The 241228-nt window shown below is 44.6% G+C and overlaps 1 protein-coding gene across 15 annotated transcripts; it reads left to right on the forward strand.

Annotated features, from left to right (window-relative positions):
• The first annotated feature begins 7792 nt into the window (after positions 1–7792).
• DGKG (diacylglycerol kinase gamma) lies at positions 7793–220822 on the forward strand. Of its 15 annotated transcripts, none has more exons than XR_006718456.1 (29): positions 7826–8123; positions 49653–49963; positions 62315–62391; positions 70511–70673; positions 71270–71332; positions 79454–79624; positions 84338–84387; positions 88306–88380; positions 89041–89163; positions 93788–93905; positions 95439–95527; positions 98561–98677; positions 99660–99752; positions 101479–101538; positions 103934–104013; positions 105162–105236; positions 108000–108085; positions 112455–112544; positions 114607–114767; positions 123432–123496; positions 152370–152460; positions 172744–172921; positions 194222–194342; positions 196856–196916; positions 207344–209972; positions 211868–211930; positions 215180–215412; positions 219554–219696; positions 219799–220822. XR_006718456.1 is itself a non-coding variant. In XM_045502671.1 (25 exons), the coding sequence occupies exons 2-25, from the start codon at positions 49897–49899 to the stop codon at positions 207440–207442; spliced, it is 2373 nt and encodes a 790-aa protein (XP_045358627.1). In that variant the 5' UTR covers positions 7826–8123; positions 49653–49896; the 3' UTR covers positions 207443–210306. The 15 variants fall into 15 exon arrangements, 1 of the variants encoding a protein (XP_045358627.1); XR_006718455.1 differs by lacking the exon at positions 211868–211930 and adding an exon at positions 217551–217746; XR_006718453.1 differs by lacking the exon at positions 211868–211930.
• Positions 220823–241228: the final 20406 nt, after the last annotated feature.

The raw sequence follows: 241228 nt of genomic DNA on the forward strand, positions 1-241228 counted from the left end.
AAATAATAGGAAACAATAAAGCCATACCGGGAAGGCAGCTTTTCTTTTAAACATCATAAAATACACATATGGAATATATGGAATGTACCAAACTACACAGTAGCTTTTGGACAGGAGGTAACACTGGGAAGCAATCAAGTGAAATTATAAATGGTTTCTTTTTACTCATTATGGATGCTGATACTTGAGAAAAAGTCAATTTTGTGAGGAACGGTTCTGGAGGTTACAAGGGATCCTTCAGGGGAGCCGCACGGGCTGTGGTGCTCAGCCTTTAGGGTCCCGGTGAGTCACCTGCAGGGCTTTTTGGAAATGCAAGCTTCTGGCCTCTGCCCCCAGGGAGGCAGATTCAGTGAGTCCTAGGTAGGGATAACCCAGGGGTGTGGGTTTTTTTTAAATTTGTTTTTAATGTTTATTTATTTTTGAGTAGGGGGCGGGGAAGAACAGAGAAGGGGGCGGGAACAGAGGATCCGAAGCGGGCTCCATGCTGAGAGCAGAGAGCCCTATGTGGAGCTTGAACTCATGAACCGTGAGACCACCACCTGAGCCAGTCAGGAGCTCAAGCTCAACTGACTGAGCCCCTCAGGTGCCCCCCAGGGATGTCTTTTTAAACAAGCACTCAGTAGAGTCTGACCCAGGGGATATAAAAGGACCACAGCTTTGCCTTCCTGGAGGGGACATCATCACCTCCACGGGGCTGAGGTGTCACCAGCTGAGCCTTTCTCTGCTTGGTGCAGCACCATGGCCCTCCTTCCTTCACCCATTTTCTTTCAGTGGTGGGAGAAGGCAGCAGTGACTATCTGTCACTCCACAGGATATGTCTGCATGGGGGATTTAAGGTTAAAAGTGTAGGTTGGAGACATGAAAGAAGCCCCATCACTCATTCATCAGACATTCAGGGCTGAGATTCAGCTGGTATGCTGGTGATTAAAATAGCAACAAACAAACAAACAAACAAACAACATAAAACCACTTTATACCTCCTGGAAAATAGCCTCTACCCTGAGTATTCCATACCCCTAGCCCTCCCCTGCCAGCAGCTGCCTCGATTAAACTCTCTGTAGAATGAGATTAATAACATCTTCTTTGCAGAAATAATGAGTGTGTGTGTGTGTGTGTGTGTGTGTGTGTGTGTAAAGTGCTAAACACATATGCGCTTAATAAATGGTTATTTATTTATGATTATATTGCTGTACAACCACTTGGAGAATCAAAACAAAAATATCCAAAAATACAGCCAGGCAGTATTTAGGGTTATATAAACCAGTTTTATATAATACAGTCCAATTTGTTCACAATGCGATAGAATGAGAATTAAGGCAGGTTCAGAGTGGGAGAAGCTCTCTTAGAGAAAGTGGAGACAGCACGCTGAGGCTTCTGGTTTCTAATACGGGCTCCCCCGCTTACTGGCCGGGAGACCTTAAGCGATCGTCCGTGTAAAGTGAGGCTGATCTGGTGGCTGGCACATGGGAGGTTCTCAGTGAGTGGTAGCTCTTTAGAAGATTTCGAAGCCAGAACAAACCTTCCCTCGGTGGTAGAATCTCAGGGCCAACAGGGACATTTAATTGCCTTCTTTAAATCCAATCCAATATTATTGATCCCTTATTATGTACAATACCCTGTGGGTGATAGGAAGATGATGAAGATGTAGTCTAAGGATGATCTGAGCCCAGAAATAGGGAGGGATAGCCTGTTGTAAGGGCCAGAACAAATTATAAACAAATTTCAATGGATAGGAAACAGGACAATCAACTTCTGTGGGGTGGGTGTAAGACGTGGCACTATAGAAAGAACCAGAAAGAAAAAAGGCAGTTCTCTTGGCCATGGGAGCAACCTGAGTAGAATGCACAGAGGGGTGAGTGCAAGGTAGGTTTGGATGATGAAGCCAGTCAGTCGGTATACTGGGTCCTTGTAGGGCTTGTCGGATGTGTGAGTAGGTGGAAAAGCTGGGACCACATCACGGAAGGCCTTGAATGCCATTGTAGGTAATATCAATTTTATTCTAAAGCAATAATAACAGTAATTCCATTTATTGAGAGCTTACTAGGTGACTGACACTCTACTCAGTTTCTTATACATGTTTCTTCTAAACCCCACAAAAACATATGCATGACAAGTATCATTAGTACATTTTAGGGATGAAGAATCTGAAGCCTTAAAGGCTTTTCAGTGAAGGGAGGGCTGTGGGGTTTATATTCTCAGAAAGTAATTCTGGCAGCAGCAAATGGGAAGAATGGATGAGATAGATGCCAGCACTTAGGGGCCTCCCTTCATTTCTAACATCTTGTGACATTTTGTCCCCCCAAACTGGTTAACAGAGATAAAGAAGTGGCCAATACTTCTATAAATGGACTGATGCTCTCAAAAGTTTTGTGAGTTGGGCATGCTTTGCAGCATATGGTCATTTATGGAATGAGAACCTTCTCCTCCCTGAGGTTTTTCCCAGGGGCCCCCAGAAAGCTTCCCCTCCAGGGAACACAGTGAAGAATTCTACAGCAGTGTCTCCTGACTGGGAATAGAGGAAAACAGACCCAGAGTAATGTGTGTGAACCAAAATTAGCCTCTTTACAAGCTCATTAAGGCATAAAGTTTAGCATCCAGTGCCCAAAATATAACAGGAAGGAGAAAGGCTCTTCTCTTTCTTTTTCTCTCTGCTTATTCACACTTCCTTTCCCTTCTTCCCACCATCTCTCTCCTGACAGGCAATAATGAAAGTGGGATTTTGGATGGGTGAGTATCTTTTTTATATTCAGGTAAATCCAGTCAAAAGTCCTGAGAAATCCACCTGAGCGGCTCAAGTGACAGTGTGGAATTCTTAGGTAGGGGGCAGACTCACCACCGCCTTGTTTTTGTTTTTTTTTTTTTTTAAATCTTTTTTTTTTTTTCAACGTTTATTCATTTTTGGGACAGGGAGAGACAGAGCATGAACGGGGGAGGGTCAGAGAGAGGGAGACACAGAATCGGAAACAGGCCCCAGGCTCTGAGCCATCAGCCCAGAGCCCGACGCGGGGCTCGAACTCACGGACCGCGAGATCGTGACCTGGCTGAAGTCGGACGCTTAACCGACTGCGCCACCCAGGCGCCCCTCACCACCGCCTTGTTAACTCAGCCCTGAAGTCCTCCAGCAGCTTTTTTTTTTTTTAAGTTTATTTATTTTGAGAGAGAGAAAGACACCATGAGTGGGATAGGGCAGAGTGAGAGGGAGAGAGAATTCCAGGCAGGCTCCGCTCTGTTAACACAGAGCCTGACACAGAACTTGAACTCACAGACTGTGAGATCGCGACCTGAACCAGATCAGAAGTCCGATGCTAAACTGACTGAGCCACCTAGGCGCCCCTCCCAGCAGCTTTCTTACGTTTTAATGTTAAAATAATACTATCCTTAGGAGCATAGAGACAGCTGCTGACCCAAATTGTTGCTTCCTAGGAGTCAGACAAGTGCGTAAGTGATAGAACTAGGTTTTTTTTTTTTTTTTTTTAAACGACTGTCTTAGGGGAACAGACTATATTAACTATACATTTTCTGCAGAGCACTTCTAAATATATAATGCATTTTCACACGTGCGTCTTCATTTCATCAATACCCCACTCAGTGGTGCAAGTCTTACTAACCCCACTTTATAGAAGAGGGGCCTGAGGCTTAGAGACACAGACCCAGGTTTTCCAGCTCCATCTAAATGGTCTATTTATTACTCTTCACCTGGTGGGTTATTGCCTCTGCTTTTCCCCAAGCTTGTCAGTTCGCATCATGGGAATTTTCCCAGCTTGCCTTGTGAAGGGGTTCCCAGCCTGGGGATGGGGCAGGATTTAAAGGTTGTTCAGTTGACAGTACTTAGGATATCAGAGTCAGAGGGGGTTGTAGAGACCGTTTCCAACCTCCTTATTTTACCAGTAAGGAAGCTGCGGCCCACACAGGGGTCTGACCTGCCTACATCCCCAGGGCTGGATCCACAAATCCCATACATGATAAACTGTGACCAGGAACAGAGCCTCCTGGTTCCTCCATCCCCATTCTTCCCACAGTCTCTCTCGAGCACAGCCCTTACAGTCAAAGAGGAAAGCTAAGGTCAGGACTTGGCTAATACCTGTTCCCACCCATGTCTCCGAGGCCCCAGTTATGGACCCCACCTCCACAGCCTCAGCTGTGTGTAGTGTCATGTGCTGTTCACTTAGCTTGTCAGAGACAGTCCAGCTTAAACATTTCCAGACACAGGTACCCGACTCGGCCCTGGCTTTGCCTTGGCAATGGAGATCAGGCGTCAGCTGACGGCTTGAATGATGTGTTCCCTGAGCAACACGGCAAGTGTGAACTGCCAACATTGAAGTCTCAGGGAACGTTAAGTGTTGAGCCAGTTAAACATCCAAAAATGCCCTGTCTTTCAGAAATGAGGGTGACTCATCTGAGTGCTTGGGCTATGACTGGGAATGGCATTACAGTGGCCACAGGAGCTAAAAACCCACGCTCATAAGCCTCCGGCTTTCCTGCCCCTGGCCCCTCGCTCACAGCTCTCTCCTCCAACCTAGAGCCAAAACACCTCCACCAGGAAGCCTAGACCTCCTCCTCCCTGAAGACTTGACTGTTCCAGCCTAGAGAAGATCTCCTTTCTCAAGCCCTGAGAATCTGCTCTGTGTAACTTAGCACTTGATTTTATACTGTCTTTTGTTCCTTCTTAATCATTTTCAGTGTTTGTTTTATAGCTGCACGGATTGCAGATGCTCTAAGGGGAAGAAGCAACCTTCCTCCTCTATCCTGTGGCACATCTTGGAGTGTCACTGCAGAGCAGAGACATGATCTGGCTTGTGGCTCCTCCTGCCTTCAAGACTCTTTCACTTTACCTTGCATTTGCACACACAGCAAATACTCAAAAAATCCTCCCTTGTTTCCCTGTGGCTTCAGCCTTTGCAAAGACAGTTCAGCAACCAGGGCCTCTGTCAGCCCACGCCAAGCCTCTGTGCAAATGAGGGAGAAGGCATCCCTTTCTCCAGGCAGACACAGCCCTGCCAGGGTGTAAAGCTGGGCCAATGGAGCATGGCTGGACTTTAGCCCCTCATCTGGATGTCCTGTGCTGTGAGCCCCGGGTACCACCCGGGCTCTGGTTCCTCATGAGGGCAACAATGGGATCTCCCTTGCCCAGGCCCTCCCCTACTCTCTATTTTGACAGCGAAGGCCCTTCTTGGGAAAGCTGGCATCAGAGGCTTTCCAGCTTATTTCCCAGCCCCTTCCCTATCAAAACCAAACAAGGACAACAAAAAATGTCGCCCTTTGAGAGCTCCTCATTACTCATGGCCTGAAGTCTACCTCACGGGCAGGGCCCTCTACAATAGGGTCCCAACTTTCCTTTCCTGTACTGAAGGCCCAGAACTCCCCATGGACTGTCCTTCTCCTATGCTTTTGCTTGCCCTCAGCCTAGGATGCCCTTGTCCTGCTGATCTTTGTGTCAGATTCCCACTACCCCTTCAAACACAAATCTTACCTTCTTCCTGATATCTCAATGAAGATAACCATTCTTCTTGGTGCTTCTTCCTACCCCCAGCCCTCCCTGCCTTCCACATTGCTTTGACCTGTGTTACAACCCTTCGCCCACATTTTATTAGTGTGCAGCCTAGTGGCCAGCTGCCTTCAAGCCCTCTGTCCAACACAGGCTTCTCTGTGCTCGCCCTGCATCAACCCAGATGCTGAACTCAGCTCCACCCTGAGTTCCCCAAAGGGGCCCACTCACAAACAAATTGTGGAACAATATTGCCTTTACAAATGATTTGTGTTATGAGAAGGGTGCACAGCAGAGACTTCATAGCGCCCCCCCCACCCGACTATCCCCCTCTCTCAGCAAACTATTTACCAATCTCTGTAAGCATCAGCACTCCTGTTCTCCAAATCTTTGTTCAGGGAGTTCTTCTCCTGAGTCTTCCTCAGTGAGCTCCCAGATCAAGTCAGGCCTCCATACTATCTCTTCATGTCTTCTCCATTCTTCCCATCCAGTGTATTCCCTTCCTGCTCTAACAGGCAAACCCTCTACCTGAAAGAATGCATCCCCAAATTCATCATGATGCTCGGCCAAATATAAGCTCTCCCTCAGTTGTGCCTTCTTTAGAAGGAGTCAGGAATAGACAGAGCAAGAATATTTTTATTTGTGACATGCATGTGTTTTCCTCCACAAATCATGCAGTTCAGAAGGCAAGGATCATGTCTTTCACATCCCTCCAACCTAGCACTGTGAAAATATACACAGTAAGCCTGTGACCAGCCTTCTCCTCTACCAGGGACAGGGACAGTTCTAAGCCCTTTCTGTCTTTAGGTTCTTCTTTCTTCCAAAGGAAAGCCCAGGATTAGAGTCAAGGGAAAGTGTCTGAAGTCACAGTAGGAGCTACATAGTTGTGAAATGAATGAGTCAGTGAGTGAAAGGGAAACAAGAAAAGATAAAAGAAAAACTCCAAGAGCACCCTCACTAGGATTAGATCAGTCTAGCTAAAAGGGAGCATTGAGAGAACCAAACAGGGTGATAGAATGAAGTGTGACTGGTGAATGATAGGATGAAGTGTGAACATGGGGTTCTGGTATTGGCTCTGCCTTCACTGCCCCGTGGAACCTTGTGGGGAAATCTCTGAACCTCACTTCCTCATCTGTCCCATCAGCCTGCCTGCAGATGGTCTAATATGGACACTGATCATCAGGGTCCTCAGAGCTGTTTGACGTTCATGTCTGAGGCTTCTACCCCAAATGCCCAGACACCCAAGGCCCCTTGGCGCCTCTGCATCTGCAGAAAGCTTTTCTTGGCTGCAGTCCTGACCCCAGGACCTTCACTGCCTGCTGGCGGAAAAGAATTCTCAGCTGTGGAAAATGGTAAACTCTACATATTTTACAAATGAGAGTCCAACCTCCCGATGACTCTAAATGTGGTGTGAAATGGACAGAAGTCATCCTGCTGGCGTGACATGACTAAGATAGTGTCACTACCACCACCACCACCCCATGCGGACATGCACGTCATGGAAAAAGAAGCAAGAACTCGGGGTGCCGTGGCCAGTGCTGGCCGTTATCCCTTACCCCTCACCCCCTGCCCCTTTTCTGTACTTTCCTACATTTGTAAAAGGAGAAGTAGTCTGTTTGGTGTGCGGGAAAACAGTCCGCAGTCGACCAAAAGCAAAGGAGAAAGGGAATTAACAACTCTGAGTCCTGAGACCTGATCTAGCCATCAGAGATCAGCGCTGGCGGGCTGCGGTGGTCCCCACAATAGTCGCAGAGGGGGAAATCTTTTCAGATTGAACAGGCACCGATCAATCTCCTGCCACCAAGGGCCAGAGCTGTCGGAAAACGTGCTCCGGGCCGGGCCGGGGCAGGGATTTGCAGGTTAGAGACACCGAGTTTCCAGGAAACGGAGAGAACTTGTTGACTTTTAATTTGCATTTCCCCCTCTCTGATTTGGTCGGATATTAAGGCAGCCTAGACTTTGGTTGGGATGTGGAAATGCCCAGTGGGTATTCGATTTGTCGAACGGTTGTCCTCGGTGCCCGGAGTCAGCTGGCCCTTGGCGCCCCGCGCAGCCCACCTCTGCTGCATCCTCCCGGAACCCCTAAGCTTCTAACTGGTCTTCCCCGACCTAAGCCCTCTCGGAAAGAAGTGCCCCAACGGCGCGCGCGCCCAAGTCGCGCCAAAGGGATCCGGGGTCGCAGCGAGCCGATCCGCATTCACGTGTGTGCGTGGCGCGCGCGTGCGCGCGTGTTTGTGTGTGGCGCGTGTGTGTGCGCGCGCGCGCGGGGGTGCGGGGCGGGCTCTGCGCCCGGGGGCAGGGCTCCGCGGGAGAGTGGCAGCCGGACTCGCGGAGCGGCTAGGGGCGGGGCGCCGCAGTGCCGTAGTAGCGGGCAACTGGGACGCACTGCTTTGGAGCCGCGGATACGCGAGCAGGCGCAGGACCCGGCGCTGCTTAGCCCCCGTCCCGCCGCCCCAGCCCCGCGGCGCCCGCTCTGGCCGTCCCCCTCCCCGAGAGGGCTGCACTGGCGGGAAGGCGCCCAGACCACAGCCCCGGCCCCCCTTCCTGCCTCTCGGTTCCTCTTTCCTCCCAAGTAAGGGAATAAGCCCCGAGGAAGGAGCGCCCCGGGGAACCGCGCAACCAAGTGTTGCATGGTGAGGTAAGACGGCGGCCGGCGCGGCAGAGGGGGCTCGGGCTCGCGGGCGCGGGCGGACACAACTTGGAAAAGGAGCGCGGAGCGGGCGCCGGTCGCGCGGCCCGGGAAGGGAGCGGCGGGGGAGGCCACTGCGCCCACCCTGGCGGTGCCACCTGCAGCAAAGCCCCTGCAGGAGGAGATGCACCCCTGGGAGGCTGAGGGCGCGGGAGCGGTACGAGGGCATCGGCTCTCGCTTCGACTGGGAAGAGCTTGCACGCCCCAAAGGTGTGCGGGCGGGAGGCAGCGTTGCTCCGGGCACTTGGCCCCAGCAGCTGGCCAGATTCCCCCCTTCTAGGTATACTTTGCTTCGTTGGTAGCCACTTCGCGCGCCAGGGTGCCCAAGGGCGGCGAGGAGCGGGGATACTTTTACTGACGTCTGGTCGCCAAAGCCTCTGGCCGTCCCGCGGGATTCCAGGACTTTGGGACAGTCCGCAGAGCCTCTGGGCTAGGGGAGCTTGAAGGGAGGCTGGAGAGCGCGCGGACACCTTGACAAATACAAGCTAGGGAGGGAGAGGAGGGATGGGAGAGAATATAAAGCCGACCTGTTTAGTCTCTGAGTCACCACATGTGTGTCCGTGTGTGTGTTTGCGTCCTGAAGGGCGCGCATCTCGTAGCACCTGTGGGGCTTTGCAGAACTCCACTGGTCCATCTCACCTTGCATATTCTGACATTTTCTTTCTCTGGACGGGTGAACTAGAATTTGCGGAGGGGGCGGCGGAGTTCCGAAAAGCCCTACAGGTGACTCTGAGGCGCCGCCCCCACCCCCGCCATCACTGCAGTGGAAAGCCTGCGAAGGGAGCGAGGAGGCGTCCCCAGATGTGAGTGATCCAGCTGCGGCACTCACAGTGGCGGCCACGACGCCCCCTCCCCGCGGCCGAGGGTCTGCGGCAGCGGCAGCGCGCGGTGATTTGTGGCTGCGCCGCAGTGGCGCGCGGGAGAGCTGAGAACCCGCCGACGCGACGCGCTCCCGGGCAGGCGCGGCCCGCTCCTCTGGCTTCATTAGCATACGATGACCTCGCTGTCCCGGGAGGGCCGGGGAGCGCTGTTGGTCATTCTTTCATTTCGGGGTCTGGGGGCCGCGCGCCTTGGGTCTGGAGATGTGGACCGGGGGTAGTCACTGATAAGGGACAGCGGTCAGGACCTAGGGCTGGGAACTGCCCCTCAGGTTACAAAGGGGAGAACGAATTCGCGATTTCGGTGCCTGAGATGCTTTGTGTAGAATACGGCCCATTTGCTGGAGCACAGGGCACCCTCGTTGTCAGTGAAGGACGTTAGATCGAAGCGGCAGATGTCATCGCAGTTTGGTCACGTACACACACACACACACACACACACACACACATACACACACACATACCCTCTCACACCCCTACTTTGTGCTTCATAACCTACCCCCTCGTTCCAGGGATATGTCCGAACGTGGGAGGGATTTTGCCGTTTGTCTTGTTGAAAGGGCTGTATTTGGCAGAGATTCCGTTCTGAATATAAATTATACTCATTAAATAAAGCAGCAGGAACTAAGCTAACTTCTCTGTTGTATCTCTGATCTAAGTCTTTCCTTTGCCACCCTTAGTTTATGTGTAGCACGGTAGGCATTATTTCAGGTATTTTTCTAGGAGGGGTCTGGGGATGGGATGCAAGTAGATGAGTCTTTCCCACCTTACACTTTCAGTTCAGTGTTTGGTTCAGATCAGTCAAGACATGGGACGAAAATGATAAATATCAGAGCATCTTGGAATCTAGACTCTCAGAAATAGGAGGAACTACTAAGGACACCAGTTCCAACTCTCCCCCCTTCCCCCCCAACTACATGGAGCACTTTCAACAGGTGCCACTCAGAGGTCCCAGCTGTGCACCCCTGAGGCTCTGCGGGAGGAAGAACCCACACACCAGCAGGCCTTCCCTCTCCTGCTAATCCCTGGGAGAGGAGGCTGCCCCCAGCTCCTGCCTTGGAAGGGGTGGGTAGGAAGAGAGAAGTACAATTTTGTTGTGATAAATTCTTTTGAAGAAATCTTATTGTATTACATCTTTTATGATATATCCTTTCAGTGTAAAAGTAATTCATGTTGGATGCAGAAAGTTTGGGAAGTTGGAAAGTGTGCAAACGGTCAAACCACTCATGATTCCACCACCCATTTCCACACTGTTACTATATTGGCATATTTCTTTACCAGCCATTTTTATGCCTTGAAATCATATAATCTATAGTGAGGCAACATTGAGTATCTAGTAACTGTATATTTTAGGTGCTGAGTGTTTTATATTCGTTGTGTCATTTAATCCTCAGAAGACTTTCTGAGGCAAGTATTATAATCAACCCCATAGAGTTCAGGAGACTTGCCCACACCACATCACTAGTAAGAGGCCGACCCAAGATTTAAATCCAGGCTGTCTGAGTCCTGGGTGGTTGCTTCACCTCTGTAACTATTGCTTGTCTACACACACACCCCCATTAGTGTTATAGCAAAAGTCCTTCATGAACATCATTTTCATGGCTGTATATTATTACACTGTTAGTCATTTAGCAACTACAAATAACTCTGCACAACATCCCTGCTGCACACATTTCCAAATACTTTCTTTGGATAGATTCCCAGAAGCAGAATCACTGGGCCAAAGGGCATGAATGTTTCGAGACTCCTGATATACAGGACAAGCTGCTTTTTGAAAAGGCTACACTAATTTACACTTTCATCCATCAGAGGCAACTCGGCCACAGTCAAAGCAGGTGACCTCTAGAGATTCAAACAGACCAAGGGCCTCACATGACCAAACCACCCCACACGAGCATCCCCCTGGCCTCCTGGGAGAAGGAATCACAGGTATCATCCAGCCTTATACACACACATGTGATTATGGAAACCATACAGTATAAAGCTCTACCTGCTTTTATGTGAGCAGCTGTCAGTTGCAGAATTCTCTGGCTAGAGGTCATATATTAGACTTGGGCAAATCAAACATTGTGTAAAATGTGGAAATGTGCAAAAGATCCTACTCCTCTGTAGAAGTAATTAGAATAACTCTTACTTCTGTTAATGTGTGTCACTGTCACAGCCAGATTCAGCCAGTCCAACCAATCTGTAACAGTTTCTTCACATACTGGCCATGTTCACAGAGCCATTTGTTTGTACCAAGTATCAGAATTCCAGAACAAAACCACAGTAGGAGTTGATGTTATCTTATATGTAACAGAGTGCATCTGTCCCCCTGCCCCCTACCAAATCAGTTATGGTTAGTGACTACAAATAAAGCAATAAAAAAATAAGGTTATATTCATCATCTGAAAAAAATGTCCTCAGGTGAAGAAGATATGGCTGCAGAAGAGAAACAGAATTAGACAATACAAAAAGACACAAAGGGGACATTTTTGAAGACAACAAGTTGGCCCTAGGTATGAGTTTTCCATAAGACAATGTTTGCCTCATAGCCACCACCTCCAGCACTGGGTTTCATAGCCCTGGAATATAGTCTGTGGTTGTAAATTGCATAAATATTAATTGAGTCCCCACTATGAAATCTACATAAGACTGCTCAGATCTTAAACCATCCTTCTGGGAAGCCTCCCCTGACTGCTCATCTGAGGTAGAGACCTGTCCCCCCTTCACCCATAGCACCTGTGCACACACTTGCCTCGCTATGGCAAAATCACTTATCTGCATACCCCCCTCTAAATTGTGAGCTCTTTGAAGGTACAGCTCTCACCGTACCACCAGCACCTGAGATAGAACTTATTCACTATAGACAATTAAATGTAGTAAATGAAGAAATAAGAGAGATTTCCAGGGACTGTACTGGGTGCTTTATGTGCATTTCTTGTTCCATGCATCTTTATTTGCTCTGGCCAGGCAGTCTCAGAAACATACCAGCAAGGTGTCTTGAGCTGTGCTATTTCCACATGGGAGTATTTCCATTTGCAGTTAATTCATTAAAATTAAACAAAACTTAAAATTCCATTTTTCAATCACATGAGTCATATTCATAGTGCGTACATATACCTTCTGGCTACCATACTAGAAAATGCACGTATGGGGCACCTGGGTGGTCAGTCAGTTAAGCGACTGACTAGGTATCAGCTCAGGTCATGATCTTATAGTTCATGGGATCGAGCCCCGCATTAGGCTCTGTGCTGACAGAGCGGAGCCTGCTTGGGATTCTCTCTCTGCCTCTCTGCCCCTCCCTCGCTCGTGTAGCATGCTCTCTCCCAAAATAAAGAAACATTTTTAAAAAAGGAAAGAAAATGCTCATGTGGAACATTTCCTATAGAATGTTCATCTGGAAATTCCTGGCTTCCAAAGGAGAATGGGAGTAGGGAGAAAGAAAGAGGAGGGATGGTGGTAGTAAATGTAGTAATAATATTGGAATACTATTTATTGGGCACCTGCTCTGTGCTCTACATTGTGCTATATTTTGTGCATGTGTTGTCTCACTTAATCTTCATATCATTATGAGCCTGGTATTAACCCTGTTCTACAGACAGGAAAACTAAGTCTCAGGAAGTCTAGGTAAGCACTCACGAAGCTAATAGGAGAGGCTGAGTTTTAACTCAGGGTCCTGTGATTTCAGAGCCTTTTGCCTTACTACCTCAGTAAATGTTGTGTGGGGTAACGTAGATGTGAACTGCCATCAGCTTGACTTCCCTGGAAGCCAAAGGAAGGGTATTTTTTAAAATACTTTTTAATGTTTATTTATTTTAGGGGGGAGGAGGGGCAGAGAGAGACGGAGACACAGAATCTGAAGCAGGCTCCAGGATCTGAGCTGTCAGCACAGAGCCTCACGCAGGGCTCAAACTCATAAACCGTGAGATCATGACCGGAGCCGAAGTCAGATGCTTAACCAACTGAGCCACCCAGGTGCCCCCAAAGAGGGGTATTTTTGAAGGCTTCCCAAGGGAAGAAATTGGTATAATCTACAAATGTTAATAGAATATTAAGTGTAAAATTTTGGGGTTGGGGGCTCAAGGGTCTTGTCCCTGGATGAGTGACAAGGGAGAAAGGAACCCACCGATAGCACAATCTGACCAGAGGGCAAAACCGAGGAGACCAGATGAGCCCACCACCAGCATCCATGCTTCTCCCTAGGGAGTTCTCTCACCAGCTCTGAGGGAAATATTGGCTTGGCTAGGATCTCACAGCCAATTCATGGCACGATCCGGCCCCAGCCTCCCTGTGCCCTTTGCACAGCTCCACCTGCCTCATAGGCCATCGGCTTCAGTGTCTTAACTATAGTTACCATCCTTGCTCTAGTTTTTCTGTCTTTGTTCTTAAGGAATAAAATACAAAATTTCAAGGGAGGCTTAATTAATACCAAATAGAGATGATTACCTCCTTCATTTTACATTTCATATTTCTGTTAAAACTTTGTAAGGTTGAATTAGGGATCTATATCCATAATAACCTGTTGGGCTTAGTACCAACTGAAAAAAAAAACAACTCTCTTTTAAACTTCCTCTTGAAGTGTATCACCAGCCCCACACCCCCATGCTCGTGCAGAGGCTCCCTGGGACCTGAAGCTGGAGCCCTTGCATTTATTACTCATTTTATCTTGTTCAATTTTGTCTTCCGTGCCAACTAGCCCAAATATTTCCGGCTTCGAATCTGTTACCCAGTGTATTTGCTGTTCCTTCCAGCTGGCTTCCTGTCATCCCCAAATCTGATGAGCATGACCTCTTCAACTAAGTCATCGATAAAAATGATGAATATTATAGGATCTGAGGCATTCTACTATATGCCCCCTAAAGATAGATGTTAATTCAATAAGTAACCAGCACTCTTTCAGAAAGTTTATGCAACTTTTTATACTATTACCCAGCCCATATTTCTTCATCTTTTTCAAGAAATTATCAAAGGAATCTTACAAGGTTTTGATAAAGTCCAGATACTCCTTATCACTGGTATTTCCCTGATCTGCCTGCCAATAACTTTGTCAAAGAAGTTATTTTGTTATTCTGACATAACCTAAATTTCAGTTAACCCTTGTTAGTTCTTAGAGATCACAACTTCAGTCCTAAAATATAATTACACATCCTATTCTAGAATATTCCCTGGGGTTTAACGTCAGCCCCTCAACTTAAGAAATACATTGTATTTCGTATTTAAAAAATAGAACTTTCTTTGTTCTGGAGGTAATGGTGGTGGTGGTGATAGTGGCTAACTTTATGATTCTGAATAGGTTAAGGAGAGTGGTCCAGTGGTCTCAATTGCATGTTGTCTTAGAACCCTAGGATATTATTCAATTAGGCCAAAAGACTTGTATTCGTTTGAGGCAGATCTAAGAGTCTCTAGTATCATAGAAGATGAACTCAGGGAAAGAGACTAGAGAGAACCTGATCCCAGGCTTTCATCTTAAAGTGAGGAATCCTGCATCGAGAGAGGAAGTATCCTGCTTGGGGTCACACATCCAAGACAGGAACATGAGCTGAGGTCTCCCACTCTTCCCCAATGCTTTCCCTAGGGCACAGCTTCTCCTCATCTTCATTTCTGAAGAAGCACACAGCCTTTGTTTTTGATAGGAAGTGTCCACTTTGCTCTTGGAATTAACCTTGTAAGTCATTGATACCTCAGTGAAAATCTTTCTTTCCTGGCATTGTGATTTAAAAGGAGAAAGTAAGGGAGAGCTTAAGGGCTCTTGTTTTCCAAGTTGTACAAGGTCTTCAAGGCAGAACAGGGGCACAGAGAGAAAAGTTCATGTAAGAAAAGACTTTTTAAAAGAAATAATAAAAATCATAATAATAGTAACCGTTCTTTGCATGTGTACCACACTTAGGAGAAAACACTGTGCTCTCCTGATTCCAATCCAAATCCATGAGCTCTCCTGATTCCAATCACAAGTGTGAGACAATCAGCACAGACATCACCTGCCATATTTCAGTAGCATGATTTTGTCAAAGCAGAGGCCATGGGATGGATCTCGAAGAGTGTACAATGGCAAGAAAAGGGAGGACAGGTAAAACTCAATGGCACACAGCTGACAAACTCCAGACCCATCTGTGCAGCTGGCCATTTGGGCCCACCTTGCTTTTCTGGGTGGTCTGCATGGACAGTTCTCTCCTCACTTAAGGCATAAACAGTGTCATCTACACAGAAACTGAGTTGTTGCTTCCCTCATGGCTGATCTGGTATGAAAGTTCCAAGTAGCCAGAGGTCAGCAAGGCCACTTTGACCCTTAGATGCTGACATGCTTGAAACGTTTGGCCCAGATGTTTTCATTCCTTGCTGTATTTCTCCACTTCTCTGCTCTTGTATGGTGGCCCACAGCATTTTACTAGCTGCCTCAGTGTCCCTGTATTTCAGTTAAAGTAGAGCTACAGAAAGCTGTTTTAGTCTCTGCAAGGACTAGAAGATTCCTTCCAGAATCCTTGAGGTCTATGCAAAGTGGGATGGGTGTTCGCATCCAGTTTCCAACTTTTGTCAACCCAAAGTTTCATCAACAAATATGTCCATGATCCTCAGAATCTGACCCCAGGACACCCACTGTGGAAGTTGGTCCCCTCCTTTTTCTCATGCCAGGATGTCCAGCAGCCTTTGGCTGATCACAAAGTGATTTTGATCAATCATTAGGAAGCCAGTAGTTACATGTTCCTGTAGCTGGGGAAATTCCCTCTCTACCCCAAAGCTTCCATTGTTCCTAATTCTTAAATCATGCAAATTATTGGCAAATGCATTCCTGAGGAAATTCACCCAATCACTTGACTAACATTAGATCAGCAAATATATACTGAACATCCCCTCTGTGCTAGGCATAGGAGTAGTTTCTGGGGATAAGACCAACCAGTTTTCTGGGAAGTGGATGGAACAGAGCCAGAAATTGTGTACCATTATCTTTAGATGAGATTCTAGAGGAGGGGGTCACCTCCCAAGCCTAGGAAAGTATTAGACCAAGGAGGTCAGGCATTACTCTCTGGAGTAGATGAGCTTCACTTGAAATTCAAAGGATGGGTAGAAGTGAAGAAGTGAATGTGGATAATAGAGGAAACTGTAAGCAATGGCTCAGAGGCAGTTCTTGTCTGCAGCTCCGTGTTGCTGGAGCACACTGTGATTCAAGAAGTGATGGGGGGTGAGACTGGAAATGTGGGCGCTTGGGTCTTGTCTGTCAACCAAGAGAATGCAGATCTTTTCTCATAGAAAGTGGAGGGCCATTGGGAAAATTTAAGTGGGAACTGACGTGCTCAGATTTTAACATTAGAGCAATCCTTCTAGCCTCAGTGTTGGGAGGGGAGAAGACAGGAAGCAGGGCTGCCCATTGGGAGGCTTCCATGGGAATTTAGGTAATATGAGGACTGAACAAGGTGGGACAGATGGAAGGAAGGAATCAGGAAAGAACTTGTAATTAAGTGGATGTGGAGGGAATGAGGGAGGCACATGAGTCAAGCGTAGCTCTCAGGCTTCTACCTTGTGTGCCTGGAAGGGTAGTGGTTCCAGTAACCATGAGAACCAAGGAACAGGGGAAAAGACAGGGTTAATAATGATTCAGTTTGGGGCACGTTCCATTTTAAGAGTCAGTGAGAGATCCAGGTGGAGATGTAGTTGACAGATGAGCTATGTGGCTAGAGACCCAGATTAGGGAATCATCAGTATAAGTGGCAAGTGAAACCACAAGAGCTGATGAGATCATGGGAGTCGGTTTTCATTTATCTTGATATACGTATTGCCAATATCTGAAAGATTCCTGTCAAAGAGATCCATGCCTCTTCAATAAGGGAAGGAAGTTTCTCACAGCACTAAGAGTCTGGGCTTGGTAGGTGAGCTATGCCAGTAGCCATTTGCTGACTCACCTAGACTCTCAGTGTCACTTCTGCCAGGTGAATTATCAAGCATGGATTTTTTTTTTTTTTTTTTTTTTTTTTTTTTTTGTCTTCCTCTTCCACATTGGAGCTTCACAAATTTGTAATCAAGGTCCTTTTCTCTAGATCAGTGGTTCTCAACTTCGGTTGAACATTAAAATCAACTGGAGAGAATTGCAGACCTGTCAGTTCTGGGTTCTACTCCTGGAGATGTTAATTTAATTGGTCTGGGGCTAGGACCTGAGCCTGAGTATTTTTAAGGACCCTCAAGTGACACGACTGTTCAACAGGGTTAAGAATCATTGCTAAAGAAGAAGTTCTCTCAGTGATTCTTCTATAGGGTTTTTAATTCCTTAACTTCTCTGGCAAACCTCCTGTGGTGCATTACACTTTCTCTAAAAACCTACTTTGGCATGTCAGAACCCACGGTGGACACTGCATTCCGGTCATGATCTCGCATGCACATTATCCCTGTCTTTGCATTCAACAGTTTCTCCTTCATGCCTGCAAGGCTCATGGGAAGCTTTGTCAAATCTCCTGTCTTTGAGTTGCATAACTAATATACCTGTCAAAAAGACGTAAGAATCACCTGCTATGACTTCTGAGTGAACTTTGGTTTGTTCCAGGGAATCATTGCTTTCTCTTCCAAGTGCGCACATGGCAGCCGTCAACCTAGCAGTTCTTGAATTTTTATTTTTGCCTGTAGACTATCCATCAGAGATTCTGATTCAGAGATGTGGAGTAGGGGCCCAGAACCAGCAATCTTTGTTTTTTTTTTTTTTTTTTTTTTTTTTTTTTAACCAATGCTCAGAGTGATTCTGGTGCAGGTATACTACCTTTGAGAAATACTGCCTTGAAAATAAGAAATGAAGAATACCCATTTAACTCACACCTACTCCCATAATTGTTTATTGAAATGACCAAATTAATATATAAGTATTTGAGGATATTTATTATAGTACCGACAGCCAAAAAAGGATACCATGTAACCCACATGTCAAAAATTTTGACAACAGAAAATTTTGGCACCTGGGTGGCTCAGTCAGTTGAGAGTCCGACTCTTGATTTCTGCTCAGGTCGTGATCTCACATTTCATGAGACTGAGCCGCACGTCGGGCTCTGTGACAATAGTGCAGAGACTTCTTGGGATTCTCTCTTTCCCTCGCTTTCTGCCCCTCCCTTGTGCTTGCTCTCTCTTTCTCAAAATAAATAAGTATACTTAAAAAAAATGTGACAATAGTCCATTATAAAGAGTATATGTGAGAGTGAATCAAGGGAAAGCTCAACCAACCCATAAGTCACCAGGGTGGAAGGAAAAGTTGGCCTGGAGATGAAAAAGAGGAAACTAGTAGAAGAATTTCAGTAGCAACTCTTGAGGGTAAAGTGACGGGTACTATAAACAATGGGAGAAAATTATTTGCAAATCACATATCTGAAAGTGGGTTGATATTCAGAATATATAGAGAACTCCCCAAACTCAACACAAACTCAAATAATCCAATTAAAAAATGCGCTTCAAAAAGGTTTTGAAAAGCATTTCTCCAAAGGAGACACACAAATGGCCAATAAGTACATGAAAAGATGCTCGACATCACCAATCATTAAGAAAATGCAAATCAAACCGTAATGAGATATTACTTCATATCCATTAGGATAGCTATTGTCAAAAAAAAAAGAAAAGAAAAGAATATAGCAAATGTTGATGAAGATGTGAGAATTGGAACCCTTGTGCACTATTGGTGAGATTGTAAAATGGTGAAACCACTATGGAAAACAGTACGATGATTCTTCAAAAAATTAAAAATAGGAATACCATATAGCTATCATTTCCACTTCTGGATATATACCTAAAAGAATTGAAAGCAAGGACATGAAGAGTTATTTGCACACCTAAATTTATAGCAGCATTGTTCGCACTAGCCAAAAGGTGGAAGCAACCTGATTGCATACCAATCAGTGAACAAATGGATAAGCTATCAGTGAACAAATGGATAAGCAAAGTGTTGTATGTGTCTACAATGGAATGTTGTTCATCCTTAAAGAGGAATGGAATTCTCATGTATGCTACAACATGGATGAACCTTGAAGACATTATGCTAAGTGAAATAAACCAGTCACAAAAGGACAAATACTGTACTTTTCCACTCATAGGAGGTATTTAGTATAGTCAAAAGTACAGAGAATGGTAGTTTCCATGGGCTGCGGAGGGGAGAATGAGGCGTTATCATGTAGCGGTACAGAGTTTCAGTTTTGTAAGATGAAAAAAGTTCTGTGAATGGATGGTGGAGGTAGTTGCACAAAAGTGTGAATGTACTTAATGCCACTGAACTGTATACCTGAAAATAGTTAAATGGTAAATTTTATGTCACGTATATTTTACTACCAGAAATAAACATAAATTGTATGTTATGTATATTTTACCACCATTTAAAAAGGTATATATATGGGGGTGCCTGGGTGGCTCAGTCGGTTAAGCATCTGACTTTTGATTTCGGCTCAGGTCATGATCTCACGGTTTGTGGGTTCAAGCCCCATGTTGGGCTCTGTGCTGACAGCTTGGAGCCTGCTTGGGATTGTCTCTCCATCTCTCTCTCTCTCTGCCTCTCTCTCTCTCAAAATAAATAAATAAACTTAAAAAATAAAAAGATATATAATAATATGTTATATACATAATACATATACAATGTATATAATATATATTAATATATACTATATCTCAATATAGTTAAACATATATATTTAAGTGGCAGGGGACTATACTAATACTAGGCAGGTTGGTGATGGGAAACACCACCTCAGCATCTCAATCATGTCTGTGCCTCCTCAGACACACTTTGGCCAGCACACATGGCTATGGGCTGTGGGACTCACTCGCAGTCAACACATGGTCAAAGCTCATGAAAACAGTATTTAACAGTTCAGAATAAGGAAGACCTCTGAGAATGTAAAACTAATTTCTCCACGTAAAATAGACACTATTGAAAAAATAGGAGAAAACGTTTTTAAAATAGTTCCAAGTTCTATTTAGAGATTGAAAAGAATGTAACAGGAGCTATCAAAAGAGAGCAATCTGAGATTAGGAAACTTTTCCTCCTTTAAAATGAAAAATGTGAGGCACCTGGGTGGCTCAGTTGGGTGGGCAGCCGACTTCGGCTCAGGTCATGGTCTCACGGTCCCGGAGTCTGTGAGTTCCAGCCTCATGTCGGGCTCTGTGCTGACAGCTAGGAGCCTGGAGCCTGCTTCGAGTTCTGTGTCTCCCTCTCTCTCTGCACCTCCCCCGCTCGTACTCTGTCTCTCTCTCTCAAAAATAAAATTAAAAAATAAAAATAAAATGAAAAATGTTTTGCAGAATTAAACTGGAAGCAGACCACTAAAGATGACTGTAAATTCTTCTACTTCTGATAGAAAACACATAAACGAACTAATGAGTGAAAAAAATGGAAGCTATAATTCAACAGATTATTAAACATTAAAATATAGAATTTTTCAGGAGAAGAGAAAATGGAAGATGAGTTATAAAAAGTATAGAAGACTATTTTTATGATTTCAATTCAAAATACTCATTGTGTACTGGGGAAAATTAAACATATATTCTGGTAGAAGTTGCTAATTTATAAGATAAAAAAATCTATTGGTATGCAATCAGAAAAAAAAACCAGTATTTAAAAAAATAAGCGTGTGTCAAACATTTTGTAACACTAAATGTCAGAAGGAAGTTGATGTGTAGGTACAGAGTTTTGAGGTAATAAGATTGTGACCCAGAACTGTGTCAGTATTATGTGAGGGGAAAAAAGATATTGTCAGACAAAAGAAGTTCACAGAAAGTAGACCACTGAAATCCTTCAGGGAAAAAAGCATTTATTCAAAATATTCTGATCAACAGGGAAATTAATGAATATTAATATTTGGGGATGGATTTGATGTGATAAAAAGATAGGAGGTGAATAATGAAACCAGTTGAGCAAATTTAATGTTTAAATGTTATGAATATGGTATGAAACATGCAAAATATAAAATAATTCTTAATTAAAAAATAGATGAAAAATTGAATGGTAATAATCTGGGTCTAAACACTGAGATTACTCCAGGGGGAAAAAGCACTTGAAATACTAAAGTTCTCATTTTGTGCTGTGAGAGGTATCAATTACTAAATACATTTTTAAGTAAGAGAGTAGATGAATATAGGACTACAAATGGGGTGTTTAACTTTAAAATTAGGAGAAAGATTTGGAATGGTATGGCCAAGATAACAACTAATAAAGAAAATAGCAAGGGTATATAAAAAAAGAAAGTACAAAATAAGATGATGGAAGTGAGGTCAAATATGTTATCACATTAAGTGTGAATGGCTTAATCATTTCTATTAAAAGACAAAGAGACATGGATCGGGCAAAAACTGATTCTAAATATATGCTGTTTTTGGGACAGAAAGCATTAAAAAAAAAAAAAAGGAAAGAGTATAAATACACCAGGAAAATGCAAACCAAAGAAAGAAAGAGCAATATTAAGATTAGACAAAATAGAATTTAATGCAGGAAACATTAAATGATGCATTAAATGTCGCTAAGAGATATAATTTGTTAGAAGGCATATCACCCATGAATATTTTTATTCTAAAACATAAATATTAAAATAAATAAAAATTGTCAAAACAACTGCAGTGGCAAATGTATCTCTATCAATCTTCAACAACAAGTGAGTATGTCACTTGTTGAGTGACGACAACAAGTGAGTATGTAAAGAATTTTAAGGATATAAGGAATTGATGCAATGGATATATATTGGATTTCACATTCATGAATAAAAAATATAGATCTATTAAGATGCTTATGAAATGTTGAGAAGTTTTGATCATTTTGTGAAGTATTGTGATAATTCCAAAAAGTAGAAATTGTCTTAGCACTAAGAAGAAAATAAAATTCAAGTAGAGTTACCCTAGGATAATATATTCTGGAAACCTGATGTCACCTGAGACGTGTGCATATCTACCTGCCACTGTTAATTTAGCATTCGGTGAGAATAAGATCCAGGACCTGTTATTTGACAAACATCAAATCTGTAGAATGCTTCCTTCTCTAAGAATGAGTAAAGAGTAAAACAGAAAGGAACTAAGGAAAATGCAAGAGAAGGGTGCAAAGAATAGCATACAGAATGAAAATAAATGAACTCTTCCAGCTGGATCTAAAAGAATATTTTAGGAGACTGGAATGCTCTTAAGAGGGCAAGGAACCGTGGCTTTTACAAATCAGAAGAGAATGAGAACAGGCAGAGATGAAAATGAAATATGGTATGCAAAAATGCAAATGAAATATGGAGGGATTGCAAGGAAACTAAAACCCAATAAGGTTAAAACCTATTAGGTGCAACCAATGAGCACAGTTTGTTTTACTGAAAATCAAATCAAGTATTTGGAGAAAGTAATGTTATAAAAGATAGGCAATTAGCACTGAAGCCAATTTAAAAAGAGATGTCTAAATTATTGTTGTGAATCCAGTTTTAAAATTGTATGCAGGGGCGCCTGTGTGACTCAGTCAGTTAAGCCTCCAACTCTAGATTTTGGTGTAGGTCATGATCTCATGGTCATGAGATCGAGCCCAAGTTGTGGAGCCTGCTTAATATTCTCTTTCTCCTCCCTCTGCTTCTCACCCGCTCAAATGCGTGCATATGCTGTCTCTCAAAAAAGAAAAAATAAAACTTTATGAAAAAGTAAAATATATTCAAAGAGAAGGTATGCATTGTCACAAAAATTTATAAGACAACAAGTTGGGATTTAAAGCCCCAGATGACAACTTTAAAAGCCTGAAAAGACTGGTGTTTGTCTGGAGTCTATGGAAAAGGATGGGACAATGACAATAAAATGTTCTGAAATCCTTGGTTCAACTATGAGAGTCATTCTGTTCTTGACATTTAATTTTAAAAAATAATAGTTATAGAATTTCTTTTTCCACTAATCTGTCTTCCAAACCCAGGGGTCTAAGAAAACATAGTGCATATGAAACGAGACAGAAAATAAAGGAGATGGCAAGGAAGCATTGAAAATTAAAAGGGCCATGAAAATGATGAACTTCAATACCTATTTACAACAGCTTACAAGTGGTCGCTTTAAAATATATTTTTAAAAATTTTTTAGAGAAAGAGAGTGTGAACTGGGGAGAGGGAGATAGAGAATCTTAAGCAGGCTCAGTGTGGAGTCCAATGGGGATGGGGGAGCTTGATCCTATGACCCTGGGATCATGACCTGAGCTGAAATCAAGAGTCAGACGCCCAACTGACTGAGCCACCCAGGTGCCCCTAAAAAACCCATTTTTAATAAAGGTCTTCATCTTGTATCAGAAAATAAAGTTCAACCATATGTTATTTACCATGTTCATCCCCAAAATACAATGATGTGCAAAGATTAAAAATAAAATGCTGAGACAGGGTAGCAGGCAGATGCAACAAACATGAAAGCAGAAGCCATGACATTGATAGAAGACAAAATGCAGCTAAGACAAGGATCATTAAATAAGGCAATGAGGGTTGTTTTATCTAAACAAAGAGTCCAATTCGCACTGCAGATACACTGTCATGGAAATATATGCATGAATAAATGTTGATTGCATTAACTGATGTTGCACCCAAACTATGCTAGTGGTGAAAGATTTTAAAATGCCAAGCTCGGGCTTTCATATACCAACCAACCAAACAAGAAATAATATAAATACAGGAATTGTGTAATATAATGAATACTGAATGAAGATTGAATAATTACAGGGTGCCTGGGTGGCTCAGTGGGTTAAGCGTCTGACTTCGGCTCAGGTCATAATCTTGCAGTTTGTAGGTTCAAGACCCACGTTGGGCTCTGTGCTGACAGCTTAGAGTCTGGAGCCTGCTTCAGATTCTGTGTCTCCCTTTCTCTCTACCCTTCCCCTGCTTGTGTTCTGTCTCTCTCTCAAAAAAAAAAAAATAATAAACATGTAAAAAAAAAAGAGATTGAGGGGTGCCTGGGTGGCTCAGTCGGTTAAGCGTCTGACTTTGGCTTAGGTTATGATCTTGCAGTCCTTCATTTCAAGCCTGGCGTTGGGCTCTGTGCTGACAGCTCAGAGCCTGGAGCCTGCTTCAGATTCTGTGTCTCCCTCTCTCTGACCCTCCCCTGCTTATGCTCTGTTTTTCTCTGTCTCTCAAAAATACACATTAAAAAAATTAAGAAAAAAAAGACGTTGAATATATGCTGCATAATATCCAAAATACAGAGAATGAAAATTTTTTTCAGGGTTCAAAGAACATTTACAAAAATCAGTTGTATATTAGGTTACAGATAAAACCTCAGGAAATTCCTCAAAGCAGAAATAATAACGGTCATAGTATCTAAATATTAGAAATGAGTAATAAAAATAAAATGGGGGACAATTCATAAATTATGGTTCATTTATATAATGAAATATGTATGTGTAGAATGTACTATGCAGCCATGGAAAACGATATTATATGTAAGAGAATGTTTAGTAACACCAAATAATAGTCACCATATTCTGTTAAGTGAAGGAGTAAAAAAGAGATAAAACGGTCAAAACCTAAAAACAAAAGAAGGGCATGCATCTATTCATGGGGAAATTCTAGAAAGAATTTACAGCAAAATGTTAATTTTGGTTGTAGTTGGTAGTGGAATTATTTGTGATTTTTATTTTAAAATCATTTTAAAATATGATTTGGATTCTTGGCTAAGATTAATATTATGGTCACACTATTTTCAGTTTGTAGAATCTGTATTCTTCCACTTTTTTGCTAATGAAAATAAGATTAAATAAGCTTGTTTTTAGACCTTTGGCTTCTTATTATTGCTGTTGTTGTTTTCCAAAATTCTTCAGAGATCAATAAAAGTGGTTCAGTAACCACTGAAAGTTCTCCTGGTCATCCTTGTTCCTAAGCAATAGACCAAACTGTTCTTTGCTCTTATCGTTCAGAAATTAACCAGTCCACTCAGTCTACTTCCCAAACTTCATCCAAATTTTTTTTTTTGCCAATATAGTGGTTTTTGTTGTTGCTGTTTGTATTAGTAATTTCAGATCATTCTGAGCTATTTTTTCATGATGTAATTTGTATAAATTTGTGCCATCTTTCTATATATTGCATGATTTTTAATATATTTTATTGTTTATTATTTTTAATTTAATTTATTGTCAAGTTAACTAACATACAGTGTATACAGTATGCTCTTGGCTTCAGGAGTAGTTTCCCATGATTCATCACTTACATGCAACACCCAGTGCTCATACCAACAAGTGCCTTCCTCAATGCCCATCACCCATTTTCCTCTCTTCCCCACCCTCCCCACCCCCCCATCAACCCTCAATTTGTTCTCTATATTTAAGAGTCTTATGGTTTGTCTTCCACTCTGTTTGAAACTATTTTTTCCCCTTCCCTTCCCCCATGGTCTTCTGTTTGTGGGGGAAATAGGTTCTACTTACATAAATGAGTTGGAAAAAAGCTTAGGGTGGAAAGCTGCCACCACGGGGCAAAAACGCCCGAGGTTAGCTAGCGAGATATTGTAATGGGATCACAAGTACTTTCCATCTGATGCCAGTATACTATTGTACTTTGATCACAAACTCCACTTGTCCCCCCGACCTTTTGCTTTTTATACAAGTTAATGATTACTCTCTGATTGTTGTCTCCACGTTCACGTATGTAAGGTCTTGTTTTCTTCACATTCACCATGTGGGCAATATCTTGTGAGCTCAATAAAGAGATGAAACCCCTGTTCGGGGCTCTTGTCTCCTCCTGGACATTAACTCTCTCATATTCAATTCTGTGCCCACTCTCTTGCTGGACAAGAGAGAACTCCAGACTCATAGTCTGCGACACTGTTAAGTTTCTCAAATTCCACATTTGAGTGAAAACATATGATATCTGTCTTTCTCTGACTTACTTCACTTAGCATAATACCTTCCAGCCCCATCCACCTTGTTGCAAATGGCAAGATTTCATTCTGCCTCATTGCCAAGTAGTATTCCATTGTATATATAAACCACATCTTCTTTATCTATTCGTTAGTTGATGGACATTTGGGCTGTTTCCATAATTTGGCTATCATTGAAAGCACTGCTATAAACATTGGGGTACATGTGCCCCTATAAATCAGTATTCCTGTATCCTTTGGATAAATTTCTAATAGTGCTATTGCTGGGTCATAGGGTAATTCTATTTTTAATTTTTTGAGGAACCTCCACACTGTTCTCCAGAGTGGCTGCACCAGTTTGCATTCCCACCAACGGTGCAAGAGGGTTGCTGTTTCTCCACATCCTCGCCAACATCTCGTTTCCCGAGTTGTCAATTTTAGCCATTCTGAAAGGTGTGAGGTGGTATCTCATTGTGGTTTTGATTTGTATTTCCCTGATGATGAGTGATGTGAGCATCTTCTCACGTGTCTGTTGGCCATCTGGGTATCTTCTTTTGAAAAGTGTCTATGCATGTCTTCTGCCCATTTCTTCACTGGATTATTTGTTTTTTGGGTGTTGAGTTTGGTAAGTTCTTTATAGATTTTAGATACTAACCCTTTATCCAATATGTCATTTGCAAATATCTTCTCCCATTCCATTGGTTGTTTTTATTTTTGTTGATTGTTTCCTTTGCTTTTTATCTTGACAAGGTTCCAATAGTTCATTTTTTGTTTTTATTTCCCTTGCCTTTGGAGACATGTCAAGTAAGAAGTTGCTGTGGCTGAGGTCAAAGAGGTTGTTGCCTGTTTTCTCCTGTTTGCATCCTCTCTCTTTTCTTTTTGAGAGGTCTGGCTAGGAGTTTATCAATTTTGTTTATTTTTTCAAAAAACCAGCTCTTGGTTTCATTGATCTGTTCTACTGTGGGGGTTTTTATAGATTCTATATTGTTTGTTTCTGCTCTTATCTTTATTATTTCTCTTCTTCTGCTGGCCTTGGGGTTTCTTTGCTGTTCTTCATCTAGTTCCTTTAGGTGTGCTGTTAAGTTTTGGGGTTTTTCTTGTTTCTTGAGATAGGCCTAGATTGCAATGTATTTTCCTCTTAGGATTGCCTTTGCTGCATTCCAAAGGGTTTGGATTGTCATGTTTTCATTTTCATTTGCTTCCATATATTTATTAATTTCTTCTTTAATTGCCTGGTGGCCCATTCATTCTTTAGTAGGATGTTCTTTAACCTCCATGCATTTGGAGGCTTTCCAAATTTTTTCCTGTGGTTGATTTAAAGTTCATTGCATTGTGATCTGAAAATATGCACGGCATGATCTCAATTCCTTTATATTTATTGAGGGCTGTTTTGTGACCCAGTATGTGTTCTGTGTTGGACAATGTTCCATGTCACTCAAGAAGGATGTGTATTCTGCTGCTTTTGGATGAAAAGTTCTGAATATATCTGTCAAGTCCATCTGGTCCAGTGTATCATTCAAGGCCATTGTTTCTTTATTGATTTTCTGCCTAGGTGATCTGTACATTGCTATAAAGGGAGTCCCCTGCAGTTACCATATTCTTATTAATAAGATTGCTGATGTTTGTGATTAATTGATTTATACATTTGGATGCTTCCTTCTACATTGGGGTCCTCAACATTTACAATTGTTAGCTCTTCTTGGTGGATAGACCCCTTAATTATGATATAATGCCCTTCTTCATCTCTCGTTACAGTATTTATTTTAAAATCTAGTTTGTCTGATATAAAAATGGCTACTCCAACTTTCTTTTGACTTTCAGTAACATGATAAATGGTTCTCTATCCCCTCGCTTTCAATCTGAAGTTGTCGTCAGGTCTAAAGTGAGTCTCTTGTAGACAGCATATAGATGGATCTTGTTTTTTAATCCATTTTAATACCCTATGTCTTTTGGTTGGGGCATTTAGTCCATTTATATTCAGAGTTATTATTGAAAGATAAGGATTTAGTGTCATTGTGTTATCTGTAGGTTTCATGTTTGTGGTGATGTCTCTGGACCTTTGTAGTCTTTGCAGCATTTCACTCACAGAGTCTCCCTTAGGGTCCCTTGCATGGCTGGTTTAGTGGTCATGAACTGCTTCAGTTTTTGTTTGTCTGGGAAAGCTTTTATCTCTCCTTCTATTCTGAATGACGGGCTTGCTGGCTAAAGGATTCTTGGCTGCATATTTTTCCTATTCAACGCATTGGAGATTTCCTGCCACTCCTTTCTGGCCTGCCAAGTTTCAGTGGACAGTTCTGCTACTACCCTTATGTGTCTGCCCTTGTAGGTTAAGGCCCATTTGTCCCTAGCTGCTTTCAGAATTTTCTCTTTATCTTTGTCTTTTGCCAGTTTCACCATGATATGCCATGGAGAAGACCTATTTTTGTTGAATCTGAAGGGAGTTCTCTGTGCCTCCCAGATTTGGATGTCTGCTTCCTTCCTCAGATTAGGGAAGTTCTCAGCTATAATTTGTTCAAGTAAACCTTCTGCCTCTTTCTCTCTCTTCTTCTTCTTCTGAAACTCCTATGATACAGATATTATTATATTTTATTGAATCACTTAGTTCTATAATTTTCTTCTTGTGGTCTAGTATTTTCTTATCTTTTTCTCAACTTCATCATTTTCCATAATTTTATCTTCTATTTCACTTATTCCCCCCCTGCTTCCTCCATCTTTGCTGTCACTGCATCTAGTTTATTTTACACCTCATTTACAGCATTCTTAATTTGTTGTGACTATTTCTTAGTTCCTTGATCTCTGCAGCAATAGATTCTATGTTGTCTTCTATGCTTTTTTCAATCCCAGTTATTAATCATATGACCATTATTCTAAATTCTTGATCAGATATATTGTTTATATCTGTTTTGGTCAACTCTCTAGCTGTCGTTTCTTCCTGGAATTTCTTTTGAGGAGAATTCTTCCCTTTTGTTATTTTGGCTAGTTTTCTGTCATTTATGTGTTTTAATAGCTTGTTATGTGTCTTGCACCTGTGAGCACTACTATATTAAAAAGGGGTCATACACTGTCCAGGGCCTGGCCCTTCAGGAGGTGTTTTGGAATGTGTTGTGTGCTCTCTGTTGTGACTCTGGTTGCTTTATCTCCCTAGTCTTTATGGTGGTTTGGACCTTCCACCAGATGTGCTTTGATTTGCTCATTGAAGTAACCCTGGAAAAAATATAAGAAGGAGAGGGTGGTGGAAGAAGCCTTATCCCATACAAAGGGGAAAATGACAGGAGTGGAAAAAAAGAAAAGAAGAAAAAAAATTGACCAGGCAGAGAATCAGAGAAACTATACTGCTTAATCCAGAGAGAGGGAGAGAGGAAAATAAAGAAGAAAGAGATACAGAAAAAGGGTAAAAAGAATAGATTAAAAAATGTCTGCTTAAACAAACCAAACAACCAGAATAGAGAAGGGAAGAAACGAGAGGAAAAAAAGGAAGGAATACACACACACACACACACACACACACACACCAAATAAGAATGGACCAAGAACCAAATCAGAAAAATGCAAAACTGCTTTACTGATATTTGATGGTGCCTAGGAACCAGTGGCTGCGCTGGTCTGGAGGAGGGACTGTCTGGTTCGGGCAGTGTCAGTCTCATTCTGGTAGATAGCAGTTACCAGGCATGGATGGGGTATGGTTTGGTGTAGACAGGTTCTGCCTCCACTGTGGACCATTGTCCTGTCCCCTGAAGCCCCACCTTGTTGGTGATGGGAAGAAAACTGGCAACACCCCAGTCTCTCCTACCCGGATCGGGTGTCCCATACCACTGTCTTCAGACTATCCTCACAGTGCTGCGCAGGCGCGAGTGGGCCAGTTTTACCTGGTCCACAGTCTCCCGCACCTCCCAGGCACTCTGATGGATTCCAACCCGGATGTCTTAAAGGATCCCACTCTGAGCACCCCAATTCTGGAGTAGTGTCACTTCACCCAGCCAGCTGACAAAGGGCCTCTGGCTGGCGGGCACCTGCAGGGTCTTTTGTCCTTGGAGCGGCTATATGCCTTCTTCCCACCACACTCAAAGGAGGGGACTGCTCTCTCTGACTGCACCTCTGAGCTCGCTGCTGAGCCCTGGGCTGGCTCTCCTCCTCCCCAGGCACGCAAACAGGGTGGCTGGCCCCAGTCCTGAGAAAGCCTCGTAAGCCTAAAATGAGGTAGAAATTGGTTCTTTCTCCATTTTTTCCATTCCCCAGTCCATGATTTTTCTCTTGTCCAAATATAATCCTGCCCTTCCACAGCCTCTCTTTCTCTTCCTTTTGTCTCTCCACAGAAGGGGATCCCTCCCTGCCATGCCTAGGCTTCCCGTTTTATCTCTCCCAGTTTGCAGTCATGCACCTATGGCCCCCCAAGTTGTCCCCGTGGGCTCCTAGAGATGTTTCTGTCACTCTGTAGCCCAGATTCCTAGAACTCCAAGTCTTCTGGCCTCAATACTGCTGTGTTCAAGGGATGAGGGAACTTTGGGTCCCCCTGTTTCTCCCCCATGTTGACTCCTACCCCCTATATATTCCATGATTGTATGCACTTTCTTTATTTCTAAGTGTCCTTTTCAGATATGAACCCATGCATTAGTCTTACAGGCACTTTTATTTATTTAAGAATCATTCCTTTTTCCTCTTGTGTAAATTTAGCATTCTTGGCTTTTTTTTTTTTTTTTAATTTTTTTACAACCAGATTTCTCTTTGACAATCATGACCTCTGAGTTAGGAGTATTTCTTTCTCTCAAGATATCTCTTATGCCTATTTCACCTAGCAAGTTCGTTTCTGATTTGGTATTGAAATTTTGGGAGGAGAAAGGAGGTCAAAGGTAAATAATACCAATTATCAAGCCCCCTGAATGTGGTGAATGACATTTCTGTTGAAAACGCGAGGAAAATCTGTTGGTCAGAATGAGGTCCAGAGGACATTATTCAATTAAATTTCTTTACTCCATGTCAACAAGGGAAATAAAAAAACACCAGTCTGATTCTCTGCTTTTAGCCAAATGAGCCTTTCTGCAGACATTCAGCTAGTACAGGTTCCCTTTCTGTGCTCCAGCTTCCCTTGTGGCAGAACAGTGGTGGCTAGGAATGCACCCTCCATTTCCTTCTTGTGGCCAAGTGGCCTGTCGAAAATCCTCACAATGATATAACATATGTTCCTCATCCTTTTCTGCTCAGTCATGAGATATCCTAGGTGCTCTGTCTTCAGAGACACGAATCCCCATTATAAACCAATTTTGGATCTAAAGCCATGTGACCATGGATACATGTCAGTGCATAAATACAGCTTCTAGTACTCTTTGTAACCACATATATACAACACAGTATATACACTTGGTGTATTTGTCACCAAGCATGTCCCCTGTCCTGCTTGTTTTTGTTTTACCAGTAGTTCCACACTTTGGACATATTCATGGTATTATCCCGGTTCTTCAATCCCCTTCCCTGTCAGCCTGTAGGGAGATCCATGCCCCCCGCACTGAGGAGGTAGAAGATTGAGCATATGGTGAATCGTAGCCCAGAAAGTGATAGCCAGTATTGACACTGTTTGCTTCCTTTTTGTCCCAGAATCCCGACTGTTAGCAGAAAGAGTGGATGACATCATCATCTCTATTCCCAGGTTTTTCACTGTCTGCCTAAAACTAGTGGGAGATCAGTTCAGATTAGATGAGAAAGGACTTTGAATGCTTGGAAAAAGCAGTTGAACACAAACTGGTAGTCAGTAAGAGGCAAGTATTGGTTCTTGAGAAAGTAAATAATTGAAACTGGTGGGTTTTGTAGGGTAAAGGACTCAAGCGCAGAGAGGGCTGAAATGGAGGGAAGCAATTATAAAGATCAAAGATGGAGACAATTAGTCAGAAATTGGGGGTACCATCACAAGAAAGGAACAGAGCTGAGAAATAATATAAAAGAATTGCTAAGTTGGTTTCTGATTTGGTATTGAAATTTTGGGAGGAGGAAGGAGGTCGAAGGTAAATAATACCCATTATCAAGCCCACTGAATGTGGAGAATGACATTTCCATTGAAAAAGTGAAGAAAGTCTGTGTTATTTCATTTTGGAGGTGGAGGTAGGAGGAAGATAAGTTTGAGAGTAGATCTATTTATATATTTAAAAGTCACACCTAGGAAATGGTTGGAGGACTGAATAAATGCATGTGATTTCATCAGCAACAGGATGTCTTTCTGACCAAACTAAGCTCAGCGTGTTATTTCACGCTCTGTTCAAAACAATGTCAATCAAATCAAATGATTTTTTTCTTTCTTCTTCTTCTTTAGTGGGGGCTGATTTCTGTCGGGTATTTTTGTCTAGTTGAGTGATTCACCCGGGGAGGCCAGCCTCTCCAATTGGGTGATGATTTATTAAATACATTCAGCCAAAAGACTAATTCTGTGCTCTCTCCAACCCCCCCCCCCCAGTGTCCCAATCCAGCTCATGTATCCAGTCACTCCTAATCATTGCAAGCAAAAGTTGCCACAAAATGCCTATGTCGTAGTCTTCTGCTTTATTGACTAATTGCTTTTAGTGGTGAAAGTAAAATTTATGTTTTATCTTTTTGTTAAGTTTATTTATTTTGAGAGAGGGAGAGAGAGAGAGAGAGAGAGAGAGAGCAAGTGAGCATACACAAGTCGGGGAGAGGCAGAGAGAGAGGGAGAGAGAATCCCAAGCAACACTCACTAACTGCATTAACAGTGCAGAGCCTGATGTGGGGCTCAGTCTCACAAACTGTGAGATCATGACCTGAGCCAGAATCAAGAGTTGGACACTTAACCAACTGAGCCACCCAGGCGCCCCATAATGTTTCATCTTTTAAAACAGCTAGCTCTGAAAGCATCATCTTTCTCTTCCATCCCTAAATTCATACCTTCTCTCATCTTAAACCCTTTTCTCCACTATATGAGGGCACTTATTTTAAGATATCAGAGAATGTTGGCACAATTGCCTGCATTTGATAAAGAAGGGAAGGCAGTTGGCATCCATCGAGCATTATGTGCCAGGCAGTGTGCTAGGAAGTCTCTATTCATGATGTCTAATCCTACTCTATAAGGTGATACCACTATTTCCATTTTCCAGCTGGGAAAACTTGGGCTCAGAGAGATTAAGGAGGAGTAACTAATGTGCTCAAGACCACAGATCCAGGAAATGTCATGGGTGAGGTATGGACTTGGGTTTGTTGGACTCCAGGGTGATAGTCTTTTCTGTTTTCTGACGGATGTAGATTTCCAGGTGTAGGATACTGTTGGCACATTGTTTTCCTCATCAGAAACCTGTATTGTGAAAAAACAGGAGGAGAAGCCCCTTACAGCCCACAGGCCTTGCCCCTTGACATCTCACCCACTGCCAACCCGTACACACACACAAATAAAGAGAACTTATGAGTTTGGAAGATATGGGGGAAATGAAATGGTACACTCCTAATTAGTTTGAGCTAAGGCATCCATTAACTGTAATTTTTATTGAAATTGAAAATGTAAGAAATAATCTCATAGCATGAAGAAACTCTTAAATTAGACCTAGTTTAGGAGTCTTGACATTTTGCGGTGCCTGGGTGGCTCAGTTGGCTAAGCATCCAGCTTCAGCACAGGTCATGATCTTGCAGTTTGTGATTATGAGCCCCACATTGGGCTCTGGGCTGTCAGTGAAGAGCCTGCTTCAGATCCTCTGTTCCCCTCTCCCTCTACCTCTCTCTCTCTCTCTCTCTCTCTCAAAAATAAGCAAACGAGCAAACAAAAAGGAGTCTTGACGTTTTGATTTCAGCCATTCCTGTCCCCAATCTAAGCATGACAGGTGTATTTAGTAAATGAGAGTCTTTTCTTCCATTCATTCTTCCTAATCAACCACATGAGCATCATTGTACCCTGAGCTCTTCTGTCTCTGAACTCCACAGCCCTTAGCTCATACAGCCTGGTACTATACCTTTTATTGGCAGCTTTGTGGCATCCCCCTTGGACCGTCAGTTCACTGAAGACTGAGATCACTCCTTATTCATCTCTGAAGCCCCCACAGCTCCTAGCAGAGTATTTTACACATACTAAGAGATGGGTGAATGTACAAGTATAATTGCCTTTTGAACATCATTATTTTAACCAAACTTTATAGGAAAGATAAATACAAGATAGAACAGGACTTCAAGTTGAAAAACAATACACTATGATGTACAGAATAACAGTTCTGGTGTAGGAAAATTTCAGGGGTATTTAACTGTGGTATATACATCTATGCATAGTTCACAAACACTGAAATTCACATATACACATACAGTACTCATAAAGTACAAAAAGACATACAATGCACATTGTTCATACTACAAACCCACACACAATACACGTCCATATGTAGTATGAATGAATACCTTCAAGTACATCTATCTTCAAGTCAATGTTCTTCAATCTCTAACCAATGTAAGAAAACTTTGAGAAGATTGATTTGGGTTATGCCAGAGAAAAGAGAAAGAAGCCGACCAAAATAGTGGGGAAAAGAGGAATCTCCTTTATATTTTAAAAATTATACAAATAATATATCCCCCTTTTTAAAATAATTACAACATTACAGATACTGGAAACTCAACTTCTAATTTTTATATATTCCTTGGAGGTATTAATTATGATATTTTGTGTGCATCCTTTCATATGTCTTTTTTGAGATTGCATACATATATTTGACTATTAAAAATGTTGCAGAAGATTCTGAGTTTTTTAAAATTCTATTTACTTCTATTGTTACTTCTGATAGTCACAATAACTATCAGGGAGATTCCATTATTCTCATTTTACGCATGAGGACTCTAGGGCTCAGATAGATTAAGATTTAAAAATTTTTCCACGGTCACATACATAGTAAGTACCAGATCTAACTTGAACCTTCCTTTCTATGAATAATAGATTTCTCCATTTATTCAGATTTTCCTTTATGTCCTTCAGTAAATTTTTATAGATTTTTTTCATAAAGGTCTTGCACATTTCTTGTTAATTTCTGAGAACATTCCACTTTGCATTAAAATTTTGAAAGAGATCTTTTTCTATTATGCTATATTTTCTAAATGGCTATTGCTTGTGTGAAGGAAAGCAATTCATTTTTTAAATATTGATTTTATATACAATTACTTTGTTGAAATTCCTTAATAGTTTGTTTCATTCTCTTGGTTTTTATACTATCCTATCATTTAAAAATTATGACAGCTTCCTCTTTTCTGTTCTAATATGTACACCTCTTATTTCTTATTTAATTGCATTGCCTAGGACCTCTAGTAGTTTGTTGAATAGTAGACATCATAACGTGCATCCTTATCTTGTCCTTGATTTTAATGGCAGTGCTTCTAATACTTTGCCATTTAAGTATGATGTTTGCTGTGGGGTTTTGGTAGTAGCTATTGTGAAGTAAAGGATGTTCCATTTACCTTCTCATGCACTTAGAGATGTCTTTTTTTCTTTTTTCTTTTCTTTTCCTTTCCTTTCCTTTCCTTTCCTTTCCTTTCCTTTCCTTTCCTTTCCTTTCCTTTCCTTTGTTTTTTTTTAGAGGCAGGGGCAGAGGGAGGGGTTGAGAGAGAGAGAGAGAGAGAATCTCAAACAGGGCTCAGTCTCATGACCCTGAGATCATAACCTGAGCTGAAATTAAGAGTCAGACGCTTAACTGAGTGAGCAACCCAGGTGCCTCCTGTGTGTGTGTGTGTGTGTGTGTGTGTGTGTGTGTGTGTGTGTGTGTTTGCTTTTCCATCATACTTAGGTATTGAATTTTATCAAATATTTTTTCTGAATTTATTAAGATGTTCATATGAATTTCTCTTTCATTGTGTTAATATAGTGAATTATATAGGCTTTATAATTTAGATCTATCTCGTTGCTTTCCTGAAATAAACTCCATGTATTGTCCTTTTAATAGTATACCAAATCTGGGGGGTTTATGGTGGGAGTTGCTTAATTTAGTAAGGAGGTTGGTCTATAATTTATTTTTTATTTGTGCTCTCCTTATTCCATTTTTGTAACTGGGTTATACTGGCCTCATAAAATAAACTGTAACTTAACATCTGGAACAACTTATGTAAGATAATTAATTATCTGTTCCTTGATGATTCTTAGAACTTGCCTGTAATATTGTCTAGACCAGGAGAGTGGGGCAAGTAGACTTTTGAATATTGATTCAGTTTCATCTGTTATTGACTAGTCGGGATTTTGTACCTCTTTTTTAAAAAAATTTTTTAAATGTTTATTTATTTTTGAGAGGGGGGGAAGGGCAGAGAGTGAGGGAGACACAGAATCTGAAGCAGGCTCCAGGCTCTGAGCTGTCAGCACAGAGCCCGACACAGGGCTTGAACTCATGAGCTGTGAGATCATGACCTGAGCCAAAGTCAGAGGCTTAACCGACTAGAGCCACCCAGACGCCCCAGGTTTTTCTACTTTTTGAGTCACTTTTGATAATTTATGTTTTCTCAGAATTTTCTCATCTTGTTTTTCACATGTAGTGCTATAAAGTTGTTGTCTTATTTTTTCATAATTTAATAAAATCTCTTTAACTTACAGTTATGCCCCCTTTTGCATTCCTAATATTGCCAGTGTTTCTCCTTCTTCTCCACCCTTTCTTCCTTCCCCTCTCCTTCCCCATCCTCTACCTCAGTCTTTCTCTCTCTACCTCTCTCTTTCTCTCCCCCTAAAGAATTATTTATTTTATTGGGTTTTTTTCAAAACAATAAAAGAGCTTTTTTTTTTTAATTTTTTTTTAACGTTTATTTATTTTTGAGATAGAGAGAGACAGAGCATGAACAGGGGAGGGTCAGAGAGAGGGAGACACAGAATCTGAAACAGGCTCCAGGCTCTGAGCTGTCAGCACAGAGCCCGATGCGGGGCTTGAACTCACTGACCGCGAGATCATAACCTGAGCCAAAGTCAGGTGCTTAACCGACTGAGCCGCCCAGGGGCCCCAAAAGAACTCTTGATCTTATTTACGAACTGTCCAGTTGTCTTGTTTTGGGTACAAGCCCATTACTTTCAGCCTTTAGTACTGCCCTCCTCAGCTTTATTTAGATTTCTTTTTTCCTTTTCTGGCTTCTTGGGCTGAGGTTTAGTTCACCTTTTTCCATCTTTCTGGTTTTGTAAGAAATCCATTTAAGGCCACACATGTCCTTTAAGCATTGTTATAACCAAATTGCATATTTCCTAAATTGACATGTAATACTTCCATGTTTTCATTTTCTTTTTAAGCAAGAAGTTACTTAATATGTAGGCTTTTTCCCCTTAATTTCCATGTTGTTGTGGATCCAATTTCCTGGGGAACAGATTCTGAGATGCAGCTTGCAGTGCAGGAGGGTTATTAGTTTCAAAGGGAGTGCTCTTGGGATCACCACTTGAGGAGGGGAAGGGACAGAGCAGGATTTGGCAAAAGAAGAAATTGGACTGGGAAGGCCCTGCTGGGTTGTTTTCCTTTGGCTGAGAAGACTGGGCCTTTATACCCCTCCCCTTCATATCATTCAGGAATTGGATGTGGGTTGTCCAGAGAGGGGGCATGACCTCAGGCAAGGCAACTCTTTCCAGCTAAGGCAATTCCTAAAAAGGTTTGACAGCTAAGAGCTGTGTGCCAGCAGCACTCTCAAATAGCTGGGGCAATAAATCCTTCTTCCCGAAAGAAGATCTGGTTGGCACAGCTCAGCACCTATTACAAATAGTTATAGTTTTAATAGTTTAACTAAATTTTGGCTGTTGATATTTAATCTGTATGAGACATTTCTCCATGGATTTGATTTTTTAAAATTCTTTACTGCATTTCAGTGATTTCAGAGTATTTAATTAGATGCATGTACCAAAATGTATTTAGCAGTCCCATACTGTGAGACGTTTAAATTGTTTGGAATTTCTGTTATTATGAACAGTTCAGCCACAAATAAAATCGCAGGGAAATGGATATTTTGAGGCTATTGATACATAGGGCTATATTGGCTAATTTACTTCCATACCAACCCTGCTGGAGAGTTTCCATTTTCTTGCTTTCTCACCAACAAGGATATTACCTGGTTTTGATACTGTGGCAGTAGTATCTTACTATTGTGTCTATCCAATGAAGTATAATTTAAATGAATATAAAAACAAGTGACATCCCCCAGCCTAAAATGATGGCAACAGATGCTGTCATGGCAAAGAGTTGGTGTCTAACATTTCTGGAAGGAAAATGGAGTTACTCTTGGAAGGAACCCTAAGTATTACGACTCCACTATCTGCAATTGCTAGATGAGGAACTTGAGGTCTAGAGAGTGGAAGTCAGTTGACCAAAGTCACCTGGCTACTAAATGTCAGAACCAGCAGTAGACCCAAGGGCTCCAAGCCATACCACTCCACCTTCTCTGATTTTCTTGGGAAATTAATGTGTCTTTCTTCCTAGTTTCCAAAACTCCATCAAACTGTGGTATTTCTGAAACTGGAATTCATGAGTCCCCTATGAAATGTTTTAGATTCTGTGCTTTATTCAAATAAGACTATTTATATTTTAAAATATATTTGTTATAGATGTATTTGTATTTTCTTGATGACTGTCTGACACCAAGTACTGCTGTGTGATTTTAGTGCCCCTGTTATCTTGTGTCACATGGCATACTGGTGAAGAACAACCTCCAGCATCAAATTACCTGGATTTGAGTCGTGCATCCATCAGTTAATAACCACATGACCTAGGATAAGCTACTTAAAACTCTGTGCTTCAGTTTCCTCATCTTTAAAATAGGCAAGATATTTGTATCTTCCTCATAGGGTTGTTATGAGTAGTCAACCAGATAATTCACATAAATTAATTGCAACAGTCTGGCATGTTGTAAAGGTTAGCTATTATATATGAGGTGTTTCTTAAACAGGGGCCTAGACACCTCTGGGATGAAGAGGGCCACGCAGGGACATGTAGTCTGGAGTCAGAATGAGGTGTCAGCACCCCCGGGTGCCGTTGTCCATGGTGCTTAATTATTATTGCATGATTATCCATGCATTTATTGTTATTCTATGAAGTTGGTGGAGGAAGACCCTTCCACAAACAAAATCCTGGCCTCCTCAGATGAGCCAGAAAATTGATCCTCAGACAGTTTACAATCTAGAAATGGTTTTAATTATCTTCCTACATCTGAAAACCAGAAGTATGTGCTTTGCATTCAGGCCGACTTGGGTTTGAATGGTGGCTCAGCTGCCTGCAAGGAGTCTGATCCTACATACGGTGGCAATACTAATTCTTCCTCTGGAAGATTATTTTGATGATTATGTTCATGTAGAACAGGCAGTAGATTCTCAATAAATAGTAGCTGTTGTTCAGCTGTTGTTTAGCTGTTGTTTCTTGCTTCTTGGGGAGCAAGAAGTGGGAGGAAAGAAACAGAAAGGAGAATTAGAGAATGGGAGGTGGTAAGCAGCAGAGGAGGGAGAGGAGAATGAAATAGAGGATGCTCATGGCCCAGCTCACCACAAGTTCCTCCTGGTCTGCTGGGCCTTTCCAAGCTAAATGTGATTTCACACACTGTTCCAAATACAAATGTTGTCTCTTTGGTGTGGTTTTGTCCGTGGTTATTGTTAACACACACCAACACAAGCATGCAGCACACCATAGTGTGTTTTTACAGGCTGTCTTTTTCTAGACCTGCCAAGCTGCATACTCATGTCTTGTGCTGTCCCAGCTCTTGACAGTTTCCTTTCTGACACAGCAGTGAACTGCACCATGAAATAGAGTTGTCATATTCTCACCCTCTCAGGATTTTCTGTTTGTTGGGTTTTGCCCTTCACTTTATGGTAGCGAACGCCTGTTATCTGTTCTGTGCCCTCTCCAGATGATACGTTTGGCACAAAATGGAGGAATATGAAACATAGATCCAGATTGCAAAGAAAGGAAAATTCTGCAGGGAATATAAATCATAACATGAGAATTTTAGTAACTAAGGCAGGATAACAGGCATCTGGCAATCATGGGGCTCTGGCTTCCCTATGATATTTTCCTATCTCAGGAAAGTAGAACCGAGAGATCTGACTGCTTTACTTTAGGGCCCTCTTAAGAAGGAATAGCTCCTGGTATCCCAAGCTTCTCCTCTCAGTCCTGTCCATTACATTAAAGTAAAGCAGTGGTTACAAAACACTGGCATGCGTTGGAATCTCCAGGGCTCTGTAAAACACAGATTACGGGGCCACCCTAAATTTCTGTAGGTCTATGGTATGTGCGAATAATTTTCTTTTCTTACGTGTTCCCAGCAGTGCCAGTAACTGCTTGTGTGAGGATCATGCCTGAAGAACCACTATTAGGAAATTGTACTTGCTATGACTCTCGTAAACATTATACAAATAATTCTCATACCAATCCCCCGTGAAACATGTGTTACTATTATTATTATTATTATTATTTTCTTTATTTTTAATGTTTATTTATTTTTGAGAGGGAGAGAGAGAGGCAGAGTGTGAGTGGGGGAGGGGCAGAGAGAGAGGGAGACAGAATCCAAAGCAGACTCCAGGCTCTGAGCTGTCGGCACAGAGCCCAACGTGGTACTCAAACTCACAAGCCATGAAATTGTGACCTGAGCTGAAGTTGGATGCTTAACCAATTGAGCCACCCAGGCGCCCCTATTATTTTCATTTAGAAACGAAGAACAACTTGTTTAATGTCACATAATTGCAAGTGGTAGAGCCAGGATTTAAATTCTGGTCTAATTTCAATGCCATACTTGTGTTTAATGCTTTGGGAAGAAGGCCCCCTGAGACCGGATAGGAGTCATTTTCCCTAAGTAGTAATTTCCACTCATGATCCTTTCCCTGCGTCACCCCAGCACCCCTCACATCCCTTAGCTCTGGAGCTACATCAGGTCTTGGTGTTGCTATTTGCAAGGCCATTTCTTCAGCATTTCCACTGTAGCTCCCCCAGCAGCAAAGCCAAGACTACATTCTCCTACGTGGAAAGAACAGAGATGACCCAAGTGCCAGAGCAAGTTTTTTTGAAGTCTCATGTTTTACTTCAAGCTTCCTGCATAGTTTACATTCTGTTCTATTCTGTGTTCATGTTTAATATAATGTAGTTATTTTCCTCAAATACTATTTATTGGCTTCCCAGGAGCAGGCCAAGGTTTTTCCTCTGGCTTCCAGTTTACCTTCCAATTTGAGGATGAGGGTTTATGTCCTCCATAGTCGGCTTATTGATGGTATCAGCACCTAACACAGGGCCCGGCACTTACTTGTTTTATTGTCTCATAATGAAAGGAAAGACCATGGGCTTTGGGACCAAACAGACTTGGGTACAAATAATAGTTCTGGCACTTACTGATGGATGAACTTGGGAGAATCACTCTGGGACTGTTGTTAGGGCTGTAAAATGGGCATAAAAAAATAGCTCCCTCACGGGGTTTGGTGGCTATTGTGGATGAAGCATGCAAAGCACCAGATGTGTGGTAGTCTATAAGTGGAGGTTGCTGCTGTGGCATACCATTGGAGTGAAGTGTGGAATGGGTGGACAATTAAATGAACGAGTGTCCCACATACAAGCTATGATACCCCTGGGCTGTAAATGCCTCCCAGCCTGACACTGCCTGCCTGTGCTAAAGGCAGCCCCCCTTGAGTATCAGGTCTCAGCTTCTCCCAGAAGCCTGCACGGCACCCCCCCCCCCACCCCCCACCACCTGGACAGCTTTGTCCAGCTTGACATTTTCATACCACCCCCAGAGCAGGGATTCTTTTTTTTTTTTTTTTTTTTCAACGTTTATTTATTTTTGGGACAGAGAGAGACAGAGCATGAACGGGGGAGGGGCAGAGAGAGAGGGAGACACAGAATCGGAAACAGGCTCCAGGCTCTGAGCCACCAGCCCAGAGCCTGACGCGGGGCTCGAACTCACAGACCGCGAGATCATGACCTGGCTGAAGTCGGACGCTTAACCGACTGCGCCACCCAGGCGCCCCCAGAACAGGGATTCTTATGTGTAGTCTGAGGGTGCAGATGAGATGCAAAGTCCTTAAATGCAAGTCCTCTCTAAGTTGTTACAAGTAGCACACAATCCCAAGACTTCTATTTTTATGTTTGTACAAGGAATATACACTGGTAATTTATTAAATGAGTTATTAGGGATTACTCATATTTGCTGTTCATAAACTCAAATTAGCCCCTTACTATGTTCCCCAGGGAGCTCTAATTCAGTTATCTGTGGAGTCTGGCTGCTTCTAAATACTCAGCGACTTACTGCCTCCTCACTCAGCTTGATGGTTAGAACCCTGTGACCTACGGGAAAGTGACATTGCTTTCCTGCAGTGTCAGACTTGCGTTGAGTTGGTTGTGGTGTTCAGCTACTGCTATTCTTGCTTTTTAATTAGAAATTAGGGTTCATTTAACTTCATCATTATCATATTAGCTTTTGGAGGATATTTGGTTAACCTCACAGCATGTAGTGACATATACTTGCCTCAAAAATATTTTAGGCCTATAATTTCCCAATTGCTAGATTTTAAGACATGAACAGGTTGCAGTTCAAGCTTGAATCATGCGTATTCTCTTGCTAAACAGGTACATATGTACTCTGCACCCGAAAGTGCTTCTGTAGTTGCCCTGGTTATCTGTGACCACATAACTAACTGCCTCCAAATCTGATGGCTCAACAGTCATTTTACTGTTCTGAATGATTCTGTGCATCAGGAATTCAGACAGAGCTCATCAGGGACAGCTTATCTCTGCTCCACATCATGTCTATTAAGGCAGTAAAATCCAAAACAACTTCTTGTCTTCCATGTCCGGCAGCACAGCAAGGACAGCGTAAGTGACTGCATGCTGGCTGGAATGGCTTCAATGGGATCGCCCAGAGGGGGCGTTAGTTTTTACCATCAGCTGAGTGGCTCACTTCTCCTCCAGGTAATGTGAAGCCTTCCACTGTGCTCCCAAGCACAGTGTTCAATGCTCCCAAGCACACAAAAGTGGAAGCTGTTGGGCCTTCTTCAGGCTTGGACCTGACTCTGGCACAATGTCGCTTCTGCATTCCTTCGGTTAAAGCAAATCGTAGGCACAGCCCAGACTCAAGGAGAAGGGACCAAATAAACCAATTCATTAATGAATTCAAACAACTTTAAAAGCTCCTAACATGGGTGACTCAGTCCATCAAGCATCTGACTGCGACTCAGGTCATGATCTCATAGTTCGTGATTTCGAACCCTATGTCGGGCTCTGTGCTGACAGCTCAGAGCCCGGAGCCTGCTTCGGATTCTGTGCCTCCTTCTCTTTCTGCCCCTCCTCTGCTCTCTCTCTCTCTCTCTCTCTCTCTCCACCACCCTCTCTCTCTCTCAAAAATAAATAAATGTTAAAAAAAAAAAAAAAAACTCCTAAATTGGCTAGGCTGAATAAAGTGACTATTGTAAGTTTATAGATTATAGTCACAAATTTACAGGTCATTATTTTAAGATTAAAATTGCATGCATTATTTAGTATTAAAATTAGAATTTTAATATTGAATTTAGAATTTTAATATTGAAATTAGAATTTTAATATTGAATTTAGAGTTTAATATTGAAATTGCAATTCCAATATTAAAATTAGAATTTCAATACTAAAATTATTTTCCCATTGGGAATGCAAACAGGTATGGTAGGATCTTTTGCTCTGTGCAAATGGTCTCAGTCAAAAAAGGTTGAGAATATCTTTTCTACTGGTCAAGAAATGAGCCCCAAGAAATCTTATAGTAGCTAGAGCCACAAAGCTGGCAGGCAGACACTGTTTATGCCCTGATGGAACTCAGAGTCTCACAGGGAAGGGTTGGCAAGTCTACTGCAGTGTGACAAGTGCCATAATGGAGAAAAGCCCGAGGAGCTACTGAAGGGCAGAGAAGACATGCCAAGCCCAGGCCAGGCAGTTAAAGGGAGCTTCTTGGAGCAGGTGACACTACAACTGAACTCCAGAGGCAGCGTAGGAGTCCCAGAATTTAAGAAGGATCCGCAGGCTCACAAGCCCAGACATAGGACAGTTATCAAAATGTGACTCGTCACAAGTCTGGGAAGAGAGAGGAGTTCTTATCCTTCTAGCTTTTAGTCATTCTTCCCTTAGAAAAAAGTACTCATTATGGTTTTGTTATAACTCATCGTGTGCACATAAATAAGCTCCCTCAATCTGATGCCATATTCATGAATTAATGTTTTTATGAGAGCAGGGAGGAGATGAAGAGGTGTTTGTTCTGGGTAATTGGCTATGGCTGATTCATTCTGATGAATAGAGAGACCTGGGGTGCAAGTCAACACCCATTGAATGTGCTGTCTTCCTTCTGACTTGTGATTTCCATGCTGACATCTGTACAGAACAAATAGAATTTGATCCGGGATATGAAATTGCAGAGCTAGAAGGTGTGTTATCCCCACCCCCTCATTTTACAGACAAGGTAACTGAGGCCCGGGGAGCCAAAGCAAGCGCTCAGAGTGGCATAGCCACAGGGACATAAAACACACTCTTCTCCCATCCAAGGCTGACAACACCCAATCCGAGCATTATTTAGAAAACCCTAGTACCTTTTCTTTTCCTGTCAGGAAAGATATTCAGGGTGGTAATAAGAAGACTGTGCATACTGTAAAGAGCCTCTGAGAGGGGCGTGTCGAGTGGGCTGCTGAAAGGGAAATGCTGAGCGATGTCAGCTGGAGCAAACCTCACGTGAGGGAGCTGCCATCTCTGCCAAAGGCGGAAAGCCAGAGGGGCCGTCCTGAGCGAATGTGGTGGTCGGCAGTGACCGTCTGGGGAGTCAGGCCGCGTGCCAGGCCCCTGACTTCTCCTGGTGGAGGTAAATGGTACAGCTTCTTCCACCACGAAGCCAAGCACTGAGCTACGGTGGAACAACAGTGATAATGAGTATTTGTGGAATTGTTGCAAAATACACCTTTGTCTCGTTGTTCCTCCTCAGCTCCTTCAGGAGTCTCTTCCACCCCCACCTGGCATGCCTACTACCAGATGGCCCCCTGGTTCCTTGTACATATCCGTACCACTACGCTTCCCATCATGTGTGTTAATTATCTGTTTAAGTGTCTGTTTCCTGCACGGGCCCACCAGCCACCACAACAGAGAAGTTAGAGGACCTGCGTGTTCTAAGGGAACGCAGCTGGAAGAACATCGGAGTTTGCTCAAAGAGTCAGAAAAAGCTATAGAAGAGAAGGGAACTTTTAATCTAGAACCGGGTATGGGTAGTAGTTTGTTATGGGAAGGAAAGAGGGTCATTCCAGGTAGATTAAAGGCATGGTGTGTTTGTCAGTCCATTAGCTAATGTTCATGAGATGCTGCCACGTGCCGGGTACTTTGCTAGGTGCTAGGAGGACACAGGCTGATTTTGCTGGAAGGAACATGGAGCATGTGGGGCAGGAGAGAATTCGAGTGAAGATGAGGAGGTGAGCTGTACCACAGATAAAGGTTTTTCTGGAGCTGGCTGAAAAGCCTACCCAAAAGGGCCCAAGAGAAGCCACCAAAGGTTTTCAGGCAAGTGAAGTGTTGGGATCAAATTTGGTTCTAAATGAGGAAAATCTCTATGACCAAATATGGGATGATTCATGGGATATATTGTTAAGTGAAAAAAAAGTGTGCAAAAGACCATTGTTAATATGCTACCTTTTGTGTAATAAAGAAGGGGCGGGGCGCCTGGGTGGCGCAGTCGGTTAAGCGTCCGACTTCAGCCAGGTCACGATCTCACGGTCTGTGAGCTCGAGCCCCGCGTCAGGCTCTGGGCTGATGGCTCAGAGCCTGGAGCCTGTTTCCGATTCTGTGTCTCCCTCTCTCTCTGCCCCTCCCCCGTTCATGCTCTGTCTCTCTCTGTCCCAAAAATGAAATAAACGTTGAAAAAAAAAAATTTTTTTTAAATAAAAAAAAAAAAAAAAAAGAAGGGGCAATAAAAAATATCCACGTATCTGCTCACCGGTGCAAAAATAAACAGGAAGGATGAACTAGGAACTGTAAGGGTTGAGTGGGAATAAGATGGAAAGGAGAGGGATGGATACAGTAAAAGAAATGGGGGAAGCAAGGCTTCTCTGAAGATACCTTTTATATAATTCTGACTTTGGAAACAAAGAATCAATTGGGAATGCAGGAAAAAACCTTAGAGTGAAATACAAACAAAAATGAATAGGAGTGTGTAAGAACTAATCTAAGTAACTTTTGAAAATAGTATTTTGAGGACGTGCTTTGTTGGCTGAAAAGAACTGTCAAGAAATCTTGAATTCTTTTTTGTTTTTTACAGTGTTGTAGCTAACATTCTGAAACCACTTTCTGTGTATTTTTAGAGTGAGCAAATAAATATATTGTAGATAATGGAAACAAATTTTGTTGGAGAAGGGAGCTCAAAAATACAGAATGAGAGGGAGGCTACAGTTGATAATGTAAAATTGGACTATAGTTGGAGGTCTGAGGATCAACTTGGGTTTTTTAACATGGATGGCCAGCCAGCCAGCCGGCCTGAGATGAGATATGTATATATACCTGCATATAATTCTTGGCCCTGGCCTTGATAAAGCCTAAAAGCAAAGACACCCCAGTAGCAATGAGCAAACTTAGTGCCCAAAATTTGGCTTCAAATTCCATTCTCCTCTGAAAGGAATCCGTACTTTGGAGAAGTACGTACTTTGGAGACTGATTTCAGGACGAGAACTCAGTTAGTACGGGGTGAGACTGAAACATTTTGTAGTAACAGAAAATAAAGATGTGCTCAAAGAATGATGGGACTATGTCTAAAGAACAGGGAATCAACTTGAATGAGTCTCTACTGGCCAAATCTGGGACAATTTGAATCAAAACAAATAAAGATTGTAATGGATTATAACCCTCTGAATAAAATAAGAATCCATTAATATAAACAAGTTTGTATTATATGTAAATATAACATACATTTAAAGTTATTTATATAAACATTTACATATTTATATTATATATATTTATATTGTTTGTATTATAAATAAATATATATCTATAAGTAAACTGGTATGAAGAAATAGAGAAGAGAAAGCTCTTCTTTATAGTAGAATCCAAACTAATAAATATAGAAGGAATGATAGAATTAGAAGTCTTCTATCATAATAATAATTAATTCAGGCAGGAATCATCAGTGGGTGCTCAAACTAGTGGGTAAAAGTTTGATGAGTTATTACAAGATTACAACAGCTTCAAGCAGGAGAAGATCAGAAGCCAAGCTCAGAAATCTATGGCACAACACAAAGACTTTGTACCCAACTACTATCAGCTGATTGTTTAAATCATATTACTAAGTGTTGTATTTGCAACAGGATAATGCTAACCAAATATTGAGAGTTCACTGTGTGTTAGGCATTGTGTTAGGTGAGGTTTTGGGATGTTCTGTTTGTTTGGTTTTTGCATATATCAACTCAGTCCTAACACTAGCTCAGTGAGATTTTTATTAGTACCCCCATTTTTGAGGTGAAGGAACGAGGTGTCAAGAAACACAAAATTTGTCTAATGTCAAATAGCTGATAGGAGGAGGAGCAAGATTCAAAGCCCTGCCTTCTGACTTGGAGTTCCTATTGGGCAGTGTGTCTCTTGATCCTCTTAGAGCTAACTCTGTGCTTCTAGAAGTGTGCAGAATGGTACGGCCAGAGAGGCATTCTTGAAAGCCTTGGGGGTTCCTTCTTTCTTCTCACCATACTTATTACTGAACACCTGGTCTCATTTTTCCCCCTCTAAAAATAGGGAAGGCAATGCTTAATTTACATGGTTGTTAGGAGGGCTAAATGGGCAAATACATGTAAAGCATATAGTGTGGAGTCAGCGTCCACTAAATGACAGCCGCAGCAGTAGTAACACCAGTTGTAACACTGAACTCCCTGGTGTTATGGAAAATGTTTGTAAAGGTCACCCCTCACGTTTGGACTGAACTGATAATCAGAGGGCAGATCATAAAAAGCTTTGTGTATCATAAAAAGATTATGTTTTATTCTATGGGCAATAGAAAGCCACTGAAGAATTCTGTTACTGGGAGAGATGTGATCTGGTTGACAATTTAGCGCGTACCAAGGGCAGGAGAGTAAAACCCAAACCACAGCGTCCATCAGGAGGCTGTTGGTAGAGACTGGGCAAGAGAAAATGAGGGTCTGAGTTAATGAAGCTGGCCTGACAGAGGGGAGGGGACACACAGTGGACAGTCACACTTGAGCGCGGCACCTGGGTTTGGCAGGAGAGGATGGGGAAGAAGCTTAGGCTGAGCCCCAGGCTTCTGGCCTGTGTTCTGGCTCCTCTCAGGGCATGACCAGAATATAGAGGAAGGGCAAGTTGGGGGCATGGGAAGGTGCTGATTTGGGGTGGTTTGGGACACATGAGGGAGTCACAGTGGACAGTTGGATATTCAGATCTGGATTGAGGGGAGAGTGTAGGGCTAGAGCAGTATGCCTGTGGTCACTGAGGCCACGACAATGGGTACCTCCTGGAAGGGGTACAGAACAAGGAGAGGGCTGAGGTTGGGATTTTGGAAATGCCAGTATTTAACAACGGCAAGAGAAGTGGAAGGAGACTGAGGAGGAAGACTCAGAAAGATAAGATTGTTTCCAGGGGACTGTTTCCTGCCATGGCGAAGGCTGCAAAGAGAAGCGGATGAAGCAAGGAAGGCCTGAAAAATGACTGGTGGATTTAACAATTGTGTTCCTAGGGACCCTAGCAAGAGCAGGTGCCAAGGAGCAGAATCTAGTTGAGCAGTGGATTAATTAAGGAGAGAATTGGATGTTTTAAGGAAAGAAGCTAGAACTTGGATGCTCCTGGGGATGCAGGCATCTTACTTCCTTGCCATGCCTGCCGACCTACTGGCGGAGAGCTCTGATTAGTGGAAGGTCATCCTTCCAGAGCCACAATCTCCTTCCAGTGTCTTCCCTTAGTTCCTGGCTAGCCCTCCAGTCCACACCAACCAAGTCTATAGGTTTCTCCAGAGAGCTGCACAAACCCACCTCCTCACTGGGTCGTCTCATCCAGACCCTCCACCATCCCTCATAGGCTCCAGGCTTCCAGACTTGCCTCAATGTCCAGTCCTTCACCATGGATCCAGTTTTATTAAAACTGAGCTTCTTCTTTGGCAGCATCAATCTGTATTTCTCCTCCTATTAGGTTGGTGGCTTTCCAACATTTTTTTAAACCTCAATATACGTGTACGTATAACTGAAAGGAGACACTCCTGTTTTCAGCTCCATTTCATGCCATTCTGTATCCTATTCTATTTTGTGTTTTTAAATGCTGGCCTTCGCCCATCGCATTAATTTCACAACCTGCTGAACTGACTTAGAGGCTGGTGTTATGACTGCCAGAGCAACCGTGCTAGGAGGGGCCCAAAAGAAAACATGCTAAGTGTCTGTCTGAACCCATCCCTTTTCCCTCCTTCAGGCTCCCCTGCACTGGGGCCAGTGGCAGGTCTTCTCTCTAATCACTTTTGTATGGTTCTGAGAGGAAAGAAAACCACTTTAGTTACTAGGATGTTAGCCAGCCGTGGGGATATTTGAATGTCCACAGTAATGGTGGAGAGACTAGTTACCTTTCAAATCATGCACGTATGTACTGTCCCTACTTGCTCATGAGGCATCTGACAGCCTGAGGCGTTTTCATGCCTTGAGGATGCCCTCAGGGGGTCCTACTATTGCCTCTCTTGGGAGACATTTAAAATTTCCTGAGTTGAGGGTATGGCCACCTGTCCACACAGACCACCCAACTGGAGTTATGCTGGTCTGGTCTGTAAGCCCTCTTCAGACTTCCCTGAGGAGACATCCACCCCCACCCCACCGTGGGAACCACTGCCTCTCATAGGTCTTTGCCCAGAGAACAACTGGGGATTTCTTTTATAAGAAAGGGCAACTTACGTATTCCCTCCCATTCACGATGTCTTTTCTACTTCTGCCCAGGAGGAGCAAGGATTTCTGAAGACCTTGACTACGGATAGAAGCATGCTGTTGGAAGAGTAGCACAGGCCTTCTCTCATCTGCTCAAACGTGCCCACTACTGCCATAGACACGTGCATCCTCCGTGGTTCCTGAAGGGCCTGTCCACCGTGTACCTGCAGTGAACCAGGCCCTGGGCTGGGCCTCAGCTTCACCCTGGTGAACAAAACTCCATCCCTGGCCTCAAGCACTCACACCCAGGTTAAAGATGAGTGAAGAACGGTGGGTCTCCCTTACTCCAGAAGAATTTGACCAACTCCAGAAATACTCAGAATGTGAGTAAATGGATGGACCCACCTGGGGCAGGATTTCCTCTTGGTTGGGGAGACCATTTCTGGAGGGCAGAGTGGTGTAATCATTGCAAAGCCACAGAGAATGAGAGTGGGCCTGACAGATTATATTTCCTTATAAACACAGGATCGGTGTCTTTAAACATAAAAACAATTATCTTTACACTCTATAAATGATACACACTCACCATAGAAATTTGGAATATACAGGGGAAAAAATAAAGAGTAGGTTAAAAATCACAGCCAAACTCTATGAACATTTTGGAACAATCCCCTCCTGTGCATATTGCTTTACATGGTTGAGTTCCTGGGTATACAGTAATTTTTTTTTTACCCTACATTTTCTGCTTAACATAATACTGTATTTTCTCAAGTGATTAAAACCTGGTTGTAGCATAATTTTTGAAAGGCCGCAGGCTGTATGGTTACAGTGTTACTTGATCACTGGCCCTAACGTGCTCTTGTGTTTGGACCAATGCCTTTTTCCAGTAAGATGCAGAATTCCAACGTGTGTCTCTTTCCTGACTTTGTTCTGCATAAGCCTAGCCTTGCAACTAACTGGGGTTCTTGGTTTCTCATTAGTTACACCCAGGAACAATTGGAATGCATCAAGATACATTGGTAGTGAGACTCATGCTCACGTGTGGGCTGTGCCCTCCAAAGGCCACTCCTAATCCTGACATGACAGGGATTTGCCGAGGCTGGAGCATCAACTGACCACTGTGCTCTGTACACACATGGCCGCCGTGGTGATTATGCAGTGGCACCAGCTTCGTACAGGACCCTTTGCTTTGCAGAACTCTCGGCTGTGCTACCTGCCCTGCCCCTTTGTTCCAGTCACCTCTCCCTTCACATTTATTAATTGTATTGGCTGCTTTTGTAAATCACTAGACCAATGGCAGGTTGACCTGCCCTACAGGGTTTTCCCGGGTAGCCCTTGTATGTCCTTTGGCAGCCTGCCCCCCACCCCTCCCACAGGGCAAGCAGCCCTGGCCCACAGCACTGGTCTGGGAGTCTACAAGTTGGGCTCAAGTGCCAGCTCTGTCTCTTTCTCTCTCTGGTGTGACAGCCCTTAACCCCCAGAGCCTGTATCTTCTTCGTTAAAATCAGAGGGTTGGACTAGACGATCTCTTCCTGTTGTTCCTCCTACGCCTAACACCCATGACTCTATGTGTTCCCCACGGCCAACAGGGGCCCCCTAGGACTGCTGGTCAGTCTCCCACCTGGCTCCCTGGAGGCCCTGCTGGCCTCTTGTCTGACCTTGGTGGATTTAGAGAAACTCTGTAATGTATTGACAAGGAGCAAGGAATCACCTTCCAGAGTACATTCCATTTAATTCAGCGTGTTCTGTAGGTCAGCAAAGTACCAGCCCTGTCAGGAATGAAAAAGAAGCGCAAAGAAAAGGCTTGCTTTTGAGGAATCAGAATCTTGTTAGAGAATCAGAAATGTGCTCATAACACAAACAGAGAGCAGGTTTAGGGCAGCAGGCAAATACCTCTGGTGCAGAGCTAGCTGAACTGAGTGTATAAATGAAAAGGGAATTTAAAGCTAGGGGAAATTGGTATGGGGAGCGTATTAGTTTGCTAGGCGACTGTGACAGAGTACCACAATCTGGGTGGCTTAGGACAATAGAAGGTGCCTAATGGTTCTGGAGGCTGCAAGTGCAAAATCAAGATATCAGCAGGGTTGATTCCTCCTGAGGGCTGTGAGGGAAGAATGTATTCTAGGCTTCTTTCCTTGGCTTGCAGAAAGCTGTCTTCTCTCTGTCTTTCCATGATGTTCTCCCTGTGTGTGTGTCTCCATATCCAAATTTCCTTTTTTTATGGACACCGTCATCTTGGATTGGACCTGCCCCATTCCAGTATGACTTCATTTTAACTAACTACATCTGTAGTTATTTTCAGATAAGGTCACATTTTGAGGTGCTGGGGGTCAAGACTTCAACATATGAATCTGGGGGGGAGGGGATACAATTTAACCCACACAGAGGATTTAGCTGGGTGGACTCTGTGGAGGACAGAAGTTTTAAAATGTGAGTAGTAGGGGCGCCTGGGTGGCTCAGTCGGTTGTGCGTCTGACTTCGGCTCGGGTCATGATCTCACCATCCGTGAGTTCAAGCCCCACATCAGGCTCTGTGCTGACAGCTCAGAGCCTGGAGCCTGCCTCGGATTCTGTGTCTCCCTCTCTCTCTGGCCCTCCCCTGTTCATGCTCCGTCTCTCTCTGTCTCAAAAATAAATAAACATTAAAAAAAAAAATGTGAGTAGTAGATGGTGAGGGAGGGTGTAGAAACAATGGAAACAGAAGGGGAGAGGCACAAAGAGAGAAAGTGTGTGTGGGTGGTAAGGAGAACTTCTGGACCACATGGAAAGAAGGAGAGGAAGGTGGGGAGGAGGCCATAGGAAGGATGGGGGTAGCAGGAGGCCTTGGGTCAGAGTGTGGGTTTTGATCCAAGGTGGCAACATTTAGAGCATGAATCTGGTGGCTGTGTGCGGGGTAGCCTGAATATAGAATCTGCCAGATCAGGGAGATAGGGGAGGGTCCTCTGAAGGAAATCTTGTCTGAGCTGAGGAGTGGGGCTCGGATAGTGAATGTGGCAACGAACAAATGCTGATCTGTAGAAAACTGTGGTAGAAGGTATCACCAAAATTTACAGAATGAAAGGAAGCCAGAAAAGATACCCCTGAAGACTGTGAATCTGTGGAAAATACCAGAATTCATATTCAAGGCTAGTGGGGACAGTTGGGGAGTGTGATTTGGGGATGGTGATGACGCATCCACTTTTGTATTCATACATGCTAGGCTGCAGGGAACCAGCAAATGAGTGAGACACAATCCCGGCCCTCAAAGAGCTCCCAGCCTAGGAGGGAAAGATAGGTAGGCCTGAAACAATGATATTCAGTATGACAGGTGCTAAGCAGGGGGGAGCACAGAGGAGTAGACCTAGCCTAGCCTGGTGGGAGGCTTCCCGATGCAGGTGCTGTTTCCCAACACCAGAAACACTAGCAGGAGGGAGGAAGGGGGGGGGGCATTGCAGGCAGGGGAAGTGGCTTGGGAAGGCAGGGAGGAGAGAGAGTCATCATGGGAGCTTCAGAGAACTGCAAGCAAGTTCCCACAGTGGGAACCTAGAGCACATGGTGGTGGTGGTGATGGTGAGAGAGGATTTGGGGCAAGAACTGGAATGGTAAATAAGACCCCATCATGGAGGATACTGCTTTCCAAGTGCAGTGTCCCGTGGGCCTGGGAGGGGAGGTAGTGGGAAGCGAGTGGGAAGGAGGGCTGGGCTACAGCTCTGACTTGGAGTCATCGTGTGGAGGCAGCAACAGGAGTGAAGGCACTTCAGAGAGCAAGAACATGAGGAGAGAGGTGAGAAGGTGGGAAACAGGGCCATGGGTCTGCCTACAACCACGGGTCAGAGAAGGGAAAGGAGTCAGAAGAAGACAGAAGAACTGGAAAGATGACTAGGTGAAAAGAGTAGTGGGTGGAGGGAGTTGAGGGACAGAGGAGTCCACATGTGGCAAAGCAATAGGGGAGGCAGGGGGTAAAAAGACACCAGAGTGTTTAGTAGGAAGGGGTTCCTTTGTGGTTTGGGTCTTTTTTTCCCAACCATCGCTTTGTCCTTCTTTGACCCTTCCTCCTTTTGTTCCTGTGCCAGGACCGGACAAGGTGCTCTGGCACTGTTGTTCTAACAGGAGAGGGGAAAAAAGCCACAGTTCTTGGAAAATGATTAATCCTCAGAGGAAACCCTGAAAAAGGCACTTCTACCAATTTTAGATACATGCTGGTGTTCAGTCAGATCACATCGCCATAGCAACTGCTCTTCCATAACTACATAAACAGGAGCTTTGCAGTGGTGGAATATCTGAAGTGCATAGCCTGAGAATTGAGAACTTTCCCCAGTGGGGTTACCAGGTACAAGAGGCCAAGGATTTCAGGAGGAGAGGCTCCTGGTATATTCTGTTTATACAACGTAAACCCTGTACCTTCCCTGGTGGCCTTCTTCTGTGTGTGAAACCACGTTACAACTGCCCTTGGATATGTATATATTTATTTTATATGTACACAGGCACACACATACATAGTTGAAACATACCTATAGTAAGATTAATGTGAGTCAGTAGTGTAAAGTGCTTGTAAAAAAACAATAATGTGATAAGACTATTTTTGTTATGAAATAAGAACAAGCATAACAATGAAAAACAAAATGATGAAATTGAAAGCTACCCATGATTCTGTCTCCCAATGATAACCACTACTCGTGTGTGTGTGTGTGTGTGTGTGTGTGTGTGTGTGTGTGTGTGTAAAACAGACATGGTAGCCTATTTCATATGCTGTTCTCTTCACCCTAACAATGATCTATCCAGTGCTGTTATCTACTGCTATATCAAAACAACTTCAAAACTTGGTGGGTTGAAGCAGCCAGTTTATTTTTCCCATTTTGTGGCTCAGGAATCTGGACAGGGCACAGCTGGGATAACTGGTCCCTGCTCCCTGATGTTTGGGGCTTTAGGTGGGATGCCTCACATGATCCAGCATGGCTTATTCACTCCCATACTGTGACCTCAGTGTTCCCCCATGCGATTTCTTCCTCCAAGTGCTTTGTCCTCTCCCAGGGCCTCTCCATGTGGCCTCTTTTTCCAGCAGGCTGGCCTGGACTTCTTACATGTGGCCCAGGACTCCCAAGAGCATAAAAGCACTCCAAGGTCTTCTTAACACCTGGACTCTGAGGTCCTAGAACAGAGCTGTCTCCACATTCCATTGGTCAGAGCAGTCCCAGGCCTGTCCCAGATGCAATAGGGCCGGGAAATGGACTGCATGCCTCATGGGAGAGTGGTTCACACGGGAGCAGGGAGATCGTTGGCCACTAGCCAGCACACAGTATGCCATGGGGTGTTCCCGTATTGTTCAGTACTTTTCAGAAGCATGGTTTTCAGGGGTTGCAGAGATTTCTTTTGACACATTATTTTATTTAACCAAACCACTGATTGTGAATTTAAAATGTACTAATAGACTCACAGTTTCTAGTAAGGCAAACTGATACCCACATTCTATCCTACCCTGATCAGACCTCTTTGAGAGCTGAATTTATGCCTGGGCATCACAGTTTACAATGGATATATGGACGAACTGGAACTTATTTGAGAAGTGGTGCCAGCATGGTGAGGGGCCTCCCAGCAGGGTTATGAAGAAATGCCTGAAGGTACTATGCCTATTTGCAGGAGAAGGGAAGAAATAAAATAAATAAAAAGTGCTGTTGTGGGGAGGAGGTGTTTAGTTTTGAATGGCTTCCAAAAGTAGCCCTAGGACTAATGGGAAGAAATTTATCAAAGAAAGACTTAAAGCAAGGAATTTATTGATGGCTAATGGTCAAACCTGCCCAAAATGGAATAGAATTGACTTGAAAGCAATTGGGTTTCCTTTCCCTGGATGTCCACTTGATTAAATGACCATCATTAGCCCTTCTAATACTTAGTCTCTGTTGAAACAGGTTTCTTCTCAACCTCAGAGGGCATGAGCATGTGGGGAGGCCTCCTACGGACCCCTAACAACTGCAGCTAGAGATAATAATGGGCTTATTGTCCTTTTAATCTGATATTTGGGGAGAGGCAATTATTTTTCCATGATTTGTCAAGGACAGAAGCTGTCAGCTTTTTCAGAAAGGGAAAAAAGGAAAAAAATTAAACTATCAATTTTAACTTTTAATTCTTCAAGAAATCATACCAAAAACTTTAGACATCAGCCCGTGGTTGTTAGATGTTGTAGACTTTTTATACCTGGGAGAAATTTTAAGCCATTCTCAAATGCAACTCCTACCCATTTTATGAATGAGTACACTGAGTCCAGAAGAGCTCAGTGACTTGCCCAAGGTATATAATTTTAAAGTACATTTAAAGAAAAAATAAGTACATTTAAAGAGAATGAATCAGTAAATTGTGCTCTCCAGAAATATATTTTATTAGAATCAGATCAACTCAAAGTTTCTGACTTTAAGATGTAGGTAAATTATAGCTCAAAATTCAAATCTGTCAGTGTTAATGTGGGAGTCAGAGAAAATGTTTAGGGCTGGTTTATAGAACAATGTAAGGCTCTAAGTAAGCTTCATTGAAACCTTACTATTTATATGGGCTGCAGGAGTGAAAGTTAATCAAATGTTCATGGAGTCCTGGGCCCGTAGAGGGTCATGTCTCATTGCTTCCATCTTGGAAGGAAAACCACAGCTATTTCTTACCCACATCTCTTGCAGCATAACTGGCCTTCTTTTCCTCATGATGACTGAGATTCTACCCACAAGCAGTCACAGAATTATGGATAGGGAGAGACTTCTGTGGAACAATGGCTCTCAGATTCAAATATGCACCTGAATCTCCTGGGGATCTTCTTAAAATGCCAATTCTGACTCAGCAGGTCTAGGATAGTTCAGACATGCTGGGTTTCTGACAAGTTTTCAAGTGATGCTGATGCTGCTGGTCCAGGGACCACACTTCTAGTACCTTTAGTTAAGAAGGTACAGGCTGCCTGATCCATTCCTCCACCTTCATTTGGGCTATGACTTATGAGGCCAAATTACTTAGAGAAAAAATGGTAAGTTTTGCTAGCAATACCAACTTTACTTATACAATTAAGCCATAAGATCATTTATGATGTCAGAAAATCTCCGTATCCTAAAGCTGGTTTTCTTATATCAGCCCAAATTCCCTCTGCTTCAATGTAAAGTCTGTTTCTCTTATTCTGTATGTAGCACTGTAGCAGAGTTATCACTTCCACTGGTTCCCCTCAGTAGTTGGCTTGGTGGGCCTCAGGGGTCCTCAGCCTGGGTTGCACAATGGAAATACTTGGGAGACTTTGAACTCTTCCAGTGCCCTGTCCACCCATACCCCATCCCAGGATCTGGGCATCAGTAGTGTTTAAAGCTCCCCAGGTGATTCCACCATGCAGCCAGGGCTGACAACCACTGGTCTAGCTTTTCTCCATATTCCCCTAGAAATATGGGATGTATGGGACAAGCACAATAACCCTAATCCCTTTCCTAGTCCTCCTTTATTCAATGAATCTATATTGAACATTGATTTTATGCCAGGCAGTGGGCTATATGCTGGGCAGAAACAGTGCACAGGAGAAGAAGTATAGCTGGGAGATTGTCAATGTTTAGGAAGCTGGGCTTCTTACGCATGCTTCTCACATTCTATTTTGGGGCCTGGTTCCTCTTGGCTAAAAATGTGGGCCTTTTGATACAATGCTCCTGGATCTGACATATCTGTTCTGACATCATCCTCCGTCTTTCCAGAACGCTTGGGAAACTACGCTCTTGCTTTTGTTCATCTCACTGTATTCTTGACTCCTTGAAATACTTAGAAAACTTCCTCATACATCCCTGCCTTCTTCGAAAGAAGGAAAATTTAGGTTGTTGGGTTTTTTTTTTCCTTTTCATTTGCCAACTTTCCCTTTTCCCCTCTCTGTGTCTTTCCTTCCCTGGGTTGAGTCATGTAGGTCTTCTGAATCTATGGAATATATTCCTCTCGGTTCAGCATCATGTTTTTGTCTATGTTGTGACAGGCAAGCCTGACCAGTTAGCCACAAATATACAAGAATGTTGCTTAAGGCCTGCTCTTCAAAAGTGAGGTCCGTGCATCTGCATAATTGGTGTCACTTAGAGTATTATTTGAAATGTATAATTTTGGGCCCTGACTCAGACCTACTGAATCAGATCCCCAGGCAGTTCCTATGCATGTTCAGTCTGAGATGCTCTTAGGGAACTTTGAGGAATGGAAAGTTATTATGCACCTCAGAATTTCACTCTCATCTATGGGTTTTCAGATTCACAGTTGAAAATGTTGGTTCATAGTTATTTCAAAGTTTAATAGCCTGACTAGTTTTCAAATACTCAGTGTTCTTAAAGAGAAGATGGTCCATAAACTTTGGGTTCTGGTTCAGGCAGCACAGCTGACGTCCTGCTGTAAACACTAAAGCTCCTAATTTGTCTGCTTGTTCTGTTGGAGGGCATCCCTCTCCCACACAAATGTGGCAGTGAAGGTGCCTGTGAGTTGGGCCAAATTTTCTCCTTAAAAAGACTTCAAATGTGCTCAAACACTAGGAACAAGTGTTTGGTTATGGTCCCAGAACTTCTGGCACATAAAGCATGAAGAGACAATTTTGGATTGAAACTTTTTAGGGTAGTTGTTACTACTAACGACCTTGATCACAGAAAAGAGCCTTCTTAACCCCTGACTTGGGGTAAAACTGCATGCTGATGGTTCTGCCAGTGTGGGTTAATGCAAAAGGTATCCCTACCTTGCCATGAAGCTGAAGAACTTGACCTGTTGGGTAAAGTTCTTTAGCATTGTCCACTTGAACAATGGAGAATGTCTGCCAAGTGTGGTGATTTCAGATTTAGCAGAGTTACAAACATTTTTCCTTTTGCAATAATTATCCAATGAGTTTAGCTGCTTCTTAAGGTAATCTTCATTTCTAACAATAGAATTACATTCATGGAACAGTCGTTCTTAACCTTGACTGTACATTTGAACCCCCAGGAAGCTTTAAAATGTATTGATTCCTCAGTTTCCAAAGAGATACTGATTTAATTGGTTTGAGGTGAGGCCTGTGTTTCAATGTATATAGGGCTCCTCAGGTGATTCTGACATGTAGCCAGGTTTGATAATCATTGTCATGGAGGGCCTTATCTTCTGATTTACCAGTGTTCATGTAGCCAGTGAATCTAATAGCTGTGTCACATTATCAGATATGCTAAATATCAGAGTCACTCACTCACTAGCTGTGTGCCCTTCAAAGAATCTTTTAAATTTTTTAAGACTCAGTTTTTTCTTCTCTAAAATAAGGACCATTACTACGTTCAAGGATAGTTGTGGAGATTTAAATAAAACACATAAGATGACTACAGCAGTGCCTAACATGCAGTCAGCACTCAACAAAATAGGAGTTCTTGCAAAGAATTGTGGACATGGCCCTATTAAAGACACTAGGAACAGAACTGGATCTCCTCTGAGTCAGGTGGTAGTGTTACCATACAGGCTTTGACAGGGAGCTCTCTCCTGAGGCTGTGCAGTTGGACCCACAGATGGTGCCTAAAGTAAGATCAAGGAATGCTCTGAAGAGGTCTGTCATTGTTCTTAGCTGTCTTAAGATGAAACAGAATGGAGCAGTAGCCTTTTGGTCCTCAGGCAAATAGAAACCCAGCCCAGAAGCCTGTAGAGAATAAGACTAATAAAATATCAAAGGACATCCCAGGAGAAAGTAATGGGTCTCAACTTTGAGAATTAGATTGTGTCCCTTTTTAAAACAGGACAGGTGTTGACACTATGAGCTCATTAAAGCCCATGGAAAAATTGAAGTAAATGTGTGGTAAAGAACACTTGTCATGGAAATCTAAGAACCAGTAATCTCTTGGATTGTTTTTTTCTATTTAATTTTAGGCTATTAATCAGAGATTTAAAATTTTTTTTTTCAACGTTTATTTATTTTTGGGACAGAGAGAGACAGAGCATGAACGGGGGAGGGGCAGAGAGAGAGGGAGACACAGAATCGGAAACAGGCTCCAGGCTCTGAGCCATCAGCCCAGAGCCCGACGCGGGGCTCGAACTCACGGACCGCGAGATCGTGACCTGGCTGAAGTCGGACGCTTAACCGACTGCGCCACCCAGGCGCCCCAATCAGAGATTTTAAAATAAATGCTTTCTCTGTTTTTCTTTTTAAAACCTGTCTATTTGGATGTGAACATATGATGAAAATACATGTATATATACATATGTGTGTGTGTGTATAGCATTCATTTAAATATAAATCAGGGTTTGCTAAATAGATCCATAGCACTTTAGAACCAAAGGATTTCTGTTAGGGTGAACTGTGGAATCTCCAAAATGTGACAATAATACCAAGAGTATACATTCAAGTGAAAGCATCCCCCTGATTCTCAATCAAAATGCTGGCTCTATACTACTCTTGCATAAGCCACACCAGGGATACCCACGCTTCCCAATTTGCACTTTGAAGTGCAACCCAGATTTGGCCACTCTAGCTGACCTGAAAATCTACCATTAAAATAGATTCTAAAATGTAGTATTTTCTAAATAATTGAGCTGCCCATAGGATGTTTGAATATAATTTATGGGTAATGTTAACTGAGCTCTGGCTTAACTCTAAGCTCTCTTCCATTCTGTTGCCAGAGTGGCCTTTAGGAAAACAGAGACTTGGTTATGTATACTCCACTATTCAGAAAATCTTCAACAATTTCAAATCAATGTCTTTAGCTTGGCACTCAAGACTCCCACAAATCTGGCCCCAAACTACTCTCTGGTTCTGACTTTTCCTGCATGTCTTGTGATGCCCATCTCTGCATCTTTGTTCACCCTGTCCCTTCTTAAAATATCCTTTTCATTTCATGTCTGCCTTTCAAAACCTCACTCATTCTTTACACCACAGATTAGATGCTGCCTTCTGTATGGGACGTCCCTGGTCCCCACCCAAACTTACTGTTATCCTAATTTTGCTTTTTTCCTGCTCATTCTACTTCTCTTCTCTCTGCTTCCTAGAGCTTCGTATTACTGCTACAGCATTAATTACACATTTCCTTGTGTTAGCAAGTGTTTGGGGAGTAATAGTAAATAGTGCTTAAGGGAAAGTAATATAGACTTTGGACCAAACTAGACCTGAATTAAAACCCTCTTAGGCAAGTCACTTAATTTTTCTGAATTTCAGTGTCTTTATGTGTAAACTGAAGAAAATTTAACCAAATGTGCATGGATTGGCAGGGGAGAATATGAGAATGTGCAGTAAAGGCTTCTAATAAGAAGTAGCTATCATTACCACAATTATTCAGATCATCTCCCCAGCTAGTTCATCAGCAGTACCTTGCAACATCTCACCCTCCACAGCATTTTCTGAATTGAATGGAAACAGCCCAAATTGATGACATCTGCTGCCTGGATCTCACTGAGCTATTAGTTTTTCAACATCTGCTTTGAATTTCAGGAAGAAATGTCCATTTTTAGGCAGCATCAAAATTTTTCCTGTGGCATTTCAGTATTTCTCAGTCCTGAAATGATTATAACTTGTGCTTGATTGAATCCAAGTCAGCAGAGCCATGGAGAACAGCCCAGCGCATGAGCATATCTACTTTACATAGGCCTATGAGAGTGTAGCCCTCTGTACATAGAGTCTGAACACCGCGGAACATTGTATCAGTTTTTAATGACATTGCCCTTTGCTCATATGTTCAAATTGTGGCAGTAATTGAGCTTGGGAAGCTCTTCATTATCCACAATACTGCAAGACGAGGAGAGCACAGAGACCCTAGTTTCTCTGATGTCTTGACTTCTGGTAACTACACAGGATACACTCAGAATGTGTTTATAATGACAGTTATTGACTCCATTCTCTAGACTCCCAATTTCCTAATAAAGCCCAGAAGAATAAGAAGAAGCCAAAATTTTCTTTGGGAGTTTATTGTTTCCTATGGAAAGCAGAATTTTCTAAATCACCGTGCTTCATGAATCCCGAGTCTCTGTTTCAGCACCAAGGACAGAGCATCACTGGGCTTAATGCCCATCTCACCCTCTATAATCAACAAAATTTTAAATGTTTTAAAATTTCTGCTCAGATTTTATGCAATCATCTAGTATATTGGTTTTCTGAACACTAGTTATGTGTAATACATTGTGTGATGTAGAAAGACTCACTAGCCAAATACAGCTCTCAAGGCAGAACTGAGGCAGGAGATGCATAAGAAAGGCAAGTTAATAAATAATAGAACAGTATATGACAAGTACTATTACAGAATTATGTATAAGTCATGTGGGAGCCTGGAGAGGGAATAATCAATTCTAACTGATAAAGGAAGACTTTACAGAGGATTTGACATTTGAGCTGGGTACCAAGAAGTTTACAGTACAGAGAAAAGACTCCAAGAATGAATGAGTGAGTACATAGTGTATTCAAGGATTTCTGGAAATGTGGTTTTGTGTTTGAAAATTGGGGTGAGTTGAAGGTTAAAATAAGAGATAAAGAATAGACTAAGACAGATCCCTACATACTTGTATACCAAGCTAAGGGAGTTAAGCTTAATCCTGGGAAAATTGAGAGTCACTGAAGTATGTTGAACAGGAACATGATCTGATCACATTTGTGTTTTAGAAAGATAATTCATACAGCAGGAGAGAGACTATACTGAAAAAAAGAAGTAAGAGGGCAGAAAGACAGATAAGGGTGACATTTTTCCGTATAGTCCTGGGAATGAGGGATTACTCCATCATAACCAAGGTTAGACAGAGAGAATTTACTTGGCCCAGCTCCCAATATTTCACATGTGGATTATGTCTCTCCAGATTCTTCCAAGAAGATAAAGGATGTCTTGGCTGAGTTTAATGAGGGTGGGAGCCTCAAACAATATGATCCACATGAGGTAAGAATGTTTGCATTTCAAGCCTTTAGCTCTATTTTCCAGCCTTTCCATAATTTGTTCCCCTCTTAGAAGTTTAGCTCATCTTGAAGAACTTGCTTCTCAACATATTTTATCTTAAATCTTAAGTGAGGTATTGGTGCTCCCTGGAATTATATGTTTGCCAAGTTTAATCACCCTCTCATTGTCCTAGAAGACTACCTCATACTTTCTCCTCTCTCTTCAAATCTTTCCACTTTCCTGTCTTCATTGTCAGTTATCAACCATGCTTTCTCTTTCACTGAGAAAATAGAAACAATCAGAAGAGATCTTCCATGAGACCCTCACCTACCTCTGTATCTTTTTTCCTGAAACTACGGATAAACTCTCCATGCTCTTAGTTAAGTTCAGCTCCTCCATGTGTACACTAATTCCCATCCTTTTCTGGTCTATTGACAGGCATTGATTTCTCTGTTTATATATCTTGTTCACATCAACTTTCCACTATTCGTTAGGTTTTTCTCATCAACATATAAACATACTGTTATTTGTCCAATATAAAAAATATTCTTCTGACTCCAGTTCTCTCTCCAACTGGAGATATTTGTCTATAGTCACTGCCTCCAATTTCTCTTCTTCCCACTTTTTGAGAGCCCTTCAATCAGAGTGTAACCCCCACTTCTCCACTAAAACCACTACTGAAGATAGCGAAGGATCTCCATGTGGCTAAAACTCAATAGTCATTTTACCTAACAGCATTTGGACACAGTTGGTCATATCCTCCTCCACTTTCTTCACTTGGATTTCAGGACACTGGTTCTCCCTTTACTCCTCTGACTTGACATTTCCACTTAACAATCAAATCGGTATCTCAGAATAACATGAGCTAAACTGAGCCTGTTGATCTTACCCTATAAAGCTGATTTTGCCAGCAATCTTCCCCATTTCAGCAAATAACTCCATTCTTCAAGTTCTTCAGTCTAAAACTATGGAGTCATCATTGACTTTTCCTCTCACATCCCACATCCAGTTTATCAGCAAACCCTAACTTCTACCTTCAAAATCTATCCAAAATCTAGTCACATCTCACCACTTACCTGAGACACCACCATATTTTGCCCAGATTATTGTAATAGTCACCTAACTAGGCTCCCTGCTTCTGCTCTTGACCTTTAAAGTCTATTCTTTGCACACATCCTGAGCAATCTGTTAGCACCTAAGTCAGATCATCTCACTGCTCTGCTCTACAATCCCTCATGGTCCCTCTACCTCCTACTCAGAGTTAAAATCAAGGTCATTACCATCTAACCTCATCTCTTGCTATTCTCCTCCTCATTGGTTTCCAGCCATATTAGCCTCTTTGATGGTGTCAAACAAGCCAAGGTTGCTGTAACCTCAGTACTTTTGCATTTGCCTTTGCCTTTTCCTGGAATGTTTCTCCCTCAGTATCCGCGTTATTTCCTCACCTCCTTCAAGTGTTTGCTCAAGTCACCTTCTTAATGAATGTCACCTACTGTATTTAAAATTGAAGCCCTCTTTCCTTTCTTATCTTTCCATTCTATGTTATTGTCTTTCTTAGTATTTCTCGTCATCTGTCATGCTATATAACTTCTTAATTGTCTGTTTCTCCCATTAGAGCACTTTTGTTCATTTCAGTATCCCCAGTGCCCAGAAGAATATCTGGCTCATAGCAGGCACTGAAGAAATATTTGTTGAATGAGCAAATGAATGGAAGACATCCCCAACTTTCAAATTCAACTCATCTAATGTTTCTTGAGCATCCAGGCACTGTGTTGGGCACTATAGAAGATACAAAGATGAGAAAGCATGATTACTGCCCTCCAGAACTTACTTCCTATTGGCAGGCTCAAGTTTAAGAGCCATGACCCTGGAGTTACATGGTGTTAGGTTAGACTTCTACCTTTGCTGCCAACCAGTAATGTGGCCTGAAATAATATTTCACGTTTCTGAACCTTAGTTTCCTTTTCTGTGACCTGAAGATAACAACAACCAAACAAAAATGTTGAAGTTTACAGAAGAGTAGGTTGAATGAGATAATGTTTGCAAAATATCTAATACTTTATGGGACACTTAAAAAAGGGTACTTACTATTATTTCCTTTCTGGCTCCTTTCCCCAGAATGTTTTAAACTCAACTTCCTTTTCCCTGCTCCTGGGTCCTTTTATGAAGGCTAATTGCAGAAAAATGACTGATCAGCAGGACAAACTTGGGATGATGCTGGCCACTTATTTATTTGTATTGTCATCCTTTCAACAAACCTTGAGTCAACCCCTTCTCTGCTGGGCACTGGCAGTGAATCAACAAAGTACATGTCCTCAAAGTACACCAGAGCAGGGGCTTTGGATAAAATGCACCAATCATTAGGAGAATGAAGCAGGAAGAAGGTTGCCAGCACAGGGGCTAGACTGAGAATGAACCCTTTCAAAGAACATTCCTGAGGAGAAGATGGTGGAGCCAGCAAAAAACTCCTTGCCCCTCCCACCCGCCTCCCCAGCCCCCAGCTCCAAAACACAGGAACAAAGAAGGGTGGGGGCTGCTAATCAGCCCGTCAGCCACGTGGCTGAAGAGTGGGAGGGGAACAATTTGGTCAGGGCCACAGAGGGTGTGAAGGCCACAGGGAGCTTTCAGAAGCAGAGAGGGGTTTGGCTGTTAGGAGTCTGCTGCCACCCCCGCCTCCATCATGCTGGCCCCCACTCTTTGTATGCCGGGCACTGCTGTGTCCCAGGGAAGTTCTGTCATTCTGATTTTATTCTCCCTCACAGTACAGCTGGCTTCTAGTAGGTGTAATGTCCCGGCACGGGGTTGGGGAAACAAAAAGAATTTAATTTCTCTTGAGCTTGATGGCCTACTGCTGCCAAAATGTCTCAAGGAGGAATGAGTTAGTTGTGGGAAGGGGCAGGTGGCTAGGAAAGCAAGGCGAGGAATAAAAGTTTGCAGAGTTGGGGGTTGGGGGCACCTGGCTGGCTCAGTCGGTTAAGCATCGTACTCTTGATTTCGGCTCAGGTCATGATCTCACGGTTTGTGGGATTGAGCCCCAAGTCAGCATAGAGGCTGCTTGGGATTCTTTCCCTCCCTCTTTCTCTGCCCCTCCTCTGCTCTCTCTCTCAAATAAACATTTTTTTTAAAAAAAGTTTGCAGAGTGGAGCACTGCGTCTGGCCATGCCCTTGCCCTTCAGCACTGAGTGATTCTCTGGAGAACTGAGTATAGCAGAAGACAGCCAGAAAGTGGACAAGAACAGTGGAACAGAAGGGGCAAGGTGGCTTGGTGGCCCTATGATCTTAGACTCAGACACATCTAAGCACAAACCCCAGCTCTATCACTTGCTTTATGACTTTGAACAAGTTATTTATCTTTTCAGAATTTTTTTCATCCACAAAATGGCAGTAATAGTCCCACCTCATACTGTTATTTTAAGACTTGAGATCATGTACGTAAACTGCCCAATGCAGAGTAAGCTGTCCATCTAGTTCCCCTCCCTTCTTAACCTGTATAGGAATTAACACTTTAAACGGATTACAGAAACAGCAATTGTCCAGCTATCTCCTACATGAAAGTTGCAGTTTCTGGGGAGAAAAAACCCAGGCCTGTGCCATGACAGTGCCTAGCATGTTATTCCAGAGCTCAGAGAATTGGTAACCTGCCTCATAGTGTTTGTTTATCTGGTTTTGACATAGAACACCACTTTCTACCTATCACACATTCACTAGCAACTACTCTGAGCCTGGCTTGTGCTCATAAAGAACTTACTCATAACCCAGATATAACTTTTGAGAGTGGCACACAGTCACATTTCTTTGCCTACTGTGCTTGAGGTTCCCGGAGAGGGTGGCAGGGAGCCGTATGTTAACACTGGGACCCAGAACAGATATGGTAACAGGAGCTCTAGACTGGGAGTCAGAAGATTGGGCTTCTGGTTTTCCTTTACTGCTAGGTGGCTGGGGCAAGTCCCTGAACTTTCAGAGCCTCAGTGACATGAGGACATCTAGGCTGTTCTGGTATGAATGACCTTTGTTTCTGGGCTTATTCTGTGCCATCCTGTTGCCCAGAATATGATCATGAATGGTTGGACACGTGTTCAATCATTGTTTTCTAAGTTCTCATAACAGTTTGTTCTTTTCCTATGGCACTCACCACTATTGATTCTGTACTAGAATTATTTTAATACCTGAGTCTCTTTGAAGGTATGGATCCATGTGTATTTCTTCGGTGTGTTCCCCAAGGTGTTTCTTGTATCTAAAAGGCATATATATATATATATATATATATATATATATATATATATTTTTTTTTTTTTTTTTAACTGAATAGAACCCACAATAATTGGTGACAGCCAAGTGTACCAATGAGAAACCCAACATCCACTAAAATACCTCTCAGGCAACACTCTTGTAGATGGTGTGGCAGATACTTAGATGAAATGAGATATTTTACTACCTTCCTAGAGCTCCAGATCTAGTTGAGGGACTAAGGATATGTATGTCACAAACAACTATATATTAATAGAGGGCAGCAGATATAAGTGTGATAGGATAGGAACCAAAGTGGAAAAGTACAGAAATTCAGGTATAGGAGATCATACTAGGCTTCCTAGAGGAGGTGACATGTGGGCAGGACCTTAAAGCGTAGCTAGAATGTTAACCTCTTAAAGGGTAGAGAAGGAAGCAGTTTATGTGTTATGCATGGATGCTTGATCAGGCAAGAACATGGAGATCAGTGTGGACAGAATGTGGAGGTACACGTAGGGAATTATAGGAGAACATACCAGAATGGTCTCAGTAATTAAAGTAGCTACATATCTAGGTTGGAGTGGAATTATGGGAGGGCTGTGAATCCCAGAGGACTCAAGGAGTATACAGGATGATCCACTGGAATGTGGGAACACTACAAATTATATTTTCTATTTGCGTTGATTTTTATCTCATCTAACTTCTATTTTCTAATTTCTTCTTTTGTGTATGTTTTATAATGTATTAGAGGAACACAATAGTACATGTATATAATTTATAAGTAAAGATAAATGGGAATGCATGTTTAAATGTTATAGAAGGGCACATGATTTTAAAACTGATCTAACCTCTCCTGTGGTGATAAGAAGCCATGGAAAGTTTTTGAATAGAGAAGCAATCTGATCAGAACTGTGCTTTGGTAAGATCAGTTTGGCAAGGATGGATAAGATGAGAGGACTGACAGATGGGGTGGAAGCAAGGAAGCCTTCGAGAAGTATTACAGTGGTCCAGGCAGGATGCAGGAAACAGAAGTCTGAAACCAGGAACATTGGGCCTTCAATGGCCTTGTCAGAGTGGTGGCAGATGGGCAGTGGACACACAGAAAAGACTGAATGTGACTGATGTTACAGAAGAACCATGAACAGAAGTAAGGGACAAGACCTAATCTCAGATGACTGGGGGTTCAAAGCTGAGCCTGGAATATCGGGAGAATGATGGTATTGTTGACATTAACAAACAGCAGGGTTAGGAAGAGGAGCTGGTTCAGAGAGGAATATAATAAAAGTTTAGAACTTGAGACCTTTTAGTTCATCCCTCACAATTTGCTGTCAAAGAAACTGAGGTTCACAAAGCAGAGGAAATGTGGTAGAGCTGAGACCAGTCATGAAGTCTCCTAAATCCCACTCTGATCTTGTTTGATGACCTTTCAGCTTTGGTTTTTTAAGAGCATTATGTTAGACTTTGTTTAGTTAAACTTTCTCTTTTTAAAAATCATTTAGGATAGTCTGTTTTCCAGAAATATTTTATGTTGATAGTTCTCAGTTTGATGCTAACCAAAAAAGATTAACAGGATACTTTGGAGCTCAAAACTACAGTTAACCCTTGAGTAATGTGGGGAGGGTCACTGACCCCCCCCCCCCACACACACACACACAGTTGAAAATCCATGTATAACTTTTGACTCCCTGAAAGCTTAACTATAAATAGCCTCCTGTTGACTGGAAGCCCTACTTTTAACATAAACATTGATTAACACACATTTTCTATGTTATTTGTACTGTGTATAGTGTATTATATTGTACAATAAAGGAAGCTAAAGAATGGAAGATGTCATTAAGGAAATCATAAGGAAGAGAAAATACATTTACAGTATTGTTCTGTATTTATTGAAAAAATTCTGCATGTAAGTGGGCTTGCACAGTTCAAACCTGTGTTGCTCAAGGGTCAACTGGATGTTGGAAACAGTACTTGTCAATTAAAATAGTATGAAGGAAAAGACAGTGCAAAAAGAGCCTTTTAAAATAAGGACAGTAACATCAGCAAATAGTCAAATCAAAGCAGAGAATGAGGAGAACCAAAATAGCACAACACTACAGAAAACAGAAAGTTTTAAGAAGAGGATGGAATGCTACAGAGAAGCTGAAGATGAGCAAGTCTGAAAAGAGACGATTGAACTCACTATGACCTTCAAGAGAGTGGGTTCAGAGGTGATGGGCTAGAGCCCAGAGCAAATGGGACTAAGGAGGTGACGAGGCTAGTGTGGTCTGGCTGGAGAACGTTGAAGGGGAAGGGAAGAAGGACAGGATAGTAACTCGAGTAACCAACCATTTCTTTGGAGCAGTGCCCTTGAACGTGCTTGCAGGTAGAGAAGCAGATGCTGGGAGATGCCTTCAGATGCAGGGAGGCTGGAATCAAGGGTCATAGTGGGTGGGCTCCACTTGGAAAGTAGGAGGAAAAGATTTTGCTGTCACAGACTGGTAAAAAAGAGGAGGATGTGTGAGGAAGAGACATTCTGAGGTGATGCTGTGGAGACAGAGAGGGACCAAAAAAGTATAAAAGAGAGACCCAGAGACTCAGGGGCAGAAAAGACAGAGAGATAGAGACTGATTGGTAGTTGTCACAAGAAATGTGAGTTCACCATTTGGTTTGAGATCCCTTAACTTGCTAAGAGCCTGCGTTTTCCTCTGTCCGGCCAAATCAGGCTTCCTCCACTCTGTAAAGAAGATGTGTAGAACAGCCCCACCTGGGACAAGTAGAAACTGCTGTGTGAGCTCCCTTCCATTGGGACCAGGAGAGCATCCCCTGTTTTTAGGGCCAAAACTTTGTATCCCAAACCTAATTGTGTATATTCAAGCTGGCTCGTAGTTCTGGGAAGGCTCTCAGATTTTCTAGAAGAGACAAGGGGTTAAATGCTATCAACATTTTGAAAGGAGAACCAAATAGGCTACCAGAAAGGGATTTTATTCTCATGGCTGTTGTTATTTACAAAAGCCTGCACAGCAGATCTTAGAGTAGAGCTTCCTCAGTGATTTCCAGGAGCATCTGCTGATTTGATGAAGAATCTGATGCCATCAGGGCACAAGCCAGTGATGATTCACTGCAAACTGTCTTTGTTGAGTGTTTGCTGAGCACAGCAGCCCTTTCTGGCATGGTTGCTTCCAGCCTGGGACCATAAGCCAGGCAGTAGTGGGAGAGATACAGCAGGGAGAGCTTCTAGTTTTTGGCACATTTCTTGATTCTACCTTCTGTCCTTGGCTTCCTGCTCTTCTCCTAGTGCCTAAAACCTTCGCAAGGACATGTTTAGAGAGCAGTTGAGCCAGACACATACCCTCTCCTGTTAATCTTGAGGTTCATCCAGGGAAGGTCAGTTATGAAACTACTGAAGGATGGAGCCTGTCTTTTCCTGTTTTCTGAGACTCAAATACTCAGGATGGGATTCAGCAACACAAACAGAAATGGAAATACCACAGAAGACCCATCTTGCTACCGTGTTTTCAGCTACATCCTTCATCTTAACTAGGATTCCAGGGCACTGACCAAGTCCGGCTTGGGGGCAGAACCCTCCACACCCAGTGCTTGCTCCCCATCACCCCCTTTCTACTTAGTTTTAGACACCTCTTGTTATACAAGCCTTCTGTGAGCACCAACATGCAACCATCAGTGTTTTCTCTTTCTTGTATCCTGTTCCCTGCTCCCTGTGCCTGTCATCCTCCATCACCTACTGACCTTTTCATTCCAGCATTTACCCATCACTGCACTTCTTTCTGCTTTCCTTTCATTTCTTTCACCTGCCAGTGCCCCACCACCACCCGCCGGCCCCAAGTTTATCTTCTCTCCTTCTTCTCTGTCCCTTTGCTTCTCTGCACTGACTTTTTCCCTCTTTGTTCTTCCTCAGCCAATTAGCTATGATGTCTTCAAGCTGTTCATGAGGGCATACCTGGAGGTGGACCTTCCTCAGCCACTGAGCACGCACCTCTTCCTGGCCTTCAGCCAGAAGCCCAGACAGGAGACCCCTGACCACCCAACGGAGGGGGCCAGCAATGAGGCCAGTGGCCCAGGTACGCAGACGAACATTCCCTAAGATGGAAGGGAGATGCTGCAGCTGTAATGCACTTGCCACAGCCACAGGCTGAACTCCTAGGGGGTACCCTGTGCAGAGTAACTTCCTTACGGGGTGGAAATGAGAACCAGGGGACTAGGACTCCTTTCCCCATGGGGTCTCACAGGAAGTGCTGTCTGATGGCTCTCTCAGAGGAATAAAGAGGAGCAGAATTCCTGCAACCAGGCTCAAAAGGGAGGGTGGAGGGGGGGGGTGGGAGAGGAGGCATCAAATAATGTATGGCAGGGGGTAGAGAGTCTTCTGCAAAGGCTGCAAGAAGCCTTTGGATGGAGCACATTCAGCTCATGTACCCAGGCTGGAAGAACCCAGGAGTGTCAGAGACCAGAGGAAGGTAAATTGTGGTCACTGTCTTCTTGGAGTTTGGGCTATAGTAAGGGAGACACAGTCAGCCCCAACAAATCAGCATGAACCCAGCTGATACTCAAAGAGACACACAAGTCTAGTGATCCAGGCCCCATGGGAAGGTCCCCTACCTGCCTCTGTAAGAAGCTGGAGAATGTAGGCTGGTCCTTAAATCTTCTTTTTACTCCCCAGATGCCAGCATACAGAATGTGGATAATGGTGCCAAAGCAGATGAGGCGTGTGCCCCTGATACAGGTAAGTCTCTGTAATACATGATTTGCAGTGTTGAGGGGGAGTGGGGAATACCTCATCCTTGGGAGGAGGGAGAGATATACCCAGCAGCATGTCTCCATGTCATTGTATGTCCTTTGAGCAGATCTTGTCTGCCTCCATCTTGGGGGCCCCCACCACTCAACTGTGCTGGGATTCTGAGTCTTGATGCGGGTTCATGCTTCACTAGCCCTGAAACAGGAAAGCTCATTCAATATTTACTTCTGATGGGTCTGCCTGGCCAGAGGGGGAGAAGGGGAGCCTTCTCAGGAGAAAGTATATGATGAGGGTTTGAGAGTGTGTGTGTGTGTGTGTGTGTGTGTGTGTGTGTGTGTGTGTATGTATGTATATAAAGAGGCAGCTGCAGGGCTGAGGTACAGACGACTCTGCCAGTGGATGGTAAGGGTGTGCCCAGATGCACTATAAGAAATGGCAAAGAACATCTTTTTAGTAGAATTATTCCGGATGGAAACCTGGGTTTACACATGAGAATGAAGAGAAACTGGTAACCACATGGGTAAATGTAAAGAATATGTGTCTTCTTAGTTAAATCTCCTTAAAAGGTAATTAACTATTGAAGCAAAAAAAAACTAAATGACATTGTGTTGTGCAGTTTATAACTTATGTAGAAATCAAATGTATAACTGTAGCACAAAGGCCTGGATGGGAGAATTGGAGGTATTTGTGTGCACCGGCTTAAGGAAGTCAGGAGGAGGAGCAAGGGGAAGCCGGCTAAAATTAGTTTGATTTATTTCCCAGGGACTTGGTACGATGAGAGAATTTCAAATGTAGTTTGAGAGAATTAGATGTAGTTCTAATCTTTTTTCCAGTCATGGCAAGAAGGGAAACTAGAAGGATTAAGGATTTTTCAGTGTGTAACTGAAGGACTGGTGAGATCAAAAATTTACTGTGGATAAAAAGCAGAACGTGGTTGGGAAAGGAGAGTTGCCGTTGGACCGTAAGTTCAGCAAATTACAGTCTTCCCAGAACTGCACAAAGCAAGGATGACAAGCGTCGGTGCCTTCCTGAGGCCTTCAGGGGCAGCATCAGGGCAAGACTCTGCAAAGTATGGCTCACCCACCCTCCCTCCCCAGCATCTCACCCAGCCATGCTAGGTTCATGGCCCCTTGGTAAAATGGGTTTAAGTTATAAATAAGTCTTAAATCTTATGTGGAATAGCAGGGGCATGTTATGACATAGCTTATTCTCATGATGGGAAAAGAAGGGGGAAACCTTGGGATTCTAAACTCTGAGCAGCAAAAACAACCATGAAAAGCGTTTGGACCCAAACTCTTTACCCAGAGGCTTTCTTAGTCTGAGTATCTGGAACTTCAAGATGAACCTGAGAGAAGCTATACTTCATTTTCTGAGGTTCCAAATTGTCTGGACGAGATTTGTTTTAGTGGCTGAGGTTTCTGAGGCCCCAAGGAAGGATGTATTAGAGCTACTGTCATTATATGATATTTGAGAAAAGGTGGTAATAATGGAACTTGGCTGTCTTATTTGACCACCATGTTTATTTGCAACATTCGTATCATTCTGGGTCTGAGAGCAACTTCCAGAGATTCACGCCTGGAGAAGTGATTTATGATGTACCACTTTCCTTGTTTATGTAGAGTATCAGTTTCCTGTGGTCAAATAATGAAAGGGTAATGATCTGACTGCTGGCCCAAGGAGGTATATAGCATCTTTTCATCTTTTTTAGTGACTTGAGATTTAAAGTAGAAAATCCGTTTCCTATGGGGCTACTTTGCGTGGATGTCTTAATTAGATGCCCCTGTTCACGAGAAACAAGAATGTAGGGACAGACAGATACCACAGAGAGAAGCCTCTGCCAGTAAGGAAGAGCCAAGTTCTGGCATCACCTTAGATCAGGCCATCTGTTGAAAATCCCAGCCTTTTCCTGTTGCCCAGGCAGAAGCCAGAGGAAACTAAATTCTGATTTGATATGGCCTATTTAGGCTTATCAGAGCAATATCCAAGCTTGGATCTCGAACAGCCTACTTCAAGTTATTCATTTCCAGAGCCAGGTGGATTAATGGTTGGGTCTGTAAACACAGCAGAGAGGGGCTTTCACTGACTCAGAACCTTGAGCAATCTGTCTGTCATTGTCAGGACGTCAGCTAGGAAGGCCTGAATGCACCTTTCCATGAATGGCCAGGACTAAAGGGGATAAACAACGTGAACTTTAGTCTCCTGGTTTTAAGGCTCCTAAGATGTTTCAGCAACTCAGAATATTGTCCTTCAATTTTTTTCTTAGTTTTTCCCATTTATAAAAGTAACATATTCCTATTGTAAAAAAAAAAAAAAAATTGAAGAATACAAAAAAAAGTAGGAAACAACAAAACCATCCATAACTTACCAGTGCAATTACACACACGCATACACACACATGTATTTTTTTCTATAATTTTTTACAGAATTGGAATCAGACTGTATATATAATTTTGGAACGAGCTTTGTTTTTCACTTACCATTATACTCACAAACATTTTTCATGTCCTTCAAGACTTTTGGTAAACACCCATTTTAATACAAGTCCCTCTTTCAACAGATGAAAATCTGAGGTTGGATGTGGGGAGTAAGCCCAATTGTGCAAGGTCACACACCCATTAACACAAACCCAGAGCGAGAAACCTAGTCCTCTGCCTCTAGGTTGGTGTTCTTTCCACTATGCCCAACTGGAAGGCAAGAAGTAATACAGAGACTAAGACAAAAGGTGGAATAAGTCAGGTCTGCCTAAGAACACTCAAGCAAAAGGGTTTATGACATGGCACCTAGACAGAACCTATGTAATCTGGAAGAGGGTGTTAGTCTTTGACTACTGATGGCCCTTGAGGGATGTACTTAGATGACTGTGGGTTAGGGGTATTTCATATAAGGTAGCTTGCAGAGGAAAACATTAGTAGGACTATGTGCCTCTCGGTCGTTCTGCTCCCCAGCATTTCCGTGACTGGAATGAACAGTACACCTCATAGACTAGAACAGTGGCTCAAGATCCAATCACAGTCCTAGTAACCCAAAGATCTTTGTAAAAGGCTGTAATAATGCTTTAAAACAGCTTTGGTGAGGTATAATTGGCATAAAATTAATTGCACATGTTTCAAGTGTATAATTAGTAAGTTTTTGCATATGTATACATCTATAAAACCAGTACCACGTCAATATAATGAAGACACCCATCATCCCCAGAAGTTTCTTTATAGTCTCTTTCTCCCACCCTCCCTAGCCACCCACCCCTAGATCCATACAATCTGATCTGCTTGCTGTCACCATAGATCAGACTGCATTTTCCATATTTTATATACATAGAATCATAACAGTGTGTACACTTTTTGGTGTGGCTTCTTTCACTCAGCGTAATAATTTTTAAATGTATCCATGTTGTCATGTGCATCAACAATTAACACATTTTTAATGCTGATTAGTATTTTAGTATATAAGTAGATATTCCACAATTTGTTTATCCATTCATCTATTGATGGACATTTGGGTTGATTCCAGTTTGAGACTATTTCATATACAACATGAATATTCTTGTACAAGTCTTTGTGTGGGCAGCTTTCATTCCTTTTAGGTAAAGATCTAGGAGTGGAATGTTTAGGATTGTTATGTTCTCATGATAATTTGACTTCTGCATTATGAAATGATTCTCTTTATTCCTGGTAATACTCTTTGCTTTGAAATCTACTTTATTAGAATTATGTTCATAATTGACGTAGCAACTCTAGTTAACTAGAGTTAAAATGGTATCTTTCTCCATTCTTTTCATGTATTTGTGTCTTTATACTTAAAAAATTTTTAATGTTTCTTTATTCTTGAGAGAGAGACAGAGCATGAGTGGGGAAGGGTCAGAGAGAGAAAGGGAGACACAGAATCCAAAGCAGGCTCCAGGCTCTGAGCTGTCAGCACAGAGCCTGACACCAGGCTTAAACTCACAAGCCATAAGATCATGACCTGAGCTGAAGTTGGATGCTTTACCGACTGAGCCACCCAGGCGCCCCTGACTTTATATTTAAACTGCCTTTCTTATTGGAAGCATGTAGTTGGGTCTTGTTGTTGTTCTTCTTGTTGTTGTTGTTTATCTAATCTGACAATCTCTGCCTTTTAGTTAGAGTTTTAGAATATTTACATTTACTGTGATAATTGATATGGTTAGGTTTAAAGGGACCATCTTGCTATCTGTTTTCTTTTTTTCCTATCTGTCCTTTCTTCCCCTTTTGTTCTTTTTCTGTTTTCTTTTAATGAATTGAATTATTTATGATTTCATTTTGCCTCCTTTTTGATCTTATTAGCTATAACTTTGTTATATTATTTTAGTGACTGTTTTAACTATCATAGTCTACATTCAAGTAATATTATTCCACTTTGCATATACTATAAGAAATGTACTGCAGTATATCTCCATTTCTTATCTAGGCCTTTGTGCTATTGTTGTCATACATTTTACTTCTACATATGTTAAATTATCAACTGTACAACATATTGTTATTATTTTTGCTTTAATAGTTAATTATCTTTTAAGGAGATTTAACTAATAAGAAAAATATTTTTTTTATATTTTCCCATGTGGTTGCCAGTTTCAGTGCTCTTTATTCTTGTGTGTAAATCTAAGTTTCTGTATGATATAATTCTACAAAAAAGATGTTCTTTACCACTTCTTGTAGTGCAGCTCTATACAGTTTTGTACATCTGAAAAAATTTTATTTTGCCTTTTTTTTTCTGAAGATATTTCACTGAGTAAGGAATTTTAGGTTGACAATTTTTTTTTCCTTTAGTATTTTAAAGATGTTGTTCCACTGACTTTCAGCTTACTTTCTTTCCAATGAGAAAATTACTGTCATTCTTATCTTTGTTTCTCTCTACATAATGTGCCTTTTTTCCTCTGGCTTCCTTTATGATTTTTTTTTATCATTGATCTTAATCAGTTTGATTATGATGTTTTTGGTGTAGCTTTGGGGGTTTTTGTTGTTGTTGTTGTTTTTAAAGTAGGCTTTATGCTCAGTGCAGAGCTCAACACAGGGCTTGAACTCACGACCATGAGATCGAGACCTAAGCTAAGTTCAAGAGTTGGACATTTAACCAACTGGGCCACCTAGGCCCCCCACCTTGATGTAGTTTTATTTATATTTATTGTGTTTGGGGTTCATTGAGAATCTTGGATCTGAGGTTCTATTGCTTTTATCAAATATCGACACATTTGGAAAAATTTCAGCTATTATTTCTTCAATTTTTTCCTACTTCTTTCTTTCCTCTTTAGGTATTCCAACTACATGTTTATTTGACTACTTGAAGTTGTCCCACAGCTCACAATATGATGCTCTTTTTCTTTCTTTTTTTAGTTTTTTTGGATGGTTTCTTTTGCTGTGCTTCAAATTGACTAATCTTTTCTTCTGCAATGTCTAATCCACTCTAAGTCCTATTCAGTGCATTTTTTTTTTCATTTCACACATCATATCTAGACACTTGATATAGACAGGCATTTTTAAATATCTTTTATATTCCTACTTAAAGTGTACTATCTTTCCTCTAGCCTCTTGGACATATGGAATACAGTTGTAATAATTATTTTAAAGCTTTTGTCTGTTATATCATCTGTGTCATTTCTGGGTCATTTCAATTGCTTTTTCTCATTATTATTGTTTATATTTCCTTTCTTCTTTGCATACCTGTCAGTTTTTTATTAAATGCCAGCCATTGAAAATGTTACATCATTGGGTATTGGATATTTTGATATTCCTATAAAAATTCTTGAGCTTTGTTTTGGGGCACAGTTAGGCTACTTGGAAATAGTTTGACCTCTTTCAGGTCAAGCTTTTAAAGGTTTGTTAGCCAGGACCAGAAAAGCATTTGCTAATTTTACCCAACAATCAAAACAAAACTCTTCTGGGTACTGTACTCAATGATTCATGAGTTATGGGGGTTTCTACCTTAGTTGGTGAGAATAGACACTATTCCTGGCTCTCTGTGCATTCCAGGGACTGTTCCCTCTAATACTGATTCTTTCCCCAGCCTCCAGTAGTCTCCTCGCACATCTGTATTCATTGTTACTCAGCTGAATAATGGAATGGAACTCTCCACTGATTATTCACAGAGTACCCTTTGTAGACCTCTGGAGTTCTCTCTGTGCAGCTTCCTCCTCTTTGGTGCTCTGCTCTGTGAACTCTAGCCGCCTTGGGCTCCCCAGGCTTCAAGCTCTATCTCTTCAGCTCAGAGAGACTTCCAGAATCTTCCTGGGTTCCACCTACCAGTGCTACAGCCTAGAAACTCTTTCTGAACAGTATGATGTGGCAATTATGGGGATCATCTCATTTGTATTCTGTCTCTTGGGATCACCATTTGGTGCTACCACATTCAGTGTCCATTGTTTCATATCTTTTGTCCAGTTTTTTGTTTCAGTAGAAGGATAAATCTGGTCGTGTTACCCCAATTTAGTCAAAACAGAAGTCATTATAATAGTGTTTTCATGGATGGATAATCTGAGGATGTAACAGTAACTTGAGGTATAATGGGCTACCTAGTGCAAAGGATTTCTCACAGTTGTCTTATAGATTATGTTTTTTCATAACTTTTCCTCCAGTGCTGATTTTAATACTTGTGTTGCATATGTAATTTTATTGCAGTTTCCCCGATCTTACTATCCTTATTTTTATTTCACCCTATTGTATTTTTATCCCAACTTGCTCACCCCTGAGGCTCTCTGCTCCAATTTAACATATCATCTCTCAACCTCCTGAGGGTCTTGTCCAGTAGGAAATTATTTCCGAAGATCTGGTTTTCTGAGGCTTCAGGATGGAGCTTCCTGTCCTTGTTTTATAGCTCTGTTTCATAAGGTAGGCTTTCATGTTGCACAGCTCTACTGGACTGATAGGAACTGTTTGCCTTTGCTTGGCACTTTGGCTTTCTGAATAAAAAGTATACCGGTTGCACTGCCTTCCATCACTGGAAGCAGCCATTACATCAGGGCTGTCTCTCCCTCTGTCTATATCTTCAGACCTCCACCACTTAGTGGCACAACACCTAAGTGGATTTTTCACTACCAGTCTTCCTCTTACTTTTACCTGTGTTTTCTGCAAATTTACCCTCGTTCTGGAAATTATTAAGAGATCATTTCTTATGGGCATGGATCTAGAGAGGCTGGGGGGAAGAGAGATATCCCTTAAAGTGCCTCGAGAAAAGTATAATTCACACAGTAAAATATAGGTGCCCAGTTTTCTCATTAGCAATAACCTCATATTTCTGGATTAGAAGACAAGAAAGACAGAGTTTTCCAACCTAAAAGAAGGAAAACTCCAGAGGGATAACTTACTGTATTCCTGTGGTATGATAAACCACCTTCTGCATTTTCTTAATCCAATAGATTAGGCTTGCGGCTAGTCAGAATTCTTCCGAGTGCCTGGAAATTTGTCGATTGTTGATCTCGTTTTCTCTTTTGAATGTTCATCTTTTTCTTTATCTTTGAATGTATTTGAGAAGAAAATTGTAAAAAGGTGTACTGGTACATGACCAATTGTCTGGATTTTGGAATCCCAGCCAAAAGTAACTCTATAAATTGAGTAAGTGTTCCCAAAAAATTAGGCAAAATGACATTTACCTGTTGGGTATTGATATTACTAAAAATCATTCTCATCTTTTCTGAAAATTCACAGGGTATAGGTGAGTTTCTTACAATGATAGAGATTCTTAAAAGTGTCAGAATGGGGGGCGCCTGGGTGGCGCAGTCGGTTAGGCGTCCGACTTCAGCCAGGTCACGATCTCGCGGTCCGTGAGTTCGAGCCCCGCGTCAGGCTCTGGGCTGATGGCTCAGAGCCTGGAGCCTGTTTCCGATTCTGTGTCTCCCTCTCTCTCTGTCCCTCCCCCGTTCATGCTCTGTCTCTCTGTGTCCCAAAAATAAATAAACGTTGAAAAAAAAAAAAAATTTAAAAAGTGTCAGAATGGGCTCCATTCAGCAAGTATGAATGCTACAAACTGGATTTCTAGGACCACTGATTTGATCATATTTAAGTAACCAACACTCTCTACCAAGAAAATGATGAAGCAACAAACAAGGTTTAATATTTACTAAACGTTAAGTGCCGTTGGATGGTTTCCTTTTGCCTATTGCAGAATCAAAGATCACCGAGAAGCAGGTGCCAGCAAAAGACCAAGTGGCTGCAACCCTCCTGGGAAATCCTGTTGTTCCATCTCCAGGCTCCGAATCCCCTATAGTGTACCTGAAGGATGTCGTGTGTTACCTGTCCCTGCTAGAGACGGGGAGACCTCAGGATAAGCTGGAATGTAAGTGTCCACCCTGTCTAGGGGCTTCAAGTTTTTCCTAGAGGAAGATGTAGTGTCTTGTTCTTCCTTCTAAACATGTCAGACGGAGATTGATCTGGGATCATGGGTACTGGTGATGCCTGCTTGGGGAAGGTGTTTCTGTCCTGTCACCAACAGTGATCTGAACATTTCCTGGAATCCACGTTGGGACCAGAACCAGTTGTATGGAGAGTGGGAAGCACATCTGAGACCTTGGTATTGAGAACCAGGATTTGGAAAGGGGAGAAGTCTCTACAAGGGGTCAAGACTCCCCTTCTTTGCTGAAGGAACTTCCTGAAAGCCTCCAACCAAAAAGCTGCCACCTTCTCTTATTTTTCAAGGGAGGATATTCAGTATTTGTCTTCCTTCTCCTGTTCTGTGCCCAAACAACTCTTTAACTATGAGGGAATCTTTTTTTTTTTTTCTTGAGAATTAATCAGTCTCTATCTCATTAAAACTTATTTTCATTTCTTCACCCACCCCTATGCCACATTTTTTGGCCTCTAGAGAGAAACAGCTAGTTAGGTAAGGGAGTTGATCTTGGTTTCACAATGCTCCTTAAAGTTGGTTTCAGGGAGGGAATAATATCTGGTGGCAGAAAGGAAAGCCCACAGCAGCTGAAACAGCCTGCGGGCTCCTAGTAAGACTCACTGCAGGGTTGGGCTCACTGGCCTCCATCAGCCTACAGGCAGACTTTTAAAAACAGAAGACAATAGGACCTCGTTAAAAAAGATGTATTGTTTTGGCTCTTTTGGGGACTTTAGTAGACATTAAAGGGAAAAACATAACACATCATAGCAAAAGTCAAAATTCCAGTTAATAATAAGATGAGTCAACAAAACTCAAACATTAACAAGGAAGTATCTGGCAAAGGTTAACCCTCGCCCAAACCAAAGTGAAACAGTTCACTAACCACCCACAGTTTTGAGGTGTTAACAATTGCAAGCCTTAAGTGCCAATTTGGTAGCAAATATAGCAGATTTATGTCTCTTTTGGCTACTGTTTAAAGTGAAGTGTCCAATTATTTCTGAGATTCAGCTGGACTTTGAGTTTGAGGCCTTATATTTGTTCATAATTACCAGAGAGGATGTGAAAGATGTTTTCATATTAGTGGCTCTCAGACTGGGTCTTTGTAATGGCAATAGAAAGAAACTGCATTTTATTTTATTTTATTTTATTTTATATTTATTTATTTTTGAGTGCGATAGAGACAGAGCATGAATGTAGGAGGGGCAGAGAGAGAGGGAGACACAGGATCCAAAGCAGGCTCCAGGCTCTGAGCTGTCAGCACAGAGCCCATTGAAAGGCTGGAACTCGGAAACAGCGAGATCATGACCTGAGCCGAAGTCAGACGCTTAACCAACTGAGCCACCCAGGCACCCCAAGAAACTGCATTTTAAAAAACTTTTTATTATAGAAAATTTCCAACGTAGATAAAAGTATAAAGTACAATGAACTTCCATATACCCATCAGCCACCTTCAGTAATTACTGACTTATAATCAATCATGCTTTATTTATACCTCCCATGCATTCCCTCTGCCCCAGGATATGTTGAAGCAAATTTCAGACAGCATGTAATTTCACCTATAAATATTTCAGTATTCAAAAAATATGACTTTTTCTTAAATATAACCACAGCACCATTATCACATTGAAAGACAATGACTCCTTACTATTGTCTGTTCAGAGAGAAAAGAGGCAGAGCCAGTATAAGAGCAAAAGCACTTATTTAGGGCCTCAGAATAGCAGTTCAGGGAACACAGATTTGGGCAGCAAGCCAAATAGTGCCCTTCCGAGGGAACAGAAGTTGAGGGTTTTTAAAGACAAAAGGGAATGCTTGTGTCTGTTGTTTACAGAGAATTTTTTTATTGGTGTTGATGGCAGAAGACAAATCTTGACTGAATATAATTGGTTACTGAGGCTGTCACTAAGCAGACTCTTACTGTAGCAAGTTACAGGTATTAGAATTGAGTCCTTGGAATATTTGAAGTTTGGCCCAAGTCAGAGTTCACAGTTCCACCCAGTTAGGATGTGGGTAAGGCCCATCTACTTGATGACCTCCCAACTCCATTTTAAAACCCCTTGACATAAGTGACTTGATTTCGTTTCACCGTTTATATATCAAATATTGTCAGTGTTCACATTTTCCCAGTTATCTTATATATTTTTAGTTGTTTGACTCAGGATCCAAACTTGGTCTATACATTGCCATTGCTGCTTATGTTTCTTCTATTTTAATCTTCTGCTTATTTTTTTCCTTGTAATTTTTTGTTGCAGATCATTTGGCCTGTTGAGTTTTTAATCTTACTTGTGTTTTTTAATGAAACCAAATAAATTCAAATCTTCCCCTGATTTTAATGACTGAAAACAACTTAAGCTTTCCTTTTTAATAACCAAACATGTATCTTTTTGGAAATTATAGCCTGAACTCATACCTTTTATCAATACATTAACAATAATAATTCTCATTGTTGAACACCTTATATCTGTTAATCACTTTATTTTTTTTTTTAATTTTTTTTAACACTTATTTATTTTTGAGACACACAGAGAGAGAGAGAGACAGCATGAGTGGGAGAGGGGCAGAGAGGGAGACACAGAATTGGAAGCAGGCTCCAGGCTCTGAGCTGTCAGCACTGAGCCTGAGACACGGGGCTCAAACCCACCAACCATGATATCGTGACCTGAGTTGAAGTCAGACGCTTAACTGACTGAGCCACTCAGGCACCCCTCTGCTAATCACTTTAAATACATGATCTCATTTTAACCTCACAATAACCCTAGAAGGTCAGTGTGATTGTTTTCATTTGATGTGTCAGAAAGCGCAGAAAGTGTAAATGACTTGCCCAAGGCCATGCTGCTGAAAAACTGAGTGCTTACACTTTCTAGTTCTACTATCAGTGCATATTAGGACCAAGAGAGCTCTGTGTTAAGAGTTGCCCCGGCCCAGGGTCTGGGAGCAACAGTCGCGGGAAGGTCTGTCCTTCTTTATCTGCTTGGTGAGTCAGCCTCATATGCCGAGTTCCTCTGACCAGGACATTCTGAAGTTTCACGGAGAATCCCAAGGCCACGATCCTACTTTTAAAGAACCTCAGCTCCTACCAGGATCACACAGCTGAACAAGCACAAGGTGCAGGGATATTAAAACATACAGAAAGATGTAGCAACACACGGGCAACTTAGCAGGAGTGTTGTCACCTTTGGGTACATGCTGAGAGGTCCAGAGTGGGTATGTGGGGGAAGGGGCAGTTAGGGGAGGCTCCACAGAGAAAGCAGGCCTGATGAAGTTAGAACTGGAGGAAAATGAAGACGTGTTCAGCTGTGCTCCCCACTCTGCTTACTTCTGAGATCACAGACAGGATCCCTACCTTTTAGATGACCAACATGCAAGTTCCCAGGTCCCAGAAATGAAAATTTAGTACTTTGCCCAAATTTCTCTCTCAGATCTTCCTTATCCTGCATCACCTCCCTACAGCTAGAACATGATAGAGGATGTTTCTGAATAACATGTTGACGTTTCAGAAAAATAAATACAGTATAGCTTCTGTAGTGGTGGTAATGAGGATTAAATGAGTAGTAATGATAAATTGCATAGGAGAGTACATCGTACTTATTAAATGCCATATATAAATGTTCATTATTGAAAGAAAAATGAATAATATCTGTTGAGTGCTTTCTACATTCCAAGCACTGTGAGACTTAGGAATAGGGCACAAGAATAGAAGTCTGTATTATATAAGCTCAGTCTTTCTAAAATCTTTAATGAGGTCAAAAACATTTAGATGTCATAATATCGATTTTTGGAGTAATCATAGCTGGCCTGAAATCATGAGGTTAATGAAATAATGTTGAACTTCTCTGCTTGCTATGGGGATGTTAAGAGAAAGAACACGTCAATTTAAATTTCTCTGGGTATCTTTTTAAGGAGAGCTAGTTGTCAAAAATCTTCTCCTAAAGCCTTTCTAAGTATTGAAAAGGCCAGCAAAAATATTTACTTTATGTATGTAGTCTTACTTGCATGTTTCTTTTATGAACATTTTAAAGGTTTTAAGATATTTATTGTTTTATATATATCTTTTCACTTTATGTTTATACCTTATTTAGAAAAACTAAAAATTATTATGGAGACAAAAAATTGGCCTATCATTTACATGTTAATCCTAATTAAAAAAAAAAAAAAACAAACCTAGGAGAAAGAAAACATCACAGTCTCCATCTTACAGATAAAGAAACATGGCCGAACAAAGTTAAATGACTTGTTTGATGCCCGGGATGGTAGGACAAGGCCAAGATGTGAGTCTGCCTAAGTCCATACCCTTTCCGTGTACAACAGAAGCAGTATCCCATTTATAATTTGGGTGCCTCTACCCACCATCAGCTGGGCATTTGCTTTGAGTCATGTTCCAGTGATACTGCGAGATACGCATGCTCGACCAGGAATCATACCGTGACCTGGATCTCATCAGCCACAGTTATTGGTTAGACAGGTCCGGAAGCCAGACGGCTTGGTTCTCCACCCTCTTCCCACCCTGTCTGTAAGAAGTCAAACTCTGCGCCTGGGAGGGTGGGTAACCTGGCTGCAATAGCCTTCGCCCCAGTGACAGAACTCATCTAAAGACTGACAGCATCAGAGTCTCAGCTCGTCCCTGGTGCCCAGAGGACACCTCGAGCCTCACCTCTGTGTCTCTTGCAGTCATGTTTCGTCTCTATGATTCAGATGAGAACGGTCTCCTGGACCAGACGGTAAGTTCTCCCTCCAAATGTCCCTCCTGAAACCAAGAAAATCTCGGGGAGAGGGGAGCGAGTAGAGGAAGAGTAAAAATTCCCACTTCCATATTTATGGCAATAGCAGTGTGTCAATATGGGCTACAGAAGTCATGGTAGAACTCCTTCTCCCCCCCCCCCCCCCCACACTACCACTTCGAATAGCACCAGCCTGAGGGGGAGTGAACTCTACCTAGCCTTTTCGTTTTAGAAGCCCAGGATCACAAAATCTCAAAATGGGGAGATGCTTTAGTGTCTTATCTAGTTTAACTTCCTAGTCTTCCTCTTGTGCTCCGGGTATTAGCTCAAGGAGTCTGGTTCTTCCTGCTTGGAGCACATGGTCCCATCCCATTGAACCTGGGAAAGCCTGAGCCCCGCCCCCACTCTCCCTCGGGAATAGGCAGGGATAGGACAGGATCATGGGGTGAAAGGAAGGATGGAGAAGGAAGAAAGCAGAGAGGGGAGAAGGCAAAAAGAATCAGACAGGCCTCGTGCTCACGGCCAGCAGTGTCAGAGACAGGACTCCTTAACAGAAAGGCTGTGAGGGCGAGGGGCATGGGGCTGAGTCAGACCAGTCCCGCGGGGAAGGAAGGAAACAAGTCCGTTAGACCACCTAAATCATCCTAACGTCCTCTAAACCCCAGGGTGCCTTTAAGACATTCCTGCAGCCACATCGCAATGCTGTGGGTTGTGTCCTGCCAGGGAACAGCCAGAGAACCACAGACACTCAGACATTGGATCGACACGTTTGTTGAGTGTCTGCCACACGTCGAGCACCGGGGATACATCAGTGAAGCCAATGGACGGAAACCCATGCCCTCGTGAAACTTTCATCATCGTGCAAGCACATGCACTACAAAGCATAGCAAGATACGTGTTAGAGAGATGTGTGTGCTGGAAGACAGATAAAGGAGGGAAGGAAGTGCTGGGTGAAGGGGCTGGAGGTTTAGCTTGAGGAGCCAAGGAAGGTCTCCACCAGGGGGCATTTGAACAGGGACTGGTAGGAGGTGAGGAAGTAAGTCCTGGAGATATCCAGATGAAGCACCTTCCAGGCAGAGGGAGCCTCAGTGCAGGGGTCCTCGGGGGGCTTGGAATGTGGGTGGGTTAATGAGGAGGCCAGAGTGATGGAGCAGAAGAGTGAGGAGGTCAAAGTGAGAAGTAGTAGGGGGTGAGATCAGACAAGTGATGGCCAGGGGTGCTTGCGGGGAGAGTCTGTAAAACATACCAAGCCATATAGGTGACTGGGAAAGTTTGTCTTTTACTCTGGAGAAGTGGAGAACCACTGGAGATTTTGAGCAGAGGGGTGACATGACTTCAGTTTTACCAGGTCACTCCAGCTGCTCCGTTGAGATCGGACTGTATGGACTCAAGCAGAGATATCGGTGAGGAGGCTGTTGGAATAGACAAGACAAGAAATGATGGTAGCTTGCACCAGGGTAGAAGCATTGCAGCTGGTAAGAAGTGGTGAAGTTCCAGATCTATTTAGAAGGCAGCATCGGTAGATGGAAATGAGTCCCAATAGAAATATCTGATTCAACTTCCCACGGAGGATCCTTGGAAGATGGATACTCAGGCTGTGTGTGAAAGCTTATAGGAATGGCGAGTTCACCTTCTCCCTTGGGACAGCCATTGCACTGCTGGGGGCACTGTTAGAGAGGGGGCGTCCTTTCTGCACAAAAGGCACCTCTAGTCTGCCAGAGAAATTTTCTACACAAAACAGGATTCTTTGCTCCGTTCCCCTTCCCCCAACCCAGCAGGGAGGTCAAAACAGGCCAGCCTTCAACTCCTTCCCTACAGCCCTCTGCTTACTTCTTCCCTGGGTAGCTGACCAAGACAGCTGACCAGTGGAATACCAGTCCTATACAATAGGCCTTTCAGTTTCTGAAGATACTGTCACATCTACCCGAAGATCTTCTCTAAGCTCAAATTCCACAATTTCCACACTGTTTCTCATAAGGCAGGCTTAAATAACCACTCTGACCAAGCTCTGGTTTGTCAGTGCTATTCATTTTTTTTTTTTTAATGTTTATTTATCTTTGAGAGAGAAAGAGAGATAGCGGACAGGTGGGGGAGGGGGAAAGAGAGAGGGGAACAACGAATCCAAAGCAGGCTCCAGGCTCTGAGCTGTAAGCACGGAGCCTGACATGGGGCTCAAACTTGTGAACTGCAAGATCGTGACCTAAGCCGAAGTCAGATGCCCAACTGACTGAGCCACCCAGGTGCCTCTGTCAGTGCCTTTCTTAAAATGTGGCACAGAACTTAACCCACTCCTCCATGACTCTTTAAGTATCCACATGTGGCCTGACCAGGGTAGACATCAGGGGAACAAGGTCTTCCTAAAATCTACCTACTATGCTTCCTGAAAATGCCCACCCATTCACACAGGCCGAGACTGAATCTAATTCTCTGTTCCTGAATCACATTGTTTTATTAATCAATGAATCTTGGAGCCAGCTAGATCTGCAAGCTCTTTTTCTTTGGAAATTTTGCTGAGCCCTGTCTCCACTGTTCTGCCCACTTCCTTATCCCAATTTACTGCCTCATCTGCAGTTTTGTGATGGATTTTTTTTAGTTTAAATAAAATACAATTTTTAAAAAACCCTGCTGGGCTTTAGATGGCTTATTTTGACCCAGCATTCTACCTGGTGGAGGTAGCACTTTTATTTATTTATTTTTTTAAATGTTTATTTGTGTGTGAGAGAGAGAGAGAACGAGTAGGGGAGGGGCAGAGAGAGAGGGAGACACAGAATCTGAAGCAGGCTCCAGGCTCTGAGCTGTCAGCCCAGAGCCTGAAGTGGGGCTCAAACTCAAGAACCATGAGATCATGACCTGAGCTGAAGTCAGACACTTAAATGACTGAGCCACCCAGGCGCCCATAGAGGTAACACTTGTGAACTTTGCTTCGGTTCACCAATGTGTCTCCCCAGATCAATCTTACTTTGAACATCTTCGATGGTGCCCAAGAGATGCAAACCCCTCCTCAGTCCACTGTGTTTCTGTGCAACACTGGGTGTACTGATTCATTAGCGTCCAACAATTCTGTGAGGTTTTAAATAAAGCCTGGTCTTGGTACTAAACAAAAGCCTCACTCACCAGGCAAATGTAGCCCTTATAAATTTCCTATTCACAGAGCCCTGGGCTTAGGGCTGGATGTGATGCACAGGAAACAGAGGAGATGCCCCAAGTAACCTAAATCATAGTGCCTGAGCTACAACCAACATAGTGGCCCTGTATCCAACTGAAACCGACCGTTGAGGGGTATAGATGGATCCCAAGTTGCTAAAGCTATGGGATGGGCGCCTGGGTGGCTTGGTCGGTTAAGCGTCCGACTTCGGCTCAGGTCATGATCTCACGGTCCGTGAGTTCGAGCCCCGCGTCGGGCTCTGTGCTAACAGCTCAGAGCCTGGAGCCTGCTTCAGATTCTGTGTCTCCCTCTCTCTCTGCCCCTCCCCTGTTCATGCTCTGTCTCTCTCTGTCTCAAAAATAAATAAACGTTAAAAAAATTTTTTTTAAAGCTATGGGAATGAGGAGGGATAAAATAGGAGAGAATTGTGTTGGCTTATAAATATTTAGGGAGCTACAGTCACAAAGAAGGGGAAAACATGGGTACCCTCTATGCTGGGTCAAAGCGCAGGATTGGGGAAAAAGGTGAGTCCAGGAGGGTCCAGGAGGAGGTCGGTGTTCAGTGAGCTTTCTGCATACCTCTGACTTATCCATGTTCTGTGCTTCTTTGAGCATCTACTCTCCATAGACCATAGTCAAGGCATAAAGAGCAGAACAGTTACACTGTTGCTTCTTGTGCTCTGCCCCTGCCCAGGAGCTGCGCTGGGGGTTGGATTTTGAGAATTGCTCTTGAAAACACATCTTCAGTGGTTTTCTCCTCTTGATGTTTTCCAGGAGATGGATTGTATTGTCAACCAGATGCTTCACGTTGCCCAGTATCTGGAGTGGGATCCTACGGAGCTGAGGCCTGTGAGTTTCCAGAAGCAAGGGGTGACGTCCACGTGAGCCTCCAAAATGAAAAGCAGGATTCAGGACTTGGATACAAGTGTTCACTGTGCATGCTTTCCCAGACTTAGTTTCTTATAGGCAACTTCTCTAGGGTCCTATACCTTGACCTTCCACTTCTCTGACAGGAAAAATTAAAGACATAATTCAAATAGTAATACCTAATACTCCCTAACCTTTCCATCGGAGTTAAATTTTTATAACAGGAGTTCAAGGAATTTAGAGCTAGAAAGAATTTTAAAGATTTTCTCAATCACTAGGTAATATTAATAATAATAATTACACTGGGGGGGGTTCCTATGAGTCAGTTATTAGATTAGACATTTTATATTCATTTTCTCTTGCCCTCACTACAGTGCTCCAAGCATAGCAATGTGATTTTCATTTTACAGATGAGCAAAGCAGAACCCAGAGAGGAGTGGCTTGCCCAAGGCCACACAATCAGGGCAGGGCAGGGCCAGGCACTGAACACTGGCCTCCTCACCCGTTTTTGCCCCCTCACTGCTCTGCTCACTGTGAATTAGAGGGCAAAGATAAGGCAGAGCAAAAGAGAAAGAAGGAGACAGAGGGAGGCAGGGAAGTGCAGGATGAAAGTGGACAATTGTTGCTCTCTGGGTTCTGCAGATACTGAAGGAGATGTTGCAAGGAATGGACTACGACCGGGACGGCTTTGTGTCTCTAGAGGAATGGGTCCACGGAGGGATGACCACCATCCCACTGCTGGTCCTGCTGGGCATGGATGACTCTGTAAGTCAGCAAGCCTGAGCTCAAAGAGCTCTTGCCTTTCAGAAGCATCAGGCTCCACGTGGAAGTTAACATCTGTATACGGCCTTGGCTTCTGCCCCAGACTTCCCAATGGACACACCAGATACTCTAGGCCAGCCCAAAAGTCCTCTCTTTTTACTGATTAGTGCCTGGCATATAATTCATTCATTTCACAGAGGACATTTTCTAAATTATAACTAAGTAAAGATACTGTTCTGAGTGCTGGGAGGGGACACAGATACAGTATTCATCCACCAGAAGCTTATACCCAACCGGGAAGAGGGGGGAAAAAAAATCAAGGGATAATACCATCTTTTCCACAAGTTAGGTTAAAACATGCTAAGAGAGTTGAGGAAGGAAGAAAGGGAGAAGGAAGGGAAGGAAAACTACCGATCTGTCAGAAGGTGGAGGACATTCAGTGATGGTATCTTATTCAACCACCAAATCAACCAGATAAGATAGATATTTTCCCCCAATTTATGTAGATGGAAAAGTGAGATTTGGGGCCTAAAGAGCAAAGGAGGAGACAGAATTTATTTGCACTTGACTCCAAAGATCCCACGCTTGCTAAACCTCCCACACTTAGAAGTGAGAAAGAGGGAGAAGCCTTGGAGGTTGTTTGCCCTGGCCGGAAGTACATGTGGGATTCTGGTATCTCATCCTTGAGTGTAAAGATCAGGTAGAAAGACTTTAGAGGATGTTGGATCTGATTCTCAAGGATGGATATGATTTGGCAGATGGAAGATGATAGAAGAGAGAGTTTGTGGCTGGGAGAAAAGCTTGGTCAAAGACCTAAATGACAAAGTTCAGAGTGTATTAGAGAAACCTCCCAGTTTGATCTGAGTAGGGGATACATACAGAGGCATAATGTATGCCTGCATCTGACCTAGTCTGCTTATTTTGCAAGGGAAATGCAAAAGGTAGGAAGGATACCCATACACAAGGTAGGAAGGATAAAAACCAGAAGTACACATCGTGACATTGAGCATTTACCAGGACCATCGCATCAGTTGTGGACAACACTTCTTGGAGGTTATTGAAATGTCAGAGAGAAGAATGGCACATTCAGCTGGGTCAGCCTATAGCTGGCTGCCACTACCTATAATGTCTCCAGGTGACAGTTCTGCAATTCAGGACTGCAGTTCAGAACCTGAGCCTCTGTTCCCAATACTCAAGAACAAAGAATCCTGCAGTCATCTTGGCACGTCCAGGTCTTTCCAAGTGCTAACTAGAAATCAAGGACCCAGGAGCTACGCAACTCCCTTCTTATTCCTTAGGACCCAAACAGTCAGAGCTGGAGAAGATCCTAGTGATCCGTGGTCTAATCCCTTCATTTTACAAACTGAGGGCCAGAGAGGTAAAGGGATTTTGCCAAGGACACACACCTAGTTAATACCAGAGGCTAACCTCCGTATTTCGGAGGAGCACACGTCATTCAGTGACTCTTTACCAAGAACATTCCATGGGCAAGAACCCATGTGAGCTAGGACATGAGGTGCTCAGATAAGGAAGACATACTTTCTGCTATCAATACTTGGATCAAAGTAGAAGTCCCGCTTGGGTGTTGTTCCAGCATACCTGGTTTTTTTCTCTGAAATGTGGGAATGAAAATGAAACACTTTAATCACAAGGAAGCAATTTCTGTTCTCTATTCTGTTTTGGACTTGGTAAGTCCAAGGCACCACACGACTCTTTTCATGGAGCCGCTGTCTTATGGCTGAAAGAGGGAGAGACAGACTATTTCTTCAACAGTCTCCCCAGTATCTCCCCCAAATGCAAAAACAGCCATGTAGAAGACCATAATTTACATCAATAAGGTGACAGACAAAAGCAAATGCCAATGTGGTTTTTATTGATCAAAAGTTTTCTGCATTTAATTCTAAACATGCACTAAATTGTAAGTTTTTGCATCTAATACTCAGGACTCTGAAGAAAGCATCCCTCAATGTCTTAAAAATCACATTGCTCCTTTGGCTCTTTCCAAACCCACTTGTGGACACTGAAAATGTCTGAATGGCACACATGCATATGAGAAAGAGGCTGTGTTGCAGCCGCACCCTCGCCTCTGGTTCACCGCGGGGAGGTTACTCCCACAGCCTGTAGAAATGGAAAGGCCACATGATGGTGCTATAACCCAAGCAGAAATGTTGCTTTAGCCTTCCTCTGCGTCCTTTCGCTTCTAACCCTGTATCTAGGAAAATAGTATCTGAGAAAAGGAAAGTCAGCTGGCTTAGTTAATGAAGGTATTTTCAGGTAAAATGACCATCATTCAGGCTACAGGAAGGCGCAGTGGGATCCGCTGAAGAGTGCTGTAATCTCCTTTCTGTCCAGGAAAGAAAACCCTGGATTGTAGAGGCAGGGGAGAGGGATTAAAGGGCTCAGGCCAGCAAGACCCCCAGTTATTAAATCAGTTGCTTGTTATTTTATGGTCTTGGATTATTTATATAACTTCTCCAAGGCCCTCTTTCTTTCTTTTCTTTCTTTTCTTTTTCTTCCTTTTCTTTCTTGTATAGGTAGAAGTCTACCTCCTGACAGGTAAACGGATAATTCACTCGTTTTGTGTTCCCTAGTGTCTAACACTGAGAGAAACTTAATAAAAGGGTTTTTTAAATTTTTTTAACGTTTATTTACTATTGAGAGACAGGGAGAGACAGAGCATGAGAATGGGAGGGGCAGAGAGAGGAGGAGACATAGAATCCGAAGCAGGCTCTGGGCTCTGAGCTGTTAGCACAGAGCCCGACACAGGGTTTGAACCCACAGACTGCGAGATCATGACCTGAGCCGAAGTCGGACACTTAACCAGCTGAGCCACCCAGGCACCCCTTAATAAAAGTTTTAATTCACACTGTGGTAAGCACTGGATTAGTAGCTTTACTTACATTATTTCATTTAATTCTTACAAAAATTCTCTGAATTAGATGTTTATCAAATGAGCGGATGAATCAATCTTTTTATGAAACGTTTAATCAGTTAGTAAAACTGTTTACTAAAAGTGGAAATCATTAGATAAAAAGACTGTAATTCTGTAAAACTCAGATCTTGAAACAAGCAGGATTTTGAGGTGGTGAGATGAAAAATGCTTAGCCTTCCCGCAGGAGGAGACCAGCATTTGGAAAGGCAGATGGGCTTTTCTAGGGACCATAAGGAGCACAATCTGGGCACAGGAATGAATCTGGCTGCTGTGACCAGCCCAAACCAGAGGTGCCCAGAAGTAGGAACTGGGGTATGAGTCTGGCACCCTGACTGCCAGCCCTCCCCACTTTATAACAGTAGTTCTGACTGCCCTTAAGACCAGCCCAGGGGTGTTAGTCTTTTGATGGAGCCCATGAGAAAAGTTTAGGGACAGCATACATGGAGGCATACTCCTGAAGCCACGGCCTCCAATGAGACTGTGCTCCTAGAGCTAGAAGCTGGAAGAACTGGTGTCTCAGGGAGGGTGTGTGATTGTGTGAGGCTGGGCTTATCTAGTGGATAAGGATGGATTTGTCCGTTCAGGAGGAAGTGGTTTAACCCTCTCTATTTCTGTCTCTTTACTATTTTATCTGTGTACAGAAAGTTGAGAGAAGTATGTTGTTTTCACTAAGCTACTTTTGCCTGATTATAAAACTGGTGAATGCTCATGGTAGAAAATTTGAAAAATGCAGAAGAGAAGAGAAATTAGAGATTAAAATAAACCTGTAGTACTAACAGTGGCTAACCTCTGTTGACAGCCCAGTGACATTTCTTCTCATCAAAGATCTTATTGTATAAAACTGAGATTATATTGTCCAATTTGCATTCTAGATTCTTCATTTAGCATTGTATCGTGAGCGCATTCCCATGCCATTAGATACTCTTACTAGTATCTTTTTGATAGCTGATAAATGATATGGATGTACTACAACTAACCTCCAGATAATTTTGAGACCTTCAGGATATTTCCAATTTTTCGTTAAAGATTTTTTTTAATGCTTATTTATTTATTTTGAGAGAGAGAGAGAAGGAGAGAGGGAATCCCAAGCAGGCTCCACACTGTCAGCACAGAGCCCGACATGGGGCCCAATCTCATGAACCGTGAGATCACGACATGAGATGAAATCAGGAGTTGGACGCTTAACGGACTGAGCTCCCCAGCCGCCCCCAATTTCCAATAATGCTGGATTAAACATCTGGCAGAGCACAAAAATGTTCATCTGACTTTCAAAAATTATTTCTTTAGGATAAAACTCAAGAAGGGGAATTTTTAAGTCAAAAGTTACAAACATTTAAAGGATGATGATGGATGGATGGATGGATGGATGGATAGGGAGAGACAGAAGACAGATAAAAAGTCTCTTCTGACTTACACTTCTGCCAACCATGTAGGAGAGGTCTTATTTTATCCCCCATACATACACTCCTAGTCACACATTCCTAATGTGTAATATTTGCTCATTTTAAGAACAAAGGACTTTGTTTTGATTTGTGCTTCTTTTGAAAGAGTCCCTAAAACAGTTAAACAAGTGAATAGCTTGTTTCCCATACAGGAGAAGAGTCTTAGAAAAAAGAAAAACCTACAGGAGCCGCTCCCTGGCTTCCATTCACATGGAGCTGCCTGCTCAGCATCTCATTCCTCGTATCCCTGCAGGGCTCCAAGGGGGACGGGAGACATGCCTGGACCATGAAACACTTCAAGAAACCCACCTACTGCAACTTCTGCCACATCATGCTGATGGGCGTTCGGAAGCAAGGCCTGTGCTGTGTTTGTGAGTAAACTTCCTTCAAGCCCCTTTCCCCAGGAAGCGTCTTGAGCCATTCCAGGCAGAGTCTAGGTGCTTCTGCCTCCCGGCTTGAGGGACCACCTATATTGTCCAACAGCAGGAAATAAAGCAAGAGCTCTGTGTCCTATTTCCATCTTACCCAAGTCAAATGAACAAATAATGTCCTGTTAGTGGAGTCCTGTCATGGGCCGCTGAGCCCTAGAAAAAAATCATTAATGTTCACGCACAATTTTAAAACATCTCATAGTGATTTTAATTGGGTTTTGCTAGTGAATGTTTATTTTGCTGAAGCTAGGGGGTGGTCATTAATAAATAGCATAAGACTGTATTGTGTAAATGCATGGAACTTACGACTCTCCTTTGGTTTGTCTTTGTAATCCATTTAGTAAAGTCAGGAGAGGAGAAAAAAACAAAGGCGAAAAAAGAGGGGAGGGGACTGGAGAGAAGTGGAGAAAGATGGAGGGGAAGGAGGGAGAAGGGGTGATGGAGGAAGGACAAGGGAGACAGGGAGTAGGGGAGCAGAGGGAGAGGGGAAGAGGCTACAGTACAAAGGCTTTTTGGGGCCAGGGCCTGTAGGTGCAGCCACCTTACCATACAGGTAGCGAACACTCCTCCTGGACCCACAAGAGCCTGGTGAGCTGCCGCTTGGGTGCTGTTCGGGCCACCAAACTGTTTCATCTAAACATGCACACATGAGCTAGGCAGCAAGTGACCCAGCCACAAAAGTCACCTTAGCAAAGCAGGGCCCTGTGCCAACTGAGAGCCAGCATCAGTGGGCTAGTGGAGGGGCCCCCAGGCCTTCCAGCTCTGACACTCTTCTTACAGAAGAACCCCATCTTATTCCTGGTGGGTTCGAGGCCTCTGGGCCTCTACGGTTTGCATAGTAGTAAAGAGTAGTAACAACCACAATAATAATGTGCGGAATAGCTATTCTGACCAAGACACGTAGTGCTTTACACACCTTATCTCAGTTAATGCTGTAAAAGCCTTGCAAAGAGAAAGGCAGTTTTGTCCCCCAAACCCTGAATTTCAGACACGTGTTGAAAGTTACCCAAGATTATGTGTGTGGTTATCAATGGCAGAGCCAGAGTTCAGGCCCAGGCCTGCCTAACTCCAAATCTCCAAAATTAGAACACCCCAGCCTTTCTCCTTCCTCTCCAGCACCCCCAACATACATGGCATTGGCATACTGAGAAGGTGGACTCCTCATGTTCTCCTTAGCGGAAAATGCCTTTCTGAGAATGTTTTCTTGCTGCGTTCACTCTCTGCAGTGGAAAGCAGTGTGTTGGAATAGAGGGTATAGAAACACGTCTGGGAGAGAAATGTGGACTCTTCTCAATAAGCAACTGGAGACTATTCCAGATTTCCATGAGGAAGGCCAACTCCATATGTCCCCTGCCTCTGACTGGCCACTCAGAGGGAGGCATGGGCCTGGGCTGGAGTGGAGGTGGGCAGACGGCTAGACCTCCCTAAAGTGGACACTCACAAGCCCTTTCCTTTTTGTTTTTTTGTTTTCAGATTGTAAATACACTGTCCACGAACGCTGTGTATCCAAAAACATTCCTGGATGTGTCAAAACATACTCAAAAACCAAAAAGGGCGGTGAGGTTAGTGATACCCATTGTTCTACTGCATGCTGCATCCTGGCCAACACATCCATCACCACAGATTCCTGAGCAGGAAGCTTTATCAAGTCCCTTCTCTGACTCAAGGACCACCCTTACATCATCCCATTCATCCATCAATCCATCAGCATCTCCGCAGTGCCCACCATGTTCCAAGCACTGTGCTAGGGGGTTCGCAGGTTACAAGATGGTCCCCAGCCTGTTCCAGAACTGTGGAGGCTAGTGGGAGAGAGACAGACATGTAAGCAAAGTACAAAGAAGTGAGCTATATGATAACGGTAGGTCCATATGGGACATACAGTGGAGGCACCAAGGAGGAGGCCAGGGGAGTTTCCACAAAGGAAGTGGCATTTGAGTTGTGTCTTGAGCCCACATCAGGAGGACTTCACAAGGCATCAAGGAGTTCAAGGCACCCTAGGCAGAAGAAGCCTCGAGTGCAAGGCATGGAGACATGGCATATTCCAGACCCTGTAGTCAGTTTGGTGGGACAGGGACAGAGGATGCTTGTGGGGACGTGGTAGGAGATGGGCTCTGAAAGTGGTAGGTCCAGCCTGGGCAAGTTCTTATGAGGCCAACTGAGGAGTTGGAAAGGAGTCTCTTACACAATGAAGGGGCCACTGAAGAGCTTTAAGCACATGAAGAAATGATTGGGTTTGCGAATTAGGTTAACTGCTCTGACCATGGTGCAAGAGAGACATCAGAGGAGGGAAAAGAGCTCCTCCAACAGTTCGGGCAAGAGGCAGTGCCTCGCTGAGGGCCTGACAGGGTGTGGGGGGCACTCCGCACTCACTACACTCAGTACATTTGCAGTCGCACCGTGGTGGCTCTCTCTACTGAGTATCCCCTGGTTATGCCGATTATTGGATATTTTGACTGTCTCCCTGGCTAAGGTAGAGGAGATGAAGGGAGAGTTTGAGACATAATTTTGGGGTACCACCACCAGGACTTGGTGATGGGGATGTAGGGGATGAGAGGGAGAGAAGAAGAGGTCAGAAGTGGCTTCCCAGTTTTGAGCTTGGCCATTGGGTGATGCCATTCACAGAGTGTAGAAATACACTCTCCTTAGTATTAGTAGGGGAAGGGCACTCTAAGTTCCTGTAGAGGGAAGAGACCATTGAACCGGAGTCAGGAGATGATTAGCAGCAGGGAGTGGCATCCAGCCCTCCACAAAAGGACTCGGGAGAGAGAAGGGCACCTCCAGGATACACATGCATGCCCCATGAGACACCGCATGGTCTCTTGTCTACTCCATACACCACTCCCTTTTCATGTTCATACCTTTCACCAGGATGCACTGTGTACCTCCTGGGCTCATGCCCTATGCCTACACTCTGGCCACTTGCCACATACGGAACAGAGGGAGGCCCCTGACGGGCCAGTAGGGCATAGTCACAAACTCCTGAGTCTCCAGGGCAACCCAGATTGCCAACTCTTCTGATCCCAGCAGAGGATGGAGAAGGCAGCGTAGTGATGGGACACAGCCGTGGGCTTGGAGTCAGAAGACCTGGCCGTGAGTCCCTACTTGGCCACTTACCAGCCTTGGAACCTAAGGCCGGTCCCTTAACCTCTCTGAAGCCTCATATGTTTCTCTCCAAAATGGAGATCATAGGACTCTTAGAGCAAATTCAGTGTGACCAGATAGATGACAAATTGATTAGCAAACTGGGTTCTTTATACCTTCAGGGGTACACAGTGGCAGGTGAGAGGCTATAGAATAAACATGACATAGCTTCTAGAGCAACAATTTTACCAAAAACCTTTGGGCGGGGGGAGGATGTAGTAACTTAATTGATAAGGAATTTAAAACTTTTATTTAGTGCAGATATGGATGGTATCATGCAGATACGCCATGCGTTTTTAATATTGTTTGTAGTTGGCACTTCAGGCTATGCCCTCATATTCCTCCAGAGGCCACATCTGCTGTTTGGAGTGCCCTCGAGGACAATTTTGAGAAGCTCTGTAGAAGTGCTGGACAGAGATAACTGAGGGCTTAGGCTCCCAGAATCTGGTGTCATAGGTCACTGTGGCTCCATTTACATCCACACACAAACACGTATTTTCCCCGCCTGCTTCCCACGTTCCTGGGTTGCCCTAGTGGCATTTCCTGGTCAGCGTGCAGGTACGGCCAGCTGTCCAGGAAACAGATGTGCAGGCCGCTGGCTGCTGAACCACACTAATTTCTTTGGACTTTTCTCTAACTTCCTTCTAGAGTGCTTCTCAACCTTAGCTGCACATTATTCATAATCATTCAGGGTGCTTTAAAATAAACTGATGAATCCGGTCTTCAGAGACTCTGATTGATTTGGTCTGGAGTGAGGGCGGGTAAGTAGGACTTCTAGAAGCTCCCAGGTGGTTCTAATGAGCTGAGAGCCACTGGCTTATAGAAGACTGGAGGGGGGAGGGAGTCTTACCCTTCACTGAACACCTCCAAAGGGCCAGAATTGTGCCAGAGAGGCTCTTCCAAGTGTGCTATCTTTTTAAATGCTCCCAGCAAACCCAGAGGTGGGCTTATCATGCCAAATTCTACAGATGAGGGTCCTGAGACTCAGAGAGGTGCAGGAACTGGCCCAAGGTCACCTGGCTTCGAAGTGGAAGATCGGTGACTCCAACCAGTTCTGTCTGCAGCCCAAGCCCTTTCACGCGTCCCTGCATCACACTGCCTTCCAGAAGAGGGCGCGCACAAGCACATCACACTTGCAGACCATTCTGCAAGACAGACAGATGGACTGCCAGACAGGATGCTGCTCAGAGGCTAGCCTACCAGGGTGAATGAGCTATTCAAAGTGCAGGCCAGGTGCTTTTTGTGTACTTTGATTAGGATGATGGTGGTTAGGCAGGGAGGGACCACGTCAGTGCACTTCAGCAGAGCAGCCCCATATTCACTAAGTGCATCCACTGAAGGGAAAGCAACCCCTCCGCCCTGTCCCCACTCCTCCCAGACCCTTCTCCTCAGGCTCAGGGCCCAGGGATGTGGCTCTGCAGCCTTCCCTGGTATCCTTCCCTTCCCTCCTGCAGGTGATGCAGCACGCGTGGGTGGAAGGGAACTCTTCTGTCAAGTGTGACCGGTGCCACAAAAGTATCAAGTGCTACCAGAGCGTCACCGCGCGGCACTGCGTGTGGTGCCGGATGACGGTGGGTTGGCGAGCAGGGTGGCCCTGTTTCTTTCCAGTGTGTTTTTGCTCAAGCCGCGGCCAGGGAGCAGTGGACATCCCGCCAGAGGGCATGAGCAGAGCTAGGGGAGCAAGACTGGGGGGCCCAGAGCCCCCGTTCAATGCTCTAACAGTGCCTCCAGTGAATCACCAAGCTTTCCAGAGGCCAGCCCCAGAACCAGGAAAGCGAAAGCTGCTTAGGAAGAAGCAGGCAGCTGTGAGCAGCAAGCCAGACCATTAACATTTTCCTCTGGGTGTCATCTGGGGCTGGGAGCACAGAGTAGGGGTGGAATGAGACAGCAGAGCCTCTGCTCCTCAAGACATCAGAGAATGGCACACTCCTTACAGCAGCCCCACTGCTGGGGCCATGGTCCTGCACCTGCTTCTGCCGGTCACAATTGTCCGCAAACTTCTGGACACCTGGAGCTGCCCAAGCTGCCCAACCTGCCCGCCAAAGCGAACTCTGTGCCATGTCTTGTCCCCTTGACCAGGTATCAGCCTCAAAAAGGATGTGCCTCCAAACCAGACTGCAGATCTCTTAAAATACACGGGTTAAATCTTGGGTTTTACTTCCAGGCTCCTGGGAGTTTGTTCAGTAAGATCTCCTTCCTTACAGAGTCTCAGAGCCTGGGGAGCAAATGTCCAAGGGGGGTTCTGAAATCCACACAGTGGTGCCCTGCTGAAGGGTCACAGGCCTGCCCATGACCATTTCACTCCAGCAGTCGTGGATAACACTTGGTCTTCTTTCTCTGCCTGTAGCCAGCTTGGCACCCCTGGCCACACCACACACACACACACACACACACACGCACACACACACCTATACTGCCAAAGCCAGCAGTGCATAAAGATATAAAGATTTGGGGGAGTGTTGCATAACTGCCTCCCCAGCAAACCTCTGAACCCTCACCCTTGACATTTCCTTGATCACTTTCATTCACTCTCATCTTCATTGTCCCCTCTAGTTTCACCGCAAATGTGAATTATCAACGTTGTGTGATGGTGGGGAACTGAGAGACCATATTTTGCTGCCCACTTCAATATGCCCTGTCACCCGGGTAAGTGTTGCTGCCCCAGCAGGTTTCTCTGGGTTCACATTTCAGATGTAGGTGGCATTCAGGTGGGTCGCATCCCTCCGAGGGCTTCCTCGCAACTCCTAGGGTTTGTGTTTTCACTACAAGTTTGAAAGGTCATTGCCACACTCATCAGATTATGAGAGAAAACTCCTCTGACTGGTTCCAAGCAACTTGGCCACCTAGAATGCTCTGAAATGGCCCATCAAGGGAAGCACATGCATTCTAAGCACCTTTCCAGCAGAGCACAGTTACAGGACTTTCTGCCACCACCTGCACATGGCGGGGCCTCCTGGGTCCCCCTGTCAGCCTGTCTCTTATGTCTAAACATGGAAATTCCTCTGCCTTGAGGATTCCTACCTGGGGGGCCCAACCCTGTTTGGAGATGAAAGCAGGAAAATTCAAGTCCATTTATCTCCATCTGAAACTTTGTCTCTTATGTTGAAGACTCCTCTTTCCAAACCAAACCCCAAACACCTTAACTGTCCCCTTCTGTCTTGAAGATGTTGCCGAGGCTCACCGATCCCTCATATTTCATCCTTGACTTGACTTGCTACTCCTTTTTCATTAAAAGGCTGAAGGAAAAACACCACTTTGGAAAACCAGTTGGCAGTATCTTGTAGGTTGGAAATACACAAACTCTGTGACCCAACACGACCTCCTGTGTATCTGCCTGAGAAATGTGCTCATTTAGGGGCACCTAGGTGGCTCAGTCGGTTAAGCGTCCAACTCTTGATTTTGGCTCAGGTCATGATCTCATGGTCATGAGATCAAGCCCCTGGTCAGGCTCGTTGCTGGTTGTGGAGCCTGCCCGGGATTCTCTCTCCCTCTTCTGCCCTTCCTCCACCCAATTGCACCACTTGCTCGAAGAAAGGGAGGGAGGAAGAATGGAAGATGAGCATTTATTCCACCAAAAGACCTGCACAAGAATGTTCATATTGGTTTTGTTCGTAACAGTCAAAAACTAGAAACCATCTAAATGACTGCTGACAGAGGGGTTTGAGGCATATCGGTGTAATGGAATACTGCATTGCAGTGGGGAAGAGCTCTGCTGAGCTGCAAAAACATGGATAATCTCAAAGATACAATGCTGAACAAAAGAGGCTAGACTCAAAAAAAGACACTCCCTAGGATTTCATTTATGAAATTTAAAAGGCAGGAGTGATGCCTGAAGAGGCAGTAGTTATCAAGGCATGTATGGATGCAGCAATTCATCAAGCCAGAGATTTAGATTGGAACATTTTAATATATCATACGAAATAAACCTCCATAAAATAAATAATAAACACTGAAGAAAACAAAAAAAACAGGATATACAAAACTAAACAAAACAACTTACTTCAGTATCACATCAGTTAGATAGTGCTGAGCAGAGAAGCCAGATCTAAGACCTTGCTTCCCAGAGCTCAAGCGTCTAAATCAACAAAGTAGATTTCTGCCAATTTCAGCGTTTCTTCTCCCTAGGTCTGTTCCAGTGTTTTGAAGTTAAAGTCAGAACAAACGATGATAGAGGCCTGGGGAGTCTTAGAGAATCCCGTAGGGAAGCATTTCTTTTTTTTCGATCCAAAGCCCTGTTTTGAAAAACTCCTCCCTACTCTATACTGGTTTTGTATTCTCTCTTTATATTAACTATTTGTTTTTCTTCTGATCACTTTTTTTTTATATTTGACTTTTTTTTTTCAAAATGTGTTTGTCTTTCCTCTCATCACAGGACAGGCAAGGTGGGAAGTCTGATGGCAGCGTGTCAGCCAAGGGTGAACTTGTGATGCAGGTACCTCCACAAGCCTCAAGTCCCAAGCCTTGGGTTCAAGGCTGTTGGGGAGATGGGGGAGGACAGGGTTTGCATTCTAGAGAAATATATCTCACCATTTGCTTTCTCATCTGATCTATTACATCACACAGGAGGACACTTTATTTCCAGCCTCTGTAAATATCTTTGAGTACCATACTGTTGGCAAGTGCTGAAAAGGGGAGGTTGGTTCATCCTACTGCTGGTCAAATAAATTTTATCACCCTTTTAGGAACAAGTTACATAAAACTTCAGTATGCACACCTCAATACTAACAGCAGTGTGGACCAAGAAATATACAGTGGGTTTTCCAAGACTGTCAAGCTGTGTCTGGAATGTGATCTGCCAAGACAAAGTTAACCAGATTCAGAAGATCTTCTTTATCCTTGAAAAGGGAGGGGCGTAGCAATCCCTGCACTGCCCACCTCCTAGAGATGCTCTAAGATTAAATGAGAACATGCAGATTCATGTGTCTTGAAAATTAAAAGATAAACAATAATGATGGAGAAACTTTAATAAATGGGAGAGCTGTAGATGCCTAGAAAGGCAGAAAGGCAGCTGGAGTGCACGCGCACGCACACGCGCGCGCACACACACACACACACACACACACAATGCAGGTGAGCCAGTTGTTTACAGCTGGTGTCCATCTCGTTACCCTGCATCTGCTTTGATTGGAAATGCCCATGCTGTACAAGTTGTTAAGTATTTTGAATATCATCCCTGGAGGTAAAGAATTACTCCTCAGGCTCCAAGATGCTTCTGGGTATCACACAGTCACCTGGGTGGATGATAAGATTCTTAAAAATCCTAAGAATGCTACTGTCCATTTGAAACAACATGGTGCTGTGTTTGCTGAAATTTTAGCTTGAGATCTGGAAAAGTAGACATCACACATTGAATATGGAATATGGCTACATCTCCATATCAGTCCTTCAGCTGAATCCACAAACATTTATTAAGTACCCATTCCCATATCTGGTGTCATGGGGACCTTGGTGGGAGGGTTATACACACACACACCCTGCTCCTGAGACATTTCAAATCCAGTTGATATTTTGAGACATTTACCTAAGAAAACATGAAAACCCATGTGAATGGGCAACAAGAGAAGCCCAGATGATACTATATACTTCAAGTGCAATGGTTTCAGTTGCAATGATCGAGGAAAGCTTCATAGAGGAAGTAGCTCTTGAATTGGGCCCCGAGAATGAAAAGTTCTTTTTAAGAAGGAAGTGGGCTCTTCGGGACACCAAGGAGGAGGAGAAACCAGAGTGAGCAGCCCCACAGAGTGGGAAGTCAGGAGATACACTTACTCGAGGATAAAAGCCAGGCTTGGCTGGGACACAGCTGAGGGTTATAGGGGGCAACAGTAGATTGGGGCTATGCTGAAATGTCTTGGATGCCGGGTTGGGAAATTTGGATTATATCCTCTGGGAAACAAGGTGTCATTAAAGGTTTCCAAGCAGGAGTGACATGACTGATGCCCCAGGAAGGAAACCACGTATGGGACTTACCTGAGATGGGAAAGGTCTGGGCTGGGTGGGTACCATGGCAGCTGCCAGAGATAAAAGGACAGCCAGGGAAATAATTGGCAGGGCAGGGTCTTCCCTAGATGACTAGATTAATGATAATAGTATGTTTAAGAGAAACAGTGAGCCGGGAGTGAGGACTAGTTCTGTGGGGAAGGAAGATAGGTCAGGTTCCGGCATGTGAGTTTGCAGTGATGGTGAGACATTTAGTTGAAGGTACCCATTGGACAGTAGGAAATGTAGAACTAGGGCTCAAGAGGAAAACTGGGGCTGGAAATGTGGATTTGGAAGGTGCTGGTGGAAATGATGGTTAACTTCATGAGTGTTATTTGATTGATGTATAGGACCAGAGGACCACACTTCTAAAATTATATTCAGTTGTATCCATCACAAAATATAATCTTGTGCTTGTAGGGCGCCTGGCTGGCTCAGTCAGTGAAGTGTGAGACTCTTGATCTCAGGGTTGTGATTTCAAGCCCCACATTAGGCATAGAGCCTACTTAAAAAATAAATTAAAAAATATATATCATCTTGTGTTTATAGCCACAATACCATATCATTGTTCAATGATCTGAAGTTACAGTGCCATTGCCACATCTCTGATCCCAGCCTCAAACTCTTGTCGCCATTAACACTACTCAAGGCTACTCAAGTCAAAGACACTTAACTGCTTCACCCCTCAGAAAACTCAGCCAGTGGACAAAGACCTACCTCCCAACTACCTCTCCTCCATGCTGGAAGTGCTTCCCATCCTCCTTTCCTGGAAGCCATTTTAGCGTCAACTCTCCTCTCATTCATCCTGCTGGCTGAAAAAGAGCTAATTTCTTTTTCTTTTACCTTTTAAGTATAAGATCATCCCCACCCCGGGTACCCACCCCCTGCTGGTCTTGGTGAACCCCAAGAGTGGAGGGAGACAAGGAGAAAGGTATGTTCTCTTCTTTTTCAAAATGGAGAGGCTGAGACCACCTCACTCAGGGTTTTTCTTCCCCTCCACAGGGTGGACTGCAGAGACCGCCAGATCTGGGTTTCAGTCCCAGCCCTACCACTTACCACTTTATGACCTGGTTCAACTGACTGCTTAACATCCCTGTGCCTTGGTTCCCTCCTCTGTAACTGGAGATAATAATTTCTCCTGTCATAGCTGCGTTGTGAGGATTAAAGTAGACATATGCTTGGCCGAGGGCCCATCACAGCCATTACCATGGCTCCCAGGGTCGGACCAAGTTCTGAGACGCCTGTTTCCTTCTCAGCCTCCCAGGTCCTTTCTTGATTGAAGAGGTGTGGCGGGACTCCCTTGACTGGGACCTCCTGGCCTGTCCATCTCCTGAGAAAACAGGGCACCACCTCATCAGTGAAGAAAATGCCCAGTCTCCCGGAAGCACTAAGGGAGTGAGAGGAGAGAGGGAAAGGGGGCGAGGCAGCTCTGCCGCCCTGTCCTGTTCAGCTCAAGGTGATGGATAGACAATGCGGTAATCTGGAATCCAGGTTTACAAAAAGAATAAGTAGGGTTGAAGCAAGAACTGCGAGAACCCCTACCTAGTCCAAGGAGCAAGGCACCTGCTGAGCTGACCTGATTCGCTGCAACCTTGACACCCAGCCCAGAGGTGGTCACTGTCCCTGCCCCCAGCCTTTCCCTGCCCAGCCCCACCTCCTGCATGTCCTCCTGATCCGAAGATTTGGGGGAGCTTTCCATAGAGAGCTCCTTGATACCCCTGTGTAGTCCACAAAGAGCAGAATCACACTACCTAGAACATCCAGAATGTTTGGGAGAAGGATAAAGCTTTAAGAAGAACAGACGTTTTATTCTCAGCAAGAGGTCCGGAGTTGAATGCTACGATCTTGCGTGGTGGGGAGGCCTTGAGCCAAGGCGTGAGAATTTGGATGATGCTGGCTGGACCTGGGACTTCAGGGTCTGCAGGGCCTGTATGCAGTCTTCTCCCCTCTTGGGTTTAAGTGGACCCAGATTCCCACCACGGGTGGGCTCCAGAGGTGTTTGCCCTACTGTGACTTCTCACAATGACATTCTTCTTCTCTGTTTCTCTTTCTCTCCCTCTTTCTTTTTTTTTCCCATAGAATCCTTCGGAAATTCCACTATCTGCTCAACCCCAAACAAGTTTTCAACCTGGACAATGGGGGGCCCACTCCAGGGTATGGAGAAGCAATCTTCTTATCTCTCCTCCTCCACCCTTCATTTCTGAAGAAGATACCTATCTTTGGTCACCCTTCGTGTCTCTTTCATCTGTGGACTTATCCTTCCTGCCATTTTACCCTTTTCATCTTCTTTTCCTCCCATCTACTCTTACTTGCTCCTGGAGATACTCAGGAACACCCCTTATGGCTAAGTCTGGGAAGTCGCCTCCTTTTACTCCACCCCAGAAAAAGTTGTTGTTTCTGTAAAAGAGAAAAAAGCACATATGCCATTCATTTGATTGACAGAAAGAGCGGGCTGGTGAATTATGTTAACTTATCTGCAAGGCTGTGTTAGCTGGTGTCTTCATACTGAGTCATCAGGGAGGGGGAAAGAGTTTTCCTGTCACTGTCAGCAGCTCAGAAATCCGTACTGCTGACTCAGAGTTCTGCTGCAAGTTCTGTTGGGGGAGCATTTTAGGATCAGGGCAATTAGTTATTCAGTGAAATCACTTTTTTTCCAGGATTATCCAGTTTAGAGGTTGTTAAGCTGCCCCTGGCCCTTCTCCCGCAATGTGGCTCTTGGCTGTTTCACTGCCCAACAGAGCGGGAGAGTGATAAGAGGAGGCAGGCAGCCTGAGTGCAGCTCTGGTGGGAGGAGCTGGGCCTAGTGTCAGCACGGATGTGATGGCTGCGGTCCCTGTAATCAGAGGCCCCTCCGGCCTGGGGCTGGAAGGCACCCAGACAGGGCTTCTTCCCAGACAGAGCTGGTGCGCTAGAGACATCTGCTGGCCAGCCCGAGCCTGTCTCCATGCCAGGTGCTCAGATCTGTACAGGCCGGGCTGGGCTTCCCAGAAGACAGCTGCTTTGCCCAGCCTCCTAACCTGCGTTTCCACTCACAGTTCGGCAAGACCCTCAGTGGGTGGGGGCGGGGAGGGACTATAAAAAGGGACTGTGTCCCTGTCTTCAGTTGTTTGCCACAAAGCTGTTATTTATATGGCTGTGATGGGGCAATACCCAGTTAAAAGAGGGAAAGTAACATGAATGCAAGTGCAGCACGTCAGCCATGACTTACCTGCAAAACTAATTGCAAAACAGGGCCCACCTATGCTGCCCTGGGTGCCATCATAGTCACTGCGATTGCAGTTACTGACCTGTGACTGAAGGGCAGCCTGCAAGTACCTTTACCAGCCCCCTCTCTTTTAGGGCATTGTGATGCTTGAATGCAGTACTCTAGCTTCACCTCATCCACCCTAAATTGCTTTTGCCCCTCATGACAAACCCGGTGGCTACTTCCAGGGCTGCTGTGCCCTGAGTGTCTTTGCTGGGTCAGTCTGTCACCAGGCAGGCTGTTTAACTGCAAGGAGCCTCCGTCCAGAATTCGCTTCCTAAAGGAGAGCAGAGTTCTGCAAGGGATGGGGAGGGGAGGAAATGTTGATTCGCCCACAGACGCATCAGTGACTCAGAAAGCCAGGGGTCTTTTCAGACCTCCAGGCCGGCCAAAAGGGGAACCTCTGAGCTTCAGTTCCCGAGTCCCACCCCGGTGTGCTCACAGGTGACACTTGTTCTAAAGCAAAGGTTTTGTGCCTTTTTGTGCCAGAAACCCATCTGGCAGTTTGATGAAGCCAATGGACCTCTTCTCCGAATACTTGTTAGGGTATAAAATGAAACGTAGAGGATTGCCAGGGACACTAATGCTACTGAAAAGACAGTCATCAAAATTATTAAAAACACAAGTATGTGACATGGGAATATATGTGATTTACTAACATATTTTTGGCAAGATCCAGAGACCGGTCTAATAACTATTATTAATTAAAAGCAGAGATGAGCATAAGTGATAGTAGGGGGCAGCTGCCACAACTGTGATAAAACATTAAAATACCTGTGGTTTTGACTTTCTAACAAAGTCGCAGGTAGTGTTAATACCTCTGTGATTTGTTGCCCACTTTCATAATTGAAGGAGAGGCTAAATCTCAGGGCTTAGGAAAGGTAAGAGTGTAACATTTTCTCCTCCATGTGCGTGGCACTCTGGTTTCTATCTACAGACCTCTTAGAGGTTTCTGGGCCCCAGGTAAAGAGCCCTGCTCTAGGGGCGCCCGGGTGGCTCAGTCGGTTAAGCGTCCAACTTTGGCTCAGGTCATGATCTCATGGTTTGTGAGTGCAAGCCCCATATCGGGCTCTGCTGACAGCACAGGGCCCGCTTTGGATCCTCTGGTTCCTTCTCTCTCTGCCCCTCCCTTGCACTTTCCCTCTCTCTCAAAAATAAATTAACATAAAAAAAAAAAAGAGCCCTACTCTAAAAGGTGAAGGCCTCGGAGGGATGGTGCTCACTCCCCTTGGGTCTGGGCCCTCAGGACAGTGGGCTGAATATCCACTAGTTCAGGGCACCTGAATTAGAGGACAGTTTGTGAGGACAGAAAAGGCAGGAAAGCCAGAGAGGAGTCCAGACGTTGGGGGTCAGTTGTATTGGTGCCCAAATAAGCAAACTATGGCTGCCTCTGCACAAATAGTAAAGAATTTCTAGAAAACCAATTTGTTTGTGTTGAATGTTGAGTCACATTCTCCTTATACAAGGACGGCTCCCCAGGATTCTTCTCTATACTCTGGTGGTACTGCTTCCCTTGTAAGTTCTGGTTTTAGAATACTAAGTGACCCTTTCAACCCCAAAAGGAATCAGGGCCGTAACGTACTCCCAGGGAACAGGGGAGACCCTGACTCAAGCAGTGTCAAATGTCCACCACAACCTAGTAAATAAGACCGCTTTGGCCTTTTACTTCCCAGGTTGAACTTTTTCCGTGATACTCCAGACTTCCGTGTTTTAGCCTGCGGAGGAGATGGGACAGTTGGCTGGATTCTGGATTGCATTGGTAAGAAGGGGCTGGGAGGGGCTTTAGAGTTTATTTATTGTAGGCATGTTTAAAGTCAGAGGAAGGTAATACACAGGAAAGAGAAATGCAGCCATCTCTGGTTCATCCTTGTTTCCACTCTTGGACCATTGCTTGACTACAGTGCTTGACCATTGTATCTACCTTGGGTGAAAAAAAGAAATGGAAGGACAAGTACAGATTAACTGTTTAGTTTCAGGTCTTGCCTCATAAACATGGCTGGGGTTTGGACAGTGGTAGGATAGGCCAAATTGGGGAGCTGGTAGGGGGAGAGGGAGGGCAGGACTAGGTCTCTAAGCAGACCCGGGTTAGTGGATAAAGGCCAGAGAATTAAGCATAGGTGTGTAGCCTGGCCAAATCACCTTGAGCTGAGCACGTGCAGCCTGAGTCCAGAAAGCATGTCTAGAAAGTGCAGTTCAGTACAAGCAAAGAAAGGTCATGCTGGGCTGTGTCCAATATGCTTAGATTAGAAGGGCAGTGGGGAGGGCCCAGGCTGGGAATCAGGAGGCCTGGGTTTCAGTCCAGCTCTGCCTGGATCTGTGGGTCCGTGGACATCTCATCCTCTGCAGATGATGGGGGCTAAGTCTGGAATTGTCTGTCACTCCTTCCACAAATACTGCCTATGCACCTCCCTGTACCATGCTCTGTCCAGGCCCTCGAGATGCAACAGTGAGCAAACAGATGGAAATCCCACCCTTGCGGAGCTTCCTTTCTAGACGGAGGAGACAGGCAATAAGCAAACAAACAAAAACCAAAACACAAGAGAAACATACAGCATGCAGAAGGTGATAAAAACACAGCAGGGATGGGGCAAGGAGCCCAGCAGGGGTAAGGTTGGGGGTGGTCTACGATCTAAGACTGAGTGTTTGGGGAAGACATCACATAGCAGATGATGTTTGCATGGAAACCTGGAGGAGAGGTGAACCATGCGGATACTTGAGGAAATAACAGTCCCTGCAGGAGGAACAGCAAATACAAAGGCTCTGAGGTAAGAGCAAAGCCAGGCTGCTGAAGGCAGCAGGACTGCAGAGCGTGCTTGGAACGGAGTGTTTGAGGGAAGAATGGCAGAGGATGAAGCTGGGATAGCACAGGGCCAGGTCACTAGGACGTGTAGGGCAGTAAACAGAATATGGCTTTCATACCAGAAATGTCCCAAGATGCTGGATGGTTTCGAGCAAAAGTACACAGCGGGTTGTGAGAAAAGGGCAGAAGCAGGGAGACCTGCAGGAGGCACCTGCAGCAACCCAAGTGAGAAGTGACCAAGGTCTGGACAACAGGAGACACAGAGGAAGTGATGAGGAGTGGTCAGCTGGCTTCTGGATAGCATTGGAAGATGGAGCCATCAGGATGAGAGGAAGAGAGGAGTCAGGGATGGGCATGGGTAGACCCTGACTGGGGCAGGGAAGGCTGTGCCTCTGGGGGTCGTAAGCAGACCACCAGGAAGGGTGGGACCACACCCGGCTCCCCACAGGCACTTCAGTTTCCATGGACACAACCCCGCCAAACAGGCACCCACGCTGTCCTGTCACCTCCGGCTCTGGAGTTGTTTGTGGGAGTGGGGAGGCATCCTCTGGGAGCCGAGGAAGGAAAAGCTGATCAGCAAAGGGTGGATGGCCACAGTCCTGGGAGCCGCTCACATGGTTCTCTCTCCATCACGAAGGAGAATGTAGGCTTTGGTGACTTTATAAAATTCATCTCTCTTCACCATCTCTTCACCATCTCATCACCGTCTCTTGTAGCTATTCCTATGAGATAGCTATTCCAGAGAACATGGGGGAAAGTCTATGCCCAAAACTGGAAGAAGAAAGGTCATGTAACAGGTTGGCAACCTGAAGAGAAGAAACAGTCATGGAAGGAATAACTGCATGATGCTCATTCATTCATTCATTCATTCAGGAATGTTAAATTACTTATTTAGTGCCTTCTGCCACCCTGTGTTGGTCCTCCCATTGATCTGTTTATACTCTATAGCCAGCGTAGTCTTTCCTGAATGTCTGTGGGTTCATGATGTGTGTAAAGCACATCAGTGTCTTCCCAGTACTCTTAAGATAAGGACAAAAACCTTTCAAATGGTCTATAAGGTCCTCGTGCTGCAGCAGCTGCTTACTTCCAGCCTTACTTCCTACCTCCATTCTTCTCTCTCTGGACTCCAGCCACCCAGTCCCTCTCTCGGACCCTTAAATATACCAGTCTCCCTTCTACCACAGGGCCTTTGCACAAGTGGTTCCTCCTGTCTGGTATGCTCCCTGGCCATTCCTTGGTCAACTTCTACTTCAGATCTCAGCCAAAGTGTAGCTTCCTCAGAGGATCCAACCTCAGTCACCTTGTTATATGATCACACTTTTTCCCTTTCCAGTATGAGTGTGAAATTATGCCTCATTTATATGAAGACCTCATTAATATCTGTCTCTCCCTCTCAACTGTAAGCATCATGAGAGCCTGTGTCTTGGCACTTTGACCCACTATTAGAGTCATAGCACCCAACACAGCACCAGTACATAGTAGGCCTTCTGTAATGTATGCAGAGATACTGTGGTGGATGAGATATAGTTCCCCCAGGGAGGATACAGCACATTGAGGCAACAAGTGAGTAGTCAATTACAAGAGTCAATTGGGAGATTGTTCCTGGTGCTGAAGAAACACTCTGGAGAGGCACCTAGCCCAGACTAGGACAAGCAGGGAGGGTCTCCCAGAGGCAGCACCTAAGCAACAGAGAGCCTATGACTTAAGGCTCTGAAAATATTTAAGCATGGTTGACATGTCAAACAGGAGGAGGCTAGAGTGGAAGGCAGACCCCAGTACCATGTTGGAGATGATGGGAGCAGCCACGACAGAGGGAAAGCAGAGAGCAGGGGACTGCAGTGCTCAGGCTCCAGCTCAGGGACAGCCTGCCTTGAAGGTGAGGAGAGCCACTGGGGGAACTGAGGCTGGGAAGGCAGAGAGGAGGCAGTTGCTTCAAGACCAGGAGGAAGGAAGCACGTCGGGGAGCTCAGGCATCGCCATAGGAATAGCTAGAAGAGACGGTGGACAGATCTATTAAGGAAAGAGCACGTGGAAACTGAGCAGGGTGAGGAAGAGGGAAAAACCTAGGATGACATCTGGGTTTCTAGCCTCAATGCATGAAGATGGGGACCACAGAAGGAGCAGACATAAGGAAACAAGGGCCTTCCAAGTAAAAGGCACAGCTTGTACAAAGGCAGGGAGGCATAAATGCAGACCGTGTGTTCTGGGAACCATGGCAGAGTCCATCGCTTTGCTCTGTCCCCCAACTTACACCTCCTGGTGATGATCTCAGCCCCAGGTCTTGCCTGAGCTCCGCCATTTCTGGCATAAGTCAGAGAACCCGGGGGACCTATGAACTCCCCTTTTGCTGGGGCAGCCCTAGTATTAGCCTCACTTGCTGATTCCTGCATCACCCCTCCCCCCACCCACACTCCTCAATCAGCGTTACATCCCCAGGCCCCAAAGCGTGCCTGCCGCAGTTTATGTCAGTGGCGCCCCCTGGAGGCCAGTGGGTGCCCGTGCCTGCTCCAGCTTTCTCAGGGTGGCCAACGTGTTGCTGTAGACCCGCAGCCAGATTAGACCACACGTGTTCTGCTGTGTTTTCTCTGATGTTTCAGTCTGATGCTCCCTCACAACCAGCATGGGAGATAAGGTTAGGAATTGTGTATTTGCAAGTCTGGGGTAGGGGTGGGCGGAAGTGACAAACTGGTACCTGCGTGCCAAATGACACCTTGAGGTTTTGTTTGTCAGACGCAATATTATTTTTAAACTTTGAACCTGCGTGACTTTACCTGAGGCAGCTTCAGTTTTCCAAAAGGCCCCACTATTCCCTGATTTCTCAGACTCAGCTGTTCTACTGCCCATGCACCTGCCTAGCCCCTGAAGCAAGGAGGGGACTGGGCTTGGGAGCACAGAGATCTGGATTTGGACCCTGACTCTGGACTTACTTTCCCCCTCTGAACCTCAGCTTCTTCGTCTATGAGGAGAATAATAATACCTTGCAGAGTTGGTCTGAGGGATAAATGGAGAAAGTGTTCGTTATGATTACGGAACTACTGTTTTCAAGGTGTATGCTGTCACCCCAAAGGACAGAATTTGGATGAAATGAGGATAAGCAGGTGCAAGTTACACGGAGACCATCAGCTCAATATGAAAGAATCCTTAGTAGTGGTTCACACGCTGCAGATGGAAGAGACAGCTTTAGGAGGTAGTGTGTTCTCTCTCCATCATGGAGCTATTCAAGCAAAGAGTGCTATGGAAGGGTTGAAGCATAAGATCAAGGATAGATAACCCAAAGTTTCTGTAATCCAGTGGCATATGATTTTCTCTTCCTCTGCATGGGCTGCAGATAAGGCCAACTTCGCAAAGCATCCACCGGTGGCTGTCCTGCCTCTTGGAACAGGAAATGACCTGGCCCGCTGTCTCCGCTGGGGAGGAGGTGAGTGTGCATGCAGGTGGCACTACCCTGGGGACAAGCACTCCAATTTCAAGGGATGCTCTGCAGAGCTAGGCTCAACTTCCCTTTTAATAATTACATTCCACAGAGTCATATCTACTCCATGACCATTCCCTTGCCTTCCGCATCCTGCCGAGATCTGCATTTACCCCTCAATATGTCTACTATCTCCCTGAAACTATCAGCGAAGAGCCTGCCTACCCTGGCAGGACATACTTGGCTTTAGGGTAGTCTCATCTATCTCCCCCCACAGTACTCGCTTGAGTAGGGGCACACTTAGGCATTTTCTGAATAAAATTCCCTCCTCTGCAAATTATTGCTATTCTTCTGAACTAGGATTCAGAATGCAAACTGAAAAGCTACATTGCCAGCTACCGGGGGCATCCAGATCATCGTAGGCTCCACGTCCATTGGCGCTCCTTTTGAAATCCCCCTGTGGGGGATCTCAAACTAGTGACCAGCTTATGGGACAAGAGGCAAGAGCTACAGAGAACTCTGTAAACTGCAACAGAACGCATGGATCTGGGAATGCTCCAGAGAACAGAGGAGGCCAGGGCAGCACATGGAAGGGACCGAGCAGTCTGGCAGGCAGAACTGGGATGGGATTCCAGATGGCTGATGCATTCAGAGAGAATTCAAGGCCAGGCCAGGCAGCGGTCAGTGTTCGGAGCTGGGTATATGCCTGGTGGCAGGGGTAGATCAAGCAGGAGCCAGCCCAAAAGGAAGTCGGCAGGAACTGATGTCTTCAGCCACACACTGAGGCTAGGGAAGAGCCCTCTGTTCCAGGGGAGGAAGCAGAATATAGCCGCATGCTCTGTGCATCTAGGCAGCATAGCTCAGCACAAATTTCATGCAGTAAGCACAGCCCTGTGCTCCCAGAGAGCCCCCAGGCCCTTAAGTACATGGTGACTACCATTGCTATCTTGTGAGGCATCCCTAGGGAGCTGACCAAACTAGCAACGTGGAAATACTCTTCAAGGTTGCGCTGAAGGTAAGCAGGAACACAGAAGTGTTATCTGAAAGGAAAGACTGACTCTCCCACTAACCTCTCATGACTTACAATTCTCTTTCTATACGACTTTTCTATTGCATAAAAATTATCATAAATATAGAGGCTTAAAACAGCCATTTGTCAGCTCATGGTCCTGTCAGTCAGAAGGCCTGTGACAGCGTGACTGGGTTCTCTGCTCAGGGCCTCCCAGCCTGAAATGAGGGTGTTGGACAGGCTGTGCTCTTCTCTGGAATTTCTGGACAGAGAGTTTGCTAAGCTCATTCAGGTTGTTGGCAGAATTGAGTCTTTTGGTTGTAGGACCGAAGTCCCTATTTCCTTGCTGGTTGTTAGCTGGGACCACTATCACATCCCTGAGGCTTCCTTTTTCCTTGACAGATGAATTGCTCCATTTTCAAAGCCAGCATCAGAGAATTCTCCCTTGAGAATCCCTCTCAAGCTTTGAATCTATTTCTTAAGGAACACCCCAGTCCTTTCTAAGGACTCACCTGATTAGGTCAGGTCCACTCAGGTAATCTCCCTTGCTTAAAGTCAACTGTGCCATATAAGATGCCTAGTCATGGCAGTGACTGTCCTATCTTATTTATAAGTCCTGGGAGTTTTGCAGGGTATATACCTAAGGGCTGGGGTAGGCAGGGATAGTGGGGTCCATCTTAAAACTCTATCATACTGTCCATCTGCAACATGACAAAGTCCTGGAATGAACCCTTTGTTGTCCTGTGTTCTCCCACCCAGCCCAATAATTCTCTAGGGTTTCTTTTAACTACATAAGCCTGCCCAACTTTGGCCAGCTCCCACCACTACCCTGACTACTTTGGCTTCCAAATCTCCCATTTTCTTTCTATGCCCTATTGTTCTGTCCTTTTCCATGGCTCAGGGAACATAACTCTCTCTGGCCCTCAGACACACTGGTTGCAGGCGGAGGGTCTTTTGATCACAGATGCCCACAGGGTTCCCTGCCCTGACAGCTGCCTGTACATCAACAACAACTTAGCCTTTTTGCTCTGGAGACAAATGTAATGCCATGCTCCACAGGTTATGAAGGGGGCAGCTTGACAAAAATCCTGAAGGACATCGAGCAGAGCCCCTTGGTGATGCTAGACCGCTGGCATCTGGAAGTCAGCCCCAGAGAAGAGGTGGAGAATGGGGACCAGGTCCCGTACAACATCATGAACAACTATTTCTCCATTGGTGTGGTGAGTTGGTCAAGGATTGCCTTTCTGCATGGAAGAGAAATGTTTGGGTGGCAAAAAGGTTCTGGTCTTCTGTTGTCCCCCTCTGAGTCCCTACTCTTTACCTCTGTCAGCTGCCCCCAGTCTTAACTTGGGTCCAAGCATCCTTGCATCTGGCCTAGGCATAGACACCTTGAAGGTCCCAAACCCTAGGTTATGAAGAAAATTCTTTCCCCTATAATTTTAACTAACAAAAGAAAATAAGAAATTTTTTGAAAAACAAACTTACCCTTAGGATGATTTGAAACAGTTTTAAAAAAGCAACACCAGGAAATAACCAAGGGGCAAGGTCAGGAGAAGACTCTCTTGCAAGCTTCCAGAATTGAGAATTCTGATCCTCCAAGGAGAACCATGTGGTCCCAAGCTGGCTTGGCTGGCTTAGCTGTCAGAATTCCTTCTCTTCTGTTCTCTCGCCTGGGCTCAACTGAATTCCTACACTCCAGGTGCTCATGAACCTCTGGGGGTGTCTCCTCCCAGCTGACCTCTCAGCTGAGCTCCATGCTCCTCCTTGGTGCTTCCACAGCCTTTTGCATTCACCCCATCAGTGCAGTCTCTGCACTAAGTTGAAGGGATTGGTTTACTGTGCCCTAACACACACCCCCAACACATACACACACAACCAACACACAGACACCCCCCACACACACCCAATACACACACGTACACACACTGCCCTAACACCCCCAACACACAGACACGCCCCACAAACACACACCCACACACACACCCAATACACACACACACTGCCCTAACACACACTCCCAACACAAACACACCCCAACATAATACACCCAACACACCCCCCTAACACACACCCCAACCCCCACACACACACCCAACACACATATACGCAATATACCCCACTAACACACACGCCCAACACATACACCTAGTATACTCCCAACACACATCCCCCCCCCACACACACACACACAACACACATACACCCAACATACTCCCTAAGACACACCTGCAAGGTACATACACACACACACCATACATACACACACATAGCACACATACACCCAACACACACCCCTAACACACCCCCAACACACATACACACCCCCCAACACACCCAACACACATACTCCCAGCATACACCCCTAACACACACTCCCAATACACTTGCACCAAACACACTCCTCTAACACATACCCCCAAAACACACACACACAACACACATATACCTAACACCCCCCCCCACACACACACATCCAACACACATTACACGCAAAACATGCCCCTAACACACACACCCAATACACATATACACAACACACACACAACACACATACACCCAACACACACCCCTAACACCCCTGACACACATACACCCAACACACCCCTCTAACACAACCCCCAGCACACACACACACACAACACACACACACAGAGCACAAGAACAGTGCCACACTCCTCTTTCTTCCTCCAGCCCCCAGCACATCTAGCACAACTCAGTTAGTTTGTTTTACTGAACTCAGCTTCTGGGCATAAGAGGACTGGTGTGGACAGTTTCCCAAACTGTTGAGAATGGGATCGGGGAGAAAAGAGAACCATCTATTCCATAGATAGAGCTAGGGTTTCGGAGGGGGATGCAACAAAGACACTGGCATTTATTGAGCACCTATTATGTGCTCTCCTCTACGCTAGACCTTATATATTGCAATCCTCATCACAGTCTTGTGGGTATCATTGTCCCCACAGTCCCCATTTTACAGATGGGGCCTCAGGACACTTGACTAGTGAGGGCTGGGAATGACACAGGCACCCCGTGCCTTACAGTCTTTCCTCTGTTTCCCTACCTTTGCAGTTATGCTGCCCACTTTCATATGCAAATGAGTCCCTCCAAACCAACCACCTAGGCCCAGATTGTGTGATACCTTCGCTTGTCAGCCATGCTCACCTGTACCTCCTTTGAAATTGTTGGTGGCTTTAAAAGAAAAAGGAAGTAGAAGGGGAAAATAATAGGTAGCTTGGGGGAAGAGCAGGTTTAAGGAAAGGATTTTTTTTTATTTTTTTAATTTATTTTTTTTAATGCTTTTTTTTTTTTAAATGTTTATTTATTTTTGAGACAGAGAGAGACAGAGCATGAACGGGGGAGGAGCAGAGAGAGAGAGGGAGACAGAGAATCCAAAGCAGGCTCTAGGCTCTGAGCTGTCAGCACAGAGCCCGGGGCTCGAACTCAGGGACCATGAGATCGTGACCTGAGCTGAAGTCAGACGCTTAACCGACTGAGCCACCCAGGAGCCCCACGATTTTGTTTTTTAATAAGAAGACTAAGAGAAGGGCACCTGGGTGGCTCAGTAGGTTGAGTGTCTGACTTCGGCTCAGGTCACGATCTCACGGTTTATGGGTTCAAGCCCCACGTCTGTGCTGACAGCTCAGAGCCTGGAGCCTCCTTCGGATTCTGTCTCCCTCACTCTCTGCCCCTCCCCTGCTCTCACTTTGTCTCACTCTATCTCTCAAAAATAAATAAATGTAAAAACATAAAAAAAAAAAAGACTAAGAGAGGAGCCATGGAAGAGGGAAGGATGTTTTAAAATATGTTGTATTTACTGGATTTCAAATTTACCATATTTATAGATTTTTTTTTATTCTTACAACTACACTGAAGGGCAGTATTCTCTCCATTTTGTGGGTGAGGAAACAGAGAGTCAAATGGAGGGGTTTGCTTTCATTTTCTGACTCCTAAGTCAGCACTGGTTTTCTGTGACTACAACAGAAGACAGAAGTATCGCTGTACCCACGGTCAGGGTCTGAGAGGATGGATGATTGGACTGGCAGCATATTAAGGGGGCTCTGTGCCCCAATCAGGTTTATCTCCGCAGTTCTCCTGGCATCAGGTGGGGGAGACACCTTTCCCTAGGCCTCTTCCAGCTGTCCCCTCAGTGACCTAGGCGGACCCCTCGCTCCTTTTCTTGGCTTAAAGGCCTCTCTCCTTTGTGGACCACCAGCTCAGGCGCCAGTTCCCCCAGTGGGAACACGCAGCCTTCAGCTGTTGCCAGTGGGACCTGCCCGACAGATCTGGCGTTCGGGAGCCTTCTGGAGCGTGGGCTTCCCATCATTACAGTTTCACCAACACGTGTGTCTTTTTCCTGTAGTAACCAGGGTATAGCTTGCTAACAGGTATTGAGTGCCCACTGCATGGCAGGTACAGCTCCCTGTTGGTAGGTATAGGCATTATCCTTTGGCACTTTGTCAGGAGGAACTGTAGCTTAGAACAGTAAGGAGACAGGTAGCAGCTGGTGAGTGGAGCTGGAACCATGAGTGAGTGTCGAGCACCAGAGCTCACTGAGCTGTGGACCACGAGCCATGGGGCCTCTGCACAGCCCCCTCTGTCTTCAAATGCTTCCCCTCACAGCAACACCGTGGGGGGAGTCTCAACATCCAATGTGTGAGGGCTCACCAGTGCCCTTTGTCAGAAATGTAAATTCCGCCCCCATGACAGATCCTAGTTTGTATTCTGATTTGGTTGGTTTGAGCCAGGTCTTCGAGTTGGCGTTTTTAACAGGCCTCTGAGAGAATTCTGATGTGGATGGTCCCAATAAAGTCTTCAGTGAGTGGAGACACCCCATCAGAACAGAGAAGAATAGCCAAAGGAAGTGGACCTACACAGGAGCAGAAACCGGAACTGAGCTAGATGAAGGGGAAAAATGATAGAAAGGAGGGGACCCAGCCTCCATAAGCAGCCAGACAAACGGGAGAGCTGAGTAGCAGGGCTGGGTGCCCTGCCTAGAAACTTCTAGATGGCAGCTTACAGCCATGGCTGCCTTCAGAGTCTTTAGCCCCACATCTTCTCTTTCTTAACACACTCAACTCTGGCTGCCAAAACATGATTCCTGATACCTCTTGGTCTGTCTCTACACGGTGCCATATGCAAAAAATTTCACTCACTTAGTATTTCCTGACCAGATGGATAAACACACCAAAAAGGAATAAACAGCCTCACATTAACTAGATAACCTAGCCGTAATCCTAAGAGCCATGATGATGATGGTTTTAATTCATTCTTACAAATAAGTAGGAAGGAAGGAAGTTGAGGGACAGGAGGAAGGAAAAGAAGACCATCTCATTGTCCCCCAAGGAAATGCATACAAACAGATTCTCCATCACACTCAGTGGGCAGGGTATTTATTTGCCTGGGGCTGACTTATAATAATCCAATCCGTTCATCTTTCAAGTTATAAAGAACTTCACAGTATCTTTCTCATGATTGTTTTCATACACCTTTAGCCTGTGCGTATTTAACATTCTATTGCGAAGCAGTGAGGAACCAGGACTGTTTTTTATCTCCTTGGTATACCCTTAGGCTTCTCTCAATAAAATGTTTGCTGGGTTTGTATGCTCGCTCTTTAAAAGTTGGAAAGGGAAATTCTTGAGAAAACAAGTAGCCAACACGCAACCCTAACAGAATCTGGAGCTGACATTTGCAGAAGCTCTTCCTCCCTGTTTGACTTCCCAAACTTTGTAAGAGGAGAAGTAGGTATGTAAACCAACCCACAATTTACTTCCTTGTGATAATTAGAGTCAGATTCCTTTGGCAAAGAGGGCCTTGCAAAGTCTTTGCCTCTTTTGAAGGACCTGGAATATCTTAACTGATAACAGATGTCTGTTGCCTTCTGTGTATGAAGGCAATGACAATGACTGCTGCTGTGGTGGCCCCAGGTGGTAAAGATTTTGCCCTGACAGGTTCACCTGGTCCCCTGGGTGCCAACAGAATCCATGTAATACATGGAGGGATAAATAGGACACACTCTTCTGGCCCATCTAGAGAGTGACTGTGACCTCAGTGCCACCACATTTCTATTACCTACTTACATGCCGGCCCACTCCCAGTGAAGAACTGGGATAGTTGGCCCTCTCAGTCCCCCTAACTGATAACATCCATTGGCAGGAGATTTTAAACATAGTCATTCAGGCTGCTACTTCCTCTGGCTTCTCTGGCCTCCTCGTCCCTGGTCTTTATTTTTGGATTTGCAGAAATGTCAGGATGGCCAGGTATCAGTGACAGGAAGTTGGGGACTGTGAAATAATGCCTGGGGTATGTGTAACTCCAAATACCTCAAAGGCTCTGCTTTCACTGGGCCTTAACAGGAGGAGTGAACAGCTAATCCCTTGATTCAATGAAATCTATTTCTGATGCTAGGGGAACCCAGGGGCCAAGGAGAGGCCACAGGCATCACGCTAACCCACACACCATCTTCCCCCTTCCAGATTGTATTTCTCAGGCTTCACCAGCTAAGTCTCCACCATGATGAGCCTCCTCCCCATTGGGGAATGTACCAAAAAGTTATCATTTTCCCTGCAACTGTTTGCATTTCCTCAGTGTCATGTTCTTGTCTGTCACCTGTGAGAGCCATGCAGGTACTAAGACAACGGGACTCACTGAGAGATGTCTTGGACAAGGGGTCTGCACTCTTTTTCATCCTCCAACCTGCTGTAAGTTTTCAGAACAAGCCAGGTTCCAAATGATGTGGTTTATTATCTTCTTTGTCTTTTTATCAACGTAAGCTGCCAAAGTGACTTAGACCTGCATTTGTCCGGTATGGTAGCCGTCAGCCACATGGGGCAATGGTGTGCTTGCAATGGTCCTAGTCTAAATTGAGAGATGCTATAAGTACAAAACATACACCAAATTTCAAAAATGTAGTAGGAAAGAGTTTTAAATATCTCCATTTTTTAAGGTTTTATTTATTTATTTTGAGAGACAGAGTACAGGCAGGGGAAGGGCAGAGAGAGAGGAAGAATCCCAAGCAGGATCTGCGCTGTCGGCACAGAGCCTGATGTGGGGCTCAAACTCACACACTGTGAGATCCTGATCTGAGCTGAAATCAAGAGTCAGACACTTAACCGACTGAGCCACCCGAGTGTCCCAATATCTCAATAATTTTTATATTAACTACATGTTGCAGTGATAATATTTGTTAATGAAATATATCATTAAAATTAATTTCACCCTTTTCTTTTCACTTTTTTAATGTGGCTACTGGGAAATTTTCTATTTATTTCTTTTGGACAGCACTGGCCCAGACATCCAAATGTCTCAGAGTCCAAATGACTGCTGCTTATATTTGGAAGGGGTGCAAAAATCTTTTGGATTTTTAGTTTTAGCTCAGGAAAGCACCACCCATCTTCTTTTCTGTACCCAAAACCTCATAGAAAGGCCCCCAGAGCATGTGGCCTCCAGAAATGCCATCATTGCAATGCTGGTCCCCTTGTCCCTTCAGAACAGAAGTCTCATTTTGCTGTCATTATTACCAAGAAAGGGTTTGACTCATTGTAGCACTGGCTTCCAAAATTTAAAAGAAATCACGATTGAATGTAAATACACCCAGCTCAGTGCCCGGCACAGAACTCAACAGAAGGCGCAGGTAAATCTCCAGGTAGAGAAACATGGTCAGAGTCAGAGTCTTTATTAGCATGGCCTTTTCAAGACTGAACAGCAAAGGAACTGCTCAGCTCTCCCCTGCTACTCTGCGTATTTGTCAAGCGATTATATTGGAACCACATGCTTAACTAATAATATGGTAAAGGCTGGTCTCTGTGAAAAGCAGCTTTGCAAAACATAGTTAAAAAAAAAAAAAAAACAACTCTGAATAATCAGAACTATGCAGAGAGTAAGAAGCCTGTGCACAGATTCTGGAGAATAAGAAAATCAGGAGCCAGTCACAACAGTCCTGCCGGGGGGGGGGGGGGGGGCGGTGCGGGGGTCGTGAAGTACAAATCATGCCAGGCAACATGTGATGGCTTTTTTCTTTCGTTTTCCTTCTTTCTTTTCTTTTTTCCTGACAGAAGAAAATTAGTGCTTCAAAGGAACACAAGTAGATGAAATGTTTTCTTGAATCCCAAAGAAGCATTTGACAGATGTCACATGAATCTTATTCAGGGTGTTCACAAACTTGCTCAGAGCGCGGGAGGGAGAGCGAAGGCCTTGCTGCCTGGGGGAGCAGCACAGGCCGCCCCCCACCCCGGGGATAGACGCTTCAGGGCCTTTGTGCATCGCCCACCTCGTGTCCACAGTGGGTGCCTAACCAGGACCTGCAACCCTCCATGGGACTTAAAGGAAAAACGAAACCATGACTAGAGCTTGAATGTTAAATTCCCAGAACACTATTTCAGCAGGCAGTGTTTGCCAACCACAAACCAAGCCCGTATCTTCAACTTGCCTCTGTAGTGGGCTCCTAGCTGGCTGGGCTCCTCTGCTAAGTATTACAGAAGCCCCTCTTTGCCCCCTAACTTGCTTCTGGACTTTCTGTCTTCACCATTAGCCTGTAGTTTCTTCACCACACACAGCGCATGCGCCAAAAAAGCTTCTTCACTGAACTCTACCTCCTGATGTGAAAAGAATAATGACAACAGTCAGAAATTATCTTTTGTGAGTCTGCATCAAGAAACGGAATTAATACGCATCCACTGAAATGGAATTTCAGTTCTGTTTTAGCCACGCGGTCCAGTAAATGAGTTTCTGTAGCGTTTTTCCTGCACGTGTCTGAGTCAGCTCCCTTGTTTCTGTGTCACTCCCCACCCCAGCCCAATTCGCCTGTTTATTTCTAAAGCCCACCGCCCGCACCCAGCGTGTTCACACGAGGACTGAGTGGCGAAGGGGCGGAACACATTCTCCTGCGGGAAGATGAGACTCTTAATGAGGGTGAAAGACCAAGTGTGAGGTGGAAAGATGAGCTCAATTTTAGGTCTGAAGCTCAGGGTTGGTTCTAGGGATCAGAGATGCTAGAAACAAGCATGAGAACTCGAGATGGCCCATGAATGTAGGCCGCAGATGGACTCAGGGTTGAGAAGTTCTGGTCAGGGGATGGAGAGCCTGGAAGCATGGCATCATGGGAGTCTTCCTAACTGAGCTCTGAGGTGCAGGTGGCCAGTAGCACAGCAAAGGCGTGTGCAAATAGGAGGACAGCAAAGTGTCCATCGAGTGTGGTAGTGAGACTCCTCTTGACCTTGGGGAAAGTCCTTTCTGTGGAGATCAAGAAACAGAAGCCAGAAGTTTAAACATATTTTTATTATCCACGAAGCCTGTTATTCAATGCCACTAATTATTTCTACTGATATGGATGATTAGAGTTAATATATAACAGCACCTACCAACGTCAGTTTTCTGGTTTTGACAATGTACTGTAGTTACATAAGATGTTATTGGGGGAAGCTGGGTGAAAGGGATACAGGAACTCTCTGTACTATTTTTGCAACTTCTTGTGAGTCTTAAAATATTCCAAAATAAAAAGTATTTTTTTAAAAGAGTTAATATGGCAAGGCATTTCCAGAAATTCACACTCAGCTCCACACGCGGGCTTCTGCACTGCAGCTGCCCCCACACCCAGACACCCTCTCTCTCCTCAAAGGGCAGCGGCTGTCCCCTTCATTCACCCTGAACTGTGGCAGAGAGGGGAAGCTGCAAGGAGTCGGCTGACATAGGCTCTACAAGCATTGGTGGCCTTAGCCCCTAACCTTGGACCTGGTGTTCACCCTTTGTGGGAGCCTCGTGTTCTGCTCTCTGACATGGACTCTCAGGTCTGGGGGATTTCAGTGAGAGCCTGTGTGCTTCCTTTCCTTTCTGCATTGCAGGGTCATGACCACTAACCAGGTGTCTGCTTTCCTCTCTTTCCCTTTCAGGATGCTTCCATTGCACACAGATTCCACGTGATGAGAGAGAAGCACCCTGAAAAATTCAACAGCAGGTAAGAGTGCCCTAAGGCTGCATCCCTGGCTGCACTGCCCGCTGGCCCCTCCCCGCCCCTGGAGGCGCTGGCCAGACAGAGGCCTCCACCTGCTCTCACCCAAACGTTCTTGGCCCGGCCGCCCAAGGACTTCGCTTTCCTGCCACGTTGCCGTCGCCGGAAGGAGGGTTTCCATTTCCAAGCAGAAAACACTGTCAGAAACCTGCCCTCCCCTCCCAGAGGATGCTGTGCAGAGGGAGGGATTGCGGGGCTGGCAAGGAGGGCGTGGCGTGCCCGCCTTGAGGGGTGGGGATCTGCTCTTGGCTAACTGGAACCCTCTTCGGGGGCTTGGCCGCTTTCTCTAGACGGAAAGCTCCTGCAGCCCCAGCCCCCTGGAATTTCTCTGGGGAGGGGCAAACAGAAGGGCAGGGGCCTCAGCTTCTCTCGGTCTCAAAGGGAGGGAGCCCGGAGGGCCGGGAGGGCGGTGCCTCTGCGTCCCCTGACAGCAGGGGGCAGCAGAGGGAGGCCCCTGCTGGCGCTGTGAGACCTGGAGCCCAGCACATTCCAGCCTCAGCCTGTGCACCCTGTGTGTAGCCTGGATGTTAGGTCCAAAAGTACAAGAAGAGAGAAAAACAGATCTTTTGCAAACAAAACTAAGCCCTTCTTGCTGGCAGGAGCGAATTTGCAAGAAGTGAGTTTGACTGGCACATAGCTACCCCTGGGATTGTTGTAATACCTTTCTCCATTCTTCCTTCTTTATTTCTTCTCTTTGGTTCTCCATCTTTTTTCCTCTTTGTTGTGCCATTTCAAGATGACCATTGGATCCCACCCCACCCTCAAGCAGGTGGGTAGGAAGAATGCAGACTGAGCCTGAAGGGAGTGACTTAGTTAGCAGATAGGATCCTCTTCACAGCAGAGGCCCAGCCTTGTCCGAAGACATCTATTTAAAGCCTCACACCCCCAAAGAGCGCCACCATTTTCATCCCTACTCCTTTCCCCTGACCTCAATGCCTGGGAGGTTAACTGGGAAAAAGAAAGTCTTTAATGTAACATACTTCAGCTTCAGGAAAAGTGATCTGTGGGATCTAATAGCTGAACTCATCGTCTCCTTAGGGTGGGCATTCTGTCCCAGGAATATTCCATCTGGCTGTCTCACACAGCTTGTGCCCAACTCACAAATCACTATTAACAGATGATTGTTAAGAGTGGGTCCAGCCCCACTCTTATTGCAAACACAGACTCACAGATCAGCTGACCTTCTGTGTCACTCTCACATCCACACTAAATCTTCTTTCTCTTCTGTCCACTGTAGACTTTTTGGGCCCTCTTTTCACAGGGGTATCCTTATGCATAGTCATACACATGTACTTGTTAAGATGCCATATGCTTGTGAAATCCATAAGGGCTCTGTTCATGCATCCATTCAACACTAGCTTTTGAAAATATACTCTATGCCAGGCACTGTTCTGTAGGTGTTTTGGAGAGCCATGTGTAGGGACTGACCATCCAGTGCTGCAGACATGCATAGTGACTTGTGTTAAGTGATATGAATCGAGGTAACCTATGGGAAGGAACACAAAGCAAGGGCACGGAATTTGGTGTGGTGGGGCTTCCAACCATACAGATGCCAAGACCAGAAAACAAGGATGTATTTGCCAGGTGGACAAAAAAGAGAAGGACTGCCCAGGCCAAAAGAACCAAATGTACAAAAAGATAACAAGGAGTGAGAGAAGGCAGAATGCTTGGGGTAGAGCCACCTGTGCTGGTCTCTTGGCAGGGAAGAAGCAAAGCCCCTATAGTTTGTAGAGAGTGAGGAAGCAGAGGGAGGGAGAAGTTTCTCCATATTCCAGAAATCAATAGGTCAACGTATGATATAAATAGAGTCATCTTCAATTATTCACATGATTAACACAATTAGGAAGATACTTCTATCAGGGGAGAAAAAACAGTTGTAATTGCACATTTCCTGGTGATCTGGTGACTGTTTTTCCTTCCCACTCCCCCAGTTCCATTAATAAGACTACTCTGTAGTGAGGTGCACACCCTTGCCCTGGTAGAGGTCAAGGTGGTGTGGTGGCCTGGGATGCCAGGCACCCAGATTTGTGTGTAAATCTATGTATCTGCAAGTAAGCGGAAACATAGTGGCATAGAGGTGGGCCCTGTTTCACGGGTCCTAGAACCCTTCCCAGTAAGAACTTTGAGTCCATGCTGCTTCTCCTGTGCCTGCTTGCTCATGTTGAAAATACTCAAGAGTGCCCAGTTTGTCCACTGAGAGGCAGGCGAGCAGCCATTTTCCCCAGGCTTCCTTATTTAGCTTTGGAGATGGTTTTAAATAGGCAGGTGGTTGTTGCCATGGTTACCCCATTACACCAGCGGCTAAACTTAGGAAGGGCCACAAGGGATAGGAAGAAAGCTTGATACCCGGGATTTGGAAATGTAAACGATATTATCAAACAAGGCTTCATTTTACTCGGCTGAACTTAGGTTTTCCAGAGAGTAGTCACTGCTTGGCTGGATGCCCTTACCATTAAGGTGCAGGCCTGGGCCCTCAGGGATAACCCTGAGGTTCAATCTAGGGTGTTGTAACTTGTTTTGTTTTGCTTTGTTTTGTTTTGAACTTGGCAGTGTGTTTTGAACAGGGCTAGCATTTATCAGGAAGCTCGAATTTTTCACATTGCTCATTCAGTTTTCTTCTCAGAAGAATTTTTAACCTGAGGTACAAAGGCTGCAGGAGCTCTGAAAACACTTTGAAATTATATGTAAGACATTGAGTACAATTTTCAGGAGAGAAAGTCCATAACAATGAGAAGGCTCTCACAGGGACCCATAGCCTTCAAATGGCTAAAAGTCACCATTCTGAGGCTTCTTTGAATCTTAAAGGGGGGTTGAGTTTTGGTTGGGGTTTTAGGAAATTCTTCTTCCAGTGGCTTCTCCCCACAGGTTGTTGCCAGAGAAGGTAGCTGGTTGTACAAAACGGAGTTCTGTCCCTCTTGGAAATAGCTTTGTTAATGGAGCAAGAACCAGACCCAAGGATGCAGGAACGTGAGCCATGTGTGATGGGCAAGGAAAAGAAAAGCCTTTAACGGCAGAGATGGGGCTGTATTTGGTACACTGTACATCCTAATCATCGACAGGCTAATAATTCATTGTTAACTTAGGAATATTATGAAAATTATCACCTTGTAGTTGGCATACACATACAGAAGACAGATTTGATTTAAATGAGGATTCTAACATGTGTTAGAAGGTGTTCTAGGCTACAAGGGTAAATAAGACCCGGTTCTTGCCTTCAGGGAATTCACAGTGTAGCAAAGAAGGAAGAATAATCTTCAAATATTTTTTACAAAGTGATTTTCACATACAAGGAGGTCCCATTTTGTAGGTCACATAGCATAAAAGAATTTGGATAGTATAAGACACTAATTAATGGTTGTATCCCTACATCACCTGTAAATGAATTTAGAGTACAGAAATGGTGTTATAAGGGAACCAAACCAACTATTTTTTGAGCTCTTACCAGGTGCCAGGTGATAAACTAGGCTCTTTAAATACATTAGATTACTGAAATCCCATGATCACCCTACAAGGCAAATATTAGATTAAGGCATTTTACAGATAAAGACACTGAGGCTGGGAGAAGCCAAGTCACCCACCTGAAGTCACATCTTTTTTTTTTTTATAAATGTTTATTTATTATTTAAAAAAAAATTTTTTTTACATTTACTTTTGAGAGATGGAGAGAGGCAGAACACAAGTGGGGGAGGGGCAGAGAGAGAATGAGACACAGAATCTGAAACAGGCTCCAGGCTCTGAGCCGTCAGCACAGAGCCTGACGCGATGTGGGGCTCAAACTCACAAACCGTAAGATCATGACCTGAGCCGAAGTTGGATGCTTAACCGACTGAGCCACCCAGGTGCCCCAATGTTTATTTATTCTTGAGAAGGGGAGGGGCAGAGAGAGGGAGACAGAGGATCCAAAGCCAGCTCTGTGCTGACAGCAGAGAGCCCGCTGTGGGGCTTGAACTCACAAACCATGAAATCATGACCTGAGCCAAAGTCAGACGCTTAACTAACTGAGCCACCCAGGAGCTCCAAGTCATGCATCTTTTTAAGCGCCAGAGCTGATGCAATTCTAAGTTAGCTCCTCCAGAGTTCAAATTCTGTTTTCTGTACCTGATATCTTCCATGGATTTCATTTATTAAATATCAAACACTCTGATGGGTACTATATGCATGATCCCACTCAACAGAATAACATGCAAATTAAGTGCTGCTATCCCCATTTTAGAGATGAAAATATCAGGGTAAGGAGGGTAGAGCTTTTATCAACTCTATCCACCTGAGGATTGCCTCTCATGGGAAAATGCCTGCTGAGTTCCAAAGGGGACAACAGGTACACCATTCAGTCTTAACTTATGTGGTATGACTCTTCTCCCTATCTCAATGTCCACAGCACAGAGCAGGACCGATTATCTGATTTGTGTGACCCAGTGCAATGTTAAATACAGGATCCCTTGTTCAAAATTATTAAGAATTCCAAGTCAGTGACAGCAGAGCATTAATTAAAACAAGTACAGAGCCCTGCTAAGTGTGGGGCTCCTTGCAGCTATGCAGATTTCACTCCCATGAGCTGGCCCTGGCAAGGAGAGAAGAATTTATTTTTTCAGTAAACCTCACATTTGCTAGGACTCACAGGGATGGGGGAAGTTTGCAATAAAGGTAAAAGAATGGGGGAAAGAGGGCTTCAACTAGGGAGTAGGAAAGGGATTATCAGTACCTCAATCAGGCAGTAGTCAGTATTAGCAGATGAGCTGATGATACCACTAAAGTCTTCCTGATATCCAAGAACCAGTCCTCCATGAAGTTTCTGGATTAGCTCTCTGTGAGGCATTTTATATGTGTATACATATGATATATACATGAAAGCTACCAAATTGCAATGTCACTGTGGTTGAGCATCCAGAAAGAGAAGTCTAACTGTGGAATTTTTTTCGTTGTTGGTCAGAAACTCAGAGCACTTGAGGAATGTGTTATTCCAAACCTGTTGAGTGCCATCCACTTGAATATGTCCCTCAGCAGTTTAGGCTGAAGCAAGATATTTCCTGTTAGGCCCTTCAAAGGGACCGAAACAGTGCTTCATTCCTACCAAAAGCTGACCACCTTTCCCAAAAGCCCTTGGGTAATTAATAGATTCTGGAGTGTTAGCTTTCTTGGAACCAGGCCCATGGAGTAGTTGATGAGGGGTTCCCTCAGAAGCCCTAATGTAGCCTGAGATCTTAAGAGGTTGGAAATACATCTTGCAAATAACTAAGCACTTAACAGATATTTATAGAATGAGGCAGCAGGGTATAGTCTACATTGGCATCAAAACTTGGCCCTGGCACTTACTAGCTGTGTGACCTTGGGCAAGTTACTTAATCTCTTTAATCCTTTGCTTCCTCCCCTGAAAATCTTGCAAGTTTGCTGTAGGCATAATGAGATCATGTGTAAGTTCATGGCACACAGTAGGTAATCAATAAACATGTTATTGAAAATTGTTCAATGACAAGCATGAGGAAAGCATCGCCATAAATTGCCAATAAAAGGCTTTTCTGATACAGTGGCTAGTGGGATTCGATCAGTGGTCTTTGCTTTATTGGAATGGCCCTTGAACTCAAAAGTTGGAGGCCAACTAAAAGTTGGAGGAGACCCCATCTGTGATACATTAAATCTGTCCAAATCCCTCTCCTAGGGGATGGGAGGATGGCATCAATTGGCCAGGATTGATTTGGGTTCTATAGGATTGGATCTGTAGAGAAAATTCCCTTTATAGGCTCCATGAGTGTTCAAGAGGCAGAGGTGTGGGGTCTGAATACCAGAGATTCCAAGTTCAGGCTAGAGACAGGATCAAGACCGGGGTCACGGACCCCAGCTGACATGGTAACAGGAGAAACAGGGTGGGAGTAAGGGGAAGTTGCAGGTGCCATGGACTCCATGTATACCTAGGGCTTACCAGCTGGAACCATGGAGTGCACCATTGGTGGGTAGGGGGTTGGCCAAGGGCAGTCAGACACTGGAGACGTGATGATCCTCCATTCATGCTGACTCTTGCCTCACCCACTGAGCACCTCTTCTCCTACTTTGGATTTAACAGAGATATTCTGTGGGAGGGAAAATAGAGGCCGGCAAAGCTCAAATCATACAATTCTGGAAATGAAAGGGCCTCCTCTCTTGAATACCTGTAGTATGCTCTGTAGTCACAAGCATAGACTGTATCACCATTTACATAAGATTTTCTTTTTTTAGCTAAAAAATGAAACCATTCTAAGTTATTCTTTCCAGGAGCCCTGTGAGGTAGCCCAGTGTTACAGCCCAGATGTTTGACTTTCCCAAAGCGTAAAGGTACAACAGCAGTGACACAGCAGCGTGGAAAATCCTCACCATTGGCAGCTTCATTCTGTGCCCTGAATTTGGTTTTGTTCCTCTTGTCTACTACTTGGCACCCCAAGAGACACCTGCCCTAAGTACCTGGAGGTTCAAACTGTCTGCACCTGTTTCCCTCAATATATCACACGATTTTTTCAAACATTTGGAATTCAGAAAAGCCCCAAATGAAGTTGATTGTGGCATTTCTATTTTTATTCTTACTCCCGTAAGTATTTATAAAGGAAATGCAAACCTTGTGTCTTGTGTTCAAGTGCCTTTGACTCTTCAAGTCAGTTCTGACAGAGCAGCGTACTTAATTACTGGAATGTTTATATACTAGCCCACAAAAATGTTTTATTCCCCACCCTCCCCACACCCTTCCTCGGAAGAGACGCAGGGAGTGAAATGAGTGAAATATGGGTTCATGTTTTTTTCACCAAGCATTCGTCATTATGCAGTTGCATAAGTTCAGGGGTTTGATTTGGTTTGGTTTTGGGGTTTTTGTTTGTTTGTTTTTTGGCTGTCTTATTTGTTTACAGTCAGCCCTTGATTCTTTACAGAAACAAGGGAATAGCAACATGGGTCATTTAGAGCTGTGAATGGTCAGATTTGAGGAGGCTGTTATGAATATTTGTGAGCAGGTCTCTCTGCCCTAAAAAAAATTCACAGTATTTTAAATAATCTGATGAAATCACATTGAATCTTCACATTTCCTTCATTTTCCTCCTGTCTCCCCCGTGCATTGGAACAGATAGCACAACTTCTCAGACTGATACACAGGAGCAGCCTATGATATCTCGAGGCTCCTTACAAAGTTGCTGGTTTGCCAGAACAGTTCCTTATTATAGCTTAACAGGCATTTTCTTCTAGCCCTTGCTAGGCTAAAACAAGAAAGGTATGATTCATGTCAACAAAGAGTGGAATCAGTTTGCAATAATATCAAAAGGAACTTGAAAGCAGGCTATGTTTTCAAGTCTTTAGGCCAGATAACCCGAAAATTATCAGTATTGATTGATTGATTGATTTTTAGAAATATTTCCATCAAAGGGCTCAAGATGTAATATATTCTCAAGTTCAGAAGGGTTAAGGTCAGAGTGATAACCTCATGGAAGAAAATCAAAGCACACAAATTCAAAGCAAGGTAAGAACTGGCTAGGTCCTCAAATGGGTGTTGACAGTCTGGATGCTTTCCAGAGGGAAGAGGTCAGGAAAGTGCTGGAATTTAATGTCTTATAAGGAAAGGCTGAATCTGGGATTATTTCATCCAAAGAAGAGATGACTTCTGGAGAAGTGATTATTGACCTCAAATATTTAAAAAAGTATTTCTCATGAAGGAGGAATTAGGTTATTTTGCATGATAGATCAATGGGGGAAATAACTAGAAAGACCACTTTAAGCACCAAACATAGGACATCAGTTCTACCAGTTAGAACCATCCTCAAGTACAGGGGACTACCAGGGAGTGCATTTTCAGGTATTAAATGTTCAGGCAGGTGCTGGACAAACACCTGGGGCTCCAGTGGGGCCAAGTGCCGAAGTGTGCAGGTGCTATTGTCAAATAATCTGGATATAAATGCTGGAATTACATGTGACTTCAATCAAGTTGCTCATCTAAGCCTCAGTCTACTCACCTGTAAAATTGGAATGTAATACTATATTTGTTTCCTATGGATGCTGTAGCAAATTACCACAATTTTTGTGGCTTAAAATAACATATTATATTAAGTGATGGAGGTCAGAAATCTGAAGTAGGTCTTACTGGGCTAAACTCAAGGCATCATCAGGGCTACATTCCTTCCTGGAGGCTCTAAGGGGAGAATCCATTTCCTTACCTTTTCTTATATCTAGAAGTTGCCTGCATTCCTTAGCTGTGGCCCCCTTGCATCTTTTTTTTTTTTTAATTTTTTAATGTTTTTTGATTTTTGAGAGACAGAGTGTGAGTGGGGGAGGGGCAGAGAGAGGGCGACACAGAATCCAAAGTAGGGTCCAGGCTCTGAGCTGTCAGCACAAAGCCCGATGCGGGGCTCGAACCCACAAACTGTGAGATCATGACCTGAGCTGAAGGTGGACGCTTAACCGACTAAGCCACTCAGGCACCGCCTCCCCTTCCATCTTTAAAGCCAGCAGTGGCCAGTCCAATTGTTCTCGATATGGCATCCTTCTTATAGTCTCCTTCTGCCTCCCTCTTCCACTTAAAATGATCCTTGTGATGATACTGAATGTACTCAGATAAATCCATCTCAACGTCAGCTGACCACCAATTTCAATTCCGCCTGTAACTTTGATTGCCTTTTGCCATATAAACTAACATATTCATATTCACAGCTTCCAGGCATTAGAACATGGGCATTTTCAGGACATTATTCTGCCTACTACAAGTACTTTACCTAAGTACCATAGCATTATTTTGAAGTTTCAATGAAGCAGTTCATTTAGAGTGCTTATTACAGAGGCTTGGCACATTGATGCTAGATTATTATTAATATTCTCATTATTACAAAGACAGAGCCTACATCAAACAATAGTCATTTTAGATGACTCAGAAACCCTTAAAATTCTGCGATTTAATGACTCTCTGAGAGGGACAGATAAATATCTGTTGGTCATAGGATATGAATCATCACTGTAGCAATATATGACATGCTTTTTTTCTCTTCACTTATCTCGATAAAATTTTTTGCACACATTTAGCATTATGGAATTTAATACTATATCATAAAGTATCATTACATAATACATTGAAATCGCATTGTAAATAATTTGTAAAATTTAGAAAAGTCGAAGAAAAACCAATCACTCGTAGCACCATCACTGAGAAACAATATTATCATTTTGGCGCATTTCAGCAGTTGACTTGATAAGCATATTTTTAAATATTTGTGATAACAGGTTTTTATAAAGTTACACGTACCATTCCTTAAGCAGTTTTTCTTTATACAAGTAATTAAGGCTTAGTGTGGAAAAACAAATAATATTGTCCCCCAGGAAATAAACACTGTTAGCATTGTAACACATTTCTTTCTGCTCCCACTGCACAATTTTGCTTACTTGAGAACACACCGTATACACTGGTTGAAAACACTGTTAACACAGTAGCATGTACAGGTTATGGAGGGAGGTGGATAGAAAGGAGCTGATTAGAGGGAGTTTATCTGCAGGGAGAGTCTTCTCTGATTAGAAAAAAAAATCCCAATGATTTTGTTCAGTCAGTATGAGAGTTTTAAAGCTATCACTACTCAAGTCCCTTTGCAGGTGAAGGAACCACTTGACCTGTTCTGCAGCTCTACTTTTGTGGAAGGGAAATTTGAAAATGCGAATCTCTTAGCACAGTTCCTCCTCCTGTGCTCCGTTTTGCTGTGCTAGAGTAAGACCAGTTTGTGTTTTCCGTGACCAGCAGAGGTAGTAGGCGTGGCCGTCCGAACTATGTAATGGTGGAGTTGTTGTTTAAGCGCACATACTATCAGTGTGTTTATTAAGGTCCTTGAAGGGTGGTTTTTCCCGATGTTATCAGGATGGCTCCAGCCTACACCGACGGTGGGAGCCATCGTTTATTGAATGTTTTCAGGCATTTCATGTACACTTTACTTTTAACTGGCACAGCTCTCCAAGTATAAGGTGAATATTATGGATCCATTGTACAGATGAGAAAATGGAGGCTCAGGGAGGTGATGCAGCTTGCTCAAGAACATACAAGTAGGTAACAGGGGAGCTGCTGTTAAAACCTCCGTCTGACTCTGAAGCCTCTGTTTATACTGCTGCTCTTCCCTGCATCTCTGCATGCCCAGGTTGGTGCCCGTGACCAAGGAAGCACCCAAGCAAGAGACTAGAGAAGGACCACGGAGACAATGAGCGGCCCCATGAGAAAACCTTCAATAAGCCAAAATATATTTTGTTTTGTTTTGTTTTCTGGAGAGGAGGAGCAGAGAATGTGTTGGGACTTGGCCTCAAGTGTGTGAAGGACTCACAACAGGAAATACTGACCACACCTTCTTACTTTTCATCTAGGCTCAGAAAAGAATGAGAGGGGGGGAAATGTGCTTCTCAAGTGAGGAATTGCTATTTTGGATGAAAGGAAGAATCTCCTGGCCTGGAGACCCATTAAAGGCTAAAATGAGTTATTGAGAGAAGTTATGGAGTATCTTGCAAAGGGTTTCTAAAAACAGAAGCCAGACTCATTCATCTGGGATGAGAAACGCACCATCTTCTCTGAGCCCCAGGGGTGAGCGTATTGTACCCAACAAACGAGAGTCCTCTGCTTCCCACCCAACAAGCAACTGGGGTGTCCCCTAGGAGACCTTTGCCTCCTATTGTTCCTCAGCTCCCAGCTGGTCCCCATGATGCCCCCGCTAAGGATTGCCTCAGCAGCCCCCTGGCCATCTCAATGCTCTTTCTTCTCAGGCCCCCAGTTTGGTAGCTGCCCATGTGTCTATCCTGTTTCTGTTGCACAAGCACCTGCTGTCACAATCCATGCCCCATTTTATAGAATTTAAAGTCGCCTGCCTTGCCTTTGGGACCCTTTATAAACATCTCCCAAACACCAGTCCAGCCTTATCGTTTGCTTGCTCCACTGCTCTCCCCTAGCCCACTCTGCCCTTAACTCCTCAGTCTAGTATGGTATCTCCTTCTGGGGCCTAATCATCACCTATTGCTTGTTTCCAAATACAGTCCAAAATATTCGAAACACTCCCTCCCTGACCAACCCCAGCCCTGGCCTCCACTTTCTCTTACAATCCACCTACAAGGTTTTTGATACATTTTTTCCCACTTTGCTTTTTTCCTCCTTATCTTCTATCCGCTGTTGTTCTGAGGCTATCCTGTTCTTTCTCCACGTCATTCCTAAGCTTGCTCACTCAGAGAAGTGAACCGTTTTTGGGGATCCACTGACCTAAAAAGCAGAAGAATGCTGCTGCGCATGTTCCCTCATTTGGCCCAAACGTGTTGAGCATCTATTTGGTGTCAGTATTGTGCAGGGACTGAGGAAGTATGGATTACCAGCCCCTATTTCCAGCAGCCCATGGGCTAGTTGGGAAGATGAGCTTGTACAGAAGCTATCACCAACTGTATTCGTTTCCTAAGGCTGCCATGACATATGACCACAAACTGGGCGGCTTCCAACAACAGAAATTGATTCTTCCACAATTCTGGAGGCTTAAAGTCTGAAATCAAGGCGTCAGCAGGATTGGTTCCTTCCCAGGCTCTGAGGGAGAATCTGTTCCATACCTCTCTTCTTGCTTCTGGTGGTTGCCAGGAATTCTTGGCATTCCTTGGCTTGTAGCTGCAAAACTCCAGTCTCTGCCTTCGTCTTCACATGCATCCTCCTTCTGTATCTCTGTGTCTCTGTCAGATTCCTCTCTTCTTATAAGGACACCAGTCATTGGATTTGGCCCACCCTAATCCAGTATGACATCATCTTAACTTGATTACATCTGCAAAGACCCTATTTTCAAATACAGTCACATTCACCAGTGCTGGGGTTAGGACTTCAACAAAGCTTCTTGGAGAAGACAGTTTAACCAACCACACTAACCCTCCCTCAAGCCCTCACAAAAGAAGGAAATCTAATATGGCGGGCTTTGTTTTAACATGGAGACAAGAATAATGAGTGTTGTGAAAGCACCTAACTGAGAAAGTGGGATTAGACTTCAGAAGGAAGGTTCTATTTGAGTGTGAGATTGAGAGAGAAATGGGAATGCCCTGAGTAAAGAAGGAGCTGGGTGCATGCTAGGAGGAGAGATGCAGGCTGGGCAAAGGGGTGAGAGGACCCTGGATGTGAGGAGAGGGGCTGATGGTTCTGAGGTGAGGTGGAAAGGCAGGTGGGAGAGCGCTGTGGCAGGATCTCAACACTCTGCACAGGAGTTTGCACTTTATCCTACAGGTGAGTGAGTGGATGAGAAGGGAGTCAGTCAGCAAATACTTTTTGAATAGGTCAGTGAGGGAGTGAATTATCTTTTGAAGTATTTCCAGAGCCAAAATTTCAGGGCTCCTAGAAACAGGGGGAACTTTATACTGAAATGTATGGGTGTACAGGGTGTTAGGTCAGAGAGAGACCCAGAGACAGAGAAGGTAACCCTCAGGGAGACAGAAGGAAGAGGGCTGTCAGGAGAGAGGGAACAAGAATCAGTTCTGCTAATCTGAGGGAGTTCGTACGTAAAAGGGCCCGAAAAACTGTGGAAACCAACCACGGAGGTTTGTGTCACAAGCCCTGAACGGTGAAGCACGCTGTTAGGTTGTGGAAGTAGAAATCCCTATTGACAAAAATTCCAGATGTCATTCTCTGTTCCTCAGATTCTCTCATGCAGACGTTGGCTCGGGTGGCCTTTAAATTTAGCATAGGTGGCTCAGTCGGTTAAGTGTCAGACTTAGGCTCAGGTCATGATCTCATGGTTTGTGGGTTCGAGCCCTGCGTCAGCTCTGTGCTAACAGCTTGGAGCCTGGAGCCTGCTACAGATTCTTTGTCTCCCTCTCTCTCTGCCCTTCCCCTGCTTGTGCGCTCTCTCTCTCTCTCTCTCTCTCTCTCAAAAATAAACATTAACAAAAATTTTTTAATTTAGCTTGGAATGCTTTTTGTTTTTATCTCCAAAGAAAAAAATACCAGAGTTTATTATCCCTCTGTTATACTGACTAATTAGAACTTTGGAGAATTATCGTCCTTTTGCATTAGGGGCATTTCTGTGTGATAAACCAGCATCCATCTTTATATGTAGAGCTGATGTGATTAGCATATTCAGTCTGATACGTTTTCCTTAAACTTTTCATATTTGCACCTGTTTTATTAAAAAGCCATTGAAAAACAATAGGTATTCTCAAATATTTGAGTGATTAATTTTAATCCTTCATTTAAATCAACATTTACTAAAGACAATTCTAATGCATCTGTTACTTGGCCAGATGAAATTGTGAAAGCAGCCTTTTTCTGTACTCCTCAGGAAACTCAGTAACTCTCTGATGAAATAAGTATATTATCTCTTCAGAAACCCTGGGCAAATGGCTTTACAACTCCATATGTTAGGCTGTGTTCCCCTTCCATGAAATGTAGATACTAATAACTAGGCTTCTTTTACTGCATCCAGAGTCGGAAGGACTGAGTTTTAGCTCCCACCCTTTCTCTTACTTATTCTCTGTCCTTGGGAAGGTCACTCACTTCTCTGATTCTTTAACTTCCCAGTGTGTAAAATGGAAATTACAAATATCTCAGGTGATGCTTTTGAGAATTAGAGTAGATAAATGAATGGATTTGAAATCTTCAAGGTGTTGGTGTCATGCTGTTGATTATGATGGGAATTTGTAAGAACATGCAGCAGTGCATAAGCAAGTACACTGTAGACTCTCTCATTCCAGTGTAAAGTGATAAAGACTCTTATCTGTGATAATAACTTACAGACTCCAAGCTTTGGACAGGACTTGAGGTTTTACCCTCTTCCCAGCGTAAGCATCCTTCTGTAAACACCCCTGCGAGAGGGATCATCACATCTCTGCTTTGAAGATTATAGATCTCTACTTTGAAGATTGTAGGAGTGTTTAATTTCCTTTTTCTTTTGGCTTTACCACTTCACCTTTCACTAAGAAAGTATTTTCCCTAGCTTCTAATGCTCTTCAATGAAAGAGAGGCTCTCCTCATTCCAAGAATGCACTTATGCCCTCAGATTGCTAAAGCATCAGGGACTTAAATAATTGCTAAATAGTCATGTTTATTGAACCTACACTTAGATTGAAATTCCTCATTGTCTAGTAACGAGATGTCTTCTATTCTGTTGAATGAAGAGTCCCTTTAATCTCGAAAGTGGACCTTTTTGGAGAGCATTCCAAAGTGCCAGTCAAGCCAAGTGCCTTACCTTGCCTTTGAACTCAATGGGCTGAAAGTGTGTCTGTAATCTCTAGCTTGGGATTACCACTGGGCAAAAGGTGTTAAGAACACTGTGAGTGAATTAAAACCCCAAACTGTTAAGTCTTAGTGAAACCTGTATTGGAGCTATCAAAACAGTCCTATTAATTAGCATTCTAAGTAATCAGGTTGTCCCTTTCCTCTTCTATATCACCTTGTCCCTGGACTTGAGCAGGGAGGAGAATAGAGGTTGCTCATCATCAGACTTTCTGCAGACATGTGCAGGGTTGAGGTAAAGATAATACAACAGGACACCCTCTGATTTGAGCTAATGGCCTGGTTCATGATTTGTACTTACAATCTTGCTCTCCACCAAACTAGCGATAACTACACTAAAGAAAAATGAAGCAGTTAACAATAAGCCAATGAGTTAGAAAAAAAGAGATTTGAGGACTGGGTAATTTGTCCCTTAATAATCAAGACTTGATAGAATGGTAGCATTCATAATAACCATCATTTGTGCAAAGTGTAAAATTAAGGGGAAAGGTAAACATGAGCTTAAGCTCCTTCTTCAGTAGTTAAAGGACAAGTTCATTACCTGATGTTCTGTGATTTTCAAATAGTTGATAAACCTACCATGTTGTGCCTGACCTATAAACACAAAACAACTGAAAATAGTTTTTCTCCAGAAGAGGTGGACTTGGGATGATATTTTATTTCTGCATACATGATCAGTGCAAATACCAAGCCTCAGTCCTTGGCATTAGATACATATTAGGACTCATAACCAAAGGCACGAGCAGCTCAGATGTGAAGAATCAGGTGGGGAAGGAAGCGGGGAAGACAGAGTTGAGGCAGCTCTTAGGAAAATGTCCAGGAGGAAACTACAAAGGTCTCTGTGAGGGGTCACAAATCCAAATGGCAGCAGAGGCCAGGCAGTTAATGTAGGTGAGGGAATTGAGAGAGCGTGAGCCTGTCAGGAGTGGTGGGGACTCTGGCAAACTGGAGAGTATGTGCCCTGTATAATGGAAGCAGCCAGCACTCAGCTCCAGCCAATTGCTGCTAGGTTGGAAAGCTACCCAAGTATTAATAAATCTGATTTCTCAAGAGAAGCTGGGCTCCAGGTGTGTGTATAATCTTTAAAGCTTCCAATTTTAAAAACCACAGTGCAAGTCAAATGAACACCTTTCCTGGCCTCATAAGATCCATGGGCCTCCAAGTTGTCACAGTGATGCTCAAGAAATATACCTAGGGATGTGGTGAAGGACAATTATTATTTATTTTTCTTGCTTGACCTTGGTCACAAATTACTGGTACTGCACATATAAATTGGTCTCCTACCACAGGAGCAAATGCATGGGCTTCAGGAAGCTTAAGAGATCAGTGTCTTTGCATTGATGAAGGGTTTCTAGATGCCCTAAAAGAAATGATCCAGAAAGAAAAGGGACTCAGAAGGTCAAAGAGAACATAAAGCAAAGTCAGAGTCTGACCAATAGATAGATATGACATGGAAATAAAGAGGAAATGCCCCATCCCTATTTGGGAGAAAAAATTAAAGTATGAGACTGTACCCAAGGAGAATAGACTTGGACCTTACGGAGAAGGGAAAGCAGGACAGCCAACAGACTCATCATGAGGTTTCACGAGAGCCGATAAAGTAGCTTCTCAGGTTGTCTGCTTCAAGCGTGTATCAAAGTAGCATTGGTTAACGTGCATTCCATGGGATGTGAAAAGGAAACTCACAGGAGGACGATCGTCAAGTACACTTGGGAAATTCCAGGGTTATTGTATTTCTTTTCTGTATGATATTACAGAGCCTTTAATATAGATTCTAACCTACTGAGACCCTGCAAAAGCAAGATATTTAGTTTCCCAAATCTACGTGACCATAGAACTCCCCTACCCCAGAGCATCATCTGAAATCAGTATTTTGCTGAATTCACTTCGGTGAAACCCCTGCATTAGAGACCAAAAGGAGTGCACATACTCACATAACACATAGACTATTTCTCCCTCATGCCTGTGGGTGTGGGAAGCAAATAACACATCCAGAAGAATCCTGGTCAGTATTGCTAGTGACTTTGGTGTCTCAGGTAGGAAATTAAAGGACATGGGTCAGAGGCGATGCTGAAGTCTCTTCCTCAGCCATGAGTCATAATTTTAGAAGAAACAGGCATGTATGGGGAACACAGAGCTGCTCTGTAGCCGATCTGAGAATGACTGTTCTCCTGGACCATGGATCTCGATGCTGGAATGACAGGCCCCTGGCCAGGAATCAGGAGCTTGTCACATAAACCAAGAGGAATATTTTTGGCCAGAGACTTGAGGACCAAACAGGAGCGCTTTCAAATGCGATTTAAAGGGGATAAAGTAGAATGTTCAAATGAAACTCTAAAATCACAGCCCACAGAGGGGCAGCAGGTGTGAGCTAGAAATAAGAAGCCTGGCAGAGGAGGTGCCAAGCAGTTCTCCCGAGGAACTGGCAGGGAAGAGCAGCGGGGTCACATCCACAGTGGGGACACATTTGCCAATTGCACAGTGAGGGGGCAGAGCAAGCAGGTTGGGTTTCTCAGGGGAGCGGGCATGATCTCCGAGACCATGGAGATTCGTTAGGATCGAACATGCAAGCAGAATGCTATGCTTGTGAGGGTGACAGGTTCACATGATCACAGCCACTGCAGTGGGTGTTAGGAGTGCATACACAAGTATCAGAAGTCACAAACATCAGAGTGGAAGCAAAGCCGAGAGCATATGGATGAGCTTTTCTAAAGGGCAAAATAGAAAGGATTTTGCTGGCAGTGTATATACTACAGTCTTCTCAGGCAGAGTGAGGCTCTGGCTGATGCTTTCCTAGTTAAGATTTGAAAACTGGCACAGGAAGAAGAAGAAATAGGGATGGGAAGGGGGTATTTATCCAGGCATCTGCCCCATCTAATGAATCACTGGCTTGCCTTGCTAACAATTTCATGACTTAAAAGGTAGAGGAAGCCAGGAGGGAACTAGTTAGTCCGTATTTAACTCTGACCAGGAGGTGTCCAGCTGGTTGGTGGTATGGAAGGCACAGGAAACTTAGGAAGAAGTAACCAGATCATCATGTAGTTTTATAACAGAAGGAAGAAATACGATGCATACTTACGCTGTGCCCCGACTCACCTCCCTACCTCTGCTATTTCCCACTTCCCTCTGGCACCTCCAGCCCCATTCCGATAAGAACTCTAGGGTGGTCACCAGGGATTTGAGGGCACAAGAGTCACCATGTCCCTTTCCCAGGAAAGGGTCCTCCAATCCAAATTTGACAAGAAAGATGCACCACTAATATTTCAAGTTGGAACTCCGAACTCACGAGGCCACAAAGCCAGTTTTATACGTGGCCGTGGAGTTCAGTTGTGCCATTATTCGACGGCGTATCATATGACCGGTTCTCAGTTAATATTCCCAACAGCCCTGCAAGGTAGATAATATCATCCCGATGCAAGATGAAGCAACGATGGTACAGAGACTAAATGACTTGCCCCAGACTACATGGCAAGTAAGTGACTGACCTGTGGCTTGAACTCAGGCCTTTCTGGCTTCTAACCAAAGCTGCGTCTGTTCTGCCAAGCTGTCTCCCAAAACTAGATACATAATGGGTTAATTGGCTCTTGTGGCTTAGCCTGGGAACCCAATCTCAACATAACATTGTTTCTATGGGGAAATGTGCTCAGAGTGACAAACAACTGGCTTAACCAAGGAACTTTTGTAACCTGACCTATCAGAAATCTGGCACGGCCTCATGTTCAGAAAGGCTGGTTGTGGGAGAGAGAGGGGCGAGCAGGCACACTCATCGCTTCAGATACTAGGATGCCATTCTAGTGTAGCTTTGTATTTTCAAGGAACTACAGTCTCAAACGCATCTACAGAACAACCACCAGAGTACCCACCACAGAGGGTGGATGGGAGGACCACATGAGGGACCCTTTGGTTTGTAAAACAGCAAGCACAGTTCCAGCCCACAATAAACACTGGGAAAGTGGAGACAGAGATGATTCTCAACAGATGGAGATGATTCTCAAGGCAGAGTTCTGCTGTCTCTCTCAGGGACTCACCTGGCAATCATAGTAGGGTGCGGGGGTGGACCTGTTTCTGGGGCCTTCCTCTGCTCACCCGGATGGTTTCTAGTTTCTAGCCTTAGTTGGTGGGGACCCAGGAAGTGGTCTTCCTCAGCACGAGCTCAGAGGCAAAGTGGCCTGCCTTCTCTAGGTGTTGGGGGCTTATGTTGTAACCAGCCATCCTCGCCCACCTGGGCCTTAACTGTCCTCACCTGGCCTTCAAAGACCAGCTTCCCTTGCTGATGGATGTGTGAATGCTAGTAAAGCATAGTTCGGAGTCAAAAAGGCACACAACAGCAAAGCAATTATTACAGAACCTTAGACACACACATCCCCACCTGCCTTTGCCCCTTTCCCTCCGGGTGCACGATTTCTTTTTGTCCAGGTATTTGACTTTGCTTTCTGAGAGGGCAAGCTTATTTAGAGCCCTCTAGCGCCAGCCAAATCAGCCTGAGGGGGATTTTCATTCCACGAATAAATCTTCAAAGGAAGAAAGGATTGCTAAAAACAGCCAAACTCTGTGCGATTTTTAATATTTTATTTTATTTTTTGGAGGGGGGAAGGGAGCAATGTTCTCTTGGCAAGGACAGATACTGATTGGAAAAACACTCCAGAGACTCAGGCCCCTCAGGAGAGAAAAACCCTAGCTGCCTCACCAGCTGTCGCTCCTGAGGGTCACCCCCAAAGTGGCAGGACCACATGGTGGCATTCACATCACTGTGGCAGATCTCAAGTAGGGCTCTGGGGCTTCTAGAGACCCCACTGCGTCAGAGAGGCCGTGCCTGTGAGCGTGCTCAGTAACAGTATCAGAGAAGCCTCCCTGTCTTGGCCTGGGTGTATGCCTGCACATGTGCGCGCACACACATACACACACGTGTCCTTGGGTCTGCGCTGGGGGAGGATCAGATCCCAGACTTTGTCAGGCTTCGTGCTGGAGTCCTGCCCTTAGGCAGAGACTTTGTCAGGTGCCAGACAGAAATGGGGAGAGCTTACCAAAGGAAAATATGTCCATACTCCATGGAAACACAATGTCTTGTGTGAAAGAGAAGGGTCTCTGTACAGAAGGGGTAGATGCTCTGGACCCCAGACTCCATTGAAATGATGGAGAGGCTGCCCAGTGGGTTTGGCCCTTTGTTATGCTAGGACAAGAATGGAGAGAGGAGGCCAATAAGGAGGCCCAGACCAGAGACTCTGTGGAGAAGAATGCCACGGGGCTCTGAGCAACCAGAGAGTTGCAGTCTCTTGGCCATGCCAGATGTGAATAAAGCCAGTCCACAAACACAACGGAGAATGGTCAGCAGCTTTGCAGTTGTGAGCCCCTGTGCCTCTGGCTGACTTTTCCACTTCTCTCAGATGTATCCGGGCACAGCAACAGAAGCCAGGGCAGGTGGAAAGGTAAGGGACAAACAAGGACTAGAAGTTGGGAGCTGGGCCTTGGATTCCAGCCAGTGGATTACCAAGGACTGGTCTCAGCTTCCTAATCTGTACCATGAGAAGGCTTCTCTGGCTTAGAAGAGAACCACCATCCAGAGCTGGTATGGACTAGCAGTTCTGCATGTACCCTTTTACCATCACATAGTGCACTATTCTTATTCATTCCTCATCACTCTCCACCATGGGTGCCATATTGAATAAGATTTCTGTCAGCCATAAAGCTGTTTCAAGTAATAATTTGTTTTCCCATTTTTATTTGGCAACATCCATTTACTATTCAATCAGTGCCTCTGGTTACCAAGAGGTGACCAATGTAATTTGTTTATTTCCATTCCATGGCAAAAAATTTTAACCCACTGGTGAGCCTGTGCAGTCTTTATTATGAGTAAATGCACAAACACTATTTCACATTAAGAAATGTTGACAGCAACTCATGGACTCCTTTCATACTTTGGAAGATTCCTTGGAACCTGTGATCTTCTGGCTGGGAATCCCCGGACCCCAAAGACCCCTTAAGTGCAAACGATCTGTCATCTGTGATTTTACAGGTAATTTTTTACACATGAAAATGAGTTAAGAAGTGTCTTCAGAGGTTATTAAGAGGATTCCATATTTGTATTATAAAATACATTCCAGGCAAGTTCTTTCTCCTTTGTTGGCCTTTCTGTTTTCTTTAGCTCCTTTCTTGAGCTCTTCCCTCTTTTTTGTTTCCCACATTTCTGCCCACCCCCTCCTGGTCTCCGATCACCAGTGCTCCAATCTGTTCACCACCCTAGATTTTTCTGAGTGCCATGATCCCCAGTGTGGAAAATAGCCAGCAAATACCTTGCCCCTTGAAGCTGAAATACACTGAGCCAAGACAAATCTGTTGGCAGGAACAGTGGGCACAAGAGTCACACTCAGAGAACAAAAACAGCTATTTATAAAGCCTCCTTCCTGATTGCTGGGGGCTCACTTTCCCTTATACCAGAGGGGCCACTGCCCCCTCTTGGAAAAGATTCTTCCATCCACAGCTCCGTGCCTGAGGGTCATGGAGTACCCATTCCAGTGAGCAGTAAGAACAGGGGACAGCATGCAGGCTGGATTAGATGTGGTGACAAGCTTTCTGATGGGCCAGGGCAGCTGGGTGTGCGGGTGACACAGATGGCCTCTGCAGCACCTGTGAGGTAACGGTCACGGGCCCCTTATAGGACTTAATATCCTGGCCTTAGAACCAAGCCCACCTGCCTCGGCTCCTTTTTTTTTTTTTTTTTTTTTTTTTTTTTTTAAGCCTTCCTTTGATCTAAACTTTAGTTAACACCATTACTAAACTTGGAATTCAAATAGTGTAAAATGTTAACAGATAAAGTATTCTCGCTATTATTACTAACCTTCATCATTCAATTATAATTCAACTCAAATTGCATTTGCTCTTTCTGTGTGGCTATCCCATCTGCTTGATTTTGCTAGATTATCATTTGCCTTAGTCACCTGACACTAGTCTACTGTCTTCAGTAGTGGTGGCAATAATGCCACGAGTAACTCAACAGACCCATAAGGGTAAATTAACTGAAATTATTTGCTTTGTGTTGTAGTTGAGCTGAACCTTATGAAAATTTATAATGAATGTAGTAAAGTAGCCTGTTGACATGGCATAGTTTTCCCCAGGTGTGTTTTTGGCCTTTTGAAAAACTGAACTCATTGCCACCTCTAATAATCAGATTTTACATAAAAATGCGTATTTCTGGCTTCTCTTTAAAAGATGGCAGTTCTGGCAATACTTGGGTCCACACCCCTGCATGGCGACAGCGTGGAGCACCTGGGTTCTCTCACCCTATCCCGTGTTGTGTCATCTTGCGTTGTTCAGGGAGCTTGGAGAAACCTTAGAAATCAGCCGTTCCAGGCCCTTCGTTATAATGAGGAAACTGAGGCCAGGACATCCTGAGTAAGCCATGGTGTCACGTGCCAGTGTGTATGAGAACTAGGGCGGCAAGGCAGACCTCCTGCCTACTGGCCCAGCACGCCCTCTACCACATCAGTCCGCCCCCTCCACACAACACAGAACACCATCTTGTGGGTAGCATCTGTTTCACAAGACTGACAAAGAAGGCCTGACTGACTGTTTGAGTCATGACCCACTCAGGGAACCTGATTATCAAAGTCCAAACCACAAAGAGGAATACCATCACTTCAAGGGCTCCTATTTCTAGAAATAGCTGTAGTGTCCTCTTTGTAGCCTTCTAAGCCCAAAGAAATGTTTTCATGTTTTCATGACTTCAAAAGTCTATTGCCCTTAAAACTTCCTAGATTATCAGAAAAGGGCCATCAGAAGCTCATTGCCTTTGCTGGTAAAAATGCCCAGCAGCTAGCTTGGTTTTACTTGTGGATATCCTTGAAAACAGGCTATTCATAGGCTGTCAGGATCATGACTGAATCTAGCTCAAAATTGCTGACAAATACTAAAGAACGCTTTTTAATTAGTCTCATTTCGCCCTTATCTGTCAAATGAAAAGACTCAACTTACCAGTGTGCAATTGATGTTATTTTCTTATAAAACGGGGGGGGGCGGGGGTGGGGGGTATTAAGAAAACCCCAAAATAGAATCAACCCACGGTGTCACTGCTGCTGTTTGCCTCTCCTCTATGTGACTGAGAGGCCCCTGAAGCCCAGACAAGGGTTCGTCTGCCTCAAGCACGGGCTCAGCTGGGTAGTTTAGAGCCTGACAGTGAACCCAGGAATTTCTTGGACATGGAAACCAGCCTCAGGATAACTGGTTAAGGATTAGTCATCTCCAGCTAAAAGGTGATTATGAGAAGGAAAGACATGATGAGCCAAAAAAAACTCAGGAAGAGAGATGCAGAAAAAACATTCCAGAAGTCATTAAAAACACGGTTAGCTTCATTTTCTTCAAATATAGTGGCTGCCTGGGGTAGACCCCCACCCCCCACCCTACTCCTGCCCCTACTCTTGCAGCAGTAGGGGAATGAGTCTCCCAGTGATTGCATCTCCTAGCAACAAGAAAGAACAGTTAGTGAGTACTTACCATGCATTAAACACTGCTTGGTGCTCTATATTTGCCACATGAGCTTCACAACTTTGTTGGGTAGAAAACAATATTCCCATTTCATACAAGAAACGAAGCTTCAAAGAACTTAAGTCACTCACCTAGCCAGTAAGTGGCAGAACACCAAATGCATGTTCTTGTACAACTGAAGGTGAAACAGACAGAAACCAGTGCCATAACCATCCAACTGACAGTAAGGTAGGCATCTTCAAAAGAGAAGGCGGCACACTGGCATTCAGACTCTGGTTGGCAAGGTGGGATAGGGGCTAAAAATTGTAGAGTATCACATGCCTACAGGGTTTTACCAAAGGCTTTGGAAAGTGCTGGTGCTGATCAAGGAAAAGGAGAAAAGGGAAGACGAGGCAAAGGAGAATGCATACATCGATCTGTGAAATTTTTATTGGGAGCAACAGTACCTATTCATAGAGTTCTCCTGAAACCAAAAAGAGATAATATATGTGAAATGCTTAGCAGAATACAAAATCAAAAGGCCAAAGCCTGGTTCCAGATCAACAAGAAACTCGTCAGCCCTCCATGCTACACAGATCTGCTCTGACAGTGTAGACAGAACCTAAGAATCCTGGTTACTGCTCACCTGGTGTCTTGATATGCAATGAAAATAGGCTGGGAGTTTGGTTTCCTTCCTGATCTTATGAAGGTGGAGAAAAGGGGCAACCAGGAACCTGCAGGGAACCCTGCCTCAGATAAGCCTACCGGTGAAATTCTTGGCAACAACACACCAACATATATAAAGAAAAGTTTTGTGTTATGTCACCTGGCTTGAAGCCAAGCTCCACCTCAGGGCCCACCATTAATGGTTGACCTCAATTAGGCAGGGTTCTGGGAGGCACCTTTACCGTTGTCCCAGTAGCAGTCTCTTCCTTTCTCCATCTCTACCCCCATGGCCTCTGCCTTCGTACTTTCAACCATTTTGGTGGCTAGGATTGAGACAACCAAAATAATTTCCCTTTAGATGATCTCAAATGAAGGCTAGTGTCTATTTTTCTGATTAACCAGATAAGTGAGCTTCATTATGAAGAGAGTGTTTTGATTACTGAGAGGACATTGGCAACATTCAGTCAACAAACTTAATGTGGTTAGGGGAGGAGGGCCTTCCATAGACCAAGACCTGTTCTAGATGATATTACATGTCTCCTAAACTGGTTTGCCTTCTAACATTCCCTGTTCCACTCTGCTGGGGATGGTTCAAGGGCACTGCCCCTGCCCCATTTCCGGGTGAGCTGGTGAGCTGAGAGAAGGAAATGTACAGCGTGTCCAAGGAGCTTGTGGCTTTACTAGGGTCAGTTCTGGTCTCCCTGACTCTCTGAGATTGTGTAGATTCAAAACCAGGAGCTTCCTATGACAGATTCAATTCAAACTCCTCTAGAACTCCCCTGGCCACTGGGAGCTGTGAGGGCCTGACACTCTGCATCAGGCAGTATCTCCTAGGATGGAATGTAACCACTAACACCCCAGGTCCCCAAGTACACGCATTTAACAAGCTGGTGAAGGAGAACCACAGCAATCTAGTAAGGGCAACAGGAACACACACCACCACACCACAGAGTTTGCAAAAGCATGCTATGATACAGGGGCAGGGTAGCGGGGCACAGACAGGGTTGGGTGCCGCTCTGCACTAACTCACTTTGCAACCGTAGACAAGTTATTTATCTTCCCCAGATCTTAATTTCCTTACTTGTAGCAATAGTATCTACCCCACAGGGTTCTTCAGAGACTGGAAAGAGATGGCATATGTAAAATGTTTAGCGGCCATGGGTATAGGCCATGGGAATGGAATGTATTCACTTCTAACTAAACCGTGCCTGAGTTAAAAAAGAAGTAAAAGCTCTTAAATTTTGGACACACAGTCTTCTGTGTTTAAATGTTCAAATGTTAGTGTCTCGGTGAAGCTATTCAAAGAATGTAAGCTCTGTGAGGCCAGAGACCCTTATTCATCACTTACCTCCAAAGCTTACACAGTGCCTCACCCATAGTATGGCTCAACAGATGTTCTATGGATGGATGCATGGATAGATAGGCCAAAACACAAAAGTGCTGTCCTTCAATTGCAAAGGGGGCTGCCACCAGAGAATTGATTTCCTCCGTCCCTCTCTCAGTGAATGGCACCTGCCATCTCATGCTAAGGTAAAAATCTGGACTTCACTGTGACCATTCTTTCTCATTCACTCTTCACAACCAATCAGCTCTGTCAGTTCTACCTCCTAAATTTTAGCTAGTGAATGCACTCTCTTCTCCATAACTCTACTGTCACTGCCTTTGTTCCTTGGCCTTCCCAATTCTGTTCTGTTCTACACCACCTGAAAACTACTCTCTAGGCCTCCAGTCTGTACCCAGCCCTTCTAAGCCGCTCTCCCCACTTGGGACAGAGTGATTTTTAAAAAGCACAAATTTGATCAGGTCATTACTGCCACCCCGCACCCCCAAACCCTCGCCAGCAGCCTCACTTAAGGATGTTCCATGACACACTGTAGACTTAAAGATAAAGCCCGAACACCTAAGCATGGCATTCTCAGCCTTCACAAATGTGCTCCTGTCTGCCTCTCTAGCCTTACCTGGCCAATCACCAACCCACCCACCTTGGGCTCCAGGGCATCTGTAGCAAGTTTATGTTCTCTCTTGCCCTGTGCCATTGCCTGGGCTTCTTCCTCTTCCTGGAGTACTCTTCCTCCACCTTCCCTGTTCTCTTCCACATTCTTCAGAACTCAACCTTGCCATCATGCCCCTGGATTGCTTTCTCTGATTGCCCCTGGCCCAAGAATTGGATGTCCTTCTTCCAAGGTACTCCCAGTGCTTAGGGCTTAGCCCACAACTGTGTGAGCTTTGTCCCTGTCTGTCCTTCCCAGGTGCCTGGCTCACCTAAAACACTCATAGTGCAGTGTTTTATCTTCAGTGTACCTAGTACACCCCCATCTAGTTCTGGCACAATGACTTCCTTTTTTTTTTTTTTTTTAATCCCTGCTTTCATGAAGCTTATATTCTCTCTCTCTCTCTCTGTTTTTTTTTAATGTTTATCTGTTTTGAGAGAGAGCGAGAGCCAGTGGGGGAGGGGAAGAAAGGGAGGGAGACAGAGAATCCCAAGCAGGCTACACACCATCGGCACAGAGCCCGATCCAGGGCTCGAACTCACGAACCATGAGATCATGACCTGAGCAGAAATCAAGAGTTGGATGCTTACCCAGCTGAGCCACCCACGTGCCCCGGCACAATGAATTTCTCGAATTGATAAATATTTTGTCACACCATTCACTTTCTCAGAAGCATATTCATAATCAACATCATGTCTTTGGATGTTGTGGGACCAGGCAAGATAATTAGCCAAGGATTAGAGTATGGTCTATAACTCCAGAAAAATCTATCAGAATAAACATGTGGAGAACATGTTTATAACTAAACGTCAAGACATGATCCAACAAATATGATCACACATTTTTTTGTCCTAGAAAAATTTGCACATATAATATCTACAGCCACCCAATCTGATCTGTCATTTTTGCCCTACTATGTTATCCAAACATGCCAACTCAAGACACTGAATTAATAGCCAGTATGTAAGCGACTAACGTTCTTGGTGAGCTTGCTATGCAGTAAGCATTATGTGAAGTGCTTTGCAATCACTTGCAAAGTGATTTAATCTTCTCACCCTCTGAAGCACATCTTTTTATTATCGCCATCTTACAGATGAGGAAACTAAGGCGTAACACTTGCCAAAGATTACACAGGCAGCAATGGACATCTTACCAGCAGGAGATGAGTAGTCTGTTTGATCCTCTCAGTCATTCTGCTACACTGACCTAACCATGACCTCTTAACCTTATTAGATTATCAGAAGAGCCACTTCTGGGCAAAAATAGCTGGTGGCTTCCGGAAATTTTTATTAAAACTCTAAATCTCCTGGCAATAACTTTCAAAAGTCATGATTCAGACCAGAAGTGATATTTGAAAATGGAATCACAATGCAGGTCTCTTGGCTACAGAGATGCCTTCGCTGCTGGAGAGGAATGCTCAACCTTGACATTTATGACAATCTGTGTTTTTCCTGCCATGGGGCTTTCGCCATCATTGTCTATTGAAAGGCACTGGCCCTCATTTAATCCTCCCTGAAGAATCCTGTCAGGCTTAATCCGTCTGTCCTGTTCCTTGATTGCCATTTCATTGAGATCTAGAGGAATGTTTCTTAAAGTCCTGACAGCTGACTACCTACATAATGATCCCCTGGCCACTCATAAAAATGCATATTCCTGGGCCCCATATCTATCGCATAGAGTCTCTACAGATAGAAGCCCAAGAAGCAGCATTTTAATTGCATTCTCCAGGCAATTCTTACGAATACCAATGTTTCAGAACCACAAATGTGGTCTCCACATCCTCACAGCTCCAAGTGTGCTCCCTGGACCAGCACCAGCAGCTTGCTAGAAAACACAAAATTCTTAGGCCCCAGTCCTGAACAACTGAATCAGAAGTTGCATTTTAATGAAGGTGATTTGTATTCACATTACTGTGCATACAGAGAACCAGCGATCTAGAACAGTTTCCCAATATTTTTCATTTCATGGCACGCGTGGAAAACAAAAGCACTTGGTTAGCATACAGATGAGAATGCCCAGTATGACAGTGGGGGCTCAGCTCCAACTTGGCCACCCCGAAGACTGAGGGGATCGATACTCCAGGCATGCCTGATTACAGCACACTAGTTGAGTAGCACTGGTCTACTTACAAGTATACCCAAATCTGTTGACTTTCTACATTAGGCGTAACTTCCTAAATCTTGCCTATTCTTATTTCCCTCATTATTTATCATTTCTTTTCAAGCACAGGTAGAGTCAGAAAGGCTCTGTCACCTAGGTCTTAGAAATCATCATACAATGGAAGAACACAGTCGCATCTTCACATTCCAGGCAGACTCTTTGAGAAATGCAGAGATAAAAAGTCTGTTATTCTGAAGAGTCATCTGCTATGCCCCAAGGAAGACGAGGAAGAAATAAGAGCCTTCTGCCCTTCAAAGAATGCTCTTTTCCTCTTAGTTCACAAATCTGAGGATAGAGGATCACCAGCACACAAGGTGGCTTCCTCTTTCCAGAAGAATGTGCCAAGAAAAATGTGATTTTGTTTAATCCTTCCCTGGCCAAATCTGCCATCTTATAAACTGGACAGGTGTCCTTCTCTTAGCTAGCCCCTGATAATGGGACAACAGTTGGGAGGGAGGGAATGGAAATAGAATACCTTCAGACACAGTACTTGCTGAGATGATCTGATCAAAATGATCAAGTGTCCGGACACACCATCTGACTTCGCAAAGCCCCCAGCTACGTGGGAATCCCTTTCCTTCCCCCACTAAAGATGATGTTGAAAAATTGTAAAGCTCTAAATGTTGAGCTCTTACTTTGAAGCAAATGACAAGATCTACCCCTAAATGAAATATTGTCATAACCTAAGCAAATACAATTGAGGAAGAGGTGGTGGGGGGAGAACTCTTGCTCCCAAACAACTCCGTTTTTTTCTTCTCTTCTCACTTTATCTGCACATCTGTGTCTAATTCTCTCCATTCTGCTTCCCTCAGTCAGAGCATGGACAAAGTAGCACATGTGTTGGTGGGTTTAGTGTGGGACTATCTCTTCTCTGTGCCAAGACTGAATATACGTCAAGTCTCAAAAGTCTGTCTGATCTTCCCTTCCTACCCCAGCTATACCCAAGAGAGGGCTCTACCTGAAGTCCCTCTGCATTAGCAGTAGAGAGGACCATGATCAGAGAATGGTGTCACTTGTCGCGTCTGGTTGATTTTCATAGAACCTTCCCTTGATCCAGATCCAGAGGCAAACACACCTTTCTCCTGCTCTGACCAGGAAGTTCAGAGCAGTTGGTGGTTCAGCCGAGTAGCCATGATGTCTATGAAATGAACGGGTTTTTCTCTAAGTTCTTTGCCGGAACGGTTGGTGAAAAATCTCTACCCCTATCATCTGATCAACAAGTGCTAAAAACACAGGAGTGGGGAAAGCTGAGGTCTTGGGCCTCCCAGCCCCAACAGCATAGCCGTGTTGCCTGACCGCTTCAAACACATGATACTGACTCTGCTTCGTGGCACAGGATGAAGAACAAACTGTGGTACTTTGAATTTGGCACCTCTGAGACCTTTGCGGCCACCTGCAAGAAGCTGCATGACCACATAGAGTTGGAGGTGAGTCCTCAGATGGGAATAAGCCTTCTCCGGACCTTAGTTCTGCTCCTGAACTGTCACACACACACCCTCAGGACATATCCCCTGGGTCCTGAACAGGTGACCCAGAGTGGAGTCCACTTGTCATATCTCCATCCTATTCCCAAACACCGCTACACCCTCGCTCAGGGTTCCAACCACCGGACCTGCCCTTTTGGGCCCATCCAGAGAACCTTGGGGCTCTGGGGCCTAGAGGTCCATTCCCATCCTCAGCCCTGCCCCCACTGTGGCCTTGCAGTTGCCCCTTCGCAGAGAGGCAAACACTCAGTTGTCGCCAGCACAGAAAGGCAAGCTGCTGGTGGGGAGAGGCAATGTCCCAAAGCTGGTCAAAGCCTGGGAGCAGACACCCCCCAGCTCGCTCCGCCCCCACTGTCACAGCTGCTTCAAGGAGCCGACTTCAGAGGTACCCCGGGTCAGCTTCGTGGGCATGCAAACTGTGCAGCTGCTCACAAGAGCCCTCAGCTCAATGTTCTTCTGTCACCATCTTGAAATTCTTGAAAACTTTTTTAACAAAGGGCCCTGCCTTTTCATTTTGAACCGGGCCCCTCAAATTACGTAGCTGATCCTGTTGCTAACTCTTCTGGCACTTTTAGCAGCCTGCCTCACACAGTTTGCCTGAGGTTTCCCTCCCCTGGTTGATAAGCTGCCCGCCTCCCACCTGCTCACCCTACTCCTGCTGGGTTCCCCTCAGAAGTCTCTTCACCACTGTGAGAGGGCTTCATTGGTCTCCGGGCCACCTGAAAGGCCAAAGGTCTATGCACAGCAGCTTGCTTCTGCTCTGCGGGTCCTCGGGCCGTTGGTTCCCTTGCCCATGGTTCTCAGCTACCACACCATCTTCCCGTGGGATTCATGCCTGTCGCCTTGTTTTCACTTGGGAAAAACAAATGAAAGAGGCAGCCAAAGAGTTCAGCCAGGGTGGGCTCACCCTGGCCCACCAGCTTTGTCCCTAAGCCTGAATTAGCAGTCAAGTTGGGCCTGGGCACCGCTTTGAGGAGGATCATTTGGCCTAAAGCAGTGTGGGAAAGCCCCACCATTCCCTGCAGAAGGCAGCCTGTGCGCGCAGGGAGTTTTCACAAACAAAACACAAAGCCAGAGATTCTGTGCTTCTATTTGACTCATCTGCCTGCCTCTCCCCTCCGTTGCCGGGTTACCAATCCCAGAGTGGGAGGATCTGGTCAGGGCTAATCCCTAGAACTTTTGGCCAGCTCAGGGCTCAGTTGGAGGGCAGAAAGGCCCAGGAGCCAGGGCTCTGTGTCCCCAGGTGGGACCAGCTACACCTGGGAGAGGCTGAGGAGCTAGCCCACCTCTCTGAATCCATTGCCTGGGAGAGAGCTGCAGAGAAGGAGGGCAGGGCTGGGCTCGGAGCCTGAGCCCGGCCAACAGAAATGTGTGTGCATTTCTCCCGTTGGCATGATCGCCTGGTGGGGTCTCTTTAAATATACCCCGAGTGAGGGACAGCCCCAGCCTAACCACTGCCAGCTGCAGGCACACAGCAACTGCTTGTTCTCCCTGCAGCTGGCCTTGAAACTGTGCCCAGAATAGAGCAGCTCGGCTCCCCTGCCTGTGCAGCTCGCCCTCCCGGCTGCTGGTTCCCTCTGGGGCCAAGACACAACAAGGGCTCCTCCTCAACCACATGGGGGGCTAGTGGCCTCCCTGCAAAAGATGCTGGTGACCTCTGGAGGGAGTGGGATAGTTCATGCTGTGGGTTGTTGGGGACTTTGGGGAGCATTTCCTGTTTTCCTTATCTACCCATAATGAGTCTTTTTAGTATTTATTCATGAGGGGAATGGGGGGGGAGGGGTCTTGTGACAGGCGGCTTCTAACACCCGCAGGATTGGGGCCGGCACCTTTTTTTGCATCCAGAGAGCAGTGGGTAGACTTGTGATCCAGAGGGGGACAGAGAGACAGAAGGGAGCAAGGTATGTGAGTGACAGGGGTTGCAGGGCACCAGAGGTAGCTATGAGAGCATCAGGAGCCTCGGGCAGAGCAGTAAGAGAAGCTGGTTAAGTGACCTGCTAAATGTGGCCACTACACACAACAGCCCGGGCCCACGAGGACCAGCACACTCATCAGTTCAAGGTCAGTGATCCCAAGAATAACCACACGGGTGTTTATACTACACGTCACCACTTTCAAACCCCTAGTTCAGCTTTTATTGCATTGTCCCACAGCAACCCTATGAGCTGCGTAGTTCGGGTATTATTATCCCCATTTCATGGAAAAGCAAGTTGAGGCCCAGAAGTTTAGGAGGGTAAAAAGAAAGAAGAGAAAAGTGCAAAGGGGAGAGGAAAAGGTCACATGCTTCCGCTGCCTACCGTAATGTGTCCTCGTTTGACACAATAACCCAGTGAGGCAAATATCATCACATTTTTTTAAATGTTTATATATTTATTTTTGAGGGAGAACACAAGAAGGGAAGGGCCAGACAGTGGGAGACACAGAATCTGAAGCAGGCTCCAGGCTCTGAGCTGTCAGCACAGAGCTCAACATGGGGCTCAAACTCAACAAACTGTGAGATGGTGACCTGAGCCGAAGTCGAACACTTAACCAATTGAGCCACCCAGGTGCCCCTCGTCACATTTTTTTAAATAAAGAAACCGAAGCTCAGATACATCAAGTAACTTGACTAAGATTCTATTGCTGGAAACTTGTGAGAGCGAAGATTCGAGGTCTCCTGGAATGAGTTTTGTTTGAACCCAATAGAGATTTACCTTAAAAGTGCTAGAAACTCAGTGAATGCTTCAGCACGGATACACAGGTTTTTCCTCCTTTGTTGAATGCGGGCCCATTTGGTTCTGTCTCTGCTGAGGCAGCCAGGTGGGTCTGCTGAGAAATGCTTTAAAAGAACGGAAGACACAGTCCTAACCTCATTTGAGAAAGGAATCAGTTCATGCTGGACCATAGGAGTCAGAGTTATGCCTTAAAGTTTGCAGAACGCTTTCCCATGTGGCATCTCATTTTATTTTGATCCATCAAACATTGAGGGCAAATATTCACATCTTTACTTTATGGGTCAGGAAGCTGAGGCTGAGAGGGTCAGTAACTTGAGAGCACAAACTGCTAAGGGGTTGAGAGGAACAGATAGTAAAGTCTATGTAGTTGCTGTGTGTGTGTGTGTGTGTGTGAGAGAGAGAGAGAGAGACGCTGGTAAAAATCAGGGTGGTAAAACTCGAAAGCTAACCTGAGATTACACAGGAAAGGTCTCCATTAAAAGTCTCTCACAGGAAACACCACCTGTTTCTCTGAGGCTAATGGCTTGTTGAGAAGGACTAGGAGACTTGGTTGCTTCTCGGAAAGCTTACAGCCCAGTCAACAGAACACACAACAGCTGGTTAATATAGTATACTCACTTGACTAGTGCTAAGGAAATTAGACCCAGGGATCCTGGGGAACCGCATGAGGCAGATCACTCTAGATGCTGTTTTGAGCCGCTCAGAGACTCAGGCAGGGGAGAAGGTAACGCTAGATCTCCTGCTCAGCCTCGGACACTCGGCCAGGGCGGGTGCAGTGAAAGGCGCCTGGCCCAGACAAGACCAGGAGGTTAGTCCAGCTCTGTAATTAGGTCAAGTAACTTGCTGAACAGTGTGTCTGGGCCTCAGTATTCTTATCTATAAAATGGGGGGGAAGGGGTTAGGCTACTTCCCAAGGCTGTTATCCAGATTAAAGTTTTCATGATTGTTGTTTTTTTTTTTTTTTTTAAACTAGCAGTGGAACTAACTGCCTCACAGAATCTGCAAAGCAGCCCTAAGTCGCAGGTGTCATCACCTTTCCAGAGTAGGGGATTGAAGCTGAGAGAAGGCAAGGGGCTCCCTTGAGGTCTACAGCCTATGTATGGTCAGATCAGGCTTCAAATCCAGATTTGCCCAAGACCCAGGACTTTCAAGGAAGTCCTGGCACTTCAGTTTAGAACCCAGATTCTCAACTAGGTATGGGGCATGTGTGATCTCTTTTTATTTATACGCTTTTATTTATTTTAACAGTTCAGATAGCCTTTAAAGTAGGCATGAGATTTTTACCTTTATGAAAAAAAAGATAACAAATATTGCAAATGCTCGCTCTAAATGCTTCCTTTCTGGCAACTATGAACGCTAGTGTTGTTCCTGGAAAATGGGTGCTCCGTAAATTGTGGTTGACGCTAATTAAGAAGCCAGCGTGTCACCCACATGACTGTCATCATCCCTGGTCTCAGGCTTCTCTCGGGGTCTCTTAGTCTCTGACTTCTCCTCCCTCCCAAGGCTGCCATTAAGGTTCATTTTCACCTGATTTCACCTGAATAAACAGATAGGGGCTGGGGTGAGGGAGGGACCCAGTGAGTCACCTCCCCCACCCCAGGCCCAGAATAGCTTTGGAAAAACGTTCTTCGACGTGATCATAGCTAGGTGGAGCCAACCAGGCAGGCTTCAACTCGAGCACTTATTTTACATGCTGTGGAAATTTTTCATTTTCCTGGCTAAAAATAAGAACTTCCAAAATTCCTTGATATTTTATCTACTTTAAAACAATGTTCACAAGGGAAGGCTAGCTGGCTCCACTAATATGAATTTCTGCATGGGGAAAAGTGAATCCAAATTTGGAAGCTGCTCAAAAAAAATGTTATCCAGTATATTTTGGGAATCCGCACATCAGGTTCCCCCTCCTCCCCCCCGCCACAACGTTTAATTGAGGATTTTTTTTAATGCAACAAAGTCTTGGGAACGATATATCAAATACTCCCATTCCCCCCCCCCCACTTAGAAATATTTGTCAGTATTTTGTTTTATTCCCTTCAAGTATGTTTTAATCAAAGGAATAAAATATTTCAGATAGAACTCAGTTCCCCCGCAATCCTTTTGTGCCCCACAACTTGCCTTTTTCATGCACCATGATGTTCCTGAGATCTCTCCATGCTGATGCTGATAGAGCTTGTTCGCTACTTTTACCTGTTCTGTGGCATCCATACCCCATCCCACACCACCCCCTCATCGCCCCTGCCCCCAGATATGGGGAGGAGGAGCAGAAATGGGAACCGTAGCCGCTGCCATGGAAATGCAAGTGGTGACCATTTGACAGAGGGGTTTAGCAATATACACTCAACTGAAAGCACATTTGTAGATCGCGTGACCCAGGAACCCAGACCTAGAGAATTTCCTGCACGTGAGCTCACAAGAGGCTAAGCAAGCACGGAGGCGCAGTGCAGCATTTCGTTATTACAACAAAATGGAACCCACCCAAGTGACTGTTCTTCTAACACTTTGAAAAGACAGTGTGAGTGGAAGTACTAAATGCCACTGAATTATACACTTCAAAATGGTTAATTCTGTCTTATGCGAATTTCATCTCAAGTTTTGAACATTTAATTTTACAAAAGGGAGTGTGCTGGGCACTGTGGTAGGGATAGCTGATCCTCATCATGGTATGGGCTTTGTCTATGAGAATCCTAAATTCTAAAACTAACATTTGGCAAGCCGTGTACACGTAAAGGAGTTAATAAATGATGCATCAGGTTATTTTAGGATTGGGCAGATACCTCTAGCTACTCCAATCCATTCAAGGGCCATTATTTTTCAAAAGAGTGAAATCAAGAACTTTACAGGTTAAGTAGCTTGGCCAAGCTCACCCGGGCCAGTTAGGTGGCACAAGTTTTGACTGGGGGCATTCTTACTCTGTCTCAGTATCCACCTACAATATCGCACGCTCTTAAATGAGAGGGAAGAAATCTACAAGCACTGTGGCCTCTTCTGGCATTGAAACCTTCTCAGTCTGGGCGAGTAGAGCCCTTCAGAGCTTGGAGTAGTGAAGGTGGGAACTGGCCAAACGCTCAGCCCATCGACCCAGCTGTAAATCCAAGGGAGATGAAATGAAAACATGCTCCCAGGGAAAGGAGAGGTGAGAAGAGCATTCAAATGGATTTCGAATTCCTGGAAAATAAAAAGGTGGCAACCTGATTACGCATTAAGCCTTAGAGTCAAAGGACGGCTGCAGTGGGCCTTAGCGAGACATCCTCCTTCTAGTCTGTTCCCTTCCTTGGTCAAGGCCAGTGGCTCCATCACTCCAGCACCATCCTCACAGTGAGACCATCCAAGGCAGCTCTGACCACCTCGCATTGCTTCCTGACCATCACCCTGTCCTCAACACTGCTGGTGTCCCTACCTCAGTTCCTTCCTGCTCCCTCCTGCTACAAGGGCAACTCTTCTCCTGATTGTAAAAGCAACCCAAATACACGGTAGAACTTTAAACTATAGAGGGGCAGAAAAGAAAAGCAGCCCACAATCTCAGCAGTCAGTTCAGCACTGTTATACTGCAGGCCATGTTTTAACCCTGTGGTAATATAAGCTCTCGTTTCTTTAAAATCAGGATTCTAGGAGCACTGGAGTGGCTCAGTAGGTTAAGCGTCCGACTTCGGCTCAGGTCATGATCTCGCAGTTCGTGGGTTTGAGCCCCATGTCAGGCTGTGTGCTGACAGCTCAGAGCCTGGAGCCTGCTTGGGATTCTGTGTCTTCCTCTCTCTGCTCCTCCTCCTCTTGCGCACTGTCTCTCTCTCAAAAATAAGTAAACATTAAAAAGATTTTTTTTTTTAATCAGGATTCTAGAACGACCTCTATGTTTCTTTGATTCCTTACATCTTTACCCATTTTTCAACACAGCTCCATCCTCCCTCTCCGCCTCTTTCAGCCATGTGCTGGCCACAGGTTTCCTTCACTGATCCTTAAAATCGCTCAGCCGAATAAGAAGAAATGATTTCTGTCAATTTTCTCTTACAGAATCCCACTGTTTGCTTGCAGTTTCAGCCACATAACTTTTTCCCTCTCTTAAACAACCCCTCTTTTTCATCTCCCACAAATGTGTACCCTATATTTCACTCCAAGCCTCCATTCATCCATATGCTTTTATTCTCTTGTTCTTTTCCATTTCCTTTGTTCTTTTTGAATTGCTTTGATTTTCTTTGTCTGCAGACTCCTGGCTACACATACTTTGTGTCTTCTAAGGACCTTGGGATAACTTTTAAGGATGAATTCTCATGTGCGTATTTTCACAAAGCGGTGGGAGATACAAGGCACGGTAGCTAGATGAGTCCCTCAGCAGTCTCAGATGACCCGGGTTGGGGTCAGGTGGCAGTATGTCAGGTCAGGAGGCACCCCCGTGACAGGTTCCTGGAAGATGGCTGCGCTAACCTCTGCCCCGGTGAGCTTAATTTTTCCACCACCAAGGTCCCTTAGTGAAAGAATAACTTCCCTAAGCCATATCTACAAACACATGCATCATCTAAGTAATGATCAACTGTGAGCTTCTATCAGTGGGATATGTGTCATTTCTCTTAGACCTTTTAGAATATTGAAAAGAATCATCATCTTCTCCACACTCAGGAGATTCAACAACCTCGGGGAACAGAAGCATTCCAGTCTTTTCCTGCTTCTACAACTGGGTTATGTGACAGGGACTATTACAGAGAATATCGCAACAGACAGAGAATATACAAGTATGACTTGTTGGCCCTTAATCTGTCTTAGGGAGGTCATAAATTGGCTGATCCTGGTCTTCTACAGAAGAGGAATTAAGAAGGTAGAAGAAGTCACTCTTTCTGGAAGGGTATATAATCTAACAAAGGATCAGATACATACCATGCGCACACATACATGTTATATCTCAAGTCCATTAGGATCAACAATCATTTACCCTTGCAACGAGCTCCATCCTGGCATCTTCATACACACCTTATTTAATCCTTAAAACAACTCTGCACGTTGTATATAATTGCCATTATTTATGCAAGGAAACTGAGTCTCCTAAAGATAACTAAGAACTCTAGGATTAGACGAGTTTCCAGCCCACGTGCCCCCACAGTGCCGCAGCACTCCCCGGAAGAAATGACCTCTGTATTACACTCTGCTTTCCGCCTAATGCACATGCCTGGAGAGTGGAGCTCCCATTCGGGATCTGGCATATCTATTAGGCAGTCAGCTGTCTGAAGCAAGGACTCTGTCTTACCCATTCTGCATCCCCAGGCCTAGCCCAGTGTCTGAAATTAAGTCATTGCTCTGTAGTTATTAATCATAAAATTGAACCAAAGAGTGAAAAGTCCCATAATTAGCGTAAACACTAACGGAAGTGACCACTTGACCAGCCTCCAGCGATACCCTCTTGTTGAAAGCCACCAAAATAAAAGGGACCCACCTTGCTGCATTTGAAACACAAAGAGGGAGGTGGCTGAGCGTGCCGCCTGGCACTTGGGCCTTCTAACTGCCTTGAGTGGGAAGTCCTCCCACACCCATCTCTGAGTGGTTGCTGGGACCTCTGAAAGTAGCAGAGGGTCTGAGACAACTGTCAACCCAGGGCAGGAAATGCCAGAGTTCTCCCACTTCTTTCCCACCGAAGGGAGTTAACACATTGAGTGGGCAGAGCCCATGCGGGAGTCATGGTGCCAGGCAGCTGTGGCATCAGAGGAAGTGACCCTGAAAGGCAGAAGAAGGGGTCTCCATTCAGAGCCCTCTCTTACGGCCCAGAAGCCTACCTGCCCCTGAGCCCTGCCTGTCTCCATGGCAGTCAGCCCTGCCCTGTCCACCAGAAAGCTGGACCCTTCAGAAAGCTCTATTCACCCCAAGTTGGCCTGAGCAACACAGACAGACAGCGAAACCTGTTAATCTGCATCCAGAGCAGAATGCCTCAATACACCGGTTTTGGAGTTTTTTGTTTTGTTTTGTTTTTTAACTCGGGGAGGGTGGAGCAGTGTATAGGAAATGGCTTTGCCTTCTGTCCAACTCTGAGGCAACCCACCACCATGGGCTCTGAGAAACAGCAGTTTTGTTTTGGAAACTGGCACCCAGTGCAGGCTCGCTCCTGGAAATGAATTTTGTACCCCCCCCCCCCAGCTGCAATGTTCTACTTCCAGCCTCCCTGCCAACACCCCCTTCCAGCTGCCCCTCTCAAAGGCACCATTGTGCCCGCCTGGCACAGCAACAGAGGAGGGCTGAAGAGGAAGAAAACATTTTCTGCCCATGGGATGTTCTTAAGCAGGTTGTGTGTACATGGCTTCAATGCTGCATTCCTGGAGCCCACACAAACCCGCCAAAACTCCATCATCCCTGTCACAGTTGGAAGCCACTTTCCAGTCTATCTGGCCCACCAGAGCTCACTGTCAGAGAACACAGAGCACGCAGCTGGGTGGGTGAAGCTGGTGGGAGGGGGGGTCACGATGACACATTTTCAGTACAGCGCTCCAGCCTGCCAAAGCAAGGCTGAACGTAGACTCTAAACTGGAAGGGGATTTAGTCCTATTTACCACTCGACAAAAAGATTCATTCTGGCACATTCTGATACGTGCACATCCAGCCTCTTCCTGGGTACTCCAAGGGTAGGAAGCTCACTACTTTTCCTGGAAACCCTGTTCCATTGCTGGACAGCTCGGACTTTCAGAAAGTTCTTCCCAGTGTTGAACAAGGATGTGTGTCCTGTTCATCGCCATATCCTTCCCCTGTCAGTGCTTAGTGCAGTGCTTGGAACAAAACAGGTGCACAATAAGTGTTTGAGGGATGCATGACTGAGTTCCTCACCCATCCACTGGGCCTATTTATGCCCTCTGGCGGCACATAGAACATTCTTTCTTGCTCCAGCTACAGAACATGTAACTGCCCCTCATAGGGCTAAAGATCTATCTTCCACATCATCTATTATTTTCACTGAGCTAAACATCCCCCGCTCCTCATGTGACTCAGTATACAGACCCATGACTATACTGACCACTCTTCTCTCCATTGACTCCGTTTTTTTCAATGGCCTCCTTAAAATGAAGGCTCCACTCCCTTGTATCTAGAATACTCAAAAAGTGGTCTCATGGGTAACAAAGCACAAGGTTAACAGGCATCAGGTACATGGTGTCTAAGTTGGACTGTCTTCTTGAGCTGATTATTTGCATTTCATGCAGGAATCTTCAGACTCATGAAGGCTACCATGAACCTGGATAAATTCGGAAAAGAAGGACCTTCCTTAGTTTCACTAAGTCCATGTTTCCTCATCTGTAAAAATGAGGCTACAAATACCAACACTGCAGGGTTGTAAGGATTAGACATAAGATATATGAAGTGCCTGGCTCATAACAGTTACTCAATAAATGATATACCTTAATATTACATAACACTGCCCCTCTGAGTGCGGGGAAAGCTATATCTTGTAAGATTTACCCATATGCCAGGCTGTTGTTTTTTTTAACATAGATAGTACTGGACAACGTTTCCAATAATGCCATCACCACTCATTAACACCACTCAATTTATCACCTTCTCTTCCCTCGGGATACACATAAGCTTATTGACACTAAAAATACTCTCTTTAGTTCTTCTCTGGGGAAAACAGACATCATTGTTTGCCCTGGCTGCTTTTCTTTCACTCCCAATAAATGTCTCTGTTCTGGCCATAGGCCCTGGAGATATGTAGATATCTACTTCCTTCTCAGCTTGCTTGCTGGTGCATCGGTTCCAACCCTACTTTCAGTGATGTCACGTTGGGAGCTTGAAACTGGCCATAGTGGGAGTATTTATACCATGAACACCACAATCAGAGCTGCTGCTGTTTTTTTTTTTTTTTTTTTTTTCTCCTGGAGATCCTGCTGTTAAGCACTTAGCAGCACACTACTGCCTCTAGCATTGACCTGCTGTGAGCACCTTGAAGACAAGGACTGTGTCCCATTTCTGCTCCATCCCCCAGGGTCTAGCACAGAGTAAGTAGGTTTTCATCATTCTTGATAGATGAGTAAATGCTTTTGTCTTCTGTTTCTTAATGTCTCATGTAAATCAGGCCCCATGTGCCCTATTCTTGTTACAAGCTGTTCAGCTATAGATTTCCCTTAGCTGTGATCAGAGGACTACTCCTTTCACACTTGGATTAACCTTCCTTCTCTCTCCCTAACCTGGACATTCAGATGTCTACTTAATTCGGTCCACATATTCATCCTTGGAAGTTGTGGAAATTCATCTAGAAGGAAAGAAACCTTGTCAGGTTTCTTTAAAGAACACCTTTCCATTTGGGGATTTCTCCACGCATTCTTTCTTTCAATTAACAAATAGTTATATTGGGCGTCTAATGTGGATAAGGCATGCCAGGTACTATGGAAAACATAGAGCTGTGTAACATATGGGCCCTATCCTCTGGGAGCCGAAAGTCTCCTGGGGACAGGCGAATAATACATAGCAGAATGTGCATTCCACATTTGAGAGAAAAACAAAGCAATGAAAATTCAGAGAAGGAAAAGATCAGTTTCTACCGAGAGCATTGGGAAAAGCCTTATAGAAGAGATAGGTTTTGAGCTGGAAAGGTAGGATTTTAACATGCTGAAAAGAGGTGGCTGGCAGTTTAGGGAATGAGTCCAGAAATAAAAGCAGGTAGGCCCAACTCTGTGGCCTATGTGCAGACCAGTTTCAGCTACCATGACAGGCCTTTTCTAGGATCCAGCTCACCCTCTTCCTCAGCAACTTTCCTCTTTTCAAACTGAAGGACACCTTGGACCTGTGCCTAGCCTTCCCCATAGTATAACTTACATTCCAACTTGCCAAGGCAATTCACAGAGAACACCCTCCCTGCCTACCAACGCAGTAATGTTCCCACTGTAAGTGAGCACCACCCCCATTCTCACCTGGGCCCTATAGGAGGCTGGGGCTGTACAGGGTGGTGCAGATGCTTTCTTTCTGCCTAATACCTCAGAATCCTGTTCCCTCAAAAAAGGGGGTGGAGGATCTCGGTCAGGTCTTGATGTCAGCCAACCCTTGAGTGTATATCTGAGGCTCTGACATAGAGCCCCAGCATCAGGTGAGGCCACCCTCTCCTCCTGCTCATCCTCCTCTCAGCCCTTCAGAACCTATTCAAGTGTGTCTGGATATCATCCACCTCTTCCTCAGCCCTCACTCTTCCTCCCCACGGTAATTGAAATATCGTTTTCCCTAGACATTGCCCGGTACTTCCCTACTTCACTCTTCAAAAGACACCCCTGCCCCCATTTCTCACTCAGTAGAGTAGGAAAGGACTCCAGTATCCTCCTCAGACCAATGTCCGCCACTTCCTTTCCACTCCATTTACTTCCACCCTGGGTACTCCCAACGTCCTCCTCCCTCTGTGCATTTATCCAACATGTATTCATTCATTGAGTATCTTCTCTGCCTCAAACATCCATGAAAACCCTTCTCCTCAATCATATTACCCTTTAGATTCCATCTTCTCTCTCCAGCCCCATTTGCCCTCAAACCACATGGCTGTTCTGACTCTGTTTCCTCACTACTACGCCTACCCACCCTGCAGTCCCCAGTTAAACCCTAGCTCTTACAAGAGTTAGGTGTGTAATCTAGGAAGGTCACTTACCAACTGTATGACTCATTGTTCTCATTTTGGTAATTAGAGGTTACCAGATCTAATATCCATCTGGTTTTACCATGCTAAGATTCTATGCTTAGGCCCTCATCCAGCTGCCAAAATCGCTCTTTACAAAATCACCCATGACCTGTTGGTTGCCAATCCAAATGACCAAAAGTCTAATGTCAGATCTGCTGATTCTGATTAGCTATGTGACATTGGGCCATTCCAATTTAACTTCCATTTTTCTCATCTATAAAATGAAGTGGTTGGACTGAATGACCCTTTAAAACTTTGATTCCATGAGAACACAGATTCGGAAGAGAGAGAGATCCTTTTTTTGAGAGTGGACAGTGAAGAATTCATGGAGAAAATGACATTTGTAGACATCCCAAAGAAAAGCACAGAAGGGGTACTAGAGTGTCCTCAAGGGTATCCTTCCACTAAGGGACTATAATAATGGGCCTAGACAAAGAGCATCATCCAGTAATTAAGAGTTCTATAATGGAGGATTCAGGTTGACCACACTGGAACCCACTAAAAATCTGAACATCACAAAAAAAAAAAAAAAAAAAAAAATGAGACAAGCAAACTATAACCTCCTAATGAGATGCACTAGGAAATACACCCACTGATAAAGTAGTCTTGACAAAAAGTCAACTCAAGTGTCAACTGTACTCAAATTTTAGACATTTAACTGATTGATTACATTTGATGTAAAATGTCAGCCTTGAATCTGACCAAGCCTCTAAACCTAGAAGTACCAATATAACAGACATACAGGAGATAAACTGAGAATATGTTTAAAAGACATCTCAGATATGCAATCAGCAAAATCCAGAGTCTGGGAAACATTACAGCCTTACTTCTCAAAGTGTGGTCCCTCACACTAGCATCAGGGTCACCCCGGAGCACACACAGATGCAGTCTCAGGCCTTACCTCAGATCTCCAGAATCAGAATCTACATTTCAATAACCCTGAAGTGACTTGTATGCACAATTGACCCATTTCGTTCAATAAATATTAAAATATAAGGAAAAAGGGACAGGGAATTTATAGATCAAAAGACAGCTAAGAGACATATCAAACAAATCTATAGACCTTTTAGACAAACCAATTATTTTTAACAATGAGATTATCAAGGAAATTTGAACAGCTACCGGATATTTATTGATATTAAGGAATTGTTACTTTTTAAGAGTGATGATAATATTGGGGTAATTCTTTTTTTTTTTAAGACTAATCATTAAACATAATACAGAAGTATGTATAGATGAAATGATAGACTATCAAGAATTTCGTATAAAAGAATTCAGTATGGAGATGGGGAAATGAACTGGAGAAATTAACTGTGAGTTGCTAATTGCTGAAGGTGACATTTGGGGTACATGGGATTTCTCATTCTACTTTCCTAAGTACTTAAAAATACCCATAATAAAAAAAGATTTAAAAAGAAAGACTAAGAAGGAGTCCTCAAAGATGGGAGGAACAAATCAAGATAAGGCAGTGGCAGGGAACGCAAGAAAGAGAATGTCAAGTCTAACGGGGACATAACGCCCCAGAGCCGTTGGGGCCTGGGTTACCTCTCCGATCTGGCCTGGGAGGGGTCATTCCAGAGAGCAGACAGACACAGCCCAACCGCAAGAGGATGAAACAAAAACAATCTGCGTTCTAAAGCAGAAAAATTCGACGTAATCCGTGGCACCGTGAATCGAGGTTAGAAGAAGGGAGAATTTCCTAGCTGCTAAAAACTGAAACAGGTCATCAAGTAAATTATGGGATCTCCTTCTCTGAGGACCTTCAGAAATAGGATCGACAGGGCTGAAATGGAGGCGGCCTCGCTCAGCAGGGAGGAGGTTCAGATCCGCCGCCTTTTTCAGGTCAACGAGGCCGGCAGGCACTGGGGCGCGGAAAAGCCCTCAGCCAGGGCAGGGAAGCATCAATGCCTCCCTCATCTCCTCGGCTCTCTGCCCCTCTCGGGGCGCACGGAGATCCTGGCGGGTGCCAGGATCTGCCCAGAATGATGGGGATTTTAGGGATCCAAGAGATCAAGGCCGGGGGGTGGGGTGGGGGAAGTGGGGCATAGCGCGGTTGGGAGGGACAGATGAATACGTATTCGCAGTGCCTTGCATTTGCACGGAAGCGTGCGCTTCGGCTTCCTAACCCAGCCTTCTGGTTGCTTACGCACTAGCCAGCCCCCCACCAAACAAACCAACCCCGGCTCACAAAGAAACCAGAACTGTGGGTATTGTCTTCGCAAGGGAGGCAGTGTTGAACGTCGCCGACAGCTGCGGGACGGCGCAGTCCGGCCTGGGAGGAGGGCGCGGGCGCGGGCGCGGACCGCTCCGGGCCGGGGCTCCGGCAGATTCCTGAACGGCTTCCAAGGGCGCAGGAGCCGAGCTGGACTCGAAGCTCCCCGCCCCACCCCGTGGCTGCAGCGCCGCCTCGGACCCAGGCGGCCCGCCGTCGCAGTGTGACTGTGCGCACGACTTCGGGCGTGTGTGCGCTCGCTGCCGGGGACAAGAGCTCTCTGTTTCGGCCCCAGAGCAGGCTATAAATACCTGGGTTCAGCGCAGCCTCGGCTTGGAGGGGAGCCTGGTAGCCCAGTCCTAGGTTAGGGAAGGCTAAAGTGCGCGCAGGGACCGCCGCCCTCCTTGCGCTCTCCCCTGGAGCCCCTGGGCCGGAGCAGGGGGAGGGGGCCCAATGACGTCATGGAACTGGTTGGAGGATTTAGCTCAGGAACCCGCCCGGGAGCAGCCCCAGGCCGATGTTCTATTTAAGCCGACAGTGTACCACCCTCGGCTCCACTTTCCCAAATCCGGCACCGCAGCTTTCCACTTTCCCAAGACCTACATGGGCTTGGGATTCTGAAAGAAATCAATGTGTGATGTCTAGGCCAAGAACCCCGGAGAACGGACATGCAGGTATGGGCTGACAAGGCCCTCACAAGCTTGGGTTGGGCCATGAGGCCATTAAAATTCTTCTAGCAAGGCCTCAGGTAGGGGGACAATGATTTCAGGCTGAAATATGCCTCGTGGCACAGTTAATATTGTTATTAACTGTAATAACAACGTAGACAGTTCTGGAATGCTACTGCCTTCCAGAGACCAACCAAACCCTTAAAGTGAGAGTTACTCCACCACCCCACCCCCATTTTACAGATGACAGACTAAAGCTCCAAGAGGTTAAGGAACCATCGCGAGATCACACAGCCGCCAGAGTCAGAGCCAAGATTTAAATCCATTATCTCTTTGTCTTCAAGGCCAGGCGAGCTCTTTCCAAGACACTGCATTGCCTCTCACTTTTCAAATAGGTGCATTCCAAAGGTGGGGGCACCTACTGTCCAACAGCCCCTAGGCTCCTCCCATCTCTTCTATTTGCCCCGGTCTGCCCATGACCCAAGACATAATGGGGGAAGGGGGCAATCTATCAGAAAGCAGAGGGAGGACTGTTTGCTCTTCTGGAGAGAGGTTAGCAACTTACCAAGTTAATAGCTAACCTTTCTAGCTGGTTATGACTGGCGATGGAGGGGACAGGGTACACTTAGAACTGCAGTAGGGAAAAAAAGATGACTCTGGAATACCATGTGCCAAGGGCTGTGCTGTGCTAGTGGTATACTTTTTTTTTTTTTTTTAACAAAGCTGGCACAGAGGCAAGAACTAATACTGGTATCCAACATCGATGTGCCGGGCACTGCTCTAAGTACTCTGCAAGACTTAGTGGTGGGAAGATTTCAATTATTCAGACAACAGCTGGAGTTTAATTTTGCTATAAGTCTAGCATCAGCAAAAGTCCTGATTTGCCTCATTGACTCTTTCGTCTCCAGAGTGGGATATAGCATCTGACTGCCTGGGTTTGCATCCTAGCTCTGCCAGCTTATAGAGGGGCAAGTTGTGTGGATTTGAGCAAGCACTAAGGTGCTCCCTTAAGGCCCTGGCATTTGGGGGTAGCAGTGGTGCCCCTGAGGGTCTCGAGAGAGACTGCAGGGGAGGGACCAGCACAGTGCACAAGGAAGCTCTTGCCAAACATAAGCTGCTAATACTATTATTATCACCTCTGGAAGGGAAGGGACATTTTAACCAACAAAAAGTAGGTTGAGATGATGTGGAAGTAACTATAGCCAAGAAGGAAAGTGGCCGTTTTGTCTCAGAGGTGTTATGGATATAGGAAGATACAGTTGGGTGCAGAGTATGTGTGTGTGTGTGTATATATATATATATATATATATATATATATATATATACTTTTTAACATCCATATATATATATACGTGTGTGTGTGTGTGTGTGTAAAGGATGGAAGGAATAGAAGATATTCCAAAGTAAATTTTGAACAATTCATTAATTCTATTGGGAAGAAAAAGGAAAAGAGTTTTAAAAATAACCATGACAGTCACAGGGAGCACTGGCTTAAGCCGATGCTTTCAGGGGACTGTACACATACGTGCAAAAGCAAAGTGTGGGCATGCAGCCAGGTGTGAATGCACAAAAGCAACTCAACTTGAAGTTGGAGGCCAAGCAGCATGTTAGATGATGTTTGAAGCAAAAAAGAACATGGAAAGGATAGCTCATTAGGACTTTGCCTCCAAAAGAGTTTTTATCTTTTTCAAGAGAGAGTAGCCCTAACAAAAAATGGAAGGCCAGATGCTAAAGGTGGATACCACAGCCCAACACAGAGCGGTAGAGAACTAACTGGCCTTGGAAAATAGAATCCAAGTTGCTGGACAAACCTACATACGCGTCATTCAGGGGCCACTTTGACAAATCTAGAAAACAGAGTGGGATTGATCCAATGAGAGGCAAATGGACAGATGTCCCAGTTTTCAGAAAAGTAGAAAAGGAGACATGCCAGTCCCTGGCAAGTTTCTGGAATAAATTATTAACCAACTCTTTGCCCTTTGCACACAGGTATTAGTGATTTAATATGTGTCCTCTTATTCCTTTTCTGGTAGAGGTTGTAGGGTGGTCATTTAGGAAATGCCATTGGATCTCAGCACAGTCTTATGCTTTCGTGGAGAAATTACAGGATTGAGGTCTGGAGACCTAGATACTAATCTGGCTCCACCATTAGTAAGTTGAGTGACCACAGGCAAGTTCCTAAACTTCTCTGGCCCTCATTTATGAAAGATGGGACATGTTCTTTTAAGGCACTCTCATTTTTAATATCCATGATTCTACATTGTAATGAAAAATAGACTGACAGTCCAGAGGATGTAGCCCCGGTAGGGCAGCCACACCTCGTGGGCTGTTTAAGCAGTGTCTGCTGTCTTAAACTGACCAGAGAGAGGGCTTGGTCCCTGCTTTTGCCCTTTACATACATGTTTTAATGACTTAACCCCCAAATGATACGAAGCCTATGGCAAGGGGTCATAGAATAAGGATTTAAAATAAACCAGATGGACAGAGGGGGGCTTAGGCTAAGAACCAGATGAAATTGATTGACAACAATATAAAGCCCTATGTCTAAGTTATTTTTAAAAATACCTACATGGGGCACAGGGTGCCTCAGTTGGTTAAGCATCTGACTCTTGATTTCAGCTCAGGTCATGATCTCACAGTTCATGAGACTGAGCCCTGCATCGGGCTCTGCACTGACAGCATGGAGACTGCTTGGATTCTCTCTCTCTCTCTCTCTCTCTCTCTCTCTCTCTCTCTCTCTCTCCCCTCCCCCCGCCTCCCCCCCCACACACACACTATTTCCCAAAATAAATAAATAAACTTACCAAAAAATACCTATACACATTCACAATAGGGAAGAGCTGGCTGAGAAGTAGATAATGGGATGAGGGTCCGAGTGTCTGAGACAACCACCATTCGAGCTGAAGTGATTCAGCTGTCATCTAGCTGCTAACAAAAGAGCTAGTGCAACTGTGGTCATATTTAACCATAAGGATAATGATAAAGAGGGACACGTGTTGCACCCTTGCCTGGGCTTCCCTCATTATCTCATTTCTGGGAAATGGCAGAGTTAGAGGAACCCAGCCCCAGGAAGTGATCCTGCCATGGCCTCCTGTGCCATCAGATCTTGTGGTTGGTGTTATTTTTCAGTGTTGGAGGACATACAGAATAGGAGGGTGGCAAACAACAGTCTGTGCAGAGTGGGGCAACCAGGATGGGGAGAGTCTGAAAACCAAGGCCCACAGGAGGGGCTGAGAGAGTTGACAGTGTTCAGCCCAGAGGATGCACAACTTAATGGTGGAGCCCTTAGGACTTAGCCTCTGACTGCCTGCCATCAAATCTATGTGCTTACATTTGTACGTTGTGTGACTTTGGGCAAGTTACTTAACCACTTGTTTGTCTCCATTTCCACACTTATAAAACAGGGGATAGCCAAGATTATTAAGGTAATACGTGAGATGTGTACGAAAGCTTAACCTGGCATATGGCAGTGCTTAGTACGTATGAACAGTGATGGTAATGATTGTCATCTTGTATTTGGTGGGCTGTCCCCATGGAGGAGAAAGGAGGGTCAATCTGTCTGGCTTTAGCAGGGAGAATAGGACCAATAGGTAGAAGCAGGAAGAGAATCTGGTTCAACATAACGAAGCAACCTTTCAAATAATCAGAATTTCCCAGAGAAGAAGTGAGTTTCTGATTACCAGAGAAGCTCACTGCATTCCATTTCGTAGTTGGGGGACAAGCCATGGAGATGATAGGGTGCCATAAATTAGAGTTTTGAAGAAATCAGGAGGTAAGCAAATGTAAATGGCAACAAGCCAAGCCTTCCTGTTCCTCCTCTGTTGAGAAATCTCTGGAAGTTTAGATTTGTAGGTAACCTCAAAGACAGTGGATTTTTATTGCATACTTTGCATTTTTCCTACCTCACAATAAATAAGATAAAGACCTTGGGCTTTACAGTCAAATTCCCTAACTTTGAAACCCTGCTTCTTTATATCATCAGCTGTACAACCTTGAATAACTTAGCTCACCTCTCTGGGTCTAGTTTTTTTTCCTTCTGTGAATGAAGTAAACTACCTCCAATCCTGAGGAACAAAGATCAGAGCTAATATATTTCTTGCTGCATTGGTAAACAGTATGCCAAAAGTAGACTGATTATAGATATGTGAGACAGGCAGATTCAAGCCTTCTGGCCTTTTGTACCTGGCGGGGGATGCGGGTGGTGGAGATTGAATAGAGAAACTCTGCTGCGTCAGCAAGCACATATGCCAAAATTGCACTTAAAATGCAGATACGGGAGACAGGCGAATTCTGAAAGGCTTCCAGATCTTTTTTCCTTTGTTATTGAAGTATGGTTGACACACAGTGTTACATTAGTTTCAGGTGTACAACATAGTGATTCAACAACTCTGTACCTTACGCTGTGCTCACCACAAACATAGCTACCATCTGTCACCATACAGTGCTATTACAATACCATTGACTGTATTCCCCATGCTGTATCTGAAAGCCTTCCAACTCTTAAAGTCTTGTGCTTCTCACAGGGGGGATAAAAAGGGAGGGGGTGAGGTGAACTTCTCTGTCCTTTGTTGAAAATCTACTATGCGTTAAGGTTCTGGGCTCAGCGTCCCACCGTATCTTCACAGTGGTTATGCAAAGACAGAATTGATGATAATGAGATGATAATGAGAACAGGTTTGCAGTTGTCTTGTGAATCATCCCTGAAGCCCCCCTAGATCTATGGAGGACCTCTGGGCCCTTCTAGTCCTCAGAGCCGACCAGGATCGCATCTCCCCCAGTCCACTACAGTGGCCAAAGCATTAGGGCTCGTCAGCTTTGCCCAGGATTCAGCATCTGACAGAGGCAGGCAGGTAACTGAGGGCCTGTCACGCCCTTCACGAGAGCCCCCACCACACATGCGCATGTGCATAAACACACACACACACACACACACACACACACACACACACACACAGCCTTGGGTTGGGATACACTGAGAACACTAACAAGTGACCTTTTCTCTCTGTCCCTCAGTGTGACGGGGTTGGGGTAGACCTGAGCAACATCTTCCTTGAGGGCATTGCCATTCTCAACATTCCCAGCATGTACGGAGGCACCAATCTCTGGGGAGAAACCAAGAAGAACCGGGCTGTGATACGGGAAAGCAGGAAAGTCGTCACTGACCCCAAGGAACTGAAATTCTGCATCCAAGGTAAGCAAGGCATGAGGAAAATTGCTCTAGGTCAGTGTCCCAGTGAAAGGAGTATTCAGGTGGGCCTATTAGCAAACTGTATCAGGGCCAACAGCAGGCTCTAGAAGGTCCTACAGCCCAACAAGGACCCATTTGGGGCCATGCTGACTTATCCCTGTTGTTGCAAAATCTACCACCTAATTGAGAAGAGAAGATAACAATAAGGGATCCCTAAATGACAGTCAGTGATCAAACTGGGGATCTGTGAGGTCAGGAGTCAAATGCTGCTCTCTAGGTTACCCGTGTCCTCGCATAACTAAACCCAATGGTCACTTCTCAAACTTGATCTTACTTCACTCATCAGCAGCATTTGACCCAATCTCTCCTTGTTCCTGATAATACTGTTCACTTGCTTTCAGGATTCCACACCTTCCTGTTTTCCAGCTACCCCACTGGTTACCCCTTTTCAGTCTCTTTCTCTGATTCCCCATCTCTCTAACCTCTTGGTGCTGGCGGTCCACAGGCAAGGGACTCAACCCTCTTTTCTGTCTGTACTCAGTCTCTTGATGACCTCATCCAGGCGTGAGACTTTATTTAAATACCACGTGAGTGTCAGTGACTCAGCATATCTAAAACTGAACTCCTGATGTCCCTCCCACAAAACTTCTCCACCCAGAGACTTCTCCATTTCTGTTGATGTTAACTCCAGCCTGCCCATTGCTCGAGCGGAAACACTCGGCACCCTTTTATCTCACATCTCATATCTAGTCTATCAGAAAACCTGTTAGCTCTACTTTTAAAAAACATCCAGGGTCCCGTCGCTTCTCACCACTGAATTTCTGCCACCTTGATCTGAGCCACCATCCGCTGTCCCCTGGATCACTACAAATCCCCCTAACTGGATTCCTTGCTTCTACCCCATCCCTGCAGAGTCTGTTCTCACTATTGCATCAGAGTACCCCTGGGAAGATATCTGAGATTATGCCATTCTCTGGCTCAAAATCCTGCAGTGGCTCAGAGCAAAAGCCAAAGATCTATATGTGGCCTAAAGGGCCCTAGATGGTCTGGCCTCATGTTACCTCAGCGACTTCATCTGCCACTACTCTCCCCCGTCAGCCCAGCCCCCCTGGCTCCTCTGACACAGCAGGTTGCTTCTATGGACTGACTGTTCTTTCTGACCAGAGCAATGGGATAGTATGCCTTAGAAGCCATCAGCTGGACCTTCCCCTATTAACCCACCAGGATATAGAACACACCTTTATCCCTACCCCTTACCAGCCATTTCCACCAATGAACCAGGTAGGAACTCAATCAGAGTACCTGGGCAGCTCTGAATCTTCTATGGATTGGATGAATGGCCACCCTGATCCTCAGGGGTTCTCAATGGACTGGTGAGCTGAGGGAGGAAAGCCATGTGTGAAGGTGTTGACAGAGATACCACATCAAGAGCCAGGAGACTGGGTTCCAGTCCAAGTACTGGCACTAACCTATTTTTGGCATCTCAGCTTTCTTTGCTGTAAAACCAGCATCTCATGTAAAATTTTGGTAGCTAAATGAATGGGGTTGAACCAGATCTTTGGTTCTTAGACCAGGCCTGCTTGTTGAAAATGAAGATGCCTGGGCTCTAGCCCAGATCTACCCAATAGTCTCTGTGTTGGTTCCTGGGAATCTAAATTTGTAATGAGCACCCCAGACAACTCTGATGGGCTGCCAGATTTGAGAACCACTAACATAGACAAAGTATCCGTGGATCTGGGTCTGTATTCTTTGATGTCCCAGGCTGCAAATGCTCAGATTGGATGTGATCTTACCATAGGAGACAAAACTTGGCTGACCAACAAAGGGAGGAGTTACTTGCTTATTTGGGACCCATCTGTTATACAATCAGATTGTTATATTCCAAGTCAAGGTCGTCAAGGGGTATCATCTCCACACCTCCACCCTTTGAGAGAGGACTCAGGAATTTTAATTTCTCCATTGCTCTCCTAAGTCCCCTTTATTTTACCCAGTAAACTTTTCAATTTGTATAAATTATTAAACTGAATAATGTGTTCCTTCTTCCTCCCTTGGCAGGGGAAGTTGTGGGTGCTGGCAGAGGGTGGGGGAAGCACTGGAGGTTATAGAAAGTTTATGCAGACTTTCCCACCCTGGTGCTCGTACCCTAACTCCCACCCTGACAACCCGTTCCATTAGAACAGAATCGTGGGAGAATCCTCCCCTTACCCCCATCCATGGCATGGGGAAGCTCTTGCTGAGGATGTGTTCTGCTTAGGACTCAAAGATAAAACCCTTATCTTCTCCTTACATATATGATCATGTATCTTCCCCTTTAAGCAAGGGTAATGTGTCTGCTGATTGCTCTTGACCATCATCTACAGGAACTCTCTTCCCCAAATCCCCTTTTCCCACCCCCAGAATGTGCTATCAGAGCTAAAACTGAAGCTACTTCCTGTTCTTTAGATGAAAACATAAGCTGATCAGAGCCGAGTCCAAAGGGGGGCCTGGCTTCTGGGCTTTACAGAGACAGCAGCATTGAGCTTCCTTTTGAAAGGGCCATGATCTCATTTACGTTGAGATGTTAAATGGGGGGAGGGGGCAGGAAGCTAAAGAGACAACCTATTTTAGTAGAAAAGCATCGGCCTGAGAGTCGAGAGACCTGGGTTCCAATCCATACTCTGCCTCTCACTAGTGTGTGACGTTGGGCAGGTCTTTCACTCTTGTGGGTTTCAGTTTGTTATCTGTAAAATAGGCAAGTGTGACAAGCACATAGACTCCTATAGATCATGGGTTCTTCACGGCTTTGCAAAATTAAGGAATGGACAGGTTGTGGTCTAGGTGGGCTCTTTGAGCAAAATTGTATGGCAGGTTCCTTTCATCTTTCAGTGTGTTTTGTTTCACATTTTATAGGCCAGCCACTGAGAAGGCAAGTATCTCTCTCTATAGGCTCTTCATTTGCTGGGATTCTTTACTCCTTGGCAATTTCATTGGGATTGGAGGTGAAGAAAAAGTCAGGAAAGCGCAATCAGAGGGAAGCAACTTATCTTAGGAGGTGTAAGAGGAAATGACAGTAGAAGAGGTTACTGTCAAACCTCTGTCATCACAGATCAGTCTTTCTCCTTAGAAAAGTAATCCAAGAAATAAGGTCATTCAAGATGAGCATGGGATGAGTTCTATGAAAACATTGCATAGTTTAGAACACAATGAGTCCTGGGAAAATCACCAAGCTTGCAATTGAATGACTTGGGTTTACATTTAGGCTTTACACTTTCTGGTTTTATAAACCCAACTTCCTTGAGTCTCAGCTTCCTCATCTGTAAAATGGGCATAAAAATACCTAACTTGTCATGAGAATAATAGATGTGAAAGTGTCTGGAACATAGTAGAAGCTCTTAAAAAGAAATTCCCTCACCCTTAATCCTAGTTTATTCTGGAGCATACCAGTTGAATTTCTGATTTTGAAGTTCTTATCTTTAGCATTGCCGTCTACCTTTACTATCACTAAAAAGGAGCAGAGCTCCTGCCAAAGTCCAGCCCAGCCTTTGTCCTAGCACATTAAACTTATACCATCAACTGTACCGGCATCTCCTAGACCTTTCATGTTCCAAGCATGGAGGCTGGCTGTTATTTCCTCTTTGTATCCCCACTGCTTGACCCAGTGTAGTTAGTCCAAAAAAAAAAAAAAAAAGTTGTTGGATAATAAGCAGTACATGGACATTGGTTCTTTTTAGTTTTTTTTTTTTAATTTTTTTTAACGTTTTATTTTTGAGACAGAGAGAGACACAGCATGAATGGGGGAGGGGCAGAGAGAGAGGGAGACACAGAATCTGAAGCAGGCTCTAGGCTCTGAGCCATCAGCCCAGAGCCCGACGTGGGGCTCGAACTCGCGGACCGCGAGATCGTGACCTGAGCTGAAGTTGGACGCTTAACCGACTGAGCCACCCAGGCACCCCTAGTTTTTATAACACCAATAAGAATAGTGACAGAGAGTCTCCTCCATTTGTCAAATCTTTCATTTTGGCTTGCAAATAGTCTTGCATATATTAGCTTATTGTGATCCTAACCAGAACCCATGAGTAAGGTTATACCCACTCCCCTCCACATCCCTATTTCATAGCTGGGGAAAAACAAGAGACCCAGAGAAGGGGTAGGACTTATACAATTTATGTTCAGTGGTAGCATCAGAACCAAGACCATGATTCCTAGCTAGCCCCAAATGGCTAGTGTCCAACCAGAAAATTTATCTGAGGTCCTACTGTGTATATTGTACAAGCCAGGCACTGAGAAAACAGGAAATGTTTATATGCCAGTCCAAGGAAAAGTTCCACATATACTTGTGGAAATTCTGCTCCTCCTTTAAGGCCTGTGTCAAAGGCTGCCTCTTTTCTGGTGGCACCCCTGGAAGTGAATCCAGCCTCTGAATTCCTAGAGCACTTAAGCTTCCTGTCTTGACAGTACACTGATTATGGGTTGCCTTCTCATTTCTTTCTCTTGCCAGTGCCTGGAAAATGGTGAGCATGTGGTCTTCATCTCTATGTTCCCTTCAAAGCCTAACATCCTACCTACCTGGCTCACATTGTTCTACAGAAATGCTTTTTGGAGGGAGGGAGTAGGGAAGAAGGGGAAGGAATCTTGCCTTTGGTCTGCCAGCACAGCGGGCAGTTGATTCTGGAGCTGGACAGGAACAGGCACTTAGCAGACAATCTTGGAGGGGAAAAAAAAGGAATGTATTTTAAAGAGTTATATGTGAGTATTTGTGAAGCTGAGAGTTTCATCTCATGATACCATTAGAAACTTAATTGATAAGTAAGATGCACAAGCGATCTGCAAATAAGTAATTCAGATATATCTTGAGGACTTGGAGTCAGTGTAGGTAGGATAAGGGACTAAACATTGAACTAGAAGTTGGAAGACCCAGGCCTTCCCACCATCAGCCATGTGACATTGGTTAAGTCATTTAATCTCTCCAAGCCTCCATTTCAATCCATACAAAGTGGAAACAATTACAGTCTCTCTCCCTCAGCATTGTTTTGAGAGTTAAATGAGATCATCCACGTAGAGCATTTAGGAGAGTGCCTGGAACATGGTGAGCATTTGATCAATAGTAATCAGAATTATTGTTAAGTGATAAATGGAGGGTGATAAATATTTAGTATGTGATAAGAAAGGGGCCAGATTTAGAGCTTCACTCAATTAACCTCTGCTTCAGAAATGAGGTCTAGATTATCTTTCAATTACCTATGGCTCTGACAACCTGTAACTCTAGGGTTATTTGTTGGCACTGTGCTTGAGTTCATATGGCTATTACTTCCAGTATGGAAGTCACCCCTGAGTTGGCTCTCCAGTGAATCAAGATAAAGACAAGGGTGCCAAGTCTTGAATCCAGGTGAAGCACCAAGGGCATGACACAAAGCTGGATCAGTCCGTGCAAAGCCCTGGGGAGCTCCGCCATTGTTTCCCTCTAGCCCCACCCTATATACGAATGAGGGGACTTCCTACACATTTTCTCCCAATTCTTCACTGAGCTTCATGTCTGCCCCAATCCAACCTTTAGCCTTAAACCAGCAATAGCCTTCAGGCTGTATCACCCACACCTACGCTCCTCTATCTGATATTAAAACAACATTTTTCTCAGTGATTTCTTAGTGCATCCCACTTGAACTGCACACAGGGTATCCTAGACAAGGTTCCAAACGGAGAGGGCAAGTCTCCCCAGACTTTCACGTCAGTTTTCCAGCAGTGGAGACAGGCTTTCTGTCATTTATTCAGCACACACTTACGAAGTACCTATCAAGTGCCAGGCACCAGGGAACAATGATGAGCAAAAACAGACACAGTCCCTATAGCCCTTAGGGAGTATGGGAGCCAGGCCTCAATAAAATAATCCACAGGCACGTGATTAGGATCCGAGATAAATGCCAAGAAGGAGAGTCACATGTCTACCCCGAACCCCAGGGAGACCAGCCAGCCAGTGTAGCTCACGGATATGCCTCATTCAAACCAACTGAGCAGGCAACACACAGGCCCCCTCCTGGCAAATGCCTCATCATAGATCTGCCCAGATGCAGAGGTCTTGCCTGGGAAGGGTCACTTTGGTTGACCTACTACTTTACAGGCACACATCGTTCTCTCTGCCTCCACGCTGTGCCCGTGTAGATTTTCACTGATGTGTGGACCATCCCCTAAATCTCAAAGCGATGGCATGGGCCGCCAGCCAGCCATCTCAGACTCACATTCCCAGGTGAGGAGCCAGAGCTCAGATGAGCCAAGAAAATAAATGTGAACTTGTGAGTTCTTTGTTTCTCAGCACGTCCTTTTCACTTGTATGAAACCATGACAGAAAGTGGCCTGTGGGGTTCAGGAGCTGTCCAGAGTTGGAGGTTCCCAATTTTCCAATTTGGTGGAGCTCTGACCAGAAAGATAGTCATAATGAGCAGTAGTCAGCCACTTACTGCTCACTGGGGTTAAGAGAAAGTAGAAATGTTTCCAGCAAGTGTGCATTTCACAGAGGTCTTTCTGGCTAAGGTCTCTCCTGGGGGCTGAGGTAGAGCAAGGCGAGTTATCCCTAAAGAGCCGGGGGTACTTGGGTGTGTAGTGGGACTCCCCTCGGCGCTGGGAAGTAACCATGGCAACATACATGTCATTCCTCTTAATCCGTTGCAGGCCTACAAAGAAACTCTGCTTTGCCTTTCACAGGAAACTACAGCATTGTCCTTCAGTCCTTCAGGTGCCCACATCGGAATCAATATGCCCCAAATGAAGCGTTATCTTCTCCCTCTTTATACACCCTTCCATCTCTCTGAAAGCCTGCTGCCCCCTGTCCATGTTCATTTTCTTGTTAATGGCATCACCCGTGGCCCAAGCTGGAGACCCAGAGTCACGCATTTCTCTTCACGGCTGACTGTGGAACTCTCCTACAATTCTCTCCTTACGTGGTGTCTGCCACCCGACCGTGAGCTCTTCAGCTCCAGGTGTCGCAATTCCTTCTACATTCTTGTGCCTGACACAGTCTCTGAGACCTCAAAAGGTCTTAGTTAATATTAGTTGACCGGAAGCACCCAGGGTCAGGGGCACCTGGAGTGGTGAGTTAGTGTTTGAGTTGATCTCTCAGCAAAGTGGAATTTGTGTGTGTGGTGGGTGCTAGGGCACGATGTTCCAGGGCCCCTGTGCCAGCATCAGCCTGTACCGGAGGCTGGGGGGGGGGGGGGGGTCCACCTCCCAATCCTCACTCTTCCCTTCTCCAGGCCCCTGTCTGTTCCCCGCTGACCCTACATGAGGTGTGGCTCTCAGGGCACCTGGCAGGGCTGTCTGGGGGATCTGCGGGGTGGACCAGGTATGCTTTATTGCAGCTTCCAAATGAAGGCCACACAGCCTAGTTCTCAGAAGCCCGTTTCTATAGAAACTAGAATGTTTTCTATGTAGCATTGAAATTCCAGAATCCCAGGTCTCTTAGAAATCTAGAGATCATTGTGCCCTCTAGATAAGGAAAGTGAGGACCAGCAAGGTAAAATGGCTTGCCCTTGGCCAAACCCATACTGAAGTGCAGGTCCTTTAGCTCACATGGGCCAGTTCCCAGTACACTAGAGCAGGGATCGGCAAACTTTTCCTGTAAAGGGTCACATAGTAACTATTAAAATAGTTAGGCTTTGTGGGCCATAAGGTCTCTGATGCAACTATCTGATTCTGTCCACTTAGTGTGAAAGCAGCCATGGACAATACACAAATGAATGGACGTGGCCGTGCTGCAATACAACTTTATTTACACAAACAAGCAGCAGCAGGCTGGATTTGCCCGGTTTCTGCACCAGAACCTCATATGGTCCACAACCGGCAGCAAGGGCATCACCCGACAGTGTCAGAAATGTAGACTCTCGGGTCCTAGGCCAGACCTGCTGGAGCCGAATCTGGGTTTCCACAAGAACCTTTGGTGATCATGTGTGTATCAAAGTTTGAGAAGCACTGCACTGGTGAGCCTAGCGGCTCCCCCCTAAGAATGCCAAGAAGAAACCTTATGGATTAGGAAAATGAGACCCAGAGAGATTAATGGACCCGCCCAATGGGTCACACAAATTGGTGGATCTGGAACTAGAGCCCAAGTCCTAGTCTTTCAAGGTGGAATTCTTTCTGCACACACCAGAGTACCTGCCCCAGCCCCCTCATTTCTGGCTGTCCCTGACCCAACTAAATTCACTGGAAATTAAACAAAAGCAACCCTTTATTCTTCTTCAGCTGACTTCTGAATCAAGAGGGCTCTGACTCCAGCTGTGTCTCCTCCTCTTCCCCACCCCATCCCCAACCAAGACCTGGGAGGGGTTGGCAAGATAGAATGTGCCTCTGGAGGCTGCCTCATCATCTCTAGGGTGGGGGAAACTTGTTCACACAGGGTCAAGCTGCAGTCAAACTTCTACTTAATTCCTGCCTTAGGAAGTTTGCTGCTCAAAACAGAACCACAGAGCCATTGAACCTTTCATTTTTCACATGCAGAGGAAACTTCTAGACTAGAGGGCCTAGACTACCTTAGATTTTTTCCTCTTCTGTTTGCCCCATCTTGGCCCACACACCAGACCCTGTTTCTCTGTAGCAGTTTTTTAGCCATTTAATATCAGGCATCTCCTAAGACCCAGCCTACAGCAGAACTCCATGCTGGCCACACATTCCACACAGCCTGAACATTGGTGCCCTTGATCTGTTCCTAATTTGGGTACGAAGTGTTTCATGTCCTCAATTTATCGATAAATACATACTGAGGTGTTATTTACTGAGCACTTACTTATGGGGTTGCATATTTAATTATAGATCTTCCTGGACTTATGACAGGGTTTCATCCTAGTAATCCCATTGTAAACTGAAAATACTGTAAGTTCAAAATGCGTTTACCACACCTAACCTACCTAACCCACATCGCAGCATAGCCTACCTTAAACGTGCTTAGAACACTTACACTACCCTACAGCTGGGCAAAACCATCTCACACAAAGCCTATTTTATAATGAAGTGTGAACTATCTCTTGTAATGTAACGAATCCTGTACTGAAACTGAAAACCAGAATGGCTCTTTGGGTATGGAAGGGTTGTCATGTATCACTTGTGTACCCTGTGATCGTGTGGCTGGCTGGGATCTGTGGTTTGCTGCCCCTGCCCAGCATCCTGAGACAGTATGGTACCTCATATCACTGGCCTGGGATTCAAAATTTGAGGTATGGTTTCTAAAAATTGCAAGTCAGACATCATCTGTATTTAATCCACTTTACGGCTGAGGACACTGAGGTTAATGGGGATAAGCGGCCCAAGAAAGGTGTACATGATAGAGCCTGGATTCAACCTGCCTTCAAGTACTGTCAGTGTTCCAGGTGCTGTGGAAGATGCAACCAAGAGTGGGATGTGTCCTGACCTCCAGTAGTTCACAGTCTACCTACAGGAGATCTATGCAGAACAGTAGTGTTAGCACTGGTATGATAGGCAAGCGCCATGGAGTGGCAGAAACAGTATCATACGGGTGTGGGAGGCAAGAAAAAAAAAGGCTTTCCTTAGGAACTTGATCCCCAGCTGCCAGTACTGTGCCATGCATCTAGGAGGTGATCGGGAAATATCTGATGTAAGAATAAGTGGATGCATGCATGAATGAATGAATGAATGAATGAGCAAGGTGCGATGTATGTGTGCTCATACTTGAAGCTGGCAAGGATTTGAAAAGACGGTGAGGGAGAAGAGGCGAAGGCGGGCTGGAGCACTAGCGTGTAGAGGTAGCACAAGGGAAGGCCAGAGAGATAGAGACCCTGGAGTAATGTGCCACAGAATTGGATCATGATCCTCGAATAATAGGAGGAGAGGAAGAGGTGACGGGGTGTAAGCCTGGAGCAATAGGATGGGAGAGTAGTATGCAGTTTGGGTTAGGGGACAGGAAAGGGGACTGGTGGCAGGAGACCTGTTCAGATGCTAATGCATGATGCAGGCTTACAGCTCTCAGGTCCGGAACCGGGAGGCTGTGGCCCAAAGGAAGAAGGAACAAAAGCCAACAAGAGTATGGGTCAGACAGAGGGGGCGCTGCCACGTGCGTGGTTCCTCCCTCCCCACAAACCAGCCAACAGGATCCCAGCTTCTGCCCACACCCCCGCCCTCTCCCGTCAGCCTCCACAGCAGACCGCCGCCCCCCCCCCCCAACACATTCACAGAATGGACGCCTTACACTGGAACCTGTGTCTTTTCCACCTCCAGCACACTCGATCCGTTTTCAGGCCGATTTGCCCCATACTTGTTAAGCATCTATTTGAATTTAACACTAGATGTGAGAAATACTTTATACTCCTCATCTCATCTTAATCCCTTACAACACCCTTGAGAAACACTTTATAATTAGAAAAATGAGGCTCACCTGTCCAAGGCCACACTGATTGATGGATCTGGGACTAGAGCCAAGTCCTAGTATTCCAAACATGGCATTCTCTCCATATACACCACAATACCCTCCCCCACCCCCCCACCCACCCCCACCCCCGTTTCTGGCCAATCCTGACCCAACAACCAGAAAAAGTCTCTCTGATCACAACTCTCTGCTTTTGCCTTTCTGGGGCAGGTGGGTGGTGTGCTTATCTCTCTGAGCTGTGATTAGCCTGGTGGGTGTAGATGTCTGCAACGTACCTTGTATGTGTCATGCGTGAGAATCAGGTTGAGTTGAACTGGAAAATCTCACCACTAATTGATTGATTTCATTACATCTACTGTACCTGGAGCTTCTCAAGCTCCATGAGCAAAGTAAAGCCAGACAATACACCAACAATTACCAACAACATACCAACAATAGCATTTGACATTCAAGCCGAGAAAGTCATCATTCCATTTAATAAGATTGTGCAGCCAAGAAGTCTTCCCTGAGAGGAGCCAAGAAGAGGCTCACCCCCTCCATGCTCACTTCCCTGCCCTCAGACACCCTGTCACTCTAAGGTATTTTGTCTCTGCCTTGAGTTCTTTATTCAGAGCTTATTTTTGGAGTCAAACAAGCCTTGGTTTGAATTCCAGCTGTACCACACACCAGCTTTGTGACGTTAGGCAAGCTTCTCAACCCCACTGAGCCTCAGGAGTTTTTTATGTTGAGATAATAGTTGCTATCTAACAGAGTTGCTGTGAGGGTTAAAAGCATAACCTTTGTAAAGCTCTAGGCCTGCCTGGCCTAGAGTCTGTGCTCAGTAATGGTCATTTTCTTCATGACTTCATTGGGACCACCAGGTCAAGATTCCCTGTACCTCCACTGCCTCCCAGACCTCAAAAGACCTTCTCACTCTTGGTTTTTCTTAGAGGCATGATGATGTCAGAGGCTCGCTTCAGAGCGATTTCTAGGAGATCATTTCTTCCTGAGGAATTCTCCAGCACACTGCCTCTCCCCTTCTGAAGCACCTGACCCTTATGCATAGAGAGGATTAGATGCCCCCCCTTCCAGAAAATACAGAGCTTTCTTCAGAGCCCTGCCTAACCCAGAAAGAGAAAGCCACACAGAATGGAGGCCCCACTTTTCCCTCCCCACCCCACCACACAGCAGGCTTTCAGGAACCAACAACAATGGCCACTGTGAGCCTGCGCTTAACTCTTTCTCTCGCCTCAGTGTAGGGTTGCACAGAATGTTCTGACTTCTGCACAGTGTAAGGAGTGGTAAAGATTGCTGCCAATCTGTTCTTGACCCAGACAGTCAGGAAATCCAGACTCTACTTTTGTTGGAACAGCTCCAACAGACTTGAAGGGTAGAATGCCCCTACGCCAAATCAGGGAAAATAGAGGCCCTGAGGAGGAAAGTGACTTGCCCAGGGCCACACAACTAGACAGCCAGAGCAGAGACAGAAATCCCAGCGCCTGCCTGCTAGATCAACACATTCCCTTTCCCTCCGAGCCTACAGCCTCTCCTCTTTAGAAAGCAGAGGCTCTAGGCTGCTTCTCCTTCCGATCTGCTTCCATCTGGATTTTCCAGAGGCAAAGACCACTCAACACTCTCTGGACACTTTTATTGGGCTTTAAACAGACCCCTGGGAGTAGAAGAAACCTGCAAGCCAGTATGACAACAGCAGGACACAAAGGACACTCCCCTCAAAGGAGGTGCTTCACTAGCAAGGGTATCAACACTATGCCTGAAGTATCTCCAGATCCAACCCTACTCTTCCTTGCTCAGGCCAGGAATAGTGGATCACTATGAGGTTGTATCTTTCTCTTTCTCTCTCTTTCTTTCTCCCCCTCCCTCCATCTCTCTCTCTCTCTCTCTCTCCCTCTCTCCTTTCTCTCTCTCTCTCTCTCTCTCTCTCTCTCTCTCTCTCTCTCACACACACACACACACACACACACACACATGCAGGTGAAGAAAAGGAACTAAAGGAACTCATTTGCAAATAAAATGCTGAATCTCCTGCTTTAGAGTCAAAGAGTGGTAATAGAGATGCTTCATTTGCCAGGAAGGACAGTCATCCTAAAAGTTCAAGGTCACAGTACCTCTGGCCTTCATGGTACATCTGCTTTTCTCCTCCTCAGCACTTCATTCTCCCCCTACCTTCTCCTCTCTTACGTACCTCTTCCCCACCTTCCATATCTTCCTCTCCCTCTTTCTTTTGCCTCCTGCAATACCTTCTCTGGGTCATGTCAATTACCATCCACAGAAGGCCACTCACCATGTAGCAAAGACAGGATATTCTGAGGTCGCCCCTTTCTAAGGAAACATAAAATCCCCATAACAGCCACTGTTTCTTAAGGGCTTTCTGTGTGCTCTCTGTGCAGGGCCTCTGATTGCATCACTTCTACACCTCACCACAACCCTGCCAGTGGGTTACTGTATCTACATTTTCCAGATAAAAGACAGACTCAGAAAAGCTAAGTGACTTCTCCTGAGGTAATGACACTTGTGGGTGCCAAGCAGCAGTATTCGATGTAGGTCTCTGCCCCACAGCTAGTCTCAGGAGCACATTCTTCATGTTGGGTTTACAGAATGCCAGGGAATGAGCCCTCCTGCCTGCTTATTTTTCTGGCAAAGGTCCTTCTGCCTCTACCCCATGTCCGAGCTAGGATTGTGAGGAAAAGCATGGTCCTAGATTATTCTTCAGGTCAGATATGGTTGGGATCCCTAAGGGCCTGGTGCTTTGAGAGGCCAGGTGGGAATGTGTCCAGGTGAAGATCCTATAAGTCACTTAAAGCCTCTTTCCTTACCCACCCTTTGGTGCCCACGGAAACCCCAGAGCCCCTCCCTCCCCCAAAATCAAGAAACAGTCTTGTGGGGCTCTCCATCTCCCCGCCCCCAGGCTATTTTCAGGTTGCCAGGCTTCTAAGTTGGCTTTGAAGCTCTTTCACCAGGAGCAGTCCTTCATCTGCACAGACCAGACCCAGTGGGAAGCTGAGGCAATCTGCTCAGTGCTTAGCTTTTAAGGCTCTGGGTGCCTGAACCACCAAGGGCACGTGGCCCATTTCCATGGAAATTTGGAGGCAGGAGAGGAGCCCAAGGTGACACGTGACACGCCTTGGCAGGCCAAGTTTGAGAGAGGCCTACCAGCTACCACTCACCTGTCTGGACTGTGGGGACTGAACCTGGCCCCACCACAAGGCAGAGCCCCACTTGTGTCCTCTCCTTCTGAAGAGAGTAAGAAAGTCCCACACCCCCACCCCCACCCTCCACTGCATGTCAACTTCTCCCTAACAGAGTGAGGAGGGACATTTCTTCCTGCTGTTTGCAGAGCTCCTTCACATCCTGTACCTCTTCTGTCCGCAAAATAACTCATGAAGTAGGTTTTATTGTTGTGTCTGTTATGGGCAGGGACCTGGGGGAATTTTGTCTCCCCCCGGAATTCCTATGTTGAAACCCTAATCCTCTACCTCAGAAGGTGACTGCATTCAGAGACAGGACCTTTAAAGAGGTGACTAAGATGGACTGAGGCAGTTAGGGCAGCCCTAACCTAATCTGACTGGTGTCCTTGAAAGAAGAGGAGATCTAGACACACAGACAGACATACCGGGGATGCGCGTGCTTAGAAGAGAGGCCCCAGGGGAAACCCACCCTGCCAGCACCTTGATCGTAGCTGTCCAGCCAACACAACTGTGAGAAAATAAATGTATGTTGTTTTAAGCCACCCAGCCCGATGGGCTTGTGTTATGGCAGGCTTAGCAAACAGACTCAGAAAAGACAAATAACCTGCCCTATGTAGACACAGAGATTAAGCTGAAGCTGTTAGTCCCAAACTCAAGACCCTTTAGTGTTTCTCACCATTTCCCTTGAACCCTGGGACTCCTTAGTTGTCTATCAGAAGCCATTTATTAAGTAGTGACAAACTCCTTTTTGCATTTCTAATTAGTCAGACACAGAGCCCTGCCAGGAAGAGCTTCAGATGGGCATTAGCTAGCCAGTGTTACCCCACCAAGTGGATAGGAATCCAGCCCAAAGAAATGATACCTAACATCCTAGTTCACCTGTGCTACTATAACCCAGGTAAAGGGACGGCACCCACAGGCTTTATTAGATTATACAGGTACCCCAGGATGTGGGGCAGGCTTCCTTGCCCATATGACAGGATGGTTCAGAAACTCTCTGGGTACCATCATGTAGGATTTCAGCACATCCACTAGGGGTTGCTTGGCTCCCTGGGCTCCCCATTGCAGCTCTCAGACCCGAACCCTGGAGTACTGACTGAAGGGGAAACAAGGTAGGAGTGGGGTTGAGGGTAGCAAGGCATCCCATTAGGCTGAGGATCTCCCATGCTTCCCTAGGGCACAGCAAGCTAGAAGTCTGAATCATGCCACACACGTATATATATCCTGAGCTTCCCTTGCATTTTAAACGACTGAACTTTCATTAATGTGAGCCAGCAGCCAAGAGGAGAATGATCATAAAAATTATGCATTAAGAAAGAGAGGGGAAGGCCTCCTGGGTGACTCCGTCAATTAAGCATCCTACTCTTGATTTCAGCTCAGGTCATGATCTCACAGTCAGATTGAGCCCCAAGTCAGGCTTTGCACCAGGCATGCATGGAACCTGCTTGGGATTCTCTCTCTCCCTCTGTCCCTCCCCAACTCGTTCTTTCTCTCTCTCCTCTCTCAAAATATTTAAAAGAGAGAGAGAGGCAAAAACCAGACTGGGTCAGCATTACCTGATATATGCAGATGAAATAAATTAATTCATGGAAAGCCTGTTATCCAGTTCAGTCTAGACAGGTAGTTACTATTATTATTAATCACTATCTTTTTCTTCTTTCAGGTCAAACTGTCAAGGTCTTTGGCACTAAAGCATGTATCTTATTCAGTCTATTCAACAAACATTTAATTGGGAACCTTCTATATGCCAAGGGCTGGGCTAGTTGCTAGGGTTACAAAGATAAACAAAACAGGAAAACATCCTGGCTTTCAACTCTCAGTGGAGTTGGGAGAGTAATATGTTCAGAAACAGTTGTCATTGGGTGAGATCCACTGTCTGAGCATAGGAGAAGGAAGAAGCATGGTGCCTGGCGCATCCCCAGAGGGCAAATAGGAGTTCTCCAAGCAGAGAGACACCTGTGTATGACACAGGGCCAACCAGTAAATGACCTTGCACACCTGACTAAGGAGCCAAGACACCGTTCCTTGGGCTTCCAGAGCCATTGATGCATCTGAAGAAGGGAGTGGACAGATCAGATGTGCCCCTTAGTTCTGAATGCTCTGCCAGCTTTACCTGTCAGTGTTGAGCTCCAGCCCCTCCTCCCAAAAGTGGGCAGGACTAAGGAAAGAAAAGCAAAATGGGGCTGTTGAGATCAAAGAAGTAGGGAAAGGAACAGAGTGAGGGAAGAGATTGGAGGGAAAAACAGACTTAGTGGGTCGCCCACTTAATCTGAAGTTCACCTGGATTTGAGGTCTCTGTGTGGAGGTGTGAAACTAGAGGACCATTGAAGGTTTTTTAAATGTTTTAGCCTGAATGTGAGGGTTTGGGGACACTTGTACACAGCTCTAAGAGGGTAGATAAACAGACGATTGGGAGTCGTTAGGCTGAATCTGGCAGAAAAGGAAAGTGAAACTAATAGATTTTAGTGCCCACTCTAAAGGGCCAAGCACTTTAACGTTCAACTCTGCCATTTAATCTCATAACCACACTTGAGGTCACTATTATTATTCCTAACTCCTAATTTTCAAGTGAAAAAAGCTCTAGATCAAAGTAGTCAGGAAGTAACTTGTTGATATTCTTTTTCACTCTAATTCTTGCATATATTTTGGGCACTTTTATTGCCTAAGGCTCAGGTTCTCAGTCTTGAGCGTGCCTCAAAATCTTCCAGAGGGCTTGTTAGAACACAGACCACTGGGCCTAATCCCCGGAGTTTCTGATTCATTAGGTCTGGGGTGGGGCCTGAGGATTTGTGTTTCTGACAAGTTCCTGGTTGACGCGACGCGGATGCTGCTGCTGCTACAAGACCACACTTTGAGAACCACCTAACAACCTAGCCCGGTGGCTCCCAAACTGTGCTGCCTTTTGGAATCACCTGGGAATCTTTAAAAACAAACATTGATGCCTGCCTCCCAGGCCCACACATTCTGATTGAACTGGAATAGATGCAATCAGGCCATCATTGTTGACAAAAACTCTCCAGGCAATGTTAACATGCGACAAAGTATGGGAACCATTGACCTAGCCTCACTTCACCTTGACCCTAATGCCCATCTTCTTCAGCTGCCCAGCTGGGGCCACAGGAGGGACTTGTCATCTACTAGCATGGCTCAGAGCACTTCTTTCCATCCCTCCGTCTCCCGCTGTCTCAGAACACCTGCTCCTAGAACTCCTCTTGCCTCTCACCCCACTTCTCCCTTTTCCTCCAGTCCTTTGTCTCTAGTCCTGTTCAAACTAGACCCTATGCTACAGTCAGTATTACAGCCATCTCTTACCCACTGCCAATACATCCACCTCCTTGTTCTTTCTTTGACCACGTCTAGCTGGGAAAGTTTGAGGAGAAGGATCTAAACCAAACTTCAGGCATGGGAGGGAAGGGAGGCTTCTTGAAGTTGATGACATTTGAGCTGAGTTTCGATGAACAAGTAGGAGTGGAAGAGGGCATTTCAGGCAGGGGTACGACATGTGTAGAGGCACAAAGGAGGGAAACAGGAGGATTTACTGGAGAACTGCATGTTGTGTATGTCTGGAGCAGGTACTAGCCCACAGGGTCAGGAAATAAAACTGCAGAGGCAGCCTCTTGCCAGAAGGGGATAGGCCTGGGGCATGAAGCCAGGGAGTTCACATCACATTTGCAAGTAGGAAGAGCAGTCAGCTGATACTTTTTTTTAATGACTTTTAAATTATAACATTAATACACACTTAGAGAAGATATGAAAAATGTAGAAAAGCATCAAGTAGAAAATAACAATGACCTTTAATCTAATTATCCAGAACTCACCACTGTTAAGATTTTAGGGGCATTTGTCCTTTTCTCCTATGCACATTTTTACATAACTGAAAGCATGCTGTGCATAAATACATTTATATGTCACCTTCACACTTAACATTATATGCGTATTTAATGTTTTTGAGATGTTGTAAATATCTTAATGGTGGCATAAGTCTATTGTCATGGATACCATAGACTTTATTTAACTAGTCTCATACAGATGGAAATAGTAAAGGGTGAGATTTCGCTGTTATAAATGATGCCACAATGTTCATATTTGTATGAACTTGGATTCTGTCAATGATTTCTTGTGATCAATACCAAAAAAGAATTTAATGAATCAACAGTATGAAAATTGTAGACTCTTATTGTCAAATTTCTTTCTGAAAAGCTTTTGCCAATTTACACTTTCATTATAGGTGTGAAAGAATGCACATTTCGTCTTCTCTTGCCAGCACTTGGTGTTATGATTGGTGCCACTGAAGGATTTTTGGTATGGGGATGACATGAGCAGATCTGCGTTTATAAAATCACATACTGGAGGCTGAGTCTAGTGGGCCAGATTGGAGCTGCTGTTGTTGTCCTTGCTGTGCCTCCTTTGCTTTCACATTCTCCTTTTTCCATTTTCTCATTCTCCATCTTTTTTTTTCCTTCTCAGAAAGTGTATGACAAGGCTTTGTTACCAAGAGCGAAGCTGAAAAGCCCAGCTCTGTGGCTGCAACAACTTGTGCCCAGACCAGTGACCCTCTATTTACAGTTCTGTCATCTAGATAGATAGATAGATAGATAGATAGATAGATAGACAGATAGTAATTCTCCTTAGGTAGGAATATTTTTTATACTTTTCAGTGAAATTGCCAAATGGATTTATTGCTAAATTAATTTCTTTCTGCATTCTGTGACTGTCCAACCCTACATGTGTTCCTCTGTCCCTGGAATATCTTTGCTCCTTCTCCTTCTCAACCCAGCAAATTGCCTGGCATTCATCCTTCAAGATGTGCCTTAAATGTCTGTGACACCTTCCTCCCACACTTAGCCCAGTCAGAATAGGTTACTCGGGCCTCCCTGTCCCTATAGTTCAATTACAACATTTTCTACACCTAACACATTTTCTCCCTCTTGGCCAAGAGTCCTTTAGGAGTAGAACATTTTGTATTCCTGGTGTTTGTCTGGCATTCAGCTGCTACTCAGTAGCTTATGAGTGAGTGAGTGAGTGAGTGAGTGAATGAGTGAATGAATGAATTCCTGTTTTACTAAGGTGCATGGACATTTCATCTTAAATACTAATGAGTTAAAAGTGTAAAGACAATGTGAAGATGATATGAATTGCCAAAACCACACTCAGAATCATGGGTATCAGGTAAAACAGACACCTGGTATACCAGATGTCCTGATCCTGGATTCTAAGTTCTGAACATTAATTGTTCTATGTGCTTAGATGTTGACTTACACTCTATTCTGTTTCATTTTAACTCCAAATTTAATTTGTGCATAAGTATCTCTGTGCTAAAGGAAGTAAAAGGAATTAAGCGATGCCAAAATATCCCAAAGTGTATTCCAAAGAAAACTACCAGAGACTGTTTATAGATATCACACAAAAGAAGAGCCTCATGGTCCCATAAGTTTGGGAAACAACGTTAAATAGATTTCTTTATCTCAGAACGTCCTAGTAGGCATTGTAGGAAGTTTAAAGAAAGATCAGCCAGGCAATGGCAGAGAAATAGAAAAGCAATCAAGGCTTTCTTCAGTAGTAGACAGGAGTCATCCTAGCCTCTTTATGCCAGGGAAGATTCAGAGTACAAATTCAAAATCAGAATGGCAAAGTATATACCGAGATCCTAGCCCCTTACCCTGCATTTATCTCCTTAGTCCCACGTGTGTGTAAGCCTCTGCCCGCCCCCCCACCCACCCACCATGTGGATGAGATCAGCCTTCATTACTTCTCTTCTAGAGCCAGGAAGCAAGGTAATGTGTGGGAAGTGATAGCTGCAAGGTAATGTGTGGGAAGTGATAACAACTTAAAGCCATTCAACAGGAAAATTTGTTAAAAGACCAAGACATTGTAAAAGCTGAAACACTTGAGTCTATTAAGTCCCCTGCTTCTTAGAACATTTTGTTACCAGGGAATGTTTCAAGGAGGGAAAACATTGAACTATAACAGCACTGTCAGATACCGAAGTCTGGTACAAAGAGCAACATTTTACAAGACATCTGTCTTTCTGCCACTAGAGAAACCTCTGAAAAGTTCTGCTGCTTTTTTCTCCTACCCCAGTATAATTCCCCACCCTCCTCACCCCTAGACACACTCCTTGGTTTCTCTCTTTCCTCCTCCTCCTCCTCCTCCTCCTCCTCCTCCCCCTCTCACATTCATAGCCCATGCTGATTTTGCAGACACTGTGTTAAAATGACACAGTAAGCTAAGACTATCCAATGGTTATTTAATGCTCTTTGGTAAGAAGGGAACTAATTACGTGGCTAGAGGTTTAGATACTTGTTGTTTATTGGATCCAAACTCCTTAAGAGAGCCTGCAGCGTTCTCCTAAACAAACACTGCCCTTTCATGGCTTCTTGTTCCAAGCCCACATGAGATGGAGAGTTTAAGGAGACAGTATCTCCACAGATAAGAAAAAAAGGGATAGCAGAGAAGGAGAATGGGAGTATGGACTGAGGTAGAGGGGAAAGCTTACGTGCCTGTGACAGAAAGATGAACCGTCTGTGTATCTGTTGGCAGCTAATGTCCATCGGTGATAATCAGTAGGTTAGACTGTAACAGTGTTGACCATTTGTGGTCAGCTCAGTGGTTTGCTTAACTGTCTTCATTAGCAAAACATCCATCAAGGGAATGTTTTTAAACAATACCTCCTAAACAAAAAAGTATAGACAAATCTAAACATCTCTTTGGCAATCTTAACAAACACTATTACACAATACTGACAGGGACCTTAGACAAGAGCCATCTATGAAATAAATAAAAGTGCTGACTTTCTAGTTTGTGGATATTAGTAGGATATTGGTAATTAGCTACAATCTATGAGAAAAGTACCTTCGCCCCGGTAGGGAAAAGAATGGAAGGTTTTAAAGAATCTGCCTTTTTATTTTGCTTCTGTTTTAAATACATAAAAATTGTGTTGTAAAAGTGAGGCTTGTTCCCAACGTCAAGCCTTGATCCTGCCATTGCTTTCACAAGAAATCGGGCAGGCACTGCCCAAACCTCAGGAACCCTGAAAAAGACCTCTTCCAGGTGCTGGATCAGAAGTAACTGCCACTGTGGGAGGCCATCAATCCTATGTGACTCTGAGCCTGAGACACATATTTTCTGTCCCACTTTTTCTACCATGGACTCAGAATAATTTGGTTTAGGTGAAATATTCTTTTCCTTGGCATAGCTTAGGCACCTGGTGTCCTGAAGGAGGTCACTGATTTCCCCCAAGGGTGTCCAAGAAGGTTGGCTCGCCACTGGCTTACCACAGGCCAAATCTGAGGTTAATTAATCCTCAGTCATCATCAGTAGGGCCATGATGTTATTCAGACATTCAGAGAAAAGAAACTTGAACCAGTTATGGATAAGGACTTTCATCAACATTCCTTCCTATCCTAATCCCGAACCAGTGTGTCTTTAGCTGCACTGGGGGGTTGAAAATCATTTCAGCAATAGCTGGTTCATCATTTATATTACCCTCCATTTGAAGAGGCTTCTTGAAATGCCAGCTTCTTCATCGGATGCATATTAATGTTCCAAATCCAAACCTTTTTTCACTAGAACTGGGTTTCTGCTCATGAAATGGTACATTTATTGACCTTTGGGGAAATTCCCTATTCAGAATGAGTACGAAAATGCTATTTGGTGGGAGAGGAAGGGTTATTGACAGATGTGAGTTGGTCATCTAAGGTGCAGACATTCTGACCACAACCATCCTGAGGAACAGAGAGATATGTATGCCCTGCTTCTGCTTTTCTCACTCTGCAGACCTCAGTGACCAGCTCCTCGAAGTGGTGGGGCTAGAGGGAGCCATGGAGATGGGGCAGATCTACACTGGCCTGAAGAGTGCGGGCAGGAGGCTGGCCCAGTGCTCCTCTGTCACCATCAGGTACGCTTCCTCATTACCCAGCAGCCTCCGAATCTTCCCACCTCCCTCCGTATTCTTACAATGACGAGGAAGCTATCTTTGGGTTTCAGTGCGGGGGGAGTGACGGACAGAAGCTCGATAACATTTATAAAGAATGTCTTTAGAGACCATTTCCCAAACTAGGTACAATACAACTATGCAGGACATCAATTAAAGGGTCCACCTCGACCAGTTTGCCATTCTCTTATAATGAATTGGTGAAATTCTCTAAATGGTAATAGAAGATGATGAGGCCCAGAGAACCAGAGGTCCAACTCCTTGCCTTTCTTATCTTCACTAATTAAGATGCTAGATATATGGCAGAGGGCACACTGTGACAAAAACCAGGTTCTCTGCTTGCCCTTTCTTGGATAGTGGCCTTAGAAATACTATTTCCTGAGGCGCCTGGGTGGCTCAGTCGGTTAAGCGGCTGACTTCGGCTCAGGTCACGATCTCACGGTCCATGAGTTCGAGCCCCGCGTCGGGCTCTGTGCTGACAGCTCAGAGCCTGGAGCCTGTTTCAGATTCTGTGTCTCCCTCTCTCTGCCCCTCCCCCGTTCATGCTCTGTCTCTCTCTGTCCCAAAAATAAATAAATGCTAAAAAAAATTTTAGGAATTTATTTCTAAATTAGGAATACTATTTCCTGTATACCTTTGTGGAGCCAAACCATCAACATCAGCAAATCTGTCCTAATTGCCTAAGAGGGTGATGCTTCTGTGGGGTATGGACCCCACAGGTCAGTCACTGCTGGCTCCTGGAAGAAATGGAGTCTAAGAGAGGGGATCCTCGGTTTCAGTTACATCTGTTTAATCAATAAAATTCATCAGATTCTTCCCCACCTGATTATTTCAGAAGTCTTTATTCCCTTCCTTTTCCCATCCAGTTTTTCCAGTTCAAATCCTTTAGTGTGCCTTAGGGATCTCCTGGAAAGGCCACAGTATGCAGGCTTCCCAAAGTTATTGGACCACAGACCCCTTTTGTCCCAAAACCTCTTGGGCAAGTACCCTCAGCACACTTTTAGGGAAATGCTCCTCTCTGCATCCTTCAGAAAAGACCCCGAGAGCTGGTTCCCTGACATCCTTAGCTCTAAACTCTTTTCTTCATTCCCTCCCTGTGTCTTCTTTGTCTTTTCTATTATTCTCCAAACCTTTGTTTTTCCTCTGGGCTATTGCTGTGCTGGGGCCCTGTTTTCCACACGAATCCCCATACTTCCTTCCCTGTCCACCGTCCATGACTCCAGCACTGAGTAGGTCTAGTCTGTTAGCACATCTAAGACATAACTGACGTAGGCCACAGAGAATGTAACATCTTAGTCCCAGAGGAATCAAAAACGCCATGTATAAGAGGGAGGATCTTTTCTTCATATTCAATAGGCCTATTTCTAGATGGAACAGATGGGGTGAGCCAGGATCCCCATCCTCCTGGGCATTTCCCAGACACCTTCCTCAGCCCCAAGAACCAAAATGCCACTCCCTCCTCTCGTGATTTGTTTTATTATTAGGTTTCTTATTTTTTTTGTTATTAAATATTCTCAGGATCAGTGAGAGAATCGTCTACATCAAAACATAGCCTATATCCCTCATTTTGTAACTTCAAAAACAGGGCCGATGCCAAACCCAGGTGAGAGCTTCCTGGCCAGTGGGTGGCAACTGTTGCCTGCTCGCCCAGACCAGAGGCTTCCGAAAGGACTTGCCTTTTCTCCTCGAGGTGATGTAGTATGAACTTATAACTCTTCTACAGAAGGAAGTCAAAAGACCTCATCTCTCCCCTCTTAAGAATCCATATGCCAGAGAAGCTTTGCCCCACGCAAGAAAGCAACACTGTCTTCTCTCCTTCCATCCTACCCATGGGGACAGTATTCCTGATGACCCCATTTCCCAGCTAAGCCACGTTCATAGTCCGAGCCAGCACAGAGTGTGCTGCTGTTCAAGACATACAAGAGAGGATGGTTAAGAGCAGGGGCAAGGCAAGAACACTCAGACCTGAGCTGTACCTTGTATAGGTTGGAGACGTTACCTCATTGACATGACGCAACTTCTCACTCAACATAGAAACCAGGCCCTTTCCCATTTCGCTTCACTGTGGAGTTTCTGGCACAATCTGCAGGCCCTCCGGCTGGTTGTTGACGGAGGGTCTGCTCAGCAGTGGTGCTGCCATACTTGTTGGCCACTGTTTCCCAGACTTCCGTGGACTTCACTGCTCACCCACGACAGTGTTTCTCAAACTGGAGTCTGAACACCAAAGCAACAGAATCGCCCACGATGCTTATTAAAATGCAGGCCCCTGAGCCTGACCCCAGACGTGCCTAGTCGGAATTCCTGAAGTGGGCTTAGCAATCTGTTTTTAACCAGCCCTCCAACAGAGTCTTAGCGAACCACTCCTAGGTGGGCAGATAAGGTCTTCCCACATCTGTTGCCTTTGTGGGGACCACCCTAATTCTTCACCTCCAGAAGAGGCAAAGCTCACTGTGTTCTCTCGGTTCTCCGTTTTCCAGGACAAACAAGTTGCTGCCAATGCAAGTGGATGGAGAGCCCTGGATGCAGCCACCTTGCACAGTGAGTTCTGCAAATCATTGAACTAAGGGGGAGAAGTGTTATCCTGGGCCCCTTTTGGGTACCGACAGTATGAAATCGCTCACTCTCAGAGTTGCAGGGGCTTTGGGATAGTATAGCCTGTCTTCCACTTTATTCATCCACCCATTCAGGTACCTGCTAAGCCTTTATTGAACACCCAAAACAGTTCCAAAACAGAAGGAGACACTGTTGGTGTCTTCAGAGAGCTCACACTTGTAGTTGGTGAATTCTAAGACTTCATCTACTGTATCCTTGAGCGTCTCCTCTTGTGTCATTGCAATGGCAGAGAACTTGCCTTGCCACCCCAAAAGGAGACCTGCTTTGTTGATGAAGAAGCGAAATTGTTACAAAGGGCTTCCTTGTGTAGAAGCGAAATCTGCACCCTTGTGCTGGAACTTCTGCCCAGCCGCTGTGACCACTGGAGGCCCTGGGAGAAGATTCCTACAGGGCACACACTTCACTACAGGTGCACCTACCTGGAAACCCCACTGCAAATGGAGACAGCGAGTTCTCACTCACAATAATAATGGCCCCACAGGGACCGTGTGCCCTTCTTTCCTAGCTAAAAACCCAGCTAAAAACTCTATGGTGAAGGGAAACCACCATCCTGGTGTTCAGGGCCAGGGCGTTCACTGGGATATTACATTAATATCACCTTCAGTACTATTACGAATGCTCCAACCTCAGGAGACAAAAGTAGTGTTTCTAAGCTCCTCACTTGTGGAGTATTCAGACATCTCAAAAACCTGCTATTCTGAGCCCTCAAAACATCTAGTTTTCTTCTACTAGAGAAAGGGTTGCATGAGATTCCTACCAGGCCTGAATTGTAGATGTGTTTCCATCACTCTTTCTTCCATGTGACTTCTACAGATTATAAAACTGGCCCCTGGAGACAGACTCTAGGGAAGGCAAACTTCTATAAAAGGGTATCAAAAGGAGAAATTTTTCTGCAGAACCTTACCTCAGTCTTCTGGCTTCTATGAAGACTAAGAAAAAGATGAAAACACACTACAGCAAAAACTAATAATAGCTTGCCACTTTGTTAGAATTAGAAAGGATGGAGGAAATTTCTACTACTTATAATTTTGATGGAGCTAAATTGAGAAAAATCTATCCAAACTCCTCTTGTCTTCTATAAAAAGGCTGGAAGAAATCAAACCCCCTCCCACCTAACTCAGCAATATCTGAAAACTGGACTGCCATTTCTCTTACCGCAAGGACTTGTTTTTGAAATAGCCAAATGCTTCCCCTGTCCCCACTCCCACCCTCTCTCCATGCCACCCTTCAGAGTTTTCAACTCATGTGAAAAAAACTGTGACCCAGTGATCTTAAGGTGTACGGTCCATGGACATCCACACATAAAGACGTATCCGTCTGCTCAGGCTGCCGTCACACAATACCACAGACTGGCAGCTTCGACGACAGAAATGTATTGTCTCATGGCTCTGGAGCTGCAGGTCTAAGACCAAGGTTCTTTGAGCTGGTTCTCTAAGACCAGGTTGCCTTCTGGTGTGACTTTTCTTCCTTACTTGCAGACAGCCTCATATGACATGTGTCTATGGCTTTTTCTCTGTGCGTGCACACTCCTGGTGTCTCTTTTTCGTATTATAAGGATGCCAGGGACCCCTGGGTGCTCAGTCAGTTGAGCATCCAACTCTCGATTTCTGCTCAGGCCAAGATCCCCGGGTCATGGGATCGAGCCCCATGTCCGACTCCACACTGAGCATGGAGCCTGCTTAAGATTCTCTCTCCCCCATCTCCTTCTCCCTCTGCCCTTCGCGCGTGCTCTCTCTCTCTCTCTCTCTCTCTCTCTCTCTCTCTCAAAAAAGGACATATATATCTTCTGACTTTATCCTTTATCAAGCACAGAGAAAATAAAAGTAAGGAAATGATATTATTACAGTAAAACTTCGGATTGTAACTCGTTCCGTGAGTGTTCCGCAAGACGAGCAAACATTTCTAATAAATTTTAACATGATAAACAAGTGATGTCTTGCAATACAAGTGGTACATGACACCGAACATCACATGATCACAACTGAGCCAGTGGTTCTTGAAATTCGCTTTGATACATGAGTGCTTTGGATTCTAAGAATGTTTTCAGAACAAATTATGCTCACAAACCAATGTATTACTTGTATATTAATTTTAGAAAAACTAACCTTCCAACATGCCAAAAGCATGAAGTGGAATAAAGAAAGTCACATTTTATTTGATAAAAGGTACACTCATTTCTGAGATATAATAGTCATAAAATTTTAGGTGTATAATAACAGAATCAAAATATATACTGTGAAAAACAGTATAAATGTATATTCTGAGAAAAATAGATGAATAAGAAGTTGACAGAGAGACAAGTATTGAGAGTCTTTAAAATATTTGTTTCGAGGGATACAGGAGTACTGATGCATAGGAGCACTTGTACCCCAATGTTTATAGCAGCACTCTCAACAATAGCCAAATTGTGGAAAAAGCCTAAATGTCCACCAACTGATGAATGGATAAAGAAATTGTGGTTTGTATACACAATGGAGTACTACGTGGCAATGAGAAAGAATGAAATATGACCCTTTGTAGTAATGTGGATGGAACTGGAGAGTGTTATGCTAAGTGAAATAAGCCAGAGAAAGACAGATACCATATGTTTTCACTCTTATGTGATTCCTGAGAAACTTAACAGAAACCCATGGGGGAGGGGAAGAAAAAAAAGAAAAAAAAAAAGAGATTAGAGTGGGAGAGAGAGCCAAAGCATAAGAGACTCTTAAAAACTGAGAACAAACTGAGGGTTGATGGGGGTGGGAGGGAGGGGAGGGTAGGTGATGGGCATGGAAGAGGGCATCTTTTGGGGTGAGCACTGGGTGTTGTATGGAAACTAATTTGACAATAAATTTCATATAATAAATTAAAATAAAATAAAATAAAATAAAATAAAATAAAATAAAATAAAATAAAATATTTGTTTCGGCTTGCCCTTTGAGGTCAAGAAGCAAAAATAAACAAATGTCACAACTCTTGGATGAAATAACTCTGTAGCCTATAAACAAATTAAATATCTCATTTTTCCTCCCAGGATCCAGTGAGTATTTAGTTCACAAAGAAAAAAAATCTGTGTAAAATCCAGAAGGAAAAATCATAAAACTTATTTTATTTGACCACAAGGCAACAAAACCAGATATTAGTAATAGAAGCAAACTAATTATTAGTAAACAAGTGAAATCAAATCACTCAGAGATTTTTTTAAATTCTCCTAAAGAATAATAGATTCAAAAGGAGACCAAAACCACCATTATAGGCTGTTTCAAAAATAATAAAAATCAGGGGCGCCTGGGTGGCGCAGTCGGTTAAGCGTCCGACTTCAGCCAGGTCACGATCTCACGGTCCGTGAGTTCGAGCCCCGCGTCGGGCTCTGGGCTGATGGCTCAGAGCCTGGAGCCTGTTTCCGATTCTGTGTCTCCCTCTCTCTCTGCCCCTCCCCCGTTCATGCTCTGTCTCTCTCTGTCCCAAAAATAAAAATAAAAAAAAAAAATAATAATAATAATAATAATAATAAAAATCAGAAGGTTCTATTCAAAAATTGTACAGTGTAGCCTGAACTATATTTAGAAGTAAATTCAAAGTGTCATATACCTCCATCATTTAAAAAGGAAAGACATGTAATGAATAATTACAATATTAGAAGAACAACAGTAACACAAACTGAGGAGAAGCAGAAGGAAGAAAATAATAAAGATAAAAGTAGAAATGACATATTTAAAAAGCAGGAAAATTGAGAACTAGTTCTTTAAACATGCCAAATGTTTGAAAGCCTGATTTTAAAGAGAAAAACAGAGATCAGAGTTATTAAAATATAAAAAAATATAAAATATAAATATAAATGTGATGGTTTATTTTAATTATAAGACATGACTTATTTAATATATAATCATCTTGATTCTAATAAACTTGAACATCTCATGAAAATTCTAGGTAACCACTAATAAAAAAGAAAATGTCTTCAAAGAATTACATCCAAAATGATCTTAAAACATGGTCTTAACTAGTGAGTTCTTCCATACTATTAGGAAATAAATATTCGTGTAAACTGTTCCATAGTATAAACAAGACAGAAAGTCACCCAGTCCATTTTGTGAAATTAGGACAGATACAAAAACTGAACAAAAATTTTTATTTGGGTTTTTTTTTTTTAATGTTTATTTTGAGAGAGAGACAGAGCACGAGTCGGGGAGGGGCAGAAAGAGAGGGAGACAACAGAATCTGAAGCAGGCTCCAGGCTCTGAGCTGTCAGCACAGCTGATACGGAGCTCAAACTCACAGGGGCTCAAACCCACAGACTGCAAGATCATGACCTTAGCTGAAGTCAGACACCCAACAGACTGAGCCACCCAGGCGCCCCAAAATTTCGATTTTTAAAGAAAAAAAAACCCTTAGAAAGCTAAAATCAGAAAAATAATCCCTCAAAATAATAAAAAATATTTAACTTAAACTAATAATGAACACTGTACTTACATGTTTACTTAGCCCTTAGTAAGACATCAGAGAATCCTGGACAAGACATGTGTGCTAATATTGTTTGGAAGTTTTTGTCAATGCAATATAAATGCCACAGAAAAGAAATGTAACTATTTGGAAAAGAGTCAAAACTGTCATTATTTGCATATAATATGATTATTCATGTGATAATATGAATATGATACTATGCAGGTAATATAGAAAGATAATAGAATCAACTGAAAACTCCAAAGATTAAATTATTTCAATGAAGCCACAAGGAAAGATAGACAAAAAGTTAATAGCTTTTATATATTCCAGCAATAACTAATCACAAGAATAGAGTAGAAAAAAATTAAGATATCATAATAGCAACAACCAAAACAAAATATTAAATTGAATTGTAAAAAAAAAGATGAATACTATTATGACTTAATATAAAAAATATATACTTAAATTTAAAAACATCCCATGTTTCTAAACAGGGATCCCAAACAAGATCCCAGTGCAATTATTTTTTTAACTTGACCAAACAATGCAATAGCTAACGTGTTTTATGAAAGAGCTATAAGGAAGGACTTCCCACAAGGTATTAAAATAGTTACAGAGCCACAATAATTGGCATGATATTAGACAGATAAATCAGTAATGCCAAAGAGAGCCCTAAGAAACCCCAGTACACATAAAAGCTATTAAAAAAAGAAGAAAGATCATAAATTAATTTGAAAGGAATGGACTGTTTAACATAACAGTATCCAAAAAATTGCCTGTTTGGGAAAATGTCATTATTTATATACTGAAACCTCTCACCTCAAACTATACTCCAAAAACAAAAACAGAAAAAGTCCAATTAAAGATTATGACTACCTAGGGGGCACATAAATGACTATAATGACACTGTGAGCATAGACTTTAACAAATTTAAAATTCTACAAGTCAAGAATCAATGTAGAAATTTTATTATTTTTAATTTTTATTTTAGAGAGAGCATGCAGTGAGGGAGAGGGACGAAGAGAGAGAGAGAATCTGAAGCAGGCTCCACACTCAGTACAGAGCCCAACCCAGGGCTCAATCCCACGATGCTGGGATCATGACCCAAGCTGAAATCAAGGGTCGGACGCTCAACCAACTAAGCTATCCAGACGTCTCTTCGTGTAGAAATGTTAAAGGCTAAGGACAAGATCTTTTTTAAATAGCTACCTCAGAGAGCAGGTGAATTCCCATAATGTCTAAAAAGCTCTTAGAAACCAGGAGGAAATGCTAACAATGCAATAGTGAACAGACAGCTCACAGAAGTAATACCATGGGCTAACAAAGCTGTGAAATAATATTTAGTATCGTTGGGCGCCTGGGTGGCCCAGTGGGTTGAGTGTCCGACTTCGGCTCAGGTCTTGATCTCGTGGTCTGTGAGTTCGAGCCCCACGTCCATCTCTGTGCTGACTGCTCAGAGCCTGGAGACTGCTTCGGATTCTGTGTCTCCCTCTCTCCCTGCCCCTCCCCCACTCATGCGCGCGCTTGCTCTCCTTCTCTCTGTGTCAAAAATAAACGTTGAAAAGTCTTTTTTAAAAATTTAGTATCATAAGTTAAGAAAAAAGGAGGAAAGAATTTCACCTTGAAACAGTGAGAAAACCATGCCATGTTTCACTTGTCAAAGGAGCACAATTTGTTGTTGTTGTTTTTTTTAAGATAATATCCATTGTTGTCGAGATGTGGTGTGGCCAGCACACTCAAGGAGTAAGATAAGAGTATAAACTGGAAAGCATTCTGGAAAGCGTTTGGTCCACTTCATTTCCTTTGACCCTTTTTTCCCCCAATTACTCTTTTAGGAATATATTTTAAGTAAAATACAGGTTATCAGTAAAAAAAACAAAAAACAAAAACAAAAAAAACAGGGGTGGGGGGTGGGGGAGCCCAACATTTAAGGAAAACATTAAAACTAGGTGAGTGAGATTCATCAAATAGAATAATTTTCAGCCACTGAAAACCATATTTAATGAATATTTAATGATATCAGAAATGCTTGTAAAATAATGATAAATGAAAACAGATTAAGAAACTGATTTCAATTTGCTAAAAACATACAAGCATACAAACAAATTGAAAAAAAAATACACCCCAAAATTAACAGCAATTTCCCCTAGGTGATTTTTAAATTTTTCATATTTCCTGAATTCTCCAAAACGAGCATATGTTTGTTCATGCATATAAATATATGTCTATAAAATATGTATTATTAAGAAAACTTGCCTTGTGCTTGCAGTACTGTTAGATGACCTCTCATTCTTTACCATCATAGTTAGACACCATAATTTGAACCTTAAAGCTAAGAATATTCCCCCACAGTTAGGATCTCAAGGTGGAAAGGGATTCTAGTTATCTAGTCCGGTGATTCCCAAACTTGAATAGGCATCCAAATAACCTAGAAGGTGTTTAAAATGCAGATTGCTGGGTTTCTGATACAGTAAGTCTGGATACCTGAGAGTTGGCATTTCTGGCAAGTTCCCAGGGGATGCTGATGCTGCCGGCATAGGGACCCCACTCGGGGTCAATAATAATCTAGTTGAACTTCCTGACTTACCAATAAATCCCAGATTTCTCCTCCACCACTAGCAAAACCTAGGTTTTTCCAGCTACATCTGGAAGCCTCTGATGGCAGGAAACATTCTTGTGAAGCCAGGCATCCTAAGAACTTAGAGAACCATTAACAGCTAAGACCTGAAAGATTGTGCAAGCCCCCACCCATCTCCCCTAGCCTCTCTTTAGGCAGGAGTGTTTCCCAAATGATTTGGGATGAGTCCTTACGGTTATTGGCCATTTTGTGGGACATCATATGAACCATCTGCCCTGATGGAAGGAGTCCCTCAGTTTATTGCTTCTCTTGAAGTAATAAAAATGTGCTGGCTTGTGGGAAATGGCCCCCAAAACAAAGTCAACACCCAGCACTGTAACAGTTTTAAATTTACCGCATTTTAAGGGAGAAATTACATACTGCAGTGGTTTTGTGAATTTCGAGCTATCACACAAGTGCCTACTGTATCAGTTCTCTCCCTAATAGACCAGAAAACTAAGAAAATGGGGCTGCTGTTCCTTGTGCTTGTCAGATGTTGTAAATCTCATAAAAGGTCTTTAAGAAAATCATGAAGACTTCAGTTAATTGCCTGACCAGCCCAATTAGCAGAGAAAATTGGGTTCTAACTACAGGGATATGGGATACTGTCTTTCTATCATGGGTTGAAAAGGCAAGCTTCACCACATCCAACTACCTACAGTGGACTCTGAACAAGTTAACTCACTAGCTTCTCCTAAATGGGGGAGAAGGGGATAAAAACTGACATCTCTTGAACTCAAAATGAGAATATGATCTCCTACTTCTTGCCTTTGGTTCATGTACATACAGTGAATTCTCAGTTACATATAGCACTAGAATCCGCAAGCCACATCAAAATCTCATGTTAGCCAGGATCTCCATGTTGATGATCTACCCCATCAAGACCTTTGTCAAAACTGCTGAAAAAACAAATGGGAGGGATCTGAGTTTCACTTCCTCCTCTTTGCCCTGGAGGTGCTAACAAGCAAATAAATTGCTCAGCTAGAGAAAGGAAAAGGAGAAGTAAGGGTCTCCCATTATCTAAAAAAAAAAAAAAAAAAAAAAGGGCTCTATCAGCGGGAAATGTAGGCAGTGCATCAGCTGTCACTGTCTGCCCCAAGCATAGCCATCTCCACTGCCAGTACAGTCTCCCCTGGTGCTCATCCATCACCGCTTCCATGGCATGTGCTGTGCTTCCCAGGGCAGTGCACGGGTTCAGGGAGTACCACGGTGATAGGGTTCTTCCCCATAGGGGGCTCTGGTGCTCTGGAATGAGAAAAGGCTTCCCGCAGCACAAGGACATGTGCCCCAAGTCACCATGATCGGCTAGGGCTAAATTACATGCCACAGACAAGTTCTGTGAGAGTCCTTCGTCTGTGCCTCACTTTCATGAATTCTGGAATAAACATAGCGCCCGTAACAAAGCCCATAACACAAAATGGTACTTGATGTATTCTTGGTCTAGGAACTGCCACAAAACATAAAGATATCCTCCCCTTCTGGAGCTCCTGGGTGGTAAAAACCAGCCTAAGAGTCGTTTTCAGCTTCTGTCACCCAGGTTATGCTAATTATCCACAATGTCTTTTGGTTTCATCCTTGTCTTTCCATATCCTGGGGACTTATAAATTTAAACCTGGCTTGCAGTAATACCCTTTTAGCCAGAGTCTCCCCCACTCCAACTTGCCCTGACAACAGCTGTAGAATAATTTCCCTGGAAATCTTTTCTTCCTCATGTTATTCTCCAGCTTAAAAGTTATCATGGTTCCCTGTTACCTCACATTACACCCAACCTCTGCCCCCTCCCCTTTAAAGCCCTGGAGTAACTGCCCCACCTGAGTCCCTGACCTCCCTTCTCATCCTTTGCCCCACACTCAACGAGGTCATACATTCATCCAGTGCCTTCCCTTTCTCTTTTCACCAACAGATTTTCCTTCCCTTCCTTTCAAATCTTAAAATTCCTTCTCAGTTGCTCCCTTCAGACTCTTCTCAGTCCTTACCTAACTTCTTTTTGACACCACTTGGTCTATCCTACATTAATTTAAACTTATTGATGGGTCTCTGTCTGCAAGAATTCTTCTCTGGTTATCTGTGGTCACACCGTCAGTTCCAATGATGTAGGCACCACGAGAATGAGCTCCTAGATTGCTTCTTTTGATATACATCTTTCTCCTCCAGTGTAAGATAACAATTATTTAAGCATTACATTCCATTTTACAGCTTAAAGTGGGATTTCGTTGACGGTCCCCCATTTGATCTTCACAGCAACTTTGCGAGGAAAATGGGACAAACGTTACTACCCTCATTGTATAATTCAGCAAGCATGGCTTTGAAGGTTAAACGATTCGTCCAGAGTCTCACAGCAAAGAAAGAAGCAGGAGATCTGGGACCCAAACCCAGGTCCTTGAATCCTAAGTGCCTCTTGTTCCCATATCATCTTCCCACCCTGGACATGTGTCACACATGATAAATGCTGATGGACTGATAATGCAGATCAGTAATGTGCAGCATCATCAGGCCACATTCAAATAGGGATTTAATGTTCTGAAGCCATGCCCTGAGGATAAGTTTGGAAAGAAAGGCAAAAATGAGAATTCACCAGTGTCTGTCTTTCACTTCCCATTGACTTAAAGTTTGCAGGAGGAAAAAAAAAAAAAAGAAAGAAAAAAGAAACCTAAAATTAAAAAAAAAAAAAAAAAAAAAAAGCTTTTAAAATGAAAGTTGGTTTTTTCCTGGAAAGCTGAGAAAAGAGGAAACACCTAAGGGACTCACTTGAAACTTTCCACATGATGTTGCTTGGGTCATATGTCAGAATGAAGCCTCTAGGCTATGAGTTACCAGTTGACATTTCTGCAGTGCCTAGACTGGAAGGGCCAGGAGCAGAGGAAGCTAGGAATCTGAAGAACTGGGCTCTAGCTGTTCTGCCCTCTCTGTGTGACCCCAGGCTAATCCAAGGCTCAAGGGAGCCTCAGGCCTCCATTCCTTTGTCTGTCCTGCAGAAAGGTTGAATGAGATGGACCATGAGGTCTCCTCCGGCTGTGACATTTTGAGAGTCTATGAATAGCAAGGACACAAGACAGGTGCGAGCTGATCACCACGTGGGAAGCTCACACCTGTCTCTCCCCAGTGTTTCCGCCCCTCACTTCCAGCAGTGCCAAACTCCAGGCCCAGCGAGGGTCCAGTTGCCAATTTCGAAGCTGTTCAAGGACAGTCGTCCTTTCTGCATGGGGCTCCTTCCAACCCAAAGCTGGCCTTCCTTCCTCCCTGTGCGACTCACTCTCTCATAGGCTACTGGGATTTGCATGTCACTAATTCATTTATGCCTCTTTGCTTTTAGATTAAAATTACTCACAAGAATCAAGCACCTATGATGATGGGGCCTCCCCAGAAGAGCAGCTTCTTTTCACTGAGGAGGAAGAGCCGTTCAAAAGACTAAACAACGTGCCAAATGCCAGTTAAACCAAGAGAGAAAATAAGAAACTGTAACACACACACACACACACACACACGCACGCACGCACGCACAGGCACACACGCACACTCATCTCTAACCAGTGGAAGCAAAGCCACCCTTCAGGAAGAAATCTTCATCTTCCCGTACGTTCATTCTCTCTTCTTCAACAAAGAACACACCCCAACAGAGCCAGGACCCCCAGAAAATTTTGAATGGACCCAGGGCCCACCAGGGTGATGTTGGCTCTTGCAGCAACCTCACATTCCCAGAAGGCCTTGAGTGGGACTTTCTGAGACTGAAGGAGAAGTCCCCCTTTCTTCCCACCAGTCTTGCAAGGTCCCTCACGGACGCTCACAAGGAAGCAGGCTGCAGGTTTCCTGCCTATGGTGAGATCGGATGTGGCCAAGGGAAAGCGCTCCCATTCCAGAGAACTTACACAAAGGTCCCTCTGTACAGAGACAAACGGCCTCCAACTCTCAAAGCATAACCCTTGGCAGGGCTCAGCAAGTGCACGTTGGTTTCTTAGTTGTCCTTCAAGCAGCAACTTCTGCCTGAACTTGCTGAGGAGGCAGAAAGGCTGTGGAAAGCTGTGTTTCCATTCTTGGTTCTCCACACTGTCAGTGGGCACTTGTTATTTTCCCAAAGCCTTCTCCTGGTGGCTGTGTGTTTGTTTGGAGACGGCTCCAAGAGCCCCCAGAGCTGCCTGTACAGCACACCTTAGATGTGGTATTTATTTTCTTAGTTCTGTGAACACCTGGGAGGGAAAGCAGAGAAACTGGGATTTATTTTTCAAATTGGTGTCATAATATTGTGTAAAAAGGGAAGAAAAAAAACCACCCCCAGCTTCTTTCTTTTTCAAGCCAAAGCGTGTTTCCTGTTTGAGTTCCAAGCCCTGGTGGCAGACTATTTCCTGAAGGCAGAGAAGATGAGAAGGAAGGACCAGGAGAAGACCTGGAGACAAACCATCAGGTGGCTCCCACCTGCGTCTTTGCACCTACCACTCCCAGAGTGTGAGCTGAAGGCCCTTCTGATGATCTAATGTGTGTGTACATATATGTAGCATATATATTTATATATATATATATAAATATTTATTTACTGATGGACTTCTCCTGACTGAAAAAAAAAATATGTAGAATAGGAACAGAAAAGTGGGAAGGAAAAAGAAAGTTTTCACTCCCCCATTCCACCATTTCATGGTCAAGACACATTTCCCCATGGTGATCATGAGATTTAAGGGAAGTGAAAGTAGCTTCTTATTGTAAAGAGACTGAGAATTCCTATTCTGGATTCTCAAAACAACCATGAAAGATACGCTGGACAGAATTTACTCTCCCATTTGTCAGATAAAGGCACCGAGTCTCTGAAAAGTTAAGAGACTTGTCTGTGGTATCTTAGCTAATGTGGTTTGAGAATAAGTGCCACTAAGAGGATATTTATTAGGGAAAAGAACCCACACGTCTTAGAATAGGGTCATTTCTGGTCACTGGGAAATGATTCCATTCGAGTCCAGGTTGCCAGGGAAGAAGGAACATGTAGCCCGTGTGAGGACGGGACAGGCCCACATGAGAACATAGGGGCCTTGTGATGCTTCCCGGAGATTCTGTCTGGCCTGAACTGGTAAGAAGTTGGTCTGGGTTGAAGGCACTAGACAGATCATCAAATTAAACTCTATCACGTGTCAACTCATCATGGTCCTCATGGCCTCCTAGTCTGGAAACACCTCTGGCTGCAGGGATGACCTCAGTGGAGACTCACAAGATGGACTGAGGCACCTTCTTCAAGGTGCTCCCAGCCAGTACCCAGAGGGGTCTTGGCAGAGGCCAATGGGCTTCCTGCAGCTGGTGCCGGCATCACCCTCCTTTCCTGAGGGCAAGTCTGTATAGAACTTCATTACTAGACAGAAACATTTGCCTTGGCGCCTTCACTCCACTGGACCGCCATCCCTTCTGAGATTTCTTAAGAGGAAACGTGGGCCCACTAGACATTGCTCCACTGAGCTCTGTCTAATCTTGCACTGTGTCAGGAGCTTTGCACAAGGAAGGGAAATTAAGACTGTGTGTACACACTGATCCTAACTGTGAAGGAAGCAGTCATCTAGGACCATCCTGCTGGACCTAATAGTGCAAAACAGTGGGTGAGGGGAAAACCAGGCCGTCTGGAGAATGTCTTGAATGATGGGATCCTTGGTGATGGGATGGACCAGCAAGCTCCAGAATAACAACAGGTACTATCTTGGAAGCCACTTGATTTCGAAACAAAGGCAGGTGTGGGCTCACTAATTCTGAGACATTTACAGACATTTTTGCATGTCTGATCCCCCAAGATTGAGGCTGTCGAAACATAGCACTGTCAACAGGTGGAACTGAGTCTCAGTGATTCACAAGTCAGAGTGGCCGTGGCCTGCTCTAGTCCAGTGCATAAGACTTGCAGTGTTGCTTGAGAGACATGTCCCAAGGCCTCCTTAGAACCACACAGTATAATACACCAGTGGAATTGCACTTCCAGCTTGGTAAGTCCAGTGTTGTTTAATGTGCTGTTGCAATTCATTCCTTAACTACTGTGACCATGGCTTTTTCCTGTAGAGTACCTCATCTTAGTGATCTTCCCAGCAACCTCAGAGGCTGACAGAGAATGTGTTACCCTCCCGATCTTAATAATGAGAAAAATTAAGCTTAATGAGGGTTCAGTGACTTCTCAAAGTCACACAGTTAGGCAAGCAGGGCAAAATCCAGTCCTTTAGTCTTCATCTTATTCTAATTGTGACCATGCCACAGACATGTTCTCACCTGCCCCCACAGTTCTACCCTACCAGCAATAAAAATAATGAAACAGAAAATCTTCAATACATTGTGTTGTCCCTGGACTGTTGAGCTAAGAGTTGCATCTCATTATGGCTTGGTCTTTGTGGATTTCCTCCAGTGAGTTGAGAATGGAGATAGACTTAGTAGAATGATTATATTTCAGGTCAGAGACCAGCTCCTCTCAAGATAGTTCTTTCCACAGATGGAAAAGATATGTTAAAATTGCCAAATAAATTAGGAAATACTTGGCAGAATCTGGAAGAGCCTCCAGACTGGCGTTACATAACATGCATATACATTATACATATGCACATTATATAAGGTGACATAGTACTTAATGTGCTGTATATATTATGCAAATTACATATTTGTGAGTAATCATGATAAATATAGAGACCCACTAATCACTTTTTTACACATACTCAGTGACAGATTAGGAAGTTACTTTGCCAGAGAGTCTTAAAACTTACTCTCTCCTGCTGCTTTGGTTCCAATTCCTGACAAAAATAATTGCATCAACTTTTCCCATCTCTAGCCCCCTCTCCTCTTAGCCAAAACCCTCAGTTACCTCCTGTCCCAGCTAGGCTGTACCTTCCGTGGAACACACCACAATTGGATCCATAAAAATAGAATCATGGGGATGGGAAGGATCTAGACTTCCAGATTCCCTATGTCCCAGGCCTACATCTCAACACTCCCAGGCAAGTGGGTGCCTAATGCTAATATCAAAAGTAGAGAGGAGGGGAGAGGGGAGGGAGGAAGGGTGGAAGAGTCCACCAAACCTCCAAGGAAGGAAACTTCATAGTGTTCCCTGGCCACCAGTTCCAGGATCTAACAATAACCAATCAGGAAGTTATTTCAAACATCTAAGTCCCCACAGCATATCTGAGACCATAATTTCCTAAGATGTGTTTCGCAAAATGCTAGTAGCCATAAAATGCTCCATGAAAACAGAGTTCCGTGATCAAGTACTAGCTCCCTTTCTGGGAGAGACATAGAGAGGCCTAACACTAAAAACTCACCATGAAGAACCATAGAGTCCTTTATTTGTCTGTCAACATCAACAGATTAGAAACACTGCCTTACGCCCACAATTTCTTCTTTTTGTCCTCAGTGGGGATAGGAACATGCAAGTAACCGTCCTCAGCAATAATATTCCCAAAAGTACTTCTCTAGGAGAAGTAGCCTCCATTCTTAAGACACTGTTTAGTTTCTGCTCTGTGATTGTTCCCGTCTACATTCTTCAAGTAAGAATCAAGGATCTGGACTCTTTGTCCCATGGGTGAGGAAGGGATTGGGGGAAACATGATAGCTTCCAGGGGTCAGACTTTATCTGTGTAGCTCCAGAGAAAAGAATCAGGTCTAAACAATGCAGTTATAGAGAGGTTGATTTTTATTCAATTGAATGACTGCTCTTGGAACTGGCCTAATATGGAAAAGGCTTTTTCTGGGGGGAAGAAGAGTTACCTGCTCTTATAGGATAGGCCTTGACTTGGTTGGGTGGGGAACTAGCAGTGATTGATCTACCTTGTCCAAAAAGCAATCAGAACTGTTTTTGTAAGCATCAATGTTAAAACAGTATCTATTACTTCCTTTTGAACAGCAGCCTCAGTGTCCCTTGTTTTCTGAAAGAATGAAAATGACTCCTGGAGAGATTTCTGGATCGGTGGGTACTGATCAGTTAGACCACACTTAATACATGGCAAAATTGACCAGAATCATTGACATCCTCGAGGATAGCTAGTGGTAGTTATCTCTTCTCAGTAGCTTGGAGTGTTAAAGGAATGGGGTTCAGTATTCAAATCAAAAGAGATTTTGTTTTTCTGTTGGGGTCCATTGTAGCAGTGTGGAACTCTTCTAGTCACAAATTTCGGGCCTGCATCTGACTTGCAATAACAAGGAAAAATAAACTATCCCACATGTGAAATAGCAATCAAGTTTTACATAAAACAACAGAGCAGAATTGTATAGAATTTCACATGGAGCCATTGTTTATAGCTCACCTTGATGTCCCATCATACTGGAGTGTATCTTTCAACTTTTTTACTGTAGAGAGAAAGCAGGAAATGGAGACAGGAAAGGGAATGCCCACTTATTGCTTACTGGATACAAGGCATCACGTTGAGGCCTCCATGTGCTGTCCCATTTAATCCTCAGAACAGCCTACGATAGGAGCATTGTACTTATTTCACAGATAAAGGTATTAGTGCGTAGTAAGGTAAACCACCTTGTCCAAGTTCAAACAGATAGTAAGTGGTAACAGCTAAGACTTGACATGAATCTGTCTCACGAAAATGTATGTTTTTTCTACTATACTTTAGTGCTTTTAACATTCTTATCTGTTCCCAATCCCACTATCATTCTGGGTGAGATTACACAGCGCTGGGCAAATTGATCTATCAGGTCCACCTCTGTGTAGCCCTCTAATCATGTTCCTACTGAAGAACTCTCAGTGCTTGTTCACATTTAAGCTCAACAGCCTCTGTGGACAGCTGGAACCTCAAACCTCAACTTTGCAATCAAATTGACAGCCAAAACTTAGTCTTCAATGTTTCCAATTCTAGGTGAATGGGATGCACTTCTCGGGGCTACCTAATAGATTTTCTACCCAACTCTGTGAGTGGGAGAGCAGCAAGCTGTCTTCTCAGACATAAATGCCATGGTCAACGGTGACTGGCCTGCACAAGGAAGGAGGGCTGGGGTTGTTGAAGGGAGCCTCCAGCAAGAAGGCTCTGCATGTGATCCTCATTAGTGATAGGCGTGGGCTGGGCCATCTGTATTCCACAGGAGAACAGAATGGCAGGCTGCCTTTCAGATGCCAAGAGAAGCTATCTAATGGGAAGATCCAGAGAGCTCAAAAAGCAGACAGGCATCTTTCCTCAAGGGGATCTCTGTAGGAATCCAGGGACATAGAAAACCAAGGGTTTTTGGAAATAAGCTGCTTAACTTGCTGGGTACCTACCCTGGCTACCACTTTATTCTTCATGTCCATGGTGCAGAATGGCAAGCCAAGCCCTGCAGCCTCATCTGCTAGCTAAATTCCCTTCGATGGAGCCCACGGTGAACCTACGTTATCCTAAAATCTGTGGATGCTGTGGCAGGTGCATCATAGCAAGGCACCAGGGTTTGCAGTTAAGCCTTCAAGTCTCCCAAGGGTCAGGAAACACTGTAACCAGGAGAGACCATATGATTGGATGTTCCATGCAGATCCTAGAGAAATAATCAGAAAACATGAGGACAACTGTAAATTGGTCAAGTTAGGAAAATGCAATTTGGAAGCAAAGAAGAGAACATATAATGCAATGTCAAGCACATAGTAGGTAATGAGTAAATATTTGTTAAATGAATGAATAGCTAAAGTGGGTATCTGTCCCTGTATCCTGGAATGGATAGGGGAAGGGGGGGTAGAGGTGATGAAAGCTTTTTAACTAACAGCTCAGGAACTTGAAACCACAGGATGTAGAGGGAGCTCATGGGGGCCTCTAACTACCCAGACATCTGTTGAATGATGGACACAGCTAAATATGGATCATCAAAGGGCTTTCTAGGTCACATGGAGGGCAGTTTCATGATTCAGAAAATATGAAATTCAACTTGGACAGAAAGACAGAAATATTTGCAATCTACTTCTTAGCCATCAGGTCAGAATGGACAAAGAATAAAAAGGTAGCACAGAAGCGGAGTTACAACACAGTGAGAGATCAGCATAATAAGGTACAGATTCAGAAGATGAAAAGACATGGAGAACTGGGTTTTTTAGCAGATATTTGGGCAAGGAAGCTGAGCACTATAGTTCAAAATGAAAGAAAGGACTGACAAATCCTTTAAAAAAAAAAAAAGCAGCTTAAAGCTGAGTTAATGGTAATATGTGGGACATGTCCAGGCATTAATGAAACTCTTATTAAATAACTATCATTTATTGTGCAGTCCAAAGCCTATTACTTTTATGACCACTGCTAAACTTCACAGGAACTCTCCTGAAGTGGGTGGTATACAGCTCCCTACTTGACAAACAAGGACTGAGACACGGAGCAGATCTCATAGCAGCAGATCCAGGATTCGGATCTGTCAGTATCTGCCTTCAAAGCCATGTTTGCACCTCACTGCCACTGCTGATGACTCTGAGCTTCAAGCGTAGTGGCAGGGATTCACCACCCCAAACCGATCCCTTGTGCACGACTCAGCGGACTTCCTTCTCAACCTGGAAATCTGAGTCCACGAAGCTGGGGTGGGAAACAGCACTCACTTGGCCAGCCACAGAGGCTCATTGAGAAGGAGTGGACCTGGGCTGTGGAAGGTGTGTGCATACTTCACCCTCCCTTCTTCTTAGGCCCTCTCTCCAACGCGCCAGCTGGGCCGTGTCCTAGGACCTTACTCAGACAGCATCCAGCCAACAATGAACAGCTGGTAAAGAACTCACCAGATCAGGGTGTTCACATAATATGAAAGATCATCTGAAAAGATACACAGAGACCATATTAAAGATCAGGAGCAAGTGAAATGAGGTCAGGTGGTCAAGCCTCAGAATTTAGCAACTGATACCTAAAGGTGGAAAAGAGATCCAAAATGTCCTTTTAAAAATCTGTTGGATGAATCATAATTTGGAGTAAAAAGACTGCTTCTGGAATGATGCAAAAAAAAAAAAAAAATGTTGAACTTTTTCCTTTCCAAAAAAAACAAAAAAATTGTTTTTAAAAATGGAACGTTAGCAAGAACTACGAGGTGAGGGATGATAAAATGGTCATTTCTTTTTACCTTAGATGAGACAAAAGGAAGTGCACTTCTAAACCTCACAATATAAATGGCAATCCAGAAAAAGATTCCAGGAAGTGTGCATTTTCTGCTGAGGGATTAAACATCAGTACTTTCAAAGTAATTAACGAAGTGACTTTTTTGTCTTTTTTATTTTTTAAAGAAAACTGGTACTAATAGGTCACCAGGAAATGGCACGATCTTCAAGAAAAGAAAATTTTTCCTGATGAATATTTCCTCTCTCCCCAACATCTTTGAGGTGAAAGGATTGAGAACTAACTAGATCTTTTAACTCAGAGCAACATACATCATGGAAGGTGTTAAGAACAGAGGATATCATTAAAATTGCTGTTTGGGGTTTGCTGTCATCACTCTCTGCTCCCACCAGGCATTAAGGTAATGATAATAAACCTAAGAAGAGTAAGTAATCCCCACCTCCCACCATCTCCCTGTCAGCCTCCTAAAGCTCCCACCACCTGCCCAGGTTAAACATACTTCCTTGAATTAGAGTATCTGGGAGTAATTTCTCTTTATTACGGACATTTTCAAACACATAGAAAAATAGAGTCATGAATATAATGAGAACACTTCTACCTGTCACTTAAGATTCAACAGTTCTTACCATTTTGCCATATTTGTTTCATACTTTTTTACTGAAGTATTGGAAAGTAAATTACAGGTGTCATGACATCTCACACCAAAATACTCATGCATATATCATTGTTGGGGATCCTTCCTTATGTGTCAAAGGCTGTGTGTATCACTCTGCTCTCAGAAGATGTCAGGGTGCTCTGGTAAGCTCGGTTGTTCCTCAACTGTCTGAATCCTGTTGTCACACATAGAAGTTAATCAGGATAGGGGCCCTGGGTGGCTCCGTTGGTTAAGCATCCGATTCGTGGTTTCGGATCAGGTCATGATTTCATGGCTTGTGAGTTCGAGCCCCATGCCAGGCTCTGTGCTGGCAGCTTGGAGCCTGCTTGAAATTCTCTGTCTCCCTCTCTCTCCACCCCTCTCCAACTCATGTTCTCTCTCTCTCCCTCTCAAAAGTAAATAAATATTCTAAAAAAGAAGTTAATCAGGACATCGCTCACACACTCATGAAGAGAAAGTTTTGGGTGGAACCCAAGGAAGGTCTTAGCTGATTGATCTGGAAAGAGGAAACAGCACATTAACTAAATCCTCAAAAGACACAAAGTGGGAAAGTGTTATAAGCACTAAGTGATGCCAGAGAGAAAATGCAAAGCACTTGGGGGAGGTAGAAATTTACCTGAACAATGCGTGTTCTTATTTTTGAAATTAAAAATTGTTTAAAACATTAATAGTTACAGAAAGACTGGGCACAGTATTATTTGGGACAGGTAAAACACTGTATCTGCAGATTCATTTAATCGTATAAAAGACAACTGTAGTTATTGCCCTCACCCTGTGAGAAACATGGCGCTAGACTGGGTGTGGGTGCGGGGTGGGGGTGGGGTAAGCTGCTGAGATGTACAGACAGGTCCTCCCCCTCCACTGGGGCATAACTGAACTGGAAGTGTGTCAACTCCTGAGAGAACGTCTGGGAAGCTTGTTTGAGAAGCGTTGGCTCACTTATGTGGGGTAAGATATCATTTTCAATAGGCAAAGAGTAAAAGAAGCAGATATCATTCCATTTGCTCTGTGCTGGGGTCAGGGCAGGCTACCTGCAGATGTTCTGGGCAAGAGGGTGGGCAAGGTGGTTGGGTAGTTTGCTTGCAAAAGTCTGCCGGCTCAGTGATTCCGTCAAACAAAAGGGAAGCAGGCAAAATGAGTGACAGTAGGTTCCAGAATGTTCAGCCTGTCTCAGTAAGTGAAATACGTTTCCAATTCAAAACAGCCTACATGGTGGCAATGACTGGAAACTAAGGCCTGATACCCAGTCTGTGGCTGGTGGACCAAACTGAGCACCCATCTGGCTTTCCACACATTGGGAGGAAAAGGTTCCTCATCCATAGCCCCAGTGCATATCTACATTTCTTTTGACTTATGAAACACCCCACCACACCACCGCTTCCCCCATGGGGTTCATAAGAACAAGCACCACCTTCTTCTGTCCTGACGTTGCTGCCATAAGGAATGCAAGTCTATGTTGACTGACTCGGCAATGAAAATTGTTTTCATCCTCCTGAGAGGAGGAACATGTTTTCTTCCCAGAGCGCCCCCTCTTTGGAAGAACACAGTCTTTCCTGAGCTCCCTCCTCCAGCCTAACCCCTGGCCCTGAAGCCCAGGATCCGCTGATGGGCGAGAAAACACATGAGCTCACTGGAGCTTATATAAGAGCTCTTGGCAGGCCTTCCCGGGAGCATGCTCACATTTGCCTTGTCTAGGCAATGTGAGTTTTCTTTTCTCTATCTCCCCAGAACAGAGAGGGCTATGTGTACTCCTGTTCATTAGTAGTTTTGTAGCAGGGAGGAGGAAACACAGCGTTCCTTCCTATAGCCCAGTGATTCAAATTGGCACAGTTTTCCTGAGGGGGAGAAATAGTATCTAAAAGAACTCACCTGTTTGTGTTGAGCCCCTTGTCTTAGTTCTTTTCCATGAGGAGGCTGTATGGCCTCCGTCCCTGCAGTGGAGCCATGAGAGCAATAAGGGCCGAAGCCTCCTCGACATCTCTGAGGACTACAGCTCAGGTGTCCCTTCTGAGATGTTTGTGAGCAGGGTCTAGAGCAGAGAGAGACAGAATGGATGGAAACTCCTGTCTTCCCTCAAAGGTAAAAATAAAACATTTATGCAGATCTTTCAGGTGTTCTCATTGGCAGGAAATTGATCCTGCCTCCAGAGGACTTGGCGAAAACTCCTATCCTTCCCCAGACTTCATTTTCTTGATGGAGGAAAGAAACTTTGGGGAAACGTTTGGGAACTGCATTCTGGAAACTCAAAGAGAAGCGAGGAGAGAGAGAGAGAAAGTAAAGGAAGGTCATGAGTCCAACCAACAAATTCAGTGGGTGTTTTACACGGCTCCCAAGAGAGAAAGGATTTGGTTCTTCTTTTGCAGCTGAGGGAAGAAAAGGAGAGGGAGGAGCCAGGGGGCCCTTGGCCATGATGGGCTCCACTGTGCCTCCCCAGTGGCTCCAGGCCTGGACAGCTCAGGGCAGTGCCAGACAACACGGGGAGCTCAGCCTGTGCCTTCTCATTCTCCTTCCAGAGCCTCAAGGCTATGACCAACCCCAGGATGCTTCCTGCCCACAGGCAGGTGGGGAGATGCGCTCTCCTCTCCCTGCTCAGCATTATTCTACTCCTCTCCTGGGGCCAGCACCCCTTCCTACCTGACACCAAGGAGCAGGAGGGACTTGAGCGAGTGTCAGATTATGTCTCCGTTTTCCCACCCGTGGGTTGGGGCCAGAGAGGGCGGTTCATATATTTATTCATTTATTCATCCATAAATACTGTGTTATTAACCAATGTTGATTTGCCAGGCACTGTACCCTAACTTCTTAACGTATTTCAACATGGCTGTCTTGCTTTTTCTCAGCCATTTCCCAGCACATGCTGCTTTTCCCAACCTGCACCCACCTGCAATGCCCACTTCTTCCACTTTTTCCTTTTTCTTTTATTCTCATGATGTTTCTCTTCCCTTTCCTCCTATGATTCTATTTTTAGAGCTTTCATACATAAAATCAGAGGATCATAGGGATCTTAAGGGGACATTTGCCCACTTTGTTATCTCCAGGCAAGTCTGTGCTGAAAAGGCCCAGGAAAGATCAGAGAACATCATCCCGAGCCCAATTTCAGAATGTATTCAAGTGTCTTACAGCTTCTCCACATCAAGAAATTATCTCCAATGCCTAACTGAAACCCCTCTCTTCAATACTACGCTCCTTTTTCTTTTCCTTTTGGGTCATGTCTCAGGCCTAAAGCACCTTTGTGGGTATAGAACCACTGAGGAGTTTAATGCAAAACAGCATAGCCAAACATCCCAGACCAGAGGATATGAGCTTCAGTATGAAAACAATAGAACCAGGAACAAAGAAAGGACCATAGACCATAGCAATTCAGTAGGTTTAGTTTCTGTGAAATCAACAAAAAGAGAATAAGAAAGAACCCACAAGTATAACCCTACTGGAGTTGTGATTTCTGATCAACTACCTCAATTAACACAAAAAGTTCATTGAGCAGGGAGTTTTGGAGTCAGCCCCCTATTGTTGGAAAGGCTCTTCCTTCCATGTCATCAAGTTCAGCCTTGCACACAGAGTTGGTAGCTAGCATAGCACAATGTCAGTGCTCTGTCGATTGTAGTTGAATAACAAATGGTGGTCATTCAGCTCTGGCTCCAATGCCACTATATGCAGAATTCCTCTCCAGAGCCGTTTTTCCAGGCCTCTGGTTAGGAGGCAAGCCAGGTCTACACTTGGACAGGGCCTGATGCTCCAAATGTTGCCCTTTTTGATCTGCACAAACCTGCCAAGATTGCTTACAGCTGATAGAGGCAGTGTGGGTAGTGGGCCTAGCAGGTGGGTCGCCTGATGAGGAGGCAGATTTCAAAACCTGCACCATTTTCTTCCTTCCTTTCTTCTCCAGATGACAAGAGGCAAGAGATCCGACTAAAGAGAAGAAGGTCCTACAGCATGTTGCTGACCCAGCTTATAGCACAGCTGCCCTCTTCCACAGAAAGAGAAGAAGCAACCTTTTGTGCCTCTGTGTACCATCACCCTCAACGCTCGGTAGATACCTCAGAGAAAGTGATATTGTTAGCAAGTAATCATAATCCCAAAGAAGCCACTGCTAAGGTGTGGTTTCTGATGGATGCTTTTCTTTCTCTACAGAAAACAAGACCCTCCTGTCTTGGAAAATTCTGGCAACTGTCCCATAGAGGCTGCTGTGGAAGGGAGCCATTCCACATGCCAGGATGGTGTGAGGGATGAAACCCTGCCTGGGAAACAAGCGCAACATGGGGAGTAGGCTACAGTCCTGTCTCAGCCACATGGCCTTGGGCATGTCCTTTAGCCTTCTGGGGCCTCTCTTTCTCTGTCTACCAAACAAGGGGGCTCTAAAGACTTTCCCTCTTCAATGATCTTGCCTTTACCTGGGGTAAATGCTGCGGCCAAAGGAGAGGGGGCAGGGTCCTTGTTCTTATGGGTCTCCCACCAGGCCCAAGGTTTCCCCCAGCCCTGCTACCCTGAAGGGCTACTCCTGGCCACTTCAAGAATCTTCTCTTCCCTCTTAAGGATTTATCAGGCTCAGAAATCAGCAGATTTGGGGGACCAATATGAAAAAAACTCTATGAGGAAACTCTTTGATAAGCCCTCCACCTTTACACACACACGCACACACACACGCACACACACACACACACACACACACACACACACATATACAAACACACATACTTGATCCCTGAAGTGTAAACATCTTCCCTTCTGTGTATCAGACCTATCTTCCCCTTTCTCATCGCCAGTATGTTGGGAGAAAACTCATTCCCACCAGTGGAAAAGCGCCACTTCCTCTTAGAGAACTTAGCTAAACCTCAGTGTTTGGGGGTGACCCTGGGCATAGGTTGAAGCAGAAGGTCCTAACGCACCTCAACCACGGCCCATAAATGCAGACTCGACCAGCCGAGACTGAGGCAGTAACTAGGTAACACAGTGCCGGGTCCAGATCCTTCGCTCGTGGTCCATCCACCTCCACAGCCTCCTCCACCCATAGATATGCTGTTCGTAGTGGTGGCCGCCTGCTCGAGCCTGCCTGTCTGCCTGCATTGAGTGCCGTACATTGTTCTGTAATGTACCGTGTATATGTGTGTCCTCACTCTGTGGTTTACTACAAATAAAAGTGACAGCGGGTAGCTGACCTCTGACCTCTGGGTGGTTTCTTTTCAAGCCACCGCTTGAGAAATCTGGGTTGTCTGATCAGCCACAGAGCACTGGAGACGAGCATGCTCCTCTAGACTCCCGGGTAGCCTATTCACAGGTGCGCACTGCCAGGGGTTCCACTGATGTGCCGGGACTAGGAAGAATGGAAACTCTCCGTTACTACTTTCTTGGTGCTGGAGGAGGGGGAGAGGAAGCCAAAAGTCCTATTAAATAAGGCTTTACCAAACATTTCATGCACATCATTTCACTGATATCTGAAAACTCCCCTCTGAAGTGATTAGCGTTTTATAGATGAGGAAACAAAGGCTCAGAAACGGTAATTAACTTGCTCAACAAGTAACACAGTAAGTCACCCGGTTCTTGTCTCATATCCCATATATTCTTGCTCTTTCCTTTAAACTAGTATTTCTGCAGGGAGGGGGGTGGGGCATGGACTACTTACTTCAGAAACACCCGAGGTCCAGATTCCTGGGCCCCTGTCAGACCTCCTAGATCCTGAGAGTAGGAGCCTCAAATCTGATCTTTTATAAGCTGGGTTGGTACATACATCCTTGCGGCCACCGCACCTCACCCTGCTGGGAGAACAGGACCACTGGAAGGACAGAGACAAGCCAGGGCTTTGGAACAACTCAGAAACTGGAGGCTGTGGAAGAGCGCCGTGAGATAGAAGAGATCCGGAAAGGAAGCATGTCTGGAATGAAGCGAGGCCATGGGCTTCACATCAGAGGTGGCCGGCCCCTCACCCCAGAATGTAGACCCCGAGAAGAGTCCTTCAGCTAGTCCCCGGGCTGAGCGGTCCCAAGCCAGGGGTTCAGACTCACACCTGGGTGGGGCTAAGCAAGGAGGTGTGGGCTCAACTCCGAAGCCTCCGGTAAAAGGCTACAAAGGAGCAGCCTCAGGAGGAGGCTGCCTTGTCTGTCCCCACTGCCCTGCCCAGCCTGGCCTTCCCAGGGAGTCCCAGGATCTGAAGAGCCATTGTCTCCTTGCCTCTCCAGGTTCTTCCTGCCACAGTTGACCAACAATGTTCCCAAAGATCCAGAACCCATGCCCTGAAGTCTGTCTTCTCCACGTCCCTGCTGTCACCCTCAGGGCTGGGCAAGGACTCTGGCCTCAGGGAGCCTAACCAAAATGTTACTCACTCCTACCCATCCCCTCCCCTTTCCACCTGGATCTGCCCGAGTTCTATTTTGTGCCTTAGAGTCTAGGTGGAGGTTTCTGAAATGACGGTTGGGATGTTTGAGGTGGGGCCCTGTGAGACAGATGCGTAATTGCTCCCGGGGGCAGGACGAAATACTGGAAATAGCTCCACAGCCGCTCAACTGGGGACATCCGGCTCCATTCTCACCCTCCCCACTGCGACACTAACTATGCGTGAAAAATATTTTCCCCAGGAGGATGGCTTTTCTGGAGTCAAGAAATCAAGGAAACCCCTCCTGTCCAGAATTTGATATAACCGAATCTGCAAAACATTTAGGTTATGAATCCGGAAAGTGGTTTATGATATACAACTCTTATAGTGAGAATTCTCTCCAATCTCTGTAGCTAGGGAAAGAATTGTGTAAACAAGGAAAATGCTGGTCCATTCAAGAACAAAGGCCCTTAGCATTTGTGTTTGCATTTTAAACAATAGCGAAGAATAAGCCACTTGCTGTCGCATTTACAAGATTTTCTAACACATGGGACTGTGTTTCCTCTCCTTCCCCCACTTCACAGGTTACTGTGTGCCTTTAACAGTAACAAAACTCCCTTTGTTTTTAAATGCTCTTTCCTCCTACCTTCCATTAAACCAGCCTATCAATTATTACAGAAATATTTCTGAATCTAAAACCCTAAAGGCATTCACAGAGGCAGCAGAAAGTCAAAGACAGCCAGAGTGGTGATGGAAGATCAGAAAACATCAGAGAGATTAGAAGGAAAGTGGTGGTCTGGGAATTGGAGGGTTTGCAGACAGCCGGGAGTCTGACCTCTCAGCCAGAGCAAGACCCGCACCACAGCACCTGTCCTGCCCACAGCCACCTGCCTGAAGACTTCTTTGAAAGGCAGCCCACCATCTTCCCAGAGAGCCCCTTCAGGAGCAGTTTTCTGAGACTTGGATAGGTTCCTATTGCACCCGAAGTCTGCCTCCCATTGACTCCGATCCCATTGACTCCCTGGCTTGGCCACTGGCAATGCAAAATACATGTCACCTCTTCTGTGGGAAGGCGTGCAGGTATCTGAGAACAGTAACCTAGTCCTCTTTCTCTCCCCCCCCCCCCTCCAGACTAAACATCCTCTAAATCCTTAAATCATCCCTTATATGTCGTGACTGTCAGACCCTAAGCTATTCTTACAACTTTCTCTAGAACAACAACAGTTTGCCAAAGATCCCTCTTAAAATGTGATTCCCAGAGCTGAGCGCAGCGCCCCAGAAAAGGGCGGACAAGTGCAAAGCCACGTCCCTCACTCTGGACTCCGCATTCGCTTTCTTTGGCAGCCGAATGGCTCTGCTAATTCATCCTGCTCTCACAGCTGACATCTCTCCCTTCCAGCGAATGCTAGTAACTACCATTGGGGTGGTGCTTCACGGATCACAAAGTCCCTTCAGAAACGCGGTCTCATTGACTCCTCACCACGGCCCAGGGAGGGTGATTGGAGATGAGGAAGCTAAGGTTTTTCCAAGGCCGCACGGCCAGGCCTCAAGCCCGGAGTCTGTGGTTCCAAATCCTTGCTCCTCCACACACACCCATGTTGTCTTTTCACTTGAACTCCTGTTAAGGCCAAGGCAGCCTCCCTGGCTTCGTTTGCTAGTGTCTGTTCAAAATCTTTTTCTTTTTTCCGTTCCATTTTGTCTTGTCAGTGTGCACCCATCCTTGAGCCCCGTCTCGGTCTTTTTGACTCCTATTTCTGCCGCCCCGCATCATTAAAGGGGAGACACTGGGTCAGAGAGAGAAAACAGCAGAAGAGGATGAAGCACCGAACAAGGGGAGTCTCTGGGAGGAAGGAGCTGGAAAAGGAGCATCTCAGAGAAGAATGGGCGGCATGGTGTGGGTAAGGAAGGGGAGACTGGATTCCAGGCCCCACCCACCTTGGGGGCTCTGCTGCCCTAGGCAAACCGCTTAGTCTCTCATAGCCCCACATCTGAGTGGGACTAGTCCGTTCCCAAGACTTTTCCCAGTTTCCTGAATCTAATGTAGGAAAAGACCTTCTTGTTAATCCAATGGGTCATCTTCTCTTTTAATCCAATGACTATATTGAACATCAGATTTCACTCCATATATTTCACATGGCTTTCTTTTGCTACAAGAAAGAAAAGCAAAGAAGGCTGGGGGCCATGGTGTTAAGCAACATCTATTTCAGTTGATTGCCAGCCCTGGGGCTTGGGGGCGGGGGAGGGGAAGAAAGGATTACAACAGTTACTTCTCAAGATGCTGGACCCAGAGACTAAGAAATCCTCAAGGAGGCTGAGCCAGAAGCCTTACTGCTGTCACCAGACACCCTCTCCCTGTTGTTAGAGGACCAACGGTCCCACCATGAACAGTGGCATTCCATGACACGAGAAGGGAGAGAACATGTTATGCATCTCTTGTGCACCTTCCTGGGGAGGTCACATGGCAAATGTTCTCGGATCGTTGCTCTAAGAAATCTGATCCCATGTTTTTATTCTTCTGGAGCAAAGCTGTTCAATAGAAATATAACGTGAGCCACATAGGTAAGCTTAAATTTTCTAGCAGGCACGTAAAAAGAGTAAAAGGGAACAGGTGAAATGAACTGTAATAACTTTATTTAATTCAGGATTTCCCACACATTATCATTTTAACACGTAATCGATATAAAAGTATTCATGACTTAATAATCAAGTACTCAAATACTTAAAATAATTTTAAATAACATGAATAATTCAAATACTCTGAAATAGTTAATGAAATACTTTACATCATTTTTTTGTCCCAAGTCTTCAAAACCCAGTATTTATTTTATATGGCAGCACTAGCCTGGGGTGAGTGGCTGCCGTAGCAGACGGAGAAGTTCTAGGTGCTCCCACCAAATCTGGTGCTTCCCCATCACAGCCCTTCTCAGACTATGTTGTCATTGCCTGTTTCATGGTCTGCATTAGCCATCAGACTGGAGGTCTAGGAGGGCTGGGACTGTGGAGTTAACTAGCATGTTTCCGGCTCCGTGTTGGACAACGGATAGCATAGATCCTTGATGAACATTTGACGAGGAAGGAAGGGATGGAAGTTCACATATGGAAGCAGTACAGGGAAGACCTTGGGTTTGAACCTACATATCTGACAATAAAACACATCATCGTTTCACTGTATCTTGCTTCCTCCTAACCTTCCGGAAGCATATGAGAAGAGCCCAATGTTAGTGCCAAACAGATTGGGATTCAAATGTCAGCGAGGTGACCAGTCATGGGGAGCTCACAGAGGTTTTGGAGTGATTTTGTGCTAGTTACCTTACCTCTCTTAGCCCTGACCTCCTCATCTAGAAGATGGGGATGATAATATTTACCTCAGAAGTACCTATGAAGATGATATGTATCTTGCAAACATTAGATCTTCTGTAAATGTTGGTTTGCTTTCCTTGCCTAATAAAATGGAAAGAAATCATTCTTATCTGGCCAAGTTTTAATCATGCAGCAGCTTTGTCCCTATCGAGAGAGGGAAAAGTAATGAAAAGCAAACCAAAATTTGAGAAAAGGAGCCAGCTCCTACCATCTGCCTCCTTGTTTGTTCTTTAAAAAGCTCCACAAAATGCAGATCTAGCCAGGGTAGCCCGTGAATTAGGAGGAAGCCAGCAATCCCCCTGCTTTTCCAGTTGGTAGATGGACTCCGCACCTTCTTCTGACCTTTGCCTCAGGGATTCCAGTCTTTACACCTCCTCAGCCCCAAGCCCAGCAGAATCTGCTTTTGCTATTTTGAGAGCTCGGGAGGCTGGAAGAGCTCTGAACCATGCCTAGTGCAGCTGCCCAGGTAGAGAAGGGGCCCAGTCAGCGCTCAGAGATTCAGTCCTGAGGACTGAGTCTTAGCTGGGGTTGATCTTCAGGGAAGGAAACGGTTCCTTTAACCAATATCCTCGCGTAAGCTCAGGAAGAGGGACATCTGGGGAAGAAAGCAAAACTGCCATTGTCTGGATCAAAAAGCAGTTATCAGAATTAAATACTCCCTTCTAGCTTACTTCTGACCGTTCACCCTCCCCTCACACATCCCTTCTAGAGTCTTCTCATCCCCAGGCCTTTTCTGGCACAGCTCCTCTGCCTGCTGGGCCCTCCCCACTCCCTGTCACCACCACCCAGCTCCTCCCCACCTTCCTTTAACAATAGGCCTTCCCTCTCTCAGTCCTACCACCGCCATAGAAATAAGTAGACTGCACACACACACACACACACACACAACATACACATACATACACAGCAGCATCACACATGCATACATATCACCACCACTACCGCATACTCACATATTCACCACCATCACTTAACACATACATATACACTGACTCCCTTGCACACATACACAGCACCCCCACACCACAAACACATGCATGTACACATACCCCCCCACGCACACACAGAGGCACCTACACAGCACACTGTGTCACACACCTTCCACTGGTCCCCCCACCCTTATGCACCCCCAACACACAAACAGAATAAGTATCCACCTCAAAACATTGGCTCTCGTGAGTTCTGAAGACCTGTCTCTTTCGCCTTGATTAGAGATACACACATACAAACATATCTCCCCTACTTGACTCTGAGACCTGTGAGGACAGAGTCTGTTTCTCTTTTTATTTCTGCAACCTGCACGGTCCTTGGTTCATGGTGGGGGCTCAATCATTATTTCCAAATGAACAAATGACTCAATTAATCAATCACTATGGGTCTATAGGGCCTCAATGAGGTGAGAGGGAGAACCACGGGTGTAGGCCCTGAGTCGGCCTGGCCCTGGGGGTTGGGGGGGCTGTCTTTTGTGGCTAGTCCTGCCTGATCCTGCTTCACTGCCTCAGTTTCATTCCAAGGGAAATATTTGTTCTGTGAGCAAATAAAATGTGAATATGTTCTAATCTGTTGCAAAGATACACAGAGCTGCCTTCAGCCTGATGCTTAGCTCTCTGAGGGCACTTCAAAGAACTGCAAAAATAAAATGTCCATGGTGGGGGCGGGAGGTGTAACTCTTTCCTTCCCAGAGAGATGGGCAAATGAAGACTGGATATTAAGATTCCCCTTGAACATTTCTAAATAAAACCTCCTCCTCCAGGGGCGCCTGGCTGTGTCTATCGGTAGAGCATGTGATCTTGGGGTTGTGAATTCAAGCCCCATGTTGGTTGTAGAGATTACTTAAAAATAAAATCTTAAGGAGCGCCTGGGTGGCTCAGTTGGTTGAGCGTCTGACTTCAGCTCAGGTCATGATCTCATGGTAGGTGAGTTCGAGCCCCGCGTCGGGCTCTGTGCTGACAGCTCAGAGCCTGGAGCCTGTTTCGGATTCTGTGTCTCCCTCTTTCTCTCTCCTCCCCCGCTCATGCTCTGTCTCTCTCTTCTCAAAAATAAATAAACGTTAAAAAAAATTTTTTTTTAAATAAATAAAATCTTAAAACAAAAAAACCCTCCCATGGGCCTCAGGATCCCAGACATGCCAGGTCATAAGATTCTCTTCACCATCGTTCCAGAGATTAGGAAGAGCCAAACTTGTGAAAACACATCGATGCACACTCACACCAGAAAACTTTACTTGATTTCCATGGTTAATTAATGGAGAGTATACCTCCCAGAAACGTGTGTGCTTTAAACCAGACTTCCTCCATCTCCCCGGCCTGCTTTCAGCTAGCCTTCTGCCCACCCAAGCATCACACACACCATGGATCAGTGTGCCTACATTTTAACAAACATGCAGAATGATTGAAGAAGTCGGGAAGAAAAACAATTCCTAGTGGCAGAAAATTAGGAAGCGATCTTTGTATTTTGTTTGTTTCCTACTAGGGAATTCTTAGAAGTTCAGAACCTTCCATAATGAGCTGTCATTGGATACAGTTGTTTCCGAATATGGCCTCAGGTTTGATTGCAGGGTTTTGAAGCATCTGACCCAGAAATGCAATGTTTCAGTGTTCCCTTAGCCCAGCCCTGTCCCTACTTACAGGCTGGGACAAAAAACAACAACACAGCGTCGAACTATCAGTTATGGAAACCCAGGGCACACAGATGAAACCATTTATTAAATGCCTGAAGAGGGATGGCTTAAGTCTCTGCAGCAGATTCTGAAAACATAATCCAGGACTCCCGGCTACATCTCCATGTTGTGTAAGTGTGAGTCTTCCAGGTTGAACTGGCGTGAGGTCAGGCACACCTTTCTACAATTCCAGTTCAAGAACAAGCCTCAGTCACTTCTTAGGGCACAGTCTTATCTGCCATTTATAGGCCCTTAGCTGGTGTTTTAAGCCTCTCAACAAACTGCGGGTGAAAAATATTAGTGTCATCATCTGCTTCATTTCATAAGTGGAGAATGTAAGGCTCAGAGATGCCAAGCAACTTGCCCAAGGTAGCCCAGCTAGAGTCAGAATTCTGATTTGCTGACCCCAAAGCTGCTTCCCAGGGTACTGCTTCACCAAGCAAGCCAGTCTGCACAGAACTTCAGGAAGCCAATGTCTGCTTATTCCTACTAGTTTGTTATTCAAAGCAACTGCTATTCTCTACCTCATTAGATCCTCTATTTTTTAACATGTAATTTTAAAAATTTAACACATGTAAAAGCAACACAATACTAACCCAATCAATTCAAAAGACTTTTTGAAAGCCTCTATGTTTCCTTTGAAAATGAATTATCTTTTAGATTCCCCCATTACAGAGTGGAATTACAAGACCTCTCTGATGTGTTTACAACAGCCCTGTGCTCTGGGTATTCTTGCCTCTCCCGGGGGCCAGATGGATGCCCCTGGTGTCCCCTTCCTTCAGCCAGAAGCTGTCATTCACAGTGGGAAGTGGTCCTGGACCCCCAGGCAACAAGGTCTGGCTGGATCTCCAACAGTCATACCTATACTAAAATACACACACACACACACACACACACACACACACGGAGAGAGACAGAGAGAGAGAGAGAGAGAGAGAGAGAGAGAGAGATTGTCACGGTAGTGTTGTTTTTAACCTCAAAAATTTGGAAACAGCCTAATTTCCAACAGGAGGGAAACAAGTAAATGATGCTATAACCATAAGAAGGCATACAAGGCAAACCTTAAAAATGGAGTTTATGAAGAGTATTTAATGCCCTGGGGACATGCCTCCAATATAATGTTAGGCAAAATGCAAAGTTATATATTAAAAAATACATCTCCATTATGTAAAACAGTGAAGAAAAAAGCCAGGGAAGAAATATGTTTAAATGTTAACAGTATTCATTTCTAGAATTATGGGTGCCTGTTAATTTTTAATCGTTTTTGTATTTTCCTAATTGTACACAATGAGTATATAATGATTTTACAATTTGAAATGGTTTTTAAACTTTTCCAAGACCAAATCCCCAATCTGGTGAATTAAAAAGATTGATTTAAAAATTAACAGAAACAAACAATTTGGGGGAAACTGTAAAAAAGTGAGACTATTAAATATCTGATTGGAATTAGGCCATAAATTTAAAAATTTTTTAAAGTATCATGAGAGAAATGCATGCCTGCCAGTTGAAAGAACAATTTCTACTTCCGATCCTACTCCCTTACAAGTAATAATGTACCAAATCTTTTAAAATAACAAATGTAACAGCCTTCGGAATTCTGTTCCTTGTCAACCCTGGACTTGAGCTCAAAATTGACCTCTACCATTCACGGTCAGGCTTGATGAAGGGCTCTTGGATGAAATTTCTGGTGTGTGAGGGGGAGGGAGTCAGGGACGTAAGCATATATGAGCCTCCTCCCCAGCCTGGTGTGAGCTTAGTCACTTACTGGAGGAATTTAGAACCCCGTTCTCCCTCCACTGTGCAAGCTAGCAGAGGCAGAAAGCAGCAGCAGAAGGCCGTGCTGGGTTGATTCCAATCGTTCGGAGACACTCAGAGTGCCAGGAGCCCATAGCCAGTCTTCCCCATTCTTCTGGTAGACCTAGTCCTGTTCATTTGCACTTGGGAGGGTTCTGGGCCAGGACAAGGAGGCATCTAGAACGAATGCTTTTTTGGTCCTCCCTGTCCCCATCTCTTCAGCAGCCCTCTGAGCTATTTTTCTCTTTCCTCTCTGCTCTGATGTACTACAAGCCACCCTTCACACCCATTCGATGTATCTTTTCCAAGTTTCTCCTTTTCACTTGTCACTCCTCTACTCCAAAACTTACCTTAGCTCCCTCTTGCTCAAGGAATCCTATCCACACTCCTTAGCTGTCCACTATACAGTCCCTACCCAACTCCCCCCAAACTGGCCCTCCTCTGCCCTACGTCCCCTCCATACTCCCCCCACCTCATTCTCCCTACCCCCGCCCCAGCATCCAGCCCAGCTCTCCCCATCCTGCAGGCGACACTTCAGGGGAGCCTGAGAAGTCCCATCACTTGGAAAGAAATGTTCCTTCACTAAAATCGAATAATGGAGTCTTGTCCAAATTATGCTCAAAGATACAATTTTCTCAATGTTAAGTTTTTTCCCATCAACTTTTGTTAAACCTTTGGCACCAGCAGCTCTGCCTATCTCTAGTGAGAGCCGACAGACGGCAAAGCAAAAAAACAAGTCCCCGGTGAAAAATTGTGGAAAAGCCTCAGGAACAGCCCATCATGCACCTTCAGTAACTTGTTTATTGGACAGATATGTGCTCATGTTACGGTTTTATATGTACACAAAAAATAAATTCCCATTTTCTACTAATAAAATTGTTGGGGTTCATGTGGATAGAATTATATACCACATGCTTTCGTGCTAGCCTTTTTAGAAAAAATCATGGTATTCTTTGTATAAGAAACTTATGATTGCTGTGAGCCAGCACACCTGGGTGACTTTGCAAACCATTGCTTCAGGCACATTACACCCCTTCCCCACAACGTATCACACATTCATGCATATTTGTGCCTGTATCATTCTATTCTCCCTGTGATCTCACACACCCCCTTCTCTGCCAAAGAATACTTCGGCATTCTTCAAGGTCCCATTGAAAGAACACATTCTCCGCGAAGGCATTCTGCCCTCTGTCTTAAGATCCAGCAGATCTCCTTCAGTCCCTTCAGAAATTGATGAGGAGAGAAACACTAGACATCAGAGAAAAGTAGTTACAAGGAAAACACTAGTGAAATCTACAAGAAAGGAAAATATTACGTTGAGAAGCGAGATGTTAGAAACTCTGTCATTCCTCCCAGGAAATACTGCAAAGGTCAGTAGTGGTCATGAAAGGTTCACCTAGTGCCTGAATTTATACAGAGAAGAGAAGAGGGAGGCAATGTATCGAATCTGTCCCATTCTGCTAGATGCTTTTGGAACATTCTATTTACTCCTTCTTGCATTAGTATCCCTATTTTGCAATGATAAAACCAAGGCTCAGAGAGATTAAATTTGCTGAAATTCACCCACTCAGCAAGTGGCAGAGCCATGATGCAAAACCAGTGTCACTGCACATGTCTACTAGGCCCTGGACACCTCCATGCTCAATCTCACTGAATAGTCCAACAACTCTGTGCGGCAAGTTATTATTCCCATTTTTCAGATAGGAAACTAGTGTGCAGAGAAGTGAAGTGGCCTGCACCTAGAGTCATATATTTAATAGTGATGGGGCTGAGGTATGAAGTAGGACTTTGGCTCTGTATTCACTCTCTATTACCACACAAGGGAGTGCAAGTATAATTCAGTAACTGCAAGAGAAGGCAGTGAATCTGGGATGCAGGGAGACGTAGTCTAACCCACTGAAGATTTTTTAACAAAGAGTTTCTTCCAGATATGAGACTATAGAGCTATTGCCATATTACCATATGGATTACCTCGCTACCATTTACATTTGCAAGGTATACATGTAGTTGTAAATGAATGCTACCCTCACTCTTTCAGGAGTGTGTGGGTTGGAAAGGGTAAAATGCGGATCCCGTAATGAAAAATTACATCTCATTATTGAAGGCAGTTTAACACATAGGGAGGAAGAGGAAGACCATATTTAGCATTTATATTCCACTGTGGTTGAGACAACTCTGTCAGAACAGGCCCTGAGGTCAGTTTCCAGGTTCAAAATGAACATTCCTAAGTGGGAAGGTCCAGATGAAATCCAGATAAATATACAAAGCAATTAGGCATGCAGAAAAGAGCAACAGGAGTGAGGAAAGATTTCGAAGGCAGTTCAAGTCAAAGGGCATGTGAAATTCTCCCAACCTGGATGCTACCTGGTAAAAAAAAAAAAAAAAAAGTCCTTGAAGTTCAGGCAGAAATGCAGCTCTTTCTGGGCTGCCTAAAGGGGGCCCTCCAGGTGCAGAGGGGGGGCCTTGTGCAGGGAGCTGGCGCATTTAGGAAGGCCAGGCAGACTAAGGAGAAAGGGAAAGTGGTTTCTCAGACGTGTTTAATGTTGCCAGCCCAGTGGATAAGGCCCTGCCTGCAAGGGAGGATGTAGGCTGAATGAGTCAATGAGGAAGCTGATCCCTTTTTTCTGAACAAGGCCTGGATTTCCAAAATGGAAATGGAAGATGCGGACATTTTAGCGCACTATGAGTTCCCGTGGGTCCCCAAGGGCTGAGATGAGGCCGTAGGGTTTCACCAAGGTCCACGCCATCCCCAATCTGGCTGAAATGAAGCTCCATGTAGGGCACAGGTAGTGTTGCTAAGGAAATGAAGCACTTCCCTCAGCACACACCCTGAGCGAGTGCAGAAGCCAGGTTAGCGGCTCCTCATTCCTCTCCCACCACGTGGGCAAGGAGAAGCTGGGCGTGCCTAAAAACATATCCACAAAGAGAAGCTAGCCCAGCCACCCCCTTTCTCAAGCAAGAGTTTTGCCACGCAGTCGAAATCACTTGCTGCTCATTTGTTCATCCTTTGGTGACCATTTGCTGAGTGCAGGTGCTGTGTTTGGGGCTGGGTAATTCAGACAAGCATATGAGAGGGTCCCGATTAGAGGAGCTTGTCCCATGGACAATACAGACGCATGAGCAATGTGATATATACTTCAGTTGAGAGCATCGCAAGGGATACGATGTTGGAGGCAATCTTTTTGTGTCTTTTGGCTGATTGTTTTTAAGCACCTAAGAGATGTATCCCATGATTCCAAAATGTGAATGATCACCCATGTAATGGTGGTATAAGACCCCTGATGTCCTGTCCCCAAAATACCTATTTTACCTGTCTCAGTCACGTGTCCTGGCCCTAACATCCTGCAGTCTAGCCACGCGTGAGCAATGGCCAGTCCCTGAATCTGCCAGTTTCTGCATTCTACAGCCTCCCTATGTTTGGGAGTGTTGGTCCTTTTGCCTGGAAGGCCTTTCCCTCCTTGCTCTGCCCAACAAAGTTCTAGTAATTAAGCATTCCAGTGCTGACCCAAATGTCAGCTCTCTCGGGTGCCTTCTTTGACCCTAACAGGAAGTACTCACCGCTCCTTCATTTGTACTCCCAGAACCCATTCACGGGTCTTTGTTACGACACCTGTAAACGTCATATGATAGCTATTTGTTGTTGCGCCTTGCACCCACTTCCCACCAGACTGGGAGCTCTTCTCAGACAAACCTCACACTGAGGATCTCAGCCACTCAACAAATGTTTATAGAAGTAGAAATTAAAGTTACTGCTGCATAGACTCCCCTGTGTCTTACCTTAATAACAGCCCATTAAAAGTGATAGCCCAGGGGCGCCTGGGTGGCGCAGTCGGTTAAGCGTCCGACTTCAGCCAGGTCACGATCTCGCGGTCCGTGAGTTCGAGCCCCGCGTCGGGCTCTGGGCTGATGGCTCAGAGCCTGGAGCCTGTTTCCGATTCTGTGTCTCCCTCTCTCTCTCTGCCCCTCCCCCGTTCATACGCTGTCTCTCTCTGTCCCAAAAATAAATAAACGTTGAAAAAAAAAATTTTTTAAAAAGTGATAGCCCAGCTTCATCCGACAGGAGGGATAGGCCATTCACCTTCCAAGGCCAGACACTCATCCACTTATTGCTGGGACACTACAGTGCTAAGGGGGGGAGGGGCAGGGGGCAGAAACGTAGTGCAGTAAAATCCAATGTATGGGTTTTTTTAAGGCTATACTGCATATACTGTACTTAGATACTATTGTCTAAGCAATAGAGCATATCTAGAATAATACACAAGAAACTGTTAACAGTGCATGATTCTGCATAATGGCTACAGGCTGGGAGGTGACGTAGGGGCTTCTGTTTTCCATTCTACACCTTTCTGTGATGTTGAGATCTTTGTCATGAGTCTGTCACTCATGTGACACTAAAATAAGACACTAAACTGAATCTTATGACTACATTTTAAATGAACCAATTCAATGGTTCATTTAGGTCAATGTTACCCCAAAACACACTCTAGGGTCTTACTAGAATGTTCATAGCAGTGTCATTAGTAATAGCAAAAACTAGAAATTGCCTAAAAGTCCATTAACAGTGAATTGGATGAGTCACCTTTAATATAGTTATACAATGGGGTATTATACAGCAGAGAATGAGTGACACACAATTCCACACGACAGCACGAATGTCTCTGCCAAATACAATGTTGAAGAAAAGAAACCAGACATGGAAGAGTATGTACTATAGGATTCCATCTATATAAAGTACAAAAACAGGCAAGATTGATCTATGATAGTAGAAGCCAGAATGGTGGCTACCTTTGTGGGGAGGGGGGAGAGGGACTTAGTGAGGAGAATGGGGCATGAGGGGGTCTTTTGGGAGCAGGAAGCTGATAATGTTCTGTCTTATAATCCAGGTCTGCATGCACAGAGGCTCTTGCTTTGTAAAAATATGATTTGTGTACCTGCCTATCTAGATGTTACACTTCAGTAAAAAGTAAACAAACACACAAAATAGGTCACAATTGAGATGTCTGAGCATTCCCTTATGCCAAGCTGACAATCTCTCTTAAGGGGCGGATGCCGACCTTCCGGCCTCCTAGATATTCAGCAACGGGACAGGGGAGACGGAGCCAAGCTGTGCTCCCTACAGCGCTTGCGTCCTGCCCCAAGTCAGAGCCCAAGGGGCAGGTGAGAGACGACTAGCAAGAATCACGGTGGAGGAGGGCCAGAAGAGGACACGGCTTGTTTTCAAACACTCTGATTGTTTGGCTTCGTGTGGCAATCAGGGGGAGGGCTGCCCCAGGGTGAAAGGGCAGGCTGATGCCCGATTGAAGCCAGGTGGCCAAATCCACTGATGGGGCATCTCACCTGGGGGCTCCCTTACCAGCTGGCCATACTTGATCTTTCCTTTTGTCCAACTCAAAATAAATACAGCCCCCTCCACAGGCCTGACAGAGCTGAAGCAGAGGTGGGTGCTTAACAAACCAAGCCAAGAACTGAAAGAACCGCCCTCCTTACCACCCGCTCTCCAGCTGCCACGTTGAAGCAGGCCCATGAGAGAATCCACATTCCAGCCCCGCCAGCCTGCTCTTCCCCTGGGGCCAACAGGCGATGCCAAAGTGAGGCCTCGCAGAGCTTGAGGCGGGCAAGTTCTGAGTTAGCCTGCTACTCACACTTGGGGGGGCTAAACTGAGAATGTCACAGTGTTAATCCCTGGCCATACACAACTCCCCACTAACGCATACAAGGAAGCAAAAAGAGGCCTCTGACTGGTCAAAATAGACTTTGCCAAGTCTACACATTCAACTTCATCCACTTCCCCGTTGGAGGGGCCCTTTAGGTCTCACTCAGAACCCACGGACTCTTTCTCTACGCCCAATTCTACCTCACGTGGTTTGCTGCTTTCCGAGCCCTTGGCGATCAGAAGCAGAAAATTACGGTAGACGTGAAGGGCTGCTGGAGAAGCATGTTCTTGACATATTGAGAAGTTCTTATTGACAACCTAACGTGGAAAAGGAGTAAGGGAACTTTAAAGATAAGACACAGGATTCCCCCCAAGCTGCAGCAGCCTGAGTCTCCTTCACGTGAGGACACGCAATCCTTCTTGGGCCTCAGAGGTAAAATTGGATGCCGTCATGTGACTGGTTCAATGAACAGGCATCTCTGTCCTGTATGGTCACACGGAAGGGCCCAGGAGGCTCGGGAAAGACAGTGCGCCGTGCATCGTGGGGATGCCACTGCAGAGCTCGACTCCGTTCTGAAGGCTGTGGGAAACCATAGGAAGTTTCCAAAGATTTCCACCCTACTGTTTGTGTGTGTGTGTGTGTGTGTGTGTGTGTGTGTGTTTTAAGTTTTGGGCTTAAGGGAGAAATCCCTCAGCCACCAGGAATCTAAATATGACATATGCGGGGTACCTGGGTGGCTCAGTCGGTTAAGTGTCAGACTATTGATTTTGTCTCAGGTCATGACCTCATGGTTCGGGAGTTTGAGTCCTGCATCAGACTCTGTGCTGACAGAGCAGAGCCTGATTGGGACTGTCTCTCTCTCTCTCTCTCTCTGCCCCTCTCCTGCTCTCTCTCTCTCTCTCTCTCAAAATAAATAAATAAAACTTTTAAAAAAATCATTAAATATGACATGTGCCCCTTGAGGGTAGATGCTTTATAAAATCTAAGAATTCAAGTAAGGAGGAGGAAGCAGGAGAGAGGATGTTCTCAAGCTTAGGAAATGAGCCAGGAGAAGACTAACGTTCCAGGAGGCCAGTTGGTCAGAGGCCTGGCTTGCTCCTTCATAACTATGAAAGCTCAGATATATTTTTTAACTTCTCGCTTTGACCCTCACTTTTCACAGCTGCAAATTGGGTATCGGTACTGCCTCTGAGGAGGGTCGGGAATATTAAATAAGATGACGTCTGTGAAGCATTTAGCGTAGAGCCTGGCATACAGGGGATGCGCCATGAAGGTAACTTCCATTCTCTTTCTAAAGTGGCCTTAATGGAGACCAAGTCTTGCTGACCCAGGATGATAATTCCCAGGTCACGTGGGGGTTACTGGAGCAAGTTCCCGAGGAAGCACAGGGACTTCCATGGGAGTGGCAAGGTGAAGGCAGGGTGAAGGAAATCAACAGAGGGAGATTGCAGGACCTTAGGCCTCATGTTGACATGTTTTGGAGCGAGGACTCTGTGTAAGATCCTCATCAGCTCCTGACTCCAACTCTTACATCTTAGGCAAATTACCTAACCTCTCCGTGCCTCAGCTTCCCCATCTGTAAAATAGGGATAATAATGGTGTCTCCATCACAGGCTGGTAGAAGAATCAATTGGGTCACTATAAGCCAATCCCCTAACGGGCCCGGTACAGTGAAGTGCTCCTTCAGTGCTGGCTGTGGTCATTCCCCTTCCTTCCCCGGGGCTGAGGCAGCCCAGCGGAGTGGGTAATGGGGGGCTCCAGAGGGGCCCCCTTAGGTACCCTCTCCCTCTCGCCGTGTGCTGGCTCTGTGACCTGGAGTGATTTATGTAACCTTCCTGTACCGAAAATTCCTCATCTGTGAAAAGTGGAGGTGATAATAATAGGACCTCCCTCAGAGGACTGTTGTTGGGACTAAATGTGCTAACACATGTGAAGGGTTTGGAAAAGTGTCTGGCTCATATTAAGCACTCAGTAAATGTCAGCTGTTATTATTCCCTGGCTATAAGGAACCCTGTATGCAATATGGCCCCTATTTGCTTAAAGAGACATTGAATCTAAAACATTTTCTTTCCTCTCCTCTGTTTTGAGGGTATTTACTCCTGAATTTTAGAAAGGAAGATGTGCTAGCCAAAGGGAGTTCTTCGTCTCTGCCTTGAAGACGAAACAAACAAGCATTTCCTTACCTTTTTGACATTGTCCGCAAGTCCCATCCTCCTACTAATACCACAATGGAAAAGGGCCCCAGGGACCATGTAGCCCACAAGGAGGCCTCTTCACATGGCTACACTCACCACAACGGTTCTAACAGAGGAAGACGAACCAGTTTCCCAGTGTGAGGGACAAAGAGCCGGACACAGACACATTTCCCACTGCCATTTTGGAATCAGCTGGAGGCAGGATTGCCTGCCTTAAACTTTAACTTACTTTTGGAATTGTAGGAAAAACTTTAAAAGCTGTCCTCTAAGGGAAACAGAAATTTTCAGGCTTGGGGCAAGGGACTTCTTTTTCCATCCTTCCATGCTGTTTCCCTGAAGACAGACTGCAAATTGAAGAACAAGGCGAGAGTTGTCCTATTGTAATTAAGTGAGTTTTGCTACCACTGGAGGACAACAGCTATGTTGACACGAGATGAGCGTTCCAGAGGCTGATTGCTCTTTTCGTGATCTTTTGCAGTCCCGTTACTCTCCTGGAGCAGAAGGAATGGTACATTAGAACACATGCTGAACCAAACTTCCAATAAATAATGTTTTGAGGAGGAAAGACTCAATGTACTAGACAAAGAACTTCTAAATACTGACCCTTAATTCTTATAAAGCAAAGATAACCAGAGAAGATGGAGAGTGGGATGGGGATGGGAGCAGAGGACATAAATCATCAAGAAGGAGAAGCAGAAGAAAAGAAGGAAGAGACATGAAGGAAAAACATCAGAAACACTAAACAAAAAGGAACCAACTCTGAGCCCAGGACTCAGCCTGATGAGATGGGTCATCATGAGTTATACCCTCACAGCTCACACGAGAGCCACGGTGCCTGGGCCCAGGGACCTCCCTGTCCAACACAAGCTCCAAATTCCAGAATCATAGACTCTTAGAGCTAGAACACTCCTCGGAGTTCATCTCTCACCCCCAGGGCAGTGGTTCCTCTGTACTACCCCTAAATCTTTCCGTGTAACTTTGTCCTGTGGCAGGACACTCATTCATTACCAGTGGGAGTGTTCCTTCACTGGGCCACTCTAAACATCCCAAATCCTTCCTAATGATCTAGCTTTATCATGTAGAAGACTAAAATCTGCTTCCCTGTGATATCAACCAGTTCCGTCCTCCACCATTTGGAGTTCAAATGATATCTCCTGGTGGCTTGCCGAGGTACATGCTATTTCTCCCACACACAGACTCTGGGGCCTGCCTGCCTTAGTTCTCACCCAGGTTCAGCATCCTACAAGCTCTGTGGCCATTGGCAAGTGACTTAATCTCCCTGTGCCTCAGTTTCTCATCACAAGATGCAGATAGTAGTTGTAGCGACCACTCCAGTACTACTATTATGAGCATTAAGGGAGATAATCTGTGGAGAATTATATGTGGCATGAACAAGTGATATATTAAGCGCTCAGTAAATTCCAGCTGCTGAACTGTGCAATAGATTGGAGGATCTTCTAAGACAAAGACTAGATTTTATTCATCTCCGTAATGTTTTTGCCTGGCGCGGGGTCTGGCTGAGTATTTGGTACAAAATCAATGTTTACCAGTTGAATAACCAAATATTTAATTGTCAGTAACCCTATTCTGGTGTAAATCCCTATACGTGATCTCATGTCTGCGACAACCTTCTTATAAAAACCCATCCCCCAACTTTTCCGCTGTCCCTAATTTAGCCACTCTTTATTACTACTTAATCCTGAAATACCAACTTCTCTTCCCAAGGTGGGCTGGAGGGCTTTGCCTTGAGGCAAAGGTCACGAGTCACATTCCAGGTACTGAGACCGACCCTGTGGAGGAGGTTGCTGGGAAATGTCCTTCACTGTTTCCCCGTAACCAGAGTCACACTGTGATTGAGGTACTAAGGCTAATATGGTAAGGATTTGTGGAGCGGGCTGCAGGCCTTCGGGAGGGCTGGGGCGTGAGAGACAGACTGAAGTGAAGAGGAATAGGAAAGTTCTTCTGGAGAAACTAGATCAGAAAGCAGAAGAAGATGGGGTGGGATGGAGGTGGGGTGGAGGCAGCCCAGGCTGGGCGGGAAGAAGATGGGTGGCTAACTTGGGTTGGGAGTTCAGCTGGATAGAAAAAGCCCTCGGGGCTGGTAGCAATCAGTTGGAAGCACAGCCGAACTAGGGTAAAATTTCCAGCCACCAAACAGAAATAGCACTACCTGGGGAATGAAGAGAGGCGCTAAGGGAAAAACTGTACTAGAGCTGGGATCAGAAGCAAAATGCTCTACTAGGAAATTAAGTATCATGGAACTGCTTGTTAAAAGTTCAGAGCACGTTCCCACGCATCAGCTCATGCCCACTCCAGTCTCTCGCAAAGCCAGTAGCTCACACCCTGCCAGTGCTGGGCCCAGGACTCAATCAAGGTACTCCAGGTCCCTTTGCTGAAGCCCAACATTTCTTGGACTATAAATGACCAACCAAGTGGCTTCTCTAAGATACACAAATGGAAGCAGAAAAGAAGGTGGGCAAATTGTGACTTAAAATGTTTTTTGGTGGGGATATGCCTGGGTGGCTCAGTTGGTTAAACATCTGACCCTTGATTTCAGCTCAGGTCATGATCTCATGGTTCCTGAGATGAAGTCCCTGCATTGGTTTCTGTGCTGACAGTGCTGGAGCCTGCTTGGGATTCTCTCTCTGCCTCTTCCCAGAGTGCGCTCTGTCTCTCAAAATAAATAAATAAACATGAAAATAAATTAAACATTTTTTTTCTAAAAAACCACACTGCATTCCTCATGAATGGGGGGGGGGTTTGAAGCCCCACAGTTGGCTACCCTGGGACCTCCTTCACTAGGGCTTTCTCCTAACTTGATGTCTTTCCTCCCTATTCACTGGGTGAATGGTGGTAGGGCACCCCAGCATCCTGGGGGAGCGCAGAGCTGCCCCCAGCCTTCACAGAAGTGGGTAGCAAGGGCAGAGAGAGGAGAGGATTGCTTATTTATTTGTTTCCTGGAACACCCTGTTAAGAATCTCAGCAATTGCAGTTAGTGCCCGATCGTTTGGCAAGCGGAGTAGCTTCTCGTCGTTCCCAGCTGCACGGGATCTAATTCGCAAATGCACCATCTTGCATTCAACACTTAAATGGAAAACAAGCAGCCCCGGAAGGGAGGCAGGCGGTCGAACTCTGCAGGCCCGTTTCGGAGGGATTTATGTTTCTAGGTCGGGTGCTGCCGTCCCCGGAGAGGATTTCTTTGAGCGCCGACCCTCTCTCATCTCGTCTGGGCTCCAGAACTCACTCTGGTGGAGGTTGTAAACTGCAATTAAACATGGGGAGAAAACGGAATTTAGTTGGGCCTTAGGCCTTGCCAGTATAAAATAGTACCTAAAATCTATTTGAGAGCTCAGATTTTAAAGGGAGATACTGCTTATTCTTCCTCACTGGAAACCTGGTTAAAGGAAATTAAGGCCTCTCTTAAAGGTAACTAAGATTAGAGGGCTCGGTTTCCGTTTTCTGTGTTTCTGTGGGCCGAACCCCCAGGTCGGTCAGCGAGTTTCTCTCTGGGTGGAATGACGAATTCCTCTCGCCTGAATTCTAAAATGATAACTTTGCTTGGTGCTGCAGCTGCGAACGTCTGGCGCCCAGC

This window comes from Leopardus geoffroyi, chromosome C2, assembly GCF_018350155.1.
Source record: "Leopardus geoffroyi isolate Oge1 chromosome C2, O.geoffroyi_Oge1_pat1.0, whole genome shotgun sequence".
Taxonomy (NCBI): domain Eukaryota; kingdom Metazoa; phylum Chordata; class Mammalia; order Carnivora; family Felidae; genus Leopardus; species Leopardus geoffroyi.

Coding starts and splice junctions, on each gene's coding strand:
- DGKG (XM_045502671.1), top strand. CDS start 49,897: ATGAGTGAAGAACGGTGGGTCTCCCTTACTCCAGAAGAATTTGACCAA. Junction 104,014..105,161: donor GGAGGGAGACAAGGAGAAAG/GTATGTTCTCTT, acceptor TTTTTCCCATAG/AATCCTTCGGAAATTCCACT. Junction 105,237..107,999: donor AATGGGGGGCCCACTCCAGG/GTATGGAGAAGC, acceptor TTTACTTCCCAG/GTTGAACTTTTTCCGTGATA.